The sequence below is a fragment of the Cupressus sempervirens genome, chromosome 9, assembly GCF_028749045.1.
Source record: "Cupressus sempervirens isolate cs-2001-9-10 chromosome 9, ASM2874904v1, whole genome shotgun sequence".
Classification (NCBI taxonomy): domain Eukaryota; kingdom Viridiplantae; phylum Streptophyta; class Pinopsida; order Cupressales; family Cupressaceae; genus Cupressus; species Cupressus sempervirens.
Genome location: NC_143126.1, coordinates 459,821,603 through 460,109,960, shown reverse-complemented (window position 1 = coordinate 460,109,960; position 288,358 = coordinate 459,821,603). Strand labels below are relative to the sequence as shown.

At 35.3% G+C, this 288,358-nt stretch overlaps 1 protein-coding gene and 1 pseudogene across 1 annotated transcript; both read right to left on the bottom strand.

The window, feature by feature from the left end:
- Positions 1 to 67,520: 67,520 nt before the first annotated feature.
- LOC149539317 (Cobalamin biosynthesis CobW-like protein) lies at positions 67,521 to 254,765 on the bottom strand. The gene is made up of 9 exons (XM_089800623.1): positions 254,592 to 254,765; positions 254,291 to 254,502; positions 254,090 to 254,204; positions 209,574 to 209,663; positions 209,180 to 209,365; positions 151,491 to 151,610; positions 68,358 to 68,468; positions 68,114 to 68,195; positions 67,521 to 68,005 (listed from the first exon to the last, which is right to left on the bottom strand). The coding sequence occupies exons 1-9, from the start codon at positions 254,712 to 254,714 to the stop codon at positions 67,947 to 67,949; spliced, it is 1,098 nt and encodes a 365-aa protein (XP_089656749.1). The 5' UTR covers positions 254,715 to 254,765; the 3' UTR covers positions 67,521 to 67,946.
- Positions 178,383 to 181,608, bottom strand: LOC149539318 (cytochrome P450 CYP82D47 pseudogene; annotated as a pseudogene).
- Positions 254,766 to 288,358: the final 33,593 nt, after the last annotated feature.

Here is a 288,358-nt window from a genome sequence, read left to right as displayed (position 1 = left end):
AAATTTCAAATGTTCAGCCCGTCCAACGGATAATTCCCAAAGATAATACTATTTTAATGCCAAGCCTTATAACATGGTTTTTTGCAGCCTGCAAGTTCTCATTCGTCAGATCCGAGAAGATCTACGAAGGGCGCTGTCTTGCTATGGTGAAGTTGTGCGAGATTTATGTTAGCGACATGACGCCTGGAGGACATGTGTTCGGTGGGTCCAGCTTGCAGGACAGACGTGTTTTGGTGGGTCGAAAAAGTTCCATGGCACCGTGGGCGCTATGTTGCTATCATTTGTTGGTCAAAAAATATTCATAGCGACATAGCGCCCGGCCTACCAGAGGTTGTTTCTACGGTGAGTCCCAGTGTCAGCAGCAAGGTTTGTGGAACAAAAAAGTCACCATGGCGAGGGCTTCAGGCAAGTGGCTAGGTCCCATTTTATACCTCATCTGCCCAGTTGGAGGGGTCCTTGATCCATGCTAGCAAATTAGAACATGCCACATCTGCAAGGAAGAGCTACTCAATGAGTCGAGGTAGTACAAGTCACCAGGATGATGCTACGCGGACCAGTGTGGGGATGTCATGTGTATTATGGGGCCAAGGTTTCTAATGTGATTAGTAGGATTAGGGCAAGTCTTCGTGGCCGTAGGATCAAAGTCAGATCGATGGTTGGCGCTATCTCGCCTTCCAAAATTGTACGGAGAATATGATGGCAACATAGCACCCTTCTGCCACGTGTCCGATGAGTCTCAGATGTCAGCGAGGATTCATCAGTCAGTTGGTACGTGGCCAGTTCCTATTCATTGATGTACAGAGGGGGATGATCTATCTTGCTCGTCGTCGGATTGGTTCGGATCAACGACAGGCACCATCTCGCTATGGTAAAGTTGTGCGGTCTTTACCATGGTGACATAGCACCTCAATTACACATGTCAGGTGGGCCATGATATCTCATAAACCTCAGGGGTGCTACCAGGTGTGCTGATGGTGGAGGAGCAAGTGAAAAGTATGATGAGTCTTCACGATCATCAGATTAAGTTGTATCAACGGATGGTGCCATCTCACTATGGTAAAGTTGTGCGATCTTTACCATAGCAACATAATGCCCTTTCCTCACATGGATCAGCAGGGCCAAGCTGCACCAAGGTACATCTATCAGGTATTGCCAGGTGTCATTTGGGCATGGTGCAGTTGTTGAGGTGGTGCTAGGTATGATGGGCCCAGGGTAAGGACAGCACAGTGGTACGACGAGTCTTCATGATCATTCGATTTTAGGCAGATCAACGATTAGCGCTATCTCGCCATTGGAAGCTGCACGATAGATACCATGGCGACACAACGCCTTATTGACACATGTCTCACTGGCTCGACTAAGGTTGGCAGTTAACGGCTGGAAGTTAGTGTTATCGCTACAGTTAATGATAACAGTTTGAAGGGTGGCGCGGTTAGTTCAATAAAAGGAGGTCAACCATAGAGGACTTCCCAGGTGGTAGAATGAAAAGAAGTGATTGGCCTGCATGGCCTAGTTGGTTTTTTGAAACTAGGTTGACTCTCTAACCCCCACTAATTCATGAACCAAAAATGAAGGTGATCTATTTTGCTGTGCGATTTGATCTTCATGATCGATCCTGACCTACCAGAAATGAATGCGAAATGAGGAAGAACACTCCACCGCCTCAGTCGATCCATCTACCTAGTTAGAACATCGATGGTGCTGTTTTCAGTCCTCTCGGAACACCTGTCGCAACAAAGATCAAATTTTCTTCAGATTCTCATAATTGTCCTTCGCGGGACTTAATGGAAGGTAGCTGCAGGGTCACTTTAGCAGCAAAAGATCTCAGTTATGCCTGTACTATAAAGGCAGATATTGTAGTTTTTGTAGGGGGACTTTTCTCTCTAATTTTTCCTCTGGTTTTGCTCTACAATTCTAGCGTGAATTCCCCCATGCCTCTGAACTATTTGATTCTCCATTTATCTCCTTCAGCCATTGGTATTAAAGTGCAAGAATTCTTTGCCTGTGCCATTATTTTGTGGAAATTTGTAATTCGCATGACTGTATCTCTGCTGGCCTGTGAATGATATATAAGTGAACTTCTTCCTTGTGTCATTCATCTCAATTTTCTGATTTGTATGTGGTTATTTGATGAAAGCAAGTCTGGATGTGTATACCCTTAGATTCATTCTGGTTTAGTAGCACATGTATGGGAAGAGAATTGGTCTAAACACTCTATTTTGGTGCATCACCTCCTTAGATTAGAACTAGGTAGATTTTCTTTCATGCTCTCTTTCTCCCTTTTCCTCTCCAAGAGTAGATAGGTGCACCCTGATAGTAAGAGGAAGCTAGCCTTCTCTGGAGACTCAACCTCGCAGTTCAAGTCCCATAGCTTGGAGGTTGTTTCCATGTTTCACTAGGTTGTCCTCGCGCATAGGCCTTGGACAAGGGTGCAAACCTAAGTGACAACAATAATATACTTAAGGATGCAAAGGATGGATACATTGATTAAGTTTAGAAGAAAAAGTTAAATGAATTGTGTCTCTCAAGCTTAAAAATTTGCATAGTAGGTGCCAAGAAAATTTAGTGAAAGCCAAGAAAAAAATCAGTTGGAGCTGAGCAAAGTCAAATTTCAATGTATGCCAAGTGATACAGTGTAAGCCGAGTAAAGTTTAGTTGGTCTCAAGCACCAATAAACTTTAGCTCATGCCAAGTGTTTTGATAGTGGATTTTAAGCAATGTAGTATGTGTCAAGCATTAGAAGAAAGTCAATGCCAAGTGTTAGCATTATGAAAAAGATCATGAATTTGATGCATCTGAGTAGACAAGTTTGATTTCTTGGATTGTGTGAATTGTGTGGAAGATAAGCTTGATGAGCTAGTGGCACAGAATTCAAGATGAACCATTTTGAGGAAAATTCAAAGAAGATTGAAGAAGAAGTTTCTAGAAGGGAATAAATTATAAAGATGGGTAGATTCATTGAATCCTACCTAATCCAACCTAACCCTAAAATGGACCATGGAGCTTAAATGACAAAATATCTTAATTTTTTATTTATAAAAATGGCTGGTCAAAAGAAAAGGTTGTCATGTGCCAGAACCTAAGGAAGACAAGGAATCTAGGGTATTACTTCATTCAGTGACCTAAGAGAAGAGACTATTATTGGCAAGCAAAGCAAGAAGGCTTAAGGGTATGGATGCTTGAAGGGTGAACAAGCTATTAGAGTTGAAGCATGTGAAAGCCAAGCATAATGGAGGACTGAAATAGAGATCTATAATTTTCAACTGTGTTGTAAGTTGTTATGAAATCAAGCCTTACTGTTACTTTCTAATCATTGTACCAGTCTAGGGTAAAACCATTGGATTAAGGTTTACCTAACAGTCATTTATAAATCCCTTAACTGGGTGACATTTTTGGAAAATGATCTAAATTCCTCTAATAAGGCTCACTCCTAATAGGGTGATTGAAATATTTTAACCAGGTCACATTTAACCAGTATGTATTGTAACCTTTAACAGGGTTAGCCTTTCACAGGGCATCACTTCAGAAGAGTGAGAATGAGTAGCATGTTACTGGTGGTTTTTACCAAATTAGGTTTTCACATTAGATCATTGTGTCAAATGTGTTACTGAATATGATATCTTTCATACTTACATTTCTACAAAGTTGATTTGATAGTAACCTACAAGTTTAAATGATTTCATGATCTAATAGATACTTGCATGATGAAAATGTTTAATGGATATGGGCTCACTAAGTTGTGAAATTTTTTATTTGTACATCTAGACCTTGAATAACTAATTCACCCCCCACTCAATTATTCTAAATAATCCCAATAATTGGTATTAGAATCATCTACTCAAGATGACTAGTTTGAAGGTAATAGAAGCAAAAAGATGAAGATGTAAAAAAGAGAGGTACCCAAGCTTAATAGAGATAACTTTCCTGCATGGAAAAGTTTGATGAAGCTACACCTAGGAGGTCTTGGAGAGAATGCACAATCTACCATTGTTGTTGAGCATGTTGATCCTACTAGAGTCCTAACTATTGAAGATCTGAAAAAGAAGAAAGAACACATCCAGACAATGTTGGAGATTGCCTCTACCCTAAGTTATGCTAAGTTTGATGATATCAAGGGTTGTGATAGTGCAAAAAAAATGTAGGACTCTCTACACACCATCTATGGAAGCGATGAAAATGTTTTGAGAGCCAAATCTGAAAGTCTTAGAGTTAAGTTTGATGATATGAGAATGTTGCTCAATATTGATCTAGGATAAAGGATGGTGTTAGTGTGATAAGAGGATCTGCTAGTAAGATAAATGATGAGACCATACTAAGAAATTTTTTGAGAAAAATGCTTCCCACTTATGCTATTAGATTTTTTTCAATACAAGAACTGAGATGTGTATCAGGTTCTAATTTGACTCTTGAAGGTCTGGTAGGTAGGCTCATTTCTTTTGAACTATCTAATTTTGATAACTTCAAATATGACAATGTTGAATTTGATTTCAAAGCTAAGCTATCATTGAAGGAACCTAATGAGAAGAAGAAGAAAAAGGTAAAATATGTGTCTAGTGATAGTGATATAGATGAGGAGGATGTTGAACAACTTGAAGCACTTCTAGCAAGGATATTTCACAAAGGTAAGTAATCCATCATGTGTTTCAATTGCAATGAGGTTGGTCATATTGCTACTAGATGTCTAGAGAAGAAGAATTACAGAAGTGGAGACAAGTACAAAAGTAGAAGAGATGAAGACAAAAAAGATATCAAAGACAAAGGCAAGAAGTCTTTCTACATTGCTGAAGAGGAAAGTAAAGATTGATCCGATGACCATGATGATGAAGTGGTGTATGTTGCAATGAAGGATAAATCTAATGAGGATGAGACAACTACACTGGTGTCATGTGTGAACAAGAATGACAAACAAATCATTGACAAAGGGTGTTCACATCACATGATTGGAGATAAAAGTAAGTTCATTACCTTGATTTATTATTATGGGAATAATGTAAGGTTTGGTAATGATGCACCCTGTTTGATAAAAGGAAAAGGTTCTATCAAACTTATAGGAAAAAATTTATGTGACAATGCTTATTATTTTGGAGGACTTAACTATAATTTGTTGAGTGTGTCACAACTGAATAATTCAAGTTGTAAGGTTGAGTTTGAGAACAAGACTGCTAAGATATATGATACTAATGGAAAACTAATTGGAAAAGGTGATCAAATTAGAGGTAATCTATTCTACCTTGATATAGAGGATGCTACTTGTTTAGTTGTAGAATTTGATGATGTATGGCTATGACACAAGAGGTTATGTCATGTTAATTTTGATAACTTGGTTAGTATCAGTAACATGAGAAGAGTTAGAGGTTTGCCTAAGTTGAAAAAACTCGACAATATAATTTGTAAACAATGTTAGTTAGGAAAAATGACAAAGTGAAGTTTTAAGGTTAAGACTCATACCTCTAAAGGAATATTAGAGATTGTTCATACTAAATTGTGTGGACCAATTGATGTGAAGAGCTACAAAGGAGATAAGTACATTATGATATTTGTTGATGATTATTCTAGAATGATGACAATTATGTTTCTGAACTAGAAATCTTATGCTTTCCAAATGTTTAAGTGGTACTTAGCAAGAGTTGAGAAGAAAATAGGTAAAAGTTTGAAATGTTTGAGATCTGACAGAGGAGTCAAAAGACAAACATCTACCCCTAGGACCCCTCCACAAAATAGAATTGCTGAAAAGACGAATAGATTTGTAATGGACTATGCTAGGACACTCATGATGGAGAAAAATGTTGTTTTGAAATATTGGAGAGAAGTTGTAAGTACAATTGTCTATACCTTGAACCATGTGCAAGTCAATAAAGGTACTCATTCAACACCTTTTGAACTATGGTATGGATACTCACCCAATGTAAAATATTTTAAGGTATTTGGAACCAAGTGTTATATTCTCAAGGATATCAAGAATGGTAAATTAGATGCAAAAATTGAAGAAGATATATTCATTGGTTATTCCACAAGAAGTAAAGGTTATAAGTGTTTAAATACTAACACTAATAGAGTGCAAATGTGAAATTTGATGAATATATAGAAGTACATGAGGTTGAACCTATGAAGGAACCAAAATAATACAAATCATTTGTATATTTTTATGAAGGTATGCCTACTAATGAAGATGTTGTAAATCAAGTTACAAATAAACAAGTTTTAGTGAATGTAGAGTCACATACTATGAATGTCGAGTTGCATTCAGGAACTAAGCTACATTCAAGTGTTGAGTTACATAATGAAGTTGAGGCACATTCTAATTTTGAGATCAATGTAAATGAAAGAGATGTTGAACTACCTAATAGAGATGTACATAGTGATTCAAAAGTTGAGAGACCAAATGAGGAAAATTGAGTAGAACCAAGATTGTCTAAGTATGTCAAGAGACATCGTCCTACTACACAAATCATTGGAGACAAAGATGCTAGACCAATAACAAGGAACAAGTTGAGAAATGATACATATTTTCTTAGCATGCACAAAACTAAAAAAATGAAATATTCCTTAGAAGATGTGGACTGGAGTAAAGCCATGAAAGAAGAGATTGAACAAATTGTTAAAAATAAGACACGAACTCTAGTTCCTAGATCAGAAGAAAAAAATGTGATTGGCACCAAGTGGGTGTATAGAAACAAGTTAGATGAAAATGGTGAACTCAGAAGGAACAAGGCAATATTAGTTTGTAAAGGATATGCACAAGAAGCGGTATAGACTATGAGAAACATTCGCTCCTATTGCAAGATTGGAAGGAGTAAGAACTTTTCTTGCTTACTCTACATACATAGGTTTCAAAGTTTATCAAATGGATGTTAATTCTACATTTTTAAATGGTATATCAAAGGAAGAGGTTTATATAGAACAACTAGAAGGATATGTTGATGCTAACAACAAAAACATGGGTATGTAGACTACACAAAGCTTTATGCGATTTAAAGCAAGCACCAAGAGCATGGTATGAAAGGCTTCATAATTATCTTGTGAAGATTAGACTTGAGAGGACTGATGATAACAACAACCTGTACTTGAAGACAAAGAAAGGCAAAGGTATTTTACTATCTAAAATTTTTGTTGATGATATCATATTTGGAGGTCAAGATACTTTATGTAAGGCTTTTGCAAATGAAATGAAGAAATAATTTGAGATGTCTATGTTTGGAGAGATCAAATTCTTCATGAGTTTGCAAGTACATCAGATGAAATATGGTATATATATCACTTAGTTTAAATATGTAAAGGAGATATTGAAAACTTTTGGATTGGAAGATTCCAAGCCAATAAGCACACCTACTGTGACAAGACATAAATTGTTAAAGAATGATGATCCAACAAAGGTGAATAAATCATTGTAAAAGTCTATGATTGTCAAATTACAATATGTAGTACACATTAGACTTAATATTGCATTATCTATTGAGATAGTTGCAAGATTCTTTGCTAATCCTAAAGAGAATCATTTGATGGTTGTTAAGAGAATAATGAGATATCTAAAAGGAATAGAAGACTATGGTCTATACCACAAGAAAAATGAGAAATTTGAATTAAGAGCCTACAATGATGCTGATTAGCCTAGAAATATTGATGATAGAAAGAGCACTAGTGGAGGAGCATTTTTCTTAGGAAAAAGTTTGGTTACATGGACTAGAAAGAAACAAAACTGCATATCTTTATCTACTATTGAAGCTGAATATGTTGCTACCATAGTAAATTGTATAAACATTGTATGGATCAAACAACTACTCAAAGGTTTGAAGGAATAAATCATTGAACTTGTGATACTTTATTCTGATCATACAAGTGCTATAAATATATCAAATAATCTTGTGATGCATACAAAGACTAAGCACACTACAATCAAGTACCATTACTTGAGAGAGTTAGTTCAAGATAAAGAGGTGAAGATGAAATATGTTAACAAAAGATAGAAAATAGTTGATATCTTCATAAAAGCATTACCTAAGAATTCTCATGAGTATCAAAGAGGTAAACTAGGGGTGATACCCCTATCAAAGGCTATTTAAGAAGAATGAGGAGTGCCCTACATCAAACAAGATGATTGACATATGTTAAACATTGATGCAGTGGATCTTACTTTAGGAGCCGCCTAAATTAATCAAAGAAATGAAGCTACAAATTGGTCATAAGGCAAGTGAGAGAGGGAGAAACTAAAAATGTTCATATTTTCATATTAAGATGACAAGTCTTTGGCATTATTGTCAAAGAGGGAGATAATATTGTTGAAATCATAATGAAGCAATCCAAAAAGGGAGAAAGAAGATACAAAATAAACATGGAATACCTAGTCAGATGGAGATAATATCAAGGGAGATATCAAAAGTGATATAGAGGGAGACATAGGAATGAGTTGATTGATTGTCTATTGATCAGAACATAGTTTTTGTAACCTATTCAGAAGATGAAACTTGCTGATAGAGGGAGAGATTTCAGTACAAGTAATTATTATCTTTTTGATATTTTGTTGGTTGTACTGATTAAGTTTGGTTTTCCATCAATTCCAAAGAGGGAGCTTGTTGAAAACAAATTGATACAAGTATGAAAGTATGTTTCAATCATTGTTTTGTCACTAATTAAAAACTTGCTACTTGCTAGTAAGATAATTGTTTAGATGATTTGAGTACTATCATTTGTTTGATTGATGAAGAGGATTTGATCAAATGAGGTAGCAATAGCACCTAAAGGAAAGGTTGAGTTATGATATGTAAAAGAAGTATAAGGATCAATGAAGACAATGCTATTATAGTGCATTGATAATCTACTTAAGGTTGCAAAGGATGGATACACTAATTAAATTCAGAAGAACAAGTTAAATGAATTGTGTCTCCCAAGCTTAACAATTTTCACAATAGGTGCCAAGAAAACTTAGTGTAAGCAAAGAAAAATACTAGTTAGAGCCAAGAAAAGTCAAATTTTAGTGTATTTTGAGTGATACAGTGTTAGGTAAGTAAAGTTTAGTTGATGCCGAACACCAATAAACTTTAGTTGGTGTTGAGTGTTTTGATAGTGGATGCCAAGCAACGATGTATGTGCTGAGCATAAGAAGTAAGTTAATGTCAAGTGTCATCATTATGAGAAAGATCATGAATTTGATGAATCTAAGTTGACAAGTTTGATTTCTTGGATTGTGTGAACTGTGTGGAAGATAAGCTTGATGAATTGGTAGCACAAAATCCAAGATGAACTATTTTGAGGTGAACTCAAAGAAGATTGAAGGAGAAGTTTCTAGAAGGGAATAAATTGCAAAGATGAGTAGATTCATTGAATCCTACCTAATCCAACCTAACCCTAAAATGGACGATAGAGTTTGAACAACAAAAGATCTTCATTTTATATTTATAGAAATGGCTAGTCAGAAGCAAGGTTGTCATGTGTGAGAACCTAAGGAAGACAAGGAGTCAAGGGTATTTCTTCATTCAATGACCTAAGAGAAGAGACTGCTATTGGCAAGAAAAGAAAGAGGGTCCCTTGCTTTCATTTGCACTAGCACTATAGTTGGAGTTCTACCTAGTTAGAATTCCCCAAGTATAGCCTATAAAACTCTAGGGGGATAGGAAAGAAACAATGACTCACCCCTTGCCCATGAACACCCATGGACGGAAAGCCCACTGGGGGTGAAGGATGCTATTAGAGTTGAAGTGTTGAAAGCCAAGTAGAATGGAGGACTAAAACAAAGATCTATAATCTATAAGTGTGTTGTAATTTGTTATCAGATCAAGCCTTACTGTTACTTTCTAATCATTGTACCATTCTAGGGGAAATCCTTTGGATTATGGTTGACCTAACAGTCATTTGTAAATCTCTTAACTGGGTGAGATTACAAGTGAATGATATAAAGTCCTCTAACAAGGATCACTTCTAATAGAGTGATTGAAATCCTTTAACTAGGTAACATTTAATAGTGTGCACTATAACCTTTAACAGGGTTGTCCTTTCAAAGGGCATCAATTCAGAAGAGTGAGAATGAGTAACATGTTACTAGTGGTTTTTTCCAAATTGGATTTCAAAGTTAAATCATTGTGTCAAATGTGTTATTGAATCTATTATGTTTAATGCTTACATTTCTACAAAGTTGATTTGATAGTAACCTACAAGTTTAAATGATTGTATGATCTAATGGATGCATGCATGATGAAATTTTTTTATGGATATGGGTTCACTAAGTTATGAAAATTTTTATTTGTACGTCTAGACCTTAGATAATTGATTTAGTGCCACCCCACCCCCCCTCAGTTATTGTAAAGAATTCCAAAAAAATGTTAGTTAAGATAAAAGTTGGAAAAGGATGATGAGTGATAGGTGAAAATATGGAAGATATATAAGGAAATGTAGTATGGATGGGGCTTGTCCCCAGTGTAGAGTGCAAGTGGAAGAGGAAAAGTGAATGGATGGATAAGTAGATTTGCAAGACATTGGATACATGATAGGAAAATAAAGGGAGGAATCAAGCATCTGGATACATAGATGGTATCCCTTGATATTTATTTCTCTTTATTTGTTATTTTCAAGGAATTTTTACTATTTTCTCTTAGATGTTGGTAGGATATGGAAATGAAGGATGAAATGGGTTGGGAAATGGAGGACAATGACTTATGAAAAATTTTGGATTAAGGAGGTGGAATGGTTTGGAGGAAGACATGGTTGATGGATGTTAGGTTGGAAGACTTGTGAGTCAGTGGATGAAGGAGATGGAAAGATCATCATTGGCACACATCTTGAAGGATGATGGGAATAAGGAAATTTTGGAGGAAATGTAGGAAAACATTTGAATTTTGGGATATAGGGACCCAAAATTGATGAAGGAGATAATGGATTTAGGATGGTGGATTTTGGGACATAAGGACCTAAAATAGAGTTGGTAAATGGAAGTTTTGAGGATTTATCAATGAAGGAAGCCTTTGTATTAGCAAAATTTGATGCCATTTTGAAATTTTCTTTCAAATTCATTGCTTCATTAAGTAGCTTTGGAATCCACATAATTTTTTTATTTTTTATATTCAACCTTTGTGGTTCTGATTTTTTCTTTCTTTGTGATTGTATTTTTCTTTTCTTGTACATCTCTTTTAGAGGGGACATGTTGATCCTTGGATTTTTGTGGATATTTTTCTTTATTCACTTTATTTTTGGCATCCAACTTCCTTCCATTGGCCATGGTACAGGTGCATGAGGATAAATGGTATAGAGAGCTTATGGATGGTGAACATTGGAAGGAATTCAAGGATGTGTGCCTTTGTTTATCTTTAATAGGTATATGAGGGGATGAAGTGGAAACCATGGATATAGTCGATGGATGTATGTAAGGACCCAAAATGGATAGAAAGGGGGAAGATTTAGATTTTGGACATAAGGTCCCAAAATGGACTTGGAATATGGATGATGAAAATTTAGGTTTAGATGGAGGAATTTTGAATTTGGAAGTAGTGGAAGGTTTACCAACATCTTGAGAAATTATTTCTTCAATGGGATGCTTATCATTTTCAATGCAAGATGTGAGTCCGTATATATGGGATTCATTAGTGGATTGGATATGTGTGATAGGATCATGTGGAGGTTTAGGATCATGATGGGGACTATGAGGGATAATAGGATCTTGAGATGGATTGGGATCATGAAATGTAAATGAAGGGGTACTTTGATCTTGAATTATAAGAGGATTATGTGGTGGAATGATTGGATCATGAGATGGAATGGAATCATATAATGGAGTGGAGGGAATGGAACCATGAGATGGAGTGATTTGATCTTGACATGGAGGAGTATTAGTGGATGAAGTGGAAGGAAAATATTCATGGAGTGGAATATCAATGGATATTAGCTCTTGAGATGGAGGGGAATTAGTAATGGGTGAAATGAAGGCAATGTCTTGATCTTGATTAGGAAGGGGATCATGAGATGGATTAAGAGGGATAAATGGATTTTGAGTGATAAGGGAATATGGGATGGGGAATTGATTTGATCTAAATGAGAGGAGGAATCCATAATGTGATGCTTTGGAACAATTTCTTGACATGTCATTGGGTGTATGACTTTGGGTGATTGGATCACTTCATTTTTAGTTTTGTATTTAGAAAAGCTTTCTACCAATGATTGTGGGACACAGACATACTTATGACAAGGTGGAGATGATGTTGATTTTGGAGGATTAGGATCGTGTGGAGGTTGAGGCATGGGTAGGGGATCAGGGTGATGGTTTTGGAAATTAAACTCAAAGCATGGGGAACTACATGGAGGATTTGGGTTGCATGGGACATGAGGATTATGGACTTGGAAATGTGGGGGAGGAGGACATATATTTTGGAATGTAGACTTTTTCTTTTGACTTGAATTTTGTAGGCTAAGGACATAATTCTTGAGTTATTCAATTTTTTTGGCAATGACATTTATATTTGAGGAATTACATGGGCTATGACAGGAATCATATGTGGATGAATGATTATGAGGTGGATTTCCCTTGTCAAAGGTGGAGGAAGAATAATAAATGTAAGATGGATTAGGATTGGACATACAATTTTGAGGATCAATTTGGTATGTAGGTTGAATGGGAGGTATAACTCCATATTGCCTTTGAAGACCTTCAACCATTCGGTTAAGCCAATTCATCCATGAACTTATATGAGGAGCGATGAAAGATTTGATGATGGCTGAAATATGACCTTAGGACTAGGAACAATTTTGGACTTCGTTTTGATTTGATTTGGATTTGATTTAATTTTATTTGATTTGATATTGGATGAAGGCTTGACATAACCATAATGTAGATAAAGACCTTATGATATTGCAAACAATTGGATGTTGGATTTGGATGATGGTATCTTCTTCCACTTGGAGATGGAAAAATGATCCCAAGTTGGAATATACATACAATAGATGACTCAATACTTGGCGATGGACAAATGATCGCAAGTGAGAGAGTACAACTATGATAAGTTTTCTTAAGGATGAAGGTTTAATACCACACTTTGGAAAGATCTTTTTACCTAAAGATTGGATTGAATTTTGATGAAGGAGAAAGTTGATTGATGATTGTGAATTTAGTCAATCTTGACTATAGTTGGATGTAGGTCAATCAAGATAAATAGGATTAAAGTTTAAGGATTATGATGGTGATCCTAAGTCTAAAGTAGAAGATTTTATGAAAAATTAAATTAGAAGAATATTTGAATAGATGAAATTAGAAAGATTGATTTTGGATAAAGATGTAAATGGATTGAATTAGGAATTGATTAGAAAGAAAATAATTTGAGAAGGAACTGGATTAAGAATCATGAGGATGAATCATTGAAAGAGGGAATTGGATCTTGATGTGGATTATAAATCATGACTAGGATAAAGATTAGGGATTTGATTGAATGATTAAGAAGATGAAGTAATGATTAGGATGGTTGAGATTTTGAAGAGTGTGATGAAATGGATGAATAGAAGAAGTGATGTAGATTTTGTTATTTTATATTGTGTTGATTTTTTTTTGGATTTTGAACTTTTATGGTGTTTTTGGAGTTTTTCGAAACATAAGATGCAAAATATATAGTGAAATATATACAAGAAAATTTTAGATTGCGTGTCCCCATCAAATGGGGAGGGTTTCAAACACTCAAGAGTGTCAAATACACTAAAATCCTATAAGGTTTTTACTAGGATATACAAGCTCACCTAGGGGTGTCCTCAATATACACAAGGTACATGAGGCCCAAATCTATAGATGTAAGAAAATAATGCCACATAGCTAGGAGGAGACAGTAACCCAAATCTCCACCTTCACTTTCCAAAGGTATAAAGTTCTTTGGGGCTTAGCTAAGAATGACAAGAATTTACTTCTAAGAGAGTGTCTTTCAATTCACCTCTCGATATTTATACTACACTAGAATGCTAGAGTTGAGGTCATCCCAAAGGGTGATGAAATCCCTAAGAAATAAAGAGTTCATCAACAAAAATAAATCAATCGACATCAACATAAGCAATTTGATAGGGATAGAGAAAATTTATTTATTGCATTCAAGATTGAGTGAGCATTCATTTTTAGAACCAAATTCAAATTTTCATTGCAATGATCTTTAAACATTTAAAAATTATAGATTGTGTTCCAAAAACATTCATCGAAATAAAAGGTTTTGTTTAATTGATTATGCATTCAAAATTGAATTTTATTGTTTTAATTTTAGCCATTCAAGAGTGTGTTTGATTTATCAAATTAAGTGTAACATGCATTCAAAGACAAGTATTTAAGAATTCAAGTTCATTTCCCAAAAGAAAAAAAACTATAAGGAAAACCTACAAGACACATGATTATTTGTTTCTAGAATGCTTGAATCTATAATAATGTAAACAATCAACTTGATTAGCATCACCAAAATCCCTAAAATGAATGCTTGACTATGAGGGAAAAAATAACTTTTTTTGTTATCTTTTATATATGTAAATCAACTTAGATTAGACCATATCCTACAGAACCACTAAAAGTCATTTAAAATAAAATAAAATAAAATCAATAATCTATCATTACTAAAAACATATATAATAATAAAACGCAAATGATAGAAGAGGAAATAGTCAATACCTAATACTTACTCTAGTCAATCTTAGATGACAGTAGCAGAGTGGAGACACCAAACCTCGCAAACAACAGAACTTCCATCTGTTGGAAAAATTATAGATGACAAAACTACAACCACCCACAACATAGATGATAGATCGTAAGGTGGAGATGACAGAAAAAAGGATGAAAACACTTCAACACTATCGCCTCCCACAATGCAGACGACAAAAATTTCAGATTTTGAAATGCGGAGATGATAGTTAATAAAGACAACTACACATCAAAACTACAGTCACCCACAACGCAAATGAAAAAGTTAAATACATAGAGACGTCAAAAAATGAAAACAATAGAAAAAGTTTGATTTTAGTTTTAAGTTGACATTAAATGTGTCAATGGAAGAAATGCAAAACTATGGAGATGATGATCTACAAAGATGATGAAGCATCTTCGCAGATGACACTGCATCTAAATAGAAATGAAAGTGCACTATTTTTTCAAAAATCTCTGAGTTTTTTGACCAAATGTTTCTTGGAATAAGGGTGTCGGTCCTACTAGGCATGCCAAAATTTATGCATGAAAACCTAACCTATCAGGAGCATGTGTAAACGAGAAAACATTAGTTGTACATGTATATCAAAGATTAAAGTAAATCAAAATACAACTAATTCTACATGAGTTTTAAAACTAATGCAACTAAAATATAAGACTTCCCATGCAACCTCAGAGAAACTCAAAAAGGGTGGCCACAAGAGGCCTTGTTGGTGAGCTCAATAATGAGGGATGTGGATTTACTCTCCTCAAACTCAACTATGATTAAAACACTTCAAAACCATTTGAATGAATGCAAGAATGCTAATATGAATCTATACTAAAATGTACGTAGAGTACCTTCAAGAAATAGCTATGAGTAAGCCAACCTTAAAAGGATTCCAAAGGATGTGAATATGGAAATGGGATGTCAATGCTATACTACCATGAAAATGTGCAAGAACTAGGAATTTAAACAATGCATACTAACAACTACAAAAAATTAGCTCTAAGCATAAAAATATCTAAGAAAGATCTAACACTATACTAGCATGATAACAATGCAATGGAGGAGATGAAAAATGCTTGAGACAATGGCTCTATTTATAGGATTGAGGGAGGCCTTGAGGAGGTGGCATCTATGTGTCATCCACATAGATGCCACAAGGGAGACACATGGGCTAAGGGGACAAGCCATGCAAAGGTCAACATTAGTCTTTTATGATTAAGATGTCTTAAAGTGTGCTCACACATGTGTGTGCAACCTTAGGGAAAGGAATGGGGGACAAGGGTGTAAGAGGCTTTTTGGAGGAATCAATAAAAGGGGGGCTTCTTGAGCTTTGAGTTGATCATAGATGTGTGGGAAACCACTTAGGGGCTAAAAGGTGTTTAAGAGGGTATTTAGGATAATAAAGTGGGATAAAATAGTGGGTAGACTTAGAAGGATGAGAGTGATGTATGGTAGGCTAGGCTTTAGGTGGGCTTTGAATTAAATTAAATAGGATTTAATTTAATCATTGGAATACATAATTTAATAAAGTGGAGGGAATTAAATAAATTAGAATTTATTTAAAAGGGGATTTATGGAGCACTATGTAGTAAATAAATTTAACACATTAGAGGGGAGTATTTAAATACATTAGGGAAGTGAACCTATTTAATTAAATAAATTTAATAAAATAAGTAGAGGAATATAAAATATATATAAATAATTAATAATTAATTAATTATAGTGTTGAGGGATACATTAAATCAATTAATAGTGTTTAGGAAAATTTTAAGTGTCTACACACTCTTCATGCTTTCATGTTGGTAGGATAGAATCATGAGGGACACAATCCTTTGTGGTGCTCTTGCCTTTCCTATGTGGTCTCTTATATTTTGTAATAACCTTCCAAATATGATATTAGTTAGTGATATATTTTCTTAGCTAAGGTCTCTTTCATTAGTTAATTTGGGTTTTAATACTAACCCTTTTGGTGTCTTCTTGGCTTTGTTTTCCTTTTATTTTCTTTAGCTTTCTTTTTTCTTTTTTTGTGCTCTTATGCATGGGAATGGAGTTAGGATTCTAGGTTTGGGGGATTATGTCCTTAATCTTAGTGATGCTCTACCTTGATGTGACATTGTCTCTCTTCTCTTGCTTCCTTTACCGAGAGTATGACTTTCCTCATACTCAGCTAAAGTGGGGGCTAAATGTACCATCTTAAAATGGACACACTTCATTTTGAGACCTTTTAGTACTCATTAGTGTTGTTTTTGTCTCTTTTTCACCTCTTCTCTTCAATTTCATGCTCCTTCATCATCTATTTCTTTTTGACATGGTTGTCTAGGTATTGTCTTGATACCCTTTTGACCATATCTTACGTTCTATCTGTTATCTTCAAGTTTCATCTACACCACATTTTGGAGTATTCTGTGGCCTTTCTGACCTATTCAATAGGACTAGGTCAACCTAGACTAAGTCAACCTAGATGAGGTCAACATGGACTAGGTCAACCTAGGCTATATATACCTAGAATAGGTCAACCCAAGTTGACCTAGTCTCCAATGATCATGGAGTTCAAGGCCCAAAATTTCTCAAGTTTATCAATTTATTTATTTACTTCCCTAGTCAGCCTAATTTGTTTTCCCACCCAAAAAATAGTATTAAAGTAGGCTGGGAGCTTCATTTTCATATGTCATTCTCAAGTTATCTTCTCTTATTAAGCAAGGAAGCATTGAAGATAGTCTTTAAGAAAGTATTTCCAAGTATTCAAGTGTAAGCATATCCTTCTTACATCAAGCTTCTTCCTTCAAGGTGGTAGTGGAGTTTGGCTTTAAGGAGAAGATCCATCATTCCTATTCATTCATGTAATTTTACATACACATCCATACATGAGGTTTGGGCTTCTTTGATTTATTTGTGGTTTCTTCTAGTCAAGTCTATTACACTTACATACTTGATCACATATCAAAGTCAATTGCATCTTTGAAGGTAATTGTATCTTTCACTTGATATTATTTAGATCTCCTACATGCAAGCATTTCATTTACATTTACATTTCTCAATTACAGTTAATTCCTTAACCTAGGGCTTGACCAAGGCAAGCCCTCATAAAATCTCAACCCTCAAACATTCATTGTTGATTTTTAGGTTGGGAGTGAAAAGGATTATAGATCTGGAACCTATACTTTGCAAGCTTTCTAGAGTCATCAATTTTGGAGTCAAAGACTATGTTAACATAGTTCTAGGATGTCTTTTCAAGTCTAACTAGTCCTTCAATCTTGGATTTCAGGGAGATTTCAGGGTTTTTGTTCCTTTCATCATTTTATTCTAAGATTTGTGGTTGGAAGTTCAGAAAAGATTCAAATCCAAAAGTTCTTGAGAAAAGATACATATTCGTCTATGCATTTCAAGGTGAGTCTTTCATATTTCATTTACTTTTATATCTTTACGCTAGACTTGTATCTTAACTAGGCTAATTCTATTTGTATAACATCTAGATTTATATTTCCTAAACAAGTAGTTTAATTTTTATATTCAAGCTATCCTATCAAAGGGCTAAAGAGCACATTTCCTCGTATTGTATTGCTCCTATAATCTAGATTTAGTAGTGGCACCCTTCCTCTTTTTGGGTCCTAGATAATCTAATTTGGTTTAGAAATGGAATCATATTTGGAAATTCCCCTCTTTTCCTTTCACATTGCAATTGAATGGCTTAGTGACCATGTAAAGGGGAAGTCTACATCTCATTTAAAGTGCTTCCATTTACCACTAAATATTTATATTTTGGACTTTTCTATTTAGATTTAATTTACATCAATCACATTATTTCACTCAATATATCTGATTGTGAATTTTTTTAAATTTTTTCTCATAGACTTCATTGCATTTAATCTCATCAAAACAATAAAGAAAATTGAAAAATATTTCATCCATAGTCATTGCATTTCATCTTTAATGGAGTTTTTATCTTCACTTCTAGTTTAATTTTAAATCTTCTTCAATATATTGAATATGAATTAGTTATTTCTTTCATTGATTCCCAGAATGTTCAACCTCCAAAAAATTATCCTACTCCTAAGAACATTGTGATTACCACCATTAACTAGACCCCTCTAACCAAAGATTCCTTCAATAAAAATGATGAGCTTTCTTCGCCAATGCCTATTCCTTATAAGGATCATTTGGTAGAAGAGGATGAAGACATGACTATTTTACTTAATGATTACCCATTTCCTTAATTCCTTCTATTATAAGGATCATTTTTAAATTTTTTCTATAGACAAGGCATTGATGTGTTATGTTTTTCCTTCTTCTAAACATACCTTAGAAAGTAAAAATCTTCCTAAGGAACCATTTGAACCCACTTGATTGAAAACTACTCATGATACATCCCAAAAAAAATTAGGGATTATTGTAAAATTTGGTCATGTATTACTATACATTGTTGATCACCTTTTCACAAATTCAAACTTAGAGCACATGCATTCTAATCAAATTAGCTTTATTAAATCCCAATTTCCTTCTACAATACAAGTAGGTGGCCCATCAACTCTTGAAGATGGTGATTGTGGAATCTTATATTTCACACCAACATTCCATAGAAAGAACAAGCCCCTTGAATTTCAGAGTCAAAAAAATCCATTTGATGCATGTATAGATATTGGATGGTCTTCTTTAAATTTCAATCCACTTCCACTTAAAGGAGACTATGTTATGATTACAGAGACATAAATAACAATTACATGCAAATATAACCAATATAAAAAGATTAAAGAACACAAATGAGAACACCAGACACAAAGATTTAATGTGGTTCACCCAATCCCTAGGCACATCCACCAAATAATGAGTCCAATACTCGTATTATCCAGTGATTACAACATGATTATAATTAGCAATCCCTTACAACTCAATACCACTACAAGAAGCTACTAAGTTATCTTACATCATAAAATCCCTAACTCTAAGCCATTTTATATAAGCTTTCTGACGCTTACAAAATTAAGGCTAACTTATTTCATTTTAATAAATTAACCCCAAAATTAGGAAATAGTAAACTTATTATGAAAAGTGTATATTGATTTCCTGATCAATCACCACATATCAATAATCTCCCACTTGGGACTAATTAGGCTCCACACTAAACCACCTCCTACTTGGAGGCTGACCTTGTAGCCACACTGCTACCCTTGAAGCTGCCATTGGAATGATGTAACCTAGACTCAGTTGTTCCTTTGTTATATTTGGTCTAGAAGACCAACCAAAGCTAAATAGAAGTTTAGATTATTCCTTATCACTTCCTTGGTAAACATATCAGCTACATTGTCATCTAATATGTATCTTTTCTAGCTTTAACTATCCATCGTCTAAAATTGATTTAATGAAGTGATACCACAACTATATGTGTTTTTTCTCTGAATGTAAATAAGAGATATTGGCAATATGAATGAGACTCTAGCTATCTGTATACATATAATTAGAGAAAACATTCACCTTTTTAATTAAGAAACCCAACAAATTGTCATCCCACCAATAGTAAATACATATCATGTAGTACTCTTCCTGGAATCTAGACCCCTTGTCAAATTAGATTCAACATAGCCTTGTAAATTAGTAGTAGAGTCCTCAAAATATAAATATTTATTAGATGTACCTCTAAAATATCTAAGAATCCATTTGAGTGCATTCCAATTCTCAATTTGAAGATGATTCATATACTTGACAAAAACTCCCACTGCATGTGCAATATATGGTCTAGTAGATACCATAGTGTGCATTAAACTTCCTACAACCAAAGAATGAGGTACCTTAGATATTTTATCCTCCTCTTCCTATTTCTTTGGATACATTTCATTAGTCAATTTCAAATGACTAGGAAAATGTGTACTGCAAGATTTGGTATTCTCCATATAGAAATGCTACAACACCTACTCAATATAATCAGTCTAAGATAAATTCAATTTTCTATTTTCCCTATCTTTACAGCTCTTCCTACCAAGGATTTTTTTTGGTCCCCCCAAATCCTTCATAGAAAATGAATGTGCTAATTGTTGTTTCAACCCCTTGACGTGATACATATTAGACCTAGTTACAAGCATATCATCAACTTGTAAATATTAAATAATGAGTATTCATCATTCAACCTCTTAAAACAAATAAAATGGTTTGAATGGAACCATTTTTATCCATGCACAACCATAAAATTTTAAAATTTAATATACCATTATCAAGGTCCTTTCTTCAAACTATATGCACTTTTCAATCTACACACTAAGTTCTCCTTACCTTTGACTTCAAATCCCTATGGTTGTTCCATATATATTTATTCATGAATCCAAATCACCATGAATAAAATCTATTTTAACATCAAGCTACTCCAAATGCAAATCTTCAATAGACATAATACTTATAACATTGCGAATAAAAGTCATCTTAACAACTAGAGAAAATATCACATCAAAATCAATGCCCTTTTTTTGTGCAAATCCTTGCACAACTAACTTGGCTTTACGTAATTTCTTACCTCTATCCTTTTCTTTCATCCTATAAACCCATTTATTTTGCAATTCCCTTTTACCTGTAGGTAACTTACATAAATCCTAACTCTAAATTTTTAGCAAGGAGTCCATTTATTCTTTTATTCAATGCTCCTACTAAACCTTGGTATCTATTTGCATAGCTTCATCATAACATTTTGGTTCACTTGCATTTGTTAATTAAATAGAGTACAAAGAGGGATAAAATCTTTTTGGAGGTGTACCTAGCCTTGTTGAGCATCAACCTTTTATTAGGGTGTGTGATATTTGTTGTTGTTTTTGTTGTTGTAGAGCATGAGGGACTACTAGAACATTATCTTTTGGAGTATCATCCAATACCACACAATCATTTTCTTTCTTCCAATGTTGCTAGAACATATCTTTGTGTAAGAATTTTCCTAAGGGCAAAATTTACCCAAGAACTAAGAACTCAAACACAAGAACACAGTAGACCAAAGAGAGAGAGAGAGTATGATTAGAATGACAATGTATTCAATATGCCATGATTCATGCAATGTGAAAGTACACTAGGAGTGCCTGTATATAAAGGCCTCAGGAGAGCTTCTAGAATGCATAGAAGTCAGCATCATGATAGGTCATACAACCAAGCACATGTCCACTAGATATGGGTTATCCTCCATTAAGCATGAAAGTATGTGTGATGATGTAAGGATAAGCCTACAAGGGTGTGACACGTAAAACAATGTTGTAGACACCATGTGCTAAAATAGAGTTGCGTACTCCTGTGTTGTCTACATGAGAACTCAAAAAGGTGTGCAAACTCCTAAGTCTCACAAATAAAAATAATAAAATAATACAAAATAATTAAATAATGCATAAACCTAAGTAAACTTAAGTAAGTATAAAAAGTAAATACTTATTTACACCAACACCCCCCCTTAAGTCCAACTTAGGGGAATGCCCTTAAGCTTACAAAACTAGGATGAAGATGCATAATGGGTCCCGACTACTAGGCCATATTAGGTACCCATATACATAATGAAGATGCAAATCTCTCATAAAGTGGGGAAAGAGGGAAAACCTCATGGGAAAAACCCTCCCCCAAAAAGAGAGATAAATAAGGATGCATCGATGGATGGAGTAATCAAGATCCCCCCATTATGACATACATCCAATATATACATAAGAGAATAAGAGAAGGAAGAGAGACAAAATAGGCTCCCCCCCCAAAAGAAGAATGCCAACAAGTGAAAGCCGCTCCGATGAAGAAGTTTGTCAAGGAATGTAGAAAGATGTTCCTCCCCTTAGGAAGAAACAAAGGCAAAGGTACACTCCTAAAGATGTATAGTGGCCCTAAAACCTGCTCAAGTATCCCTATACTGATGTTGAAGTTCACCCCTTCCAAATGTGCTGAAAAGAATGAATGCAAATCTGTCAAGGATGTCTATTGAACTTGTTCCACTAAACCATCTATCTCCTCAATTGACAAAGAGACCTCAGCTAATTGTTGTTCATAAGGATCCACAATCACGCCAACCTATATAGGTTGATAATGTAGAGAATTGACATGAGGGTTACAGTGAGCCCTCGCAACAACTGTAGAAGAATCACCTTCATCAATGAGAAGATGTATGTCCTCAAGTCTATCTCCCAATTCAAGTGAAGTTGGAGCTGGAAGACGAGATGTACCATGATGTGATGGACCTTTCACTGTGGCAATGTAAGCATGTGGACTAGATTGATGTGACCTCTCATTGCAACTATCGACAGAACCCCACTTGTTTGAACCTATTGAAGCACTATCGCTGGTGTCACTATTAGTTTCCACTATGTATGATGTGCAGAGAGGAGTAGAGGACAAGCTAGGAGAACTTTCCTCAAAGTGAACATCCTTCTCCACAAAAATCTCATGAGTCTCTAGATCCATAAGTTTGTAAGCCTTCACATTGCCTTCATAACTGATAAAAGTACAAGGCCTAGGTGTCGGTGCCTTGCAACTCTTGGAAGAAAGGTTTTCCCATGTTGGACAACCGAAGACTCTAAGGTGACTCACAACTGGTTTTTTTCCACACCATGTCTCAAAAGGAGTCTTGTCATCTAAGGCTGGATGAGGAGACCTGTTAAGTATGTGAGTAGCACTGCTAATGGCTTCAACTTCAAGTGTAGGATCAAGAGACTTGGCCTTTATCATGCAACTTTCCATGGTCTTGAGAGTCCTAATCCTCATAGCTACAACATTTGTCTTGTGTGGACTAAATGCTGGTGAGTTCTAAAGATCAATCCCCTTAATTTTGCAAAAGTTCTTGAGTCTTCTGTCTACATATCTGTTCTCATTGTCCACCCTTAATACCTTGATGGCTTTCCTTGAATTGTGTTCAACATGAGTTTTGAAATATTGAAGCTTAGGAACCACTTCATTCTTGTGATGAAGTAAGAAGACCCAAGTGAATCTTGAAAATTCATCAACAAATGTGAGTATATAGCGGCCTTGGTTGACTGAAGTCACTGCAAAGGGTCCTACTAATACCATGTGAACTAGTTGAAGAACAACTAGAGCTCGAGAAGACTTCCCTTTACCATACTTCTCCTTGAGATTCATATCCACTGAACAAGATGAACATTCTCTCTTAGAAAAGTTGATATTAGGTAGACCTTTGACCATGCATTTTGAGAAAAGTTGTTGAAGAGAGCGAAAGTCAAGGTGACCAAACCACTCATGCCAAAGGTTGATGTTTGAAGTAGAGTGAGTTAACAAGGCTTGGGACGGACTCTTAAGCACAAAGTGGGAGAAGGAATAAAGCCTCTTGTCATCATTGAATTTCCCCACTACAACCAATGAATCATCTTTAAGACTTCGCACCATCACTGAATCTAGAAGGAACTCAACCTTATGACCATCTCCAAGGTGAGTGATTTGGTAAACTGATAGGAGATTGGAGCTTAGATTTGGAACGTAGAGAACATCCTTGAATTCCCCATTTTCTATTTCCACATGTCCTTTCCCTTCAACTTCCATTTTAGTATCATCTCCCACGAAGATGTGTGGTACCTTTAACTACTTCAATGAAGAAAAGTCTTCCTTTGAAGAACCCATTTGGTAAGAGGCACCTGAGTCAAGTATCCATTCTAAAGAAATTGTGTTTGCCATAAGTGCTTGACCTTTACCCTTTGAAGAGGTTGGAGTAGAATCCTTAGAAGTACCTAGCACTTGAATCTTGTTCTTCTTGAGTAGATTTTCTAACTCATCGATTCTTTTTGTCTTGCAATGATGCTCGTCATGATTTGGCTTTTTGCAATATGCACAAAAGAGTTTTTCCTTCTTTTCATTACTTCCCTTCTTGTTTGAAGAAGAATTGCCTTCTTGAGAGGAGGATTGTTGTGTCTCAGATTGTGTTTTCTACTTCCACTGCTTCTTGTTGTTGTTTCTTTTCCCCCCTTGACTTGATTTGTGGTCATCACTAGCCACCAAGGCTTTCGTCTTTGATGACTTGAGAAGTCCAAAATCCACCAAGTGAGATTGTTCAACAATCAACATGTCTACAAATCCATCAAAAGAAGGCTTCTGGTAAGCAGATCCCATGGTCAACCTATGAGTATTAAAACTCGAAACAAAGTTGGCGTACTTAGTAGGTAGCCTCTTCAAGATGTGATGAATCAACCTGTCATCCTTCATGGGATTTCCACAATCTTTAAGAAGTGCCCTATACTCATTGACTTTAATGATGTAATTCTAAATTGTGTCATATTTCTTAGGATCCAAGAGAAGTAGATCATCTTCAATCTAAAATCCCTTTTCTTCATCCACCTTACCATACAACTGTTCAAGTTTATCCCATGCTTCTTTAGATTCTAAACAATTTTTAATGTGAAAGAGAAGATCACTATGTACACAACTCCTAATTATTCCTAAAGCCTATTGGTCTTGTCTTTGCCAATCAATGAGTTCTTTAGCATTAGTAGGTTTTGTAACTGTACCATCAACATAAAGACTATACCCTTTTTCCATTAATCTACTCCAGGCAATATCTTTCCATGTAGAATAATTGCGTTAAGTTAAAGGAGGACATTTAAAACCCATGATGCAGAAATGAAAGGAGCACAATAGAGAGATAAAAAAACATAGTACACACCCTCCCTTTTCACTCAATCAAAAGGCCCCCCCAAAAAAGATGCTTTGGCACTTTATAAGTAGTGTGTTTACAATGGGCCACTTGTCAAAATGAACAAAGTGGACTTTTTGATTTTGCTTTTACAACTACCTCATAAGGCTCAAATTTTTCACTTAAGCACTGTAGCTTAGTTTTACAACAATTCTGAAAAAGAACCAAAGCTTTACAATGCCAAAAAAGGCCTAATTCTGAAAGTGAGAATTTGGTCCACACAACCCTAGAATTTGACTTTAGATCTAGAAAGTAGATGAAAAAATATGCACTTTCAAAAAAATGGAACCTGAAAAAGTAAGCAAATGTGCCTATACGGAGCTTCTGAAGTTGCAAAACGCAGGATTATGTAGGTACAATTGCCAAAAAATGAAATTTCTACAAAATTTGTGCACCAAAACTAGAAAACAACACCACCATAGGAAAATTCAAGAAATTTTACCCAATTTCAAAAAAAATTGCACCTGAATTGAAGTCCAGATGTCTGAGTTATGGGCTCGCAAAGTCAGGCTACCAAACTGAAAAGCAATCTCAAGAGGGTTCTGGAAGGAAAATTGAAAGTCTAAATTTGACTGTCAAATGGCCATCATAGTAGTTGTAAAATGCCTAGTTTTGATGGTCAAACGGTCGTCAATTTTAACCTCATGAAACGATGACATCAACAAAAAAAATTTGGGCCCTACTGATGTGTCAGGCTGAGTGGATTGCTTAGTCAGCTATACTAATGTGTCAATACATAGTCAACGTCTGTGAAGATGAAAATAGCACATGTCAAACTGTTATACGTTCACGTGGCATAGTCTTATCTCAAAAAAGGGGCAGGTTTTTTTTAAAAAAATATGCCAAAAAACCTACGCTCGAGCTGAAAAAAGTTCAGACTTGTCAGAATACGTAGGGCTATCAGAATCAGCAACAATGTCATCACCGAAAAAATGACCCTGAGCCAAAAATAAACCTTGGCAGTGCTGGAGTTCTGAGAATGGCCGCCAAAAAAGGGGTGAGTGAAATAAGTGAAACCCTGGTTGGAAAATCTATAGTTGGGATCACAAATCATGCGCCAAATTTGGAAAAGCTTCAGACTACCAAAAAAGGTTTTAACGATGGAGAAAATGATGAAACCCTATCAAGAATTCTCAATCATTGCCAGCGAGACATTTGAAAGGAACGACAAGCGTTGTGGGGTTTAATCCCACATCACCCGTGGGATGAGTTTGTGGACTCTTTAAAAAAAAGTTGCAGCTTGTTTAACACAAACAAGATGTGCAGCCGATCTTTGGTTGGCTCACCGTGGGGCTGTGAAGTCAATTGTAGATATCTCTATGGTATGGCCTCTAAATTTTTTTAGAGGTATGGTTGCTCTCCACGAATTGACAATTAAGCCCACAGACTTTCTCTATAACAAGGAATATTCATGCGCCACAAATATATAGTGCAGAGCCAGGAGCTCACAGCCTGATTCTGCCAAAAAATTTCTTTGCTACCAGCCCCCTAGGGCTAAATTTTTTTTTCAAAAATTTGCAGTCAGAAATGCAATGCAGTGAGCAATAAACTACAGATTTGAAAAATGAATTAAAAAGATCTGCAAATGACCATACCCGAACTACAAATTGGGGCCTCTAGGTTCCGATTTGCAAATTTTTTTGCCTCACTGTCGACTTTGGGCCAAGGTAGCCAAGTTTATAGTCGATTTTCACCAATTTAGCATTCTAGACATAATGGTGAGGTCAAATTTGATGCTGGACACTCCCAATTTCTGCAGCACTCTAGATTCAAGCTAAGGTGATGAAGCAAGCGTGGTCTCGAATGACTATGTGATGAGAAAGTCTCCAAGTTGCTCAGATACCATGTAAGAATTTTCCTAAGGGAAAAGTTCACCCAAGAACTAAGAACTCAAACACAAGCACACAATAGACCAAAGAGAGAGAGAGAGAGAGTATGATCAGAATGACAATGTATTCAATATGCCATGATTCATGCAATGTGAAAGTACACTAGGAGTTCCTGTATATAAAGGCCTCAGGAGAGCTTCTAGAATTCATAGAAGTCAACATCATGATAAGTCATACAACCAAGAACATGTCCATGAGATATGGGTTATCCTCCATTAAGCATGAAAGTATGTGCGATGATGTGAGGATAAGCCTACAAGGGTGTGACACGCAAAATAGTGTTGTAGACACCATGTGCTAAAATAGAGTTGTGTAATCCTATGTTGTCTACATGAGAACTCAAAAAGGTGTTCAAACTCCTAATTGTCTAACAAATAAAAATAATAAAATAATGCATAAACCTAAGTAAACTTAAGTAAGTGTAAAAAGTAAATACTTATTTACACCAACACTTTGTACCACACTTTCTCATTGAATATAACATCCCCTCATCTTAAAATTTTATGTCTTTTAAAATCTCAAAGTATATAACCAAATTCATTAATGCCAGGTAAAATAAATACATATTTCTTAGATTTAGCTTCTAGCTTGGTCCTATTTTTAGAATCTATATGTTCAAATGCTTCACAACTAAAGGTTATGAAAAAATAATACCTCACCTTCTTACCTATTCATGATTCCTATAGGATACCATAGCCCAGAGGAGTAGAGGGGCCATTATTGATTAAATATACAATAGTATTAATAGCCTCTTCCCACATGTTTAAGGGTAGCCCAACATGCAACCTCATACTCCTTGCACACTTCATTATCGTAGTGGTCATGCATTTAGGCACTTCATTTTCTTGTGGAGTCATTAGAATTTTTTTATTCTTGTGAATATACCATTAGAGGAACAATAATATTCCTATTATTTTCTACAATACTCACCACCATTATCAAATCTAATACATTTAGCATATTACCAGTCTCATTCTTAACCAAGCATTTCCATTATTAAAAGTTTAAAATACATCAGAATTTTGTCTAAGGAAACAAATCCATACTTTCCTATTTGTATCATCAATGAATGTAACATAATAAAGAGATCCACCAAAGGAAGATACCTAGGTTGGTCCCCATACATCTATATGCACAAGCTCTAATTTCTCATTTTTCTTTTCCTTCCCACTCTTGACAAACCTAACTCTCTTTTGTTTTTTGTAGATGCATCTTTCACTGAAATCCATATTGACAAATTTCATACCTGGTAAAACTTTCTTTGAAAGTAGTAATTTCATATCTTTTTCACTCATGTTCCCAAGTCTATTGTTCCATAATGTTGTTTCAGAATCTACAACAATTGTTTGATCTTCTTCTTGCTCAATTGCAACAACTATTCCTGAAGATTATTTTTTCTCTGAAATAATCAAAGTAGAAGGAACAATATGACCTATAAAAAGATATAAGGTGCCTACTTTCATACATTTTTCTACTAGGAACCTTTTGAAACCTTCCAATTTTCATCATTAAAAGTGACTATACAACCTTCATCACCCAATTGCCCTACTAAAATCAAATTTCTAGTCAGTCTTGGAACATGTCTTACCTCTTTTAGTAGCCAATGATTGTCATTCTATAGATTAATCTTAACCCTTCCCTTTCTAAGAACCTAATGGGTCTCATTATCTCTCAAATAAACAATCCTAAAATCCCCTCACGCATAAACAAGAAAATAACTTCTATGTGGTGTAGCATGAAATGAAGCCCCTAAGTCTAAAACCCATAATCATCAACACTTTTTAAGGAAAGAGTAAAATAACCCTCTTCAAATTTATTACTTACCCCATTTTCCTCCTTGTTTGCTTTTTGCTTGTCTCCTTCATTATTGTTTTGAGACCAACAATCTTTCTTCTAATGACCTAATTTCCCATAGTACTAGCAATCTCTTCGTCCTCTGGATTGAGATATATTTCCCTTTAATTTTCTTCTTGATTTCCCATGATTTCCATAAGTGTTTCCTCTCTCATTCACCCAGCCTCTACTTTTTGCGTTCAAGACTCTTCCAATAAAGATCCACCTAAGATTTTCCTACTAGTTTCCTCACTCATAATAACACCAATAACATCATCAAATTTTAGGGTATTAGAGCTAGAAATAGAATTACTTAGTGTCATCACCAATCCATTCCAACTTTTAGGAAAAAAACATAGAATCAAGACAACCCTAGTTTCTTAATCAAAATTGACATTTACAAAAGAAAATTGATTGGTAACTATATTAAACACATTAAAATGATCAACAACAAATCTACCTTCTACCATCTTCATACTAAATAAATGCTTCATGAGAAATACATTGTTTAAAGTAGAAGGCTTTTGTACAACTTTTTGAGGGTTTCCATCAACTCTTCACTTGTCTTCTCTTTCATAATATTAAATGCAACCAATTGTGTCTATCACAAATGAATACTTACAATTGTCTTTCTATCAAAAATATCTCATTCATCAACTATCATATTAGCTTCTTTCTTGGATTTTCCTTCTAATGGTTGCCATAAATCTAAGTTTTCCCCATTAAACTTCTCAACCTTTAGCTTACCCTCATCTTCCATTTATCCCACTCATAATTGAGAGTCCCACTAAATTGTGGGACTTTCTTGTAGAGAATAACTAAAATAACTAGGCTTTCATACCACTTGTTAGGATTGGAGAGACAAAAATAAGAGTTACATGAAAATATAACCATATGAAAAATAAATAAATAACACAAAGGAGAACACAAGACATAAAGATTAAACATGGTTCACCCAATCCCTAGGTTGTGTACACCAGACACTGAGTTCAATATTCTTATTATCCACTGATTACAGTCTATAACCCCTTGTAAATCAATACTACCATGAGAAGCTACAAAATCAACATACATCATAAAATCCTCAACCTTGTGCCATTTTATGCAAGATTTTTCCATTTTCAAAATTAGGGCTAAGATTATTTCATCGTAATTGCTAACCATAAAAAAGGCTTGATGAGTCCACCTTGGGAAAAGAGTACAATACTATCCTAATCAGTCACCACATATCAAAAAACTCTTATCTTATTGATAGTCAAAACTTCCAAATGGACATTGCATTTTGGAAGAATATATAATTTTCTAACCTTCTCATTTGTCTCATCAATCTATATATTCTTCTCCCAATTCCTCCTCATAAAAAGATAATATTTTTTTTGAGCTTCCTAAGGTCAAATCAAATACTTTTATTTTGGAAAAAAAAAGAATACATATAACTAACATAAACATGACAATTATTCCATTTATTTCTTTCATTAAATTTATGGCCATAAGACTAATTAAAGTTATTATTTGAAGTATAAAATTGAAGAATTCCTTTGTTTTGGTATGACTCAAAAGACTTGGACTGATAGATGAAACCTTTTTTATGATCATTATACCGAATAAATCTACATTAATATTATGTTTCTCCTCACTGTATGACATATCTAGCCTATTCCTTGTGGGTTCATTGTCATTCATGGTGATACAACCATAACTTGTGAGAAACATGATACTCATTTTTCTTGTGTCTTCACTTGGGGTAAAGGATCCTATATCGTTCTCCTACTTATCTCATAGGATTTGTGGTATCTCTTTGATAACCTGTTTCTTTTTATACGATGGCATCTTTTCTTGATTTCATTTTTTGTTTTACACAAGGATGTGCTCTTTTTTAGGAGATTAACTTCCCAAGTTGCAATCTTTTTTTTTTCTTTAAAACACATGTCTAATATAAATAGAAACCACATAGGAAGCATACTTTTTCCTTCCTCTCTTTCTCTTCTCATTCAATACATCTAGTATCCCTTATAGACATGCATCTTTTCTATTTTGATGTTGTTTCTTTCATGGATTTTCTATTCCAAACAAGGATCTCTTTTTTTAGGAGATTTTAATCCTGAGTTACAACCTTATAATTGAGTTAAAGTGTATGTGCATGCTTATTAAAAAAAAATCTATCACTTGGGGAATATATTGAGTTTTTTTCCTTTCTACTCTTCTCAAAGGATCAATTATCTCTTTATTGTTTATCCATTTTTTACTATGATTTCCTCCCTACTTGGAAGTACATATCTTTATAAATGAGTTGACCACTAAGTAGATATAATATGGAATCCCCCCTTCTTCCTTTCATCACCCTATGCTTTTTTTATTATCTCATGATAATACATTCTCCATTTTTATATGTAATACTTTCTTTCATGGAAGATTCTAATGTCTTTTCTTAATAAATCATTTTCATGAACTAAAGAGGCATGTTTATCATTCAATACTCATCCATAGTATTATTATTTCATTAATTTCTTACTTTATATGTGTGATATCATTTTCTAGCATATATCTATTTTACATTACAAGTTTTATTTATTTTATAGCTTATTTTGCTAGGAATTATGTATATATTATATGATAGCTATCATTGAAGGTGTAATATATAATTTATCTTCCCTTCACACTTGGAGTGCAAGATTTGTGTGCATAATTTCTCTCTTTTATCTAAGGATCTAATTTCTTTAGCAAAATGAGATTTTTTTATCGTGCAAAATTCTTATTTATAATACATTTTTGTTTTGATGGATATTCTCCCTTATGAAATATGTATGTATTCTTGATCATGACCTATTCTTTATTTGTAAAACTAGATTCATAATAGAAAACTATCATTTACTATGTGATTCAAAGTTTGTATCCTTCATCAAGAATCCCTTTTTTCCCTATGATGGTGGCTAAATGAGTGCATTTTTGTTCTTCTTCACTTCTTTACTTTGAATATTTCATCTTTGTTCAAGTTGTTAGAAAGTAAAGTCCACCAAGATAACTCAGTTATGCAATTAAAACAACTCTCAATATCATTATTAATTCTAAAACATGTAAACAGTAGATGCAACAACCATAGAAAGATAACCATGCACAACAACACTAGATATGTTAACTAGGAAAACCCTTGATTAGAGGGAGTACCCCAATGGGGATGGTGCCCACCAAATGATGTAATAATATATAAGTTCCTTGTAAGAGGATGGACCCTATTAAGAGTTAATAAAATAAATTCATAACATATCAGTCCTTGTTAGGAGACTTTGAGTCACTATTAGGAGTTATGCCAACCCTATTAGGAGTTGTCCAAACCCTTTTAGGAGATGTGCCAATCCTATTATGATTTGATTAGGAAGACCACTAAATCTACTATCCAAATAACCTTTTTACTATCTTCTTTGAATAATAAAATTGTACTTTAACATTGTCCAAAAACTTATTTTTCAAATACAATTCTTTGTTAACTCACCATGCCTCACTACACCAAACACTTCACTGATAAAAAAGACATTCATTATTAGGTTCACTGCATCTCACATACAAGTTCACATATTCCAAAAATGATCTTGCTGATGATTACAACCAAAAGAAACATCTTTCCTTTATACCAAGTCCTAAATTTTTTTATTGAGTTGGCCCTAAGGCTTTCTCAATTTACAATGTTAATATAGGACCAAATTAAGATATTACATTTATACGTTACATTACCATATTACATCATTTCACAATTATACATAAACTACCATCTCATAGTCTTCATAACTCTTCACTAGATGCTCATCGGGATGTTTTCATTTGTCCACAACATCTTCACCATGTCTTCTACCTTTGAACAAGTCTATATAACCAAATTTTATCTCTTTTTAGGAGATACAATCAAAACATCAATAACTTCTATCCAACAACTCTATCTAACTGTCACCTTCACTAAAATCATCATAACTATGTCCAATCTGCATATTTCTATATGAACTCTTGGAAATAGCATCTAGACACTCTATAGAACATTATCCCAAGTCCACATAAGATCATCTACATCCCTCAAATGTCATGAGGCCAAACTCTGTCTGGTGCTCTGTCAATCTTCACAGAATAACCATTATGTTGACATCAATGACAAACTTTGTCATGAATACAATGCACAACCTCTAAATCATGTCTCCAAAAATACTAGGATAATTCCCTATAGAAATACCATCATCATTCATGCTAAAATATGAAACCCTCTTGAAGCTATATGTCTTGTCAATAAGATCTCTTTCTTTGAAGGGTCATTTCCATTTAGAGAACTATCCTTTGAAAATTATCTCTTTTCCTAGATTATAAGAATCAATTATCTTAGCTGAGTTTATGGATTACATTTTTTTTAAATGTATATTTCCTTGTTTTTGTAAGTAGTTATCCTTGATTCTCTTCCTTATGATTTCTCCTACATTTTCATCATAAGGAGGGGGTATACATATGACCTCCCTTGTCTATTCCCTTGCACATGTTTTTTTATAAATTTTTACATAGAAAAAATAAATTATCCATGTATATAAATGAGGCTAAAACCCATCCATGAAATGTGCAAATACAAACAATCTTCATGGATATAATGGATCTATATCCATCCATAAGGCACACACATACAAACAAACACATACATAGGAATTTTTTTTGGTAGGATTTTTTTTATAGATAGAACTAAATAACATGGTATACAAACCTACTAGAACTAAAAAATCTCATCTTTTGTGTGTTTCATAATGAGACATGCAATCTTACTAGGAATGGTGATCACATTTAATCTGGTTTATAGTAAGACATATAATCTTATCAGGCAAGGTAATCCCACCCCCTCTCTTTTTTCTTTCATGCTAGTAGGTTAGATATTGGAGTTAATATTGATATAAAAAATGTTCTTATTCTTCTTATGTGACCACCTACACTCTATCAATATATTTCCAAGCATGATATTAGTGGGTGTTGTGTATTGTAAAAGTAATGTTGAATGAACCTTTGCATAAGCTCATCAAAGGACTTAAGAGGGGGAGAATTTTTTGTGAACCACTCCATGGCTTGTCCATTCAAGCTTCTTGGAAAGACCCTCATGAGGTATGTGTCTTCATGCATAAATTCAAAAAGCATAGAATTTTCTAACATAATCATGTCGATCTCCATTCCCATCATACTTATCATATTTATAAATTTCCACATCCTTTCGGAAAGGCATCATGTAAAGACTTTTGTCAAAAGGGAATGTGCATATAGTTTCAATGGCTAAAGATTTAGGTTTTTCCTTTTCGATACATGAAAACTTGTTTTTTAAGCCTTGGACTTATTTCTTCAAGATCTCATTTATTGGTCATCTCTCTCTTTTGAATGATCCTTTTGACATCATAATCATGGGGTAACTTTCATCCTCTAGAATTCAATCATGCAAAGTATTGGTTATTGTTTTGTTCTAAAGGTAGTCATATTGTTGGAACTTTATTAGGTGATCACTAGAAAATTTATTTTATATCTCACTCCCATGTTGTGAAGGTTGTCCATGTTGAGAACACCTAGGTGGAGATACACAACCCTCAATGTGAGACCTTGGAGTCCTGGAAGGAGAATTGTTTCCATTATTTCCAAAGTTCTCATGATTCACAAAGGGTTTGCTATAGGTAGTGTTAGAATTTTAGTTCTCAAAAGTATATGTGTGATGATTCCCAAACCCTTGAGCATTGTTGTTGTAAGAATTATTTTCTTCATACGTATGAGTGTCATCCTCAAAGAGGCTTGTCTTGTGTGTTTGATTTTTTCTTGCTCTAGTCTAGCTTGCTCATATTGGTGAGGTTTATTATACTTTTTGATTTTTTCTCTACTGAATAATAAAAAATTCATCTTACCATCAAGATCTCTTTTCTTTATTCATGGTGAAAGATGCACCATTTTCAGCCCTAGGGGTATCAAGTAGAGTATCAAAGGAGCTACCAAAGTGGCTAAGGGGATCATACCAAGTCTTGGATTTTTCTTCCTCAACCTTGTCAAAGTTAGGTTCACCCTCAAAGTGTTTCTTATGTGGATACCTAGTTGGAGAAGGTAATTGTTCAAATCTAAAAGAAGGATGACTTCCTTGACCAAATTGGAGCCTAGTTGTAACCAACATGTAATAGCTTAGCTTTTAGCCTAGCACTTGGAGTCTAAACATAGAGAATCAACATGTTCACTTATAAAATGAGGGGTAGCAATGAGAATAGCTTGTCAAAATTGCTCAATCAGCTTACAACACTAATGACTCAAGCCGAGAGCTAGGAAAGAAAAAAAATATCAAAGTAGGTAAAATGAGTAGAAATGACAAGTGAACAATCTCTCAAGTCAAGTATGTATTCAAGGAACCAAAGTCATCATTTTTCAGCCTAGAGAAAAGCCAAACATGTAGATTTCGAGCCAGGGATGAAATATGATCAAGTATGGACACACCTAAATTAGCCAAGAGCACAATTGAGATCAAATTAAGAAAGTGTAGAGTCCAAGTGACAAATTCTAGAAAGAAATACAACAAAGGGGAAATAAATAGTTTCATACAACAATTTGCAGTAAGAAGTATGATAGTTTAAGCTAGTACAATACTTTTCGTATGATAGTACCATAGCAATGCAGCAGAGTGTGAATGATAGAATAATATTTTTTAGTGTCCAAAAGTATCATATGAGTTTTCTCGATACAATAGTTTGACAATTAACCAATAGGGACAATTTAGTGACTTTTCTCCTAAAAAGACCTATGTTTCAACCAAGTTTTTATTCAATTTATGCAATCTTGCATATGTAGTAGAGTTTGCTCTAATTTTTAATAGCAAAGTGACAGTTTTAAAAATATTTCAGTATGCAAACACAAATCTTCAAGAAATTGGACAAGTAATAAAGAAACCTTTCCAATACAAATACTTGTAAGGTTTCAAAGACAAAATCACTATGAAGAATATCATTATGTGTAGGTTCAATAGATTTCCATAGGTCCAACACATTCGAAGATACATTAAATAAAAATATACCTAAAGGACGCAATTCATTACTCAATACCTTAGCCCTCCTATTGGAATTACAAGTGGAAAAGGAGTAAACTTCTGAGGGGGGGTGGGGGGGTGAATCAAGAGTTTAAACTTGGACCCATAAACTTTCACCTTTCATACATTATATGCATAATAAATTGAAATAACATATAAAGCATATGCATCAATCATGTAAACATGAAATCAAACACACACACACACACACACACACACACACTTAACACCATATATGATTACCCAAAAACCCTCCAAATGAGAAGGTAAAACTAGGGTGGGGATGACACCCACAAATATTCACTACTACAGTAATAAAGTGTATCTATTTAAGGTTACAATGGTTTGACCATGAATCATGATCTGCCTTGTGAAAGGCCTACCCTATTAAAGGCTTACAAAGATTGTTAAGTCCCACCTTGTTAGAGGATTTCAACACCCTGTTAGAAGTGTTCCTTGTTAGAGGACTTCAACTTACAATTTCTATTCAAGGATTTTATACAACTTGTTAAGACTACTCTGTTAAGAGATTTAACTAAAATCACTTGTCAAAATGTCTCAACATAGATCTTACAGTTGGCACTTGCTTACTTGATAACAGATCACCTCTATCCAATCTCTGATTGATCCTTCATGATCTGATGTATCAATGTTGTATCCTTTATCCTCTATTCTTCACCTAACTAATTTTGCAATTCACTCTTACTGCTAAGTCACCTTGAAAGCTCTACAAATTTTCTTGGTCACTCCTCCAATTAGATCATTCACCCCTTTGAAATGCTCTCAGCTCTGTTAAAAATTTAGGGTTTCATCCTCCTTAAGAAGACTTAGGTGGCTTAGGGTTAGGTATGAATATATGACTAAAATTCATCCATTAGTCTGCTTAAACCTTCCCATTTTCTTGTTAGTTGCATGTAATTGCATAGGGAATCTGCATCTAGATTTTTCCTTATCTCTAAAAGGTTGAAATTTATCCTTAGGTCAGCTAAAAAATGGTTTACATAGTTGTTTGTGCCATAATAAACAAATATGTCCAATCTGTGTTACTTGGCATATGTAGTCTCTAATGCTCAGCATACACTATTCTAACTCGGCACCTAAACTACTTGGCATCTACTATTCACTCAACACTTGAATCATTAGGTATGGTCTATCTGCTCGACACTTGAGTGACTCAGCACATGAGTGACTCGGCACTCATTGCAACTCGACATGGTCTAATATTTACATGTTGTACTTAGCTTGCATTACTAGTTCGGCATGAACTAAGTAAATGTTTTAAGTGTGTTGACACTCATCAAAACTAATATGAGATCAACAATCTCCCACTTTAACATGAGTGTCAAAAACACTTGAATATACATAATTAATCTAATCTTCTCGAGTATAACATATCCATGACTCAACTTATATACAAAACTTCAAAAATTTCAAAATTTTGTATTAACCTATATACCTTAAAATGTATAACTCCCCCTGAGTTAATATGTTTGTTCTATATCCAAAATGTTCTCCATTCTGAGTAGGTTTGTCTCTGCTGATACTCTTTGAATTCAATGCACTTATACTCTTTATGCTGCTCTATTTCTATTTCTACTTTTTGTTTCTCTCCCTTTTCTATATCTCTACATTTTGTTTCTCTCCCTTTTGCTAAATCCCCCATAGGATATTCTCCCCCTTATATTCTATCCCTTATATTCTATCTCCCACCTTTTGACACTTATGTCAAATGGGCTATACACAGATAGTGTGTTTGTCCAAAAATGATTTGTGGGCCAACATTACGATTTTTAGAGCTGCATCTTGGTTGTCATATGCAACATCTAGTAACTTGATTTGGATGGAAAGCTTGGCAACAAGGTGTACTAGGCCATCTAGAGTAGAAAGATTGGGGTCTTTCTTTAGTAGAGTTTCTACATAGCCTAATTCCTTCTATAGTATTTCCATGTGAAGGGTGAGAGATGCCTATATATTTGTCAATTTGGATCTTACATTAGCCTCTTCTGCTATTAACATAGCTAATTAACTTTGTGTTTGAAGCAATGTATTAAAATACTTCTCACTCTGAGCTGGATTCCAAGGTAACCTTGTACCTGTTATGTTGAGATTTCTCTCCAAGCCCAGAATATGATGTCTGGTCTCTTGGGTGAAGAGTTTAGGGTCACACAATTTGGTGTACAATGAGAATATTTTCTCAAGTACCTTCTTCACATCCTCAACCTTTGTTTCTAATGCAACTTGAGTCAGTGCTATGTCACCAGATATCTTCTCATTGACCTTACTCTGGAATTTCTTTTTTGACCACTCTAAAAGTTTTGCACTTGTATCAATGTCTTCATTGTTGACCTTTTCCACTATGTCTGACAATTATTCTAATAGTGGCTTTGTTTCTTCAAGAGTAGGCAAGCTGAATGCATCTAAAAAGATGTCTTTAATTTCTTGTAGTGCTTTCTTTTGCCTATATTCTTTCCTAAGCATTTCTTGATACTTCTTCTTCTCTAAAGCTTGTTGTAAAATGCTTATTTGATCTATTGTCATTATATCATAGTCAAATTTAAGAATAAATATCTCTTCATCTAAAATGATATCACCATAGTGAGTTACCTTATCAACTTTTGAAGAGCTTGAGCTTGGCACTGAGGTCTACAATGGTATAGGTTTCGTGCTTGGCTTCTAAAGAACTTTTGTAGGAGAAATGCTAGATGTTGGTGTTGTTACTAGTGCCTAGATGGCTTTTTGCTCCTTTACCTTAGGTGTTTGTTCACCTTCTTCATATTGGCTCTTGTTTAATACAATGACATGAATAACACTTTGTCCTTGTACTTTAAGTACAAATGAAATTGTCTATCCTACTTCCTGCTATCCATTTGTATCTTTTTCTTCTTCTTGCTTCTTCTCAAGAGTAGCAACTTTCACAAGTGTATCAACCTTAGTAGGTGTATCTACTATAGTTTGAATCAAAGGCTGCACTTGAGTAACTAAAAGGATGGTAGAAGGCAGTTCTTGTGGATTCACCTTGTCCCTTGTAACCTCAGTTACTACCTTTTGAAGTTCTTCTACACTAATCAAAATGGGATTTACGCACAATTATGCTTGTAGTTTAGATTGATCTAGGATCTTCTTCAAATCTTCTATGGTTAATGGATTGATGTTCTGAGTGGATGCATTAGGGAAATCTTTGACAATTATGGTTTTTGAAGTTACACTGTGTCATGAGGGGGACTAGCACTTGATATTTGTGTGTCTTGCACATTGTATTCCTCTTGTTGTTGTTCAGCTCTAGCCATGTCAGTATCTATCTTTTTAGTCTCCTCCTCTACTGTATTTCCTTCCTCCTTACTATCTTCTATTTCATCCTCTTCTTTGTCATCTTTGTCATCATTCATACCCTCAAAGGGGTCCTCTTATCCTTGTTTCACAGTACTTAATCCATAGACCAATTTCCACATTTGTGTGAATTTCTTTACAACATCTCCAATGTTATTTTGAAGAATGCTAAAGGCTCTATACTATGGTGCAAACCTTCCTCCATGTTCTTGTTTTCCTTGGCAATTTGCCCTTTTGTTAATTATGGCATTACCTGGGTTAGTGTTTTCTCTCTAATCTATTTTTCCAAATTTAAACAATAATGCCACTTTTGTTCAACAATGTCATATAGGCCCTTTGGTATAGTGTTATCAAATTCAAGTGGAGTGTTCCTAAATTTAGACATCATTGCATACACTACCTCTTCTACTAGATTCTTCTCCTCTCTTCCAAATTTTTCAAAATAAATATTCTTTAAACCAGATAAATCTGCATTATTTCTCACATTTTCACACACATTTTCAATATCAAAAAGTGGCTTGTGATGTACCACTTTGAATTGACTCAAATCATCTAATTTAGTCTTTTCTTCATCTGAGTCAGGTTGTGCAACATATTTTCTTCTTTGGTTCTTCTACACTTGGCTTCCTTGTTCTACTTGTTTGGACTTCTCCTTTGCCTTCTGTGTTGTGGCACATTTTCTAGCTCTAGTAATAGGTGTTTTTTGCTTGGTTGAGCTTGGCTTTGCAATTTTCTTTGCCTTAGTCATAGGTTGTGCCTTAGCCTTTCTCTTCTTTAGCTCAGCTTATGTAGGTGCTTCCTTGGCTTCTTTTTCTTTAGCACCTTCTGTTTCTTCTTCTTCCTTGTCCTCTCCCATGCCTTGGGTCAATGCAAGAGGTCCTTGTGTTTTTTCTTGATCTTCTTCTTCATCCTCTTCATCTTCTTCTTCTTCTTCCTCACTTGTACCTTCACCAAATTTGGCCTTTAGCTTCTTTACCATTTTATCTTTCTTTTTAAGTGTGGAGGCAGTTTTCAACCCCATTTCAATCTTTGATTTCATCACATCATAATTTCCAAAGATTCTTGTAGTCTTGTCCACTTTCTCTACTAGAAGTGCAGTTGTTGTTGCTGATGCTTAATAAACATTGATCTCATATCCAAGTGGTATTAACCATTTGACCCTTGGTGTGGCAGCCTATATGGTATAATCAACATTTTAAAAAAAAGCTTATATCATTGTAGTGTTGTTCAACCAATGAAATAGGTATCCTCAACCTTTTCTTTATTGACTTCTTAAAGTCCTCAAAGTAGCTAGTCATTAATGTCTCAAAATTTTCTCCCATCTATTCAATATACTCATTTATCTAAACTACAATTGACCTATTCATCTTCCATCCAATTGTACCAAAAGAGGGGAATGCACTTTGTAAATAGAAGAATATGCAAATAACTATTGAACCAAATTTTCATTGTGCACTTTTGGTTTTCCTTATAGCTCCAAGGTTTTCCATCAGTTGTTGTAGCTGGAGTTCTGCTAGATCATATGTATGATCTTTCTTCACAATCTTGTAATCAACATCTACTACAATATGGGGTACACTATTCAATCTACTAGATTGATAGAATTTGTGTGAGATTACCCTAACAAAAAAGTTCAGTAGTGGATCAGTGATAGTCTCAATTGTCATTTCACGTTTGTTCCACTTTTCCCCTATGTTCCTCTCTATCACTTCCTTGGAGTCACCCCTCAGAGTCTTGGGCCGATCTAGGGTTGGGTAACCAATCACCCTGTGAATTATCCTCTTTGATATCTTTATCAATCCTCCTTCTAGCCATAGGGATCCATCATGTATTTAGCATAAGAAAATTTTGATCCATTCAGTCTTAAAAATAGTAGGAAAGTCTAGGGCATAGGTCAAACCCTTCCTTTCGACAATTTTGAATTCTTCTTTCAAAGCACTATTTTCACATAGCCTATCATAGGCTTCTCTAATTTCCATGTCTCCTATTCCTCCTATTTTGCAATTGTAACATTTCTTGACATCTTGAACCATAATAACTTATGGAAAGATCATGGATAGTGCACCAGAGGGATCTTGTTTATATGCTATGTTAGGGATGACCTTGAATATTAGTTTTTTTACTTCATTAATAACTAGTTGTACATTCAAAACCTCCTTCCCTTCCACATTCTTTGAGCTAGACGCCATTCTATAAAACTAGGATTTGTACAAATAAAAATTGCATAGCTTGGCTTGTGATAAATACCTTGAAAATATTGTAGAATTGGTGTGAAATCGTTACTAAGATCTTTGTGAATTTAATGAACAAGTCTCTGAGCCACCGTCTGCTCTGTTTGCTCTTTCTTGAATTTTAAATGAAAAATAATGAGTGAAAAATGACCATATACCCTTCAAAACCCTTGCATTTATTTAATGCTTCGTACTTGTACAGCTATAAACTTAGCATTAACTTGATTTCAGAATCATTCAACATCCATTGATATTACCATCACTCAGTAGCTACTAAAAACTCAACATTAATTAGCTAGGTTGATAGCTCGACATCAACTAGCATTCCACTTGGCATCCATTGAAAGCTTTCCATGCTTAGCAACAACATGAAAACATAAAAATTTAATCTTGAATTTTCAACAACATCTTGCATCTTTAGTCATGCTAATGTAGTCTTTTCAGTACTAACTTCTTTTGGAACTGATGTATGATATAATACTCTAAATAGTAATCCCACATACCTCTTGATTGTTTAATTTGATGAGGTGTGATCACTTGACCCATTGGGTGAAGTGATCCCTTCTGCATTTGATGTACTACAAGCATCTCTTCTTTTTCCATGTCTTGTTCATCTCATCTCTAGTTTGTTCAACATTTGCCTTGCCTTTTCCTTTATCAAATCACAACTTGGTGCCTTTGACCTAGTTGGACAATGCTTACAAATATGACCAGTCTTCAAACAGCTAAAGCATGTGGTTTGACTCAAACACCTTTTGTAGTTATCACTGAAGTGTTTCTTGATACAATTCTAAGGAACATATCCATATTCTTGACCATAGTGACAGCTATATCTTGTATTGTAATCCCAATTATAAGAGTTTCCATAGCTTCTTACCTTTGCTAGCTTGTTTAATGACCACATGGACTTGGATCTACATTCAAAGACTCCATGTCCATACTTCTAATAGTTGTAGCAATATCCTTCAAATTTTTGTTTATGCATGGTCTTGGTTTTGCATTCATGTGCCTGATGAGTGCTTGATGACCTTGTTTATTGCACTTATGACAATGAACCATGTTCTTAGGTTTGACATTATGATTTGTATTGTTGCTCCTGCACACATTAGCAGTATGTCCTTTCTTTCCACAACTATGATAAGTAGGTTTGAAATTCTTACCTCTGTTGTTCCTTTCTTCAACAACTTTGGATGATTCTCCTTCTTTAGTGCTTGTGTAGCCCAATCCTGATGTATCTTTGTTAGATCTAGGGGATTTCAGTAATTTTTCAAACTATTTGATGGCTTCATTTGGCTTGTTGAAACTTTCAACAAATTCCTTTTCTCTTTTTAGGTCATTCAACAGTTGTTCATTTTGCAACTTTAATGTGGTTATCTCATTGTCCTTGACATTCAGTTCATAGTTGATATTCATCATTTGACTTAGAGTATCCAATTGCATGTTGGAGAACTTGGTTAGCTCTGTTGACTTCTCCAATTTGTTTGCTAGAATTATTTTGTCTTCTTCAATCATGGCTCTATCTTCCATGGATTTCTTCTTTTGTTTAGTCACCTCACATAGTAGTATAGCTTGCAATTCTTGCTCTAACTTGAGATTTCTAATTTCTTCAGCTTGGATTCTATTCTTTTCCATTAGATCTACAACTGCTGCATCAAATTCACTAGAGTTACCATCTGCAAATAGCTTGGTGGTGTCTATCTCTTTGTATAGTGTGTCATCCTCTATAATAGAAATTTCTTCCCTTCTCTTCAAGGAACTCTTTAAAGCATCTCTAACTTCATTCAGTTGATGTAGTATTAGATGTATTTAAATCTCCTAGTTCTCAATAGTCTTTCCCAATTTGTAGAATTCTATTTCAAGATCTTTCCTCTAAGCTGCAAAAATTCTCTTTTAGAGAACTAGGCTCTGATACTAATTGTTGGAATTACAAGTGGGAAAGGAGTAAACTTCTGAGAAGGGGGGGTCTAACTCAGGAGTTTAAACTTGGACCCGTAAAACTTTCACCTTTCATACATCACATACATAATAAACTGAAATAATATATAAAGCATATGCATCAATCATGTAAACACGTAATCAAACACACACACTTAACACTAGATATGATTATCCAAAAACCCTCCAAATGAGAAGGTAAAACTGGGGTGGGGATGACACCCACAAATCTCCACTACTGTAGCAATAAAGTGTATCCAATTAAGGTTACAATAGTTTGACCATGAATGATGATCTGCCCTATGAAAGGCTTGCCCTGTTAAAGGCTTACAAAGACTGTTAAGTCCCACCTTGTTAGAGGATTTCAACACCCTATTAGAAGTGTGAATTTTTAGAGGACTTCAACTTACAATTAAGTAAGCACCCTATTAAAAGATTTCATACAACTTGTTAAGACTACTCTATTAAGAGATTTAACTGAAATCACTTGTCAAAATGTCTTAAGCATAGATCTTGTAGTTAGCACTTAATTTCCTAATAATAGATCACCTCTATCCAATCTCTTATTGATCCTTCACGATATGATGTATCAATGTTGTATCCTTTATCCTCTATTCTTCACTTAACTGATTCTGCAATTCACTCTTACTACTAAGTCACCTTGAATGCTCTGCAAATTGTCTTGCTTGCTTCTCCAATTGGATCATTCACCCCTTTGCAATTCTCTCAAGTCTATTAAAAATTTAGGGTTTCATCCTCCTTAAGAAGACATAGGTGGCTTAGGGTTAGGTATGAATCTACAACTGAGATTCATCCATTTTGTTGCTTAAACCTTCCCATTTTCTAATTGGCTACATGTAATTGCATAGGGAATCTATATGTAGATTTGTCCTTATCTCTAAAAGATCAAAATCTATCCTTAGGTTGGCTGAAAAATGATTTACATAGTTGTTTGTGCCATAACAAACAAATATTTACAATCTGCGTTACTCGACATATGTAGTCTCTAATGCTCAGAATACACCATTCTGACTCGGCACCTAAACTACTCGACATTTACTATTTACTCAACACTTAGATAACTCGACATGGTCTATCTACTCAACACTTGAGTGACTTGACACATGAGTGACTCAGAACATGAGTGACTCGACACTCATTGCAACTTGGCATGGTCTAATATTTACATGTTGTACTTGGCATGCATTACTAGTTCAACATGAACTAAGTAAATGTCTTAAGTTTGTTGGCACTCACTTGTTAAAACTAATCTAAGATCAACAGCTCCCTCACCTCACACAAAGTGGTTAACCACAATAGATATTAGTTTTTTCATAAATGGGTTGCCCACATCTAGAGGAACACATATGGCGAGTGTAAAATCTTGGGGTGATCTAAGTAGTCCACTAGGATCAATCCTTGCACCAAGATATTGAGTTTTTAAAAAAAAAGGCCTCTAAAACCTATGGTGTCTAGTAAGGGTTTCATTCATAATGCCCCTCTTGTTCTTGATACATGACTTAATAATGGACCTCATGACCACAAGAGTACCTTAAGCATATCCACCTAGTGATTTCCTCATGGTTAGAATCCCACAAGTAATCTCAATAAGTGAAGTCAAGTTTTATTCCTCCTAAAAATTTCACCTTTGTCAAGAGGTTTGTGATTATAGTGGGCCAAATTAGCTGGGTTTACCAATAGTAGGCCCTCTAAAGGTAAAATCTCATGAGTGAGATTAACAAAATGGATGCACACTAGGTAGGTCAAGATTTTTGTTTCACCAAAAAGGTGAAGAGCACAGTCTCCTATTCCATAATGCTTCCACCAAACACACACCAAGAAAGTTAATTAAGGCCACTAAAGAGTGGAATATACCACCCACTTTCTTGATGCAATGAAGGGTCAAGATTTATAATTCACCTAAAAGGTGAATAGCTGATGCAGTGAGAATCTGAGGGTACCCCTACTAGAGGTAATCCAGATGCCTACAATTAACCGCATAGCATAAACACAACAAAATATACACAATATGATACCAAATGCAACTCTTTATTCAAAGAATAATTGTTTACATGTAATATGCTTGGTTGTAAGGCCTTCAGAGTTAAGGCCAAATACAATACAAATTACAAAAATAGTTCTGCAAGATCCCTTAAGATCCAAACCCAATAGTAGCTAGTCCAAATCCACACTCTAGTAGAAACCTCCAAGAAAGATCTCAACTTGTATTCATGAGCCCACCAAACAATCTCCTTGTTTCCCAAGCCTTAGCTACTAGCCCTTCTCAAAATTTTCTCTTCTCCAAGATGGATGATAATGACTTAAGACTCCACAAAACACCCTTACTTATACCCAACTAAGACACAAGTTGGCCTAGCCCATTACAAATTAAAATAAACCCTTATATTAAATATTTACATAAGCCACAAGTTGGCTGCAACACTCATTAACTACCTACAACCCAAATTAAATACCAAAAGTTGGCTCACAGACAACTTGGGCACCACCAAAACCAAGACCAAATTGAGTGTAAGAGAAACCATGCCGAGTGTCAACAACTCCACCAAGCATAGCCAAGCTCCATCATTGACCGAGCCACTTGATCAACGTTGCAATTGAACTAGTTGAGCTCTCCAGTATATGTTGAGTTCCTCCTTCACAGACTGAGTCCCTTCAATAACTAAGCTACTCAATTAATACAACCATGAACAACTTAGTATCGACCAAGCCAGACCTCTTCCTTTGAATGAGTCCTCCAAATCCAAGGTCAAACTACACCAACATGTAGTATTGCTAATCAACCAAGGATGCTCCTACATCAGACACCCCAGGTTTGAAAAGATGTTCTTAATAGTTGGAAGAACATCTTTTGGGATTCAACACATAAATCCAAAATCAGTTCTTCACTTACATATCCTCCAAGTCCTCAACTTGCATACTCTTTCTCTTGATCTTCTTCTGCTTCTCCACATCCATCCTTGATGTACCATAGGTTTTCTTTCCACACTAAACTCCAACCCTCTCAAAATCTACCAACTCAAATCGGCTACCAATGCTCAGGTTCCTTTTACCGAGCTCTTCATTCTATAAAGGAATTAGGGAATGCTTCCTACCACATTTCATAATAGTAAACACATTCTTGACACAATCAATCACAACACTGCAATCATACTTCCAACGTCTACCAAGCAACACATAACAACTATTCATGTCCATAATATCACACAACACTTGATCCTTATACTTCCCAATCTAGAAATCAACAAGGCACTTCTTCCTTACTTCCAAAGCATGTTCATCTTGCAACCAGCCAATTCTATAAGGATACGGATGTCTCATTCTTCTTAAACAAAGTTTTTGAACCATCTCCTTAGCCACAAGGTTATCAGTACTACCACCATCCACAATCACTTTTTTAGATTTTATCACCATAATTACAAGAAGTCCTAAACAAACTAGTCCTCTAACAAGATTCTAGTGTACTCTAACTAGTTAGTACTCATTGAGCTAGTAAATTCTCCCCTTTCTTAGGTTTATTGGTAGGGTTTTCAACCTCATTCACAACAACTCTCTTGTCACCAAACTTCTATGGACAATCATAAGCTCTATGTCCATCTTCATGACATCTAAAACAAGTACCCTTAAACTCACCTCTACCTATCCTTATATTCTAATCAACAGGTTTTGGTTCATCTTCTGCACTCAATTTAGCTTTTGTCGAGCTATCCTACTTCACCTTCCCTCTGGAATTACCCTAAATTTTCCTCTTCAACTTATCATCTACCTTCAGGGAATACTGATAAGCATCCTCAACCGAATTGATCTTCAACATACCAACCTCATCTTGGATATTGAATCTCAAACCATTAATGTATCAAGCTACCTTCTCCATTGACAATTCTCTATTTCCAAACTGAATAGTCAACTTGTAGAACTCCTCAATATAATCATTCATAGTCATATCTTTCTACTTCAAATTTTGCAAAATTTTGAAAAACTCAAGTTCATAATTAGTAGGAATGAACTTACCCTTCAACTAAGTTACCATTAACCTCCATCTAGTGATCTTCATTTCACCTTCCTCCTCTCTATCTCTTTGCAATTCTTTTCACCAAAGAGAAACATGTCCTTTCAACTTAGTTTGTGCCTACCTTACTCTAAGTGGATCCTTAATATCCTCAAGCTCAAAGTAGTCTTCTAACTCACCAATCCAATCAATCAGGTCTTTAGGATTCAAAGTACCTAAGAAATTAGAAACCTCCATCTTATGCACTTCAACTTCAACTAAAATCTAGGTCTAGCAAATTGACTAGCCCTATTTCCCATAGGTCTATCCACACGATTAGTTTTATCCTCACCACTTAATCCAAAAACTTCAAATTCCTCATCAACCTCTTCACAATCATCTTCACTACCCACATGCTGGGGTGTACCACCTATAGCACTTACAATTTCAACAATCATGTCACTCTTCATCAATACCATCTTTTGTGAGAGCCTTGCTTCCACAACATCACCGAGATTATTAATCGCCCTAGGGTCCAATCTTTGTAGAGGCATCTTCCAAGATTCTTGAAATCCCAAAGAAATAAATCCAAAAATCCAAAGATCAATTAGCTCCTCAAGATCAACCTTATCTTCCATCCTTCACCCAAGTCCTAGTGCAAATTGTCTCAACTTCGGTGCTCAGTCTACACACTAAGAAACAACTAAGCTATGATACCATCTGATGCAATGAGAATATGAGGGTACCCCTACTGGAGGTAATCTAGATCCTTGCAATTAACCACATAAGAAAAACATAACACAAGATACACAAGCTAATACCAAATGTAACTCTTTATTCATAAAATAATTGTTTACATATAATATGCCCAATTGCAAGGCCTTTCAAGTCAGGGAAAATATAATAGAAATTACAAAAATAGTTCTACAAGATCCCTCAAGATCTAATCCCAAAACTAGCTAGTCCAAATCCACACTCTAGTAGAAACCTCTAAGGAAGATCTCAAGTTGTGCTCGTGAGCCCACCAAGCAATCTCCTTGTTTCCCAAGCCTCAACTACTAGCCCTTCTTAAAATTCCTCTTTTTCCACATCCTCTTCTCTAAGCTAGATGATAATGACTTAAGACTCCACAAAATACCCTTGCTTATACCCAACTAATCCACAAGTCAGCCTATCCCATTACAAATTAAAATAAACCCTTATATTAAATATATGCATAAGCCACAAGTCGGTTGCAACACTCATTAACTACCTACAACCTAAATTAAATGCCAAAATTTTTCCCAAAGAAAACTTGGGCAACACCAAAACCAAGACCAAACTGAGTGTCATAGAAACCACAAAGAGTATCAACAACTCCACCAAGCATAACTGAGCTCCATTGTTGACTAAGCCACTAGGTCAACATTGCAACTAAACCAGCTGAGCTCCCTAATATATGTCGAGTGTTTCCTTTTTAGACTAAGTCCCTTCAATAACTAAGCTACTCAATTAATACAACAACCATGAACAATTCAGTATCAACTGAGCCATGCCTCTTCTTTTGACTGAGTCCTCCAACTCCAAGGTCAAACCACACCAACATGCAGGATTGCTAGCCAACCAAGGATGCTCATGCATCAATAACATACTATCCTACTATCAAAGAATCCTTACTAATGGGTTTTATGTTCCTATGAAATGAAACAAATAGTATATGTTGCACATGAAATAAAATGAAGACACAAAAAAAAAAACTTTTTTTCTTCGCTTTTTTGCTTTGGCAACGCTACAACAACATTAGTAGCCCTTTTGATTTTGCAATTTTCCTTAGCAATCAAGAAACCAATAGGCCTCTACAAAACAAAAAAGGATTAGGGAATAAAAAAGAAAATAAAAAATTGAAAACAATCTCGCAAAACTGCTATTAGGACCTTTTTGAAAAATTGTAAACAGAAATATGAAAGCTTAAAACTAAAAAATGTAGTCTAAAAGCCAGATTGAGCAACAAAAATAGGAAGAAAAATAGTATTGGCTAAACTAGTATTGTATGATACTTCCTTGTATACCCAAGCAATAGTTCTACCCAATATGATACTTTGTATTAAACAATATGATACTTTATACATCTATAATATGATAGAATATAATAGACTAGTACGAGAGATAAACTAGCACTATATCATATCACTTCACATAAAGTATCATATGATCACTAGAAAAGTATTGTACAATATTTCTATCTATAAAACCATAAATTGAACCTGCAAATGTAAAAAGTGACAAAAATATGCAAAATGGAGCCAAACAATGATGTACAGCCCCATCGTGGGTGCTAAAAATGTATACAAAAAATAGGGTACACTTCTATAAACCATTAAAATTGATTATAGCCATGATGGAGATCATCGAAGAGGTGGCCTATAGCTTCCTATCTATGACGTGCAAGAGCTATGAGATAGTGGCTCTAAAATGAACCTAGCTTGAGCAACCCTTGCAAGGTGCACCATATAATTAGACCGGAAGATTCAAATAGTAGAGGCAAACTTGCCAATATCCAAGAATTGAGTATGGATGCAATGAAAATGAAACCTATTCTAAATGAAATGCAAGAGCTATCAAAGGGAGCTACAAGATCCTCTTAGTTAAGCTATGTGAGATAAGCTAAATCATAAAGGAAACTAAGCTATGAAGTATGCCATAAAGCAAGTAAAATGAATACTAGTTATGCAAGTATGCAATAATGCTCCAAGTGCTCCAAAATCACTAAGAAAACTTGAAACATAACAATAGAATAAGTGAACGTGATGTGAGATTGTGAGGAGAGAGCCTCCTTTTTTTAAAAAAATGGATAGTAGAGATTAAGAGGAAAAAGAGCCATAATCAAGGGTAGATAATGAGTCTTGGGTGATTCATGTGTGCAAGAATATCACCTAAGAAAGATAAATGGTTGACTTTAAGAGGAAAATAATGTGTGAAGGAGAATTAAAGCTATTTTGAAAATAAAGATTCCTTTCACATAGAAAAATGTGCCCCTCATGTGACACAAATATGCCTTTTCTTTTCTTTTTAAATAGGAATAATTCTTTTCATCTGTAAAATTTAGATAAGTGAGTTTAATGGGGATTTTATTTAATTAAAAGGGAGCAAGTTCTTTCAATTAAATAAAAGGCTTAGGATAAAGTGACCAACCCATAGGATAAAATCAAATAAATAGAAAAGTGATGATTTCATCAAAAATATGTGATGGATAAATTGAGAAAAAATGCTAGAAAGGGGGCTCATAGTCTAGATGACCATTTTTGGGTTATTACATAACTAGTACAACCCGAGCAAGATGGAGAGCTCCAACCGAATGAAGACAATGTTGGAGATCAAAGAACTAAACCTATGCAAGAAAAATATGTGAGAAAGAACCATTCACCTCAACAAATCATCGAAGATAAAACTGTTGGAGTCATGAAAAGAAATAAGTTGAAGGATAACTTACATGTTTAATTGTTGAATTTGAACCAAGAACTATGAAAGATGCACTTGAAAATGAGGACTAGATTAATTCTATGAATGAAGAGATTGATCAAATTTAGAAGAATAATACATGGACACTAGTACTAAGACTAGTTGATAAGAGTGTGATTGGAACAAAGTGGATATGCAGAAACAAACTAAATGAAAATGGTGAGGTTGTGAAGAATAAGGAAAGATTAGTTTGCAAAGGTTATGCCCAAGAAGATGGAATTGACTATAGTGATACTTTTTCCCTTGTGGCAAGATTGGAAGGAGTTAGAACTTTGTTGGCTTTGCTACCTACAAAAAATTTAAAGTGTATCAGATGGACATAAGTCAACATTTCTGAATAAAATACTTGAAGAGGAAGTCTACATAGAACAACTTGAAGGATTTTTTGAGCCTGACCAGAGATGTGGTTTTGAAATTGGAAAAAGATTTGTATAGACTAAAAAAAGCATCAAGAGCATGTCATGAAAGGTTACATTCATATTTGATTAAAATTGGATTTGTTAGAACAAGTGAAAATAGTAATCTATATTTGAAAAGTGAAGTTGAAAAGATAGTGTTGATTGCTTAAGTTTTGTGGATGACATTATATTTGGTGGTAATGACTTGCTATGTAAATAATTTTTTGATCAAATGAGACATGAATTTTTAATGTCTATGTTTGGTGAGATTAAATTTTTTATTGGTTTACAAGTTCATCAAATAAAAGATGATATCTATGTGACCCAATCTAAGTATGTCAAGGAAATCCTAAAAACATTTGGAATAGATGAGTTAAGGCCAGTCGATATACCTATGATGTCTGGACACAAATTCTCAAATGAGACATAGTATAGATCAATGATTGGTAAATTATAATATGTTGTACATAGTAGACCTAATATTGCTCATACAGTTGGAATTGTTGCAAGGTTTTCTTCTAATTGTAAGGAAACACATATGACTATTATGAAAGGGATATTTAGATATTTGAAAGGAACTAACTATTTTATATTGTATTATAAACAAGATGGTGAATTTTCACTTAAAGTCTACACTTATACAAACTAGGAAGGTAAAGTGGATGATAGAAAAAGAACAAGTGGTGGAGATTTCTTCTTAGAAGAAAAATTGATAACATGCTTGAGCAAGAAATAAAGATGCATTTCATAATCTACTACTAAACCTGAGTATGTTTCTACTATAATTAATTGTTCTAGTATTATGTGGATTAAGAAATTATTGGGAGGAATGCAAGACGAGGTAACATAACCTATTAATAGTTGTTGTGATAATACTAGTGTAATAAATATATCAAAGAATCCAATGATGTTTGCAAAAACCAAGCATATATCTATCAAGTATTTTAACTTGAGAGAGCAAGTACAAGAGAAGAAAGTGAGGCTTGAATATGTAAAATCTAAAGAACAAATTGTAGACATATTTACTGAGCCTTTTCTTAAAAATGTGTTTGAATATCTAATAGGTAAACTAGGGATGCTTCCCCTATCCAAGCTTCACTAAGTGAAGATGCATGTTGCATCAATTCATGGATGATAAAATATGTCTTTGTAGAGTTGATAATAGAGTTCACTCTTTAGGGATATTTCTTGAAGATATGTGAGTGATTGTAATAAAATTGATATAAAAAGTACATGCAAAGTACAAAGTATTACTACAAGGTTTTATAAGTCTCATATTGAGGCTTATATTTACCTTTGTCATTATTTTCAAAGGGGAGAGAATGAATAAAAGGGAAGAGAAGATGACTAAAGGAAGAATTATGGATTTTTTATTGAAAATTGAAGTATACCCTAGGGGGCATAAATTGAGAAAATGAGAAAATGGGAAGATGAAGCTATCAAAGATACAAACCGAGTGAACCTGATGCTAGAATTTATTGCAGAGAATCAAAATATAGTCAAAGAGATGAAAAGTTGTATTTTTTTCAATGAATACATTTTATTATCTTGTGTAATGTTTTGAAATGTAAAATCTTATGTTTATGTATTATCATCAATGCCAAAGGGGGGTATTGTTAGCCCCAACTAGTAATGTAACTAAGATTGATAGTATGTAAAATATGTTGGAAAATAAAATTGGAATAATTGTTATGTTATCATTGATGTCAAACCTACTAGAGAGACATTTACTAATAGTGTAGACTATCATATCTGTTGATTGGTGAAGAGGATTTGAAAAGAGAGATAACCAGATAAACTAGTGCAGTTGATGAGTAAAGAGGAGTAAGTATGATAGAATTACACTGGGCACTTGATCAATTAGCCTTTGACAAGATGATGTATTGTTAAATCATCATATGAAGTATGGAAGTGTTGATTTAAATACAAGGAAATCTTAGTAAAATATGGCCAGTCAATGAAGGAGATGAAATAGAAGATTAAGGAACGTAAGAGTTAGCCAATCAAAGAGTATTAGCTAAGTGATAGTCATGGGTGAGCAAGATGAAGAAGAACAGTATAGTAGTGACCAAGCATAATGAAGACCAAGTGAGCCAGTGGAAGCCAAGTGAGACATAATAGTAGCGATTAAGCTACACAGTGATGACTAAGAAGAAGAGCATAGTGATGACCAAGTATCAACAAAAGTTACAGTTTGTGAAAGAATCAAGTTTAAGGCTGACATAGTTGAATTTTTGGATTAGTCAAAATATGTGGATGATAAGGATTGATGAGATGACATATTTAATGCATGAATTGATTTGTGTTATGTGATCAAAGGTAAGGATCTGATGAGAAGTTTTTAGAAGTATAAAGAAAGGAGTAGAAGGACAAAAATATGGATAGATTCAATGGATCTAACTTAACCTTAAGATCTATGGTAATGTTTAAGCTAAAAGATCAAAATTACCTATTTAATGAGGTCAAAGAGATATTATCAAATATTGGTTCAATGTTAATTGGCGATATTAAGGAGAACCTGTGAAGATTAGAGTAGTAGAGGAGAAGTGAAGAGATTGGTGAAGTGTGATTTCTTGAAAGGTTGCCAGAAAGATTAGTGATGGAAGTGATAATAAAGTCATGTCAATGAACCATTAAATGAGACGAATGGATATCTAAATTTTCAAAGTGAGCTATATCTTATAGATCAAACCTATTGTTACTTTCTATCCATTGTGGTAGTTAAAATCCTTTAATCAAGGTTGACCTAACAGTCATTTTGTAAATCCTTTAATCAAGATGACATTCCAATGGAATGATTCAAGGCTCTGTAACCAAGCCATTCCTAATAGGGTGATTAAATCCTTTAACAGGGTCACACCTAACAATGTGTTTTGAAACCTTTAATAGGGTTGGCTCTTAATCGAGCTCACTTCGAAAGAGTGAAAAGTGGCAGCATGTTACTTGGTGGTATTTCCCAAATTAAATTTCCATGTTAAATCCCAATGTCATATATGTGTGAATGTTATATGTGATGCATGTTATTTAGTGTTGATTTATTTTACTATTGCTTGGAAAATTCTAAATAGAGAGTTAAGTAATGAGCATAATGTTAAGTTTCTGATGAGTTGTTAAATGGATCGAGCGTTTTAGTGACATTGTTTAAGTTAGTAAAAGTTAAATTGGTACAACTAGACCTGAGGATAATTGATTTAACCCCACTCTTAGCTATTCTAAATATTATAACAAAAGAGTAATATTAGTTGTTATGTTGTTATTGATGTCAAACCTTAGTTTGTAAGACATTGTACTAATTTAGTAGAGTAACATATCAATTGATTGATGAAAAGGATTTGATTGATCAAGATGATTCGAAGAAAGTATGATGATGATAGAGTTGATAGGCATTGGTATTCAATGGGTACTTAAATGAATATGACTATGAGAATACAATGTTGGTTTGATTGTTTTGCAATCATGCTATGTTGTGATTGTTGGTCTCAACCAATACTGAGAGGGGGGATGCATCAGTATGGACACTTTTGCAAATTAGATCGGTTAGTCTACTGATTTTTACCACACACTGTGTGACTACTATTTTGACTATCAAGGAAATGATAAATGATATGCAGCAAAACCATACAATATTTCACATAGAAGAATACATTAATGACACATATATTTTAACGTCAAAACCCTTAGGGTGAGGGTGAAAACCATAGTGGGAGTAATGTACCCACTAACCTTTCCTTGCAAAAAAAGGGTGCCTTATTAAAGGCTTACAACTATTCCTTTTGAGAATGTATCCTATTAGGAATGTTAGTAACTTGTTAGGCTTACAAAAACCTATTAGGGCTACCTAACTAGAGTATTTAGATCTCTTTTTTAGAGACACCTTGTTAGAGGATTTCAAAGAAATCTTACAGGTATGTTATATTAAAGGCTTACAATAGATGCAATGGCTAGAAATAAAACTAATGTAGTGATCTAAATAAATGGCACACCTTTCTTGGTAGATCCTTTGTTACATCTACTTGAAGATTCTTTGACCTTAATCTTTTACTTTGTCTTGGGAAAGCATCCTTCTACTCCTTGCCTGTATTTTTTCTTGTGTGATTGACATCCATTTCCTTTCTCTACTAGATTCTCTAGCTTATACAGTCATGGGGGCAACAACATTCTTGGCTCTTTTCCTTTTAAAATAGTGAAATCATTTGCTCCTTAATTTTTTGAGAACATCATCACACCAAATGAGTATCAAGTGATTCTTTAAATCACTTCCTTGAACTATAGATGGAAACCCTAAGGTTATCCTGCTCAAACTATAATTCAAATTTTGAACTCCACAATGAGCATAGTCACAAGACATCTGTGACTACCTATCTATAGATGCCCATGCTTATAGGTTGGCTTAATTGTCTACACATCTATAGCTAGATTTTTTTATCTTGCATTTATTAGCAACATTTTGCTACACTACTCTTCTACATTTCTTTGTCATGTTTAGACCTTCCTCTCATGTTGTAACATTAGTATTGACTAGGAAAAGGCCACTTAGTATTCACACTTCTCTCTTCACTCTTCTATTTTGACCAATATACCAATCTACTAGTGGTTGTACTTCCAATGCTTTGAGAATTCTTGTTAATTGGTTTTCAATCAACAACAACACACTCTTCTAACTCAATAAATGATGAGTTGATGAAAGAAGAATTGTAGTATTAATCAAGTGATTAAAGTTTTCACTGAGCATCTAATAAAGAAAAGTTTAAGTATAGTGTTAAACAAGTAATTCTAGTGTCAACTGAGTGATTTATTTCTAAAGTGAAGTTGTAAAGTTCACTGAGTGAAGAACACAAGAAAGATCAATTTGAGGTCGACAAATGATGAAAAATGAGAATGTTTCAGAAGCATAAAAGATAAGGATGAAGTTTATTATGAGATCAATTGCTAGAATTATTTAATGATGATTGTATGGAGAAGACTTTTATTTTTAGAATGAGCATAAACTTTAAGAAGAACCAATGTTGATCAAGTGATAAAGTGTGAACTATTGAAGGAAAAATAAGAACAAGGTGAATTGAGCATAATAGAGGAGGAAATATCAAGTAGAAAAAGTGCAAGGTGAAAGAGAAAGCTTGTGAATCATCTAGAAAGAGATCACAAGGTGTAAATCAAGAGGAGCATAGACCAAAACAAGCAAGATAGTGCTAAACCTAGTAGATCATTTGATTGTTATTTTCTTACCATTATAGTAGATAAAATTTCTTCACCGAGCAGACTTAACAATTTTGTAAAATCCTATATGGTAACATCAATTAGTGATGTTTGTAAGTCCTTTAGAGTAGGCCACTCTTTAGTAATGACAAGGAGTGATAATGTCTAGATGATCTTTGGTTAAAATGCATTAACTAGGTCACACTAAAAATGTGCATGTAAGCCTTTAACAATGTTGGCTCCTAGCAGAGCTCACTTCAAAAGAGTGAAATTTTTGGGTTGTTGATTCCCAAGTGGTTTTTCCTTTTACAGGGTTTCAACTTTAAATGTCTATGTAAAAGTGTGTGATTTCTTACGTGTTGCAAGTTTATTGTTGCAACTCAGTACAAGCTAAGTTTTTTCTTTTTTTTTTATACTTAGTAAAGTAAAAAGTAGTGAAATAACAGCTTGAAGTAAAAAGATCAAAATTTTGAATTGAGATGTTAAATGTGGTTATCGAGTTATTTTTGTGAAAGATAAAAAAGTTATATTTGGTATTAAATTATTTGAAAGATATATAGGACAATTGGATATAAGTGATTCACCCCCCCTCTCTCAATAATCTAATAGAGAAAGGGAGTACTTCTTGAAGATGTTAGCGATGAAAGATAAGTAGTAGTAGCACCAAATCTCGAACTTGAGGTTGAACAAGATGAAGTGAGACTTCTAAGAGCTTTGAATGGAGTGAATTCCAAACCTGTTTTTGAACTTTATATTTATAGCAGATGACTTGATACCAATGCTTTGTTGGATTAGATCTCTAAGATTGTGAAATATTTTGATTATGAAAATATTTTTAAGGATAAGAATGTGAGTATAACAACTATAAAGTTGAAAGGGCATGCATCTCTTTGGTGGGAACATTCACAAACTAAGAGGCAAAGAAGAGGAAAGGAAAAGATCACAATTTTCATAAAGATGGTTGGTAATTGAAAAATAAATAAATTCCTATTGATTATCAAGTTTGTTTGTAATTGAGAAGAATGTACAATTTGAGATAGAAGGATATGCTTATGAAAGATTATACTAAATAATTCTATAAGTTGGACATTACATCTGGACATATTGATGATGAGGTTGAAAAAGTTGCTAGATACTTGAATGGTTTGAGTACTTCTATATGAGATGAAATTAGTTTTTTAAACATGAAAAGTGTAGAGGAAATTTATTTATATGTCTTTAAGGCTGAAGACAAGTTGGCAAAGAAAAAAGAGCACACACATAGAGTAAGAAGTGGAAGATTTCAACAAAGTAGAGGAAGATCTTATGGAGCAAGTAGTAGATCTAATAGCATACCTATTGACAAAAGAAAATCAAGATGGAAAGAAGAAAATGGAAGTAGAGGGAGAGGTAAATACACTATAGGTAATTATATGGGTTACTCTGAGAATAACAATAATGAAAAAAGAAAGGATAGATCATGGTTTAAAGGAACTTATTTTAAATGTGGCGAAGAAGGACATAGAGCTTTTGAATGTAACTTTTCTAGTAAGAATGTGGGAAGTAGTAGCATAAATGTTTTTTACTTAGGAAGAAGCTATTGGTACACCTAATGAACTTGAGAAAGGAGAGAACTCGAGGATCAAAAGAACTATGTGGATTGCGAGCTTGGATAATGAACCTTTTGTGAGGAAAAGTCTCTTTTAAGACCAGATGTAAGATTAAAGATAAATATTGCAATGTGACTATAAATAGTGACAATTCTGACAATTTGGCATCTAAAGAATTGGTAACTAAGTTGAAATTGCAAAGATTGGAGCACCATAACCCTTATCACATTGTGTGGATCAAGGATGAACATAAATTATTGGTAAGTGAACAATGCCTTTTGAAATTCAATAATAGGAATTACTTTGATGAATTTTTGTGTGATATCATGCCTATCGATTTTTGTCATATTCTTTTGGGAATACCTTGGCAATATGATAGGAAATTTTTATGATGGTAGATTGAATCAATATAGTATTTTGAATAATGGGAAGAAACAAGTATTGTTACTTTTGGTTGAGAAATTTGAGGAAAGTTAGTGTACTTATGTAAGAGTTTGGTTGAAGGAAATCAGTTTATGAAATACAAAGAAACAAAATGTTTCCTTTGCTTTGATTCCTAGAAAGATTGAGAAACAAGATGAACTTGAACATGCACCTAAGGTTAGATCTTTGTTGGTTGAATTTCAAGACATTATTTCTAATAATGTTCCCGATGAATTACCTCTTGGAAGAAGTATAGTCATTGTATGGACCTCATATCGGGAGCTATTTTTCCTAATAAAGAATCACATAAACTAACACTTGAAGAAAATGAAGAATTGAATAGATAAGTTCAAAAATTACTTGAGAAAGACTTGATCAAATAAAGTTTGAATCCTTTTGTAGTACATGATGCATTAACACCTAAGAAGGATGGAGAATGGAGAATGTGCACTAATACTAGAGTCATAAAGTATAGGTTTCTTTTTACTAGAATTAATGACATTATGGATAGATTGAGTTAAGAACAATATTAGGATCAGAGAAGGAGATGAATGGAAGACTTATTTTAAGACTAATGAAGGTTTGTATGAGTGGTTGGTTATGCCTTTTGGTTTAAGTGATGCAACTAGTACTTTTATGAGGTTGATGAATGAAGTTTAAGAAATTCTTGGGTAAGTTTGTAATTGTATACCTTGATGATATATTAATATATAGTAAGACTGAAGAGGAATACCTTGAGAATATCAAACAAGTTTTGCAGAGGCTAAAAGAAGAGAAGTTTTTGATAAATATGAAGAAATGTTCCTTTATGAAGGAAGAACTTCATATCTTGGTTTTGTGGTTCTTGTTGATGGTTTGGAGATGGATCCTAAGAAGGTAAAAGCTATTCTTGATTGACCTATACCTAAGAATTTTGGAGAAGTTAGATCATTTCATGGATAGGAAAGTTTCTAGAGAAAGTTTATCAGAAAATTTAGTTCAATTTGTAATGCTATGACAAAGACTATGAAAGGTGATAAAAATGATTTCAAATGGACACATGGAGAAAATAAAAGCTTTTAAATGTTGAAGGAAAAGGTTGTAGAATTACCTATTCTTTTTTTCCCTAATTTTATCAAAAATTTTAAGTTGATTATGATGCAAATGGGAGTGCCATTGGCGTTGTTTTGAGTTAAGAGGGTGAGCCTATAGCTTTATATAGTGAGAATTTGAATGATGCAAAGAAAAAATATTCAATCTACGATCAAGAATTCAATGAATTTATTTAATGTTTGAAGAAATGGAGACACTATTTAATGCCCATAGAATTTGTGTTGTACACTGATCATAAGGCTTTACAGTATTTGGGAAGTTAGAACAAGTTGAATCAGAGACATATGAAGTGGGTTGAGTATATCTAGAACTTTTATTTTTTGTTGAAATATAAGAATGGACAATCTAATAAGGTAGAAGATGCATTGATTAGAATAAGTCTATTGATAGAAATGAGAGTGAAAGTGCTTGGATTTGAGGATTTGACAAACTTGTTTGAAACTCATCTGGATTTTGCAGAACCTTGGAAAGCTTGTAAGAACCTTGTAACAGATGAACAAGATAAGTGGGTTGATCATTTCATTCAAGAAGACATTTTTAAAGGAATTTAGTGGTGTATACTTTAAGGATCTATTAGGGAGAATCTCATTAAAGAAAAACATAGTGGAGGACTTATAGGACACTTTGGGATTGATAAGACAATGAAGATGATTTTAGAGAGATAATTTTGACCGCAGATATATAAGGATGTTTAGAAGATGGTGAGGAGTTGTAGAATATGTCAACTTGCTAAAGGAAGTAGTTAGAATGTTGGATAATATACAACATTTCCTATTCCTTAGGGGCCTTAGGAAGATATCAGTATGGATTTTTTTCTGGGATTAACTAGAACTCAGAGAGGTAATGGTTCTATCTTTGTAGTGGTTGATAGATTTTTTTAAATGACACATTTCATATCTTGTAAGAAGACATCAGATGCAATACACATAGAAAATATATTTTTTAGAGAGATTGTGAATCTTTATGGATTGTCTAAGACTATTAGTTTAGACAAAGATACTAAGTTTACCGGTTATTTTTGGAGGACATTTTCGAAGAAGTTGAATACTAATCTTAAGTTTATTTCTACATTTCATCCATAGACTAAAGGACAGACTAAAGTCGTGATCATAAGTTTAGGTAACCTTTTGAGATGTTTGAATTGAGATAAGACCTTCTAATTGGGATTTAATTTTGGCACAAGTTGAGTTTTCTTATAATAATTCTATGAATAGAAGTACTAAGAAGACTCCTTTTGAGATTGCGAATGCCATGAGTCTTAGAGGAACTATTGAGTTGAGGAACTTGGATGCTAAAGTAAAGAATAGTGTTGAAGATGAAGAATTTTCTTGCATGAAGAGGTAAAAAGTAATATACATGACAATAATCGAGGATATAAAGAAAAAGAAGATAAGAAGAGGAGACAAAAATTTTGATGTTGGAGATGAGGTAATGATACATATGAAGAAGAACACATTTCTTGTTCGTACATGTAGTAAGCTAAAGATGAAGAAGTTTGGAACTTGTAGAATCTTGACGAAACATGACAATGGCAATGCTTTTGAAGTTTAATTACCTAAGGATATGGACATTTCACCTGTGTTTGATATTGTAGACATCTTTTAATACCATGAATCTAATGAAGAGACTATTGATAATCCTAATTGTCCTAAGAACATGACAAAAGGAATTGATAAGAGCTTGGATACTAGAATAAGTAAAAGCACTAGAGGAAAAGATTACAAAGAATACTTGGTTCAATGATTGGATAGAACTATTAAAGATAGTTTGTAGATCACAAAATCTAAGTTGGATCTTTAGCATACTTCTCAGAGAATTAGGGCTTCCTGATATGTACATTAGTTATTTATTCACCCCAAGTGTCTGATACGACAACAACTTGGTTACATAGGAAATCTTGTATCAACCAAAAAGATTCCCTTTCTTTGTTCCTCTTTGTTGTTTCGAGAATGGTCATTACTATTTGTGTTTTCTCTTTCCACATAGTTAGCTCCTTAATATGAACCTATCATGGATCCTTCTCCTAAGCTCACATAATCTAATTCCACCATTTGTGAGAGTTATCCTTCTCCTTTTTTGAGGCATGTTGGCTTCCTCGCAGCTCGAGTAGAATGTAGGTTTGGCTTTAGCGAGGTTTTGTTTGACATCATTAGATTCAATGCACTTGAGTACCTCTTTTTGGACCATGTGTGGACTTATCTTGGTCCTCATAAAATTTTATTTACTTATTTGAAAGGTCATTCAATTCTCGTTTGTTGTAGGACCTATATTTTGTTATAAATTGCGTAACAAGATGATGTGTGGTCTTGCTAGCTATAAATGTAGAGATCTAGGATTGGGAAAAGTAAAATGAAATTGGATAGAAGGAAAGTAAAAATATTTGACTCTATAAGCATGAGCCTTTAAGCTTGTTGATTGTAAATTGAATAAATGTAACTATAGCTAGGTAGGCCTTATGCATGGTATGATGAATGAAGACTGTCTCATCAAATCTATATTGTTCTCTCTATAATTTCTTGTGTTTTCTCCTATTTGGTGGCTTCCATATGTAATTCTAAGTGTGGGTAGCTAGGAGGTAAATTCTTTCTCCTCTTGCATTGCATAAAAACATAGGGTCAACTAGCCAAATAACCCATCTTTTAGAAAAAGGATGAACCAAGCAATCCTAATTTCTTAAAGACATTAAACACCAATACTAGAATAGTTTACTCAAGGATCCCACACATAGTACTTCCAAGTGAGGTCAGTGAAACCTCAAACATTTCATGAAAAGAAATCCATGATTCAAATTCTCAAATATCATCCTTGTCTTTGAGATTAGAAAACTACTTTGTAAAAGCTCAAATGCTTTCTAAAAAAGTAGGTAAATTGTTCATTCATTATTTCAAAACAAAGGAAGGGCAAAAATACTCAATAGTGAAGAGAGTAACATTACATTTCCCCTTCTCATAAGGGTTTGAGACAGGTAATGGTAGTTGCATAAAAGCTTATTCATGGGGTTTGTTTTGGCACACTACTAGACAAGGATTAATTCCCCTTACAAATCATCATCATCTAGTTTTCTTCTTTCTTGGAAACCTCTCAAAAATCTTGAGGTTCTAGAACCCTAAGAGGGAACTTAATTGTTAATTTACAAATAATGCATAATCCTTTAGTTTACACTTAAAAGGACTAACACAAAAAGCATGTATAAGAAAAATTTAGATAGAGCACACACTATGTGTGACAAAGACCTCATATATGAATGCCAATTATGTCTTTCTAGTCACGAGACAAGTCCACCTCAACATAAACTCGATTTTAGGGTCAAGCATGATAAAAGTGGTCATGTTCAACATAGAAAACCTTTCTAAGATATGAAGCAATGACTTTAAGAAGGTTAGCATGGAAATAGTAAACCTTAAATTTTATCCAAGTGGGAACACAAAGTTTTACGTTGTCCAAGGTAGAGCAGTCTCAAGACACAGACTAGAAAACTAGTAAAGAGAAGTTGACATCCCAAGGACCATTTTGGTAGGTGGCTTGGATATGGATAACCTCAAAAAAATAGAAAAGTAGAAAACCACTTTTCATGTTTAATAAATTTTTGAAGTGGATCCTATGAGGAGCCCATGCCTTGGTAACTCAATCCCAGAGCATGCTTTGAAGGGGCCCTCCAAAAATATTGCCTATAAGAGTATGTTTCTCTAACCATTGTTATGCACTATCAAAATCAAGAATGGGTAAAACCACACCTACCAATTTATCGAAAGACACACCTCATGATTTTTTTTGGTACAAGTTTCAAGGATTGCTTGTTTAGATGAGTCATTATCACTAATCGCCAAAAAATCAACACTACTAACAACTACAAGGCAAAGGTTAGTTAAGGCCATTACAAAGCTAAAGGACTCCTACAATTATATAATATGATGCGAGACCTTGAGAGTGATAAACACTATGGAGAGAAAACACCATATTAACATATTTTTCTTGCTTTTGTATTTTATATTTTAGTCTAGGGTTTTGTTTTAATGTGTTGCAATTTTGATTCAGTTTATTTTTTAAACATCATTTCTCTTCATAAAAACTCTTTTATTATTATTATATTATTATATTGGTCTAATTTTATAATTTTTGTCATTTAAAAAAAAATATGATAGATTAGAAAGTAAGATTTGAAAGGATTGTCTTGCCAAGCCTCCAATTTGATAAGGGCATTAATGTACAAACTCTGATTTTTCAAATTATTTGAACTCTTTCTAGGAAGGGCATGCCCTTCAATAAGACTAGTTAACTAGGGTATGCCCCTTTTATTTATGTAATATCATAGGACTTTTGTCCCAGGCAAGACTAGAGGTTTTCTTCTTCGTTCCTTCCTACTAGTGCCCATTTTAATAGTCTTTGTAATTTTTTAATATTAAATAATCTATAGGGCTTCAACCTTTTATCGATAAAAAAAATTAAGACTTGAAGTATTCATAAATCAATATATTCTAGAAGCATAAAGAGACTGTAATAGATGTACGTTATGAATCGCAAAATTATGCTCATCCCCAAGACATGTTTTCAATGATTTCATATAAGGAATTTCTTTATATCATTTAGCATCAATTATGCCCAATGTTGTGTCATCTCAAAAGAATCCTTCATGTTTTAAACACCCTAAAGGTGCAAATGTTGATTAATGTACAAAAAATTTAATAAGAAACTTGTTGAAGATGACATAAGAAAGAGTGATTACCATAGACTTTCAAGAGTAAAAAGGTTCAGAATGACATAGTAGAGTGAATTGAAAGGAAGATGAGCATACTAACAAAGATGAAGATTAAGAATATCTATCTAAATCAAGTTAGCATCCCAACCAAGCAAGGCGAATCTCCTTAACATATAGATTCAACACTTCTTATTGTTTGAAGGTGTGAAACCTTTAAATGCTACTAATGGTTGAGGTTATAAAATATAGAATGGCAACCCCTCAAGCATAGCTAGAGAAGGTGTAATCAACCCAGCCTCTCTCAATAGATTTTTTTAAATAGAAATCAACAATTTAGAATTCATGATTATTTCAGTTGTTCTCATTCTAGTTTGTTAAAACTTATATAATGATGTTTTTTGTAACAACCAATTTGGCAAGGCAAGTGACCATAGCATATTAGATATAACACTAGTTGTTTTAAGGATGGAACCTTTAATTGTTATTAATGTGGAGTTTCAACAATAAAAAAATTTGAGGCCCCTCAAGTACAACAAAGGAAGATACAATTGACCAAATCTCATTTTTGTGTGTAGTTATTTTAAGAATGTCAATTTTGTTTATATAAGAATTTTAGAATGATGTTTATCAAAGTAGTCTTTTAGGCAAAGCGAATGTTCTAAACACATACATGCAACTTTGATTATTGTTTTAAAAAGATAATATTTAATTACTATAAATGATGGGGGTTCCACAATTTAAAAAAAGTTAGCCCCTTAAGTACAACTACAAATTATGTTGTTGGTCCAAACTCCCTCAATATTATTTTGACAATCGGGAGTACATCATTTTTGCTCATAAAAGTTTTTTGTGAAGGTCAATTTTGATAATACTATCACGTTGACTTCCTAATACAATTTGATGTCACATGGAATAATAGATTCTCATTTTTAATATGTTTTTCACCTTTAGTAATGTGGCCAACTATAACTCATAGGAATGTTTAAGTGATCATCATGTTCTTGAGTTGTACAAGGAAGGGTTACAAACAAGAGATGTAATGCATCAAAGTTCCTACCAATATAGTGGGAAAGGAAGATAAGAAGGTAGAAGTAGATATGATGATAGTACAAGGTTGAGAGATATTAGATATGAAGATAGAGCGATAGAGGAAGAGGGAGATAAATAAATGGAAATCTACATATGGAGAGGGCAAAAAAAGAGGGAGTGAAGGAGATATGAGGAGATGAGAGAGGGAGAGAGATAGGTAAATGAAATCTAGGGGCTAGAGAAAGAAGAGGAGGTAGATTAATTGGTGGCAAGTAGAAATGCTTTTTAACTATGTTATATCTTTTAGAATTATAGTACCCTTACCAATTAGTCTTGATGTTGTACATCATTATTATGAAGAATGTCAAACTTAGTTATATATAAAATAAAAATGACATTTAATATATATGATACTTTTTAAATCTTTACAATAAATATAATATAAATATAAGAACCAATTCAACCTCTTATATATATATATATATATATATATATTCAAAGTTATTGTATAGGAAACACAAATATAATATCACAAATTTGATTTCCTATTTAATAGATATACTATTTTTAAAATATTTATATTAATTATATTATAATTAGTATATATATATATATAATTAATTCAACCCCAATAAGAAATTTCTATTCAATAACATAATATTATGAAAGTTATTGAAAAATAAAACACAAATATAATGTCACAAAATTTGATATTTTAATTCTATTTTTTATATAGAAAAACATTTATATATATTGTGTTTGGTTTTATCTTTTATCATATTATACAAATCAATGTAGCAATTAATTCTTATAATTTATTTATTTTTATTTACTATATATATACAATCACACCATTATCAACCACTTATGTTTAATGAAAGAGTTTATTTATTAATTGTGTAGTTTTATCCTTTTCTTTATTGTACACAATGTGTACGAATTTAAATGAAATGATGATACCATTACAATTAATGATTTGTACTATTCAACTTTTAAAAATGAATTCAAATTTTCTTTATATCTTTAGTGTAAGCTAATGGAAAGATATTTTGAATTTCTAGTAATATTAATTCTTATCATTAATTTATTTTTACTAACTACATATATATATTTATTCAATAGATAATAAACTTTTTAGTTCCAATATTATCAACCAATTGCATTTAAGAAAAAAGTTTATTTCTTATTTCTAAGTCTTTTTAGTCTTCTATTTAAGTTTATTTATTAGTTGTGTAGTCTTTTTAGTCTTTTTCAATGTAACAATTAATGAGTTGTATTATTTAACTTTTAAAAGGAAAATACTAGTTTTTTTCCTAATAGAAAAATAAATAAATGACAATTTTTACAATCATTAAAATATTTTTAAAAAAATTAAGATATAGAAACTTTGTTTAAATTATTTAATTCTTTAATATGATTTGATTAGAATAATTAGAAAATTGATTTAATGACATAAGCAAACCTACATTTATTAAGGTGAACAAATTGTTGCCTCTACACTTTGTTGTTCTTATCATGCCTCCTAACTCAAATTCATTTTTCACATCGATAGGCCTCCCATTGTCACTTCCTTATGGTTATAGTTTACTTGCCTTTCTAGGAAGAAAAGGATAATAAGTTAATATATTTTGTACCTGCCAACTTTTATTCATCAAAACATCTAGTCTTTGCTGGTTCTAAATGAAAGAGACGAGCTTTAAGTCTGTTCATTCATCGTGGTTTTGGTGTTTTTGTTATTTTACACATTTAAGTACATCTACTATTACATGTATTAATAAAGAAGGAAACGATCTGCAAGAACTACAACACATTGCGGATACAGCAAAATGCGGCCACCAAAGACTAAGAGTTGAGTTCTCTCCAATGTCAATGCATTAAGAAATGCGTCTTGTGGGGATGACATCAGACAGCTCATAACCTCCTTCAGGTTGGAGAAGGTTCATTTCCCCCCATATGCCCAATAAGTTCTTGCGTCGTTTGTTTTAAAAAGGTTTCCTTTTAGTTTAGACGTGAATGTCAACATATATTTGCACTCTTAAGTGGGAGAGATTCTGTACAAAATTTGATTAAGCAAGCAATTTTTTCCAATTTTAAACTCTAAACTTATCGAATTCTAGGATTTAACATGGCATTAAATGGATTGTTCTGATTTTGCCTTTAAAATTCCATCCTGTGGTCAGTGCAACTTGCAAAGCGTGCCAGTCATTACTAGCATGGTTCGCAAAACATATCATTGGCTTGCATTTAAGTGATCTGAATCATTTTGATTTGAGATGAAGCAACACATGCCACTTGGAATAACCATTCCTCGGCGAGTCTCATGCTTAACGATCTTAATAATGCACTATGCATCCAAAATCCTCTTGATTTTACAAAACATAATTTGAGAAGATGCAGTCATATTTTAGCTGCAGATTGGACCACAGCTTGCAACAAATCATTTTTTTTCATGGATGCAATGCAAATACCATCTTCCCACCATTTGATTTAGCTTGTTAGGCATGATTTAAAAGATGTAGAAAGGACACTGAGATCCAGTTTTCTACCTGTACAGTCAAATAACTCCGTGTTAAACTTTCAACCTTTTAAGTAAAACATAAATAAGATCTTGATGGAAGCAAATTATAGAAGATGGTCCCTTCTGTAAATCTTGCCTATAAATACAATCTTATTCAGACGATTCTCCCCTACTTTCCACTTTCGAATTGGAATAATCTCGTATAATTCTCGTACTGCCTGCCAAAAATATTATTCACACGGTTTTCTTAGTATAACAAATTCGTAAGTGCAATAGTCCTGTAAGTTGTATTACGCCTTTATTAGCTTTAAACATGCTATACTATCACAATTCTGAATTTCTCCTAAAACTGTAGATACAAAAGGCCGGTCATTGAGTACCTGTACAATATGAACTTCTTCAGAGCCAACAATATTAAGGATGCCTTTGCAGCGATACACCTCTATGTTGTCCTTGCTTTCCCAGAGAATCTCCTCAAGCCATGTTTTCACCTGAGAAAAATCCAGCTAGTAATTCCTGATTGTGCAATATGAAATGTTTCTTTTTATAAAAAGTAAGTCTATTAATGGAGGATATTGCAAAAAACCATTATCCTCTAATAGTGAAAAAGAAACAGCAACAACAGGAGCTGGATAAAATATGCTTAAACTAGGCAGCAATGCAACAGTATTAGTAACAAATATGATAATATCTATGCTGCATTAGCTCATAACAGGGAGAGAAAAAGTCATAATAGAACATAACAGGGAGAAACAAATTATAATCCAAATGTAACTGAGCTAGTTTAATACCTGATGTTTCAGAAATGGACTTTGATGCAACACATTTACACTGACAATCTTAGCATGGAAGAACAGCACGTTCCATTGGTTTCCTCAGTGAGTGTGTTGCAGCTGGCTTGATGTGGTGGGTCACAATCAGGGTTCCCAATGGAATGTTTTCTCTATGTTAAAGCATAGACTTCTCCAGTATTGCTGGTTAGAGAAAATCATTTGTTGCTCCTTTTCGTAGCTCCTTCATGTGCCTTTTGCTCCATTTTTTTCCATTAGTTTCTTTTACTCCTTTCCTTGGTGAGATTTTCTCCAGCTGTTTCTTGCCTATTGAGAACATTGATAGTTTATTTGTATTGTGTTTCTGTGCAAACTCCCATCAAGTAATAAAGGCTAACAAAAATAGATTTCTCGAGGTCTCTCAGTTGTTTTCTTTGGACTTCACCCACTGGATTCTTTAGATATACCAACTTCAATTTCTGGATCAAACTTTTGTGTTCCATGGGACTCAAGTGATGAACCTCAAGTTTCATAGTTCTCTATCTACACCTCATTTTGGTTCTTGGTGCTGTCATGTCCCCTTTTTCTATAATTTCTGCGGTGAAGCAAAATGCTCATTTCGTAACTCTATTTCACTTGATTCAATCTTGGGTGTGTGCTCCTCTTTCATTACCCATGCATCTGCATAAGACCCCAAAATTTATGAGTCTGAATGCATGTCCAAACTTCTAAGTTTGTGTAAGCCATTGAAGTTTCTAAGTCTCCCTTTCCAGTATGACTCTCCTCTCAAATCTGCTTTCTCTTATCTTTGTTTGGGCATCAAACTTCCCCATCCAATCATGTCATCTACTCATTCCCCACCTTCATTACCTCTTCAATCAAGACTTTGAAGTTTCCATTACCATCATACCTCTCTGCCAAACCCCCTTCTTTAAAATATCCTTGCCAAAGAGTCAAACTCTCCTCACTATTCATCTTTACCTCCCTATACGACCAAACCACCATTAATGTGCATATTGATGATGCATTTCTATAAGGGTTGCCTCGAGCACAAAAGTTACATTTAATAATGAAGATGCAGTCCCACACACACACCCACTTGCGCAAACAAAACAACTTTAGTTTCCATTAATGGTATAGTAAGGGTCAAACCCTTAGCGACCCTTCACACAGAAACAACTGTAGTTACAGTTTTTCTGTAGGCATTCCTCCATGCCTCCCAAGCATATTTCTGCACATATAGGAATAATTCGATAAACAATTTGACATGAAATGGAGCTTGAAAGGTACATGCAGACCCTGCTGCATACAAATCTCGAGGTGGAGGCTTATGTTGCAGATTTCGACATAATATTGATGTAATAAGCCAAGAGACTAGATGGAAGGATGGAAGTTACACCATAGTTTGCAAACCCAGACTTAGAGAGTACTTGGCAAGCCCAAAAAATTTAACTCAGCTAAAACCCCGAGAAAACTCAACAAAAACTCGGCAACTTAGAAAGAGCTAACTATTAAATTCTCTTAAAGAAATATATTTCATTTGTAAAAATCAATTACAAAATGTATTAAATTAGAAATTGACATCTTGAAAGAGAAAATGCATGGTTTTGTAGCAAAAAAAACAAGTGAATTACACATTCTAACCAGCATTTTTCCTGCATTGACATTTTTACCCCTAGATTTTTGTGTCTATAAAAATGCAAGAGTTAAACTTGAGAGTACTTACCCCCCAAAAAAATGGAGAGTACTTGGCAACTCAGGGAGTATGCGGAGAGTTTGCAAACTATGAGTTACACAACCCCTGACCAAAAACTGTCATGACTACTTGTTCAAGCATCCAAGTGTAAGGAAAAAAGACCATGGATCTGTAGTGTTTGAGGGAAAAAAACCACAGATCTTGCATCAAAGTAAAAAAATCCTATAGGTCTTATGTAAAAGGATGTAACCCCTTCAACTAAAGAAACAACCTCATATGAAGATTGTTTTCAAGCTTTATTACCGGTAAATTTTCAACAATATACCATTGTTTCCCAGTTTGTATCACAGTTGTGTAACTGGTATTTCAATTATTAGGGCATACTATTGTATTTATTGTTGTGGTTTCTGCCCTAGCCACATTTACATTTTGTAATGGGTTTCAATCTTGCATGATTCAAATGAAGGGTTCTACACATTTATATTGATTGTGGACCCAACTGTAAATCTAAGTATTCTATGAATGAAAAATATTGTTTAAAGTTTCTATTTATCTATCTTTTGTTTATAAACCTATCCATGTAATATTAGGTATTTGTTGTGGCAGCGTAAATCTAAATTTTCTTGGTTTGCTAAGTTAAAGCAAAGTAGATTAGGATTTTTCATTTCAAGGTAAACAGTGTCAGAAATGATGCTATGTAAACATTAACACCATCTTGGATTTCTAAGAATCTAGGTTTGAAATATATTAACTTTGAAATAGAATTAACCAATACACTTGCCTTGATATTTAGGGTTTATAAGGGCTTGATTAAAAATATTTGAGTCTATCCAAGTATTTACATTAATATTCAAGTCTATCCAAATATTGGCATTAATATTCAGTCAGCGACATTATAGAAGCATTTGTGTCACTTGCAACCCCTCATTCCACAAATAGACTATGCTTATAGCCTCTTTTAAGAATTCATTAGTGTTGCATTTATTGTCTTCTCACAAATGTCTTGTTCCCATGGGCTCTACTCCACTTTTGTGATTGATTTTGCAGCTACTTTCATCCTTGGGATGGTTTAGAAAACCAACACTCCTATACGTTATTCATCACTCATTCAATGAAATGGAAAATTTCTCTCTTGTAGAATCGACATCACAATGTGCCCTACCTTCTCTACTTGTTTTCTCCTTTGTAAAGATTTTTACTAGCAGCTCCACACTAGTATCCTGTAGGATGCACTAGGTATTGATCTTTCAAGGACATTTAACAAAGTTTTTCAAATGTTCATTGATCTTTTGTCCATTGATATGGCATCAATCAAACATCACCCTAGAAATGTTGTGGCCTCCCCAACATCTCTCTCACTCTCTCTTCACTCACATTCTCGACCTCCTTTGGTTTCCATTGCATGAGAATTTCCATGGTTGTCTGAAAAAGGGCCTTGCCCTCTTGTAAATAGCTTTTCGCTTGTTAAAATAGAATCAAATTTTGGCTCTCTATACTAGAAGGTTGATTGGTCATCATATTCTAATCTATACCAAAAAAGGAATGTGCTTCAATGTTTTATGTTTATCACTCATCTCAGAGTACCCCCCAAGTCCAATATTAAGAACGAACGTGCATTGGTTTCTTTATGCCCCCCAAACTAACTAGTAACCTATAGCCATTGAATATTTACTATTAATAGATGTCAGTTGATGTCATTTTTCTCAAGAATGAGTCCAGGCAGCCCCGTCACAAGAACTCATTTGTGAAGGCAGTGTTGGAACTGTTGGAATGTTCAATTTTCTAGGGAGGTCTTTAGGGTTTTACTGCTGTCTTTTTGCTAAAAACTTAAACATTTGAGTTTTTGGCACTTTTATTGCTGCTATAGATTTCTAATTCATGTTAGCATGGTTTACCAGTCCCTTGTCTTATTCACCAGTTGAGGGCCTATGGTATTTGTTTCTATCTCAATGGTGGCACCCAATGTGCAGGTTGAGCCAAGATTTTGATTCCCTATGAGCCGTTTCATAGCCATGGCTGTGTATGCATCATTTTAGCTACTACAACAATTGCTAGGTCCACATTTATGGGCTGATATCGACTATGTTGTTTCAAGTCCATACTTCTTGATGGAATGAAGGAAACCTAATGTCATGTAAGTTATTGCAGATGCATTTTTTATGTTTTGTTAAGCCATGGCATGGGCTGTCATCAACACAATTGGTTTATTTGAATTGCACAAGTCATTGCAGACTTTTGTTGGCTTACTAAGTTGTCATTTCTCCATTTTCTATCTGTAAGTCAGTTGTTCATCAAAGGGCTGGGTTATCACCAGAGGACTTCTGTGAGTATCAAGTGGTTCTTTAAGAGTTTCAAAGGAATGTTATGTTTTAAACAGTACAATGGATTCTGTAGCGACTGAAGCTCAGCACTTGTGGATATCTGGGATACAATAAGGTTGTATATATGTCTTTAGGGGAATTTGTAACAGTTCGTACAGTTTCTCTCTTGTCATATTTGTGTATGCATCATTTTAGCTACTAAAACAATTGCCATTATGGGCTGATATCAATTGTGCTGTTTCAAGTCCATACTTCTTGACGGAATGAAGGAAGTCTAATGTCATGTAAGTTATTGCAGATGCATTTTTATTGTTTCGTTAAGGCATGGCATGGGCTGCGATCAACACAATTGGTTTATTTGAATTGCAGAAGTCATTGCAGACTTTTGTTGGCTTTCAAGCTAAGTTGCCGGTTCGTGGTTCGGTTCCGGGTTCGGGTTCGAGAACCGGTTCGCTGGTTCGACAAAATTTTGAAAAGGGGTTTGGGTTCGTTTGGGTTCGTTAGTACAAAAACATGTAAAAAAAAATTATTATTTTTTAAATATATATATATATATATATATATACATCTTTACGAAGCATGAGTTAGAATTAGAATGTAGCATAGTAGCATAAACACATTTGAACAACAAAAAACTTTAAAACAGCATAAACAATATAGTAGCAAACCACAGCGATCATTGGAACCCCTAGCGACTAGATCTCTTCCCTTTCATTTAAAAAATTCATAACTGTATCTGATTAGTTTATGCAGATCAACAGTAAGTTTTAATAAAAATTTCTTCTTTTCATAAATTTATTTACCAAACTCTTATTATGATTAACATAATCGATTGAACGTGGTTAAAAACTAATTAGATCTAGCTTGCAGAAGGTAAATCCCTTTGACCAGCTGAATATTCTTCAATCTCTTTGGGCACAATCTCCCAAGCACTGATCAACAACAGTAAACTGGAAAAAGACCATTCATGGAGGCCTTTGGATAACACAGTCTGATGTCCCAGATTCAATATTCTTTAATACAATTTTTAATATACCTAGAGGAGAAATAATCAGCCAAACAGTGATAGACAATGTGGTAAGTAGCTGCCCCACCTGACCATATTCATGTGACCGTAACTTTCTTCTGCAGGGCAACATTTCCCAATAAAACGTTGTTTATTGTTTAGTGTTTGAAAAATTCATATTGCTACTCAAATAGGCCCTGAAATTCCTTGAAATTGGTCATGGTGGTCGCCACATGTTGAGCATCTTCTCTTGTGGGTGTCTCAAATTTAGTAGCATTTTGATTCAAATAGAAAGTGTTTTACAGCTAGGGATTACTCAACACAAAAAACTGTGGCATTGTAATGCCTACCAACCCAGACCCAAGATGTATCAACATAAATTAAATTAAAACATGCTGTAATGTGGAAAATTTATATGTGGTTCTCCTGGGTTCGAACCCTGGTCCAAAATTTTATATGTGGTTCTCTTGGGTTCGAACCAGATCGAACCAGGCCTCCAAAAACGAACCCAGGTCGAACCGGACCAGAACCACGAACCGGTTCGAACCGGTATGTGGTCTGGAGGGGGGGGGGGGGGGGGGGAGGTACCCGTGCAACTTAGCTTTCAAGTCGTCATTTCTCCATTTTTCTATATGTAAGTCAGTTGTTCATCAAAGGGGTGGGTTATCACTAGAGAACTTCTGTGAGTATCAAGGCGTTCTTTAAGAGTTTCCAATGTTGAATGTTGTGTTTTAAACAGTACAATGGATTCTGAAGCAACTGAAGGTCGGCACTTGTTGTGGATATTTAGGATACATTAAGCTTGTATATATGTATTCAGGGGAATTTGTAACAGTTTGTACAGTTTCTCTCTTGTCATATTTGCTGACATGAATGAAAGAATATGCAATGATCATTTATTTCTTGCAAATGTATTTGTAAATCATAACTCAGGATGATTATGTTTTTTTGTCTTATGTCTATTCTCTAATGCATTCACACTTGCATCATATTTTATGTTCCCATTCACTATTTCTCCCTCTTGTAAACTGTGACTTTGTTACCCATTTGAATAAGCACTTGTCCCAAGAAACAAATGAATCAATCATGTTTCTAAAAAGAGAAATCATTAACAAATAGTTTGAAGTTAATTTCTAGATCTCTTTAATTCATGATTCGGTATTTAAAAAAATGTTGTTTGTGAACATTACCAAGAGAAATACTTGGTAAGTCATGCCTTCGTGTCGCCTTCTTGCATATCCTGGAATAATGTTATTATCAGCACTATGTCATTGGCTGCCATCAATACGGTTGATTTGAATTGCAGAAGTCGTTGCAGACTTTTGTAGCCTTTCTGAGTGGTCATTGTCCCCATTTTTCTATATGTGAGTCAGTTGTTCATCAAAAGGGCGGTTCATCCCTAAGTGGACTTCTATGAGTGTCAAGCTGTTCCTTTAAGTTTCAAATGTTGATGTTAGGTTCATAATAGTACAATAAAGCAACCTAAGGTCAGCACTTGTTAGGGATGTCTAGGATACAATAAGGTTGTACATGTCTTCAGGGGAATTTGTAACAGTTTGTACAGCTTCTCTCGTAATATTTACTGACATGAATGTAGAGAATACATTATAGCATGTTTTCTAAATTCTAAACCCTGTAATGATCATTTACTTCTTTGTAAGACCTGTCCTCACAAGGACTTATTTAAATATGAATTTCTCTATTAAATCCATGTATAGGAGAATTGGATAGATATAGAAGTGTGACAGGGTGACAGTATGGGAAGTTATTATGGTCCTTGCTAGAAACCATGTTTAGGATATTATGATAGATTCAGGCTATCTCAGGTATATTAATTTAATGGTTGTTACAATAATATGATTTAACACTTACCATATTATGAATCATTAGAAATTTGAAGGTAGAGATTATCAGCTCATTGGGAGTGCCCTTAGGGTAAATTAATATTAAATATTAAAAGTACATTATGATGTGTTAAGGTTGTTAGGGTATTATGTACAAGAGGTTATACTTCTGTATTGGGATGAGTGATTTGGTCGTTCAAAATTATGGTTTAAATCATAAACATTGCATGTGTTCTTTAGGATACATCTCCATAACTAGGTGATAAAAAGTTAATGGACTTAGATGATTACGATGATGGAAACAAATTAAGGTTTTATGGTTTAGGTGTTTTAATGGAAACCGATATCAATTGATATGTTCATGTTTTGATACCCTATGATTTGAGACTTGCTACATTATTTGACTATTTAAACATTTTTTTATGCTAATGATGCTATGTGGTGTTTTACTTTATGATGGTGATGTTATTTATGATACCTTGATGATTATGTTATACACATTCAGATAGTTCATTTTAATAATAGAGAATTGATCAAAATTAGATTTAGAATGATTTAATGAGCTATATTTAAAAAGTTTAATACTAAAATCGAGGGATTATACCACCGTGTTGAATTACAAGTATTTAATATGACTATTGCTTAGAAAAGATAAGTTCCTTTAAAGGAGATTATGGATGTTAAATGGTTAATCCAATTGTGTAAGTTTGTTATATTTAATCAATGTGCGGAAATGGGAAAAAGTTTATTAAAATGAGATTTAAAATGTTTTCGCCAATTTGATTATGCAAATTTAGCTTCTATATAAATGTGATTTTTATCAAACTACCGATATTTGAATTGTGTGTGCAGGAAAGTTACCATGGAATTAATTGGAAAAACAATAACCAACCTTATGTGGAAAATGTAAAACCAAGGTTGAATCTAATGAAGAGATTTGAACCTCCTTGTCAAATGATTTAATTTGTAATTGTAATCTCAATGTATGTATTAGGTTATTTCATTTTGTATTTAGTGACATGTCAAATGTCTATGTAATCTGATTTTTATAGTGTCACTTGAGGCTTGTCATGTGTATGTGTAAAATGACATGTCAATTAGGGTTGGCAATGTAACCCTTAACCTAAGACTAACTTAATTAGGAGCCTAATTAAATTCCCCTTGGTTAGAGATAATTTGTAAACTCCCACCAATAAGGATTTTGAATTATAATTTTGAAGTCATTTAGAGGCCAAAAAGTGGTTCTAGGAGCCAAATTTAGTGAAATCATAAGTGCCTAAGGGTAGAGGTATGGGTTGTGGATCTTCTTAACACTACTAGAAGCCCCAAGTAGCTTTAGTGACCCTCTAAATATTCAATTTTCCATATGTTGCGAAAATGAAGTGACCTTATGACTTTTCCCAAACCCACACTCTTGCCCAAGACTTGCATTAATGGTAGGGAACATGTTAATAGCCAAAGGACTTGAGGTCAAATCAGAAGTTATTGCTATTAGGTGGGTGGGATTTGGAGGCCTTTTTAGAGGCTCTTGGAGAAGTTAGTGGGTGTTCACCAACTCTCTATCTTTAGAGAAATTACGTTTTGGAAATGGAGCAAAAAAGGGAATAGGGCCCTTCTCAAACTTTATTTTTCCATAACACGTTGTGAAGGTTGGTGTTCTTCATTGCCATGGATGCCTATTCATGCTTACAATAGATTAGTATGTGTTTTGAAAGTTTTCTTGCATTCTTGCATTTCATATTTTCTGGTAATTTGTTGTGAGGGATGGCATTTTGGTATTGTGTTCAATCTTATTCTTGTTTTTTTTTTTTCAAATTTTCTCGAGGGAATTGTTAATGGGAGTGATGACATTATTCACCCTTGAATAGGAAAGAAGTGGCCATGTGTAGGTGAAGGGGTTAGTTGTGACTCCATAGAAGTGTAGAGTCTCTTCTCATAGAGAAGAGGGAAAAAGACAAGGTGTATGGGCCCTTGTTTGCCAATGCATGTTGATCTTGTTTGGGGGAGATAAGGAGAAATGAGTATGGAAGATGTGAAATTTATCCCTTGAGAGGCATGTTATTGTATGTTTTCATTGGCATCTCTTATATTGGATGTTCCACCTTCACCCCTTGTCATGGGTTCATAGGTGCAACCCATTGTGAAAACCTTGGTTGGGTATTTCATGTTGTGTTTATATGATTGTTGGTTAAATTTGAATGTAACCTGGTTAGATATTGTTTCTCCTAGCTCGGTGGGTGGCCTTCTTAAGCCTAGGTTGGGAGGTGAGCTCTCCATGGTATGTCATTTGTATTTGCAGATTTATGATGGAATCAAAGGATGGAGCAAACTTGGGATTGATCCTCTTGATGATGTTCTTAGGTCATATGGTGTTGGAGACTTCTCCATTTGTCACATCCTTTCTTGTTGCATAATTGCACTCATGTTGTGAAGGAAAGAATGGTAGTTGCCTTTGTAATGTATGGAATGGATTTAGATTGTAATTTCATATTCATTAATAGAAAGTAGAAATTTCATCTCCTTGTATCTTGTATCAATGATGAAAAAAAAATAGATGAAAGTTTTGATTATCAAGTATTTTTTTATGAGATCAAGTTTTAATTTAATTTGAAATATAGTTCTTGGAATTACTTTCATTTGAAAATGATACATTGTTCCATTATGTAGAAGACCTCTTTTATAACATAATAAGTAATCCTGTTTTGGAATACACTTGCAAGTTCATAATAGTTGAAGGAAACCAATCTCAATCATCCTTCATCAATAACTAAAGAGAAACTAAAACATTTAAATCTATGGATCTCCTAAGTTGTAAATTTGATTATATAGTCCCTTGAAAATTATAATTGTACATATCAAACTTATATTAACTATATACTTTCTCAATACTTATCTACTCCCTAATCCAAAAGTTACATAGTAATGGTTTCCTAGGGAAGGAATTCAAAAGAAAAGAGAAAACTCCCAAAATGCATAATTTCCATACATTTTGTAGGAGAGCATATTAGCTCTTTGGAAAATGTATGGGCAAATTATATTTGTCTTCAAAAGTGGAACCACAGAGAATATCCACTAAAATGTTCCCCTTATAGAATATATTAGAAGGTAAAAATAAAACATAGATATAATTCAAATTTATTAAGGTACTCTTTCCCCTAGATATCCCTTTCTATTTAAAAATAGTTGAATGGGCAACTGGGAAGAGGGATGGGACAGAACATGGTCCCCACTCTCCCCTCCATACTCCCTACTTACTCGAAAATAAATGCAGATCTTGGTCAAATAGTCCAACTTGGATGGGTTTTAGTGGGGGAATCCCTAAACATTACTTTTTCCTACCTTAACATTAATGCCATATTCCTTTTTGCTTTCCACCACTACCCAGGTGCTCATGTTCATGGATGTACGCTGACTTGGGTGCAAGGAGGGCTGACATCCCTTGGGAAATGTAAGCCTTCCTTGGGAGCTGCCCACTTAGGCAAGTGGCCAAGTGGGAAAGGTGCCTAGGAAGAGATAGCTGGGTAGGTAGGGTGGAGGGGTTGGTGGGGGTAGTTAAATAGGGTTTAGGAGTTTTCAATGCTGACTAATACATATTAGATGTAATTAGGACAGTAATTAGATAGTAATAATATTATTCTTTTAAAATTTGAAAGTGGGTTTTTTTGTAGACTTTTCTAGTTGTGGATTTAATATATGCTTATTAGGGGTGCAAGGGTATGTGGTAAGTAAGATACTTTTAGAGTTCAAAGTTTAGTATTTTTGAATGTTCATATTGTTACAGTCAATCATATGTTGAGTGTTTAGTGTTTTAATTAGTTTCTAATAGGAAATGATAGCATTTTGAATTAGGTCTTGTAGTGCCTACCCCTAGTTAACTTTTCCAATTTTATTGCCAAACTCTTTCAAGCCAATTTATGTTTATGCTTGATGATTAGTAGCAGTGCTTTCCAAATTATTGGATATTGTTTTTATATTTAGTTGATTATATGATGAGACCACCTTGGTACGAGTTACTTATGTATGCATGATTATACCTTGATGATGATTATTATTTTAAGTGATTTCAGCTATTTGATAATGTACGTTAGATGGATTATTATACATGTTTCCTTATGAATACTTACCCCATACTGCATATCTATGGTGTGGGTGTATGTTTTCTTTATGTATAATGTTTCTAATGTGGTTAAGGAAGGGAGTCGTAATCACTTGCTAGTCAGGATCTACACAATGCACCACTTCCTGCCATTGCCTGTTTAGTTTAGAATATATGTGTTTGTACATGCGTGGATTTTATGCAAATTGCAGGTTCCGGGTATCGACTTCCCTAAATTGCCAGAATGAGTGTACCCTATCGCAATACCTCACTAGTAAGAGAGGGGAGATAAATTCTAGAGTCCAAATCCTAACCTTTAAACCAATTGTCCTAGAAAATTAGGACAAGAATCTGAGATGATTACCCTTCCAAATTCGTCGTATGACATAAATTCGTGATTATAACCTTTGAGTTTGATTTTGTATGTAATATTTTATGATGGGTTTTCATATTTCGTCTTTTAGGTCTTTGGTATTTATTTTTTTGTTAATTAAGTCAAATTAAAAGATTAATTAATGATTTAATTTAATGGAAAATTATTAAGATAATTTCACTATTTAATTATATTTAATTAATTAAATAAAAAGAATAAAATATGAAGAGGAAATTATAGTTCTATTTTGAGAGCGCAATAATATTTAATTAATTTAATAATATTATATTTAAGAGATCATTTTTAAATAATTGCTAAATATTATTATTACTTAATAAATATTATATAAAAAATGCTTTGAAAATTATTAAGAGAGAGTAAGAAATTATTTAATAAAGTTTATTTTAATTAAATTGCATAAAGTTTATGCATGAGATTAAAATATAATAAATTAATTAAAAAGAGAAAGCAAGTAAATTTAATAAAGATATTTTATATTGCAAAAAACATGCATGAAAACATAAAAGAAAAGTTAATAAATAGTTAAAGGGTTGTGATCAAGGAGTTTCCTCGGGTGATCACATAATCAATGCCTCGAATTCAAGAGAGAACTCCTTATCAGCAATTGAGGGTTCATTTTCCAGGGATCAAAAATTTTTGGAAAAGGGATTTTTTAGAGAGAAGGTTTTGAGAGAAGAGAATTCTCTCACAATCTTCAGGGTATTGCGAATTAGCATCAGAACCAGGTAGAGCCTTGTGTTTTATTCACCCAATGATTTATGCTTCTTCGAATTTCCTACCTTCATCGTGATTGTTAAATTGTTTTTCAATTTCATTATGATGAACCTGTCAATCTTTCATTTGAATTTTATTGGTATTCATATCAATTTCTTCTGTATATGTGAGTTATTGAAACTGATAAAGCCCTCGTTTTGTAGATTTAAAAGTTATTAATTAAACCAGTAAGGGTTTTGAAAGAAAGGGAAATTTTAGAATATAGATTTGGCCGGTTGCTCGTATTTTCTCTATATCAAAGAATTGATAGAATTTCTGTAAAATATATATATATATATATATATATATATATATATATATATATATTAAAAAAATTAAATAAAGGGTGGGGGGCTTGTTTTGTTTTTTAAAACAAAATTACAAAAGAAATAAAATAAAAATTTAATAATAAATGGTGGGTGGGGGCCGGTCTCCCCTCGACTTTCTTTTTAGCCGATGGCGATGTTATTGCCACTGCCACAACATCTATTGTTGCAGCAGCAGCAGAACGCAATACTATGTACTGCTACTGCGGCAGCAGTCTGCTACAACAGCGCTACCGTGGGCAGTGGATGGATCGGCTGTGCAGGCCTAAAACGCATCTTAAAATTGCATTTTTTAGTAGTTTTAATTATAATTAATAATAAATTTAATTATTATTTGTTAATAATTTTATTAATAAACTTTATTAATAACTAATTAATTAATGATTAATATATATTATTAATACAGTTTGGTTTTTTAATAATTATTAATTAATATAATTAAATTTAGTTTAATTAAGCTTAGTTAATAATAAATATTATTTAATAAAGTTTTAGATTTATCTATTTTATTAATATTAATGATTTTGATTTTTAATAAAATTGTAATTATTTTATTCAAGAATCAATAATTATTATTTTCATAACTTAATAAATAATCACCTTTAAATTATTTTAGAATATTTAACCTTTAATCAAATAAGGGTAATTGTGCATTTTGTTCAAATACAAGAAATGGGTTAAATAGTAAGGGTTAAAATGTAAATCTTATGTACTCGAAAACTTACTTTAAAACAAAAACTTGACTTTACTGCTAACTCAAACTATGTGTTTTCAAAATCAAACCAAACTATGAAACTACACTGTTAACTGTATGTTGTCTTATGTTTTGGGTTTGGGTTGACTAGAGTATTGATCAATCTTAGGACGTCTACTAGAGGCTTGGGAGTTTTGTGTTTGTGATATTATGATAATTTGATCTTGATCTTTTAAACTCAACCATGATAATGTGTCTGGTATGCTCAATGATGAGTTTGGATTTATTATTCGTTATTGTGTTTCAGTGTTCTTGTGAGAAATTGAGGTGAATGGTATGACCCATTTGACTTAACCTTTGAGTCTTCTATCAATTATTTTTGAGCTGTTATTTAGTTGCTTGTAAAGAACTTAATATTATTTAAATTTAAATGTGACTCAACGTCTTGGGATCCTTAAGGAATGTAATTTGTTAAGTTTTCTTATGTATGATTGTACGTTATTGCTTTCACTACTTTATGATTGTTGTACATGTTATTCTTTTTTTTTTATAAATGTTTAGCAAACTTAGTAAAACTTTAGGTTAGTTCTTTTGGATCCCTTGGTGGGGTGTTATAGGCCTTATCATAGTTGTTTAAAAAAACATAGTAAGTGTAGATTTGGGTTTCTTTAAGTAATTAGTTAGGAGGTTGCAATAGAGTAAATGAATGTTGCATATGACATACTGTGACCTATGTTATTTTATATTTATTTTGTTCCAAATCATTTTGTGTAATTTAATTTTGTTAAGTAAGGTTTATTAGCAAGTTAATTAAGGGATAAACTCGATTGTGACAATAAAGTGGCAAGTTAGGAAGTTGGGCCATAGGAATAGGTTATCTTGTGTAGTTAAATGTATGTGGGGTTATAGTAGATTTATTTCAATATGAATATTTCCTTGGAAGTTGGGAATGTGTAATGTAGTATGCTGTTACATCCCAAATTTTTGACCTAATTTAAATTATTATAGTCGTTTAGTGAATGGGTTTTTCTTTCCTATTCATGTGAAAAGGGTAGTTAAATATAACCATTGTATCCTATGAAATTGTTTAACTTTTAATGATGATGGTCGTTATCCGTTATTTGTCATATGATGATGATAGTAGTTAATAGTTACTTGATTTCAAAATTATGGTCATTAACTAAATTCTTTGTTAAATATCAATGTTAAATGTTATTATGGATTTATCATGGAACTTGGTAATATAGTAGAAAATTGTTGCACGAATAATTGCAGGAGCAAACAAAGGGGAGAAGCATTGTTTAATGGGATCTATGGAATGGGGTATTACCTTAGTCCATTTATCTGATCGACAGGTATGACCTCTAAATATCTTGGTAATGACCTAGTGACTTGTATGATAGGATATAATCATTGGACACACATGAGCTATTAGATAAACCTTAAAAAATATTAATCTTATTAACTTAATTAAAGTGCATACCTTTAATGGCTTATGGTTGACACTTCCATCACTTCTTTATAATACATATTTATGTATGTGCACATAGATATAGAAATAAAAGTGACACCATAGTATTATTTTTATACAAGATTCTATCTAATTAATACGTACATTTAAATACATGTACAATAAGATAAAATAATCTTTCAAATGAAGTATGTATTTCGATATACATATTTAAAAGGACGACCTTGGATAAACATATAATATGATGTCATCTTAATAAAATATATTTATCATATAAATAATCTTTCTGATTTATAACCTTCAAGTTCTTTTCCATATTTATTCATTTCTTTATAAGAGGTTGAAATGTACACTTGGCATATAATATCAGTGACTCAAGAAGAAAAATCTTTTAACTACTCATGAGTTACGGCTTCTTGGAAGCCTTCGGTATTTCGAATGCCTCCTTATTTATGGAAATCGAGTGAGGCCATAGATATATTCTTCTTTCCACAATTTTACCCCTCCTCTTTACATTTTTCTTTTACCTATATGTTGGAAGTGATTCAGAGCAGACGTAATCCATATCTGTTCTGAGTTTTGCATTCAAAATTACTCATGTCTAAGGAACCGGCTACTTGAAATCAAGCCAAGGCTCACGTCTTCCATCTTCAGACTAGGCTATATGTTTTTCTTAAACTATTTTTCATATTTGCAGCAGAAAATAATGTGTCATAAAAATTTCATACATTACTTCTGAATTACAAATCGAATGGATAATCAATAGTCCAATCTCTCTATGTTGAGTCAAGACCAAAAGTGCATGACATGTTCATACATCTCTGTTTTGCTGAAGTATATCCAAATCAAAATGTATTTCCTTGCAAGCTCATTAAGATCTTTTCTCTGATACTGATATTCTAAAAATTGCAATATTCTTGTCCCAGCTAGGCTCAGTAAAAGAGTTGGATTACTCTAAAGATCTAAAACACCTGGGACTCACCCGACTGTATGGCCAAAGAAGAGGGTGAAGAGGTGAGAGAGGAATCTCCAATAACATGGAAATAGAATTAGATGTGACAAAACAATTTATATAATTTTAAAATTTATATTGTTCTTGTTGTCAAGTCGAGTGGTGGTGATCGGGTAATAGAAAATCATCCAAAAATTTTGGCCAAGGTCGTTAAAGGCATGTTTGCCTTCTTAAGATCACATGATGTCACTAGTGCTGGTTATTCAGACATGTCCATCCATAACTGCGCAGACATTCTAAACATTGGTATTGCTCAGGTGGCTAGACTAATCGTACCCCAAGCCCGATCTCGAGGTAGGGAGGGCCTTTCTTTTCAAAAGATTGTGTGGGTATGGATATGGTTTGAGATTGGGAAGTTGAGCCTAAGTCAATGCTTCTCCTCTTACCCAAAAGCTGAGGCTTGCACAACCAATTAAAGACTCGCCAACTACTTTTTAGTATGTTCATTCTATATCCTTGCTACGCTTTTGTTTCGTCTTAAATTATAGTAAAATGGCAGTAATCTACTTTACTTGTTTACAAGGAATGATTAGGAAATGGTTATTTCAGTTAATCGTTATATCAATTAATCATTATTTCAATTAATCGTTATATCAATTAATCATTACTCCAGTTAACCGTTATTTCTATTAATCATTATTTCAGTTATTCGTTACTCCAGCTAATCGTTATTTCAGTTAATCATTATTTCAATTAATTGATATCTCATGAATTGGACTATAAGATGTTTTGTTTTTGGGAGTTAGTTGAAGTATTATTTTCATTTCTACTTTTAAAAAAAGATGATGGTTCTTTTCTTTTTCTCTTAAGAAAATTTGTTTGTTATATATGGTATTAGAGCACTAGGTTCGACACTGAACCTAGGGCACACTACTTAAATAAAGACTAGTAAACCTGAAAAATCTTAGATTTAAATGTACATGATGCAAGTACTTAAAACACATCGCAAGAAAGCATGACATCCCATCTTTTTCTACCTAATTAGGAACATACCAAATTACGACTACACTTGTTGTTCCATGCCTCAGGACAATGAAACCCTAAAGCAGGCTTTGCAACGAATGAGGAAGGAAAGAGTCAGGTGGACTCCTGCTAGTAAAGCAGTGTATGGAAACAAACTGATTCAAATTTGGAATGCCTGCCAGGCCAATTCTCTTATGCACTTCCATAGATCTTGGATGGTGAGGGATATGTACAACTCTGAAACTGAACTAAATGCTGCAAATAAAGAAAATTCAGAATAACTGAATCTATAATGTAAACATCCTCTGAGGAGAAATTTTTTGTAAATAAAGGTTGTTGTAAATGCAACATAAAAGTATTAAAAATTGATTCAATAAATAGGTTTATTCATGTGTTTTATCTCCTTGCAATCTCTTTATCTTGTAGAAATCATGTTAAAAAATAATATAACACAACAAATTGACATAAGAATCTTGAAAATTTTCAGGTCAAACCAGTAAGAAATATGAGCAGCGATGAGAATGTTGCTAGCCATGACATGGTCCATGAAAATAACCCACAATCTTCCATTGATTTATTACTTTAAATTTTGCAAGAAACACAATTGAAGTTAGATAATATGGGAAAAAGAATGAATGAAATGGCAGCCCAAATGGGGCATAATCAAGAGGAAATGCAATCCTCGCCCCCCTTCCAAAACAAAAACAGAAGTCTTTGAACACAACAAGAAAACCCCTCAAACTTCAATTTCCCAAACCGAAAAACAGAAGAAAGTTGAAATAGCAAGCGACCTGTCTACAGATATTAAGAAGATCAAACCACCCAAGTTTTCTAGCTTTGAATCCGGAGAGGATGCAAAGGCTTGGTTAATGGAAATGGAACAATACTTTGAAATTGGGAATTTTTCAGAGACCTCAAAAGCAGTTTGGGGAATATACCACTTTACTGGAGAAGTTGCTACATGGTGGGGAAACACCAAGGTTGAGCTAAATATTAAAACCACTAAGATTACCTGAGAAAAGTTTGTAACTATTTTTAGGAATCGTTGGTTACCCCAAACTTTCCATGACCAAAAGCTACTGGATTTCCAAAATCTTAATCAAGGAGATATGACCGTACATAAGTATTGGGAGAAATTCACCCGATTATTGAAGTATGTACCACCATACCACCAAGATAGGAACCTGAAAGTGAGGAAATTTATCATGGAATTGAATAATAGGATCAAAGGGGCAGTTGATGTTCTCACTCCTCGAACTATGGAAGAAGGTCTAGAAAAGGTTGTCCGACAAGAATATAAAATCAAGAGAGATGATTCCATCAAGGATAATAAAAGAAAAACAAACTGGAATACAGAAGGTACAAATATTGGATCTCAGAAGAAACAATTTAAGGATTATAAATTTAACAAGCCAAAACCAAAAGGGAATGGAATCAAGGATTTTAAAAATAATTTCAATACAAATAAGAATAATAAGGGTGGTGAAAAGAAGGGGCCACCTTCAGGATGCTTCACTTGCAGAGATCATTATGCTAATAAATGTCCTGTTAAGACCAACACCAATCAACCACCCCAACCACCCCTTCCACTACAGCAACATGTTTATTAACAAAGGATTTGTGCGGCACTTGACAATCGGCAAGCAGAACAACAGCTAGGCCCAATTGAAACTTCGGGTAAGATCTACGGAAACCCTGTTTCTATATTAATTGATACTGGAGCTTCTAAATACTTTATATCACCTAAACTATTATGTAGATTTCCTTGAAAACCATGGACAATCCAGTATGCAAACCAATCAAGGGCTAAGGTAGAGCAGTGTCTATTTGAGGCTTGGGTTGATTTTCCAAATTTCTCACTGAATTAAACTTGTATGTAGCACCTCTTCGGTCTTACGATATTATTATAGGCATTAATTGGCCCGGTGAGCATAAGGCCAAGGTTGATTTTCTCGCTAAAATTGTAGATTGTTTGGACAACCAAGAAAACCTGTAAGCATTAAAGGGGTTATACATGAAATTAAATCAAAACAGATATTCGCCATGCAACTCAAGAAATGTGGAAGAAAAAGTTGTGAGATCTTTGTAGTAAGGATTGAAGATTTGAGAGAAACAAAGGACGTTCTACATGGAAACAAGGAAATAAAAAAGGAAAAATTGAAAGAAACTTTCGAAGAGAAGTACCCATAACTAAAGAAATATCAGGATGCGTTTCCGAAAGAACGGATTACCTCCATCTCGAGTTATTGGTTTTACCATAGATTTGGTACCTAAAGCATAACCCATTTCTCAAGCCTTTTATTGAATGACCACCACAGAATTAATGGAGTTGCAAATGCAATTGCAGGATATGCTAAACATGAAACTTATGTGGCCCAGTGTTTCACCATGGGGAGCCCTAGTATTATTTGTCAAGAAGGACGGGACTATGAGATTATGCATAGATTATAGAATGCTCAATAAGGTCACCATCAAGAATCAATACCCACTCCCTAGAATAGATGACCTCTTTGATCAAATGAAAGGTGCTACGGTATTTTCAAAGATTGACTTAAGGTCGGGATATCACCAGCTCCGCATCAAGGATGAAAACATTCACAAAACCGCATTCAGAACTAAATATGGGCATTGAGTTCACAATATTACCCTTTGAGTTAACCAATGCTCTAGTAGCTTTCATGAATTTGATGAATAGCATATTCCAAGATTATCTAGATAAGTTTGTATTGGTTTTCATAGATGACATCCTAATCTATTTGACAAATGAAAAAGAACATCAAGAGTGTCTAGAAGAAGTCCTACAAAGGCTGAAAGAACATAAATTATACGGAAAATTGTCTAAATGTGCTTTTTATCAAAAAGAAATCTAATATTTAGGACATCATATCAGCACAAGGAATAGTCGTAGATCCTTCAAAAATCAAAGCAATTAAGGAATGGCCTACACCTAAGAATGTGACAGAAGTCAGGAGTTTCATGGGATTGGTAGGATTCTATAGGAAGTTTGTCAAAAATTTCTCCAAAATAGCACACCCAATCACTTCACTTCAAAGGAAGGGAAAGAAATTTCTATGGACTAAAAAATGTCAATTAGCTTTCAAATATTTGAAGGAGAAATTAACTACTGCACCTATGCTAAGAGTGCCCTACCCACAGAAAAAATTCGTAGTCATAACTGATGCATTAGGGGAAGGAGTAGGAGGTGTGCTAATGCAAGATGAGCAAGTAATTGCATATGAGTTAAGGAAGTTAAAGAATTACAAGCAGAATTACGCTTCTCATGATCTAGAACTAACAGCTATAGTACATGCCCTCTAAATGTGGAGACATTACTTGATTGGGAAACCTTCCAATCTTTGATCCAATCACCATGGCCTAAAATATATCTTCACTTAACCCAACCTAAATGCTAGATAGAGGAGATGGCTAGAATTTCTAGCGGATTATGAATTTGATATTAATTATATCAAGGGTAAGGAAAACAAGGTGGCAAATGCCTTAAGCACGAGGAGACACATTTTCGCGATGGCCAACATAAATTTTAAACTAAAAGATCAAGTACTACAACATCTAGAATGTGATGAATTTTATGTAGAGATCAGTCAAGCTCTCATCAGAGACCCACAGGATCCCAAGTATTCAGAATTTATGATAGAAGAGGATGGATTGTTAAGATATCATGACAGGATTTATATACCCAATAAACCTGAACTTCAAAGAATGATTCTGGAGGAATCTCATTCAATTTCTTATTCAGGACATCCTGGAGTGACTAAAATGTTGTCAAATATAAAACCACTATATTTTTGGAAAGGGATGAAAAGGGAAATAAAGGATTTTGTGGCAAGATGCCTGGAATGCCAAAGAGTAAAAGCAGAACATCGTTACCTAGCTAGCCTTTTGCACCCAAACGATGTACTAGTGTGAAAATGGTAGATAATTTCCATGGATTTTGTACAAGGGTTACCTATAACACGAAATAGACACAACACCATTCTAGTAGTAGTGGATAGATTGACTAAGGTCACTCATTTTATACCATGAAATCTAACCGATGGAGCACCAAAAATCACTCATAAATTCATAAAGGAGATTTTTAGACTACATGGAGTTCCAAAGAAAATTATCTCAAATAAGGACACTAGGATAACCTCCAGATTTTGGCAAACATTATTTTTGGCATTAGGAACTAAGCTAAACATCAACTCAATTTATCATCCCGAGACTGATGGTCAAACAGAAAGAGTAAACCAAGTTTTGGAGGATCTTTTAAGAGTTTATTGTATGGATCGGCAGTATCAATGGGAAATGTATCTACCCTTAGTAGAATTTATTTATAATAATTCCTATCAATCCACCATTAAAATGACCTCCTTTGAGGCTCTATATGGTCGCAAATGTAGAACTCCTGTATGCTGGAACCGAGTAGAGGACAGAATAATTGTTGGACCTGAAATGCTTGAGGAAATGGAGGAACAAGTAATATAAATTCATCAAAGATTGAAAGAAGCCAATGATAGACATAAAAGTTATGCAGATGCAAAAAGGACACCTAGAGAATTCTCAGTGGGAGAAAAGGTGCTATTAAAAGTAAAACCTCAAAAGAGTACCATTAAGTTTGGTAAGAATGCCAAGTTGTCCCCAAGGTACATGGGACTCTTTGAAATATTGGAATTCACGAACCTGGTAACCTACAGAATTGCCCTACCTCCAACTCTACCTAGGATGCATGACGTCTTCCATTTGTCATATCTTAAGAAGTACATCACTCATCATGATCATATAATTGATTGGAACCTATTGCAGGTATGAGATTCAGGGGTTGTCGAAATAGAACCACTTAGAATACTCGAGGTGCATAAGCTACGCTTATGAAATCAAGATGTGACTCAATGCAAGGTCCAATGGGATCAATATGTAGAAGATAATGCTACTCGAAAGATTATCATGGAATTTTCCAAAAATACCCTCATCTTTTCTCCAGGGCTAGAGCTTGAACTTTTATTTTTCAGTTCTTTTATAATTGTAACGATTTGAATAGATATTGTTTTTAAGTTTTGTTGTGATATTCATTAGGGACGATGAAAAACATAAGGGGAAGGGTATATTACATCCCAAAATTTTGACCTAATTTAAATTATTATATTCGTTGAGTGAATGGGTTTTTCTTTCATATTCATGTGAAAAGGGTAGTTAAATATAACCGTTGTATCCTATGAAATTGTTTAAATGATGGTCGTTATCCGTTATTTGTCATATGATGATGATAGTAGTTAACAGTTACTTGATTTCAAAATTATGGTTATTAACTAAATTCCTTGTTAAATATCAATGTTAAATGTTATTATGGATTTATCATGGAACTTGGTAATATTGTGGAAAAATTTTGCATGAGTAATTGTAGGAGCAGACAAAGGGGAGAAGCGTTGCTTAACAGAATCTATGGAATGAGGTAGTACCTTAGTCCATTTATCTGATCGACGGGTATGACCTCTAACTATCTTGGTAAGGACCTAGTGACTTGTATAACAGGATACAATCATTGGACACGCATGAGCTATTAGATAAAGCTTAAAAAATACTAATCTTATTAACTTAATTAAAGTACATACCTTTAATGGCTTATGGTTGACACTTCCATCACTTCATTATAACACATATTTATGTATGTGCACATAGATATAGAAATAAAGGTGACACCATAGTATTATAAATATACAAGATTCTATCTAATTAATACATACATTTAAATGTGTACAAGAAGATAAAATAATTTTTCAAACGAAGTATGTATTTAGATATACATATTTAAAAGGTACGACCTTGGATAAACATATAATATGATGCCATCTTAATAAAATATATTTATGTGCAAGTAAATAAATATGCAGATAAATTATTTTTTTGACTTATAACCTTCAAGTTCTTTTTCATATTTATTCATTTCCTTATAAGAGGCCGAAATGTACACTTGGCATATAATATTTGTGACTCAAGAAAACAAATCTTTTAACTACTCATGAGTTACGGCTTCTTGGAAGCCTTTGGTATTTTGAATGCCTTCTTATTTATGGAAATCGAATAATGCCATAGACATATTCTTCTTTCCACAATTTTACCCCTTCTCTTTACGTTTTTCTTTTACCTGTATGTTGCAAGTGATTCAGACTAGACGTAATCCATATCTGTTTTGAGTTTTGCATTCGGAATTACTCATGTCTAAGGAACCAGCTACTTGAAATCAAGCCAAGACTCACGTCTTCCATCTTCAGACCAAGTTATGTGGTCAGACTTCCATATTCAAATTGCTATATGTTTTTCTTAAACTATTTTTCGTATTTGCAGCAGAAAAGAATGTGTCATGAAAATTCCATACATTACTTCTAAATTACAAATCGAATGGATAATCGATAGTCCAATCTCTATGTTGAGTCAAGACCAAATATGCATGACATGTTCATACATCTCCGTTTTGCTGAAGTATATCCAAATAAAAATGTATTTACTTCCAAGCTCATTAAGATCTTTTCTTTGATATTGATATTCTGGAAATTGCAATATTCTTACCCCAGCTGAGCTCAACAAAAGTGTTGGATTACTCTAAGATCTAAAACACCTAGGACTTACTCGACTGTATGGACAAGGAAGAGGGCGAAAAGGTGAGAGAAGAATCTGTAGTAACATGAAAATAGAATTAGATGTGACAAAACAATTTATATAATTTTAAAAAGGAATCATATGATAGCTCATGCATATCGATTTATATTGTTCTTGTTGTCAAGTCAAGCAATAGTGATCAGGTAATAGAAACCCATCCAAAAACCTTGGCCAAGGTTGTTAAAGGCATGTTTGCCTTCTTAAGATCACATGATGTCGGTAGTGTCAGTTATTCAAACATGTCCATCTATAATTGTGCGGACATTCTAAACACTGGTATTGCTCAGGTGGGTAGACTAGTAGTACCCCAAGCCTAATCTCGAGGTAGGGAGGGCCTTTCTTTCAAAAGATTGTGTGGGAATGGATATGGTCTAGGTTGGGAGGTTAAGCCTAAGTCAATACTTCTCCTCTTACCCAAAAGCAGAGGCTTGCACAACCAGTTAAAGACTCACCAACTACTTTTTAGTATGTTCATTCTATATCCTTGCTACGCTTTTGTTTCGTCTTAAATTATAGTAAAATGGCAGTAATCTACTTTACTTGTTTACAAGGAATGATTAGGAAATGGTTATTTCAGTTAATCGTTATATCAATTAATCATTATTTCAATTAATCGTTATATCAATTAATCATTATTTCAGTTATTCGTTACTCCAATTAATCATTATTTCAATTATTCGTTACTCCAATAAATCATTATTTCAGTTAATCATTATTTCAATTAATTGATATCTCATGAATTGGACTATAAGATGTTATGTTTTTGGGAGTTAGTTGAAGTATTATTTTCATTTCTACTTTTGAAAAAAGACAATACTTCTTTTCTTTTTCTATTAAGAAAAATTGTTTGTTACATATACTTTAATCGAATCCTATTAGTTGCATGCTAGTAAGTAGTAAGGTTCTTTTAATGTTAAAAAATCAAAACCTTAGTAGTTGATTTAAATTACGTAAACTCAATCTCTTAAACAATAACCTAACTAGATCAAACTCATTATAAGGAATTGAAAACCCTAATTACCTATTTGGCTTAATGATGTACCTCTATTTCATGACCTAAGAGTTTAATCAATCAAACCTTATCAACCCACATCAATGTTCCTGTAGCACAATAACATTACAGTTTCGAACTAGTAAAGTATGTTTTCAATATCGACTATACCTTATAATGAAATGTTAATCGTATTGCATTGGTATGCCTAAACTTAGAAATGAGAACGAAACCTTTTGTGGACTTTGACCGCACCTAATTACCTTTACTATGATCGATGATTTAATTATGGAACTAAAACCCTAGAAGGCTAATAAACTAATCGTGCAACCTTGAGAGTAGAACTCAACTTTACAATGTCATTATCTTTTTGCAACGCATTCGATGTTGTTATGTAATAAACTTATTTGTAATTATCTTTTTTTTTTAAATTGTTGGTGTGTTTTTGCCCTGATTTCAGGCATGACATTCTTGCATATAGATTTGTATCATACCTCTAGATGATTATGTCTATCTAATGTCTACTCTGTAATACATTTATGTTTAGATCATATTTTATGTTCCCATTCACTGTCTCTCCCTCTTGTAAACTACAACTTTGTTACCATTTTAATAGGCATTGTTCCCAAGAAACAAATGATTTAATCTTGTTTCTAGAAAGATAATATCATTAACTAATAGTTTGAAGTTAATTTTTAGATCTCTTTCATTCATGATTCAGTTTTTTAAATAGGGAAAATGCTATTTGTGAACATTACCAACAAAAATACTTGGTGAATCATGTTTGTCTGTAACCATCTTGCATATCCTAGAATAATGTTATTATTGTCTCTAAAAGAGTTGCAATATTGCTATCAGGATTCAAAACTGTAGTTTTTGAGTCAAACTCATGACCCATATTTCATGAGTGGTGGTTCACAAGAGCCCATCTCTCATGAGAATAAATGGAAGACTTAGCACTCATTGCATCTAGGTGATGCTCATAGGTGTGAAGCATCATGCCTTCTCAGGAGGTCACCCAACCCAATATTTCTCCAACTCAAGCACACTTAACCATAGAGTTCCCTCCAAGGTTAAACCCACTTAGCTTGCTAACCCATTTGCTGCCATCTATAAGAGTTGTATGTGTGGTTGGGAAGTCGTTAACCAATGATAGCTTTGGGAGTTGAACTTTCTCTGGATACAACTGTAAAGTATTTTATTGTACCTTTCGTAGAGTGTGGGATTTGCTACCTTTCAAAGAGAAAATCTTCCTTCCGCCACCTCATTTCTACTAGCACACGGAGTTGGGGATAAGATTTAACTAAAATAATGTGAGGATTATAATCCACTTAAAACGAAGGAAATAACTACAAACAAAACTTGAATCAAATACAAATTTATCAACTATTTAACCTTTGCAATTATATTTCTATTATTATGAACAAGAGTATAAAAAGTATACGTATTAGATAAACATTAAGCGCTATGACTATTTTGATCACAGAGGTGGAAAATACAAGCTTTGAACTACCCACTGAACAAATTTGGAGCTCTTGGCCTTGGATGATAGTGAACCATAGGGACGTCTACACGTCGTGTCGTAGTCTTGTTTACCAAAAAATGGGAAGCTCTAATAAGCTTTAAACCTTATCAATCTTATTGTCATGTCACATGTTCATCAATTTAACACACTGAAATATGGAAAAGTGTTGGGGCCAAATAGAGGTTTTCCTTAGTCAAACCCCTACTTTGGTGTTCCCACCTCCACAGGAAGCCAAATAGATAAGAGTGATAAAAATGATATGGAGATAAATAATAGAAATAAATCCCCACTTAATGGAGGAGAACCCCTGTTACACAAAGACAAGCAATAAAAACACACGTTACTTGAGGGAAGAAAACCCTTATTACACGAAGATACTAAATAAAGACAAGTGGTAGAAACGAACCTCACTTGAGGGAGGAAAGCCCCTACTACAAAATAGATTTATGACCCAATATGTGATAACTGAAATGTAACAAAACAACATCCAAAAAGGAGGGAGGTAAAGATATTGATACACAACATAGATCCTTCCCCAAGTGGGTTAAAGAATTGGACTATGCGAGAAATCTAGTAGAGCTTCATTTCGAGATGTAAGAATTAGTGCCAAAGTACAAGAGTATGGGAGAGAAAATGAGCGAAATCCAACCTTTTATCATTGCATAAGGGTGATGGGGGCCATTTTGTATGCATCCAAGAGAAGATATGCATCGGAAACAGCATTGAGTTTTTGGATTTTGGGGACATGCGCAGCGCACTTATGTTGAACTATATGAAGCTCAAATTTGAATGCGAGATCATAGATGTGCTCTAGAGAGCCATGATCTCACAATGTGGTAATTCGATCATGATCCCTTGTTGCAAAAACACAGGGTTCAATGCACAAATTGTTGGATGTTGGAAGAGATTCCTATTAGGAATTATTGTTGGTTATATTTGGCATTAATGTTTTGTCATTGATGTCAACATATATGTCTATCAGACAGTGTTCCTATTGATGAACAATGCAGAAAGAGTTTTGGTGAAGACAGTTTGCTAAACCTGATGGGATGATGCTTGATAAGTCTATATGCTATATTTGCCATCGCATGTGTTTCTGAGTTCATTCGGAGAAGTTACATAAGTTTTGCTGAAGACTGGTTACAAAAAGTATCCACTGAGAACTATTTCAGAGAAAGGTGGTATAATCTTTGGTGAATTTTAGTGGAACAAAATTTTGGTCTACAATTCTAGATACATCATGAAGACTTGGATCTACGTCTACTTTTGCATTTGTTGTGGATTGGAGACTTGGAAGTCGGTTTTCTTATTAGAGAGTCAAAGAGAAATTATTTTTTGGCCAACTCAGTCAGGAAACGTGTTGATTGGATCATTATGAGAAATTGTTGTATGATAGTGTGTTACTTGATATTGTTATGGATTTTATGTGTTCTAGTTGACAATTACGGAATAGCATTGGTTGATGTAATATTAATTTGTAATTAGGTCCCATATTGAGCAGACCTAAAAGTGTTAGACTTGTCTATAGAAGTGAATTCATTTGTGAATTTGTGTGTGAATTTGTGTATAACAATGGAGAGAATGATATGATGCAAAGTTGATGGTGTGAATTTGGATCAAAGACAGAGATCAAAGTTGATGGAGAAGAGGTATAAGTGAAATCTAATAATGTACTTCAAGGGAACCATATTGACATAATTGATGCTTTCAATCAGTTCATCTTAGTGGATTGGTGTCTGCTTATTGAGTTATTGCCCTTATTGTAATTGGACTGCTATTCAACTAGGGTTATTGCCCTTGTTGTAATAGAGCAGGGAGCTCCAGACAAGTGCCTGAATGCATTTTGGCATTCCTCATCTACCTTTAACAGAGTTTTATATGTGCTAGTACATCAAGTGGGTTTGATCCCCACCATGGTTTTTCCCCTAACGGGATTTCCATCCAAAAAAATCTGGTGTTATTTTCTTTCCAATGCCTTTAAGTTTTCATATCTGATATATGACGAATGGTTTAATGTTTTAATTTTGTCACAACTGATTAAATAAGGTTTAATGGTTTAATAGTTTAGTGTTCTAAGCCTAAGTCAGGTATTAAATATAAAAGTGTTAAGGAGTTGTTATATTTAAAAGTTGAGGGCTCTTTAGTTAAAAGCATCTTCATGAAGCCATGTGCTAAGAAATTTATTTATTAAAAGAATTTAATGGAAGCTTCTAATTAATGATGTGTTGGTAAAGCCAAGTGGATTATAAAAGGTGGCTTCATGAAGCAAATGAATCATCCAATTGTCTATTTGCTTTTGTTGTGTTTGTGAGGAATCCTGAGGTTGGTGATTTCTACGCACTTGCTGAAGTAGAAGGGTTTGATTCTGAGTTTGTCCTACAATTTTCTGCTGAGATAAAGCAAATTGTAATTGCTTCTCTACTGTGTTTACTGTTGTTGAGAAGAGATTAGTTGTTGGAGAATTGGTTTTGGAGACTTCTCTTCCATTTCTTACTATGGCTGAGAAGTCAAACAATTGGTGGCGAATTTGGAGTTGTGAATTATTGCAAATCTGGAGTTTGTTGAGGATTTAATAATCTATTGCTGAGGGTTCAATTGGGCTAAAAGAAACTGTGATTTTATTACCAGGTTCCCTATTTTCCTGTTTGGGGTTCAATCTGCTATTCTCAGAGGCTGTTGTTTCCATTAGAAGGGGTAGCGTGTGTTTTTTGCAGATCTGTGATTGCTTCTAAAGGCCTGCATTCTGTTCTTAGAGGCCTGCAGTTTAATTCTTGGAGGCTGTGGTTTAATTCTGGGAGCCTGCATTTGGTCTTTGCACATGTGTTTGATGTGCAAGGGGCTGTCAATTCAGACTGAGGCAGTATTGACATTTGGAGGGAACCATCTTGCATTTTAACAGTTCATCTGGCCACTAAGAGGGGTTGCATATCATCACAGCAGTTTATATTTCATTGGTGGAGTCTACCAACATTTCCAGGTCAGGGGAAATTTAATAAATTGTTGTTATTGCATATTAATTGATGCGTTGTTAGAACATACTGAAAATTCTGAGTTGATGAATGCAAATTTTCCTTGAAATTTATTTCGAAGTTTAACTTGGCATTGCTGGAAATTACATCAATGCTCCATTTCATTATTGAATTGGAAATTCCAAAATTCGCAAAACCAAGTATGATTGCCAAATGTTTGACAAAATGATAATTTCTTGATTATAACCGGCTGAGGGTCATTGCGGTGGTATTAGAGCGGTTTCCTGCCAACCTGCAGGAATTGAGCTCAGTTATTATTTTGATCAGTGCTTAATTCTGAGATTGTCAGCATTTGATTCAATGAATGGTGCACGGTATTCATGGAGGGTGATAGGAGATTTATTCCAGGTAGACATTATACTCGTAGGCATCGTACTGCCACATCTAGGGATGGAGAACCTAAGATATAGTTCAATATTGTGAGACAGTTGAATGTGTTAGTGAATGAGCTGAACCAAAACCACAAACGATTGACAAAACTAATTTCAAATCCAGAATTTGAGCAAAGCATGATATCATTTCTTCAAGGGAAGAAACATGTTGGTACAGTGGACACTATTAGAGAGCATGAAAATATTTTCAGTCAAAACTCTGATTTTTATATCAACAGTGGTCCACATGAGATTACAATTGAACCTGGTGACATAGTAAGTCTGAAAATGTTGTGGATAGAGTAATGGATGATAGTGTTCATGTTATTGATGATATTGAGGAAGATCACATGGATATTGACAAGCACATTAGTTCTGATTTGCATGACAGCATGAGGCTTTTTGGCACCATGATGATATAGTCATAGCTACAGATGTGCAGGACATTCCTTTGGAGTTAACACTTGTCAGTGCTTATGTGTTGGACACACTGTTTTTGGAGTGTGATTGGAATTCATGTTCGGTTTAGTCGGATGATGCAACTGTTGGCATGAGTTCTCAAAATCGTGCATTTGATGGTGATACAATGACAGTGGGAGTGAGAGCATGCAATGATACTTTCATATCAGCAGTTACTTCCATGCTAGACGTGTCATCTAGTGAGGTACTTAGCAGCAATACTTAGATGTCCAGGTGTGCATTGTTGATAGCATACACGATGTTGTACTTCATGAGGTGAGTGATGTAGGGACAATATCATGTTATAGTACAAATGTTGAGATTCACCTTATAGACAATCCTGTGTTTGAGATGGATTCAACATTCTCTTACGATAATCTGCTTTTTGAGATTGATGCTGATCACTCATCCAAGTGGAGCTGGGCACAATTTACATCATCTGCAAAGACTGCTTAGTTTCCTATGGTGGAAGTTGGTGATGTTCCTATATCTACAGATTATAATGTGGGTGTTGATGATACGGTTGAGATGAGTTCATTTGTTGAGCAACAAAGGTTAGACGATGTCCTTCTGGGTAGGCTTTCGATCAGTGCAATGGAATTTCAGATAGGGCTCACAAAGGAGTTTCGAGATGTGTACATGGTACCCAGCACATATGGTTTTGACTCTCATGTGCGTGATCCTTTTCAGGTGCATAGTTCAGTTATGCATGTGTCAGATAGTGTGTATGGGTAACTCACTTTGCACATATTGGGGAAGCACGCTTTGTTAGCTTACTGGGTTGCTTCCCTACGAGATATTCACTCATACGACATCTATAGTCAGATTCATTTCAGTTTGACAAGTTTTGTCAGTTAGATTGGTGATGATGCTACAAAAGTTAGTTGGTAATCACAAGGATAGTACACGATTCTACCCTTGGGGCCTAATTTGTTACATGTTTCTAAGATTGCTTGGGGACAAGCAAACTTAGGGAGGGCAGACTGTAATGTGCCCATTTTTGCCAACTTTGGAGTTTGAGAGATTAGCCTATTATTGTGATCCTCATAGGCTAATTACTGTGGATAGAGAGCCTTCTAAGGTAGAGGTTTGACTATGGGAGGGTCTTGTCTTCTTCACAATTTAGTATGTTCGAGTTTGGTCTTTGTTTGACATAGTTTGGGCTTCGTTTGGGCTTAGTTTCATGTACCTGCTATTTATGGCAAGTTGAGTGATGATTGAGAGGGACCCTTTCTATTTTTGGAATGTGCATTTGGTCATATTGGGAAATAATAGGTGTAACTCATGTTTCAGATGAAATACTTAAAGGATAATAGGTGTGACACCTGTTTTAGACAGCATACTTAAACGATGAGTATCTTGGGGGTTATTATAATTCTAGTAGCCAAATTAAATATTAAATCATTAAATGGCTTATTACAAAGTTATGGTTTAATGTTATAATTTCACTTAAGTTGAGGGTTGAGTCATCATTGGAAGGGGCCATTTATTTAATTAGTTATAAGACTAAGTCAAGTTTAAATATAAAAGTGTAAAGAGTTGTTATATTTAAAAGTTGAGACCTCTTAAGTAAAAAGCATCTTTATGAAGCCATGTGCTCGGAAAGTTATTTATTCAAAATATTTAACAGAAACTTCTAATTAATGGTGTGTTGGTGAAGCCAAGTGGATTATAAAAGGTGGGTTCATGAAGCAAATGAATCATCCAATTGTCTATTTTATTTTGTTTTGTTTGTGAGGAGTCTTGAGGTTCTCTGCCCTTGTTGAAGTATAAGGGTTTGATTCTGAGTTTTTCCTACAATTTGTTGCTGAGATAAAGCAAATTGTAACTGCTTCTCTACAATTATCCAGACTCTGGTACTCTGGCGTATTATAAAATGTCATCGATTCAGCCCTTACAGCATTATTCTGGCCGAGTTCGAAGTTCATCCCTTCAGGTTGGACATCATTTTTCACCTGGTTTGGTTTCTTCTCCATCTTTATGGCTTTGTGGATTCTGCGGATGATTGACACAAATACTCTTACTTGGCTTATTGTTCCTCTATCTTATTTGTGGACTCTAATCCTGCCTCTAGAGCCCATAGTTGGCATGCTCAAGCTACTTCCTTGCTGAGCTCAATCGAGATCAATTTTGACAGCCTCCCACAATAAATGCATCAACATGACTTGGAGTAACCCACCTGGGGGGTTACACCCCAAGATGGCCTTTTATGCTGAGCACTTCCTAGATATTTGGGATGGTACTATTGTACGCCCTAGCTGCTTGTGTCAATGTTGGTGTCATGCCTTACGCATCTCCCTCGGGTCTTTCAAAGTTGGTTCTCACTGGCTTCAAATCCAAACTAATCACCACATGGATAGAAAGCATCAAGTCTATTGTCTATGTACACTAGCTGCGACTAAGATCGAGACTCATTTCATTTTCCCTTGACACGCCTACTACAAGATTAGAGGGAGATTTTAATGCTTATTCACAGAGTGCAAATCTCTCATGGTTTTCTTCAATTGCATGGATCAAAGGTGCCTTATGCTTGATCTCTACGAGAGTGTGTAGTTTCGTGACCACACTCTAAGGGGCCATAGTTCAGCTCATCGTTGTTTTCTTCTCTCCCTCGTCTCCAGCACTGGGGTTAAAGCGGGTGCCCAATACCTCCACCACGAGTCACTCTAGATCTGTGAGACCTTGCAATGGATTTACTCATCAATGTCACCCCTCTAGCAACTCTCAGAGGCAGTTCAAGGTCCTTACTCGCCCTAGATTGCACCCTTTGGTGTTGGATTTCTTTTAGTCAAGAAAGGATCCCTACTCCTTGGCTCGTTGTTGGCTACTTTAGTTCTTTTATTTCTTGTTCGCTCTTTCCTGGACATCATTTGGTGTTCTTGTAGCCTAGTGTTTCTTTGGTTGTACTCTCTCAGTCTCGTAGACCCTTCGATGGTCTTGTTGTTACCAAGAGTCACCATCGCCCATGCCTGGGACCCTCGCTTTTTGAACTAAACCATTGGTGGATTTTTTTTCGGCCGTGGAATGTTTCTCAAAAATTCTAGAGCGCAAGTCAACCATCTGCAGGGAATGGTCAAAATCCTTGATTGCATTAAAACTGTGCTTTCCACACTCCATGGAGCGGGATTTCACGATAGTGCCGAAATATTCCGTGAAGGACAAAATCCTTCATCTGGCAAAATCCCTGCTCCCACAAATTGAGGAGCACACATTTGAGTTGGCCATGGAATGTCCCCCACGGAAAATTAATCCATAACCACATTAAAATTGTGACAGACACCTATCAATTGAACAATAAAGGATAATGCAATCTCGTCCATTTGTAGTTTTTGTATTGCAATGCCTTTCCTAACAAAGACATATGCCATTGTCAACGACCCGTCAACAGATGGTATTGTGTGCAGCAAATAACAATTTTCTGGTTAAAGATTCCCACCATTTTTCTCTTCATCTGCTCCCTCTCCACACATATGTCAATATTCTCAACTCCATTCACAGAAGAAGATCAAGTCATTAAAACCAGTCTCAAGGATCTAGTAGCCAATTGGGCCCAAAATATGATTTTGAAGGGGACTCCAACAAGGGAGAGGACGCCATTCTTATGGAGGTTATCCAGCTGAAGGGCAGGAAATTATTGACAAAGAGCTTAAAGAAATGCAGAGATGATTTGTCCTTACAGAACAAAAACCACAGCAAATGATGTCGTTCCTCCAAACAGTCACTCAAAATCCAATCTTTACCACTAAGACGCTTCAAATAGAGGGATCTTGATTTTGGTAAAAAGACAAGACTTTTGCCACCAATAGATATGGAGAAAAGAGAAGAAAAACTCAAGGATAAATTGGGTCTGGATTGTTCTACATCAAACGCCTTGACTACAATGAGTATGTTGGTGAGTAGTAGTTCATGCATTCCAAATGAGTTTGAAGAATTTGTGCCACTGATAGATTCAGGGACAAGAAGTGTCAAACTTTTGTCTGAGGATTTAATGGCAACTTGTTCACTAATTGCAAACCAGAGCTCAGAGAAATGTATTGACAAGACTGATTGTGAGGCTAGTGTGGGCTTGGAAAAGGATTTTGTGGGCTTAAGTAATATGGATCAGGTATTCGCTGAGGAAACCCAATTTGAAAATTACAGTCCTTTTAGAAATGTCGGATACCTGTATCAACAAATCGCCAGATTCCAAGTGAAGAAGAAAATTGATCAAAAAAAAAAGCAAAAGAATGGAAAATTCTTCATGAATGAAAAGTTGGATTTAGGAAAAAAGCAAAAAACGATTTTCTTTCAAAGAGATTTTTTTGGATTTACATGGAAAATTAAATATTAGTTTTATTGATATTTAATTTGGTTGTTTTAAATAATGATCCAAAAAAAAAAAATTGGAGAAAAGTTCGAAAATTTTTATTTTTATTAAAACATGGAAATTAATTAAATAGATACTAATTGATATTTAATTAATAAAAAATTTAAAAAATCAAAATGGGATAAAGGAATACTTAGTTTCATCTTGAAGCTAAAAACATCAATAATGGAAACTTTTTGAAACAAACAGTAAAAAGCGACAAGTGGCACAAAAGATGGAAACCTTGATGGCTAAGTAACTACCTAATTTTAGCCTACAGCTTTAAAGACATCTTTTTTGAGGGATGATTTATATAAGAAACCCTCTCATTCATTCCTTCTCATACAGGAATTTGAAGAGCAAATTGAGAATAGGAGTGAAATTCAAAGAGTTCAAAAAGAAGATTTTTCGGGAAATTTCTGAAACCGTTGAGGAGTTTTCTAGAAATTTGTGACAAAGGATTTTGAATCTTATCAGAAAGGAACCTTTTTTCAGTGAGTTGTGGAAAATTGCATGTTTCTCGTGGAAATATTGAAAAGTGAATCTTGAGAGGAGTATGGAAATTTTGGAAAAAATCCAAAATCTGTCTCATGGACAAGTTGTATCTATTTTTTATACTTTCTTTGCATAGTCTTATGTGTGGACATTTTCTATTTTGCAAGAAAGGATAATGGCAGAACCCAGGGGAACAGGAGAAACATGCAGACTATTGATAAAGAATGAAAGGAGAGGATTCTATCCTGAATCCAAAATTGTGTCAAAGTGGGCAGAAATCAAAGATACAAGCCTCGGCAGCCTTGATTTGAAAGATTTGGATACAATGATCATCACCCAACACACCTAACCACAAGAATGTGAGAAGTGGAATTGTTGCTGCAGCTGGTTTCCCTCCTTTTCAGCATCCAGAGTTAATTGTGGAATGTACCAAACACTACAATCCTAGGGACAGAACTATCAAGGATTCTAAACGAAATATTCTGGCAGATTTTTCTCTGGCATCCATTTCTAAAACATTTGGAATTCCTTCTCACCCAACGATGATCACAAAAACACAGGAGAAAGCATTGAGAATCTACACCTCTGGAGTCCATTTCTGTGATGAAATAATCAAGCAAAGATGGTTGAAAAAGAATAGATCGCATCATTCCAAGATTCCTAAGGAAATAGTATGGTTTGACTTGCAGAGGGAATATAGTGACATGATCATGATGTTGAGTCGCATATTTGGCATGCCTCATTCTTATAGATTTGAATCTTGGATGTGGTATTTTGTTGAGCAAGTGATGGAGGAAGGCGACAGAATAGATTGAGTTGGGCTCATAAGTGATAATCTGAATGAACAGTTGATGAATCTAGAGCATACAAGGAAATTTTACATGAGCTTGTATGTCGTCTACATGCTAGCACAGAGAATGAATTATGATGGGCTACGATGCAAAGGACCGATTGGAAGCAGAACCCAACACCTCAAAGTCCATGAATGTTACCCGCAATTGCATTTATATTCAAAGGATGATTACATGAGGGTTAATGACATATTTGCCATGCGCATAGTAAGAACACTGCAAAAGAGGCTACATATGAGATTGTCAATGGGTGCGATGAAGTTGGTCAAAGAATATGGTACCTAGTTCATTCAGTTTCCCACCTTTTCATACATTCGAGTTCAAGGATTCTCCATGGAGCCATACAAACTTCCGAGATACCCAACGGACAAGATGGTCTTGTTAGAGCTTACTCGACAACTTACAACGTATGACAAGATTTAGAAAGGGAAGAAGAAGTTGGGATTATAGTTCCCAATTTCCATAGGAGAAGGGAAAACCGAGGTATGCCCATGTCTAAAGGCTGCAAAGAGATCATTAGATGAGCTCCACTTCTTCCGTCTTCCGCTTTATCCAAAGAGGAATGATTTTGATCCTTACAACAAGATCTCATCAATCGAAGGATCAAAGTACCAACACAAGGTTCACCTCGAAGACTTTTGGGCAAATGTGGCAGATGAGAATGAGATTAGAAAGAAGATGCATTCAAGATTACCATTGAACATTATCAGAACATGCAACATATTCAGGGTTCCTGATCAAATGGAGGAGGACCCAAACGTGATGCGAAAGGGATTCAGTCCATAAATGATAGCTCAACCATATGATTGGAAGAGGAAAGAAATTACAGATCTAGAAGCTCTTTCAAAGCCAGTCTTAGATTTTACAAAGTGGTGGATTGAGCGTAAGCTTGAAAAATTAGTTGCAACAACTAATGGATTCACATATAGGTTGCTTGGTCATAGACCACTTAGGGATGAAAGATCAGGGCAAATATTTGAGGGGACTATTGAGGAAGGAGGAACTCCATCTGAGGATGTAGAAACCAAGAAAGGGAAGGAGGTACCTCAAGAAAAGCGTCCTAGGATTGAGGAAGTCATCCAGGAACCTCAAAATAAGAAGCAGAAACATGGAAATGCTCCCTCTTCTCTAAGTTGCACTCCAAGTGTTCAAGAGCTAGAAACATTTGAAAGGCAGGATATAGGGACAAGTATAAGGAGATTTGAGCGAGAAGAAAATTTAAATAGGCCAATTCATGATAGACTAAGTATAAATACCTATGAAAAGTCCATGCAAGAAAGAGGGAGAGATCAAGATATCACTACAGAGGAAAGTCTCACTACAATCTTAGAGCGAGAAATGATTAACGATGGAGATGGTCCACTAGAGGAAGAAACTCCAGCAGTAGCAATACATCTTCCAAATGTTGAAGCCATAGCTCTTGAGGTTACAGTGGATAGTCATGGAGGTGAAGAGTAGATCGACATTCAAGTAGTCCAAAGGAAAGAGCAATTGGTGATTCCGAGAGACCAAAGTGTACCCATTCCGAAATGGTTGAGGCAACGAATTCAATTGCGTCAACAAAGGGAGGTTGATTCGGCAATTGAATTACAGGAAATTTTGGACCGATCAAACCAATCAGAAGAACAAGAGAAAGCAAGAAGATATACTAAATTCATCAAAGGAGAATTAGGATCCAGAATCTTGCAGATTGCAACTCCCATGGTTGACAAAGGCAAAAATCAAATTGCTCCAAATGAATATCATGTTACGGAAATAAATCTTGGTCGAGCCTCTCGAGCGCAAATATTAGAAGAATTTGATGACTCTACACAGGCTTTGAAGGATAGGTTGAAGAAAGTGGAAGAAGGGTACGAAAAACAAAAAAGAGAAATTAGGGCCTTATGTCAATACATCAATAACTTGCCTCATCCAATAAGAGAGGAAGGTCCATCATTTGTCCCTCCAACAAGTGTTTCCATTGAAGTGGTTGGTGATATTGATAGAATCAAGCGGACTGCTCAAGGTGCGAAGGTTTGGGTCAAAGGAATTCAGGAGGTAGCCTTCAAACATGCAAAAGAATTAGTGCAAGTGCACAATAGGGCATTAGTTGCACTCTCCAGGATCCAGTGCATGGAGGAATCATGGGTGGATGAACATATTTACCAAGAAGAGGTGATTGTCGACATTCAGAATCTGATGGAGACCCCAAAGCAAGAATTGATCGATGGTCAAGTTATCAGCAAGGGGGATGTCTATGATTTTATTCGATGGTACAGTGCAATGATCATAGCTAAGGAAATGTTTGAGAGCTTCACCAAGGAATCCACTCGATGGAAGAAGATTGTTGACAACATCAAGCAAGGAATATCAAACGCAGTTGCATCCTTGTTATCGCAGAGATTGGTGGAAGAAGAAATGACAAATGATAATCTGAAAGTCAAGTTAGAGGAATTCTTTCAACTAAATGTTTACGAAAGAGATGATTTTTAGAACTTCTCCATCTTCTCGAATACAATGCACACTACTAAGGACTTAATACCAGATTGAGATGAAATCTTGGGAAAAGCGGAAAGAGCAATTGTAGTTCTAGAATTCAAGCAAGAATCTGCACCAAGCATCAGTACAAAGGAGTTGGAAACAGTGTTAGATCGATTTCGCTCCTTCAGGCGGGGAAATCAAGGATAAGTGCATTTAATCCATAGTGGGCATTCTTAGGGCTCATTTATTACACCTCACTCCCTAAATGAGCATGCATAGTGGGCATTTATTACCCACTACAGTAGTGGATTCCTTGTTGCATTAATGTAGATTCCTTTCCTTTTCCCTAACCCTAATTAGGGCTGATGTGGCACGATCTTGGCCATCGGTTATTGTGATCATCCGGGCCACCTATTGTAATCGAGGACCTATATAAAGGCCTCATTTCTCATTTGTAAGAGGAGATTTTTATGAGATTGTTGCTATGAGCTACTAAAATAATAAAGTTTTCATTGGAGCTTGGTGAATACTTGATGTGTCTTAGTGCTTGCTTGTTCTCCTGAATTTCTTCAATTAGATTAAGTTTAGCCTAGTTAATGTGTGGTGATTACAATGAAGAATATGATGGTGTATTGATGAATTTCTTTGGTTCATACTTTTGACGTTTTAGTGATTCTAACTCATTGTGTAAAGTTAGCCCAAACCCCTTTCATGCATATGCTTAACTTCTATCATTCGCATACATTGTTCTTTATGATGGCGTATGCAGTGATATGAAAATCTTTGGCATAACTCTTGAAGATTGCACCAGTTCACACGTAGTTGTAGTATAACTTGGCGAAGCGGAATTCGGTAAATTGAAGAATTTGTCTACTAGAGTACTATTTGTTGTCATCACTACCCTTAGGATTAGAATAGAATTCCTGAACCCTGTCTTATTGAATTTTTGCATATTTTGTGAAAACTCCAAAAAACACTTCATTGCAAAACCTTAAGATAGCTCCCACATCCAATATGGCTTGAAATGAATCTGAATAAACATGTAAGGCCCTTTGTGATCATCAGCAAATCACATCAACCACCGATCTTATCCACAGTCAAGACCTGGCATTAAAGGAACCTTGAAGTCATTGTATGATCTTCTAGCAATCTTAGCATACACGAGACTTTAGTCAAGAGAGGATAAGATATTTCAGTATTTTGTTCTACTGTTTGGTGGGTCATAAAACACACATCAACAAGTCTCTTGTTGGACATTAATAAATTTATCTTATCTATTGTGTTTACTGTTGCTGAGAAGAAGATAAGTTGTAGGAGAATTGGTTTTGGAAACTTCTCTTCTATTTCTTACTATAGTTGAGAAGTCAAGCAATTGGTGGCAAATTTGGAGTTGTGAATTACTGCAAATCTGGAGTTTGTTGAGGATTTAGTTTTCTGTTGGTGAGGGTTCAATTGGGCTGAAAAAAGAGATAGTGATTTTATTACTAAGTTCCTTGTATTTCTGTTTGGAGTTTGATCGGCTATTCTTAGAGGTTGGTGTTTCCATTGGAAGGGGTGGCATGTGTTTCTTGCAGACCTGCGACTGCTTCTAAAGGCCTATGTTCATTTGTTTAGGGTCTGCATTCTGTTCTCAGAGGCATGCGTACAAGATTTAGAGGCCTGCAGTTTAATTCTTGGAGGCTGCAATTTAATTCTGGAAGCCTACATATGGTCTTTGCACATGTGTTTGATGTGCAAGGGGTTGTTAATTGAGACTGAGGCAGTGTTGGCATTTGGAGGGAACCACCTTGCATTTTAACAGTTCATTTGGTCACTGAGAAGGGCTGCATATCATCACAGCAGTTTGCATTTCATTGGTGGAGTCTACTAACATTTCCAAGTTTTGGGAAATTAAATAAATTGTTGTTATTGCTTATTAATTGATGTGATGTTAGAACATGCTGAAAATTTTGAGTTAATGAATGCAAATTTTCCTTGCAATTTATTTTGAATTTTAACTTGGCATTGCTAGAGATTACATCAATGCTTTATTTTTAGTATTCATTATTTAATTGGAAATTCCAAAAGTCGCAAAACCAACAAACAACACATTTGAACTATCCGAGTATGATTGCCAAGTGTTTGACAAAATGATAAATTGTTGATGAATGAGAAAAATTGATTTTTGTTGAGCTATAACCAGCTAAGGGTTATTACAAATGCAGAGGTGCAGTTCTAGGACACTACATTTTGCCCCCACTTTAGTGAGTCAATTACTACAAGGGATTGGGTGCACTAAAGTCACTCAGAAGATAAAATGCTATTAGATGCATGGAGCATATTAAGTGCTTTTATTACCATACAAAACTTTACCTAAATCAGTCAACAAGCTTTGTCGATGCCCCCAACATTCAATGTGGGATTGTCTTGGTACGATCTGCAATATCAAAATTTGTTAGTAGCAAAAACAAAAGAAGCTACTCCAATGAGAAGAATGCTTAAGGGACATTAATTCTAGTTGGAAAATGAAAATCAGTTGTAGGGAAATGTATGTGCCCAATGTTTTTGCCCCCAGCTGGTTGGGGAAAATAGGAAGGAAAGTAGAGCCAAACAAACCACGAATGTTTGTTTTTTTCACATTTCTAGGCTTATTTCATGTTATACATGCACTAGGTGAGCCCCTAGAAGGATCATCGTCACAATTCACCTCAAGGATTTGAGCTGAGTTTAAGAGCATCTTGAGTAAAATTGCCTTGTAGACAACATTTTTCAGCGTCTAGGATGAAGGAGCTATGTGCCACTATGGTGCACGATGGACCCTAGGACAAACTAGGCCTTGTTTGACCTCTCTTATCTCATTTATTGCATTATTTTAGCATTTTTCTTTTTGGGCATAGAGCATGGATTTGAATCTCATGTGTCTTGGATTCGTGTAATTGTCCTACTAGAATTTTCACACTAGCGTACAGGATTCACGTTGGCATCCTTGACGCCGGATGATTTCGTACTAGCATCTAATTTTCACGCTAACATCCAATGTACACCCACACTAGTGTCCTTTAGGTGCGCACGGATCCTAGCAGTTAGAATTTTTTTGTTGCTCTTTCTTTCAATGATTCCATACATAGTAGACAGGTTGTACATATGACACATCGCTATTACTTATTTTTAGAAATACTCCAGGATGTTTGAGAGCACACATCAGAGCATATTTTGTCTATGCTCTAAGATCATGCAAAGGATCTCACTCCAACAAAGCATCAGAGACTTCAGTAGATGGGCTTGTGATGGGTCTACCAATTGCCAAAGAAGTGATTCTAAGTGTTGATGTTGATGGCATTGATGAAGAGATCGGACACGCATGTCATTTCATCTTCCTACTAGGGAGCTAACGATGACACTAATGGACGTGTACCGCATCCTACATTTGCCCATTTGTAGAGAGCGAGTGTCTACGGATGAGAACATAACAATGCAACATTTGCAAGAGGGCCAACAATAGGGGTGTTGTTACATTGTGGAAGATCCTAGATGCTTCTACTTGTGATGGCTAGAGCAAGGATGTGCGGCCATTCACTTGTTGCATCACATCCCCATTGCCTATAGTAGCGTTGTGGGTCATCATAGACGATCGAGGCTCATACCTACTTAGGGGGCTCATTCCTTGTATCAGAATGGAGGAGATAAGACATGTATATGTGTAGGGGTAGCATGCTCACTCATTTGTACTATAATTTGAGCCACTACGTCCACCATTTGTTCTAGAGAATCATCACTTGTACCCTACTGCAGGTGTGGATTTTCAAGTTGTAATCCCTACCCCTAGTTGACTTTTTCATATTGGATTGCCGAATTCTTTTAGGTCAGTTTTATGCTTAGAGGTACTTGGTTATCGGATTTGATTGGATGTTATTTCATGCTCAGTTGATATATTTAATGAACTACTTGATACTCAATTATTTCATGTATTTATGTTCATTTTTTGGATGATGATACATGTATGTTCATATAGTGATTTCAGTTATTTCATGATGTTAGATGAATGATTTATTAACAGCGTAACACAGGGACGCGCCCCCCCTCCAAAATTGGGCCGTCTCGGAGACAGGGACATCCCTGGGATGGGAGGACAGTGTCTCAGCATTTTGGGCAACACCACTTAGAGCGCCACCTCTGCCGGAGATGGCAAGACATCTCCTGTCTAGGTGCGGGAGGACGCGACGGAGTCTCCTTTGGGTGCAGGGGGACGCGACAAAGTCTCCTTTGTTGCGGGGGGACACAATGAAGTCTCCTTTATTGTGGTGCAGGGAGACTTGTAGTTTTTGTTTGCATTACAAATAATAATATTATATACTTATTTTGATATCATGATTCATGGCACATGATACTTGTTGTAATCATCTTTATGTCATGACTCATGACTCATATGATCATTGATTACTTTTAGATGGTAGAATCTAGATACTCATACTATTGATCTAAAGACTAATATATAAACTAATATTTTCTGATGTTCAATATCAATGTTCATTGTTTGTTTCTTATTTGATCATGAATCATGGTGTTCTAGTTCAAAACTTCAAAGCAATGTTCAATTTTAATTTTTAATTGTTTGAGTTTACTATTTTTTACATCTTTATATGATTATACAACTTCTATTGTATAATTGTAGTACGTCCTTTCATAACTAGCATTTTTAGTACCATATGTATAGTATATACACCCTTTGCTCCCCTTGCCACCCCTCTGTCCCTCGCCTCTGTCCCCAAATCAAGGCCTCGCTGTCCCCCCATCCCGCCGTCCCCCCATCTCGCAAGGCAGTGTAACTGTGGATTTATATGTAGTTTCTATGGTTACTTACCCCATACTTGTATGTGTATGGTGTACTTGTATGTTTTACTTTATGTTTGATGTTTTTTATGTGGTTGAGGGAGGGAGTCGTAGTCACCTGCTAGTCGAGATCTACACAATGCACCACTCCTCACCATTGCCTGTTTAGTTTAGATTATATGTGTATGTACATGCTCGGATTTTATGCAGATTACAGGTACCGGGCATTGACTTCCCTGAATTGCCAAGATGAGCATGCCCTATCGCAGTATCTCAATGATAAAAGAGGGGAGATAATTCTTGAGTCCAAATTCTAACCTTAAGCCAATTGTCCTAGAAAGTAGGACAAGCATCTAAGTTTTATCCTTCCAAAGTCATCAAGTGACGTGAAGTCATGATTTTGACCCTTGAGTTTGATCTAGTACTCTATTCTTTAAATTGGGTTTTCATATTTAGTTTTGTGGGTCTATTATGATTTTCAATTATAATTAAATCAAATTAAAAGATAATTCAATGATTTAATTTAATGAAAATTTTATAAGCAAAAATCAATATTTAATTAATTGAGAAATTAATTAAATAATAGATTTAATTAAAGTTCAATTTTGGCATAATTATATTTATTTAATTTAATAATAATTCATTTAGGACTTTCATTTTTTATAATAAACTCTAAATATTATTATTAGTTAAATTAATAAATATTTATGCAAGAGCCTACAACACAATGGTAAATTGTGAGCCTCTTATCAAGGTCTTGGGTTCGAATCCACTTGCAAATTAATAAATTATTATTATTATTAATAACAACACATAATAATTAATCTTGGCTTTAGCCTCTTACCGATCAAAATTTTTTTAAAAAATTAATATATATTTAATTAAAGACGTCTTGTGATTTAATAAAAAAGAGAAGGAATTAATTTAATAAAGTTTATTCTAATTAAAATGCAAAATGTTTGCACATGAAATTAAAATAAAATAAAATATTAAAGAAAAAGGTTTCGTGTGATTGCAAAACCGAAATCCTAATTGGGGAAAGCTCTTTATTAAGAAATTAGAGCTCATTTCTCCACAGATTTGGAGGAGAAAATTTCCAAAATGAAGGTTTTTGAAAGAAAGGGAATTGCTTGCAAGTTCCGTGCATCCGTTTGTTTAGCATCAGATCCAGGTAGGATCTTGTGGGTTTTACATAGTAGTTTCTTTCTTTGAAATATGTCTTCTCTGTGTCTGAATGAAATTATTTTCAAAATTTAATTGGGTTGAAACCCTTGTTTGTGAATTTGTTGTTCTTCATTTCGGAAACATCTATAAATGAATTTAAGACTAGAAACCCTTGTTTTGTAAGTTTAGAGATTTGTATTTTGATTCGAGTAGGGTTTGGAAAAGAGATCAAAATTTGATATACAAAATTCAATTGGTTGTTTGTATTTTTCCTATATATATATATATATATCTATATATATATATATATATATATATATATATATATATATATATATATATATAAAATTACCACAATAAAGTTTATTTATTGTGGTAATTATATATATTAAAATAGTTTTTTTTTGAAATTACCAATTAAAAAAAAATGGTTCAGCAATTTTAATGGGGGTATTGTTTTTATTATAAAAATAATAATTAAAAAATTTATTAAATGTTTGAAGGTGGGGGGCGCTACCAAATCCCCACCTATGGCAGCCTATTGCCATCGTGGTGGTAGGTACTGCCAAAGGGCAGTACGCTACTACTGTTGCAGCAGCGGCTGCTGCATTGTAGGTGGTCGGTCAATGGGCCTTAATCGCATATGGTTTTGTTTTAGATTTTTTTAATTTCATTTTTTATTATAAATTAAATCATAATATAATTTTTTTAACTTAATTATATTTAATTCAATTAAAAGATATTAGTATTATATTATTAATAAATAGTAATTTTTATTATTAATAATTAATATATTTTATTAATAATTAGTAGTTATTATTTTTAATAATTAATATTGATTATTTAAATTTAATCACTTTTATTTTAAACATATTTAGTTAATGAATTGCAAGACTTGGAAAAATGGATTTTTCATTTTTAAACCAACAAGGTATAATTGCATCATTTATTTTTAAATCTTATATTGATTTAATTAAATAATCATTTATCTGTTAAGAGGAAATTTGTAAACTTTTGTAAATGGACTTTTAGGGATACATTTTTAAATGAAGTACAAAAACTTGAACCCTGGTTGTTTAAATCAAACTTGTATGTTTTCAAAACCAAACAAAATCTATGAAACTATACTGCTATGATGTATGTTTTCTTTTGTGTTGGGTTTGGGTTTGACTTAGTGCTTTGACCAATTTTGGATGTTTACCAGAGGATTGGGGGTTTTTGTTCTGTGATGATGTTTTGGTTATTATTTTGGTCACGATCTTTTATACCCGACCATTGTGATGTAGTCACGTATTTTCTATGATGAGTTTGATCAAATGTTTGTAGTGCTTTCCAGTTTCTTGTGTAGAGTTGAGGTGAATGTTGTGACTTTTCTGGTGTTACCTTTAAGTTTTCGATCGATTATCTTTTGGTGCTTTCCAATTGCTTGTATAGGATTGAGGTGATTATTGTGATTGGTCTTTAGGTGCTTTCCAGTTGCTTGTAAAGGACTGAGGTGAAAATTGTGATTTTATGAGCTGTACTTTTCATGAGCTTGAGGTAGGTAATCTGTGTGTATGTTGGGAAGTGGCTTGCAATAAAGGCCGGAGCCCTAAAGAGGCTACCTAGGTAACCCATTGTAAGTTGTTTTAATAAGTGATAACATTTCATTAAATGAGAGTAAAATGAATTAATAAGAGTTATTGTTTTTCCTCGCCTATGCGTTGAGTGCTAGTACTGGCTAGGATGGGAGTAGAGAGGATGCTTGGTTGTGACCTTGTTTCATTAGTATGCCTTGTCTATATGAAAAAGATATTGGTGCCGCATAGAGACACTAGGGGGGCCAGAGTCCAGAGAAGCTGCCAGGGTAACCTTAGAGTTGGCTCATGCGATGATAGTTGCCCACTTGCATAGTAGATTTCCTACATGTCTTTGTTGCCTCTAGGATTAGATGATACTTGTGTCTTAGTACCTTTGAGATAGATTGCCATCAGATTTTCCTTAACCTAGATGTTGGTTATCACTTCTGGATTGATATCTGTATGGGAATTGAGAATTATCTCCTCAGCACGGTGAGAGTGGTCCATTTAGGTTCCACGAGGTTGGGTGGTAGTGTTTCTTATACCATTGAGATTCAATAGCTAGATGTCGTTGCTGGATGTGCTTGTGCAGTTGTACCTTTCTTTTTGATCTTGTATTTCTGTTGGATGGTTATATTTTGTTATACTGTACTTGATTATCAGAGATCTTATGAGATGATGCATTTACTTATGATGTATATTCTTTGAGCTTTTCATACCCTGTGACTTGTACATCAAATGATCATGCATTCTCGTTATGCCAAGTGGCATCCTTTGTAATTGTATATTATTTAATTGGATTCGTACTTGTGATTATTCCGTGGTGTGGATTTTGGTTGTGTTAGATTTAATATTAATAAACTTATACATGTGATTCAATGTCGTGGAACCCTTAAGAGATGTAATCTGTCTTGGATGGTTGTATGTATGTGAGTTATTGCACTCGCTATGTTATTTGTTGATGTTATTATCTTTTAAAAAAAAATGTTTGGCAAACTTAGTGAAACTTTAGGTTAATTTCTTTTGGGTTACCTGGTGGGGCATTATACAAGAACATTACTTGTACCCGACTAGTGGGGTTCCCTTAACCCATTGGCATTTTGCTTTCCCATGCCCATGCTTATCCTTTATGGCAAGGTGATTGGAAGTTTGGAAATTTGATAGACCATATAGGTATGGAAAAATAGCCTTTGGCGCCCATATCGAGGTATGACCATTTGGAGGGCAGGAAAGCTAACCCGAATGCAACGTGATCACTTCCTTATAAGGCATCGCAATTACATTGTGGTTTCGTACTAATAAAGACGATGCATGCATCAATATAGACAAGTACAAACCTTGCATGTCGTCCCCCTGAGGTATGTTAGATCACCATGAAGCCCCGCATGGCAATAGGATCATCCTTGTCCTACCCTCAAGGACACTCCCGAGAGCCTCACAGTGAGGCAGCCAATAATACACCCCCAACATTGCATATAGATGACATCGGGGTCACATACGGCTTCGTGTTATGGAGGGCCCAATCGGGACATAACCCCATTTTCCAGCTACTAAAGTGGCAAGAAATCCTCCAAGGATTCCTTCATAGCAGCAATAGGAGAGATTGCAACAAAAAAAGAGGGTGGCATCACTACCACCTGCTATAGCCACACCAATTCAGCCCCCACAAGTGGAGTCACCAATACACAGATTGTCGGCTCCCTTGTCTCCACACTAGTCCGAGTGAGGCCACAACCACCATCAATATCATTAGACTCCTGGTGCTTTAGAAAGCTAAGTGCCCCTGGCTAACCCAAATTGTTAGGCATGGTATCCAGGTATGAAGCATTCATTTCATGTACTATTTGTAGATGATTTTTCTTGATTTATGCATATATATACACACATACATATATATGTATGTGTGTGTGTATATATATATATATATATGTATGTATGTATGTATTGTATCGTGTTGGATTGGTGATGCAGGTGTATGCAAGTACCAGGCATCAACTCCACCTAACTACACATGTTTGAGTGTGCCTTTAAATCCTTGAACCAGTTGTTAAAAGGGAGATGGAACCATGATCCATATAGGCATCCTTATATCCTTATAAATTTAATACGAAGTCATTCACCTAGTCCGTGGTTTATGTTTTTATCATTTCTTTTGATGTCTTTATTGGTGGATCATACTGGTACTAATATGTCTCTTATCTTTTGTGGATACAAATAGTGTCAACTAGTGGTTGAGTTTTAGTTTTACAATTCTGGAGGAGGTAGCACCTATTGTAACCATCCAAGGCAAGCTGCTATACACTTATAGTCCCGCACGACACATAGTTGTTTGAGCTAGTGGCTCAAATTAAGGACTACTTATAGGGAGGTGCAAGCCTCCCATATAAAAAGGAACACATAGTTGCCCACTTTGATAGGGCAGAGAGGCCAGATGAGCCTCATGCTACAAAGTGCCTTGAGGGTGTAGGACCAAGCTGTTTAGGAGCAGGATTGTATTGTGACCTAGACACACATCGCCCATTGAAGATGGGACCCCGTATCTTTTCGCTCACTTGGCCCTTTTGGGTTTTATTGTTCAATAGCTCTAGCGACAGTCTCCTTAGTTCCTCATGTTTTAGTAAGAAGTGGTGGTCTTGATTTGGTCTAGATTGAAGAGTGATTTCCCCTAACCCTTGTTGTTTTAGTTTTGAAGCATTTTACCCTTAGAGAGCATCTGAAAAGGAGGCACAAAATTTTTAGAATCCATCAAACCGTCTAAGTATTGATTTAAAGTTCTAGAAAGCATTCAAATAACGAAGTTCGGAAAGCAATGGAAACTCCACCATGATCTTATTCACAACATAAATTTAATATGTTCATAGAACTACTTCAAGCCAAAAATATTCTCTTATTCCACCATGAATTGGTTAATTGTGATTCACAACAAGCAATAAAATGACAAAGAATATGTTCCGCAAACCAAATCTCCGCTTATACTTGATCGATGTCCATGTAAAGGATTGAGAATATTGATAAATATTGAGAAACGTTGGAAAGCATTCAAAGGAAAAATCTCTCTATTGAGGATGAGAAACCCCAAATTCCCAAGTCACAACCCCAAAATGCACTCAACAATATCATATTTTGGCAGCCGAGATAAGTATTCTAGATTTTGAAAACCTTGATTTAGATATTAAGTTTAAAAGTTAAATGTTCTCCTATATACTCCAAGCACCACTGCGCATGCACTAAGGAATCTCATTGGTACCTGTCGTATCTCACGAATGTTGTATTTGTAGGGCCAAATAGTCTGTTCAAATTGGATGTGACTCGGAGACACCAAAAGATGGTCTCAATACATGCATGCTCTCTACAGATACTAAGGTGTGATTTGAGCAAGGTATAGAAAGATATTTCAAGAAATGGCCCACGGGGACACAAGAACATGATCGAGAGCACAATGCAGCTAGTCATGGAACATTTTGAACAAAGAAATTCATGACAAAAGGCAAAATCTGTCCAACGTGTACTATAGTGAATAAAGGAATATTTGCAAAATGGTTGTCCATCAAGGAAGGAGAAATGTGCTCAAGCACATTCTCAAACAAATCAAGGAATGTCTTAAAAAAAAAGATTCCCTCAATTCTCCTGAAATGTGTCTGCTCCAAATTCAATGATGTGAAGGAGTTATTACAAATGAGAAATTCCGCCTACACCCTCAAATTGTGCTTTGGAGTACCATCAAAGTCGTGGAATACTCTATGAGGGAGTCCAAAACATGCTTGAGTGTGAAATGGACTCAATCAAGGAACTTTGATATATAGCGAATTCGTGAGGAAGGCTTAAATTTGCACACAAGTCAACTATGGTAAAGGAAGATTTGAAGCATGAACCCGCTAATGAGCTACCTTTCACACACAACCACAAAGATATCTTGGAGAAATAATACCCTACTTGCAATCGATATGCACTCTTACTGCCAATTCTACATGATGTGTGAATCCTGCACAAAAGAAAAAGGAACCTCATTACACATTTGCATGCAATGAAGGAATTATGATAAGTGAAGGAAAGAAATGGAAATGACAATCCACCAATACCGTCATAATGAGCTCAGAGCATAGGGTGAAGAAGCAATTACATAGGGGACCTTCAAGATGAAAGCCTCAGAACACAATGATAAACAAAGAAATGTCTAAACTAAAGAATCTTCTAACAAAGACTAGTTTTGCCATATCAGCTCATCAACGAATTTGTGGGATCAAAGGATGAGTCTTTGTACATCTATAGTCAATCAACATGAGAATCATTGAAAATAAGGGGGCGTGCAGACCACATTTCCTGCAAGACGACTCCTGGGCATAATTCCTATGCATACAAGAAATATCAAAAATGAAGAGACCATGACATGGATTTGATTGTGAGCATCATCGAAAATAAAAAGCAAGTTCACGGAGCATGCATAAGAAGCACCAAACGCTAAATGGACTTGGTCATGAGATGTTTTCAAAAGAGGCTTCCTTGGCAAAATCCCATGCATGCCCAGAACAATCTTGTTGCAAAGAAGAGAATCATGTTCGCTAATAAAATTCATAGCAAAGACAAATCCATGCCCTCTAATCCCACCCAAGCATATTAATTCATGATGGAAGATAAGCATTGTGGGTGCTAGATTGAACCAACTACTCAAAAGAAAGGAATTCAAAGCAAGTTAAAAGAAGATCATTCACTAAATGACCCTCTTAATGCTCATTCAATTCAGTCATGGAGTCCAACCAATGGAAAAGTTTTGCCACACACATGAAGCAATTGCCAATGACATGAAATGAAGAATCTACCAATAAGAAAGGAAAGTTTGAGGAAGCAGAATCTTTGATACATAAGTTCATGATAGATCCTAGAAGGACACAAAAACTTTAGATATAGCATTTGGTAAACATGGTAATAATGAAGAATTGAATTTTTATTCACTAAGGATGACTTTGACAACTTCTCTACTTTGTCAAATGACATGCATACATCTCAAGACTTATTACCTGAGTGGGAGGATAACATGAGAAAGTCGGAATGAGAAACAATGGTCTTGAATTCAAACAAGAATCAGAACAAAGTGTCAGTGTAGATGAGTTAGAAATAGTACTAGACAAATTCTACAAATTCAACTAACGAGGTCAAAGATAGGCTATTCTAGGAGGCAGATGCATAGTGGGCGCATTCATTTCACCCCCACTCTCTTCCTAAATGTGCATGCATAGTGGGCATTTATTACCCAGAAACATGGTTTCTTTCTTTTGCTTAGTCCATGGAGATACACACATTAATGTAGATTACTTCTTTCTTTGCCCTAACCCTAATTATAGATTAGGTTTCATAATTGGGGCTATTAGTTATTATTTTGGTCCAGGCCACCCGTTGTAATCGAGGACTTATATAAAGGCATCGTTTCTCATTTATATGCGGTGGAACTATTGGTTCCCAGAACCACAGATTGGAAATCCAAGATCTTGCCAACTCTCCAATAGAACTCCACAATTAGTTCTGGCCAACGAAAGAGAATGACCTTGATTCCCCTACACTTCAGGTACCGCTACACCTAGGCGGGTGAACCTTCACTCCGAACCCTATCAACTAGTTCAAAGCTTTTATATAGAAAAATTGGTCTTTGAGTTCTCCGGCTAGTAAGGTCCTCGAACTTGTTCAAAATAAAGTTGAATGCTAAATGTTTGAATTGATTGAATGTTTGAGTAATGTTTTCAATAATTGGTTAGATGCTTGCAAGAGGAAGTATACAGATTTTATGAATTCAAATTTAAACCCAATAATAATACTTCAATGATTCAAAAGACTAGTGCCTTTGCTTATTTGAGCAGCAGAGTCAACTACAATGAATATTTTAATATACAACTTTATAAAGTTCTATGCACTTATACTGTCAACAATTTAATAATCAAGATGCGATAGATCAAATATATTTGCAATCTTAAATTAGTCCAGATTGAACTTTAACTCCTATGGTAGGGAAACAAACTGGACACAAATATGGAAACAATTTGATATTTCACTATATCTATGATGATCACATTTAAGATGCTAAATGGTTGTGTCCACTCATTTGACATTTAAATTGTTTACGGAATTTAAAGATGATTATAAAGAACGAATGAACTACAGTTTAAATCTCCATTCCTTTTAAATTAACAAAATGACAATTTATTTATTATTGAAATATAATATTTGAATTTATATTACAAAGCCATGCTTTAAACTCCTTATTCCTCCTTACAAATAAATATATCTCCTTTTCTTTTTCAAATGCTTTTGTCTTCTTTTTTGTTTCTTGTCATTTTCTCTCATTATTCAAATCGTAATGTTAATGGAATGTGACTTTTCAAACTCAAAAGTCACTTCCTTACATAAAAATAAATCATACCCTTTCCTATTATAAAAAATGCAAAGCCGATTCTTTTTTATATTTTAACTATCCGTAATGTGAATAGACATGGCTATCCTCACCCAAATATGTACAATTGACCAATTTTCAAAAGATCGAAAACATCATGGATTTTTTTTAAAATTTCAGCATTTGATCTTCATGATCTGCATAGTTTGTAATCGAAAACAACAAAAAAATTGGAAAAAAATACTAGGTTTTCGTGAATCTGGAAAAAAAAAGTTTTTTGTTTTGTCTTTGGTACTTTTTTCTGGGAGATTACTCTATACCAATATGAATAGCATTTGATATAGAATTTATTTGATATATCGTCTAAGTTTTATATGCTCCTTGGAGCATACTGCTGCTCTTCCCAATTTATTCGTCTGTTTATAATTTATTCGTCTGCCTGATAAATGCTCCTATTATAATTACATCCAACTTTAATTTTATCAATATTTTTGTTGCTTTCAATGACCCTTCCGCAAATGCTCTCGATATGTTTATGAAGGCTTGCTATCTTTGTTTAGTTCTGAATATCCAATATTCTAAGATGCGGAAAGACACACCACTGGCGACCAGTAAAGAACCATGAAAACTTCATGCAGATTGGTGTATATCATTCTGTAGCTTTTATTTTGATGTTGTCTGTACCAATGAAGACTTCCAACGACTAGGTTTGTTTTTGGCGCATATTCAAACCTTCATAATTTTTTTGTGATACATATTATTCTTCCCCACGGGATGCCGTATGAATCTGGAAGTTGTTTTTTGCTCCCACAATGTAAATTCTCTTAATCACTTATCACATGTCTCGTGATTTCAAGTGCAACTTCCTTCAGATGACCCTCCTTCCACTATGACCAATGTGGAATCATTTGTCTGCCTCTGATAATTCACGAAAATCTATGAGATAATTTCTTCACAAATAAGTACCACCCTTGCCGTCAATTGAAAGTGGTCCAAGTCTTTGAAAAATAGATTCCAAGCTGGATTGAGAGCCAGAGCTGAGCTCTTTCCATTCCACAGTAGTATTCTCTGACAAGTAATACAACTTTGCTTTCTGGGTCCTTCATTTTCACCTATTTATTGTTGCAGAGAGGAAAATTTGAATCACAAACAATGTCCTCAGCATTTCAACATTGCCATCCCGTGGATGCCTTATAAATTCCAATTCATCCTGAATATATGAATTGACAAATATTTTATAGCTTTTCAGTCTACACCTTCAATAGTTCTGGAAAACATGCAGAGACAGCTGACGAAGGATTTCGGATGCATATGACCAACGTGAATGAGGATTGAGTCTAACCATGAGTCAAAAGATGAATAAGCCACAACTCTGTCTGCCAACTCAAGTGGCAATGCATTAAGTTTTCCACCAACATATATGAATGTTACTCTTTTGAGTTGTATTCCAGGTGATGCAGATTGTATTGATCTTTCAGTACTAATTATTCTGAACTTTCTGCAGACATTGGTCATTGATGTTTTATGAGTGAGTACCATATGTACTGTATGTGATGGTTTGGTGATTGTGATAACAAATATTCTGAGGGCAGTATATTATTTGTAAATTTAACGTGATTGAAAACTGATTGAATTGATCATCGCTAATCTTTCTATTTGCTGAGATGGTGATAGTCTGAATAATGTTATTCAGCAGCATAACCTTCTGTGTGTTCATTATGTAATCAATTTGGCACATGTGGTCTGTGATTCAAAAGGAATTGTTCAGATTCTGAAAATGTCTGTTATGTGACAACAGCCTTGATTAAGAAGTCATTTATCTGACTTAGCTTGTGAAGTCGTTTATCCTTTTATTATCCAATAAAGGATCTGCCAAGATTGTCAATAGTGTTTTCCCTTCTCTCTGCTCTCATGTGGTTGCTCCATCTTTACTAACAAGTTTTAGTTCAGTCCATAACTGTGCTCCTAAGGACTGCACATTCACCTTCAGTTTCCACAAATAGACGTTTTCTCCTTCAAACTTTTGCAAAGATTCATTCTTAAATGGAGGCCTTTAATTTGCCAAAAAAACTGGGCTCCATCAAGAACTTTGAGATTGTTGCTAAGAGTTATTGAGACAATACAATTTTCATTGAAGTTTGGTGATCATTTGATGTGTCTTAGTGTTTGTTTGGTTTCATTATCCCCTCATTTAGATCAGATTGTTTAGATAAAGTTTTGTGATCTCAATGGAGAATGTGATCATGTATTGATGAATTCCTTGCTTCATACTTCTGAGTTTTGACAAATTATTCCTTAAGTCATTGTGCAAAGTTAGCCTGAACCCCACATCTGTGTAGGCTTAAATTCTATCATCTACATATATTGTTAATCCTGATGGTGTCCATTGTGGTATGAAAATTATTTGCATAACCCTTTAAAGATTGCACTAGCTCTCATGTAGTTGTAGTTTAACTCGGCAAAGAAGAAAATTGTTATTGAGGAATTTGTCCACCAAAATAATATCCATTGTTGTCATTATCCATAGGAGTAGATTAGGACTTCCTAAACCCTTCTCTTTTGCTTTCCACATATTCTGAAAACCAAAAAAAAAGTTCCCTATTGCAATATCTTTCAATAGCTCCCATTTTGATTTGAAATGAATCTAAAGTGAAACAAACATAAGGCCCCTCGTGACTAACAACAAATCACATCAACCATTGAGCTTATCCACAGTCAAGACCTAACACGAAAGGAACCTTAGAGTCATTGTATGATCTTTTAACAATCTTAGCATACGTTAGACATTGACCAAGAGAGGATAAAATACCTTGGTATTTTAATCTATTGTTGCTGAGTCATAAAACAGACATCAACATGTTGTGATGTGGTTATGGCTGAGAATGTTGATCAAGTGTGTGACGGCCTTCACCTCCTTGTCAATGAGCTCCAAGGCAAGTCAATGCGGCCTAGAGCAGTGTTGTGGCATATTTAGACCATCTTGGTGTGTGCCAAATGATGCACAAGTTGGCAGAAGCTTTTCAGCGAGAGATGAAGTTGCAAGTTTGCTTGGCAAAGGTAAGGGGTGAGCTCAAGGAACAGTGGGCAATGAGCTCTTCAGCCACTTGGTCACGATCCATCTCAGTCTGGCAACCTTGACATGATCCTGATCCACCAACTTCAACAGGCTTGGGGGCCATGCACCAAAGTAGTGACATTTTGATAAATAGTCATTGTACAACATTCTTTTTGTATAAACATATACAAAGATTAGGAGTCTTTGTAATAATGTAACATATGTACATTTTGATACTGATGATATATATATATATATATATATCAAGGTTACTGGGAGATGGGGAGACTTGGAGATCTCTGGTACTGGTACCGGTACCGCTATATTTCAAACAAGAGACGGGTACTTTAGGAGACGTCAATTTTTTTTATTATAATTTTAAACTTCCTAAGAAATACCATAGATTCATGACACAGTGCTTTGAAAACAAGAATAATTAACATTGAAAAGTTATAAATATTAACATTCAACATTAGAAGTTTGCACATTTCATATCTCATAGTCATATTTGATTTCTGAATATCGCATATGACCATCATCGTATCAGATTAATAAGGGATGAGACTATCATTATATTCATTACATATTGAAATTTGAAATTCAAAAATATATAGTTTGATGCTAAATCCCTGATATACAAACAAAAAACTGAACTGTAAACAAAAATCACAATCTATCTAGTATCTAGTATGATAATAATACTATGTTTAGAATTTATTATTAAGGTGGACATGCACAGGAGACTTTATTTTTTCAGTTTGGAGACACAGATACTTTTGGATACTCCGTCACGAAGTCTCCCACCCTTTTCAAAGTCTCTGGAAACTTCAAAAGTCTCAGACATCTTCAATGTCTCAAAGGCGGGGAGACGCATCTCCCAGTAACACTAATATATATATATATATATATAGATAGATACAGATTTTCTATCATCTCATTGATATCTATGATGGTTACTGTGCTCTTTATTTTTCATCCTTCTTGTTGCATCTACATGTCAATTTTCTCTCCTAGGAATGTTATCTATGATTCTATAGTGTGATAGGAAATTGTCTAAGGAGAACTAGAGCTAAGTCTCAACACTGAGAAAACTTTGACTGCTTTGCTAGGTATTTCCCAATGATTTGATTCATGATTAGCTCATAATCTTCGTGCATGCAGAGATGTGTGACAATAGAAGCTATCCCAGCTTATAGCCCAACTATGATGGCCTTGTAGACACAACATTGTTTGTGCAATGATATTCCAAACGAAAGGAAAGAGGAATAGATTTTCCTTCAAGTGACATCAAAATCACACTCGGTCTTAAACATGTTTGATATCTTGACCCATCAGAGTGCATGTCCCAAATAGGGTCATGACCAATGGTACATAGATTTTTATCAAGAAATTGATCCAGCATTGGGAATGTTTTCAGGGACTGTGTGTTTGCTAACTGATCAGCAACCGCTTACCCTTTGATTGACTTTTGAGATACAAACTTGAGGTCAAATTCAGATAGAAACAATGCCCACTTTTCCAATCATCTTGAAACATCAGCTCAGGAAAACGAGTGTTCTAATCAGTCATTCTTGGTGAGGACCTGAGTTCCTAGGTGGAGCAAATAATACCTTAACTTTTGTGTTGCAAAAACTAAAGCTAGACATTTATTTTCTATAATAGAATACCGAGTCTCATAGTCAAGCAAAATGGAGCTGCTATAATAGACAGCCCTTTCCTTGCCATCATTCTTGTACTAGGTTAGCAAGGCTGCAAGAGAATTTTGCGATACTGACATATAGAGAAAAAATGAGCAATCTTGTATAGTTGGCATTAGAGTAGAGGGTTATCAAGATAGCTCTTGATAGAATCGAAGGCTATTCGAGATCCATCATCCTATTTAAACTACACATCTTTCTTCAATAATCACGTCAAAGGCAAGGTTCAATCAACCAATTGAGAGACAAATCTTCATATGGCCTAGATCTTCCCTTGCAACTATGAAGTTGAGAGATGTTCCTACGTGAAGGCATGTTGACAATCACATCAATCTTATCTATATCAACTTTTATTCCTCTTTTCAAGATAATCAATCTCAATAGTTTGTTGGCATCTACACCAAGGACATGAGGGTTCAATCTCATCTTATATAAGCAGAGTCTATCGAAGATAAGTCACAGATTGTTAACATGGTCTTGACAAAGAAGCAATTTTTCCAAGATGTCATCCACATAATCTTCCAAGATTTTATGAATAAAATCATGGAATGTGAGGTTCATTGCTCATTGATAGGTTGCTCCAACATTCCTTATCCCAAGCAACATGACAACATAGCAGAAAGTCCCAGAGGGGTAGTGAAGGCAGTCTTATACTAATATTTTGGGTGTATATTGATCTTATTGTAACCTAAAAAACCATCCATGAAAGATAGAAGTGTATGGCTTGTTGTAGTATTGACAACCATATCTGAAGAAAAGCATTTACCGAAATTAATGATTCTCTCAACGTGATTAGCATCCATAGGGATATCGATAGTATCCCCCTTTAAGAGGGAAGTCCGGTCTTCTAGATAGAGTTGTAAAGTTATCATCAACGTGAGAGAGAGAGAGAGACTCCCTCATCCACATTTATAATGTATTCTCCACAAGATGCCTAGCTTTCCAAGCAATAAGGGAGTTGTCATTTATGATGATAAGAAGGTAAGTCATTATAGACACCAAGGAACTCTTTAGAGACCCCTGCCAAGAGAAGACATTAAAAAGGGGCCATTGTAGAACTCATAATTGTGTCAATGAGTTCAGGGCGAATTAGTTCTGGAGTTAAGGGCTCAAGAAAAATCACATTTAAGTTTCGCCAAGGCTTTGCCTTACACGTCGTGAGACGATATCCTAACCCATGGTTATGATTTTTGAGCTCAGGGTCCAAGGAACTTTGGTGCCTTCTTTATTAGGCCTACAACCCCGACCATCATAAACACACCAAGAAGCTAGCTCATATCTCGTCCCTAGATCAACTGACACTCTTTAGAACTAGGTGAATTGGTGTTAAAGAGATGATCCACATGATATGGATCATCGGGCTTTATAGAGGCATAATCTTCTCTTGTAGCCACAACAGAAGCAATTTTAGGGATCTTTAGAATGATCGGGTTACCCTTGTATTATCCAACATAAGAGTCGGTAAAATTCAAGGTTGCCCAATCGTCACCTGAACATGTATTGACATTTGTGGTAGGAGTTTCAGTTAATTCAATGGAGATAGATAGAAGATCTACATTAGAGGAATTAACTCTTGCAGAATTCACCCTGGGAGGAACCTATGTTTTCTTCTTGGACACCATTCCCTTGAACATCTCCACTAGATGGGGTTAGGAAAGCAATTCTCGAAATGGCGGAGGACAATAAGGGAATATAATTTTTGAATCTAGAGCAACTGAAGTTTGTCCTACTGCTACCATTTGGCACAACTATATGGTGCAAAGATCATCTTTTACCATGACCACTTGGTTATCAGCCACAAATTCAACTGGCCCATCTAGGGTTGATGAAACCGCCCCCAAGGCATGCAGCCAAGGCCTATTATAATTTATTACTAAATCCTATTTAGAAAGGTAAAATACCTTTTTTACAATATTATTCTTTGTAGTTAATTTTATTTATTTATTCGTTCATGATAATTTTATTATTTAATTGTTATTATTTTTTAATCTTACTTTATCAATAATAGATTATATCAAATGTTGTTATTTATATTATTATAACAATATTTAATTTAATTTCTTATTTTTTAAATTTAATATTAATTTTAATATATGATTTTATTATCATATTAATAATATATTATTACTAGTTTCTACTTATTATTTTTCTTGTATTATTATTTAAAACTTTATTATTTACTACTAATCTTATTTAAAATGAGCACATCACATATTGTGCACTACAGTCTTTCCAATATTGTCAAATCCTCAAATGAACAATGAAGATGCCACTAGTAAGTTCTTATCCATCTTGATTTTGGGCAATAAGTCCAATCACATACGTTGAGAGCCGAACCAATGTCAATGAGGGTTCGACTTCTGCCTGGACCATCATCAAATATTATGATCATCAGAGGGTTCTCATGATTCCTTGTTTCTAAAGGTTGGATTTCATGTAGGTAAAATGTAATATTCGGCATCTCCACATGAATATGATCCATCACCGCGTTCACATCTGCTAGAATCACAAAACAAGGAAGCAAGATCTTTTGATGAGCTTCCTAAATCATCCCTTGGTAAACTAATGTTGTTTAAATTGGATCCCAAAGTGAGATCTTAGCAGGAATAAATCGAAGTTGCTCAAACAAATCATAGTCTCTAGATTGCCTAGCTATTGATTTAGGAATTTAAGGAATCTCAAGTTGAGGAGGGGCTAAAACCATAGTAGGTTGATTGACATTGTCCTTTGTCCTTTGAATGTTATAGGTATGAACAATACTACTATATGACTCATTCGTATATCGAGAACATTCTGCAAAGAAATTTAAGAGTTACCCCCTTGCGATTTATCACGAGTGGACTTTGCCTTCTTGAAGAAGGGCTAGCAATAGTTATACAAATGATTGATCTCTCAGGCTTTGAAGGAGTCTTTGAGACTATGATAACATTCAAGAATTGACTAGGTCTTAACGAAGGAGTCTCTTTACAAGGAAGGTGTTTGGTAGACTTAGAGCTATGATTGGAAACATCCTATAAATCTTCTAAGGTGTTTTCTAGCATTTCAAAGTCATCCTTAGAGGATGACATCCATATGGGTTCATCAAAATGTAGAGCAAGCTACATTCCGAAGACTAAATCTTCCTTGTACTACCTCACTTCTACTAGCATGCAAAGCTAGGGGTAAAGATCTAACTAAACTAATATGTGGATTATAATCTACTCAAAACGAAGGAAATAACTACAAACATGAACTTATTTAAATACTAAAGTATCAACCATTGAACCTTAGTAATGATATTTCTATTATTATAAACAAGAATATAAGAAGTGTAAATATTTGATAGACTTTAAGCACTATGAGTATTTTGATCATAGAGGTATAAAATAATGACATTGAACTACTCACTTAACAAATTTGGAACTCTCGGGCTCATACGACTGTGCACTACGGGGACATTTATACGTCACGTTGTAGTCCTAATTACTAGAATACAATGAAGAGTCCACTAAGCTTTAAACCTTTTAAATCTTATTGTCACAATACTTGATTATCACCTGCACAAATTGAATAGAGAAAAGTGTTGGGGGTGGTATAGAGGTTTGCCTTAGTCAAACCCTTGCTTTTGTGTTCTCACCTCCATGGACACCTAGATAGATAGGATTGTTATAATTGATATGGAGACAAGTAATACAAATAATTCCCAACTTAATGGAGAACTCCAATTACACAAAGGTGAGCAATAAAAATGAACCTTGCTTGAGGGAGGAAAGCCCTTATTGCACAAAGACATTATTAAGTACAAGTAGTAGAATCCAACCTCACTTAAGGGATGAGAGCCCCTACTACACAATGGATTTATGACCCAATATGTGATAATTAAAATATATCAATGTAATAAAGCAACACACAAAAAGGAGAGAGGGAAAGATAGTGATACACAATGCAGATCCTCACCTCCACGCCAACCCCCCCCCCCAACTGGAGCAAAGCGTTGGACAACATGAGAAATTTGGTAAAACTTCACTTTGAGATGTAAGAATTAGAGCCAAATATAACATCCCGATTTTCCGAGATTTAATTAACAAATAACATACTCAAAGAATATAGTTATTACTTAATTTCATAGGAAGACAGTTATATCATTCATGTTCATGTGAATAAGATTTACCGTTAAAATCAGTTAGACAAAATTTCTAACTTAAAAACTTGAAGTACCATCAAATGTATTTATTACAGAAATCGAAAACTACATACCTCGAAAAACTAAGATTGAAATCAATGAGGGATACTTCTGCAACCACCCGGGTTAGTCCACAAATACCTCTATAACAATACCACAAAAATGACTTCTATCCAATATTGTTAAACCAAAATCAAATGACGATCTTCATTAAATACCATTATATAAAATTAGGGCATCACATACCACTGTATCAACTAGGGCATTGTTTATCTTTGGTTCATTTAGGGCTTCTAATACCACTAACTCACATAGGGCTTCCGCAACCACGGATTCAATTAGAGCTTCCGAATAATTCAAATAGGGTTTCCAATACCACGGATTCAAATAGGGCTTTTGATACCACTGATTCAAATAGGGCTTCCAATACCACGGATTCAAATAAGGCTTCTGATACCACTATATCATTTAGGGTTCCAGTCATCTCTCAATCAATTAGGGCTTCAGATTCCATTCCATCCGAAATGCTTATCTATGACAGTTTCTCAAGATTAGATAAATGCTTATATTCGATAATATAAATGAAAATAATTCATGAATCTATCGAGGGGTAAAATAATGGTAACAATGAAATTAACTTAATTTAATCTTACCTCCTCATAAATAAAAATGATAATACCTGTTTCCAATAAACAATTGAATGCATAGCTTATCTCTATCTAACGCATGTCCGACAACTGGAGAAGAGAGGAAACATTGTCAGGGGTTTAACCACCCAACCTCGGACCACAACATATCCCCACACAATCTCTAAGAGAAAGGCCCTCCCTACCCGGAACAGACAAGGGGCTTCTTGCCATCCACTAGGCTTCCTGGTAATTAACTCACCATACAACTTGGTAGCAGGAGATTACATAACAAGATTATGCAAGAGCTCTTAATTATTCATATTTAAGGTGATAAATGTTATTATGTCATATCGGATACTGATTCACATTGTTGATGATTTCTTTCTCACACCTCATCACCCATCTTCTTGGCTACACAGCCAGGTCTTAGAGCAGACAACTCTATCAATTATTCAAGAAGATTACATTTCACATTCTATGATTATTTTCTTAAAATGTCTCAAAATTGACAACATTCTTCATGAGTGGAGCATGCATGAGCTAAAGTAATGTTTTATGTATGCATCTTAAAAGTAACCAAAATTGGGAATTCATTGGTAGCATTGGGAAACAAGGTAGGCATACAAAAATCTACTATACCATTAGAAAACTAACATTTTCAAGTTTTAACCCTGGCAAGAAGAATCCAAGTAAGATTCATCCTCGACCAATTCTCAGGAAAATTTCTAGAAGTTAAGGGTGCCTTTAAATCGTCTTCACTAGAATGAAAGAACAAACCAGTGGTCAATATAAGCATATGCAGCAAGGAATTAAATAATTTGGTTCTTGAGCCTTTAAGATCAAATGACTATAGCCGGTAAAAGAGCCTTCGCCTAGAAAAGTTATATTCTATGGCAGCCACAAGACTCCTTTTCACTCAAATCAAGTATCAATATCCGAAACAATCAAATAGACCAACAACTCTGATATTTATACAGGCTAATACATCCATGTTCCTTATTTTCTCTCAATTTAGACAATCAAAAGAGATGATACTATTCCAACATGGAACTTAAATTACGGAAACAAGCCCAACCCCTCCTATGGAATCAATAGGAAACATTTCTCTAGATAGCAAATTGGAAGCATATAGAATCTTTTACAAAACTTACAATTTTTGTGAAGATACTTAAGCCTAGCAACAATATCCTGTAAGTACTTACGAGCAATATCCTCTCCAATTCCACCAAGAGGACCTGAACTTTTGGAAATCCACCCTCTCTCCATATATTCTCAAATTTAGAGCTTTCACTAAAATCACAGATTTTCACATGACCATTACTGGTAACAAGAAGGTTCTTTGGCTTGATGTCCCCGTGCACAATATTCAGTGGCTATGGTTTGAAAGGGTGAAGCTCTTGTGACTTTTGAAAGGCGCTGTGGTCCGATATGAAAACTCCACGGCTTGCTATGACTCCACGAACAAATTTGAGACATAGCTTGCGCTTGAAACAAAAGACGTCAGACCTGTTCAGAGACCTTCAGCAAGGAAGAAATAGATTGGTTCGAACAGCAAGGTATCGGGTTTGAGCTCGGTAGTTTTAAAAATACTAGCAGCAAAGAATTTGAAAACAGAATGGAAGAGGAATGCCAAAATATTACTATGAAAGTCTATGATACAGAAAGGAGCCTGACTCTAGGGCTTCCTACTGTTACAAGATACCATCCGAATGCCAATCAAATCAAATTTTTAAAAGAAATAAAGTTGAAAATAATTATACAATACAAATTGTCAAAAATTAAGTCGATCTCCATGCCAAGTGTTATCGTTAAAAAGCAAAGAATATTAAATCGGAAAGAATAGAGTTAGAAAGTTATAATTCGAGAATTATAATAATTTATTATAATTCTAATGTTATTAAAATCTTATATGTACAAGCAACATTACTTTATTAATTATATTATAATGGTGCTTAATCATTTTATATTGAAATGTACGTTTATAAATAATTATTAAAAACAATATAACGAAAGATAAATTAAAATCCTTTAAGATACATTTTATATTTTAACTCAATTATTATAATTAAATTATTTAGTTAAATAACTCATGCAGTTCCACAGATGTACTCTGTTTCAAATCGCTAGGTCCTTTACCCGTCTACCCAGTGATGGTGATGCCCTGCCTAATTCTTTTGTGACAATGCTTTCACCCCTTCAACATGCTTCCTGCAAGGAAATTCTTCGTAATTAATTTACATATTATTTAATCATAAATAATCATAACAATTAACCTTTCATCTAAATTCCATGAATTCGCGCTTAATGATCAACTAACATGTCATCTTCACTTGAAATCATAACGACTAAATATCTTACCATTTTGCCAGATTATATCAAATTAAACTATCAACTGACTTCATGTGAACCTCAACGGCTATATTTCAAGCTAGGTCAAAAATTGGGATGTAACACCAAAGTTCAAGAGTGCAGGAGAGAGTGAGAAAAATCTAGCCTTTTATCATTGCTTACAGGCAGTGTTAGCCATTTCATATGCATTTGAGAGAAGAGATGCATCAGAAGTAGCATTGATTTTTCATATTTTGGAGATGTGTACACGTTGTGCTTACATCCGACAATGTGAAGCTCAAATTTGAATGGGGTTTCATAGATGAGCCATGAGGTCAAAATGTAGCCATTTGATCATGATCCTTTGTTGCAAACACATGGGTTTAATGGGCAAGTGCCATAAATGCAAGGGTGCAATTTTAGGACACTACACCTTTCTACACATTCAATTCTATTTAGTATCACCTCTAGGAATACACTCCTAGGTTTAACTTAAGCCCAAAGAATATGAGAGCTTATTCACTCTCATTTGTTGCCTTAAACCCTCCCTAATCTATGAATGAACCTTAGTTTTACTTTCGTGATGACAACCCCCAACCTTGAAAATTCAATCATGTTCTAGGATTTTCGAGTAGTGGTTTTTGGACTCAACATATATTGTAAAGCTGGTTATCAAGTTGTCCCTCTTTGGCACTCCTTTACCCACCCATTTACTTGTTTCTCTAAACTCTATCCTTTTTGGAACCCTTATCCTTCCTCTATCCCTTATCCTTGACCCAATAGGGATATGGTAGGCTAAACAACAAAATAGTTTTTGTTCTGCAAAAGTTGAAGTCGGCCTTCTTTAGAGGTTCCAGTCTAGTTACTCAAAACTTCAAAAGAAAATTGTTAATTTGCGATACCTATATATGTTGGAGCTTCTTAGGATCATTCAAATCATAAGTTGTATATCCATTTTTCACTATATCGAGTAAATGATGGTCACAAATATAAAGGCTTGAAGATCAAAAAAACTTGGTTTTTATGCTTGCCTATGAGCACAAGAACCCCTTCTTGTCCCCTTCTCAGTGAAAGCTTTATCCCCAATTTATATGAGTGAAAATCAACCACAAACAGTCTTTAGAAGGATTATATATTCAATTTGTCACCACATACAGTTATTCTTTATGTTGGATAAAGAGACAAAGTGCTTCAAGGACTAGAAAATGGAATTTGTCCAAAAGAAGTGCCTGTTTGAGAATGGGGTGGTAAGGGGTTGTACATTTACCAATCCAAGGGTTCTTGAAATAGCCATAATGCAGAGTATTCACTATTGAACAGTTTGGCAGCATGGGACTCTTCTAATATCTAATGCTAGCACACTTTTGAAAGCTAGGTTTAGAGGCACATAAAGGGTTCCAACATGTTTTCTTATTAGAGCACTTTAGTTCCTTTACTTTTGTACCATGAACAAGGCCTGCAATTTCTTTATCTTCCTCCACTACAATTGACTCTTGGCTCTTATTGTGCATTTTAGCAGTTCCTTGTTGTTTGTTTCTTAAGTATTCTATGTTGATGTGAGTTTTATGCCCGTACAACATGCAGAGTTGAATACCTAGTATTCCAAACAAAATACCAAATTTCCAACTCTCTTGAACAAAGACACCATGTATGCTAAAGATTGCAAAGAAACGTCATTGAGGTAACTCCAACGTTCCTTCTAATTGTGGATTTAACTCAATTGTAATGATGTGATAAATGGTATCAAAAAGGGATTTATGCTAATTAACTAAGACTTGTCAACTTGATTACAAATGTTATGGAAATTGAGTGCAATAAACTATTTCTAACTAACGATGAAATAAAGTGCAAACGGGAATGGGTTAAGAAATCTAAACTACTAATTCTACTCTAGGATGCAAGGGATGTGAATATTCCTTCTGACTGTACTAGGTTTGGTTTTGTCATAAACTTCACCAAATTAGTGCAGTCTTCTAAGGTAAATGAAGGATATTCAAACTATTAGCATGAAACCAACACCATCCATATATGTATATCAATGTATAAGCAATAATTGAAGTAAGCTCATAAATACACTAGTTGACCCGCAAGGCAAACTTATAATCAGAAAGCAGCTAGTGGTATGGTCTAAGTGACTTCAACAAAGATACATTTAAAATCACATTCATCCAACTGAATTACTCAAACCAAATTCTTAAAATTAAGCACTTGAAAGGAAATTCCATTCTAAATAAGGAAAGTAAGGAACTATGCAATACTCCAAAAGACTACAAGTATTCACATGTAAACACAACAATGAATATAGAACAATTTTGGTAATATATAAGTTACGATTCTCCCACAAAACCTCTCTTTTACAAATGGCAAGGCTTTGTCTTTTATAGTAGTTCCTAGTACAATGAATGGCCAAGATCAATTTGAGATCAAGGGCCTAGATTTTTCCAACACAACTTTAATTCAACTAACTTCTACAAGCATTAAATGCTTGACCAATTACATGAAGTCAACAACTTGTGGGCCAAAAATAAAACTATAATGCACTTGAGAGCCAATGAAAAAATGTCTTTGGTAGAAGCTTATTATACAATAAGGCACCAATGAATGGCCTGACAATAAAATGCCGCATGGGCTTACAACAAATCTTCTTTTAGAAGATAATTTCCTTTGACATGTTCCCTTTTGGCAAATTCAATGAATCTGAACATAATACTGTTGAACCCTTCTATGAGACACTTGGCGAGATCCAACTAGTTGAAGATGAACGGGTGCCACCTTAACATGCTTATCTTATAGACTTGATAAATCCCTCAGTGATGAGAAAAAATGTGAGGGCTAAATCTCCCAAATTGCTTTATCCTCACGAAGTTCTATGTCCAACTTCTAGTAATCTTCTCATTGTTATGCTCATGACTTGAACTTGTACTTGAAATCTCGATGTCTTCATGATGTCCTGACCTTTGTCTTGCACATGTAGAAATAAGATGTGGCATGCAGTTGGATCATCCAAGTGAACTCTAATTCCCCAAGGAAATTCAAGTTTGTACCAGTTTTTCCACTCGCTTGTAGACTTACTTATGATGTTGTTCTTGCATTTTGAATTCCATCTTGGACTTGGACTTTGCCTTGATCCTCAAGTCATCTTGGTGCACCTTGCTCGTACTTTGACTTCAAACTACTTGCAACTCACCGGTACCTGAAGTCCTCCACATTGTACTTTTTTTAAAATCCTTACCACTGTCCTAACATGCCATAGCACACTGCTAATTAGAAATTTGCATTTCATCTAGTGCTAAAAGGGTTAGTAGTCAAGGAATCCAAACCTTCAATAAGGATATTCAATGAATTCTAAAAGCAAGACTCCTAACTTTAGAATTCTGATTTTATCCTAACCAATGGAGATGTCAGACTTGAATATATCTATTACAATCACAATCTTCATTCAAAACCATTGCCAAAATGGATAAACAACCTCTCATCATTTCAAGCTTACCATGGGAAAATCAATTCACCTTATTGTTAATAATAAAAATCTGAGTCTAAGACATGGATCTGCAAGTAATTCGAACTTGTAAAGGCCTGATCTCCTTAGTTTCATCAGATCTTATTTCTTTCAATTCCCCCAGTTTTAGGAGTACCTCAGACTAGCCTTCAAATATCATTGTTGTCTCCTTCAGGAGGCAAATGACTTAATGATATTTTTGGTGCTTCTGTAGGAAAATTTTGATCTGCCCTTGAATGTTTTCCATACACTTGATCCACCCCTTCTAATTGAATTTTGTGCCTCTTAGCTGATTGCTTACATCCCATTAATAATTACAATTTGCATCTAATGTTTACCTTCTTGACATGACCACCTTGATTGATCCCTTGAGTGAATTGCTAATGCCCATAAATAAGTTATTTGGTATGTTGATTGGACAAACACCTGAAATATTTTTGGAAATTAGCCATGAACTGGGCCAGATGCGTAGACAATTTTGAGAAATCCTGATGAGAATGGGTAAAACGCACCTAGTAAAAAAAACTGGAAATCATTTGAGACTTGGGTAAGAATAAAGATCATGGTATGATTTCAAAATTCAAGGGTTAATAGGATGAACAACATGATGACCACAAATTCTATGCACATTGGGTGAATTACATTGCTCAAATTTTGAAATTTGGCAGTACTTGGGCCAAGTACATATAGACTTCCGGAAATTAGCCCCTCACTGGGCAAGAAGATTCAAAAAATCCATTTGTATTGGGTAAACACTGGGGCCTTTTTGGAAATTTACAAGAGATTGGGAAAACATCCTCGATCATTTGCAGAAATTCATGCTCCATTGGGAAAGGATTATATTTCTCTTGAAGTTGGGAAATACTAAGACATTTTGGATTTGACAGCCCTATTGGGTGAGATGCTAGTGGTTTTCAGAATTCAAAGCCCTATTGGGTAGGCGAACCACATCATGCTAATTTGGAACTGGGATAGGACTTAGGAAAACTTTACTAAGTCAGTTCAGAATTCCATGCTTTATTGGGCAAGGTCATAATGCAATTCGGAAATATGAATCAAGTTGGGCTAAGCATATACAGATTTTCGGAAATTCACAAAGCATTTGACGAATGCCATCATATGGATTGCAGAAATGCATGCTTAGCATTGGGCGAAACACATACAATTTCATAATTTCATCCTGAGTTGGGAATAACAAACAAGCAAACCCATTAATCATGACTTTATTGGGAAAACCTCAAGTATTTTCAGAATTTCCAGACTAGTTGGGCAAACTTCAAGTCCAAATTTGGAAGTTCATTGTCGATATATGCATCTTTACATTTTTTAAGTTTGGATTCCACGTGCACTTGAATGTTTTCATTGTCTTAACTTAGTATTCTTCTTGCCCAAACTTAGGTTTTTCCACTTGATTTCAAATTGACTTTATCTTGATATTCATGATGTCCACTTAATTAACTTGAATTCAAACTTCATCCAGCTCTTCACACTCAATTGAATTGAAAATCCATTGTTCTTTATAACACACAATCAAATTTGATTTTGAACTCCAGATTGTCAAGCCCTCTCGAGCCTGACCCAATTTATCACATTGCACTTGCTTTATGAATTGCCCATTGATCACTTGATCATGTCATAAATTGACTTTGCCTCTCATTTTCATGACTTGAACTCCACAGATTGTCCAAAGCCTTGATGATAGAATATAATCATTCTCTACCCAAGGCTTGGACTCTTGAATCATTGCCTACATGCTCCAAACTAGCATCTAGTGAAAGCCAAAGCAAAAAGAGGGGGTCCCCACTTGCGATGGGGTGATGGTGTTGAAAGGTTGCAACACTCTGCTGTAGATCAAAGTTGCTTTAGTGTAGTTACAACATTTGCATTTGGCGTATATCCACATTCATTTATATAGAAAGAGAGCATTTGTGGATCTAGCATGTTGGAAAGAATTGTTTGTGGTTGGATTAGCAATTGAGCAAAAGTTTCCTCTGAACTAAGCAATATGGTGTAGGGGCACCAATAGAATAATTAATTTCATCACATTTTATGTCAAGTCCAAGGTTTTATTTCTGAAAAAGAATTCCATGTCAATATATATTTAGCAATGTATGTAAAGTACAATCTTACAAATTTATAAGATGTACTACAATTGGGGGATTTTAATATATGTTAAGTGGCTAGTTGAAGAGTCATGTAACGGACTCTATTATAACCATCCAAAATAATTATATAGAGGCTGAATGTAAATGGGAAAAATGTAGCCGGGAATTCAAAAATGTAGTTGAGGAATTAATTACCTGGTTGTCATCTTGTAGATTTGGGTAAATTTTTGAGAAATGGGATTTTACTCTGCATCAAATTGGTATTAGAGCTAGAAGCTCTTGACAGCGAAGGATTCACACTAGGACCTTGTTGGAAAGAAGATGGATATTTGATTCTTGTTGTTGAGTTTTGGTTGCAGGTGCATGTTCACTCACTACAAAGAGGTGGACATGGAGGTCTACCTAAGGGGCCATAGGAGATGGTCCAAGGCCTGAGAAGGGGGTCCATTTGTTTGCCAAAAGACCTAGGGAGAGAGGCAAGAGAGGACTCCTAGGTGAGGTATAAGTTGATGGTTGTGGAGCAGCATGAAGGAGTGGACTTTGGATCGGAGAAGCACCATTGGAGACAACCACTTGAACTCCATTGATGAGAGTCAAATGCATAATAGAGAGTGTGGAAGAGGCATCAACATTGCATGAAGATAAAGAGGCAGAATTTGCAGATCATCAGAAGTACATTTCAATGGGAAATGGAAATCTTTAAGGTTGAGAGTATGGTGCAGGGGCACCAATAGAATAATTAATTTCATCAAATTTTATGTCAAGTCCAAGGTTTTATTTCTGAAAAAGAATTTCATGTCAATATATATTTACTAATGTATGTAAAGTACAATCTTAAAATTTATAAGATGTACTACAATTGGGGGATTTTAATATAACTGATATGTTAAGTGTGTAAAGTTTCTGCAAATTCTGTTCTAAAACTCAGACTTCTATAATATGCTTTGAATTGATGAAGATGATCTTCTTAATGTTCTGAAGGTAGGAGGAATTATCACCTTTAACTCTGATCTGAATTTGTTTTATATCAGCAATAAATTCAAATAAGTATTATTGCTCGAGGGAGCAGACTTGTGTTTATTGTGTGTCCTCAAACTACAATAACACTTACCCTTTATATCAAGACCAAAGGGCATGTCCCTTAAAGGGACATGACCCTCTCTAGGTCGGCCCAAACACCACTTGTAGAAATCGGTGCCTTAAGAAAATAATACAATGTTTGACTAACATAACAATTTGTTATAGTTAGTATAAGATATAATTTCTGCCAAGGATCGCCGCCCATTTTAATGCCAAGTCTAGTGTATATATATATATATGTTTTCTAGGATATAATGGGAGAAGATTAAGGTGCGGTTTGCACTTCTCAGACCAATATGAATATCATGGTTAATATTTAACACTCCCTCTTAACTTGATAATTATACTAAGAGATAACATATCTAGCATCATCAATTACGATGAATAAGCATAGATTGATACTCTATATCTATTTGAATCTTCTAAGAAAAATGATATCATGTAACATATGATGCTGAGTCATATAACCATCTTGTGATATGACTTATCACTTTATACTAGTGATGTCAGTATTGCATGTAATGCAATACACATGATAAAATCTGAAGAATGATTAAGTTCTTCATTTATTCAAGTTGTGATTCATAGGAACTGGCAATCCTATATCACAACTTGATCTTGAGTTAAGATCTATCAGAAGACAGGATAAAGTCTGAAGAATAAATTCTTCCTTTATCCAAGTTGTGATTCATAGACATGGAAATGCTTATGTCACAAATGATCTTGAACTCACCTAGATCTAATAATAGTTCTATATTGTTTAATACATTATCTGAGGGATCGTCATCTCTCATAATGTCTCCAATACAAGTATTCATTACCTCAGAGATCGTCACCTCTTAAATAATGAACACAAATGGTGAAGCCCATAACAGTCAATACCCTGACAAATAAAATTATTTTATTAATAATTTAAAGAATACAAATGAATTACAATTCAACCATACCAAGTCTTTTCCTGAAGTGATCTATCTTCACTCTAGAGAGAGGTTTGGTGAGAATGTTTGTTGTCTGATCTGCAGTGCAAATGTATTCTAATTTTACATTATTCCTATCTACCATATCTTTTACATAATGGTAAAAAATTTTGATATGCTAGGACCTGTCATGAAAAATTGGATTCACCGAAAGCTTGATGGAACTCTGATTATCACAATGAATAATTGTAGGATTAATGGCTTGACCAAATTATCTCACAAGTAACTTCCTCAGCCAAACTGCTTCTTGGGAGGCCGTCACTATTGCAATGTATTCGGCTTCTATGGAGCTTTGCGCTACTAAAGACTGTTTTCTGCACATCCAAGATATCATTGCTGATTCTAAACTGAAACAACATCCTGAAGTACTTTTTTTGTCTTTAACACTTCCACCCCAATCAAGTACATAAGGGACCCAATCATCTGTCTGTAGAGAGTAGAATCCATGGAAAGTGATTCTGTTGTTGCTTCTTTAAGTTTATGTAGATTAGTCTCCATTGGAGAAGACATAGACTTACAATTCCACATTCCAAATCTCTTCAAAATATCTGATGTATACTTCTCTTAATTAAGTATAATGTTGTCTGAATTCTGCCATACTTCCAATCTTAGGAAGTAATGGAGTCCCAAGACTTTCATCTCGAATTCTCTAATTAGATCTTTTTTGCATTGATCTATGAGATGATCATCATAAAGTATCAGAATTACCATATCATCTTTCTCTTTTATAATATAAATTTGGATCGACTTCATTTTTGGAGAATCCTAAGCTAGTGAGATATTTATCAATTCTTTCATACCAAGCCCTTGGAGCCTACAAACAAAAAAGTTAGGATCATGAGTTTCAAATCCTTCACGTTGCTCCAAATATACTTCTTCTATAATCTTTCCATTTAGGAATGTTGTTTTTACATCCATCTAATGTACTTTCCATCCCTTCGGTGCTGCAATGGCTAGGACTGCTCTTACAAAGGTGTATCTGGCAACAAAAGTTTCTTTATAATCAATCCCTTCTCTCTAAGAGAATCCTCTGGCTACAAATTTGTCTTTATATTTTTCAATGCTACCGTCAGCAACATGCTTTATTTTAAATATCCACTTGGAAGAAACAACAGGGAACAATTTCCCAAACATCATTCTTCATAATAGATTGGTATTATTTTGTCATAACTTCTTTCCAAGTTGTATGTTTAATAGCATCTAAAGTATTGGTTGGTTTTGATTTAGACAAATCATTCATGTTTGCCTAGAAAATCTTTTGGGTCTTTTGCTTTCTCTGATTGTTCCAGAAGGTGCAGTAAAGTCTTGTGCTTCCTCAACTGCTTTAATGGCCCAAAGTGGTCTTTTCTTTGAATTTTGAGTTTCTTCGAGATTTAGGTTTTGAATTTCATCTTAAATTTCTTCCATGTTCTCCCTCTGAGACTCAGACTCAGTATTACTTTCAAAACTAGGTAAAGATGGGGGTTCTTCAGAACTTGGGGCTCTTTTGAATGCTAGATCTTCTTCAAAAATTACATCCCTACTGAGTTCAATATTTTTCTGTCCAAGTATGAAAATCCTATATGCTTTAGATGTTTCACTATACCCTACAAAAATACCTTTCCTCTCGGAGGATTCTAATTTAGTTCTCTTTTCTTTTGAAACATGGATATATGCAAGGCACCCAAAAATCCTAAGATGACTTATATTGGGTTTAACCTTAGTAAAGACTTCTTCAGGAGTTTTATCTCTAAGGTAGGAGTGAAGGCTTCTGTTTTGAATATAGACAACAGTACAAGAGGCTTCTGCCCAAAGAAAATATTCTAGATTCTGATCAAATATCATAGCTCTAGCAGCTTCTATAATTGTTCTATTCTTTCTTTCTACTACCCCGTTTTGTTCTAAATTATAAGGAATGGTATACTCCCTTTTAACTCCTGTTTCTTTACAAAACCTTTTAAACAAATCTGAGGTGTATTCCCTTTCATTATCAATTCTAAGAGTTTTAATTTTGTCCTGATAAGTTCTCAGTTAATGTTTTAAATTCTTTAAATCTCTTTAAGATTTCTTCTAATTCTTTGCATTTTAAGAAGTAAATCCAAGCTTTCCTAGAGAAGTCATCTATGAATAAAATATAGTACCAGAATCCTCCAAGAGAAGGAACAGACATAGGTCCACATAAATCTGAATGGATTAAATTCCAAAACATTGTTACTTTTTTTAGTGCTATCATGAAATGAACTTTTGGTGTTCTTACCCAGAGCGCACCCTTTGCATATGCTTGAGTGGTCTTTATTTAGTTTAGGTAAACTAGTAACCATCTTCTCCATGGTTGATAAGGTTTTGAAATTTAGATGTCCTAACCTTCTGTGCCATATTTCATTTATGTCTGTAGCTTCATGAATTAAGGCTTGAATAGGTCGACTAGGTTCTAAATTTAATTCATACAAATACCTTTTTATTTGACCAATCAATTTTGCTTTCTTAATTGAGGAGTTCTTAGCTTAGGTTATTACTTTACCGTCCATGGATGCAACATTATGCCAATCATCTTCAAGTGTTGTGACCGAGACTAGATTTCTTTTTATTCCTGGTACATAGAGTACTCCTTTGAGAAGAAGAGAATTTCTTGATTTTAGTTTCAAGGTGCAAATTCCAATTCCTTTGACAGAATGTGCTGAATTATCACCAATGGTGACTTCGCCGTTAACTTTTTCTGATATAGAATCTAGTACTTCTTTGTATCCTGTAATATGCCCAAATGATTCACTATCAATCACCCATTCTTTACTTGAGCCTTCATTTGATAGTGAGAAATACAATACATGATTCTCAAGATCATAGTTATCTTCTTCCCTATTAACATTTGTACAGTTCACTTCTTGTTTAGAATTCTCAAGGCAATTAGATCCGCAATGTCCAAACTTTTCACATCTGAAGCACTTTATTTTAGATAGATCTTTCTTAGATTTGTCATTCTTTTGATTTCCCCTTTTCCTCTTGAAATGTTTCTTCTTGCCTTTATAGGAGTTCGTATTAAGAACATGAAGTTCTTCATCTTCTGTTTTCAATTTCCCTTCTTTCTTTAGTTTTTTGGATTCTTCCTAAAAACAATCTCCTTTAAATCTATTGAAGTCAAGAAGTTTACCTCTGGCACTTACTCCTTGTGCAAAAGTTTTCCATGAATCTGGTAATCCATCTATAGCCATCAGTGTTAGTTTTGTGTCACTAATGATGGTTCCTATACTTATAAGTTCATCACTTAGGCTGGCAACCCTTAGGAAGTAAGAATTCATCCATTCTCCCTTATTTATTTGTATGTGATTTAGTTGCCTTTTTAGTGCGAGAACTCTAGTTGCATTGCTAATAGAGTAAACTTTAAGAAAGCCGCCTCCAAAAAAAGATATAAAATATTGGCGAATCTTTCATTATTTTGAAAAAATAAAATTATTTCTTCTGGTGAATCTCTCAGTTTTTTATTCTAAATATGATTAATATTGGTGATTATTTTTTAATCATAATTTTTTAATATAAAATATTGATGAATCTCAATAAAAATAGGAAGTTCATTAATCACCATGGAATATTAAAAATCAAAATTAAAGATTTTTTTTACCTCATGGAATATTATGAGGATCGTTACATATACTTTAAATCAATAGTGAAAACTAAATATTGGTGATATATCCCTAAAGTAACTAATAATTATGATAATTATTGGTCAATTAAATATAATTTCTCCAATAATATATAATGTTTAGGCGACTCAAATCTAATCATGTAATGAATATTGTAGCGAATATTTGAGTTTAAATTTGTCAATAAAATAAATTATTGAGTGATTTTAAATATTGTAGAACTGAATTTTATAAAACTATGGTGATTTAGGTTGTATCAAATCTTAAATTATTAGCCAAATTACTAGCCAAAAAATTCTAAAATTAGCCAATTTGCGCCCTAAAAAATACTTTGATTGTTAACCTCATATGCATTTAGTAGTGCATTCATCATAGCAAATGATGTTTGATGTTTTGTTAGCATAGGTACGATATCATTTTTTGTTTACCGTACGGGTAAACTAAATTAATGCATACAGACAATAGAACATGAACAGCAGAACATATATTATTATTCGCAATAGTAGATGAATGATGAATGATGAATGATGATTTACAATGATCCCAGATGGGATATAAATACTACTGCCGAACCTTCTCGAAGAAGTCCGTTGGCCACAATTATTCTATCCGTTACAAACTATTTACCGCCGAACCGTCGGCTACAGGAACACCGCCGGACTGTCGGCTATAGAAACATCGCCGGACCGTCAGCTACAGGATACAAAATACCGCCGGAACCATCCACTCGGCTAACACCATCCCCCCCAAAAAGAAAAGTCGTCTCCTGACGACTGACAAAATATCTGAGACAAATTAACAAACAAAATACATTAATAGAGTGACTACAACAAGAGAAATCTGCTTCTGTCATATCACTTCCACATTCATCCCGTTACATCTGTAGCCTCTGCTAACACAATACTGTCTCCTCAAGCTGACCTTGATAGCCACCTGTGCTGCTTTCTCTGTTTTCAATTCCTCGGTACCCTAAGCCAAGTGTCGCTGCACTGCCTCCAACCGGATGATCAGCTCCTCCCGAGCTCTCTACGCATCCACCAAGACAGCCTCACAACCAACACCTACTCCCACTGCCTCTGGTACACAGAAAGTCCATGCCTGCAGCAACTTCAACTCTTCTCAACTGGTCAGACTCCCACGACTGATATCCGCCACGACTGGGGGTCCAGGGGGCAACACCCCCGGCAGAGTCGAGGGGCAGCGCCCCCGCGAGGTCCAGGGGCAACGCCCCGGTCACAGTACAGGGCGAGGTTGAGGGGCAGCGCCCCTTGCCGCTAAGACCAAATTAACACTTCGCAACCCACACAGGAATGCACGGATCACACCATTTCTATCATTATCTGCCGATTCTGCACTCTTTCTGGCAACCACGGATGCGTCCCCTTCCCTTTGGCATCATCTGTCACTCATTCTGAACAACTTGATTTTGTCGACGTTTTTTTTTTTTTCTTTTTTTAGTACTGAACCTCTGACTGGCGCCCGCGTCCTACTCCACGGCCTTTCTGTCCTCACCTGCGGCCTTCCTGGCGTCGCCCGCGGCCTTCCTGTTCTCCTTGCGGATTCCTGCGTCACCTGCGGCCTTCATGCTCTCCCTGCGGCCTTTTTGTTCTCCCCGCGGCCTGTTCTTCTCCTACCCGCGGGCTTTGTTTCCTTACCCGCGGACTATTCTTTCACTGGCGGTTAACGGCGAGGATTTTATAAAATATAATGCCCGCGGTGGCTCTCTCTTCTTTTTTTCTACCGGAGGAACTTATGCTATCAGTCCTCCTTTCTCTGCCGGAGTAAAGTTATCCCACGGGGCTTTACCCTCCGCGGGAGTCCCTTCCTACCCGCGGGACTTCCTGGCCGCTACCTTCTTCTTCTTTTTTTCTTCATTTTTTTTTTTTTTTCAATTTTTTTAAAAGAAATCAAATAACAGAGGTACCTCCATTTTGCCTCCAGGCGTCGCCATTCTGCAACGACGACGGAGTCAGCTGGCCATCTTGTGACAACGATGGAGTCTTCCTAGCACCATATATTTTGAATTTGGATCTGTTAACTGCTGGAGGTACCTTCTGCCCGTCCAAAGTTGATAATATGATCGCTCCATTGTCGCCGACCTTCCGAATCTGATATGGTCCAACCCATCTGCCCTTAAACTTTTTCACTTTGGTTTCATTCTGGCTGTCGTATACCTTACGTTTGTTCTGTGCCACCCCCGTCGCCCACTGTGCCTGCGGTCGTCGCGCAACTGGATTATTTCCTTTCTGTCGGTGCCCTTCCACTAATTTTATGCTGCGATGTAACCTTTTCTTTCCGCGCGGTCTATTCACCATGTACCGGAGAATGGGATTTTTCGTTTTTCTGTGTTCAGACTGTATGTTGTTCCCCTCAGCTTCAGCCATGGCATCTTTTCCCTCTTCCACTTCCCTGCATTCCTCCGGACATTCATTTTCCTCCTTTTTCTCATCTTCGTCGACCCCTAGCATATTACAACTCGGAAAGAGTTCGTAGTCTTCTATCTGCCAGTGGTAAAGGCCATTCACCGAGTCCAGGTTGTCGTCATTCGATCCTCCGTCAAGTCTCAATACTCCTTCATCCGGTTCCATTCTCCTCTTTCCTTCATCATCACTCTCGCCTTCACTGTCAGAATCTGACAATGCTGCCTCCTCACCAACCATTTGCGTGTGCAAGTCAATTATGAATCTTTTGCCTCCACGCTCCATTGATAGGGTATTGCGTTTCCAATCATGTTTTACTTTTGCTTGCACCAACCAATCCCGTCCCAGAATAGCATCATAGCCTTTTCTTCTTAATGGAATGACCACAAAATCCAATAAAAATGGTTGCGTACCAATTGTTACCAGTTGCGCTTTCAGAATTCCCAACGGTTTGATTCCATGTTGGTCTGCCGTGAGCAACTGAAATGCAGGTGGCCACAGCGTCGGCTTTCCCAACTTCTTCCAAGTATCCTCCAGTAAGACATTCACGCCAGACCCTTCGTCAACAATTGTCTCTGTCAAAACATTTCCCAAAATCCCCATCTCAACGATCGCCGGATGCCGTCCAGAGGTGAGTGCCAGCAACATTGGGTCTGTTGTCATCACTTCCCTACTATTCCTTCTTGTGTCCTCCGGTGCTTTCGAAAACGGTGTATGATTCAGAATAGCCGTCCGTAACTGGGGCATTGTGAGAAGGAGGTCACTTATCTTGACCGGTATCTCTGTTTGTAAGATCTGTCGTACAATGCTTTGTTCTACGAAGTTCTTTGCCAAGGTGCCGATGATGTCCTTCAACTGAGATGTTTCCACCGACAATGCCTTTGCAATGTCCGCCTGCACTTCCCCCACTTTTCTCTTTTCCTCCGCTTGCCTCCGTGTAATTGTCAGAACCTCCTCTACATCCGTGCCGACAGTGATCAAATTTACTCCAGCCTTTGGACACTTGGAATCTTCGTGATTGCCGGGTCCGCACCATCTGCATAATAATTTCGGTGTGTTTGCCACTGTACAATCTCGCGCAAAATGACCCGACAAATTACACGCTCGACATTGAACGATCGGCCGTCCATTTGCATAATACTAGGTTCGACTTCGGCTTCCATTATTGTTATTGGTTGCATTGTTGTTAGTTTTCCCTCTGCTATTATTCCTGTATCCTCCAGATGTAGCACCGGCGGTATTCGTGTTTCCGCTACTACCCGACGGGGAAGCCTCCTATGTGAGAAACACCTGCGGAGGTCCTCTTGTCTTCATGTTAATGGGGCACTCCTTTGTCGAATGGCCCATGATCTGACAAATGTCACAAAATTGGTTCTTTGGACACGATCCTTTAGTATGACCGTCAGTCTTACATTCCGTGCACCACAATTCATTACTTTTTGGTTCTCTTTGCATATTTTTAAACTCCTTCATCATTCAAACCATATCCTTCTGTAAGGCACGAACCTTTTTGTTACTACCTTCGTCGTCGCTGCTATCATCCTGAGCGGATTCATCATCATCAGAGTCAGAGGAGCTGGTTTTCTTCTTCTTTGTCTTCTGCGCACTTTCAAGATCGAGGGCTCTGTTGTAAGCATCGGCATATGATGACGGTGGCACAATTTTCATTTTCCTCTGCAGTTTCGAGCGTAGGCCGTCCACAAACCACCTTTTCTGCAATCCGTCCGCTGGCTTGCTTTCCATTTTGTTTATTAAGTCTTTCAATCTCCTGGCGTAGACACGAACAGTTTCGTGCTTCCCTTGCTTGGTATTGAAAATTTCCGCTACAATTTCATTATCATCCCGCAAGAGTTTAAATTCGGCCAAGAACTCCTTTTTAATGTTATCCCATGTATCCAGCTTCTGCGGATCCATATCCGAAAACCAATCAATCGCGACACCCCGTAGGGTTGCCGGGAATTGCCTGGCCCATTCGTCGGCATCTGTGATTCCATTTGCCCGCCAGATCGTCTCACATGTCTTACAATGTCAGAGGGGGTCGGCTGTACCATCGCCTTCAAATTTTGGTAATTTTTCTTTGGGTCCTGCCATAACTCTGGAGGTCTGCACTCCTACAGTGGTCGGCACTCCCACACCGGCAGTCTGTACTCCCACACCGGCGGACTGGTCTCCGACACCGGAGGTTTGCAGTCCCACACCGGCGGTCTGCACTCCTACACCGGAGGTGTCGACAGCTACGAACCTTGGTGAAGACGGAGGATCCTCCAAAATTGTTTCCCGTGGAAGTCTATCCTGGACGAAGAGGTCACTCCACGCTTGTGCTCCGTCGGCACCGCAAGCCGTGCGAATTGATGCTCTCCCGTCTGAATTTTCTTCCCTTGGCGAACACAAATTTAAGAACTCCTCCCGTGCTTCTTCCACCAATTCCACCCGCTGCCGAGTCTCCTCCAACAATTCCTCCGCACTTCGATTTCCGTCGGCAATCCTCTGAAATCTTTGTCGACGTTCGGCTTGCTGTGCTAGAATTAAATTCTCTTGCGCAATACGGATTCCATCTTTTCCCTTCACCTTATTCCGATCCTTGTTAAGCTGATTTGGCATTAATCTTCATTCCTCCCACCTTCCAGATTCATAAGGCAACGGCACCAAATGTTTACCGTACGAGTAAACTAAATTAATGCATACAGACAATAGAACATGAACAGCAGAACATATATTATTATTCGCAACAGTAGATGAATGATGAATGATGAATGATGATTTACAATGATCCCAGACGGGATATAAATACTACTGCCGAACCTTCTCGAAGAAGTCCGTCGACCACAATTATTCTATCCGTTACAAACTATTTACCGCCGGACCGTCGGCTACGGAATACCGAAACACCGCCGGACCGTCGGCTACAGAAACACCGCCAAACTGTCGGCTACAGAAACATCGCCGGGCCGTCGGCTACAGGAACACCGCCGGACCGTCGGCTACAGAAACATCGCCGGACCGTCGGCTACAGAAACATCGCCGGACCGTCGGCTACAGAATACAAAATACCGCCGAAACCATCCAGTCGGCTAACATTTTTCACTCCATCTAATATGATCTGAATAGGTTTCCTATTTCCTTTAATCTAGAAGGATTTATGAGGTTGAACTATAGGTTGTCTAGATGCTGATTCAACAAATTATTTGACATCATTTTCTTCAAGAATCATCATGATTCTGAATTTTCAGGCATCAAAGTGTTCTTTCCCATCAAACCTGTCCTCGGGTCTGATTGTGTATGCCATTGAAGATAGGAGAATGATGCTAGATATATATAAGGTCTGATTATTTAATTTGCAGAGCCTAGGTTCGACTACCAGATCTCTAATACCATGTAAAGTTTCTGCAAATTTTGTTCTAAAACTCAGACTCCTATAATATCCTTTGAATTGCTGAAGATGATCTTCTTAATGTTCTGAAGGTAGGAGTTATCACCTTTAACTCTAATCTGAATTTGTTTTATATCTGCAATAAATTCGTATAAGTATTATTGCTGGAGGGAGCAGACTTGTGTTTATTGTGTGTCCTCAAACTACAATTACACTTACCCTTTATATCAAAACCAAAGGGCATGTTAAAGGGACATGACCCTCTCTAGGTCGGCCCAAAGACCACTTGTAGAAATCGGCGCCTTAAGGAAATAATACAATGTTTGACTAACATAACAATTTGTTATAGTTAGTACAAGATATAATTTCTGCCGAGGATCGCCGCCCATTTTAATGCCAAGTCTAGTGTATATATATGCTTTCTATGATATAATGGGAGAAGATTAAGGTGTGGTCTACTCTTCTCAGACCAGTATGAATATCATGGTTAATATTTAACAAAGTGGGTAGTTGAAGAGTCATGTAATGGACTCTATTATAAGTTTATAACCGTCCAAAATAATTATAGCGAGGCTGAATGTAAGTGGGAAAAATGCAGCTGGGAATGCAAAAATGTAGTTGAGGAATTAATTACCTGGTTGTCATCCTGCAGATTTGGGTAAAGTTTTGAGAAATGGGATTTTACTCTGCATCACAATACAAGATGAAATTATTCATCTTCATGTTACTACTTGGTACATATGCATAATCTGGTCAATTAATGATTTGGATGAACTGAATAGAAGGGATGTGACGGATTTCTTTGTTTCTACTGGTGCATTGGCTTGCCAAGTTATAATCTAATATGAAGAGACTGTTGTCCCTTCCTATGGCTTTCCTTCTACTAAACAATGCATTAATTCTTTCATGGAAATTCACTAATGCTAATTTTAACAACCCTGCATGATTTAATGTGCCGTACAGATTCACTTAAGAGATTTGAGGGTGATACATTCAATGTGTAGAATGCAATTAAATATATTATGCTTTGCATCCTTTGAGATATTAAATATTATTTATTGTTATAAAATTGCTACAATATACTTTTTCAACAGGTATTTGCTCCTGATGTATCCTAGATTGGAAAGATGTGGCCTTTGCAACAAAAGTGGGAATTTACTACCCGCACACAGCAAGTAACTTCTAGATGTCCAGCTCTAATGGTCACATAGGGTGTACCTGTTGTCTCCAAAATGGTAACACTCCAACTGTACTATTCATTGACACCTGGTGGACAGCGAAGTGAGGTAAGTTATTAGTGTTTAACATCATATCAGTTACATCTAAAAGACACTTTATTGACCTGTGGACCTTGTAACATTAATGATGGTATCCAGACATAGATGGTTATGCATGGATACAAGCCCACCTGTATGTGATGCCATACGGCACCTAGAGGCAAAGGTCAGATCTAACTGTATCACAGACCCAAGCCTGCCTACATATTTTATACTCTCTCATGACCTTAAGTGGGAAAGGTAAAAGGGCTTGCATGATGGAGCCCTGGGTTCAAATCCTAGGAAAATGATAATACTGAACTTGGGAAAAATACACTCAAGTGCAACATGCCCCAAAAGACCAGATGGAGTCAGAACCTACAGAATCAGTAATGGAGATATTCTTTGATCATGGAAGCTAAGTTGAAGGTTACCAAGAAAAAAGGAGGAATTACCAAATAAATTAATTGCAATTTCATTTAGAGAATGCAAAAGTGATGCCAACTACATAGCACAGCAAAGCATATAAGGAGCATGTCTCATATCAAACATTATTGTTTTGAAATGCTATCAAACTTCAATTTATAAAGAGAGAGTTGTAAAGAACGTATATATGTGTTAATATTATAGCAACACCCTCCCTTTCCGGCATGTTTAAACAACAGAATGCAATTGATACTTACTTATCAGAGAAAATAGCAATATCTTTAATCAGGTACCAAGAGGAACTTTGAAATAAACTGCTCTAAAAATGTATTGAGTACTAATAACAAGACACCCATAGGTTGTGCAAATGGGACAAAGATAAAACATTTAAGCTATGGCTGGAATAGACCTGGAAATCTATTCGAATGCAGCTTTGGTTGATAGATATGTACCTGATCGTGTGCAACTGATCCTTGCTCCACCACACACACTGTTTTCACTTGACTATCATGATTATGGCTACTTATTTGTGAATTAGTCTCAACCATCAAAGATTGTAGATGTGCAGCATGCTAGTCAAAAAGGAAAATTTCCCTGTCAATTTTTTGTAAAGCTAAAATTCTTCAGAGAATATGTTCAAGGTACTTTGGAAAAGAAACATATGAACAATGAATATTATCATTTGCAACTAGAGTATCAGTTCACTTTCAAATTGCACAATCAAGAAAAATAGTTACAGTTACCGAGGTTCCTGTCACTTATCATTTGTTACAGTTGCAGATAACTTGGGTTTTAAGATTCACAAATATGGCCTATACAAAACCTAACATCATCAAATTAAATTGTAATTGATAAAGATCATTTGTGGCATATCACAAAACATTAGTATGACAGTCGAATAAACATCAAAAGACTTCAAAGGATTCTAGAATAAAAGAAATGAGGATTACTCATGTTTCAGATGATGCTAAGAAGACGAGAGTAACAAGAATTATTTGCCAAAAGAAAAACTCATCCAAATAGCAAATATTTTAGATCAATTTTATACTGGTAATTGGGATGTAAACATAGTTTGTGTCAAAATGTTCAATCAAAAACAATAAAAAAACAGACAACCACATTGGCATTTTGTTACATCCCACTTTTTGACCTAATTTAAAATATAGCCGTTGAGGTTCACATGAAGTCAGTTGACAGTTAAATTGTTTATAATCCTGTGAAATGGTAAGATGCTTAGTCATTATAATTTCAAAATGAAGATAACAAGCCAGTTGATCATTTGCCACAAATTCATGGAATTGAGAAGATGGTTAGCCGTTATGATTAAATAATTTATTATGATAATATAATTTAACTGCGGAGAACTTCCTTGCACGAAACATGTCAAAGGGGTGGAAGCATTGTCAAAAAAGAATTAGGCACAAGTGCATCACCATCACTAGGTAGATGAGTTGAGAACCTAGCGACTTGAAACAGGATACATCTATGGGACCCACATGAGCTATTTAAATAAATAAATTGAGAAATATAAAATAATTGAGTTAAAATATAAAACATATCTCAAAGGATTTTAATTTATCTTTCATCATATTATTTTGATAAATATTTATATACATGCACATAATATAAAAAATGATTTGGCACCATTATAATTTAATAATTTAATAAAGTGATGTTTACATGTACATATAAGATTATAATAATATTCGAATTATAATAACATTTGAATTATCATAATTTTCGAATTATAATCTTCCAACTCTATTTCTTTCCTTTTTAATATTCTTTGTTTTTAATCGATTTAATACTTGGAATTCGAGTTTAATCATTTGGAATTTGAATCGATTATAATCTTTTGTAACCGGTGGGAGCCAAGGAGTCATATTTTGCTCTCCATTTAAGGAAGTCATGAGAGGAGTCGGGCACCATATTTTTTCTCCTAACTTCTTCCTACCTTGTGTTTGTTTTCAACTTCTTGTTCTTTTAAAGCTTGGACTAAATATTGAGTGGGGGAGTCTCTTGCTACCGTAAGGGAGGAGAACACATTCCCGACCGTCCTATCTGTTATCACTTTTCCCTTATTCATTTTGGCTCTGTTCCCTATCATAAGTGATCTTTTTCTATGCTAAGATTGATATTGTATGGTATGCCTAGAAGTCGTTGTTGTAATTCATATACCCGACAGTGTTATTGCGGGAGATATCTTTCCATAATGAACCTTGTAACTTGACTTTTCCTCATTCCACATATTAGTTCCATACTCTGAGCTCAGGTTTCCAATACCATCAAACCTTTGGCAAACTTGGAGCCTCTACAGATTAAGTTTTGACGTTTCATGCATACTGTCATATTTATTTTCTTTTGAAGTCGAAATTGCCATTACAATCTGAGAATTTGATTGAAGAAGAACTAATATCTGGTGTCCAGCAAGCTCTGGCAACTCCAAATAGAATACCAGGTCATGTGAATGAACAATCTTTCCATTTTGTTAAATTTATTTCCTTCATAATCAATTAAGTCTTTCTATTTCCTTAACAATAGAATTGCAAGCTATATTCAATCTTGTATAATCATAGGAAAACCTTGTTATGATTAGTAGTAAAGTACCAAGTCTTGGAATCATAAAGTATTAAAATGATGGAAGCTAAAATACAGAGAGTTTTTTTAAGTTCTAAATTACAAAATGTGAAATGCTAGAAGCAACCATTTGCCGTAAATTGATATCTTGTTTGAATCTGCTGATTGAACTTCTTATAATTAGCCTTGTTCATGGCAAGTGATAACCTAGTAACCAAAGTGTGGATCCAAAAATCATTAAACCACTAGATATAGAATTTAAAAATCAATCCTGAAATCTTTAAAGAACATAATCATGTAACCACAGATAGTGAAATGCTAGATGGATGTAATCTTCTTGTATAATTGACAAAACTGGTTGTTCTGAGAATTTCGAACACCTAGGACTCAATCGGCTGTGTAGCCAAGGAAATGGGTGATGAGGTGAGAGAAAGGAATCTGCAATAATATGAATCAATATCAGTTATGACATGATAAGATTTAATATTTTTATAAGGAAACATTTAATAGCTCATGCAAGATCCTGTTTAATGTACCTCCTGTTGTCAAGTCGAGAGGTGTGGTTAATACCAGGATGCTCATAGGATGACTAGATGATCCCTGTCTATTCCGAGCAGGGAGGGTTTTTCTCGTTAGAGATTGTGTGGGGATAAAGTTAAGGTCTGAGGTTGGGTGGTTAAACCCCTGACAATGTTTCACCTCTCCTCAAGTTGTCAAACGTACAACAATCAAAGATAAGCTATGCATTCAATTGTTTGTTGAAAATGGGTATTATCACTTTTATGATGTATAAGCAAGAAGGTAAGATTAATTGAGTTAATTCATCGTTACAGTTATTTTACACCTGGATGCAAGAGATAGATTTAAGAATTGTTTTTCATTTATATGAATATCGAATATGAGCATATTTTCTAATCTTGAGTTATTGCCACATTTAAGTAATCGAAAGGAAAGGAATGATATAGTGTTATCTAAAGCCCTAATTGATTCAATGGAAACTGGAACCCTATATGATACAGTGGTATTGGAAGCCCTAATTGAGTCAATGGTATCGAAAGCCCTAAGTGATGCAATGGTATCAGAAGCCCTAAATAATCCAATGGTAATTGATACAATGGTTTGTGATGCCCTAATTTTATATAGTGGTTCTTAATAGTAATCGTCATTTGATTTTGATATAGTGGTATTGGGTGGTGGTCGTTATATGATTTTGTTATAGTGGTATTGGTGGACTAATTTGGGTGATTGCAGAAGCCTTCTTACAATTATTTATCAGTTCGAATTGCCTGGTATGTGGATTTAAATTTCTATAGTAAATTCCTTGATGGTGTTTTAAGTTCTAGTGAAGGAAATTTTGTCTAACTGATTTTAACAGTAAATTTCATTCACATGAAAATGACTGATACAACTATCTTCCTATGAAATTGAAGTAATAGCTGTATTTCTTTGAGTATGTTAATTGTTAATTTAAGACCCGAGAAAACGGGATGTTACACATTTGGCATCATTGGCAGTAAAACATGAACAGAATAGAAAATATTAATGTAGGAAGAAAATTATTTTATTAAATTATAAAAATAGGCTTGCCAATATTTACACTCCAAACAGCTCCATAGAAGATTGTATGGTTTAAACCCTGTAGTGGTGACTTCAATGCCCTTATAATTTCAATAATTAGTCTTCTTCAGTCTAGATAGCAAATTCAATAATTACTTCATTTCCCTTACTCTAACACCATGCCAAGAAAATGAATTGTCCAAACTCCCATCAATCCATGCTTGAGTTGGCTAGAGGCAATGTACTTCTGTCTAGTAGTTTTGTTTTCTGCATCTAGTGAACCACCCAATGCCACACTACCTACCGCCTTTACATAGCTTGAAATCTCTACAGTTTGTATTATTTGCTTTTCCCTTAAATTATTAGCCTGACCAGACAGTTTGACCGTTGAAAACTTGAAACCTGAAAATATACGCAATTTGTAGAGGAGGAGCTGATCTTGAAAATTTTGTTGTTCATCCTCCATTGTTCACTTCATGTCAGCTCTATTTATCTATTTGTTCCATTAGTTATTTTGTTCTCTTAGTGATCATTTATTTTGTTGATTTGTGTTTTTTTGGCTTAGTGTTTTGGGTCCTTTGTTGTGTGTGTTTTTATACTGAATAGTTAATACTATAGCAGATTTAGCCTTTTGGGGTTTCTAGCATACACTTTTTCTTTTCTTTGACATGTAAAGGTACTATGAGGTTTTAGCTTGCTGGATAGTGGCGTTTATATGCAAGCAGGTTGGTAAAGCAAATTGATATTGATGGAAGAATGAGGATTGTTTGTTTTAGTGTCACTTTGAAGTTTGCAGGTTTCAAGTCACTTAATGTTTCCTTTGTCACCCCAATTTGGTCTAAAGAGGTGTCCTGGTCCTAATCATGCACTTACCTTTGAAACTCCCTAGTTTAAAGATCAAATTTTAATATCATGGTCAAATTGTAAGCAGCTTTTTTCCTCTGTGACATATTTAGCATTTATGTGTAAGGTTATCGGCACATTGGCACAACCTTTGTTTCATCTGTTATCAAGCAACTGTAGAGGACCACAATAAATAAAAAGTGGACGGTTGTATTTTCAACACTTTGTACCCATATGCAGAATTTTGGTTGAGGTCTTTGCTTTCAAGGATCCTACACAAATTGGCCTAATCATGTATCTCAACTATAAGTCCCTATTGGTGAGAATCGATGATGCTATCCTACTGCAGACTCAAGGCTTGGCCTTTGAACTAGTTCCCTAAAGGCCCAATTCTTCCAACCAACGCAGTGGAGCAATTATACATTGCTTGCCTCATGGCAAGCACTCTAAATTTATTCTTGTACTAGTGGACCTATATATACTACAAATTGTTAGATGAACCCCATTTACTCCAAGTTGTCTTAAAGAACATTTCTTTTACCCAATGCAAAGTCTTATATGCCATAATGAACCAATAGGATTCATGGACCAAGGTATTTTAGCCACATAAAGTCTTGCCACTCATTAAAAAATTGACATTGTTATGCAATATCCTGATCTCAAAGAAAGAAAAGCGTCATCAACTAGTTGTCATCCTCCTTCAAGAGGTTTAGCCCATGTGGCTATCCTTGAGAAACATTGGAAAGTCAAATCAAAAAGGAAATTGGGCTATATATGCCTCGCTGCCTCACTCTAATCTCAGATTATATTCATAAAATTTGGAGACCGACTTGCAGAAACCCCACAAACTAGAACCATCATATTTATATTCTACAGAAGGGTTAGTTATCATAAGCCGGTCACTCCCAAAACTCATGAAGAGAAAATAAGTGATTATTTCCTCTTTGTTGTAAACTCTCGTGTCTAATTAAAATATAGTTTGCACCTGTGTCACAGGATTCGGCGAACTTCATGCATGAAGTTCGAAATTTTCCGAATTTCAGCATAATCTAAAAAATTCGTTTAAATTCGTCCTCTAATTCGTACAGAACCATTCACCGGCTTTTCATTTTAATCGTTCCATAGTTTAAAAAAATAAAGTCCAGCTAGGGCAGTCCATCGATAGAAAAGTGTTCACAGCAAATGATCCAGTATCATGGCGACTGTCGAGCTCCTGCCCTCGAATAAATTGCCGCCGAATACCTGCTTATCGCTAGTGTTCAACATTTGACATTTAAGTTTTTGTTTAATGTTTAATTTTATAATTTTGCATTTTGTTTTGTTTTAATTTTTAATTTGTGTCTTATAATTTTTTTATTTTTTTAGTAATATGAAAGAAAATTTATTATTTTTCAAGTGTATAATTTTTTTATTAAAATATTAAATTTTTTTTAATAGTTATTTATTGTTTATGTGTAATCTTAAATGTAGTAAATCAAAGTATTTTTTAATTTTTAATTTTGTTTAGAAAAATTAAAATAAAATATCAATATATTTTGAATTTATGTTATAAAATGATAAAGTCAAATTACTATAATTTGTTCTATAAGTTTAATGTTTTAAAAATTATAAACTACTTGTATTTGTATTTATTTTCAAAATGTGATTCTTTTATAAAGATTTCAAATTTATGTTGTAATGTTAAACTATCTTGATAATTTATTGGACATACTTATATTGTTTAAAATACTAAAAAAATTCTATAAAGCGAATTTAAAGTCGATTTTTTTGGCCTTGTCGAATTTCATCCGAATTTTATAGTCGTCGAACTCGAACTCGAACTCGAACCTTGTGACTTAGGTTTGCACTATTGAATATTCTAGTGCAATAAATATTTATGTGATTTATTTTTGAGTCTTGATTAAGCATCCAAATAAACCCTAGCCACAATGTCCTCCAAACAAATATCCACAAATGACCTAACTAAATTATTGCCTTGGGAAATGAAATCCTTCACAAGATCCACTAGTGTTGAGTTTTTCCTTGGTCTTCTTGAGGACTGCAATGCCAAAATCCAAAACCCTATTAATTTTATAAGTGGGGACAAATTATTCAATATACTATTCAAGAAATCATGCAAATGAATTCTAGCTTGTAATTTAATGAAGTTTAATTCAGGGAAGGTGGTTGGTATTTAGTTGAATGGATGACTAGAATGAACAACACTAGATCTTACTGTATACAATACCAATGGTCATAAATTGTTCACAATAAGCAACGAATTGTTTCAGAAGGTTTTCCTCTTGAATTATAAGGTTCAAACCCCATTTGATGTGCAGAGGCTGGGTTTAGTATATATCAATCTTAGACTAAGTTATGGAGTGAAAATATAGAGATAAGTGAAATGGAGAGAAATTATAACAAATTCTTGATTCAAAAATTAAGCCCTTAGCTATGCAATCTGTTGGGTGGATATTTTTGCAACTAACAATTTGGATAAAATTCAGTCACAAAATAGGTAGACCAACCACAACATGTCAGACAGAGTCTCTCCTACCTTAAATGGAAGGCTCTCCCTTCTCACCGTTCCTTGGATCAACTCAAAGTAAGCTAAGAACTTGAGAGATTTTAAAAAGGGTATTACCAATATTCTTCCCTCTAAACTTTCAGAAAAGAATCCACTTACCCACGGAGCGAGTAATGGGCAAGATGAAACCTCTAACTACACTTATATCTAAAGTTGTAAACTGTGATACCAATAAACCAACACTAACTCAAAGGCTAGCTGAAAGCATACCAGTTTGGCTCTAAGCCCAATCTTAATTTATGTTATAAGAATAACCTTTACTATTGGGGCACAAAGACTTCCAAAAGTAAAGAATTCTAACTATTTTTGTGATTTAAGAAGGAAATACAAGCTACAGTCAAAACTCCTAGTCTATGTATCACCACAACTACTCCTAGTCAAAGCTTTGGCTCTGATTGCTTCTTAACTCTTTATACTCAATTATCAAGAACACAAAAAACACATGAATCAAAGCTAACAAATGTAAATCACAGTCAAAGCTTCCAACTTGCACTAATCACAATTGCACTTAATCAAAGTTCAGCTCTAATTGTCTCTTTGTATTCACCTTTCATTCAAAATAGTATTACACAATCAAAGTTATGCTTGCACAATTTCTCCAAAGCTTTCTTGTATACAACAAAAGATCATTTTCACAATGAGGGGGCACTCCTTTATATAAGCAAAAGAGTTGAGAAAAAGGAAGGAGGAAAAAGTGGGAGCAACTCAACCAACTTTGACCCGGTCTAAGTAACAAGAGTTATTATTGGATTACATGTCAAAAGCACATGCAAATTGTATTACATGTAATTACACAATTTCATGCAATACATCCTCTCCAATCTACAAACATGAAAGCTAAAAAAAGAAGATGGAAAAGAGTTAAAACAATCCTAAGGATTGTTCTTAAGTACCTTAAACTTGATGATGACATCATGCACCAAAGAAAGATCTGAGATTTCCATTGTCTTTGATATAGCCTCTATTCTGACTGCATCGGCATATGTTGATTTAACAACTTTGCAATTTTCCACGAGAGAATTTTGTAGGTGTTTTGCTAATGATTTATACAAAGCATACATATTCATTGTGTGAGAACCAAAATCTTCAAAATCTAAATCAGCATTAACTCTAACTATATATTCTAAAGTCATCTCCCCTGTTGCGACCAAGTTGTCATGCTCAGTAAAACTTGGCATCCCGTTTGTTCCAGGTTGCACATGACCTCAGTTTCAATTGACAAACAGTCTTCTAAGGCTGCCTGCAACTTTGTTACGAGTTTCCTCAGCGTCTCTTCCTTGTAACCCATGAGTCAGTGGCATCTGTAGAACATTTCGCAAGATGGGACAACATTACATGCAACTAGACCATCCAAATCAAAACTAGTGATTTCATCCGAATCACAAAGAATTTCCTTTAAGGTGTTAGCTTCTAGATTCAAAGATGCAATCAGGTCATGCAACATCTCTTCAATAACTTTGATACACTCAAGGACTTTGACCGCATCTGTAATGGTTTGAACCCCTTCAAAGACAACTTCTCCAAACCAAGTCTTTGTCGCTTCCACTATTTGTTTCTCTCAAGGTATCTAAGATGTAGTGACTTCATGTTTTGAAGACTGTTGTTGAAAAACCTCATTTAGGTGAGCAACCTCCTACTTAAGCTGATTCTTCTTCTCTCATAACTCATGATTATTCTTTGATACATTAGCAAGTGCATCATGAGCATCTTGTAGACAACCCAACTGCGATTGCTTTCCATGTTCAATTTTGGTGAACTTGTAATCTAAACAGTTAAGTTCTTCAGTCGATTTGTCCACCAATGGTTCAGCAACGTCTACAAACTTAATCTTTTCACAATCCACTACAATTCTTGAAACAATCCTGTCTTTCAGAGATTTAGAGTTAGTTTTCTTGATAGGAAGATTATCTGGGGGCAGCACAACCTTCCTTCTCTTCATAGTGATTTTGCCCAACCATGCAGGCAAACTAGAACCTTCATCTGTTGAATCAAGAACAATGGCAACCATTGACATCGATCCTCATTGTATTTCCGTTACGACTGAGCATGCTTCAATTTGCACAACTATACCGAGAGGTGCCTAATGAGAAGATTCTATCATGAATGCTTCAAAACTAGTCTTCAAAGTATCAAGTTGGGAAATTTGACCTCCCGTGAGTGTTGGGAAATCTTCAAACTGATTTCTCAAATTTTTGCACTGCTCAACTGTGAGAATAGAAGGAGCTACTAAAGAGATAGGAAGTGCTAATGTGTTTACTTCTAAGGCAAGGATGGTAGGTGTGAAAACAGTGGAGAATGATTCCACATCATCATCTATGATAACCAAAAAAGGTGTTTTGTGACTGGATGGACATTGATGGTTTATTGGTCATGGAGGGGAAATGATCATAACCTCTACTTCTTCCTCTTCATCCTCCTCATCAAGTTCTTCTCCAGATTCCTCCTCATCAGGTTCTTGAACTTGCATAGATGCTTGTGAGGGTTCTGGAGGTAATTTAGACCCCTTTCCTCGTTTCAACTTAAACTTGAGGGATCCAGCTGAAATGGACAAAGATGCACCATATTTGCTTGAAATTTCAAGTTGGGGTTTCCTTCGAGGTGGTCCAAAACTACCAGTCTACCCCCAGCTTCGGCTTCACCCTCTTTAGGTCTTTGATTTGTAACCATTTGTTGGTATTTACCAAGATAGATATGCCTTCTTTCTGTTGCCAATGTATGGGAAAAAGGCACTACTTGTCAAAACCAACACGATGGTATTCTGGATCAAGAATATTGCCATGATTGGATGGGATTTCAAGCATGTTAAGATCAATGATCTGTTGCAATGTGAGACTGCAGTAGTCCATCCTCATGATGTGTAGCTCTGTGCGCAGGTCAATCCATATGTCCTTTATGTGATGAACATGGGTGAATACTCTTTTGATCATTGAGTGCATTCCTCAATAATCAAAATCATACCTAGCTTTGAACTTCTTCAATGTGATAAGACGAAGTTTTGCCTCTATATTTTTTGCCTTGTAGATTGAATTGATCATATAGTGACCAATTACCAAGGGCTTGGTTGTACTAATACCAAATCCTAGCCAATTTTGTGCATTCTAAAATGATTGCACTTCTATGAGTTGTTTGACTAATTCTATGAGTTGTCTAGCTAATTCCATTAATATGATTTTATCCGTAGCATATCTCGGCAGAGTATATGGTTCTCCTTTGAAATAGTCAACTCTCAAATTAGTGAAAGTTGGAAACTGCAAAAAGATAGCACTATATTGATTTACCCTATTCCAAGCTTCACCTAATACTCTCTTGATTACCAACTGTTTATTGAACCGACACCTGAAATGTCCAAAAAATGCATCTTGGACTCTCCTATAGTGGTATTTGTTATGCGACAAGGTGATTTGATCATAATATTCCCAAATAGGAACTTGAAGTCGATCTCCTTTGGTTGAAAGTCCTGAGAAAGATCCCATGGATGCAACAATGTAGACCAAGTAGGAGTTCATGTAAAATCGTGTTGAGGTTCCCACATTGAGCAACTGTTCACAAAGTGTGGTACTGATAAGCTCTCCCCAGCGGATAGTTCTTTATTATCAAAGATCTTGAAAATGAATTTGTAAATCCATGGCTCGAAGTCATTGGAATCTTCGAGACAGTGTACGCTGCTAAGAAGAGTTATCAAGTCCTTACATTCTGGATTGGATTTAGATATGTGAATGGTTTTGAGCCATCTTGAAAAAGAAAATTCTTCTGACCTTCAACCAATATGCATTTATATACTCCTGATAATCTGTCGTCTTCTCATTCCATAAGTCCAAAGATGTCTGCTTTGACAAATCCACACACTCTGCATTTTGAGGAACTTTAAATATTTGTTCAATAACCTCTGGGTCAAGGCTAATGATGACCTTTCCATCTGCATCTTTAATTGTCCTAGTCTTTGGACTAAAAAGCATTGCATGTTCTAAGGAAAATTCTGGTTCCAAGGTGATGGAGCCTAAAATTTCTAGTCTCCATTTTTTGACATTTTTCCATCTTTTACACCATTTATGTCATGTCTATTAATCATTTACATTTCTATAGTTTTAGGCATCCGAAAGTATCACAAGCGGCTGAATTTGTGCAATAAAGAACATGTTGACAGTAGGTCCAAATGATGTTGATAACTGGCCAGATTAAGTTGACTCAATGTGAAAAATTTAATTCTCTCAAATTAATCCATTAGTAGCCTGTGCACTCAATACCTTGGCATAATAAAAAAGACTTCTTTGTCATAGTTTTACTAGATGCTAATACCAGCTATCTAAGCAGCAAACTCAAAACCCTTTTAAAAAAATGCACATATTTGATTGTGCTTCTTCTCATTTGTATTTTTCCCATTGGTCTTGAAATCTGGACAATGAGGTACTTAGGCTTGACATTTGCCAATTGGATCTGTGTCCAGTTTGTCTCCCTACCATAGTTAAAATTCAATCTGGACTAATTTAAGATTGAATATATATTTAATATGTTGCATCTTCATTATTTAATTTTTGGCAATATAAGTGTGTAGAACATTATAAAGTTGTACGTGAAAATCTTCGTTGAAGTTGACTCTATTGCCCAAATGAGCAAAGGCACTGGTCTTTTTATTATTAAAGTCACAAAATCTATATTTTCCTTCCTACAAGCATCACATTCATTATTACGAAAACCTTATACAAAACATTCAATTCGAGCACTCAGCATTCAGTTTTATTGAGTTCAAGGACTTTGTCAGCCAAAGAACTCCTAAAGCTTAAATTTGCTTTAGAAAAGCTTTGAACCAAGTAATCAAGTTTGAGGAGAAGGTATACCTGCCTAGGTGTAGCAAAGCCTAAAGTGCAGAGGAGTCAAGGTGATTCTCGTTCGTGGAACCAGAATTGATTATGGAATCCTATCGAAGAAGTGGCAGGCTCTTGGATTTTCAATCTGCAGTTTTGGGAACCAACACAAGGCAGCCACAAGGAAAGTAGACACCAAATGAATATTACTTTTCTTGATGCATCTCATTTCTTGATTTGAAGGAGCTTCAACACTTTGTATGAAATAAGCCATATCAACATGCTCGATCTCTGTGTCAGAAACATTATCTACAAGTGATGAAACCTGAGATACAATCGCATGAGCTAACTCTTTGTCGTATTGGTACTGATGGAGCTTGGATTTTCACACAATCAAGACTTACATTTGAGTTCTACTCTTTTGTTTGATTATTGGTTTTATCTTTTAAGATACTAATCTGTTTTCATTACATGTAGACTTTCCTTTGTTCAAGATACCAATCATCCTATCAGGACTAGAGTTGTGTTGATGCATCCTATTCCCAGATTCCAAATTCTTTTTGCTGTTATACAATGTTTTATATTGCTGACTGCACACTATATTGGGTGTCACTGACTTTGAGCATCATCTCGATTTTGGATAGAATGAAGTGTAGAGATTTTTAGTTGTGCAATTTGGAATTGTTTAACATGATATGGAAGTTTGGATGAAGAATGGATTCAGAAATTTATATTCACATACAGGGCTTGCTAAGACAGAGATAGCATTGATGACAAGTCATCAGAAGCATTTGCATATATGGTCTAATCAATATATTCTGGGCCTGATATATCTATTTCAGCACTCATTCTTGTATATTCTTTAGGATTCCAAATATGAATGTGTTGATTACAGTAACCAGAGAGTCATTCAATATAGCTTGAAATTTATTTCAGATGGAAAATGGTAAGGTTATGCAATAATCATATTACTACATAGTCAAGGATGGAGATAAATAAAAGATGTATACATATTACACACAAAGGCGTAATATTAAGTAACAAAGTTCATCCGATAAGGAATGTCTTTTCAGGAAACAACAGCACATACATTGTCATCAGTATATGCAAGGATGTAAGGGAACATCTACTTAACAGATTTAAGCATCAAAGTATAAGTTCAGTCATCAATTTAGAGAATGATCACGTGCTGTGGGAGGTTCTCGGAGATAAGTCAGCAATGATACTGACGAAGGGAGCACCATGTAATTGAAATGATGTCCAAAATCGAAGTCACGATGGATAGCAGTACATACAGTTGCAGAGATATAAGATTGCATGCTCATAAATACAAAGTATCTAGGTCTGAAAATATCAATGAAGATGGAAACTATTATAATGCATACTTGCAATTTCTAAAAATGAAAGTATTGAAGATGGAGGACATGGTGCACTTCCAGAGGGATATAAACCCATTCGCACTTGCACAAAATAATCAGGAGGCATCACCTGAGGTCAAGAAAGCATAGAGAAGAACCATTACCATGCAATGAAAAGGCGTGATTTGGCCCTTCTTCAGGATATCATTTCCCAAGTTTAAAGAATGGTAGAGATTACTATGCATGAGATATTAAAATATTAATCAAATAGCGGATAGAAATGGCTATGGACAATCAATTTAACTCCATCATTATATAGCTAATACTGTCTCTAAATATGCTTGGAACTTATCGCATTCATTTTTGCGATATGTGGGAGTCTATTACCATGTGTTTGATATTGTCGCCTGGGCAGGGAGTTTTTGATACTTTCGAGTGTTAATCACTTCCAGATTATTCACTCCTAATGTGAGTTTATGTTTTGTTGCAGATCTTTGAGCATACACGGAAGAGTCACTGGTAACATCTGCAAGTTGGAGACAAGGAGTTAAGCAATTTCAACGGCAATCAAACAGAACAAGCACAAGATGAGGAGGAGCCTGCACAGAATCAAGTCATCTTATGCAATCATAGATGCAGGGTGATCATCGGCATCTAATACAGGGAATATTTTAAAGTTAAGATAATCACTATATGGCTCTAACAATGCCGTCTATGCACATGCGATGCATACATAAATATTTACTTCTAGTTCGGAAGATGGAAATTACATCTATGATATTTTTCATGATGATACCAGGAATACATCATCTATTGGAACCATGTCACCCTGTCTACCATGGAATCCAGAGGTTCACAACCCAAATTCTCGGGTTGGAACCACACGAGGAAATAGAACACAAAAATTCCTAAGTTTGGCAACCGCATGAGACATTTTGTCAAAGCATAGATTTGTCATTAGTTCATCAAATAATCTTAGAAAATTCATTATACTTTCCAAGCAGCCCCTTTTAAATTAATTATTATAATTTGTTTTTACAAAGGTCGTTGTAATTAGGTGTTGTGAAGGGGTGTACCCTTTCATTTCATACCTTTTTATTGTTTATAAATATGTAATACAAATCGAGAGTGAGAGACGATTCATATTCATAATAAAAAATTTACATATTCTATGCACACTTTGATATATTATATTCTTTCATTGGTAAAGGAATGAGCGATTGAACAAAGCTCGTGGATTTGAATTATTGGATGAATTTTATGCGGTCCAGATAAATTCACAAGAGATGGATCATCTGTAAGGAGTGTCTTTATTGCGATTTTAATTCTGACATAATTATTTATTTTTAAATTTTAGAGTTGAAATATTATTAAGTTGTGTCCTTTATAATTATTTTTTAAATTCTATAAATATTTTAATATTCGGACAAGTAGACTGGGTTATTATTGCATTTTAAACTTGATAAACATAAATATTGTGAAATATTTAATTATTTCCGCAATTATATCTAGTTTGTCTCCATATCACAGGAGTTAAAGTGCATCCTAGACTAGTTTAAAATTGCATTCGTATAATTGATCTGTCGCGTCTAGATTATTAATTTGTTTATAGTTTAAGTACATTGAACTTTATAAAGTTGTACGTTTCAACTTATAATATTGACTCTATTCGCCCATCTAATTAAGCACTAGTCTTTATTTTACTCTTGATTCATAATCCATATGCTAGCAATTATTTCATATCTTGCCCTCTAAAGAATTAATATATTCATTTGTTGCATTAACCTTTACTTCTTATTTAAAAACATTCATATTTTCATTTATTATTTTTAATTCATAAATTGCAAGTTTGAGGTTTTCCATAGTTCTTGCCATTTGGAAAACTTTCATTTTATTCATGTTCTAACCAATCTGCTTCAAGAATCTTGGATTTAAGGTTGTTGTACAGGATTACGTACACCCGCCTTGGTTTTGCAGAGCCAAAAGTGCAAGGGATTTGGATCGCATCGATCAATCCCGTCAAGTTGGCCATAACCAGCTGGATGTCCCAGAATCGAGTTGGCAAGACACGTAAGATTCCAATCTACAGTTTCGGGAACCAACGGATACTTCATCTTCCTTTGGATTTCATGGATGAAGGCATTTCTTGTGTTGCAACATGAAAATTCCAAAATGTGAACACATCATCAAAGGATATTGATTCCATAAAGATGTTGATTTTTGATTGGCAACAATGGATCTATGAGGGACAATATGCTCAGAGTACGGATTCAAAGGTATTATGCAATGGCTTTGAATGGAAATGGCAAGCATATGCAAAGGGCTGAAATGAGATACAGAGAGATGGAACCTATGTGAGAAAGGGGCAGGTTCTTATGTAAATGCTTTGAGGAATAAAGGCTAGGCACATGGGAATGCGCTTAAATGAGAATTTTGGCTTTTAAAGAGTGACCTTTAGCCAAAATCGGGTTCTCTAAATGCAATTACATGTAAAGTGATTTACATGTAATCGTTGTTTTTATGCGAACATGCAATTAGGTTCGAAGCATGGAAATACATGTAAATAAGAATGAATGAGATTTGTAAGTGCAGATGAGGGATGAGATTACATGTAAACGCATATGGAGAATGAGATGCAATGTGCTGAGGCATGTAATGATGGATGTGGAATGAAACGATGCACTTGCATGAAAAGGTGAAATGTGGAATAAAATGAAATGATCTTGCGTTCTTGGGAAAGAACTTGCAACTTCTTTGAAAACAAAACAGCAAACAAACAACCAACGAAACTAAACACAAAACAAAAACATACCTTTGGTCCTTGACTCAAACATGACAAGAACAAAGTTTCTCTCTTATGCAAATTTGAATTTATAATTTGGGGAAATTACTCAAAAATGGAAGTTCTCGTCTTATTTAAAGAAAATTGCACTTTTCATGGCACATCTTGGGACAAATGTACAAGGATGAATGAAAAGATGTAATGAAATAGCAAGGAATTGAAAATGTCAACTTGCTTGGTGATCAAAGAGCCAAATGTGGAGGACTCATAGGTTTGAAGAAAAGTTCTCCTACAACTATATTGACTCCTTCAACTTTGCAAGTGATGGATATTAATGAGCAATGAATGGGCATATTTGCATGGATATGCCAAACACGTGCTCCAAAACCCCCAATACACAACTCGTTTTCGTTAAATATCAAATAGAGAGACGATTTTTGCCAAAAACATGTTCTCAATATACCTTGACATGAAATGTTTTAGGCATCGGATGATAGAAACGTGACCTCCAATGGCAAGATCCTACATCCAAAGGTCAAAACGACTTCTCTTTGGCCCAAAATGTGATCTCCAAACTCCAAATCAGGGCATTTTTTGGGCAAAACATGGACTCAAAATGCAATAATATGTAACGTTTTTGCAAGGAAATGCAATGCCTAAGGCATGAGAAGGCATTAGAATGCAAAAACACCTCCTATTGCTTGGGTTTCATGTCATAAAATAAGCAAATCTAGGCATTCTTGGCAAAAACATGCCCTTGGTATGCATGACCATGGACGTTTTTGCCCTTCTTTGCAAAATTGTGGTCTCAAGAAACAATAACATGTGATGGAATGCAAAATTGCATTCTAGAAGGGAGTTTGCATGTTGAAAATGCAAAGAAATTGGTTTCTTTGTAAGGATCCCTGCTTGGTTTGATCAAAGAGTTCAAACTTGGACTAGCGGAATTTCATCAAACAGTTTGTGTGCAGCCTGGTATGAAAGTTTAGATACCACTATAAGGAACTTAACATGTACAGCAAGGGCAATTGTTGTTCTATTTTAGAAGATATTTAAATTGATAACCCACTGATTTACCCAACTAATGCAATCTCAACACGATATAGAGAATTAACAATGTAACAACATGTACGGTAGAAGGTTCAGCATTCATAATGTGTTTCAAAGGTTAAAAAATGGATAATAGACTACCCGAATTTCATACATATGAAGGATGTTAGCATAATATACTGAAAGTCTACACAAATCAAAGAATGGACGTTTACTTAATGCATACAGAACTAACAAAATGGAACCTAGATGATAGTCAAGGAGGTGTGGCTGCCAGTACACCTCCAATTGGGTCTGCCCTTGTGTGAGTATGACTTAAGGTACACTCCACACCGATACCACTGCTACCCTTACATTAACGGTTGGAGCTGATCTTGGTAATGAAGGTGTTTGGTCTACAATCTCCTCCCTGTCACTTACGGCAATCAATATTGGTATTGTTGTGACCGGACTGAATCCTTGATCCCGTGGCTAGTAACGCTCATACAAGGGTGTCTGGTCTGTTGTGTCTTATTGGGCTGCTGAAGGTAGTTGTCAGCACTCCTTATGATGACTGTGAACCCCCATAAGCTACTATAGTCTTTTTCAACAATGCCACACCCTATTGTTAACTTAATACACCCAGCTTATAATGCACTACCTGCTGAATGGAGTATCCATTTGTAATGACCCCAACAGGTTATAACTTCTTCAAACACCAAAAATCTTTACACTTCAGTTGTTTGACATTTCGTCAAACACTTTGCAAATAAGCTCTAATACCACTGTAATAACCCTCCTCAAATCTGCCCTCAAAAATGCTGAATGAAGGCTCAAAGAATTTTGTCAAACAATTCACATGCAAGAGACATATGACTGATATAGTATTTCAGCTTGCTTTAAATGACTTTTTTCCAATTTGCATCAATGAGAATCTAGTGATAGAAGATTACAATGAACTACACAATGACCTAACATGACTGTGCTCCTAATTTTGACAATATTCAGTGCATATATTATGATCTAAGCATGAGAAAAGAACACCTACAGCCAACTAGCATTTTTGCAAACAGTTGGTATGCAAACTATCTAGCTGATTAATTAATGAGATTGAATTGCTTAAATGACACCATCAACTATTATCTTTTTGATTGCAATCAAATTTTTAATACAATGCTCATGAAATATGGCCAAGACTTTAGCATTTACATGGATTACCAAAATGACAATGCTGGTATAATGCACACTTACAGCTAAAACTTATAATACCCTAAAAAAAACAATACTAACAAGGGAACCTGGTTGTAGATGGCTGTAATAATTTTCCTTCAATGCTGCCCCTTCTGCTTTACTTTTTCGAACTGCTTTTTCGGTTCCGTTTTTTCCGCTTGCTTTTTCAATTCCGCTTTTTCCGCTTGCTTTTTCAGTTCCGCTTTTTCCGCTTGCTTTTTCGATTCCGCTTTATTCGGTTCCACTTTTGCGGACTGTTTTTTCGGATTGCTACCCTGTTGAATCTCAAGACCATATCTTTCAATGGCGTCAAGATTTTTAGCTTGAAGGGATTTCGTCCTTCAAACTATTGAGACATAACCTCCAGAAAATTCTCCAATTTCTTTGATATTTTCAACCATGCTTAAAAGAAGCTCTTCCATTTCTTTTATAGTGTTCTCACAAGAGCTTCATCCTTCGTTTTCTCAATGTGGGATAAAACATAACTCCCTTAATGTAACTTATGTCTCCAATGTGTTATAAAATAAAGGGGACTTTTAATTTAAATATTTCCCACAAACTATAGTCTATGCATTAATAAAGTTAAATATTTAGATTTAACTTTATAAAATAGCTTTATCAATGCATAACAAATCTTGTCAATGATAAACAAGTCTTCTTGTCGATTTTAAACAATTACCATCGACATAGCGTTGCCATTGGATGTCCGACCATATCCAAGATGACTTACTATAAATAGTAAGTATGCCCAAAGTTGCCTCAAAAACCCTCAGAAAGACCTGCAACTGAAACTATCTAGGCCAAATGACCTCTAAGTCCCTTTAATGTCCTAGTTAGCCTACGGGACAGTGGGGAAATAGGCTAACGACAACATCATGCTATGAATGCTAAAAAGGGGACATTACACCATTCTCATAAATCAATGCCATTCCTCCCAAATGCTTAATGCTACAATCTCCTTCAAGTTGCGACAATGATGGATAATATTCTATCGAGTTCCATGTCGTTGATGATCAATCACATTGATCTAACAACCCTGTGATTTCCTTGTTGCTATATTATTCACGTCTACCCTATACTGAGAATCAATTTATGCTAATGTCCATTAGTTTCAAAATGCACAACTGCTCCTATTTGCTAATAACTTACTTCTTGGAGCAAATTTCCATGTAATGTGATTTCTCATACTGCACTCTACTTCTGAAATAAAGACTCCAACGAAAGGTTGGGGTTACGTCCAACTTCTCCAATTATCCCAAGGGGTTTCATCCTCGAGAGTAATCCAATCACACTTAAGCAAGCTTTTATATTTTGGATAATAATATATCTCATGGTGTCCATCCCAATGTAGCTCCGCGCTTTTATAACCTCGATACGAGGAAAGACACAGACAACTAGGCAATGTGAGGTAAAAAGCCATTTTCGTCTTTTAGTCACTTGTTACTTTATAACTTCATAATAACATTAAAATATTTAAATAAATCACTTAAGTCACTTGAAATTTAAGATCTCTTGAAATACTTGTCTGATTGCCATGCCATCTGAAATAGGAATCTCTCCTCATAATTTCGCATGTAACCAAATACGCTTTCTAAAAATAGAAAGGGTCCATCTTTATCACTCCTGACTTACTATACATAGAAGTATGGCAAATGGAGTCCAAATGATATCGAACGAAGGCCAAATCCATAAATTCCTGAATGTTGGAGATGAATCAATCGTCAGAAGACCCTCTAACCATCCTCATTAGCTTACAAGGATCCAATATTAGGCTAATCCCTGAAATTTTGATGCTAGCAACAAATGGGGACATTACCATAATAACAAAGGGATGCATGCCCCTCCTTTTGCCCCACGTCCCGGAGACTTGGACGCACTGGGGACTTGGGGACTCTGTCCCCAGTGGCACCACCAAATTCTGCCATGTCTACCAAGGATGGGGGACGTCCCAATGTGGACTATTTGCTGATTCAACTATTTATCTTCGATATTTGATATTCCAATTCAATCCAATGTTCAAGTATTTACTCTTTTAAATCTTTATATCTTATATTGCAATCAGTGTAACAGGACTCTGCAAGTCTGACAAGGACTCTGCGAGTCCGAGGTAGAGTCCCACTTTCCAACGCAATTGACCTTTGGACTCAGACTCGGCTAAGTCTTGGCAGAGAGGACTCGCCAAACTCGTCGAGCCCTGAATCCAGGACTTTCGCTAGCAGCAAACACTTAAAGTGCAAAAAAACATAAAAAACATTGACTCAAGTTGGACTTTTCCGGTTCTTATAACATCTAATTGACCTATAAAGGTCATTCCACCATTTGCTTATGCTCACAAGAGAGAGGAAAGAGTTAAAGAAGACTATTGGGGTTTTGAGAGAGAAATCAGCAAATCAGTTAGCTCTCTCGTATTGATTGCTGATAGTTTGTGCAACTTTGTAGCTTACACTTAAGCATTGAGAGGAGCTTAAGGAAGCATTTGGAGGATGCTTCTACAAACTTGCATTTCCATTGTTTGACTTTGTGCAAATTTGAATAGGTAAGCAACAAGTTGCATTTCTTTGTGTTGTTTTGTAATATGTTCTACATTCATATTTTTTACTTTTTATTTTGTTTACATTTGTTTAGTCTCTATTACTATCTACTATTGAATCTAGATTTATTCTAATTTATGTTGATGACAAAGTAAGAAGACCCTAAAGTTTAAAAATCTGATTTGATGCTAATTTTTTTCTATTTATAATATATTCATATTGTAACAGGCTAGCAGCAAGCACATTGAAATTTGACATAATGCCTCAGGGTGAGGGAAGTGGAACTAGGCCTACATTTAACCTTGATGTAGACCCAAGTGCAATAGCAAGGGATAGGACTTGAAAACATGCCATCCCAAGGCACAAAAAGGGGGTTGTTACATGTTGGCATTGCGGTGTAGTATATAATGTGGGAGGAATAAATAAATTGAAGTATCACCTAACACATATACCTAGGCGTGATGCTAAAAAATGCAAAGATGTACCCCAAGATGTTATGCGAGACATGCTAACTCTTCTAGAGGAAAAAATGAAGAAAAAAGAATCGAAAAAGAAGCAACAAGAAGAAATGGCACAACTAGCCCAATAGGGATCTTCTAGTTTTCGCTCTCCATTATCCCCTACTCCACCTATGGAAGCCATTGCTTCTATGAGCTTGATCATTAGGCCTCACATTCGTAAGCAAAGATCGACATTTGATTCCATGTTTGTTCCACGCACGTTTCCAAGTGCACAACTATCGCTTGAGAGCATGGGTTGAAACAAGGAGAAGCATAATTATGCAAAATTAGCACTTGGAGACTTCTTCATCTACAACAACATTTCATTCAATGCAGCAAGGTACTTATTTATTTAAATTTAAATTTATGTCTTATCTTGCTTTCAAGGTTCAAATTTCACTTTCAACTTTCAAGAGACAATAATATGCTTATTTTGTTTATTTTAATTTGTATTTTGTTTTCAAATTTATTTATAATATACTAATTTGTTTAACTTTAAATTTTAGTTAATTTGTTTTAGGTCCCTTTATTGGCAAATTGCAATCGATGTTACTGCTTGTGGTCTGGAGTTCAAAGCCCCTAGTGCTGATGAGCTAGGAGGCCCTATTTTGATCCAAAAGGTGGCTAATGTAAAAGGTGCAATCAAAGAGCAGCATGAGGTGTGGAAGACGAAGGGTTGCACCATCATGACTCATGGTTGGACTGATAGAAGGTGTAGAACACTCCTCAACTTTCTTGTCTCCTCATCAGATAATTGTACTTAGAGTCTTAGACATTAAAAATTTAAAAGTAGAACTTGTACTTAAGTGATTATAACTTTATAAATTATGAATCATGATTCATCATTAATCATTATACTAATTTATTTATTTTTCTTCAGGTGCCACGGTTTTCTTGAAATCAATTGATGCCTCAGGAAAAACAAAGAATGTTGAATATCTTTGTGAGGTAATGGATGAAGTGATAAAGGATGTGAGTGAGGAGAATGTGGTGCAGATAGTTACAGATAATGCAGCAAATTATGTTGTTGTAGGAAAGCTTCTTATGGAGAGACACCCTCATATATTTTGGATCCCTTGTGCTGCTCACTGCATTGACTTCATGTTAGAGGATCTTAGTAAACTCCCTTGAATATAAACAATTATAGAGCAAGGAAGGAGTGCTTGCAAATTCATATATAATCATACATGGGTCCTCAAACTCATGAGGAAACACAATGAACAAAAGGAGTTGTCTCGTCTAGGGTTCAATAGATTTGCAACCAATTTTCTCATATTGAAATCTTTGCTGGACTCAAAGGGAGATTTGAGATGCATATTTGTTAGTGAAGAGTGGATTGCATCATCGTATGCAAAGACCACTGTAGGGATTGACACAGCTGATCATGTTTTTTATGAGGCTTCCTTTTAGACATCGATTGTTGATATTGTGACGGTAATTTTCCTTTTTGTCCTCATTTCAACTTTATATTGTTTATGAAATTATGTTATAAATTATTGTTCATTTTTAAAGGAAAAACTTAAAGCTGATTATTTCTCTTCCAACTTTCATAATGATTGCAGTTTGTAAAGCCGCTTGTTGCTCTCCTATGAATTCTTGATGGAGAGAAGCCCTCAATGGGCTACATTTATGAGGGCATGGATAAGGTGAAGGAGGTTATTCACTCTTTTTTTGTAGGGAATCGAGATAGGTATGGGCTTATATGGGATGTCATTGATAGACATTGACACAATCTACTTCATAGGCCTATACATGCAGTGGCCTACTTCCTTAATCTAGCATACCAATTTAGCCCACATGTCAAAGCTGATGATGAGGTGTGGAGTGGCCTCCACGATGTTGTAGAGAAAATGTCACCTGATTCAAGAGTTGGAACAATTGTAGTCTGTAAGATTGAGTTATTTAAGAAAGCTCAAGGGGACTTATTTGCACGGGAGTTGTGCAAGAACAATAGGATAGAATTGATGTCTGGTAAAAATCTTTGATTCTACATTCTAATTTCTAATTCTATTACCATTTTAATTTGATAAAATCAAAGTTATTGATATGATTTAAAAAAAATTTGTTTCAGATGCATGGTGGGAGATGTTTGGCACAAAGGTACAAATTTATAGAGGATTGCGATTTGCATCTTGAGCCAGCCATCTAGTGCATCAAGATGCAAACGTAATTGGAGTCTATTTGAGCACATACACTCGAAGAAGCGCAATAGGTTGGCAGTGAAAAATTGAATGATCTTGTCTTTGTTCACTACAACCTTTGCATGTGCCATAGATAGATCTTAGGCACCGATACATCACCGATTGTGTTAGAGAATGTTGATTCACATGGAGAGTAGAACACAGAAATTGTTGATCTTGTTTTTAGTGATGAAAATGTGGAGTGGGTAGATTAGGTGGGTCGGGAGGCTGAGGCAGTAGCAATGGCAATTGAGGAGGCTAAAGCACAAGGAGAGTCAGGAGATAGAGTGCAGGACCCTGAGACGAGGAATGATGGATCTGAGTCTGATGATGAGAATGAGGATGAGGATGAGGATGAGATTCAGCCTTAGACACAAGGAGAGAGGATGGCTCTACAGTCTTCCATGACTTATCTTAGGCATACTCGTAGGAGGACATAGACTACTATGAGCCTTAGTCTTCTAGTTGTTATTTTGATATATATTTTGAACTTTTAATACCATGGATTTTGTAATCCATGAATATTGTAAACATTTGAGTCTTTAACATTGGAGTGACACTATATTTATTATGCTTTATACTTTATAGTTTATATTGTGTTATTCAGTTTTTTTCCTTTAGAAATTCACTTTTATACTTGTGTGATCTATACAAAATTGTGTATGTGTATTAAGTAGCTTTTATTTATCTCAATTATTGTGTATTTGATGTTAATTGACTAAAGGATTCATGAAACAATCTTAAAATTCTTTAAAATATTTGACTTTCATGGGTTTTTCAATTTTCTGAGTCCTTGCCGAGTCCAGTCATCGAGTCTGAGTCTGAGTCTGAGTCATATTTTGACTTTTCGAGTTAGAGGCAAGTCTGAGTCCCATAACTATGGTTGCAATACATCTTTTGATAACTAGCAATAAAGTGCCATAAGTATATATACACACACCCCCTCTTGTCCCTCGCCACCATCCCCCTGTCGTCCTATAATGAACCCATTTTGGGGCATCATTCGTTTATGTGCGACTTTCCTTTATTTTGTATCCGTTTTAGATAAATTTAGAACACAGTCAGAATTAAGCAATTTGAAATAAGGCAGTATTAAGAATGTTCAGAATATGTAGGATGTCTTTGATATGACTTAATATGCATGCTCTGAATATTGCCGGAAGTTGTGTCTAATATCACCATAATAATACGCTTAAATGATGATGCTATCTCTAGCTGTAGACTTTATTACAAAGCGATCCTTACAGGATACGGTATATAAAAAGTTCTCCAAATCATTCGATGCATAAACTATTGCTATGTGTCTTGGCTAAGATCCTTTTTGCACGTCGGGGGTGTCTATACCTACTATTGATATGCTTTTTCCCCATATTTTTAATTTTTTGAGAGTAAAGAAATAGGCAAATAGATTCAGTATTATTAGAATATTTATTATTTAATTTATTCATTACTTATAATATTTAATAATTCAATAATGGTATTATCACTTAGAAAATATATCTTTACATTTGTATCACAATGATATAATATAATATTATTTTCATAATATACGTTATAAAATTATTATTGTTATTTGATATTATTTATAGCTAATATGTTTATTTGTTAATTATTATATGTTTCATAGATTATGTATATTATCTTTACATATATATATTATATTTAATGTATCAAAATATATGTATTAAATGATATTATTATTTAACTCATAAAATCTTTTCTATAACTAGAGACATCACAGTGCTCCCCTCTTGAATTTGCTTGTCCCCAAGCAATAAACATTTTCATATTTGTTTCACCTTATATAACGAAATTGACTACTAGATCCCATTCAAATTTTTACTTATAAGATTACTTCATTCTATTCTATAAAAGAGCCACACGTGTAGTATGCATTTGAATGCAAAGTATACATATGAATGTATGAAGACACAATGAAAACACGAAGCATACACATTGATGCATGAAGACACCAAGTAGACATGATGTAGACACATCATACATAACCTTGATTAGATCCTAAAATTAATAATGCGCAATGACTACTTCTTTAGGCTTATGAACCCTGCAACCACAAAATAAGCATCAATACAAAAAACTTCAAAGAAACTCGAATAATAATAAGTTAATCCAAGCCAGTTCCATACTAAGCCCAAGAGCGGAACTTTGGCCCCCTTAACCCCAGTGGCAGGTGTTAGGCATCCACACGGGGTGGTCTACTTAGTGGATTGCTTGTTTGGCTAGAAAGGTTCTTGTGAAAAGGAGTCATTACTATCTTTTCCTTAACTAGCACTACAATAGGGTGTCCTAACCGCTCTTCCTTGATTGCAAACTCCATAAGAAAGTTGATAGGGTGCCCTTACTATCTTCCCCTTAACTAGGACTACAATAGGGTGTTCTCCCCTGATTGCAGACTCCATAGGAAAGTGGTAGGGTTCCCTTACTATCTTCCCCTTAACTAGTACTGCAATAGGGTATCATAGTAGCTCTTCCTCAATTGTAGACCCCATAGGAAGGATAGATGCCTTTATAGTCTTTCCCTTAACTAGTACTACAATAAGGTGTCTTAACAGACCTCCCTTAATTGCAAACTCCATAGGAAAATTAAATGTGGTTTTTCTTTTAACTAGTACTACAATAAGGTGTCTTAACAGACCTCCCTTAATTGCAGACTCCATAGGAAAGTTAAATATGGCCTTTCACTTAACTAGTACTATAATAAGGTGTTTTAACAGACCTTCCTTAATTGCAGACTCCATAGGAAAGTTAAATGTGGTCTTTCCCTTAACTAGTACTACAATAAGGTGTCTTAACAGACCTCCCTTAATTGCAAACTCCATAGGAAAGCTATATACATTAGGGTTTCTATATAGTCTTTCCCTTAACTAGTACTACAATAAAGCATCTTATAGACCTTCCTTGATTGTAGACTCCATAGGAAAGCTACTTGAAATCCCTAAATCATTTCTCAAATAATCAATTTTACACCTTATGATTGCATTAATTAAGAAAACTTACAATTTCATATTTTTAACTATGGTTGAACTTCCTCGAAGCTCCATTGTAGCATTTCAAATGCCCTAATTTGTGCTCTCTTCTGCTGATTATCTAATTCCTAGCACCCCAGATGTGACTGGTAACTTAGATCATTACTCTCTGAGTTTGCCGCCTGGAGATGAATTTGTTGTTGTTGAACGCAACAAACCCTAATAAACCCCAAATCTCTGATCGTTACACGCCTGTGATGATCGAAAGGGCAGTGGCAATGGCTGGTCAGGCACTGTCAATGTGCTCCCCCTACAATGAAGTTTTGAAATAAGATTATTGCACCATTTTCCCTCCAACCAGGGATTCAAGTCAGCCCTCAAATTCTTCAGTAAGTAGACATGTCATGAGTAGAGATGGACGGATAGGCGAGGTTTGATAATGACCTCCAATGGAATTGATTTGGGCATTGTGAGACCAAACCCCTCTATCATGTCAATTTAAGTGCCTTCTGGAACAAGCCACTCAAAGCTTTGAAGAAGCCATCCCAATGTATGGCTCACCACTATCAAAGCCAATGCCATGCCTGGGCATATTCTCCTTCCTGAATCAAATGGAAACAGTTCAAAGTCCCGCCCTTTCACATCCATTTCTTTGCCGCTGTTGAGCAAACGTTCGGGGTCAAATTCCGTTGGCCGCTTCCACACAAAGGCATTCCGTTGAATTGCCCAAACATTCACCCACAGTTGAGTTCCTTCGGGAATATGGTATCCTCCTATAGTACAATCCTCGACGGATTCATGAGGAACCAAAAGAGGTGCCGTTGGATAAAGCCTCAGAGTTTCCTTTACAATTGCCTTCAAATATTTCAGCTTGGGCAGATCTGATTCCTCCATTAATCTGTCCCGACCGACATGTGTGTCGAGCTCTTGCTGGGCTTTGTGCAAAAAATGAGGGTGCTACATCAGAGCTGATAGTACCCACTCAATGGTTGAAGAAGATGTTTCAATACCTGCACCTATCAAGCTCAAGGCATTGGCTTTCACCACATCGTCCTTATTGTCAGACCGAATTTCCTCGTTGTCTATTGCGGAGATGAGAACGTCGATTAAATCTCGAGCATGGACCCCTTTCTTCTCTCGATGATCCTGCAACAGCTTCTTCATACACATATCTATTCTCTTCCTTAGATTCTTCATGGAAAAAACTATTCCTTGTGGATCGAGTCACTTGAGAAAAGGCAAGTAATCAGCGACATCAAACACTCCAAGTAACAAAATAACTTCTTCCAGCAACATCTTAAAGTTCTGCGCCTCTTGGAAATCTTCAGAACTGAGATCTGAGGAGATTCTTTGGCTAGCAACTATTCTCATCATGATATTATATGTGAAATCAAAGAGCGTGGATTTCATGTTCACTGGATTCATCTCTCTCCAAACTGATCTCGAACAGCGAACGGATGAGAGCGGAAATCTCCTTTGTGCGAACTTCCCTGAAGAATTCGATTCTGTTTGCTGTAAACAGCTGGACGTTGCAAATTTTCCTGATGTTTTGCCAGTATGAGCCATAAGGAGCCAAGCCCGAGTTTTTGAAATCATGCCCAATATACTTTCCAACTACCCTCCTTCGTGTAATTGAGATTAGCAATGGCAGCAAAGTTTGGAACGACCGTGGCTTTAAGATTGGACTTGGTTGTAACACCCCCTTCAGTTTCGTATGACACTACTGCCAATTCAATATTCTCCTTTCCATGGATTCCTAATGTCCTTTCTTCAAATTTTCTTCACAAGATGGCAGAATCGGTGCTCTGATACCACTTGTAATGAACCCATTTTGGGGGGTCATTCGTTTATGTGCGAATTTCCTTTATTTTGTATCTTTTTTAGATAAATTTAGAACACAATCAGAATTAAGCAATTTGAAATAAGGTAGTATTAAGAATGTTCAAAATATGCAGGACGTCTTCAATATGACTTAATATGCATGCTCTGAATATTGCCGGAAGTTGTGTCTAATATCACCATAATAATACACTTAAATGATGATGCTATCTCTAGCTGTAGACTTTATTACAGAGCAATCCTTACAAGATACGGTATATAAAAAGTTCTCCAAATCATTCGATGCATAAATTGTTGCTATGTGTCTTGGCTGAGATCCTTTTTGCATGTCGGGGGTGTCTATACCTGCTATTGATATTCTTTTTCCCCATGATTTTTTATTTTTTGAGAGTAAAGAAACAGGCAAATAGATTCAATATTATTAGAATATTTATTATTTAATTTATTCATTACTTATAATATTTAATAATTCAATAATGGTATTATCACTTAGAAAATATATCTTTACATTTGTATCACAATGATATAATATAATATTATTTTCATAATATACGTTATAAAATTATTATTGTTATTTGATATTATTTATAACTAATATATTTATTTGTTAATTATTATATGTTTCATAGATTATGTATATTATCTTTACATGTATATATTATATTAAATGTATTAAATGATCTTATATTTATCCATTATTATTATTTAACTCATAAAATCTTTTCTATAACTGGGGACATCACACGTCCCCCCACCGTCCCCAAATTAAGGTCCCTATGTCTCCTCATCCCAGAAACTTGTTCCCTCGTTCCGCTATCCCCCTATCCCCCAGGGTGGTGTAACTATGGACATTACAATCCTCTCTTCCCGACATTGCTTGCCCTCAAGCAATCCAGCAATCATAGCGAACTCCAACCTCCACCTAGATCCCAAATGAAGTAGTATGTGACACCCCTGTTAACATTGAACAAATTGCAATCCACTAATATCATCAAGACCAACAACATAACCTACAATATAGAACTCAAAACTTCTGCTAATGATGTAGGAGTTAGAATATCACCAGAAGAATCCCCCACAAGAAATATCTTCATCTTGGTCCCCGCCCATAGAATATAAACTAGACTAGAATCCTGATCAACAATCCCTTGAAGAGACGTAGCTACAGAAGAACCATATGCACTCATGCCAACTGTTTAACCATAGGTGTAGCCATGTCAAAATCTGTGGACACAAGAACATTACCAAATGCCACAACACAAAACTGAATCTTTACAAATGGTGAAAACTTAGCCTAACTCCACTTAGGTGAGTGATCAACGTTAACCTCAAACAACAGATTGTCATAAGACAATGTTGCATCCATGTCATCCGTAGGACTATCCATGAAGTGAACATCAACACTTTGTTGATCAATAGTATAACATGACTCTATCACTCAATCGCTCACCTTATAAACAATAAGAAGTGTACTATCATCAGAGCACACATATACAACCGCTTGCATACTGCTAAACTCCTCATTGGATGGCTCAACCGACACAGGAGTGGCTACTGATATGACAGTATCCTCACATGCTCCTGCTCCCACTATCGCTGCATCACCATCAAATACATGATCCAAGGAACTCATGCCAACAACTACATCATCTGACTTAACCTGACATAAATCCTCATCACATTCCAACTCAATTGTGCCCAACTCATGCAGTGTCTCATACGAAATGTCCCACAAATCTAAAGTCGCAAGTGTATCATCGCATTTTGCTCTTAGAAAAAGTGATATCATTCTCTACTCAAATCTCGGCCTTGACATCAGTTGGGTCATCTATTTGTGATTTTGATTTATCTCATTCATTAGCACATCCAATTGTTGCACAATACCCTGTATCTCAGAATCTCCCTCCATTGGTGAAGAAGTATGCCCTTTGCGGGTGTAATGAATACCAAACCTTCTGTCACCATCCATAATGTTGGACACCAAGTCCTCTACCTATGGGTCAAAAGAAAAGTGATGAGCACTCCTCACAGTGTAATGTCGATAAAAACCCCCAATCTCTGTCAAAGGCTCATCATCATCAAATTGGAAATCAGAAGATGGCTTCAATCTCTGACTCTAAACTATTGGTTGGACAAGATCCTGGGCAACCCTCTCAGCAAGCCCAACCACAAAATCCCTATTGGAAAGCCTTGTAGCCAAGGTCTCTACAAACTTCATCACCAATCATCGAATAGCACAAGAACCCTGAATGAGAGCACCCTCAAATATACTGTATGAAACCTCCTGCAAATCTGAGCTCTCAAGAAAATACTCTATGAATAACTCAGTACAGTAGAAATTATATGTGTAAGCATCAATCTGCTCCCCTACAATCCACAATTGATCTCTCTGAAATTGTGACAATGCCAACTGTCCAATGCTACCAACTGTATGAAAAGAAGAAATAGATTCACTTCCAATAGAAGGAAGCAAATCACTATGGGATCCCGTCTCCACTGATGCACTCACCTCCTCTGTACATACTACACTCATATCCTAGATGAATGTGTTCGCCACATCATCACGTCCCTCATCCTCAACCGTAGAAGCAAACTCACCACCAACCACAATATGTAACTGAACAGGGTTTGGGGCTAGTGTTGACTATACCCATTTTAACTCCACGGTAACCTCATCCAACTGTGACTGTGACTCCTAAAGAATCAAGTATACTGAAGAGAGTCCACCATCACTTAAAGCTCCCAGGTGAGCTTAACCACCTCCTCCTCTTTTCCTAACAATGTCTCATAGTAGGTGCTACCCCACTCCAAAAGGTAATCTCTGTCATCAACTAGCTAAGAGTAACTATGCTTCAAGATCCTAACAGCCTCTCGAAGCACATGAACCTCTGCTAAGGAAAGACTACTATCACCGTACTCATCTAGCACAAGAGCACCCCAACTAGATGTAGCTAGCATATGATTAATAACATCATAATGATCAAGAGATGAAGCAATGTCACTATCACTCACCTTCATCTGATAAGTCAAATGATGCCTTTGTAACCCCTAACTCCTATGCAAGCTCTGTGTCTCACTAACTGCACTGTGATAGGAAATTGAATCAGAACTGTCCACCACAAGATCAATCATACATCCGAGATACAACTACTATGTACCTCAAACAACTCCTCTGAAGAAATAGAAGCCCTCACAAAATCAATCTCCCCACATGTTTTAGCTTCCACCTCGATAGTAAGATCCTATAAACATCAATCCTAGGACTCATCCAAAATCTCCTCAATGTCATCACCCAATATCTGACAAGGGGTATCATACCCAATGCAACTCATAGCATCATCCAACAAATCATCAGAGGTATCCACATTGTCTGCATCCCCATCACCTAATAAAGCCTCAACTGTCATCACGTGACTCTGCACACATGACTCTATGCCAAGCTCTGAATCAATAACACTAGAGCATGAACCCACATCTACTGACTATACTGTAACACCGAAATACCGGCATCACAGTCGGGTGACTCCATACATGCATCAGTCTCACCTGAAGAAGCAACTACCTCCTACACTGGAGCAACACTCTAACAACTCGCATACAAATCTCCAATAATAATTCCCTCCTCAAGAGAGCTTGAAGTATCAATAGTAACAACTGCATCAACTGTCACTATACTAAATGCAACAACTTTGGGGGCCTCAACATGCTGAAGCTTAGTGCCGCTATCAACCCAGGGTACTAAGACATCTACTGATCTCTATGAAATGGGTCCATCATCAACACTACAAATAGGATTAGCAAGTGTCGTACTAAATACAAGTACATCTACATCATGGACACCTATCGCAGAAAACTAAAGCTCCCTTCCCTACAACCTCGATATCGACCTTCTAAAGACAAAAACTATATACTTTGTTGTCCTCTCAACTATCTCTAAATCTGACAAGCTCTTTGTCAACCTCTGTTGATGAAGCTTAAGTTTTTTCATACTCTCCTGCAAAGCATTCATTTTCATGCTAAATTCCTCATTACTCCACCGACTTCTAGAACTACCAATCCTCCTATGTTTGTCCATAGGAAGAAAAAAAAAAAAAAAACTAGTGTTGGTTACTCCGAATGCAACAACAAAACTAAAAATAAAATAACTTTCCTACCCCACAAGATGGTAGGAAACTAGGCTCTGAACAAAGCGCTTCACTTTATTTCTCACAAAGAAATACTCTTCCACCTCCAAAAGAATACAACTTAAAAACATTTATCAGCAAAATTTAAACCATTCAAACTAAGCATTTTGTAAAATGTTTCTAATGAAATCTCTTATTAGAATTTCTAATAAACAATTTCCAAAACCACATAGGCTGGCAAAATACACAGCTCTGATACCATTGTAAGGATCCCGCTTGGTTTGATCAAAGAATTCAAACTTGGACCAGCGGAATTTTGTCAAACGGTTTGTGTGCAGCCTAGTATGAAAGTTCTGATACCACTGTAAGGAACTTAACACGTATAGCAAGGGCAACTGCTGTTCTATTTCAAAATATATTTAAATTAATAACTGACTGATTTACCCAACTAATGCAATCCCACCATGATATAGAGAATTAACAATGTAACATGTACGGTAGAAGGTTCAGCATTCATAATGTGTTTCAGAAGTAAACAATAGATAATAGACTACCAGAATTTCTTTCATATGAAGGATGTTAGCGTAATATACTGAACGTCTACACAAATCAGAGAATGGACGTTTTCTTAATGCATACAAAACTAACAAAATGGAACCTAGATGATAATTGAGGAGGTGTCGCTGCCAGTACAACTCCAATTGGGTCTGCCCTTGTGTGAGTATGACTTCAAGTACACTCCACACCGATACCATTGCTACCCCTACGTTAACAGTTGGAGCCAACCCTGGTAATGAAAGTGTTTGGTCTACAATCTCCTCCCTTTCACTTACGGCAGTCAATACTGGTATTGTTGTGACCAGACTGAATGCCTGATGCCATGGCCAGTAACGCTCGTACAAGGGTGTCTTACATGTTGTGTGTTATCAGGCTGCTGAAGGTAGTTGTCGGCACTCCTTATGATGACTATGAATCCCCATAAGCTACTGTAGCCTTCTTCAACAATGCCACACCCTATTGTTAACTTAATACACCCAACTTATAATGCACTACCTGCTGAATGGAGTATCCATTCTCATAAATCAAATGCCATTCCTCCGAAACGTTTAACGCTACAATCTCCTTCAAGTTGCGACAATGACGGATAATATTCTATCGAGTTCCATGTCGTTGACGGTCAATCATATTGATACTAACACCCTTGTGATTTCCTTGCTGCTATATTATTCACGTCTGCCCTATACTAAGAATCAATTTATGTTGATGTCCATTAGTTTCAAAATGCACAATTGTTCCTATTTGCTAATAACTTACTTCTTGGAGAAAATTTCACGTAATGCAATTTCTTGTACTGCACTCCACTTATGAAATAAAGACTCCAAAGAAAGGTTGGGGTTACGTCCAACTTCTCCAATTATCCCAAGGGGTTTCGTCCTCGAGAGTAATCCAGTCACATTTAAGCAACCTTTTATATTTTGGATAATAACATATCTCATGGTGTCCATCCCAATATAGCTCCACGCTTTTATAACCTCGATACGAGGGAAGACACAAACAACTAGGCAATGTGGGATAAAAAGCCAATTTCGTCTTTTAGTCACTTAAGTTACTTTATAACTTTATAATAACATTAAAATATTTAAATAAATCACTTAAGTCATTTGAACTTTAATATCTCTTGAAATACTTGTCTGATAACCATGTCGTCTGAAATAGGAATCTCTCCTCATAATTCCCCATGTGACCAAATACACTTTCTAAAAGTAGAAAGGGTCCATCTCTATTACTCCTGACTTACTATACATAATAAGTATGGCAAATGGAGTCTAAATGATATCGAACAAAGGCCAAATCCATAAATCCTTGAATGTTGGAGATGAATCAATCCTTAGAAGACCCTCTAACCATACTCATTAGCCTATGAGAATCCAATACTAGGCTAATCCCTGAAATTCTAACACTGGCAACAAATGGGGACATTACATTCTTATGCAAATCATACTCTTGGAGTGCTTTTGCATGTTTCAAAAAGCATGCATTTGGAGTTTAGATGCAAATCACATTCTAAGAGGGGCATTACATGTTTTAAAATTTGTCAAAAACAAGCATGTAGTGCAAAATCGCACTCTTGGAAGGTCAATGCATGTTTTAAAGAGGCATTTAGATGTAGATTGCATTCTAGGAGACCCATTACATGTTTCAAATTACATGCATTTACATGTTTAAGTATTTCAAAATGCCTTTCTAGTGCAAAATCATGGTCTCTAGAAGCATTTAAATATAAACATGTAAATACGTTGAAAAACAAGTATATGCACAACTTAAATGATCAATTAAGCACGTGTCTAATTGATTTTTTTAGGAAATATTACTTAATTGGGTCAAAATAATATTTACACTATATAGTTTAATTACTATGTGCAAATACCATTTCAAAAAGTAATATTTAGCTTTGATACTTTAAATAAAACATAAAGTAACTTAAAAATAAATCAAACTATATAGTTAATAAAGTCACTTAAGTGAAAAATTTAAAAAGCAACTCAACATGAAAATATAACATGATTTTTTTAAATCATGCAATTGCATCTAGAGAGTCCACTTTTTGGGCACTTATTTGGTCACATCTTTTGATTGCCAAGTCCGATTAAGCCCTAAGATAGATCAAAACAAAAGAGAAAACGAAAGCAATAATTTGAAGAAAAACAAAAGAACAAAAGCAAACAAACACACTTCACAACAAGAAAAATGACGATGAAGGCTTCAAAAATCAAGCATAGGCTCGACAAACAGGAAAATTAAAAGGAGTTCACAAAAGCCTTCAATAAAAGAAATCATTATATCAATTGGGGTCAATTGGCTGATCAATGTCAGCCAATTAAATAATGAATTAAACTCAAAGAGAAAACAAAACTAAGTTGAAAAAAAAATTGTACTTTTACCTACGTTTTGTAATGACAAAATGTAGGACAACACAATCTTTTGCTAGTCTACCAAAACCAACAAGATGGGAAGAATGCTTTCATCCTCAACTAGAAAAGGGAGAAATTCTTGACCTCATTCCAGCCACATAGCATTATTATCTGATGTTCTCAACAATATTCAACATGTCAAATGAGAGCCCCAATCTCCCTTTTATAACTTTTTAGCTAAGTTGCCGATATAGATTCTAGTATGGATGTGGGTTTGAGATTTTGGTTTGAAATTCGTCCAAATGTTTTTGGGGGTTGGCTTCAGATTCGTTTTGGGTTCATTCATACTAAAAAAAATGTGTGTGTATATGCAACAACAAACAAGTTCATACACCACTTTGCTAATATAAAAGCAACATAGAAAAATAAACCACCATATCTATGTTTCAGTTCTATAGTATATTGGTTTCACTATTTAGCCATACATACAACATGATACACTTGCTTGGTCACATGCATTGGACATATTTCCATATCAAGGGGACTGTTTGAGAATGAAAGGAATCATGAAAAGATAAGTGCAGTTATCTGAATTTTTATTTTGTATGGGTTGGAGGATTTCTAGCCAAGCTAGATCAAAAGTTTAGATTCCACTTTTAAGCTCTAGATTCAAAGATACCATTGCTTTTTTAAAGAAATTCCTTTGTAATTGTCAATTTTCCTCTATAAGCAAGTTTTAATTTTCATTCAAAAATGTATAAATGGCATATATACCATCTTTTTTGGCCTTTTTAGTAGTCACTTTTAGGGTTGGGACGATCAAATAAACCAAATTAGGCAAAAAAATACTTAAAGCCCTGGTTCAGCCACTAGGTAGCAAATTCTTCAAAATTTGCTCTAAACTGCCCGAATTCCTCTCGCAAAATTTGTAGTGAATTTATGGCTCTGTAGGTGAATTTGGAGAGAATTTGAGAGGGACCAGACTTTGTGCGGAATTGAACCAGACTTTGAGGCTTGCTGGAAAGAATCCGGTAACTTAGCTTTTGAGAGCTATTTTAGGAAAAAGTGTTTTTCTTTTTGTTGTTTTTTATTTTCCATCATTTTTCAAAAGAGTATTTTTTGTTGCCTTTTGAAAAAGGTACTTTTTACTTTTTTAATGATTTTAGGAAGAGGGGATTTTGCATTTTCTTCCTTTTTCAAAAAAGAACTTTTTTATGTTGTGCTTTTTGCTTTTTGAAAAAGCGTTATTGCTATTTTTCCTAAAAACAATTCTCAAGACTTAGTGAATAAAATAAAATAAATCTCTTTTGATGACAATATTACTCGCCAAGTTTAAATGAAACTCATAGCACCGAACTAAAGAAAGAATTGAGACCAGGCCCAAGTGCTAAAAATAGTTGTACTTGAAACAATCTAAATTGAAACTGAAGATATTACATGCTGAAGCCTAAGACTAGCTCCCACAAATAGTGGTTACATAAATAGTAATTGCTAAAAATAGTAACTCATCCAAAAGTCTCAACTAATCAATCAAAGTCCAAATCAACACTTACTAAAAAAGGTTACCAAATTGGGAATGGGAACAGGTGCAAGTACGTGGGTACAAAATGCTGGTATGGCAAAAATGTTTGTAGGGGGTTGGGTACGTTTTTGGTACATTCATACAAATATATATGTATGTATTAATGTATGTATATATGTATGTGTGTATATGTATATATATATTTGTACATACAACTTTAAAATAGAGTTAAGTTTAGAATGTCATATACCTATTACAAATTTCAAATTTTGAAACATATCATTATAATTTAAATTAAGGTTTCTATATCAAAAAGATCAAACCAGAATCATCATTAGGGAAGAAAGCTCTCTGTGGTTGGAAGGATATATCAAGTCTTATGGTTACGATATTTCCTCTTCCTTGGATCTTAGTGACTTGGAACATATGAAATTCGTACTACCAAGGCCCTGCAAATTCAGCTGAATGAAAAAGTTGCATGCAAATAAGGATAGACAAAAAAGGGGCAGTGATGGGGAAGGCTTGGAGTCTGACAATTCCAAGTACGAGATTATTGTCATTCATCGTATCCAAACCTTTTCTATGAATCACCACTATATATAAGCTTTTTATTTGCAGACCTTCCATTTTCTTAAGCTTCATTTTCTGATATTATGGCAGGATGTTATTATACGGAGCTAGTAAAATTATGTATGACACTCTCTATAGTCAATTAAACTGGACAATATCCTATACTTGTGAGTTTATATTTTATATTCAGTATCCATCAACACTAAGGCTGGTCATATACAGTCTGGTTCTAAGCACTTGTAAATATTTTTAAAAGTACCAATAGACATTAATGCTGGTCTTATACGGTACTTCTATCATTTGTTGTAGTTTCTTCTAGATTGAGTTTAGATCTTTCCATGGTTCTTTTATGTATTAAGATCTTTCTTCTGTCTCCGGTCTTTTCTTTGTTTCCTCTTATGATTGGTTCCTTCTCGCTTCCTTATCTATATGTTTGGCTTTTTTGCTCTTTCTTGCATATAAATGACTCTTAAACTTATATCAGATTGTGATAATTCTGACCTAAATATATCAGACTGTAATAATACTGATCTGAGGTTTGGTTTTGCAGGTAATAATAAGTCTGAAATATCCCAAACCAGATATTTACTCGGTTTCCTTTTCAGAATAACAGTTAGATCATAAACTTTCTAGGAAAAGGATGAAAAGACCGATCAGCTCCGTATAGTTCAGGAAGAGATTCAGCAAGATGGATATAATGACCAAAATTGGCTGGAGGAAAGGTCTATTCTCTTTGACCTCCACAACATCATCTCCAGGGAAGAACATTTTTGGAAACAAAGATCAAGAGTTAATTGGCTTAAAGAAGGGGACCAGAACACCAAGTTCTTCCATTTATCCACCCTTAAACATCGGGCCAATAACAGGATTTCTAGCATCAAGAAAGGACAGACTTTGCTATCTAAGGATGATGAGATAGCGGATGAAGCCGTGTAGTTCTTCTCTTCCCTTCTCACTAAGGATCCTTCTCTTTCGGTGCCTAATCAAGACGAATTTTTTTCTGTTATTCCTTCACTGCTGCAAGCCCACCACAACTCTATGTTGAAAGCTATCCCATCCCCGGAGGAAATTTTTCAAGCTCTCAATTCCCTTCCGGGTGATAAGGCCCCTGGCCCGGATGGTTTCCCGACTTTCTTTTTCTAGGTCTATTGGGAGGTGGTCAAAGGGGACATTGTGAAGGCTATGCAAAAATTCTTCGGGGCCAGAAACGTTTTGAAAGAACTCAATGCCACTTTTCTGGTCCTCATACCGAAAATCCCGGGGGCAGATTCGATGGATAAGTTCAGGCCCATCAGTCTTTGCAACTCTTTCTACAAAATCATTTCCAAAGTCCTAACCACCAGGCTCCTCAGTGTTCTTCACCTGATTATCTCCCCTCAGCAAACTGGTTTTGTCCCAAGGAGACAAATTCTAGACTCTATTATCACGGTGCATGAGGTGATTCACTCTCTTCAAGCTGGTAAGAAGGTTTTCTACTCAAGCTGGATATGTCTAAAGCTTATGACAAGGTGGATTGGAATTTCTTGATGGCTGTCCTCCACACTTTTGGTTTTGATTCCCAGGTTTGTAAACTTATCCTTCAGCTTGTCTCTTCCCATTCTTTGTCTGTTCTGGTTAATGGTTGCCCCTCAAATTTCTTTTTCCCTTCGAGACGACTGAGATAGGGTGATCCCCTATCCCCTGTTCTCTTCATCATTTTGGCTAAATGTTTGGGAAGGCTAATTATGATAAAAAGACAGGACCAGAGTCTACAAGGTCTCAAGCCTTCGTCTGGTCATTTTTCTTTCACCCACTAGCAATTTGTGGATGATACTATTATGGGGGGAGATGCTTCGGTCCAAGAGGCCAAAGTGTTTAAGGGTTTGTTGAATACTTACACTAGGGGTTCTAGCCAGGCTATTAACTAGGATAAGAGCTCGGTCTACTTCATCAATACACCATTGGAGAGAAAGAGGAAAATTGCTCGTATCCTGGGAAGTGGTATTGGGACCCTTCCAGCAAGTTATCTTGGTATGCCTTTGGGGTCCAAACCCCCGAAATCTTTTTTGAACAGCATCATTGATAGATTCAACAAGAAATTAGCTGGCTGGAAAGGTGCTACCCTCAGCCAAGCAAGCAAATGCACTTTGGTGAAATCAATATTCCAAAATCTCCCTACTTATGCCTTAAGTCTCTTTGGGATACCCGCTAAGCAAGCTGACAAAATGGAGAAGATTCAGAGGAACTTTCTCTGGATAGGGGTTGAAGAGCATAAGAGATATCATCTTGTTGCTTGGGACCATGTTTGCCTCCCCAAATGTTATGGGGGTCTTGGTATTAGAAAAATCAGACACCTCAATAATGCCCTTTTAGCAAAACAGATCTAGCGCATTTTTCAGAGCACCGGAGAATGGAGGGAAATCATGATTGAGAAATACCTGCGAAGGTAGTTTCTCAACTTTTTGCTTAATGAGACTAAGATTCCTCAAGGATCTTACATATGGAATGGGATCCTAAAGGCAAAATTCCTGGCTAAGTCCAAGGCTAAATGGAAAGTCAGCAAAGGGGAAAATATCTTATTTTGGTAGGACAATTGGACGAGCCAAGGACCTCTTATTGATCACCCTAACTATGGAAGATGGGCAAAGCCATGCATAAGAAGATATGGTCTGAAAGTTAGTGATTATAGAACTGGTCATGGATGGCAAGACTTGTCTATGATATCCCCGGACCTTAATTCTTTGATGATTAGCCTGAATGCTATAATCATTAATAACAAGAGGGATGAAGTCATTTTGGGAGATAACTCGAATGGGCAATATCTGTCGCCTCTGGGTATTTCTCATTGTGGGACAGAATGGAGAAACCCATCTAGGCTAAGGCCTGGACTCCTAGCCTTACCCCAAAAATTAACATCTTCTTCTGGCTTCTGCTCCAAGACAAAATCCTTACTTTGGATAATTTAGCAAAGAGAGGTCAAATTATCCCCAACAGGTGCAGTTTATGTAGGCACAACTTGGAGACGATCAATCACTTATTTATTCATTGCCCCTATTCTCCAAGGTTTGGAACCTTCTGACCAAGGACTTTGGGGTCAACTGGTGTCCCTCGGCTAACATCCAAGAATTCTTCAGCCAATGGAAGAGCTCACACTTTGGTATGATAACCCAATTAATTTGCTCCTAGTTCCTTCCACATTTCTGTTGGGGAATTTGGAAAGAACGGAATAACCAAATTTTCAGAGACAGGGAATCCCCTGAGTTTGTTATTGCTAAGAAAATTGAAGGATTAATGAAGGAGAACTCCGCCATCACTAAGGAAGGAAACATTGAAGGTGGGAATAGCAGAGAAAGGAAAAAGGACAGGGACAGGAAAAGACAGGAGGCCAGGTGGTTTTTCCCCCCTGAAAATTGGAACAAAGCCAATTTTGACGAGCCTGCCAAAGGGAGCCCTGGCCCTACTAGCAGTGGAGGCATCATCATAAACAACTTTGGAGGAGGTGTTGCGGCTTTTTCCTACCGTCTTGAACATCAGACGAATCATTTCGCAGAAGCCAGTGCAGCTAGTCACATTGTTAAACTGGCCCTGGCTTCTAGGATTGAGAACCTCTAGCTGGAGGGGGACTCTTTAAATATCATAAATTGTCTAAATGGTCACTCTGTGCCTTCTTGGACCATAGCGAATGTGATAGAGGAGTTAAAGTCCGACCTGGGTAAATTTAACAAGACCCATATCAGCCACGTGTACAGGGAGGCCAATTCAGCTGCCGACTAGTTCGCAAATGAAGCGGTCGCCAAAAATTCAGCGATGACGTGGCATGTCGGCGATAACTTTCTGGTGGTAGTGAATGATTTAATTGTACTGGACCGCATCTAGGGAAGTATTAAAACAATCCAAAATTAATAATGGGAAGATTTGACAGATTGCACGTTCAGATTGGGAGTTAATGAAAATCATGCGAAGCTCTTTTCAAACCATAATAGCATGTACGTACGGCATGCTTTATGGGTTGTCTTGTATACAACCATTAAAATTGATAAATGCAAAAACGTCTTCAAGTTTTGCATTTTGCAGGCGGCCGAAGTTTGTAAGAGAACTGTGAGCAGGTGGGGGCTTATTGAACCTGAGGAAACCATGGTAGGGGAGAGAAGTAGGAGGGAGTCGTCGAGGGAGGCGGATAACTGGAAGAAGAAACCGAAGGTTTGGCATAAGTTGGAAAAGGGCGGTATTACAAGATTCCTAGAGAAGCTCCATGGATTTGATGTGGAGATCACCAAGATAATGGTGGATTCCTGGAAAAATGGGAGAGTTAAAATTGATGGGGTCACCTACCATGTCAATGCGGAATTAATAGCGCCCAGGTTACGGAGATCCCTCTGGAAGGGATTAATTTCTTCAGAGATAAGAAATTGTCGACTAATGCTATCAAAGATTTTGTGAAGGATGAAGATGAGAGGAAGAAACTCGTCAAGGCGGAGACGCATTACAAGATGAAGTCAATTAAAAAGCTTTGGAGGTATGTCTTAAGGGTTATCATTGAATATATATATCTGGATCCTAGATTTGATAGGATCAGAACGCATCATTTCGTTCTGCTTAATCACTTCAGGCATGGAATCAAAATCTCTTTTCCTCTTTATCTTTTTACCTCCACGAGCAAGGGTATCAAGGGTTTTAAGAGGAAACCTACTGCTAACCCAGCCCTTCACGAGGGATTACTCCTCCTGGTCTATGAGTATCTGAAGACTCAAACTAGGGAAAAATTCCTCAGTGATACTAGGTGTGCATCTGAGGAAATTGGGAGTTCAGATTCAAAGGATGTGCATAGCATAAAATCGAACGAAGAGGATAATACTTCCTCTAAAGGTAAAACCCCTAAGGAAGAAAGGAAAGTCACTCCTATCAGCATTCCCTGCAGAAAGAGCCCCAAAGGCTTAACCCCCAATCTCCCTAAGTCTGAGCTTCACGAGGAGGAGGATAATGATGAAGAAGAGGATACAGAATCGAAGGAAGAGAAGAAGGGGGAGGATGATGAGAAGGAGGAGGAGAAGGGGAGGGAAAGTGAAGATGAGGAGGAGGATTTAGCTGACATGTCGAGGAATCCCAAGAAAAGGAAAGCAGATGAGGCTTTGCTGTTGGAAGAAACCAATGACCAGATTCCTAAGACTCTAGGCTCTGGCCCTTCTATTTCTCCGTCTAAGGGGAAGATAGAAAATCTAGTGAAAGAGAGTGGGGAGGTGATAACGAAAAACAGGAGGAGGTCTTGGAGGAATTTTAACACGAAAACTGCGAAATTGGGGATAGTCAGGGAGTCGATGAATATCCAAGTAATGGAAGACAACGATGGCAAAGCCCACTTTGATGAGCTCATTGACCCTGCTCTAGTCATTATCTTAGACAATGCGAGGGAAATTGGGCTTAATCTTTTGAACTACGCAAAGAACAGCATGATAGACAATTTTCGGTCCATCAATGGTTGTTCCATGAAATTGAACACCTTAAGGGGAAAAGAAGCCAAGAAGGAAGCTAGAGAATCAGTAGCAACCAAGGGTACAATGAAGAGAAAAGAAGTCAGGATGGAAGCCAACGGCACTGCAACGTCCAGGGACACAATGCTGACCAAGAGGACAGAATCTTTAAGGTTGAACAAAAAGTCCAAAGGATGGAGTTCTCCCATCAGAACTTGGCTAATCAAGTGATGGCTACATTGAACACCCTGAATGAGAATATTAATAGTCTAGGTGAATCACTGATGAGTGTTGGATTTGGCGAGAAAAGATGAAGAAGGCCAGGTTGGACATTGGGCAAGCTAAGGATGATTTGAAAGAAACCAGGGATCCGGCGGATGCTCAGAACCAGGACCAAGAGGACACGGGCAACCGGAAGACCAATGAAGCTGTAGAAACCCTGCAGGTTCTTGATAGGGAGAACTAATAGTTAGTGCTTTCTTTTTGTCTCGTCTTTTTCTAGTGTAGTTGGTTTTTTGTATCCTAGCCACGGACCTATCGTTTGGGTTTGGCTTTTGATAAGCAGATGCATTGTAGCTGGACTTTATTTAATATTTCTATTTCAGATATGTTGTAAAAACTTTTGGGTTTCAAGATCCTTGTAAAACCTGTTTTACTTAATCAAAAACATTTAGATCATAAACATATGAAATCATATAATAAATAAACCAACAATGTAAACCATAAGAAATAACCCAATTGATATTTATCTAGTTGTTTCCTCAAACTAATATTCAGCACTTGAATATAGGCAGATATATTATAAATACAATAGAAAAATAGTAGATTTACCAATAGATATTAACCCATTCTTTGATAATAATATTCAGGATTCAGGCATATGAAAATGCTTTACAATCAACAGTATTGTTGGGTGGATATTTTGCAACCGACAGTTTTGGGTAAAAATCCAATCACAAAATACGATGACCAGCCACAGCGTGTGAAACAGAGTCTCTCCTACCTTAACGGAAAGGCTCCCCCTTCTCACCGTTCCTTGGATCAACCCAAGGTAAGCAAGAAGTCGAGAGATTTTATAAAATGAGTGTTACCAATATCCTTTCTTCTTAACTTTCAAGAAAGAATCCACTTACTCGTGGAGCGAGTAGTGACAGGTTGAATCTCTAACTACACTCCTATCAAGAGCTGGAAACAGTGATACCGATAAACCTTCACTAACTTGAAGGCTAGCTGAAAATGTACTGGTTTGGCTCTAAGTCCAGTCGTACTTCTATATGGAAAAACTTTACAATTAGGGCACAAAGACTCCTAAAAGTAAAAATAACATAACTATTTTGCGAATTAAGAAAGAAGTATAAGCTACAGACAAAGTTTCTAGCTATACACTTCCACAATTGCTCTCGGTCAAAGTTTTGGCTTCAATTGATTCTTAAATCTTTTCTATTCAATTCATGAGATACAACTACCAATAACACAAAATAACATGAATCAAAGACAACTTGGATGAATTATAGACAAAGCTTACAATTCACACAAATAACAATCTCACTTGATCAAAGTTAAGTCTCAAATGCTCTTTTGTATTCACTTTCTCTCAAAATAGTGCTTCCACAAACAAAGTTCTGCTGGCACAATTTCTCCAGAGCTCTCTTGCATAAAGATAATGATGATTTTACAATGAAGGGGTACTCCTTTATATAGGCACGGGAGTTGAGAAAAAGGTGGAGGAAAAAGTGAGAGCAACTCAACCAACTTTGACCTAGTCTAACTATAGAAGAAACTAAAGGGTTACATGCAACTCGCATTACATCCTTTCACATACATTTAACTCACATTATATGTAATTATGCCTTTTCATGTAATGCATTCTTTACAACTAAAGACATGAAAGAAGAAGAAGGAAGACAGAAAAGAATTGAAACAATCCTAAGGATTGTTATGAAGGGCCTTGTACTTGGCAATGCTATCTCGGATGATAACAAGATTGGGTGTTCTTGTACTTTGTACCGCTGCATTCACCTTGATAACCATGGTCTTGCGTCTTTTGATAACCTTTGACTTTGATGAATTGTCTGCTGTCATGTGGAAACTTAATGTGATCAAACTTTTCTTGCTCAAGTGGTCGTGATTCTCCTTTGTAGATCAGCACAAATTGGATTCTCTGACACTTTGAAAACCTTCTTAATGATATCTGGATGTAAACTCGGAACAACTTTCCATCAGCACCTTTGCCTTCTTTTTTTTGACATAAAGTGCTTGGCACATTGGAATGTATGCAAATGGAGATTGCTGATTTCCAAGATGTGACCTAGGGTCTTCAAGACGTTATTGCATGAAAAATGATTACATGTAAGTGCAACATGTAACAAGGGATGGAAGAATGAGATGGAATGCAAAGGCGGATGGTGAACGAGCTTTTACATGTAAGTGTGGGTGATGGGATGAGGTACAAAGCATGGAAAGATTCAGAAACATATATTTGCTCATAAAGGCGTGAATTCATATGGAGGGATGGAAAAGGAATTCGAAGTGAAATAATGAGTTTTATAGTCACTTTTGGTGAAAAGGATAAGTCAAAGTACATGGGGGAGTGAAAATGACATCTTTTTAACTTTTTAAAAATGTGACTTTTAATCAAAATCGAACTTTTTGGATACAATTACACGTAAGACATTTCATGTAATCGTGTCGTGCGAATGGAAGCAAAAAATGAGATGGGTGAAAATGGAAGTGGAAAATGGGATTACATGCATGTGCAGATTGCGGATGGAATGAAAAATATGTAATCACAATTCGTTGAGTGAGAGATGAAATGTTGTGACATGATACAAAATGTGGAATATGACGATACTTTCGCATGTAATGAAGCAAAAACAAGTTCTTGGGAAAGAACTTGCAATTTCTCCAAGTGGAAAAAACCGGCAAGCAAGCACAATACACAAAACGCAAACGAAACAACGTAACTTCAAAAATAACTGAAACATGCCAAGATGCAATGCACTTCAAAGCTCAAATTTGAAATTGGGACTTGGGAAAGAACCAAAAACATGAAAATGAATAAGAACTTAATATTTAAAGGAAAAATACACTTTCCATGGCAAAGATTTTCACAAATGGCAACCATCTAGTAATTTCATGCATAAAATCAGCAAGATAAGCATGAATTAAATTGCAAGGAAGCAGAAGTCTACTTACATTAAAATTAAGTGCCAAATATGAAGGGAAAAGATGCTCCAATGTTTGAAAAAATCTTCAAAAATGATAAGACCTTTTCCAACTTTGCAAATCCGAATGGGAGAGGGCAGCAAACAAGGAAAAATTGTTGGAAGATGCCAAAACGTGCACTAAAAACTCTCCATATTCCAACGTTTTTTAAGATTTAAGCTTGCAACACGTTTTTGGTAAAAAAACGTTTTTCTTCATGTTGAAAGATCAAAAAAATTTGATCATTAAACTTCAAAACGTGAACTCCAATGCCATGTAATCTCCAAAGGATGCCAAAACGATTTGGTTGGGAGGGAAAATATGCACTAAAAATGGATTTTTTTTACATATTTCTCCAAAAACGTGATCCATCATGAAAGTTTCAAAAACGTTTTTGAGGCAAATGAATCCATTTTAGAAGAAAGGAAACTCGTTGCCATGCAAAAACGTTTCAATTGGAACAAATCCTATGCAAATCCATTGAGTAAAACTCAAGTTATGAGCAAAAATGAAGGAATTTGGAGCTTTTCTTCAAAAACGTGTCCTAGGATTGATCTCCAAAAACAATTTCCAGCATGCTAAATACATGCTTGATGCAAAGAAAATCATTGCCAAGGAAAAATGTCTTGAATAGAGAAGATTTCATTCAATTTCACCAAGAAAATCTCAAGTTATGGGCAAAATCGGGTTCTTGGAAGCCAAATGCATGCTTTCTTCTCAAAATTGGACATTTTGGGATGCATAGCATATTTTAAAACATGTTTTCCATCCAAATTGGACCTTTTTAGGTGTAATGCATGTTTTAAAATATGCATCAAGTGAAAACATGACCTTTTTGGGTGCAATCCATATTTTAAAATGTGTTTCCAAGTGAAAATCAGACCTTTTGGAGGGGGATGCATATTTTAAAATGCATCTCACTTTTTAGATGCATAAGCATGAAAACTTCACTTTTCATGTCATAGCATCAAAAAGGTCCACTTATGGTGAACTTTTGATATAATGATATCAAAAATGTCCACCAAAGTAGACTTTATATGCAATGTCATGTACAAAGTCCACTTTTGATGGATTTTACATGTAATTGCACATAAAATGTCCACTTAAGAAGCCTTTAAGTCATTTAATTCACTTAAAATTATAAAAATGTTACAAAATGGGCCAAAAACAATATTTATTTATTATATTATGAAATATAATACACAAACATTATTTTAAAGTAACATTTAAATAAGTTTTTTATTTTTAAAACCAAAAATTTAAAATGAAACTATATAGTTATAAAGTTACTCTAAGTGAAAAATTAAAAAGTAACTCAACTTAAAATTATAGCATAAAATGCACTATAGTCACTTTAAGTTATAAATTTAAAGTAAAAGTAACTTAAAAACATAACAAAAAGTGAGTATAATGTTATATTTTTCAAAAAGTGAATGTCAAATTGAAAATATATCATATTTTTAATTCATATTGTTGCACCTAAAATGTCCACTTTTGAGGCACTAAAATGGATATAACTTTTGACGGACAACTCCAATTGGCCTCTAGGTTAGACCGAATCGAAGGAAAAAATGAAAGGCATGACATGAGTAAAACCAAACGACTAAAAACAAGCAAACGCAAACTCAAAAGCAAAGAATGGATTATGAAGGCTTCAAAAATCAAGAAAAGGCTCGACAGAAAGCAAAATGGAAAAGACTTGACGAACGCCTTCAGTAAAACAATTTGATATTTGAATTGAAATGGATCAATCGATTCACATTAAACAATTAAATATCAAATTCAAGCTTAGAGAAACGCGAAACTAGCTTGGAAAAGTTTCGTGTTACCAACATTTTGTGATGACAAAATGCAGGACAAAAAGTATAAAACTAGTAAAACTCTCATAAAATTCCTCAAAAACACGTTATTCCATTATACAACAGCAATACAATAACCATCATTCAGAATCCAATCTTAAACACAAATTTACAATCGGATTGAAACCCTAAGAGAAGAACCTATATGCCCATAGGAGACACCTGAAATGGCGTCTCCACGGACAATGGGTTTGCGTCCACTACCTGTCGGCACGAGGGGCTACGTCCTCACACTAGCAGAAAGCTGAAGCTTTCTGAATACTCTCCCAAGAGAGAAACTGAAATCTGAATAATAAATCAAGCATGCCAAATGAATGAGTCTCATCTCCTTTTAACTTCACAGTTGTGACTCTTCGACTCCCTTTCTGACCTTTCGTCTTATCTCTCTTTTTTCTTTTTGCTCACTTTATAATATTAAATTGACCTTTTATAATTTGAGGCCATGCTCTCCAAATATGTCTTTTAACTTTTCTAATGTCCCAAAAAAGGGACTTTACAAATCTCCCTTCCTTGAAATTGCTTGTCCTCAAGCAATCAATACCAAGATCCCATACAAATTTGCAAGTAGCCCTGCAACCCAAACTGAAAATAAATTAGGCCATACTGTGAAGCAAGGTGCCACTCTACAATCCATCTGTCAACCAAATCGTTGGATCCCATATAAATCTATAAAATATCACTATACCCGTAGACTATACAACTGTGACTATCCTCGCATCCAGTCTCAAACTAAGAAGAACTATAACCAACTCCTGAATAAGCCATAGATGCATTCTGTCAACACTCGGATCCCAAACCCTGTTGTCATAACTAGCCGATATGATAAGGTAGAAATGCATCAATGAACTATGCATAACCCAATAGATGGTGACAACCCGACCTAAATAGATGATGTAAGAAATGAGATGCTCAAAAGCTGAAACTAACATCACAAGCACATCAAATACCATAATGTCGTCATCAATCTGGAGAACCTCCAGGTACATAGGTATTATGAATAAGAATGAAGCTGAAGAACCGTTCCTTGTGATTGAAAAATAACTCTCATCAATACTACACAAAAATCTATCCAATGGCTGATGTATGCAATCCAACCAACTCCTGCCTAGTGTGAATTCGGGAACCCTATTTGGACTGATCCAATGACGAGTAACTGTAGTCAAATCACCACTCCCATCTTGTGACCCAAATTCATTGCTAGGAACTGTACCAGTATCAAATATTCTAAAATCAAAACCATCCTCTTCATGGCAATTAAAGGGAGTTCCCTCATTTATCCGAAAAAGGGAATTATCAGAAGTCCAATCAGCATCTACTTGAAACAAAGGGTTGTCTACAAGCTGAATGTAATCTGAAATTTTGGTGCTAGATCATTTGGGGCAGCTATCCAAGTCATATGTCTATTGAATGCTATCAAGTTCGTCTATTACTTCTTGGAAAAACTCTTGTCTCTCTTTACCCTCATGTTTCTGGGAATGATGCATGATCCTAATCTGATTTTCTGCTTCCTGAAGAGAACTGAGCTTCACCTAAAGCCTCATGAGTATACTTAAGCTCTTTATTGAGCTCCATGATCTCAGTCCTCCTTTTATTTGATTGATCAATACGTATTTCAGTAGCCTTACGAAAATAGTCCCTACTGGACAGCAAACATATATAATCTGATTTCATAGTTTCAAGAGCTGTTTTGACCACTTGCAAATCAGCAACAGGCCAATCTGCTTCCACTTCCCTTTGAACTTTCCTATAGAGATCCTTACCCATCTTGTGAGTGCTATCATGACGTACCAAAGATGCCACAACCATGTCCTCATTAACCTTCAGCTGGTTCTTTAAGTTATGCATTTCATTGTTGTCATGTCGAAGCAGATCATCATCTTGTTGTGCCATCTTGGATTGTTCCTCTGAATTAATGTCATGAGCATAAGAGATATGTGGTTCATCACACCTCTCAAAAACATAGACCTTCTCTACCTCGTTCTCTTGATTTGTATGCAAAGACCAAAATGTTGCCAGGTTATCATTTGTATCTAAAGGCTCATCATACAAAGACTTCAAACTGTTGTTACTCGTGTCCAACCGGCCTCATCAACCTTCTTGTCAAGGTTAACCTTCAATTCACCAACGTAGAAACTTGCACCTCTTCTATGCGATCACGAGAAGGATGTAAATCAATAGTAATTGATTGCTCTTTTTCTTTTTAAACCCTCTATTTGATGATTGTGGTCTGCCGAAAATTCTTCATACACACCTTTGTGTTGGTCTTTTGCAAGGAGATCCTGAACCAATTCCAAATACTTTCTTTTTGCCACATCAATCTTATTTTGCTACTCTAGATGAAAATCCATGTAATCACTGAATGATAAATCATTCTGAATTTGGGTAGGAAGTTCTTTATACTCTCCATAAATGCTGAGTATTTCTACTCTTATATCAGATACGGAATTCTAGGCTAACTACTCTTGTGGCTTCATAATACCATTCCTAATTTTATCCAAATCTTTTCTCATTGTTGAATGTTGTTATCCTGTTACTACAAGTTTGACAAACAGCTATATTATGCCCCAAAATTGCCTTTCTCAAATAGTCAAACTATCTTGATTTCATTATTGATTGACAATATCAATAGGATTTGGTATTCCTCAAGTTGACTTCGCATCAGACATACACAAAAATCTTGAAAATTGATAATAAAATATTCTCTTTCCTTTCAGTTAGAGCTACGTATTTCCCAATATTTCCTGATGCACTATTTTCAAAAAGTAGTTTGAATCCAATTGACCAAACACATACCTCTCCGTTTCTGCACCCAACTTTGCTAGTATCCAACAACTCAACCAAATTTTATTCTCTGTATTTGCACTTGGATTGTAACCGATTTACTCCAGCTCACCCACAATTTCGACATGCAATAGTCTTCGACCCCTGTCAACTTCATTCGAATTGATTATCGAATTTGATGAATGTCCTTTGCCAAAAACAAACACGTTACCTAGGTCTCTGCAATCAAAGATTTTGTTTATACTGTCATGTATTTCCTAGTTCCGGGTAAAGTAACCAAGTCCCAACAAAAATACTTGTCTTCTAACAAACACTTTCGTTACTAGTTTAACGCAGGGTGAACCTGATAACATTGCCCAACCACTACAGATGCAGTGTCCAAGGCAGATGTAGAAACCATGCCCAGAAACAGCTCTCAATTATTTCAACTAATAATTTCTATCATTGTTGGAGGTCGTGTCAAGACATGACTTTTTTGCATCCAATATCGGTCTTCTTGCAAACTTTGATGCCAAACAAAACAGAACTCATGGCACGTGATAAATGGAACATTTGATTCTTTAAATTTGTTCCACTCCACAAGAAGGATGTGAGCTCATGCGGCCAGGAGTGAGTCTTGTACCATTTCCCAAATACTCCTCTCTCTTGGAGGTCTGTTGAAAAACATCCCTCCAAATCAACGACGAGTAGGAATGAAGTAGTCAAGGACAACCACGAAGTATCCAGCTTCTACTACTTTATCAGCGAGCTTCCTACGTCTTTCGACCTGTTCAAACATAATGGTTCCAGTGGTTGAACTTGTGGCAACATCTTCCAACGAATATGCGTCCACCAAAATTGAATCCTCAATATATCAATGTGTCCTGGCTTAGCTTATTTATATTTGCTTCTTGCAACAATAATATTGCCCAGAAATATGTTATTATCAAAGCAACCAACGCTACAGGTCCTGACAAATTATGACTCAGAAGTAATCACCTATCAAATACCATACGTTTTCTTCCCACCTTTGACTGGTATCAATATTATTTGGTGTTGATCCTCAAATAAATTAATGAGGTGTATACACTAGCAGTGCCCAGTTTATTATCCCAAGAGATTAAACTATGGCAATTCTCGAACAAATATCATTGTCCCACTTAATAAAAAGACAGTGGTCCGATAGAATTTTCTTCTAATTGCTGACCCTGCAAACCATATATTGCTTGGGACCCATGACAATATGGACTTTGATATCCACGATTTCAACCCTTTCAGAATAGTCAGCACCCATGGAAAGGATGTGAACCCCTACAATTAATTTGAAGTTGTAACATCTAACTTACTTACAATGATAAAATTTCAATTTGTGAAATATGAATCTAGTGATCCAACGCCTGGGCAGAATAATCGCTTTCCTTTTTAATTGATTCAAGGTCTTCTATGTCAGCTAGCAAAGTTCTTCCATTGCTAGTTGGTGAACATACGACAGAACACCCAGTTAAGAAGATGGCAGACTCCTGTAGTTTCCCAAAAACTCTGATTACTCAAACTGTAAATAATAATAGATTGATCAAAATGAATAATTGTAAATAACTTCATTACTCATGAAACTTCTGATTAGACCCAAGAAGATGGCAGGAAAACCGGCTCTGCTACCACTGGAATATCCCAAACTAGATATTTACTTGATTTCCTTTTCAGAATAACATTTAGATCATAAAAATATGAAATTGTATTATAAATAAACCAACAATGTAAACCATAAGAAATAACCCAATTGATATTTATCTGGTTGTTTCCTCAAACTGATATTCAACACTTGAATATAGGAAAATGTATTACAAAACACAATAGAAAACCAATAGATCTACTAATAGATATTAACCCATTCTTTGATAATAATATTTAGGATTCAGTCATATGAAAATACTTTACAACCAACAGTATAAAAACCAATAAAAACTCTCATAAAATTCCTCAAAAGCACGTTATTGCATTATACAACATCAATACAATAACCAGTATTTAGAATCCAATCTTAAACATAGAAATTATAGTCGGATTGGAACACTAAGAGAAGAACCTATAAGCACATACGAGACACCTAAAATGACGTCTCCATGGATAATGGGTTTGCATCCACTGCCTGCCGGCATGAGGGGCTACATCCTCACATTGGTTGAAAGTTGAGGCTTTCCAAATACTCTCCCAAGAGAGAAACTGAAATCTGAATAATAAATCAAGCATGCCAAATGAATGAGTCTCATCTTCTTTTAACTTCACAGTTGTGACTCTTTGACTCCCTTCCTAACCTTTCATCTTATCTCGCTTTGTCCTTTTTGCTCACTTAAAAATATTAAATCGACTTTTTATAATTTGAGTCCACGCTCTCCAAGTCAATTTTAATATTATACAAATATGTCTTTAACTTTTCTAATGTCCCAAAAAGGGGACATTACAAAGTCACTACAAATATGAATCAGACAACTATCCAATTGAGAGATAAGTCTTACTGTGATTTATTTCTGATGGTCAATTTAATGTTATTGTGGAGAGGTAGAACCAATTATTGATTTCGATGATCTATCTCTTGTGATCAGTCATCTTATATATTGTAATCAAGAGGCATATAAGGGGCAGTTGTGACTGTTCAACTACATGTCTCTTTGAAGAGACACAAAGGCATAAACTTAATTAGCCAACAAACCCAAAGGTTATCGGGTATGATTAGTCACCAAAAAAATTATCAAGAGACCCTATGGTTATCAGGTATGATTATTTGCTAAGCCAATTTCAACATTAAAGCCTCTGATCTGAATATAGAGGATCATAACTCGATTCCATATGATTGTCATTCAATAGATCTTGGTCAGGGATTTACTGCCTGATCCAAGAGAGAGACTCAGATTTTCATACTTAGTTCAATACAAGGATGATCTTGGCAAGATAATTTCAATGTCTATGCATATGTGTGTGTACGCATGTATATCAGTTCACATGGTGAACTGGTATACATACATGCACACACATGCATACAGTTGCCATGCTGGTATATCCTTGAATTCTGACTGACACTATCATATCTAAACATTGCGGGCTCCTTTGTATTTCCCTTCCCTCTTTCCCCTGTTTCGTCTTTGCTTTCCCTTGCTATCACTATTGTAACCCTCTTATGTGTTTTCAAGGATTGATAACATAGTAGTGGTCTTGGTTAACTTGGATTGTATTATTTTAATTTTATTAGGTTAAATTTGAGGATCTTTACAAAGCATTGTTTAGCTTAGAACATCTAGTTTGATTCGTATTCATTTTGATCAATCTATTATGAGTTTCAAGGTTCCTCATATATTTCATTATCCTTTGTTCTTTTAACCAGGACAGAATGCATTATGATTTTCCTCAAACATCTTCTTTGGTTTTAATCATATGGATCATTAGAATGAAATAGGGAGTTCACGTAAATGAATTAAGCAATTATAGGCCTTAACCAAATAGTTTTATCAGCTGCAATTAACATATTAAATGTTTTAGATAAAATGCATTTCCCCTGATTGTATCTTTTTTACTCATATCTAGTTAAGATTGCTGTCAATATTAGTTATGCTGGTGCAGGGTAACATTAGCTTAACAGGAAACTTTTCTTCCTAATCTTGTCTCTGGACTTTAAATATAAAGGTATGTTAAGCTGAGCTGATAGAATATAAGGTTCAAGCAACATCAACCTCTCATTCTTTTTAAAAAGACCTTTAATAGTTGTATAATAGTATTTGTTCTTTCTAGCCCAGCAGCTAAGATTATATTAAATTTTCGTATTAAGTTTCTGCATATAAGCATATCCATGTATCAAGTACATGTCTGTTCTAAGTGGCATAATTTCCTACTCTAACCTTTTCCTCGGCTCACTAGCAATGAGACTCACCCGATACTGTATGAAGTCGAAACACCACTTTGATCCTTACTATAGATTCATAGCATCTCAACCAAGTAGTCCATTCTATAAGGCTTAAACACCTTGCAGATTCAAAATTGCTATAGCCAGCCTAATAAAAGAAAATTATTTAGGCCTTTTATGCCCCATCTCTCACTGACCAAGAGAGGAGAAGTCCATTTTAAGTTTCTTGCGTAGAAGGATGGAACGCATTGTTAAAGAGAATTAAAAAGTAAACAGCAGTATCAAGGTATGACATATTTTACATTTTCAATGTATATAATTTAGAATATCAAAAATAACTTCTCATTATTTATTCTTCACTTATATCAGATAATTTGAACTAACAATGATCTTAGTCAAAAAGAATAAATGCAGGGATAAAGAAAATGAAACATCAAAGGAAACATTTGCGAGGAGAAAATCTAAGCAGTGGTAATGTCTTGAAAACTACAAAGCAAATATTTTTGTGAGAGAAGGAATGCCTTCTCAAAGACCCCATAAATTAGGGGCAAATGTTTGAAAACCTAATGTAATCTATATATTCATATGTAAGGGAAGGTATGCCATCTCCTCTGGTGAAAGAAAGAGGCAAATGTATAGTTTCCTGATGTAATAAAAATATCAATATGTAAGCGAAGGTATGTCTTCCCAAAGCCATCTAATAAAAGATAAAGGCAAATGTATCAACAAGTAGACAAGACGTTTGCATCCTAGCCTAGACGGGGGGGTTTCTTCCCCGTTCTTTTTTCCCCAGTGCCTACACTTTGAACAGGGTAAAAACAAAATTGTAATATTATTCAAATTAATAAAATGTCAGCAATAGCCTATTATCAACCAAAAAAAAGATCAAACCAAAATCTCATGATAGTAAGTTCAAAGTTCGCTAATCAGCAGTCTAGGTCTTTAAAATATCTAAAAGATCAAACTGGAATCACTAAACATTTTGGCATTTTAAAACACAAACCCCAAGTGTGAACCCATAGGAGATTTGTTTTAGAATCAGATTCCGATGCGTTTTGTACCCAAAAACACCCGGAAAAGTCCCATGATTTTGCAAATTACAAAAAAGTAAGTCTCAAACAACTTGTTTGAAATTACTCCAAAAGGGTGTAATATAACTCCATTAATCTGTTTGAACACACCAACCACATTGAAATACACCTCCGATCCTATTGAAACTAACCCATAAAGCCAACATGTTGACTTCATAACAAGAAAAGACTAAAATTGGGGACATTACAACATCCACTTCAAGGGAAATGCATGAAATACAGAGATGCATCCTCAAGGAACACTACATTATTCTCGGCCATAAAACCTCTACTTTCAAAAATGTATGAGAAGATAAAGTTCTTCATTCTGTACTGAATTTATAATCTTCAACTAATTACAAAAGCATTAGTTCCTCACTCTTCTTTACGGCGAATTTCTATCTTCCGCTGCAAAATTCACTAAATAACTTCAAGCTAGATTAAGAAAGGCCACCATACTTTCTTCCCTTTATAAGAAAATAATGATACCTAGATGCTACCTAACTAAGAAATGGTCCCCGACATGCCTATTGAATGGAAAAGGGTATGAAAATTATTATAGCTTACTAAAGACCATATGATTTCTCTATAACAGCTATAGATACCCCAAGCTATAGTTTGCAAACTTGGCGAGTATTCTCCAAGTTGCTGAGTACCCTATATTTCTTTTGCTCCATGAGCTTTACAAGTTTGACTCTCAAGTTTTTATAGACACCAGAAAAATATGGGATAAATGCCCACATGGGTAAAGCACTGATTAAAACGATTTTTTCACACATTTAACAATCGTTAAAACATGTTTTTCATGCACTTTTTTTGCTATAAAACCATGCACTTCCTCTTTTGAGATGTCAATTTATAGTTTTATACACTCTGTCGTCTAGTTTATGTTGGGCATTTTTACTAAATTCAAGGCATTATTTATGATCTTTAGGTGTTAGATGTTGTTCATTATTGACCCAGTAATGAATGATGTATTCACAATGCTATGCTTGTATGTGATATATTTGTGTTAAAGCAGTTATCATTGCTTTACATTATAACTTTTGTGGATAATTGGAATTCATTCCATTCATAATTTCTGATGATGCGTTCCAATCATCCACAAAAGTTCTAATGTAAAGCAATGATAACTGCTCTAACACAAATATATCAACATATAAGCATAGCATTGTTAATCCATCATTCATTACTGGGTCAATAATAGACAACATCTAACACCTAATGAATATATATAATGCCTTGAATCCAGTAAAAATGCCCAACGTAAAATAGACGATCTGAAATATACAAAACCAGCTGAACAGAAAACAGATTATATACCAATGTACATCTATACTTATTTCTTCTAGAGTTCAAAAACTTATTCTGTTTTTATCGAAAATTGAATTTTGCAATAAAAAGGTAATTTTTTAAGATAATTTAATTTTTGGATTTTTATAAGTTGCCGATTTTTTGCCAAGTTCTTGACAAATATTTGTCGAGTTCTTACCGGGTAGGAATTTTGGGCATGCCAAGTAATTTCCGAGTTCGAGTCTGCGAACTATGCTTCAAGCAATGGAAACATGCTATAAAGTATACACTATATTGCATGCTTCAGCACTTGAGAAAGAAAAAAATGCGTGAACTTCAAAAAAACACTAGTAAACTAAACACATAAAATCATATTCCTTCCTACATAAAGAACTTCAACAACTAGATGAAGTTCATTAACAATTCTTTTTGTGCATTTTTAAAAAATAATTTCCAATGTAAAATATACAAACTTTAACCTAAGACTCCCAAACATTTTATATCTATGATAAATAGTTTTTTGAAGTCATAATTGCTTCTAAAGAGACCCATTAATTTGCATTCCCCATTCTTCTTCATATGTGAATTTCTTATGGAATCATACTGTTGAAAGAAGTTGTGAATCACAAACTGAACATATAAGCCCAACCATATTAGAACAAAAATGTGTGATAAATTAAAATTATCCTATGTTAAAAACTCACCTTAGCATCATATGCTTTCCGATCGAGAATAAGATTCAGATCCACATAGCATCGGACTGAGCAAATGATATGTGCCAATGAATTGATGTTTTGAATCTCCCTTTTCAGCGACTCTACAAGATGTGACTTCTCAATGTCTCCATGTTCCTCAACAATCAAGTCAACCTTATTTAGGAGGATAACATCCTAATAAAAACTATCAAGTATTAGAAAAATAATGATGAAATCCATCATTTAAAAATTACAAAAAATATGCAAGCTACGGTTTAAATCACCAAATAATCCATTGCTGCTTCCTTTCAAATATGGCAATATCTATGGATCAATCACGATATTTACAATCTAAGAACTCTAAACAGCACAACATAAGATGTGAAGCTAACAAACTGCCTACCGCAAACGCTATCTGCAAAAATGCTTCAGGAAGTTCACCAGACTCACGTTGCTCACTGAGCTGCAAATGAAGATTTTTGGCATCTACAACCTGCAAAAGAGCACAAATAATGCAACTCAATATATAAGTATTTTTTTAATTTCTTCCAAAAAGGGAAAAAAAGAGTGAGAAAACGATGCTACCTGAGAGAAACATAATTAGAAGTATTCTCAGTTAACACACACGTAAGCATCATGTGCATGGTTACTTAATCTGCACTAAACATTCTCTTCTCTATCTCATTCAAGTTCATACCATCAAAACTTGCTTCCCCACGATACAATGACATTGAACATCTCTAATTTAAGAAAAAAGAGTTGACTTAAATCATCCCACCTAAGTACAAGACAACCATTGAGATATATCAGCACAGTCTGAACAATCAATTTCTTCATGGGTTCAACATTCTGACAATATTACCCATATAGAGGAAAGAAAGCTATAATGGTTATGTGGCTGAAGAGGGTTGTTTCATAGTTCTACTTCTAAAAACTATTCACAACACTATATTATCATCATCAAAATACCTGACAAATAAAACCATCCAGCACACTGAGGGAAACTTCTTGTGCCCATGCAAAGAAATTCATATAAGGAAAAATTTTAAGCCAAATCCTAGTCTTCTCCTCAAATCAAGTCGCTATGTCTTTGACTTGTTTATATATATTGTTTAATTAAGTTTATTTCTTATCTTTACACAGTCAATTCTCAAAGCTTTTGAATACATCTGATGTGACAATGAATGGAGGAAGATCAATGACGAAAAAATTTGAGTGTTTTCTAAGCTATGAGAATCTGTATTATCACATATGGGAACACACCATACAATGAAGACAGAGAACTTCAAATTCAATTTGAAATCTGATGATCAAGTCTAACAAGGCAAAAGGCACATTTTCTCTAAAAGGTTGCAATACCACATAAAGGTGCATGCCATATAGTGGAGATCTCAAGATTGAACCAAAATTATTGCACAGACAGCATCCACCTATATAAAGAAACAGTCAAATTCGATGTCCAAGTCTTTGAAACACGCAGAGGTGCATGTCACTATGAGGCAAAAGACGTTACAAAATCCAAAAGTCTTCAATACAAAACAGAGGCGCACACATATGAGTTAGGGGACAAATTTTCAAGTAAAAAACGTGTAAGATAGCAGAAAGGTGCATGCACTTTATCAAGAAAACAAGATCATCAAGACAAAATTATACTGAACAGGCATTAGGCAAGCATCACATAAAAAGCATACGAGTTTTTACTTTTTTGAAACAAAATCTATGCAATTATGTTAAGCCATGTGCCAAAGGACGGAGAAACTGAGTTTCAGGAAAAAATTACATGAACATTATCCAGTGAATGCCATCAAATAATCTCTGAAATTTTCAAAATAAAAAATTTACATTGCTATCAACCATGCACTTCATAAGGGGAATGGTGAGTCTTGCTTTATGTTATAATTCACATGATAATGAGCATGGGTGAGCCTGGTGTACAAGGGTGTGCCCTTATACTTTCAAATATTAAAAGTGCATTGCCACACTTAGACATGTGCCATATAGTGAGAGGTACAATAATAAAAATACCAAGTCTGCAATTACTTATATAGGCATGCACAACCTATAAGAAGTGGGTCAGAATTTTGTCAAACTCAATTTGCATCCATATCAAGTTCCATGCGATTATAAAAGTCTGACTGACCGGTCTGAACTTGTGCAGATCTAGTTATGGAGGCACAATCCATATTCAAAAGAAACTCAGTTTTTATCAGAAACAACATGTAATGTCCCCTCTCTAGTCTGACTAGCAAAGTCATGAGAGTTGGCCTATTATTGGAGTCTCGTAGGCTAGCAGTGTGGATGGAGACTCATATTGGGTACTTAGTGACCAGAGTTGGTTCTACAACTAGTTTGAGAGCCAGTCGAGGCAGTTCCTTAATTTTAGTGATTTTCCTAAAATTTAGGAGGTTGTGGCAATGATCATATTTGAGGCTCCTCAGGACCAGTATACAGTTTCAGTTTCAGGATAACAGGGTATATTCCCTAGTTTATAGGAGCATCCCTAGTTTTTAGGGATGGGACTACCAATTAGCCCACATTGAATGACATCAGTCACAAGCAAGTGAGAAGACCCGTTCACTGATTATTTGGTTGTTTCGGCTTTCAAGTTGAATAAAAGGAAATATTTTTAATATTTCCTAAGTTTGCGTTTAAATAAATTATAATAAAGCTATTTATATAGCTAATTGAAGTAATAAAAGGATTTTGGCTTCATTTGGTTAGGCAGGCCTATGTGTTATAGCTTGTTGGAAAGGTCTTGAATTATTATAACTTACTTTCTCAGATACCGATTCGTGCCAGTAGGGCCTGGCTTCCGCATCTGATGCGGACGGATGCGGGAAGCCTCCAGATGCGCTACGGGTGCTGCTCGGAAGCACACCCACAGGCATCCAGATGCGGTTGGATATCAGCTTCCAACCGCATCCGGATGCTTGCGGGTGGCTTCCGGGCAGCACCCGCAGGGAATCCGGGAGCATCCGGACGCATCCGCGGGAGTTAGGCGGGAAAACAATAAAATATAGTATATTTTAACTTGAACTTTCATAACAACATGTGGCTAAAAGCATTTTTTTAAGTGTTTTTTCACAATAAAACCCTAAAACGACCCTAGAAAACAACATAGAAGCATTCACAAGAGTCATTTTAGAATTTTGTTTGCACCTACAACCACTCCTTCATTGTGAAGCTAAGTTCAGCATTTTCGAAGAGGATTGATTGAAGAGGGAGAGATAGCTTTCTCAAAGAAGTTTAAACCATTCAAGGTAAGTGATCAATTCTTTTCTTGAGTATTTAGATGAATTTTTTTGAGTTTTTGATGTTTTTTTCAAGTTCTTGAAGATTTTTTTAAAGTTTTTTTTCAATTTTTTTTTTTTGAAAGATATGTAGAAGCAACTTTGGGTATCTATTTTAGTAGTTTTTCTCACTTCTTTCCACTTGTATGCATGATCATTGATATTCATAGTTGTTAGGAACTAATTACAATTTATTTATTTTCTTATAAAAGAGGCCCATTGGACACCGCATTTAAAATGGGGGCAAGAGACCGCGCTGAAGAAGCTATTGCACGTTGCCTCTATGCGAATGGGCTTTCTTTCAACTTGGTGAGATCACCATATTGGAAGGAAATGGTGGCAACAATCAAAGAATCACCAGCTGGCTACACAAGCCCGGGCTATGTTAGTGTGGCACGTGATGCATCTAGCATAAGTGGAACCATGCTTGGTTCAAATGATCTTTCAGCAGTTGGAGATGACAATGAGAATGTGGATTTTCTTGTGAATCCCTATGATTCAAAGTCAGACTCTGATTGATTGAATCTTCAGACTTCAATCATTTACCATGGTTTTAAATTTTATTTTGTTGGAATCTTGAACATGACCTATTTCAACTTATTGTTTAAGAGTCAAGACTAAACGCTAATGTTGGACAAGCACATATTGATATTGATATATGAATATCATATGAATTTTGAAATATCTTGAATTTTGTTTAAGGGTTCCAGTTAACTGTTTAGTATCATAGATTCATAGTCATATTATGATTTATCAAATGATTTGTTTTTGTGTATTTCTTGCATTTCTTTGCATATGTTAATATTATAATATATATATATATACGTTTCCTCTCGCATCCGCATCCTTAAAAAACAAAAATCCCCACATCCCGTATCCGCTTTTGGAATCCGCTTCGGAATCCGCATCCGAATCGGTAACTTAGCTTACTTTTATCATCCAAAGACATTCGAACACCTAGAGTATGTTATTTGAAGAAAGGGGTTTTTTTCCTATACATAAAGGCCTTTTAATTGAGATGTCACTTTATAATAAAGGGAAAAGCATATTCTCCCTTTAGGGTTCAATTGGCTTTAAAAGGGAGATAAAAGGAGATGTTGGCTCATTCTTTCATTATCTTTTACATCTTCATTCTTGGTATTTGTAATTTTGCTCTTAGGAGCGATTCTAGAGGACTGGGATGCAAACCCTAGAGCCTGGCTCTTGGGACACAAACCCCAATAGATATAGATGGTTTGAGCAGAATTCTACAATATTGTTTCAACAGTTGACAAGGATTGTTAAGTTCAGCATTTGGGGGTGCTTGTGCATTACACGTTGAGGGTCTTGTTTGGCATGTTGGGATCTTCCTGCTGCTTTGGCGTGACTATAGCAGCCATACGGCTGCCTTTCAGCTGGCATGTGATTTGTTGGTTGGATTGCGTCAGCCATCTCTACCCTTTTGGTGCGTGGCTGGTCCATTCTTGCAGCTGGCATCTTCATTCCTTGCTTGTAAACACCTTTGTTGGCATACTGATTACATATCTTGCCTGGTATGATTTGTAGCTATTCTAGTCGATTGAATATTATATTATTTTTGTTGTTGTTGTTAATCATCATTTTACTTATATCTGGAAAATACAAAAAAAGAAGAAACAATCTTTCTGCAACTTCTGTCTAATTCTCTAAGACCAGAAGGAAAGCATAGCAAAATCTATTATTTTAATTAAAATTTACAGAAGTTCGGTGAAAGGATCCTTTTGGGATCTTTCAATGGTATCAGAGCCTAAATCCTGCCAGCCTATAGGGTTTCAGTGAAATTATCACAATAGGTCATGGAAAACGGTTTGATAATTCATTTCAGCATTTGGCATCTATTTTTATATATCTTCTATGCATCTTGGTGGAGAAATACATAGGTTATATGAACGCAGAGAAACCAGTGGCGAGCAGAGGCTGCCAGGGATGCAGAGACATTGGCTATGGGTGAGGCACAAGATGTTGCTGGTGACAGCATGCCTATAGAGGCAAAGGAGAGAGAGTTCATGAGATCTCTAATTGTTTCCTAGCCCAAGATAGTCCAAATACTGGACAAATTACAGGATACCCTGGAGCAGATGGAATTCAATAGGCATGGAGGTAGACAGAAAAGACAGGGAAGGAACAGGTCAATTTCCGTTGCAGGAAGCCAGCGCAGTCATCGATCCCATGTCTTAGCAGAGAGCTCCCCTCATTCCCATAGGCAGGAACATCCACGTATTCCTACTCTAGATAGACCATTATTGCCTCAAATTGGGCAAGTTGAGCAACTGGCACAGGTGGAGCAACCTGAGGTTGGATTCAAGGATTCAGTCATGGCAACTACAGCTAAGTGGAGAACTCTAACCCCAGAGGTAAGGGATGTTTTTCCTTTTCCACAGTATTGTACACAGCGTAGGGATTACACCAAGTTGAGAGGAGACAGGGGCTATAGACCTTAGTAGAACAATGACCTTAGCAGAGCCACTGGGAAGATCACACTAGCTACCTATGATGGCATGGGTGATACGAGTGCACGAACTTGGGTGCACAAGTTGGATATCTATTTATCATTGAGACCTATGTCTGAGAGAGAGGCTATACAGTTTGTGGTTTTGCATTTAGACGGGGTTGCCTATGATTGGTGGCACCATGGATTGGTCACCCAAGATCATGCCATGGTTCACTCCTGTACTGAATTCACTGAGTGGCTCATTGCCAGGTTTAATTGTAAAGACACAGAGCTTTACTACTGGGAGTTGGCACAAATTAGGCAAACAAGGAACGTGGAGTCTTTTGTGAATGAGTTCCAGCATATTACAGTCATGGTTCCAAACATGTCTCATAGTCGTTGTGTGATGTTGTTCATAGAGGGTTTGCAGGAAAGACTGAAGGGACTGGTATGAGCATTCAAGCCAACCACCCTCAAGGAGTCTATTGATGTTACATTTAGACTGGACACCCCTCCTACTCCTTATTTGGCAAATAAGAAACCTTTCAGGGATTCTCGGCCTCCCCAAAAGGCCAACACTTCCCAGGGAAGAGGGGAACCACCTTCTAGACCACCCAGGATGGACCAGGAATCAAGGAATAAGCTAAGGAGGAAGAAACTATGCTTCTCCTAAAAGAAGCCATTGGAGCTTGGACATCATTGCCTTGGTAAAGGCAAGGTTCATTTGATAGAGGTGATATCTGAGATAGGCGATGAGGAGATACCTGATACTTATACTGAGGATAGTCTAGAGGAGGTTGAGCAAGAACACCCACAATCAGAGCTAGATAATCTGGAGCCTTTGACGTTAGCTAAAGTGACTATGGCTACTCTCTCCAGTTATCCCAAATTTCATGCCTTTTGTTTGAAAGGTACATTGAGAGGCTAGCGGGTTATGAGCTTAGTACACATAGGTGCCACGCACAACTTTATCGACCAAAAGCTAGTTGACAGGCATGGGTTCCAGTCCGAGGAGTTTGTTGGTTTTGGAGTGAAGGTTGCAGACGGTGTAGTTTTGAGTTGTACTCCGAGGATTCCTCAGCTTAGCATCTAGATGGGGGACTATACTCTGACAGATGACTTTTATGTGCTACCGCTGGAGAATTATGATGTGGTGTTGGGCATGCAGCAGTTACAGGGTATTGGACAATACATCATTAACCACCATCGCATGCAGCTGGAGTTTCTTTCTAGAAGGAAGAAGACTATCTTGAAGGTGGCTTCAGACAATGTTGCTAAGAAGGTAACTTCCCGCAAGATGGACACTATCATTCGTCATGATGCCATACTTTGGGCTATACGTTGTTTTGTGAAGTCCAAAATACCTACACCTCAAGATGGCAAGGCCTCTTTTCATGCAGACATACAATCAGTGATGGATCGGCATGGTCGTGTCTTTGGTGACATACCTCCTAGTGTACCTCCTGATAGAGGTTTTGAGCATGGGATAGAGATCGAGGATGGGGCTAAGCCCGTGATTACTATCCCATATCGTCATCCTAGAGGATACAAGGATGAGATTGAGAGGACCATCCATGAGTTATTGGATATGGGATTCATTCGCCCTAGCTCTAGCCCTTTTGCTTCTTTTGTGGTGCTTGTTAAGAAGAAGGATGGGACTTTGTGGATGTGTATTGACATAAAGTTCGTCATGGAGAAGAACAATACTGTTGCTGATGCACTTTCCAGGAAGCCATCACTTGCTGCCCTATGTTCATTAAGCAAGATTTCGACAGATTGGAGGGCTCAACTTTTAGTTGAGTATTCCAAAAATCAGCATGCTTGTGAAATCATGGATGGGTTGACACAGGATGACGGATATAGTGTAGTGGATGATGTCATCTACTACAATGGCAAGGTCTACCTTGTTCTTGGATCACAGTTGAAGGAGCACGTTTTGCATGCTTACCATGATACTCCTACAACAGGACACCTAGGTTATGGTAAGACCTATATAGCGGTACAAGAGAGATTCTCTTGGAAGGGTCTCAAGGATGATGTCTTACGCCATGTTCGCGAATGCATGACTTGTCAACAGAACAAGTCAAAGCATACTTTTCCGACTGCATGCCTATACCGAAACAAAAGTGGACAGGGATATCTATGGACTTCATTACAAGTCTTCCTCGAGTTCAAGGGAAGGACTGTATTTATGTTGTGGTGGACAAGTTGAGTAAGTATGCCCACTTATTTCCTATTGCAGTAGACTTCACAGCTTCACAGGTAGCCGAGTTGTTTTTGAGAGAGATATTTAGACTCTGTGGTCTCCCCAAAACCATAGTGAGTGTCAAGGATAGCAGGTTCATGAGTTCCTTCTAACAGGAACTTTTTAGGCTAGCAGGCATAGAGTTGACCCCCAACACTAGCTACCATCCTCTAACGGATGGATAGACTTAAATAGTTAATAAGTGAGTGGAGGGATATCTGCGCAACTATGTGTCAGGGCAGCAGAAGGCATGGGTGCATTGGCTATATTTGGGCGAATATTGTTATAATATTATGCACCACATGTCCATTGACATGACTTGCTTTAGAGCTCTTTCTGGCTATGAGCCATTTTCTTTTGTTGATTTGGCTTTCAGTGACAGCAGAGTTCCTTTGGCATAGGATTGGTTGCAGGAGAACCAAGATATCATGAGATCTCTTAGGGAAAATATGCAGCATTCTCAGAACGAGTAGAAGATGTATGCTGATCGGCACAGGATGGAGAGAGCATTTAAGGTGGGTGACATGATTTTACTTCGTCTATAGCCTTACAAACAGAGCACCCTTAAATGGGGAGGAGCTGAAAAGCTCGTTTTTATGGACCTTACAAAGTACTCAAGTGAGTTGGAAAGGTGGCCCATGAGGTCGAGTTACCACTAGATAGTAGGGTTCATAATGTGTTCCACATGTCATGCCTAAAGAAGGCACTAGGGCAGCATATTACAACATCATGTGATTTACCTCCTTTGGATGAAGACGGTAAATTGACTATGGTCCCTAAGGAGATTCTGGAGGTCAAGGAGAGACGATTGAGTACGATGATTCAGGAGTATTTGGTGAGCTAGAGAGGTCTACCCATAGAGGACGCCACCTGGGAGGGTGAGTCCATTTTGCAACATCCAGTGTTGCAGTTTCTTGTGGGTAAGCATCTCCCAAAGGGGAGCACTGTCATGTCCCCTCTCTAGTCTGACTAGCAGAGTCATGAGAGTTGGCCTATTATTGGAGTCTCGCAGGCTAGCAGTGCTGGATAGAGACTCATACTGGATACTCAGTGACCAAAGTTGGTTCTAAAGTCAATGTGAGAGCCAATCGGGGCAGTTCCTTAATTTTAGGGATTTTCCTAAAATTTAGGGAGTTGTGGCACTGATCAGAGTTGATGCTCTTCGGGACTAGTATACGGTTTTAGTTTCAGGGTGACAGGGTATATTCCCTAGTTTCTAGGAGCATCCCTAGTTTTTAAAGATGGAACTGCCAGTTGGCCCACATTGCCCAGCATAAGTCACAAGTAGGTGACAAGACCCGTTCACTGATTATTTGGTTGGTTTGGCTTTCCAGCTGAATAAAAGGAAATATTTAATATTTCCTAAGTTTGCGTTTAAATAAATTAAAACAAAGCTATTAATTAAGCTAATTGAAGTAATAGGGGGATTTTGGCTTCATCTAGTCAGGTAGGCCTATGTGTTATAACTCGTTGGAAATGTCTTGAATTATTATAACTTACTTTCATCATTCGGAGACATTCGGGCACCTAGCGTTATGTTATTTGAGGAAAGGGGTGTTTTTCCTATACATAAATGCCTTTTAATTGAGAAGATGTCACTTCATAATAAAGGGAAAGGCATGTTCTCCCTTTAGGGTTCGATTGGCTTTGAGAGAGAGAAAAGGAGATGTTGACTCATTCTTTCATTATCTTTTACATCTTCATTCTTGGTATTTGCAATTTTGATCTAAGGAGCGATTCCAGAGGACTGGGATGCAAACCCTAGAGCCTGGCTCTTGGGATGCAAACCCCAATAGATCGTTTCAGCAATATTCTTTCAGCAATTGACAAAGATTGTTAAGTTCAACGTTTGGGGATGCTTGTGCATTGCACGTTAAGGGTCTTGTTTAGCACGTTGGGATCTTCTTGCTGCCTTGGCATGACTATAGCAACCATACCGCTACCTTTCAGCTGGCACGTGATTTGTTCGTTGGATTACATTAGCCATCTCTACCCTTTTGGTGTGTGGCTGGTCCATTCTTGCAGCTGGCATCTTCATTCCTTGTTTGTAAACACCTTTGCTGGCATACTGATTACATATCTTGCCTGGTATGATTTGTAGCTATTATGGTCGACTGAATATTATATTATTTATTGTTGTTGTTAATTATTGTTTTACTTATATCTAGAAAATACAAAAAAAGAAGAAACAATATTTCTGCACCTTCTGTCTACTTCTCTAAGACTACAAGGAAAGCATAGCAAAATTTATTATTTTAATTAAAATTTATAGAAGTTCAGTGAAAGGATCCTTTTGGGATCTTTCAATGGTATCAAAGCCTGAATCCTGTCAGCCTGTAGGGTTTCAGTGAAATTATCACAATAGGTCATGGAAAATGGTTTGATAATTCATTTCAGCATTTGGCATCTATTTTTATATATCTTCTATACATCCTAGTGGAGAAATATATAGGTTATACGAACGCAAGAGAAACCAGTGGTGAGTAGAGGCCGCCAGACGCAGAGATACCGGCTATGGGTGAGGCACAGGATGTTGCTAGTGACAACATGCCTACAAAGGCAGAGGAGAGAAAGTCCATGAGAACTCTAATTGTTTCATAGCCCAAGATAGTCCAAACACTAGACAGATTATAAGATACCCTAGAGCGGATGGAATTCAATAGGCATGGAGATAAACAAGAAAGACGGGGAAGGAACAAGTCGGTTTCCATTGTACGAAGCCAGCGCAGTCATCAATCCCATGTCTCAGCAGAGAGCTCCCTTCATTCCCATAGGCAAGAACGTCCACGTATTCCTGCTCTAGATAGACCATTATTGCCTCAATTTGGGCATGTTGAGCAGCTAGCACAGGTGGAGCAACCTGAGGTTGGATTCCAGGATTCAGTCATGGCAGCTACAGCTGAGTGAACCCTACCCCAGAGGTTAGGGACGTTTTTCCTTTTCCATAGTAGTGTGCACAAAGTAGGGATAACACCAAGTTCAGAGGAGACAGGGGCTACAGACCACAGTAGAACAATGACCTCAGTAGAGCCACTAGGAAGATCACAATGGCTACCTATGATGGCACGAGTGATACGAGTGCATGAACTTGGGTGCACAAGCTGGATATCTATTTATCATTGAGACCTATGCCTAAGAGAGAGGCTATACAGTTTGCGGTTTTGCATTTAGACAGGGTTGCCTATGATTGGTGGCACCATGGATTGATCACCCAGGATTACGCCATGGTTCACTCCTATGCTGAATTCACTAAGCGGCTCATTACTAGGTTTGATTGTAAAGATAGAGCTTTACTACCAAGAGTTGGCACATATTAGGCAAACAGGAAATGTGGAGTCTTTTGTGAATGAGTTCCAACGTATTGCAATCATGGTTCTAGACATGTCTCATAGTCGTCATGTGATGTTGTTCATATAGGGTTTGCAAGAAAGATTGAAGGGGTTGGTACGAGCATTCAAGCCAACCACCCTCAAGGAGTCCATTGTTGTTACATTTAGACTGGACACCCCTCCTACTCCTTATAAGGCAAATAAGAAACCTTTCAGGGATTCTTGGCCTCCCGAAAAGGCCAAAACTTCCCAAGGAAGAGGGGAACCACCTTCTAGACCACCCAGGACGGACCAGGAGTCGAGGAATGAGTTGAGGAGAAAGAAACTATGCTTCTTGTGTAAGAAACCTTGGGAGCCTAGACATCATTGCCTTGGTAAAGGCGAGGTTCATTTGATAAAGGTGACATCTGAGATAGGTGATGAGGAGATACTTGATACTTATACTAAGGATAGTCCAGAGGAAGTTGTGCAAGAACACCCACAGTTAGAGCTAGACACTCCAAAGCCATTGGCATCAGCTAAAGTGACTATGGCTACTCTCTCCAGTTATCCCAAATTTCATGTCTTTCGTTTGAAAGGTACATTGAGTTGGCGTCTTCATTCCTTGTTTGTAAACACCTATGCTGGCATACTAATTACATATCTTGCCTGGTACAATTTGTAGCTATTCTGGTTGACTGAATATTATATTATTTGTTGTTGTGAATTATTGTTTTACTTATACCTATGTTGGTAAATAGATTTGTCAATGTAAAATTACCTATAAGAGATGACCCTGTTCACCCTGTGAACAGAGACAATTGTGCCAACAATTGGAGAGATTGAAACCAGTCATTACCAGATTACAATCTTCCTCTACATTTGAGAGGGGCAGCTCCCTTGTATGATGGGTGTATTTGATTTTTCAACAAAAATGAATTAAAACTTAAAGGTTAAAGAGAAAGCTACTAATGACGAATGCACCAAACGACTTCACAGCTTTCTTGAATAACTTAAACCGCTAATAAGAACGATCAAGAACTACACTTGAAGGCTAGCATTAGCTCAATGATGATTTGATTGTTCACTAACTTCTACACTATACTGTAAAAACATTAATTACAACTAGAATCAACACCCAAACAGTTCAGAGTCCAGACTATGAAGAAAAGAGAATACAAAATGCATGTTCCTTTATTTCCTTGCACCAAGAACATAAGAAGAAACTCGATTACAAAGACAACCTCTATACATACTTCCCAAAAATTGTCTTATCATCGAAAGCATAAGTGTTCCCTTATTCCAAATTCCAAAAAGTCCTCTTCTTACATGAATTGTTCATGAATTTATATGTCATTTTGGCTTAACTAACTTTTTGGGTTCGTAACCACTCAAAAAGTTAAGAGTTTGGAATTTGGAATGCATTTGAAAACTAACTCTAACTCTTAACTCATATGAATGAAAACTCTAGACCCTAACTCTAGTTACAATAAGTGAAATGATCAATTTTACATGATAAGTAACATGACGATTATAGATTTTGTGCAGAAGATATAAGAGTTGATTTATGATAAGTTGCACATTGCATCTCTCAATACAAAGATTGTAGATTCTCCAATAACCAACCTCTTTAGAAATGTACTCCTTAATTATATCATTATCATTATCCATTTTAATAGCAAATTGCATAACCCTTTCCTGAGGATCCTTTGGTCAACTTGGGCAACTTTCTTACAATCTCCAATACAATTCCCCATTGTCGACCAAAAGAGAATACAAAATGCATGTTCCTTTATTTCCTTGCACCAAGAACATAAGAAGAAACTCGATTACAAAGACAACCTCTATACATACTTCCCAAAAATTGTCTTATCATCGAAAGCATAAGTGTTCCCTTATTCCAAATTCCAAAAAGTCCTCTTCTTACATGCATTGTTCATGAATTTATATGTCATTTTGGCTTAACTAACTTTTTGGGTTCGTAACCACTCAAAAAGTTAAGAGTTTGGAATTTGGAATGCATTTGAGAACTAACTTTAACTCTTAACTCATACGAATGAAAACTCTAGACCCTAACTCTAGTTACAATAAGTGACATGATCACTTTTACATGATAAGTAACATGACGATTATAGATTTTGTGTAGAAAATATAAGAGTTGATTTATGATAAGTTGCACATTGCATCTCTCAATACAAAGATTGTATATTCTCCAATAACCAACCTCTTTAGAAATGTACTCCTTAATTGTATCATTATCATTATCCATTTTAATAACAAATTGCATAACCCTTTCATGAGGATCCTTTGGTCAACTTGGGCAGCTTTCTTACAATCTCCAATACAATTCCCCATTGTCGACCAAACAGATCCATGTTCCCTATGTAGAAAATGCCTCATGAGTTAATATGCAACCACTTGTAGAAGAGGTACCGTGCCAATGTCAATTATAATGGCTTCAAGAAAAGGCAACTTGTTTGATGAATTTCTCTGCAAATGCTCTTCCAACCATGCACCAATCCAATAAGCTATATGTCCTTTCAAGGTTCTCACTTTTAAAATTGGCAAGAGAGTTCTAGATAAGCCGATGAATCAACTTTCCACCTTGTCATTACCATGCTGCGAGTTTATATTCCCATTCTATTGGCCGGTTGAACAAGCTCATTTCTATATGAAGGGAGTTTGGGTTTTACCATCTCTAGCATAAAAATTCATCCGAGAATTACAAGATTACATGGACCTTTTATGTGTAGACCACACAATTTACTATGACCTTGGGAGGTTGATAGATTGGATTTCATTGTTTCTGTACCTATAGCCTCATCTTCTTGACACACGTTCATACTCTTTAAGCAGTGTAATCGTTCCATCAAGCTCGGCTTTACAATGATACCCATTTCATTTTATGTCGACATTGCCTAAATATCTTTGATCTATCAGACATTGTTGGATGCTTGATGAGTGCTTATTCAAAATCCACCATGCTCATTTTGTCAAACATGTAACTGCAAGTCTAGCCGAGCCCATTCACTATAGATTCATGGTAGGAATATGGCATTTTGTTGAACAGTTGGGTTCATATGAAGATTTCACATTTTGTATGCATGTCTATATAGGAATTGAGCTCCATGAGGTGACAGACGATGGGCAATAAATCATGTTCCTTCCTACAAGCTTTCATTTGGCACCATTGGTGATGATGTCCGATCAAAGATCCTCACTTTTTACATTGCATCCACTACATGCATTTAGTTGGGAACATGGTCGGCTCTATGACGAAACTCACTTCAAATCAATTATTGTATGGAGGTGGCATGATTTCTTGAGAAGCTTCACCAATCGCTTCTCTTTAGAAGTTAGTGAAATCTCTTTTCATGTAGAACCTCCAACTATCATGCGATATGAGATACCACTTCTTTGAGACGTTATGTTGAACAATTCGTAGGCTTCTAGTAGATTACAAAAAGGCATTTTGACAGTCATATTACATCCACCATTGGCTGCACCCACTGTTATTTATTTTTCACTACTCCCGGTTAATTACTAGCAAAATCTTCCCCCATCATTATGCTTGTCTATGTTTCCATTGGCCAAGTTGAATGTAAAGCTCTCCTGCCAATCAGCTCGAGTGCCTTGTGATTGTATTGCATTCCATTTAGTTGACATACTGAAATTCCTTAAGGTATTTTGTCAAACAGTCAGATGCCTTATCAATACTGTTCCGCCATGTATTTCAGGTGCTAAACTCTTCATTTTCAGAGACCATAAGGCAGCAAGCATCCCATGTGAAGTTTACTTGACTTAGCGTGGAGCAGAAACGGGTGCTTACCCAAGGCAACAATTGGTAACCATAGTATCAACTTTTACTCTTGTTGGCTGCTCTTACTACCTCCCACACCCGGTGTATACAGATTGATAGAGGTTTTAGTGACTTTTTCTGCATGACTATGCCTGAAACATTTTACCAGACACCCGGCTTTATTCACACCGCAAACCAAATGCCCATGAAAGTCAGAGAATGGATGGTCCTTCAGAACAATGAAGCCAGATATGTTAATTTCCATGTTCCTATTCTTAACATCATCTTAAAGACTACATATTGGAAGCATCACGGTTCATGCTCACAACCAGCTAGTTGTATCTTTCCATGAGCTATTATATGGTAATTGCTGACAGTTGGTGTATGGGTTAGAAAGTTTGGGTTAAGATTGGGGAAGATAGTTTTAGATGGAGTTCAGATCCAACTCAAACCTCTTAACCTTAACCTTTGAAAAGGTTTTAGTACGTAGAGAGAGATGATTTTAGTATGTTGTGAGAGATGGTTTGAGTACGCAGCGAGAGATGACTTTTAGTATGTTGAGAGAGAAGGTTTTAGTACGGGGAGAGAGAAAAGTATGTAGAGAGGTAGTTTTGAATAGTTGGGAATTAACCTCTCTCTCTCTCTCTCCAAAATTAATTTGCCTAACTCTCACAGTAAAATATCTGGGTGACAATCTGGAAAATACATAAAAGAAGAAACAATCTTTCTGCAACTTCTGTCTAATTCTCGAAGACCACAAGGAAAGCACAGGAAAATCTGTTATTTTAATTAAAATTTACAGAAGTTCAGTGAAAGGAACCTTTTGGGATCTTTCACAACAGCTATTACTTTCTTTCTCACAATGTTTGACAGCAAGGATCTACAGCAGCAGAGTAAGTTTGGAGTTTAACATTATACCAGTGGTGATCTAGATTAGTTGTACAGGATTTGCCAACCTATAACAGATGCTTTCACTCAAATTCATTTGTTCAAACCTCAAGCTATCCAATCGAACACCTGTTTTCAGAAAATCTTTACCATCTTCCAAACAGTTTCAATCATTTCAACAATAGTGATACTCGTACTAAAATCTTCATAATGCAATTGCTATTAAACTGCTTGTTGTAGCTTTGATGCAATCACTTTGTTAGCTCAAATGTCTTTTGAGCTGTTACAATTGAATGTGGTCTGATTTTAGATCTCTGTTTTGAGTCATCGTTCCTGTAGCATTGTGATCTGGGGTATAAATCCCTCATCTTAGGAAGGGCAGAGCAGTCTGCCCTTCCTCAAAATGCGTAATCCTCATGCAATAGTTGAATGATCATAGAATCTAATTTGTAATCCACCTTTCACTGTGCTCCTCTGATATTATCATAAGTTGTAGATTCAAATTAAGACATGCTTTCATCTCTAACTTGAATGCGATTCCTAATCCATAGTTAAAAATAGGAAAGGTTTGATTTAAGACAAGTTTTCTATCATTCCAACTGTACTTGCAGAAACTGATTTGGTTTGTTCTATCCTTGCACAATAATGCATATCTCTTTGTGCCAACACAATAACTTAACATATATTAAGATGAGGATTATTGCTCTGTTTTGAGGTGACCTTCCTGTAGCACTGCAATCCGGGGTATAGAACCCTCATCTTACGCAGAGCATGAAACACATTACAGCAGACTAATCAAAGTTCAAACTCCTTTTGCAATGAGAGTGTAAGCATGCATTAGAGCCACAAGGCGGCCATATTCACTTCATATATTGCAATGGAACTACTGAGCTTCATAGGAAAAGGAGATAACAATTTCGCAACTGTAATTGTGGTACCAATATAGCAAGCTATATTTTTTTTGGGAAATAACTAGACCTAAATGATTAAAGATCAACTGTTTAGCAATAGATTCATACTTAGCTTGTTTCAATGGTCATGGTTCTCAAAGCTCAAAGTGAGCTTAATGCCTCTCCAAGAAAATGCAGAAAGACTCAATAATTTAAGGACAGAAAATCTGACATTTTGGCAGTGTGATAGTTGAGGGTTGCACTCTAGTGATTTTTTTGAGTGAAATACCACATCCATTATCCCCAAACTCAAAGTGCTCTCCTCCATACTCTTTTGTCTGAACTTGAATATTATTTTCTATAGTGTTCAAGCTATTTCAACAAGTCCTCTAACAGCACTTTCCAGATCTAGAATAGCTTGTCCAGAACAAATTATTTGACCGTCTGCTTTATTGATAGGTTTAATTCCATCCATCATCAGATACAAGATGCCAAGAACCTTATTTCATGGTATTAGCCCCTACAAATTGTGCTAAGCTATCCATATTGATACAGTAGAGACGTTGCTAGCTGAAGTCATGGAAATTGAGCTTTACAGCTGCCTGATACATTCTCTTGAAAGTTTCAGAGCCTGCTTCATTTGCACTGTGGATATCCTGAAGCTATGAGACGACGTTACTCTAAGGCATTCTGTAGAGCACACAGCCTACTCTATGGCTCTATATTCTGCATGTATGCTTGTCAAAGCACTTGTAACCACAACATCAGACAAAATTCATCTATCCTTTACACTTTGAGGGCCATCGATAACCTACACCAAAGCCCATATCCTCACACACATATAAAGGAAGTAGCAGAGATTGTGGAATTAGGTTTAGGCTCACCGATCACATTTTCTTGAAAGTTTCTAAAGCTTGTTCAACAAAGCCATTTCAGGCATAGCCTTCATGGTAACCATGCAACAACAGCATCTAACAACGTCCCTCCATCCTTCATGCATTTAATGGATATCCATAATCCGTTCTGGTGCTTACACTTTCACAAGTCACACGAGAATTGGATGTGGAAAATGCACACTGACATCTAGAATTTGGCCTGATTTGGGACAGACAAACAAAATTCTCACCATTTCATTATAGATCAAAGGTATAAAGAGTTCGCTGACCCTAAAACAAGCCGACAAAGAGTGTTTCATCCATTTAGAGGTTTGGATAACCATACTAACGCCGAAAAAGTGTATTCCAGACATTTAGAGGTTTTGCAAACTAAAAAAATAGCTACAAAGAATGCATTTTAACCTATAGGAGATTTTATGAACTTTGAAAATGGCCAATAAATGATGTTTTGAAATTTGAAGGTTTTATCATGTATGGACCATGGAAATGCCAGAAATGTCGAATATTCTTTAAAAGCATACTATGCCAACATCTTATATGGTTGTCAAAACCAACTTTTCAGCTGTTATGACCTTTTTAAAACTCTCTTTGAAAATTTTGTGTCAGCTTTTACCATATTCCAATGTATCTCACAACATTCCCAAACATTCGTTTGATTTTGAAAATTGGAAGAACAATCACATGATATCAGCAAAGATGAATGAAAGATACTCCTGTGGAATTAGTCAAAACTTCTTGGGAACCTAACCACCATAACATAACTCTTGAGCCTGCATTGGAGTTCTGATAAAGGCTTGTGAAACCTCTACCATTTGCTACTAAAACCCACACTGCTATATCAAGACCTAATCAATCACAAGATAATCTTCGCACAGATTCAGTAATCTGAATTTGTATAAGCTTCCAATGCTAAACAATCTGGCATATATGACCAAGGCTGAGTAATACAAATATTTTAAATTTCATTCATAACAAGCTCATGCAAAAGAAGGATTTGATACATAACTTAGGATATTGAACACAATATGGAATGCCAGCTAATGAGATATATTAATTCAATGGATTCAAAAAGTTCAAAATTTTCTAGGTTCGAAAACAAGGTTAACAGATATGCATATCAGAATCTTACACGTACAACCAAAGTCAATTACAAGCTAGGGTGTCGTTGCACCAAAAGATTGACCTATCGATAACCGATACAACCACTCAACTTATAAAACACAAGAGACGGTTAAACCATGTCACGAATACCGAAGGGGAATGTTGGCGATTAGTCCAATAATCCCCCCAACGTTATTTGAGGAGATTTGAACCTATGACCAAGCTCTAATACCACTAGTTACAAGCTACGGTTGTTGTTACACCAAAAGGTTGACCTGTCAATGCTTGATACAACCATTAGACTTACAGAACACAGGAGGCAGTTAAGCCATGTCACGAATCCCTAAGGGGAACATTGGTGATTAGTCCAACAACGTCATCACAAGAAATGCTCTGCAAAAGATAGAGATGCCAAGGGAAATGCCCAGCTTGACTAAAGAATTATAAAGAAGCTAGCCAAGCCTAAGCCTGATAGATAAGATAATCAATCACTACAGTTGGAAACTCGTAACGGACAATGTGCCAGTAGTAGTGTTGTGACCTAATCACACATCCTCATTGTGATGGGACCCCTATCATTCTTTTCTCTTTCTCAACCCTTTTTCACTTTGTCTCAGTAGCTCTAGTGACCGTCTTCTAGGTCCCTCTTGTTCCAACTTTGAAGTGATGGTTTTAAACTACTTTCTAACTCATAGCTATCAAGTGAGTTGGCTTTGAAACCGAGTGCCTTTAGAGATTCTAGTTTGAGGCTTTTTCACTGTTGAGAGCCATCTAAGGGAGGAAAAGGATTAAATTTTTGGTACTTCATATAATTTGTATAGATCATCCCAAAAGTATCGAGTCTAATTAAGAGGACTTCTAAGAAAATGAAGCGTGAAGCAGTGAAATTGGCTAGTTTTTTTTGGTAGCTGCATGAAAGATACATTTAAAAGAATCCATGAGGCCTAGTTCAAGTCAAACTAGGAAAGGTAAGGTATTGGTGTTAATGTTCTAGGACCTATTATGCAAATGTAGTAACATTGCCAATGTAATTGATGATTTTCAAGTGCAGATTTGGATCTCGTATAAATATGAGAGGAGGCAACATGTCTCTTCAAGAGACATGTCCCTATAGTTAATGATCATTTAGTTAATAAATAACTATATGTATAACTCACCTTTAAGCATACATATAATATTAATATATTAACCATATATGTAATATATTATTATATTATTATATAATAATATATAATGCATAATATATAATATATATTATATTACATATATAATATAAAAGATATATAATGCATAATATATATTATATTACATATATATAATATGTATTATATATAAGATATTTATCTTAAAGATAATTTACCATCAACAAGGTATTTTATGATAAAATCAATCCAACAGAAGCTACAACAAAGTCATATCCCATAGAGACATGACTTTACGTGACCAAAGGCTACATAGGGTCATGTTCCTATTTGATCATTGTCAATGTATAAGCAAACACAATTAGTTTGCTTCTCAATCGACAATCATGTGGTGGTAAAACAATTACATTCAGGAACTTCATAACATAATAGTCTCTTCTGATTATAAGAGCCCGATTAGTTAAGTCATTTATAAATAAGTAGACATATATATATTCTTATCAATAATATGAGACATAAAACAATGTTCATATAAATCATGAATACAAATACTCAATGTAATGAGTATATCACTTCAACTGATGCTATACTTCAATACTCCCTCTTAGCAAGGGAGAAGTGACAAAAACATTTTATGAGATATCAGAATCAAGGATATCTATACACAACATATTATCTGACTTTAACAATCTAAAATAGTGACTTATCAAATAACTACAATCATAATGTTATTAATGCTATCATAACATATATTATGATCTCTATTTGTCCAAAACAATATCTAGAGTAATCATAATGCTTTCGTTATCAATGACTTCCAGCGTATCTAGAACAAAACTGTCATAATGACAGGCCTATCAATTGCAAGATCGTCACCTTATAAAGATTACCTTCTGTCTGTTCATTATCATGGTGATCTAGCAAAATCCAACCCAAAGAACCATGATAACAAGTCTACAATTTATAAGATCATCATCTTATAATGATTACCTTTTGTTTATATATGTCAATGAAAGATCGTCACCTTTCATTACATATCATATGTGAAATAGTAACCACCATGAACCAAGTCAGAGGGTGGTGCAAAGGCTTTCAGCTCAATTCTCTTTCATAAAATAAGAATGCATTACAAGGAATTTCACTTAGAACTTCTCCTCATAGAAAAGATATCATCCACAAGGGATTGCACCTCAAAATTCTCACTTTGAACAATGATCCTGGGAAGTCTAGTTAATTCCTTAGAGGCTCTCTTCCCCAAAGGATTCTTGTCAAACTCACTCTGAATCTGATATCGATTTTCTGATCTTCTAGTGATAAGTCATCACTTCCTCATGATATATATAGCAGTAGGCCCATCAACATCATGCAGTCATACACATGTATTTTAGACTCCCTCTAAGTATTAATCATCTAAGCTCTTGCATTGCCTTCAAAGAAGTGTCATACTCCCTCTTAATGTAGAAGAATCTCATAATCTTAATCATCAGAGTCTTTGGAACTACTATCATTAGATTGAGTCTGCGCAATATTTGGTAGCATATGTAAAGTACCAACCTTCTTTTCCTATAAGAATATCTTCAGCCATAAAGGAAAAGATCAAAGTAAATAACTCTTATAGTATGTATAGAATTACAAATAAGAGAAACTATAAAGAGTAGATAAATGTAAAATGATAAGAATACTACTTATCTGCACATGAAGATTCGGAAATTGTCTTTTTAGATTATTTGAGAATGGAACATCTCCCCTCTAAATAAGGTTCAAGAGGGAATGAAACATTTACTATTATCCACCCCCCCTCCCCCCACAATGTAAAATTTCCACTCATTATTATATTGTTGAACAATTTTGTATCAAATATGACATCTCCTTTCTAAGTTCCAACTTGCTCTTTTCATCCATTGAAGCTCCAAACATTCATTAAGCTTAATAGTAGGAGCGAACACAAACTCATCTACAATATGCCAATATCTTGATTATGATAGTGCCACTTGAATGACTCTACAACTCATACATCAAGTTTCATTTATCAAAGAGAGACTCATAGATAGTTTAATTAAAGTCACAACTTTCTATGATGCACACAAGGTGTAGGCCCATTCACATAGTTGCATGAATTACAGTCCTCTTGACTATTACAATTTATCGATCACTGAAGATTCCATTACAACATTAGTTTACTCCCTCTGAATCAATGTGATCGATATCACTAACGGTTGACGAAACCATATCTTTTATCTACTCCCTCTAATGGATGTGTCAAGATCACTCTGAACTTAAATTTTTTAAGCTTCTAAAATAAACTTCCCTTTAATAAGTGTTACTCTCTCTGAATCTGATATTAATCCTCCTTTTCCTGCAAGAACATTCTTGGAGGAAAACATCAAGGCAAAATAGCTCCTACAACATAATTATATTTCTCATTAATATTATAATGATTCACATTTTAACTCATATTAATCGTTATATAATTTCCAATATAGTATAGATCAAATAAATATAAAACTTAAATGATGCAATAATTTTCAAGGATAATCAACAATTTTGCACAAAGATATAAAATCATAGATAAATGTCTATACTTTGAGCATATATTCCATCCATATATATACTTAATAATCTTAAGTAACATATTATTTCCTTTATTAATAACACATAAAAATCTAAAGTGACCAATTTCACTTATTTTCATAACAAATTGTTTACGAAATATATTTTATTTTATATACATATATAATCACCATATATATATATATATATATATATATATATTATTGGTTATATTATCTCATATAGTATAGCTACAAAATAATTATTAATGATGACACATAGAATGTACAACTCTTGATGCGTTATAATAATAATAATTTCAAGAAAACTTAATATAAGTTATGTACTTACCTCAAAGGGATCAGTGCCTTTTCCACCTTTGGATTCTTGTGCCCTACATTTAAGATGCTAAAATGACAGCATCCACTTATCATCATAACCCGGTTGATAATGAGTGTTGTCGTCCGTATTCATTAGCCAAGTATTGCAGATAGGATCAAATATTTAGCCCGAACATTCCGGTTCATCAATATGTGCAACATTCTGAATGCTCATTAAGCAATTCAGTACCGACGGTGCTTTTGTTGTGAATGTTGTTTACATCCAGGTGTAATATCCTCCTGGAAGTTATGTTCGTCCGACCTTTTGCTCGAGGATGGGTTGTTCCCTTCTGGTCTTGTTTCATCTCTTTCAAACATTTGCCCTCACTTTCTTGTTATTAATTATTTTCCCAGATAATCCCTTCTACCTTCTTAGACACAGCTGTATTGGCTTCCTGAAGAATGACGTTGCTCACATTTACTCCTATAGTCATTAATAAATTACAATGTGACGTTGAAATGTGCAGACCACCATTTATGTGATCACTTAGGACTGATGTCAAAAACCTCTGACTGGATATTTTAGCATTTGTAGGCAGGTAGAGGATAACTTAATACTTCCATCAGTATTCCTTCACCAGATGCCATTTGCTGCCTTTTGTCTCTTTTGTTTCATAATGATTCCATTAATCTTTGTATTTCTGACATTCACTTCAATGTATCGCTACATATGTGAATGTTATTGAATCATCTTTTGATACTCCCAATGACATGGCCAACTTTACAGCCTTCTTATTTGTTTCTGTATATGCTGACTGAACAAATTATTTCGATGTAACTTGCGTGACTTCCTTGTAAAATAGACAGCACATAGTTTTGGTCTTATTGTTCAAATGCTTGACTTCATATCTAATAGTCTCTATCTAGATCACTGTCTTGTCATTTAAGTAGCTATATAAATGGTCTGCTATATTAAATATCTTCCTTACAAACTTCCAAGCTGATGGGTTTAGTAAAAATTATTTCCATCATACTTCATGCTATGCGATATTGTTGCTGCATAAGTCTTCAAACAATATGTATATGGTAGTGTTGATTGGTTGACCTCTCATTCCACATACTCAAATGTTCCATGTTTCCCTTCACAATAGTTTCCAGTGGCTGGCGCTAAAGTAATTGCATGAAATTCTATAATATCCAAGTTCATCGTCCTTTTATTCTCAGTTTTCTACATTTGCAGCCTGGCGCTCTGATACCATGTTAATGTTCTAGGATCGATTCTACAAATGTAGTAACATTGCCAATGTAATTGATGATTTTCAAATGCAGATTTGGATCTCATATAAATATGAGAGGAGACATGTCTATTCAAGAGACATGTCCCTATAGTTAATGATCATTTAGTTAATAAAATAACTATATGTATAACTCACCTTTAAGCATATATATAATATTAATATATTAACCTATGTAAAATATTATTATATTATTATATAATAATATATAATGCATAATATATATAATATACATTATATTACATATAATATATATATTATATATATAAGATATATAATGCATAATATATATACTATATATTATATTACATATATTATATATAAGATATTTATCTTAAAGATAATTTATCATCAACGAGGTATCTTATGATAGCATCAATCCAACTGAAGCTACAACAAAGTCATGTCCCGTAGAGACATGACTTTACATAACCAAAAGCTACGTAGGGTCATGTCCTTATTTGATCACTGTCAGTGTATAAGCAAACACAATTAGTTTTTTTCTCAATCGACAATCATGTGGTGGTAAAACAATTACATTCAAGAACTTCATAACATAATAGTCTCTTCTGATTATAAGAGCCCGATTAGTTAAGTCATTTATATATATATATATATATATATACTTATCAATAATATGAGACATAAAACAATGTTCATATAAATCATGAATACAAATACTCAAAGTAATGAGTATATCACTTTGACTGGTGCTATACTTCAACACTAGGGAGATGAATTTTTGTAAAAGCAAAAAAAATTGATTGGGAACGGCTATATGTGCACATAGTCATCAACATGGAGCAAAAACAAGTAACCAAATGGAAAGAGCATGGGGAAAGATGTTTGAACTTTGTTCAAGTGTTAAAGGGGGTAGAAGTTTGGGTGATTCGGACCATACCTGACATTTCTCCTATCTCTGAGGCATGTAAAATTATTCGCGAGGGATCCCAAAGAAGCATTAGTTTATATTACATGCTTATATGTATTTGATAGTGCACACAAGAAAAAAAATCATGCAATAGTGAAAATGTGGAAATTCCCTGCAAGCCTCCATGATTGGTGTCTCCTCGCATTTGCTTGATCCAACAAACTCAAGAAAGGGGCTTCATAAATTTCAATATCCGACGCTAGCTCATGGAGATAAAATAAAGTTTAGAAGCAAATAAAGCCCATGAGTCTTGGTTTGCGCTCAACAAAGAATGAAAGAGGAAAGGGGAAACTTGTTTAATATCAAAATATGTCATAGTTTGTTGGAATCAAAGACAAGCAAAGGCTATTCAACACATATGAATCACATCCCAGCACATAGTTGAAGAAATCTTGTCAAAATAGAAGGTAAGCCTGTAGTCCAGATCCGCGTCTAAGTGCACCCTACAGCAGAATTTCCCAAAGTCAGGGAGTCTTCATTAGCAGCAAAAGGATCGTCTCTCCCTTCCAAGAGTGCTTCAAACATTTTCTGATCATGGAAAATAATACAAAGAAATGTCCACTAATGCAATCTACATGAATAGAGGAATTTTTCAGAGAAAATAGTCCACCGTGATGGTTTTAATCTTTTGGTCACTCCAAGTCTTCTAGCTTCCCTAAGTGCCAAAATGCAAAAAACATGACCTACTTTAAGATGCCAAAAAAATTATATGCTAATGACCCACGATTTGAGCCTAGCACATTTTCAGCTGAGAGAAAGAGAGTTCAGTAAAGAATGGTCTGCCATTGACATTGAGTCCCACTTGCTAGGTGGGGAAAGAAGAATTTATTATTGCCAAAAGAAAAGTTTGTCAATAGTCCCCATATGCACAATCCAAGCACAGGGAAAGGAATTCTGATCAGCATGTAAACCAGCAAAAGAAACATTCAAAATGGCCAGTACACATAGAGTGCAGAAGTGTGGAAATAAAGGTCACATCATGGAAATTGGAATGCCAATAGTTAGTCCACCGTGGAGGCCCCAAAAATAGTGGAGTGCAAGTCTACACAGTCAAAGGAAAACTCCCAAGATTAAAACCCATGGCTATACGAAAACCCCGCCCCAATGTTCCTCAGAGCGTATTTTCACCCCACTTACAGAAAAGTTCCAAAACTTTCATATTTGTGACCACGCCCAAACCATGCCTTGGCACAGATCAACGTGATCAACAGAAAACTCTTAAAGCTAAAATTCTCGTGAAATCCCAAAATACGCTCAATGCATATTTTTCCCACAGAGAGGAGCGGGAATAAAGAAATGTAGGCAATGTCCAAAATCAACAAGTTCAGTGTTGATGTTTTTGTAGCTTTTGTTGGATTAATCCCATGAGACAAAACTATTGAAGATACATATGTATATTTAGAATATATGAGATATGTATAATATATAGATATAATATAATTATCATGTGATGCTGAAAAAATTAATATAATGATCCAAGAGATATTATATGCATATATATATACATAGCCATAAATAATAGTCATAATATTAATCACATAATAATGAATAGACATGTCCCATTAAAGGACATGTCTCTCCTTGGCTCATCCTCTGAAAGATCCCTGATGGATGCTCTTGCTGATCTGCTATAATTTTTAAATTAATAAACTATATTTTCTTGTGATTTCTTTGATGGTCTTTGAGAATAGACAGAAGTTGCAGAAGGTTTTGTTTTTTGTTTTGTGTTTTTTGATAATTTTCACAATAGTAATGAATAATGAACAATAAACATGAGAGGAGACTGAAAATAAATAAGAGCATAGAGCCAAATCAGAATTGCTATAAATCGTACCAGGCAGATTTCTAATTTATAAAGCCAAGTAATAAATCCAATGCAGTTCCAAGGAGCTTACATCCAACAATGATGCCAAACTGCTGCAGATGGCAGCCCTAAGATTGCAAGGAATCACGTCCCAGCTGAAAGAATCAATCTGCAACGCTGAAACCATAAATCTACAACCTAAATCCACAATAAAGAATGGCGTACTCTATCCCTGATAGCAACGCACACTGTTTGAAGAATCCAATGCCAATAACTACTGAGGGCTACGTCCCAGCCAATCCAAAACTTGGGGTTTGCGTCCCAGATGAAGAATTGCTCTCTCAGAGCCAATTCACAAAAACAAGTTTTTGAATATGCAAAAGATGATCCTAGAATGAAGCTTCCATCTCCTTATAACCCCCTCTCAATTGCAAATCGGACCCTAAGTGTCTCCAAGTGGTGTTGTGTAGTGAAAATGTTATAATTTCTTATTTTAAAGTGGTCATGTTACTAGAAAATGACCTTTTTCCTCAGAGATAGAATTCCATTCACTAAAATGCCCTGAGACCAAAGAGAAAGATTTAGAGAATTTTGAGACCTTTCCAACGAGCTATCACACCATAGGATGCGCATCCAGATGAGGCCAAAAAACCCCTTATTACTCCAAACTGGCTAAAACTTAACCTTATTTAATTTATTTAATCACCAACTTAGGAAATATTTAAATATATTAAAATATTTCCCAAATGGTCCCAAAAGGCCCAAAATGACCAATCAAACATGAATCTGACCTTGTCACCTGTCTGTGACTGATGCCGAACAAGATGGGTCAACTGGCAGTCCATCCCTAAAATCTAGGGATGCTCCTAAAAAGTAGGAGACAGCCCTAATCAACCAAAATTGAGTCCCAATGACTCTCCCCTACTGTGTGCACATCTGAGAGAACTATCACTGAACTGGGAGTTCCTCCTAAAAAATAGGAATGCCTCCTAAAAAATAGGAGATGCACTCTAAGTTTCCAAAACGTTCGCCGAGGTCTCCAAATGCTTCCTAGACCACTCCTAGTCAATCCCTACAAATTAGGAATCCCTCATAAATTGTAGGAAACTATTGTCTACTACTCCAAACTACTTGGGAAGCTCATGCATGACTCTCAAAGCCCCTGGGTTGGTTCCCTCTACACTCTGTTGGCCTATGGGAACCAGATAATAGATCAACCCTACTAGAAATGTTGTCACTAAGGAAGGGCAGAAATTGGGGACATGACATCCTCAATATAAATGCAAGAGAGATTGTTGCCTTTAGAATACACAAAAATCACAGGCAGTGCTATTACATTTGCTGCGATCTTACTTTAACACAATGTCAAAGCGAGGCTGAAGATGTAAGAATGGATCAGAAAGAAGGCAAGGGAAATAAGAATGGAATCAACGCTAAGAAATATAAAATTAGGGAGCAAATAATCTCATATTCGTTGCAGACCTTAGTCAATCTACTATTGACATGGAACAACAGTTTGAATAAGGACTGACATGTTCAAGAGTGGTCCTAACTTAGGACATATAAGCATCATTAATTGTTAACCGATTTTTGTGTTGTTAAACATTGTATTGGTCATTGATGTCAAAACCAGACAGTAATATACAATTGCACGTAAATGGTTAACAGCATCATATACATATATACATTTGTGACTTTGTCTTACCAGTCTTCAGTGTTGAACAAAGATGTAAAAGAGAACAATTGCCAGACAAATATCTTAATAAACTTGTCTCAAGAGAATGGTTCAGCATAGTGTTTTAATTTTCAAGGCAGCATTCAAATTTCGATCGTGTCCAAAGAGAACGAAAAATGAATTGATTCAAGGTAGTAAAATTGATTTGAATACGATCTATTTTTTTACCACAACATATTGTATTTGATGAAACTCATACAAAGACGAAAATTATTATCGGCAGCACTGGATAGAATTACAATGGAAATACTTTAAATTCCTTGTGCGCCATGTCAAACTCAAGTGCCAGGTTACTGATGAAAAATGACCAGAAATGGCACTGGTGAAAGGCATCGAGTAATGTAATTAACAAAATGTTTGGCAAATGTAACATTTATCTGGTTCGATGACTTTCATGACTGACATGGTCATCTTCAGTGGCAAATATTAAATGTATATGTTTCATCGCCAGTGACATCCATCACTGCTACCTCTCTCTGTCACGATGTCTTATATTAACTCTTATACTCACGGTGCATCTCTTTATGTTGTGATAAATTGATATTACTTTGCATTAGTGGATGGAATATTCTAATGTACTGTTTGGATGTTAATTGTCGTTACCATTACAATATGTTCTTCAACTCATTAGACTACTAAGAATGTATTTTCCATTGTGGTGGGGTCTTTGCCAATAAAAGGAAACATACAGCTATTGAAGGGGACTAGTATGATTGGAGCACTCAATCCTTTGGGGGTTCCCAGGAGGATCAAGCGGTGTGGATTTCATATCATTACAAATACCAACTACCTATTGCATAACATTGAGTTGAGTAGTTAGAAAAGTCTTTAACATACATCAAAAAGGACGTTGTTGACTGTTTGCTCCAGAATAGTGAGATAAGTATTCTCTCTTGAGTACTATGTTTTATTTTTCAGTCAATCACTTATCTATATCCATGTATGTAATATAAGAGTTATGTGCTTTATTGTGCTCTTGCTCTTTTCCTTGATCCCCAGAGATGATTTTTGCAAAGAAGAACAAAAAGAAGTTTGTGTTAGAAGTAGTAATCTTTCCTTGGTTGTATTTATTTATTAAATGGGATAAACCAAGGTATCCCTTATGTATTTTATCCTTTAGTACACATGTGAAGGACATGTTATTTTCTTGTCCTCTAGTTCACATGTGAGGATAACTCTTTTTTGTAATTCCTTTATTAAGGAAAGTAGTTTATTCCTCCTTAAGAGGCTATTGACACTTTGCATACACTTATTATGAATGGTGGCATTCATAGAAATGGGAGTTACACATGCAACTCCTTTCTCATCTCTATAAAAGAGATGCCTTTCTCATTCTTCTACAACTACTTCTTCTATACATCATCTTGATGTTATTGTAATGAGCTATTTGCTCCACCCTCTCTCTCTCTCTCCTTTCTTAGGGCTTTTGTCTTCCATTCATAATATTACACAAGGCGTTTTCTTTGCTTTCCCCTTTCAAAATCTCATCTCCATTCTTGTTGATCCATTGGGAAACTCATTTGGTTTATGGTAATATTCTTCACATTAAGCTCTCTTGGATTGTTTTATTAGTTTTCATTTTTTCTCGATTTCTTACAGTTTGCCATATTTGTTGCAAAATTGTTCAATGATGTAAGAGTGGGAATTTTACATTGTGGGAGGGGGGGGTGTGTGGTAGGGGTATAATAAACAAAGTTCCATTCCCATTTGAACTATCCTTAAAGGGGAGATGTCAAAGAAGAGACACCATCTAGAGGGAGTCTTGAAGCGAATATCTTTGATGATTAAGATTATGGGTATCTTTTAATATCAAGAGGGAGCCTGACATTTCATTAGATGAAATCTTGGAAAGAGAGGGAGCAGATGCAAGATATGCTTCGGTCAACTTTTGAGGATCTTGGTCATATTGTTTCAGAGGGAGTAGACTATGTCGAGATGGATTCTCTAGTAATCAAGAAATTGTAGCAATTAGAGGGCTATGAATCATGAGGTGAAGTTCCATATGTGCAGATTGAAATGTCTTTATCCAAATGCCAAACTGTAGATGGATACTGGGAATACTATTCATTCAGACTACATTATCACTAAAGATCTAACAACTAAATTTTTCTCCAAGCCTTCCACCAAAGTGAAGTTTGTACATTATTGAAGACAAGCTTGAAGTTACGAATCTGAGCTTTTAGTGAGAGAAAGCCTCAACGTCAATGATTACCTGAGATGTACTTTCATGCATCCTTCTCTGTGAGAGAAGTTTGAGGTGCCTTTGCTCCACCCTTTGGAAATGTTCATGGTGGATGTCATGGGAGTTATTATATGGCTTTGTGGAAACATCGTGGAAGGTGACAATCTTTCATTGATGTTTTCTTGTGATTACAATAGTAAGGTGACAATCTTACAACAATCTAACCTTCTCTTATGATGGATATCATATGATTGATATCTAAGCAGATCATAATAGACCATATCTTGTAGGTCAATCAACTAAGAGATAGATGTCATCACGTAGATATCTATGAGTTGTATTGTAAAGATATATCATGGTCCGAAAATGTTCCCTCCTCACCAAGTTGCACTCCCAGCATACAGGAGATAGAAACTTTCACTAGACAAGAAGTGGAGACAAGCAAAAGAAGAATGGAGCAAGAGGATAATTGGCCAAGTCGGTACAAGATAGAATAAGTATAAATACTTATGAGAAATTTGCACATGGAAGAAATAGAGATCGGGATATTGTTATGGTAGAGAGACTTGTTGCAATCTTGGAGCGGGAAATTATAAAAGTTGAGGATCATCTAGAGGAGGAAGAAATTCCTCCACCAGAGGCAGAGGTTCCAACTATGGAAACTACAGCTCCTGAGGTATAGAAGAAAGTCTCGAAGGTAAGGAAGAAATCAATATCAGAGTAGTGCAAGGAAGAGATCAACTAATGGTACAAGGTGATCAAAATGTCCCTATTCCAGAATGGTTAAGGCGAAGAATTCAAGGGAGTTCAAAGAAAAAATTTGTCCAAGCAATTGAACTGCAAGAAATTCTAAACCAAGTCAACCAATCTGAAGAAAAGGGAAAAGCAAAGAAGTTGATGAAGATAGTAAGGGGAGAATCTAGATCCAAGATTATGCAAATCGCAACTCCTACAATTGATAAGACCAATGATCAAATTACTCTAGATGAGTACCATATTACAAAGGTTAATCTAGGTCATGTCTCTCGTGAACAGGTTATGGTGGACTTTGATAATTTCATACATGTTGTGAAGGATAAGATGTGAAGCTAGTGAAAGGTGTCAAAAGCAAAAGAGAGAAATTAAGACTTTGTGAGTACATAACTTGCCTCATCCAATAAGGGAAGAAGCTCATCTTTTGTTCCTCCAATGGGTGTTTCAATTGAGGCAATGGATGATATTGAAATAATCAAATGAACTTCTCATGGTGCAGAAATTTGGGTGAAGAGAATTCAAAAGGAGGCATATAGGCATGCAAAAGAATAGGTGCAAGTTCACATTTGAGCGCTAGTTGTACTCTCTAGGATCCAATGCATGAATGAGTCATAGGAGGATAAACATATTTATCAAGATAAGGTGATCTCAAATATACAAAATTTGATGGAGACTCCTAGGCAACATTTATCGATGGTAGCATTGTTGGTGAAGGGGATGTGTATGACTTCCTCTGGTGGTACAATACAATAAACACAACTGAGGAAACATTTGAAAACTTCACCTAGGAGTCTACTTGGTGGATATCAGGAAAGGGATCTCCAATACAGTTGCATCCTTGTTGTCACAAAGTCTAATAGAAAATGAAATAACAGTGGACAACTTTAAAGGCAAGTTGGAGGAATTACTTCAACTAAATACCCTCAAGAGAGATGACTTTGAAAACTTCTCCATTTTCTCGAAAACCATACACATCACTCAAGACTTGTTACCAATGGGAGGAAAGTTTGGGAAAAGTTGAAAGAGCAGTGGCAATTTTGGAATTCAAGCATGAATTAGCACCAAGTATCAGTACAAATGAGTTAGAGATAGTGTTGGATCAATCCCACACTTTCAAGCAGCGAAGTCAAGAATAGATGCATTTAATGCATAGTGGGTGTGTGTAGTGGTCATTTATTTCATTCCACTCTCTTCTTGAGCGAGCATGCATAGTGGGCATTTATTACCAACTACAGTAGTGAATTTCTTGTTGCGCTAAAGTAGATTCCTTTTTCTTTGTCCTAACCCTAATTAGGCTAGTGTGGCTCGATCAAAGCCATCGATTACTACTTCAATCTAGGTGACTTATTGTATTTGAGGACCTATATAAAGGCCTCACTTCTCATTTGTAAGCAATGGATTTTGAGACTGTTGCTATAAGCTATTGAGACAATAAAGTTTTGATTGAAATTTGGTGAATGCTTCAAGTGTTTTAGTGCTTCCTTGTTCTCTAAGTTCCCTCGTTTAGATTTAGTTTAGTAGATAAGGTGTTGTGATTGTAATGACAAATATGATGGTGTTTTGATGAGTTCTTCTAGCTCATACTTTTGGCATTTTAGTGAATCTAAATCATTGTGCAAAGTTGGCCTAAACTCATTCATGCATATTCTTAACTTCTATCAATCACATGCATTGTTCTTTATGATGGTGTTTGTGGGGGTATGAACATATTTTGCATAACCTTTGAAGATTCCACCAGTTCATGCGTAGTCCTAGTATAACTTGGCGAAGCAGAGTTTGGTAATTTAGAAATTTGTCCAACAAAGTACTCTTTGCTGTTTTCATTGCCCTTAGGAGAAGAATAGAGTTTTTGAACCCTTTCCCCTTTCATTTTTGCATATTTTTTGAAAATCCCAAAAAGTACTTCATTGCAAAACCTTCTGATAGCTCCCACATCCAACATAATTTGAAATGAATATGAGTGAATGTACATAAGGCCCCTTATGATCATCAACAAATCACATCAACAATCAAACTTAACCATGGCCAAGACCTGACATAAAGGGAACCTTGGAGTCATCGAATGATCTCACAATCTTAGCTTACATAAGACTTTGTTCAAGAGAGGATAAGATACCTCAGTGTTTTGTTCTACTGTTTGGTGGGTCATAAAACACACATCAACCAGTAGGAGATCTTTAAGAAGGAATTTTGGGTTTCAAGTTTTGTGCTATTTACCAATATTTCCAAGCAAACCTCTAGATGTTGACCAGATTCAAATACTGGTTTGTTGTGTCCAAGAGGCATTTTTTGGTTTGCGGGTTTGTCCTAGATGACTTGGGTGGACCCAAGAGACTGAAGACAAGTCTCATCCCTCACAATAGCAAGAGCATAAGAAAGGAAACGGTGGTGGTTTCCCCCTAAACTATCAACTATAACTGTGATAATTTGTTTGCATCCATCCAAGAGTGGTAGAGAAAGCAGAGGTAATCTTGCTAGAACAAAACATTTTCAATATCACCATTGCTTGCTGGTTGGCATAGGGAGGAATGGGGTTGGGTTGAGGGGTCACCATTGGTGGTTTTGTAGATGGAAAAAGACAAATTTTGTTCATTAAATATTTATACATTGGATTATGCATATAGATTCATTAAATAATATATCAGTTTTATTAATTTATTTGGTGTATAAAAATTCACATATTTGTATTTAAATGTGTGTATTTTTTATCTTTTTTATGGACGAACCCAACCCAAAAAAATTATATGTTTTCATCTTTTTATGCAAGAACTCAAACCAAAAAAATGATAAAATCCATGAACCAAACCCCTAAACTAAAACTAGGTGTGTTCCATTGTGATTCGCAATGTACGCCATTACCGGGGTGGATTTGGTTGATAGCATGTTTAAATGTCTTGCCTAATTGAATATTGGTATCTTCTATTACTCATATTGATATTAAAACACATTGTGCACATGAAATGTGGCACTATATGGAATTCTTTGAGCTCTTAGGTGAGGTAAACTATTAATTAGGGTGGATACAAACTTCCAACATTGAATGGTATCATAAGGCCCCATCATCATCAACCTCAACAAATTCTTCATTTTGGACTTTTAACAGTACTAATATATATGACTGTACCAAAGAACCATGTCCTGGATCTTTGAACGGCCTTTGGTCACGTTTGTATCAGATTTTGATATAATCATTTGGGGCATTTGGGGCATCATGTTTACTATTATGAAGTAATTGTTAAAATACTTGCTTGTTATTAACAAAGACCAAGAGGTCAATATATACAAGAAGAATGAAAGATGTTTCCTTAGGAAACAATCATAGAGAATAGAAACATTCTATTCTAGCTTATATAAAACTAACAATTATTTACAGACTAACTAAATATTAGAAACATTCTAATATTTACAATAGATTACAAATAGATAACCATTAACTAATAATAGAAGCTATCTATTATCGTAATACCCGCCCTTAATGGTTAATCTATTCACAACACCAAGTTGTCCTCTCAAGTTGACAAACTTATTAGAACCAAGAGGCTTAGTGAGAATGTCTGCAGTTTGATTTGTTGTAGGAACATACTACAAGTCTATCATCATGTCTTCAACCAGTTGGCATATGTAGTGACAGTGAACATCCACATACTTGGTTCGTTCATGGAAGATTGAATTCCATGCTAATTTGATAATGCCTTCATTATCAACAAACAAAGTAGTCAGTCCTGCAAGTGACATCTGCATATCCCCAAGCATTCGACGAAGACCTAACTTTACTATCCGTCTGTATTTAGCCTCTGTGAAGGAGAGAGAAATTGCCTGTTGCTTCTTACTGGTCCATGTAACGGCACCGGATCCCAAACTGAACAAATATCCAGAAGTTGACTTTTTATCATCAACAAAGCCCAGCCAATCTGAGTCTGGGAACCCATTACATCTAGGATTAGAACTTCGAGAGTAAATAAGTCCATAATCTATAGTGCCCTTCACATATCAAAGCACACGCTTTGCTGCCATCCAATGATCAGCCTTCAAAGCTGACATAAAGCGTGAGATGTAGCTAACTATGAAGCTAATAGCAGAGCTAGTAGCAGAGAGGTAGATGAGGTTGCCTACTAGTTGCCTGTATGTAGTATCATCAACAGGAAGATAATCAGACTTGGCGGATAACTTGAGACCTTTCTCCATGGGTGTAGATGCAGGCTTGCAATCCTGCATAAAAAAATTGTCTAACAAAGCCCTCGCATTTTGGACTGAGAGATGAATATACCAGAAGATTGTTGCCAAACCTCAACACTTAGGCAATAATGCATGAGCCCAAGGTCAATCATATCAAAAGATTGGCATAAATTCTATTTCATTCCATAAATCAAAGATGTCAAACTGCCAGTGATGATCAAATCATCCACATAAATAACCAAAAGGATGATGTCATTGTCACTAATGTTGATGTACAAATTTGAGTTTGAAGAACTCCTCTAGAAGCCTTGATCACTGAGGTACTTATCAATTTCCATGTACCATGCCCCCAGGGCTTGCTTCAAGCCATAGAGAGCTTTCACCAATATGAGAACCTGATGTTCTTTACCAACAACCTTGAAATTAGGAGTTTGCGTCATATAGACCTCTTCTTGTAGGTCATTATTCAGGAAAGCACTCTTGACGTCCATCTAATGGTCCTTCCAGCCAAACAGTGCTACCATGGCTAGGACTAATCTAATTGTGCTCATCTTTGCAGTAGGAGCAAAGGTCTCATCATAATCAATGCTTTGACACTGAGAAAAGCCCGTTGCAACTAAACGAGTTTTGTACTTATCCAAAGTACCATCAAATTTGTATTTGATTTTGTAAACCCATTTGCAACCAATGGGTTTCTTCCTTGATGGAAGATCAAAAAGGACCCAGTTGTTATTCTTCAGCAAGCTCTCATGTTCAGATATCATGGTATGTTCCCACTCTGGAATTCCTTTACCCTTAGAATATGTTTGAGGTTCAAACACACTATGAATGTTGGCCATAAGAGCAAAGTCAACGGACTCTATCAATTTGCTCTTTTTTTTGTACAGTTCTCCCATCAATGAGCTCATCATCACGAAGATCAACAAATGTCTTATCCCAACACGTAGGTCGGAGAGGAGAATGACCAACATTAGTATAAGGGCATGCTCTCTGATCAGGTTTCTCATCCGAAGAATCTAGATCAAACTCAGTTTAAGCATCTACAAATCTGGGCGATCCTGTAGGAGAGGCTGGAGGTTTCTGTACAAGGATCACTTGTATAACTGGAGCTGCAAGAGCTACTGAAACCCTCCCATCAGGTGAACCTAATGGAAGTCTAACTCCCAAATCACAAGCCTTCATAGGCTGGTCTGCTGGATCAAGAATAGGAGACACGGGCGCGAATGGTCCTCACTACTCATCAAAGACTACATCACAACTGTACAAGAGACGAGATGTTTAAGTGTTGGTCAAGCGGTAGGCTTTGTGAAGACTACTGTATCCAGCAAGCATGAGTTTTTGACTCTGGTGCGTAATGCATTAGGGATCCAAACAAAGGCAAGAGAGCCAAAAACATTCAAGTGACTGATTCTAGGCTTGCAACCTGGCCAGGCCTCTTTTGGAGTCTTACCTTTGACTACCACTATGGGTGACTGGTTCAAAAGATAAACTGCAGTGTTAACTTTTTCTTCCCAGAACATCTTCAGAACATGTCTATGCTCGAGCATGGATCGAAGCATCTCAGTGATTGTTCTGTTTCGACATTAAACTACACTATTCTGTTGTGGCGTGTGGAGTGTGGTTAACTGGCGTTTTATTGCCATGAGTATCCAAAAAGCTAGAAAATTCATTAGAACAAAATTCCCCCATTGTCTAACCTAAGAGTAATAATAGAATTCCCAGACTCTTTTTCAACTAAGGGTTTAAAACTTCTGAAATACATTAAATGCATCTGATTTTTTTTAAGGAAATATACCCACATTTTTCTATTGAAATCATCAACAAACAACAGGAAATACCTGGACCCAAGAACAAAAGGAGTGGCCATAGGGCCACAAATATCGGCATGAACAAGTTGAAGTACCTGAGAAGCTCGCCATGAATTGCCACTGGAGAAAGGTGTACAATGTTGCTTCCCAACCTGGATGCATTACAAACTCCAAGCCGTTGAGTCTGAATCTCTGGCAAAATGAGGACAAGCTCTTCACAAGCAAGCTTAGAGAGATAATGCACATTTAAGTGCCCATATCACTAATGCTAAAGTGTGCTAACAAAAGACTATTGAGCAGCCATAGCTAAGCCTTGAGAATCACCAAAATCAATAGTCGAAAAAGACCATGATCCTCCAGACACACTGCAACAATAGACTAAGTTGCCCTATCAATGATGGTACACTGATGTGAACTGAAGGTGACATCCAACTATGGAGAATGTCGCAGAAATTGACTGACTAAGAGTAGACTTAGTTCCATTCTTGGAACATAGTACACATCAAGGAAAATGAGACCTTTGTCATCAGCAGTACTTCTCCGCCACCAAAAATAACAGAATCTGAATAAGGATGGTAGTCAGTGAACCAATCTCTGCGATGGGTGAAATAATGAGAGGCACCTGAATCAATGTACCAAGCAAACGACTTGACATGATCCACAGGTCATTTAGCCATAAAGGTGTAAAAGGTAGATTCCATCTGCTCAGTGTGCTCTACACTGTTCGCTTTGGGCTACGAACCTGATTGCTTAGATTGGGAAGCTAAGTTTCCGACATTCAACCTTCATGTGACCAAACTTGTGGCAATAGTTGCATTGAATGTTCTTCTTCTAGAAGCCTTCTGAAGCTGGAGCAAAGGACTTTTGTTGGAAGACTATTGAAACTTGGCTTTATCCTTCTAAAAGGATTTAGCAACAAAGGCTTGCTCTGTAGAGGAGGAGCTGAAACTGCTACTGAACTGTTGTTTCTACCGATCTTGCTCAAGCAGAAGTGTGCAGAGATCTATGAATTTCAGATCAACACAAGTAGAAGTGATGTTGAGAGTCTCAATAAAATGTTCGTAGGACTTGGGTAAACTCCAGAGAGTTATGACCACAATGTCCTCTTCCTCCATCCTGCAACCAATGGCAAGCAATTGATCATGGATTTCCTGAATCCTATTCACGTGAGACTAGAGCGATGTTCACTCATCCATGATAATAGAAAACAGAGTGTTCCTCAAAAAGAAAGCTCTGCTTTTGTTAGAAGTCTCATGAAGATTCTTGAGATGCGCCCATATCTCAACAGTTGTCTTGTCAGATGGAATCTGAAAGAGCCAATCATTAGCTACATATAATTTGAGAAGCACCTCCCAATTACTCAAATCTCATGTATCCCGATCAATACCAAGGGCAGTTGGACGCTGTGTAACACCCACAACATTTTGATCAGTATTCTGATATTCAAAAATTGTTATTATTTGTTGCTTCCAAGTGCCATAATTCCGCGCATTGAATTTTGAATTACTCTCAAGCAAAATATTAGTCAGTGATGCCATAGCACATATTTCGATGAAAAAAGCGTTAAAATCTATGAAGGCACATACTTTGAGGAAAAAAATGAAAGGCCCAAAAAAATTGAAGGGTACCCAAAAGAAAGCTCGAAAAACCCAAAAAGAATATGTTGTTAGTTTTTGGATCCGCTTGCTCGAAAATCAAGGCACGAAACCAAGGCACCCAAAAAAAATCTGACGACAGCCCAATTGAGGTCTTGAAAAACCCACCAAGAATCTAGAATCTAAAAAAAAATAAGCCAAAAAATTAGGGTTTTCGAACAAAACCCTAGTCGTCAACCATGGAAGGAAGGAGTTGCAAAAAAATGGCAATTTCAAGTAGCAAGCAGTCAATTTTTCTACTAAGGTCATTCTTTTACCGACATTGCTAAAGCTTGAAGATTTGTCGCCAAAGAATGGAGATTCGAGACCCAAAAATGGTAGTTTATCAGGCGCACAACACCAGAAAATCATTTGTGAAAAATGACTTAAAAAACGGTGATGGCTTCAAAATCTAGGTCGTGGTCACACACCAAAGACAGCAGAAGTCCATGGGTTTATTCCAAAATTGCTACACACTGGTGGATTCTTAAAATCACAATTTCAATTGGATCTTTCAAAAAAAAAACACATTTTTCTGTATTCGGTTTTTTGCACAAAAATTGTGATTTTTTGCATTCGGATTTCGCAAAACAAAAACCCTAAATGGGTCGTAGAGAAACAGTCGGAAATAATTTCAAAAAATTTGAGCAAATAATTTTGAAAGAAATTATAAATTAATTTAAGTATTGGCTCTAATACCATATTACGAAGTAATTGGTAGAATTCTTGCTTGTTATTAATAAAGACCGAGAGATCAATATATACAAAAGAATGAACGATGTTTCCTTAGGAAATGATCGTAGAGAATAGAAACAATCTATTCTAGCTTATAGAAAACTAACAATTATCTACAGACTGACTAAATACAATAGATTACAAATAGATAACCATTAACTAATAATAGAAGCTATCTATTATCGTAATACTTACATACATCAGGCTGATGTAAATTTGAATATGCAACATGTATTTACTGTTTCAATGGAATGTATCTAAACAAGATTTAGCTTACAACTCTTAACAACTTGATTACATTGAATTGTTCAGTGGAATCAGCTTTTTACTGGTAATTAGTTTCAATACAAGTTTCCCAAGTCATGGAAAAACCTCAAGGCTTGAGAAGCAAAGAAAAAACCCATTGCATGTATTACTTAATACAGCAATACAATGACTCAAGCAGGCTCTTCCTGGCACAAAAGAATTCATAGTCAATTGAAGTATAATGGTATTTAAACAAGCTATCAGATTCAGATTTACACATTGTATGGTGATTGTGATCATATATGTCGTGGACCTTGTAGTTAACTAGGATGGCAAAAAGAGGATGTTAACTTAAAACCTCAATTGAATTACACATAGAAGACACAAAAGAGATTTAATATGATATTGTACAGCTGAGGAAAATTATATTGAGTTGGGCAACTGGCAAATAGTTATTATTTTCTGAATACTTTGGCTGGGAGTATCATCTATCGTATCCTACAAGTTTAGGTTCAAACTGTACAGTTGACATTACATTATGTTTTATATTCTGCCCATTACTATTCACTGTAAGCTGGTAAACTGAATCCTAACCTACATTAAATGACTAGTAAATATGTAATATAAAGTATTAACACAATAGTCAACTTAGATTAATTGGACATGTAAAAACAAATGTGGTGAGTTAAGTAAATGTAGGTGAAGTTGATCCAAAGTGATGCATTCAAAATGGGTTCAAAAGTGATTCCATGAAATAGGAAGAAGGAACAAGTATGGTGCACTATAGCTCAAGACAATTATAGACCGAAATTCATATTCAAATGCACTCGATGTTACCTTTTGTAAAAGTTACAACTGGATACAACTCATGCAAGATACAGCTTTTTATGCCAGGACCAAATGCACTGGAGCCCATCATCATTATCTAAAAACATAATTATAAAACTAAAATGTTGAACTGATCTGTTGTGGTTTGTCAGGTCAACTAGCAAATATCTTCATAAGTGCATTAGTCAAGGAAACAAAATCAAATATTCAGAGACGAGAGATTTCACTTTCTATCCTTGACATTTCAAGGATGGATACGTCCTCAAACATTCCCAAACACCAGGAATGCCAGGGGACAGTCCAGTCCCAAGGTTGCCTGGATTTTTCACGAATGTCCCTTATAAGAAAATGTTGTGAGCAGCTAAATCCCACAAGGTCTTCCAAATCATCCCCTACAAAGCATCACTCTAAAAAAATGGAACAGCAGATAGGGAAAATATCAAAAATCTCTTTATATGCCCATTTTGAAAGTTCAGATGCTCTGTACAAACAGGTGTTCCTGAATTTGTTATAAATAGTTTGAAATGATATTTTATATCTTCTACATTTGTGTGGGTGAAGGTGAGTCCCTTATCTTCTGCTTCTGAAATTTGGTGTGGTTATCTGGCAATCCTTGAATACTAATCCTAAATTCCTCGAGCTTTAATTTGGAATCTAGTTTAAGAAAGGCTGCTTTCAGCTTAGCTGACAAATATGAAATAAGTCTAAGAAAATAAATTATTTGGAACTGTGAGTAGCATACGCACCATATTGAGGTTTGCGAAGTGGGGATTCCCCATTAAACATCCTAGAGAAAGCTGTGTTTCTTTTGAAATTTAACTCCCCACTGTGAATTTTTATTGAAAATTCTCTAACTTTAGTTAATCTCACCTCCTCAACAAGCACGGGCATAGCATAAACTGTTAAACATCTGAGATATCCCCATATTTGACCTAGATGCCACCATATACATTGTGGCCAATTATAAATAGCCATAACCAACTCTCCAGTACAAAATAAACATATTCATCTCTCCTCTCTTCCTTGGGTAGAGTCCATATACTTATTTCACATTAGAACTGGGGTGAGTCCCATAATCCTCCTAAATATGCTTCTTTATTGTGTTTATGTGTGGGGTTGAACTCATTTAATATTGTTGTTTCCTCCCAAGTTGGTCTGTCCGCATGCTTTCACTGAATTTTCTTCCAGCATATTCTTTCGTTTTGTCAAATCCCCCTCATTTAGGCCAGGCATTAATTTTGTTCCTAGATAGAAAATTTAGACTTCATATATTTAATATATATTTGCCAAACTAGTTAATGCCTATTAAATTAATATTAATCAATATATTATTCCCATTCAAAAGGCTGGTCAAAACTATTAATCAAAGTACTAATTAACATATTTACTTACCTAAATAATTAATATTGGCTAATGTTGATAATGAATATACTATTTCAATAATGAGACTATGTAAAATGACTTTCTAGCAGCATAGATGGTCAATTAGAAGATATACTTATCTATCATAAGGTGCAATTTAAGTAAACAGCGATCTCCAATTAGATAATGATAAATTAATTAAGGAAAGGGCCATGTTGGAGGGAGACAACTCATCACATCAAGTCTCCTGGAAGATATTTAACTAGATTGATGCCATTCCTATCAGCGGTAGCAAAAAAGATGAAGAGAAGGAAAACAGCAGAGAATCCCATTCCCAGTCAGCGATTCAGCAGAGACGGACAAGAGATTAGACAATCAGCAGAGAGAAATATCAACCAAGAAACAGTAAAAGCAAGCAAAAGATTTAAGGATTAAACTACAAGCTGCCAGTCAATAACCCTCCGAAACACAGCGGTGTGGTTTTACTCCTTCGGGCGTTAAATATGGCTGCAAATAATTATGTCACGCTGCTTATGAAACTGATATAGCTGTACAGACTTCATAATATATCTATATTGGTAAAAGCACACACCACATTGGTTACATCAGTTGCATATTTATGTCCACTAATTACACATTAAACATAACTGCATTATACTGATAGAGTGCATCAGACCTATATTAATTACAAATGGATCAGGATTTGTAGATATATATATGTTGTAACACATTTGCCAATATAATTTACCATATGGGGATGGAAAAGAATTGCAATGAGGGGGAACAGTTTGGCCTCACTAGGTACGCCAACCCCGTGAAGCATAGGGCCATGGGGGACAGAGTTTCCGCTCTTAGCCCTGGGTTTGAGTCAATGTCACCCTATTGTATTCCTTCCATCAACTAATGGAGAATTATTAAGGAAATGATCCTTGTTCATATGAGGTAAGATTGAGTAATGAGGGGAGCAGTGCTAAGGTTCCACTAAGTATGCCAACCCCATGAAGCATGGGGCCAAGCGGGACAGAGTTTCTGGCTTTGGGCCCATGGAAGAGACAGTGAAGGCACCTCGTCATATCTTCTTATCTTATTCCCCATCATGAGTAATGTAATGAAAGTCAACACACGTTTCTTAGACTCATGTATGCATTGCATTGATTAGTATTGTATACCTCTTGAATTATCAATTTGTACTGCTTAAATCAGATTATATTACACTAACAATATAGTTAGCTTGTGTATATATATATGCACTTGTTCTTTATTTGGTGTACATTACAGATTTCTTGATTAATGTTTAAACATTCATGTATGCGAATTTCTGCCCCATTCGTCCAATTCTTGTTTTGTTTCATCAAGTACCTTTCTCGTACTTAGCACTTAACCAACTACTGCTCTGGGCCTTCTGTTGCCCTCCATCTGTCTTCTTCAGGTCGCATAGTAAATTATTCATCGTTGCAGCATCCAAATGAAAGATGCTTGTCTGTGTTAATAATATTTCATATGGGCCACTAGTTTTAATTCTAATGTTGCTAGTGATAAATCTCTTTTGAATTATCCCAATCTTTCTCCATTTTAGCCCTTGCATGCTTGAAGCTCAGACATATCAGTGTGACAAGCAACATTTATGGAGCCGTGAAAGTCTCCCAATCCAACATTTTGTATCTGTAATTCTGCCCTGAAGTGAATATAAAGCTTTCTATTCTCCTTGAATTCACTAAATTCTACATAATTCTCAATTGACATTTCCATGGATTCAAGGCCAAGATATTTTTATTTACTCAACACTTCAACATCCCTTTTTGAGAGGAAATTTGCTTGTTTCGTTTCTTCATAAAGAGACAAAAGTCAGTTTTGGATGTTCAACTGAATCCCTGCCTCTGCAGAAAATTTCTACGGTTTTCAAGTATGCTATTGAATTGTAAGAAGGATTTGCCATCAATATAAGATCATGGGGGTAAAGTGGCAGTTTTACCACATAAATGGACTGCAGCCTCATCTTGCCCTTTACCCTGCTCTTCTCTATCCATTCTCTCAACTTGTCAAATATTAGCTCAAATTCATAATAAAGTGGAGGATAAAAGGCAGTTTGTCTTAACGCTCATGTTAACTCCAAAACATTTTGACAACCCTGTACGTGTTCTTATTTTTCTCTGACATGCTCATGGAGCCGCTGTACTGCCGTTATACATTCATTTGGCATTCCAAACTCCACTGTTTTACCCAAATATTTGGGTTTAGGCACTGTACATAAGGTTTTATTGAAGTCCGTAAACCAACAATACACTTCTCGATTTTTCATCCCATTCATTTCAATTAGATGCCTAGGAAATATGCAGTGGTCAATTGTTATTGTTGGTCAAAACACCGCACCGTAAAGATACTGTTGAACAAGGATTTCAGCTAAACTGCCACCGATTAAGGTTTATGTATGCTAACATAAAAAAATATTTGTAAATCACGGTCTTAACTTAAGTCTAGATATATCAGATTGAAAAGGTTCACAGAATATAAACTTTTGTGTAATATGCGATGGAGAAGAGGAGAGAAATTACAGTAACGATTGAATCGAGACGAACAGAGGACTGGAGCTCATCATCTAGCCAAAGCAGAGATGCTACAGGTCCGGGATTTGCAAGGCCTGTGGTCTCCACCAAAATATAATCAAACCTGCAAGTTCGTACCGAAATCAAAGCCAAAATTTGCCACTGGCACTAACTGTGCGTCTCTAATAACGGAATAGAAGGGAAGCTCACCGACGGCGTTGGGATATGAGTTGCTCAAGAGCTTGAACAAAGTTGCTTTTGACTGTGCAGCAGAGACATCCATTGGGAAGCTCAACCCATTCTTCCACGACGGCATCTTCCTCTCTTATCATCGCCCTCTCCACCCCCAATTCATCCCCAAACTCATTTAATATCACTGCTATTTTCTTCCCGTGCTCCTCCTTCAATATGTAATTCACCAGCTGCACCCACAACCGAATTCTTATATACTGTAGCCATGGCAACGCATATTGCATATGAAAAAACATAACATGGAAGATGTTAGACTCACAGTAGATTTACCGGCGCCTAGGTAGCCTGTGATAATCGTGACTCCCACTGGTTCACTCTCAGCCTCGACCTCGTGGCCAATTATGGGCACTGCCAATGGTGGACAATCTTCCTCGCCCTCCATCAATTTATTTTCCTGGTTTCCACTCTGCCTCCAGTTTCAAATGGATCGCCTAGCTTTTAAAACTATCTGAAGATTTTAGTTTTTAAAGTTTCTATTGTAGGCACAGTTTCTGTTTCTTCCTGTTTGATTTTTGGACAAATTTGACCCCGGATTCAGCCATAAGGGCCCGTTTGGTGAGCGGAATAGGAATACGTATTCTGGAATAGAACGTATTCCTATTCTCCGTTTGGTTCAGCAAATATTTGATGGGAATTCGCGGACCCGAAAATTTATGTTTTCTAAAATTAAAAAAAATGGAATAGGAATACGTATTCCAATACCACCTATTTTGGTGGAATTGCAAAACTCCATTTTTGGGCCAAAAATGGAATACGTATTCCATTTTTGCTTCGTATTCCAATCCCGTTTTGGTGCATCCAAACAAGGAATTCACAATTTTTGGAATACGTATTCCAGAATACGTATTCCTATTCCGCTCACCAAACGGGCCCTAAGGAAATTTGTGTTGGTTTAAGAAACGTGTTTATTCGAAGTTGGTGAAAAGGTCATGTAGTGAGGGTACTTCATTTTTTTGAATGATCTACTAATAATAATTAAGTCAATATTATTATTAGTTCCTGCCTTTTGGCAGGTAACTATTGTTCTCCTTTCATCTATTTTATTATTAGCTGCATCAATCAGATTTTAAATTAGTTTATGTCTTGTTATATTTACAAAGTCTAGTAATTTCATTACATTTAATAAATAAGAATATTACTATTTATTTGGAATTCGATTGAACTTGAACCAAAAAGGTAATAGAAAAATTAATTTCAATGTTAAAAAAATTAGTTAAATTAGATAGTACATTTTATACATCACTGAATAAGTAATAAAATCCACCAGTACTATCGTCAGGTTTTCATTAACGTGTAATTAAAATAACAGTACTCAAGCATCTGACAGGCTCTTTATTTAAATTTAATTCTCATTAAAGTCGGTCTCCTATTTTTTTTCTTTAAACTCGTTTCCCATATTGTTTTCTGTGAACTTTTGCAAATGCTTGGTATTTTCATCGAGTTTTGTTGATCTCTTGCTTGTCTTGGACCATTTGTGGATTGTGTCTTTGATTATCATGAGTATCGGTTTCCTTATGACTTCCACAAATTTGCAAATCTCAAACCACAGAAAATCCTACTTGTTCCACTATTATTTTCCCCTGAAACTAGGGTTTCAAATCTTTCATTTTCGTTGTCTATCTTTTTCCATCTTTTTCCCTTCTCACTTTTGTAAATTTAAAATCCATTGTTTTTAACTCTGAAACTTCTATCTCAAATTTCGGTGTCAAGTATTCTTGCTGAAGGGTATTAATCTACACTGGTCGTTGTCTATTTGCAGAACATCTATAGCATTGAGAGCAGGTATTGACACATTACTTTTTTAAATGTATGTACTCGAATACATATGTTGTGGAAGGGATTTTCCTTGCAATATTGTTTTCCTCTGAGTTGTAGACAATGCCATTTAATACTATTGAATATGATGAGTTGAGCAGCCCTAATTTTGGTCCCTATTGTTTATTTAGGCATCCCTTTGCTCTGGCCACAAACTCTTATGAACGTCATACCTTTCTTAGTCGAGAAGATGGGAAGATCAGGATTGAAGTTGACTAGGGATGTCATTTGGTTGCTTTGTCGTATATTCATTTAATGGCCGCAAAGCTTGAATCATAAGGTATGGGAGTAAAGAGCCCTAAAATATACCTTGAAGCCACAAACTACTTAAAACCCAGCATTACATTGTTTGCCCCAAAAAAATGTTGGTTGCTTAAAGCCTAGTATTGCATTGTTTGACCAAAATTTGTCTTGGCAAAAACAATATGTGCTTTCTACATTTAGCTATTGCGAAGAGTTGCTAAGTACTTGGTTTTTTCTGCCCTGATTTCAAGCCCATTGCCTATTGCTAGTAACACAAATAGCTAATTTCAATCCAATTTGAATAAATATCAAAAGAAATGTTTTTTTGTACTTAATAATAATGCTAGAAACTGAACGTTACAGTAGGGTTAATCCTTGTTGTCAAGGTGAGCATTGTTACAAGAAGGTTAGTCCTCGTGCAGTTTAAAATAGCTTCAGATTCCTTGAACAATTCTCCTTTCCTTTATTATGCATTTGGTAAATTTTTCAATATTGCTTTTACTGATGTAAACAAAAAAGTTTGAGTAGCCCAAAATGTTTTTTTTGGTCTTTGTATTAGTCCTGATAACCTTTATATTTTAAGCTCTTTCAACATATCTACTACACAGACATAGTCTATAGTATTGATATGACAAATATCTCCCATATGGAGCTAGTCAATTTTCCCAGTGACATTAATTTACTAACGAACATGATTGGCTCAATCTTCATAAGGACGAGTTGTTTGTTAATTTGTAGTTTACATGGCTTGAATTGCAGTAATTTGGATAATATTGCCAATAGAATGATTGTTGTTTCTAGTCTGACTGATCTTTGGTTATTCTTTGTATTGTCTCTTAGATTTACGAGAAACTTCACTTGGACAGTGTTTACTTGCACTCCTAAGGTATCTTGCTTTTCTTCATTGCACTCTTATCTTTTCTCCCTTCTTCTTTTTGTCCCAAGTCTATCTAATATTTCCACTTATCTTCTAATTTCCCCCCTTTTAATCATTCCCATTTATCACAACCCAGTCATTATGGTGAAAGTTTGAGTTGTTTTGGGATGTGGTGACTCTTGAAACTGAAAAGTGTGGTGTTTGCTGAGATATGATGTTATGAGAAAAAATGACCAATAATAAGTTTAGCCGACAACTACTTGGGAATCAAAAAAGAAATCATAGGGAATTAAGGTAACCAACAGTTTGAGTTTTAGCTTTCGACAAAGCATTGACTTCTCTAAGGAAAAGGGTTATGTTGGAGTGATCCCCTTACCTTCTCATTTCCCCCCTATTAATTATTCCCATTTTTCATAGCCCGGAGATTATAGTGAAAGTTTGATTTGTTCTAGGATGTGGTTATTGTTGAAACAAAGATGTGTGGTGGTTGTTGATATTGGATGGTGCGGCAAAGTGGCCAACAAAAAGTTTAGCCTTTAACTGCCTGGGAATCAAAAAAATAACTATTAGAGGGGAATTAGAGTGTGTTGTAGCTATAGTGTTAGCATTATACAAAGCATTAACTTCTCCAAGAAGAAGGAGCCTTCAATTGCTTGTGAATCAGAAAAATAACTCTTGTAGGGGAATTTGAGTACCCTTCAGCTACAGTGTTAGCATCATACAACACAGTAACTTCACTAAGGAAAAGGTTTATGTTGGGGCAATCAAGGACTCCCATACTAGCATTCAGTGAGCTACAACAAAGTGTAGAGAAAGACAAGTTAGTGCAACAATAAAGATGATGGTAGTTTTTTCCTAAGAAATAGTAGTGCGCTACAATAGTTTGGATTTGGGCAGTGATCCCAGTAGGGGTGCCAAACCACTTGCAATGAAAAAGAGAACTTGGCTTGGAGTCCCAAAGAGGGGCTTTGATAGTATCATCCAATATAATCCAAGCAAAGCCAAGTTAAGGGATTCTTCAATATGTATGTAGTTATGTGTGTATATATAATTATGTATGTACTAGTCCTCCCAAGTGATTGTTCAAGTTTCTTTGTGCAGAACACAAGTCTCATTTTAGTGCCATACAAATCTAATGAGGGATCCAAATTGTCTAAGGACACTTGGTTGCTACCCATGAGCTCACTTGTCATCTCAGAAAAGCCTCAATATTCAATGCAATTTAGGAAAGGGGTAGATCTGCAACTCTAGCATTAGGAGTTAATCCATCCAAGCCATACCTAAGTAAGGACTATCATGGAATCTTCCATCTAGGTCTTGTGTTCTGTTACTGGAGAATTTCACTTACATAGTGAACTCCTTTAAATGAGTTGATTCCTAAAATAATAGTTGGTTGCCATCCTTTAGTAATCTCCTCAATTAAAATGCCAACAAATCAATCCTCCACTAGTCTCCTCAATTAAAATGTCAACTAATCAACCTTTTGTGGAAGCTAGACAATTCTTTGAAAATAAAAACTTCTCTACAAGGAAACAAATGGTTGTTACATCACTACTACAAATAGAAGAAAAAGTACAAAGAATCCATATTTCATGATGTGCAATGGACAACCTCTATGTCAACATTATAACTTAGAATTTAATGATCTAAAGGGAATGTTACATCAGGAACATTTGAGTCCCAAGTCTTCTTGCATCTTAACTAAGAAGAAAATTAAAATAAATATACAGCTCAAGTAAAAACTTTTGGCATTTATGACTCTCAAAACTTTCATATAGTTTGAGATAAATAGAAATAACTAGCTCTAAAAATTCATTTAAGTAGCTTCTTAGTATGATGCAAACATTATAATGTAACAATTACCATGATTCATCTTTGATACTTCACATGAAATTTCAAATCTTTATTGACTCAAAATATACTTATATTTTCCAAAATATACTAATGAACTTATTCTGCATAGACTTCTTCCTTTCTAATGCAACAACTATTACTTTTTTGCTTTCTTCATTAAAATTTTTGTGTCATGTTGTAAATGAAAGATTCTAATGGTTTTCTTCATTTTCCATAATACTACTTGTTCAAACTTTGTCAATTTGAAGATCAGGTGTAGAGCTTAAAAGGAGCTATCAATATTAGTACATGTGGTACATGCAATAATTGAAAACAAAGGACGCATTTATAGGTATCAATGCATTGTATGTTTCATAAAAAAATACATTGAATTTGCAATTTTCCCTCACACTATTTTCAAGTTTTCTTATGATGCATAATATAATTACCTACTTTATCAATAATAATTATTTTATTTATACTTGCACAGCTTAAGCAACATTGTTGTAGTCTACAATCTTCTTTGAAAAAAATACTAAAATCAATACTTTGCAATAGGTACGCAAAACTATCTCATATTTCCTTGCAACACTGTAATATACTGTATTTTATAGAAAAGGTCTGAATCACTCATTTTCACAACAACTTTTGGAAACATAGTTACAATATCCACCAATTTGTTTTATGTATGGATAAAATGACAAATTGCAAACGTCTTACAAACTATGACCAAAGAAGCCAACCAAAACAAAACATTTCAAAAATTGTCAATGTAGAAAACTACAAAACTCAAGAACAACTTCCACGGTTTAACATCGACATTGTACTAGAGAAAGAAGGATTGTATAGATTAAATTCATTTAGATACACAATTGGAGATTGTTTATTTGACACCTTCCAATACTTTCTTAACAACAAGTATACATCAATTCAATTATGTAAAGGAACCATTGAGTACTTTATGGGTTGTCTCCAAAGAGGTGAGAGAGATGCTATTGAACCATACAACCTTGAATTGAACTCCCAAACATTATATGAGCTGCATAAAATTACAAATGTTGCATCGTACTTGCATAGAATGCAATTGTCTACGAACCCAACCATAGGCAATATTAAAATTAGATTATGGGGAGATGTATTCTGCATTCATTGGTTATCAAAGTGGTTGAACATATAAGTGTGTGTTTGGTCACTAACAAGAGGCAAGCAGTACTTGTACTTCAATAGTACGTCACATGCAGAATCATACTCACTACTTTTCCATGATGCTTATCCACTTTGTGGACACTTTGAGCCTCTTGTGCACTAGAAATTTGATTATACCAATGACCAAGCAAAAGAACAGCTCAACAAAACATCAAGACATAAACAACACACAAAACTTTGCCAAATACAATTATCACTTATCAAAAAGAAAAATAATAGTGAAAGAATATCGCTTCGTACTATCAAAAAATTAATTAGAGAGAATAATCAAACTGACAAAAAAAAATTCTTCAATTCCTTCCAAAATCCAACAAAAACTACCAGAAAATGTAGAAAAAGGAAAAGACCACCCCAAAAAAGGAAAAAAACACTATCACCAATACAAGTGTTTGAAACAAAAATCCAAGATACACCAAAATACTCATGTACTATTTGTCAAATGTTGTGTTTCAAAAAAGACATTAGAGCATTTTAGAATCAACAAAAACTAGCCTATCACAAACTATTTGAACCACCTATCAATCCATTAATAAATTACATTTGTGGAAAATGCAATATTACATTGAAACACTCAACTCTTCCTAGGTATTTAATGTTGCACAATATCAGAATAAAAAATGCAGTGCAATGTGTCAAAATGTTAACACAATTGGAAGAGCATCTCATTTCATTGTGAATTGCTTTTGCACAAATAGGGATCTAGGATACAAAAGATCTCAATTGGGCCTAATTGATTCAATCATTAATGTCCTTGATGACACAAACATTGTTTAAAGAGTTTTATCTTTATCAACTACTAATAAAACAACAATTGTGGTTTCCCTTAAAAGACGTTTAGAATATAGAAATGCTTTCCAAAAACGCATGGTATGTCCAATAGTTATCATGCAAGCTCTTCAAGAATTGACCAAAACAACATTATACAAAATGCACAATGTAAAACTCGATGACAATTGGAAATAAGTTATCCAAATAAATATTGACATGACCAACTAAAATGAAGTATCCATAATTGACTTCAAGTAAGATAGTGGCAATGAACAAGGACCATGTGAAAATCTAGTGCATGGGTTCACTGAATCCATTAACATACAAAAAATACAAGACAAGTTGATTGAAATTGCACCTGCCCAAGACTAATACCCTATTGGAATATTCCAAGAAAAACATGCAGAAGAAATGAATTTTCCAACTTTATTCTTTGGTAACCCGTGTGATAATGATATCACTAAAAATTTCACCTACCAAAAAATAGTACTATGGGAATTGTCACATTCATAAGGGTGATTTGCATACCATACAACTAACCTCTTCTTTAAAACAATTAAGATACACATACATCAAGTAGTGTCCACAATGTGGATAAGAATCTAAAAGGGCCAACTAAAAGGAAGAAAGCTATTGGCAAAAGAAGTCAAGCATAAACCAAATCTAGAGAAAATACTAAAGTTAGATATAGGTTATGTTGACTTAAAAAAAATATGAATATCTCTTGACTACACACAACATCTAAAAAAAATGTGTTTGTAATGATACAACAACTAGGACCACGTACTTTCTTCCTCACATTTATTAGTGTTGAACAAAACTGGTCAGCATTGCAAACAACATTGAAAGAACTACATACCTCCCACTATTCAACAAATAAACAAGACTTTTCTACAAAAAAATGAAATGAATGTATATGAACTAATCAAAATAGATCCAATAACTTGTGCACGATACTATAGGCACATGATAAATGCACTTAAAACATTGATTTTGACAGACCAATCTTTCTTTGGAAGCGTATCAAACTATTTCTTGGTAACCAAATTTCAAAATCATGGAAATGAACATGACCATTTCCTCATATGGGTTTGCAATGCTCCCATGTATCGAAGACATAGCAATACAAGCATTACAGAATTTATAGACAAATACATTACATGTGACACAAAAGATTTAGAACCAAATATAGCAATAGTACATGTACACCACCATATAAAATGATGTAGGAAATCCAAAAAATGCACATTGTAGATATAATTTTCCATTTCCACCAATTAGGAACACAACAATACTTGAACCATTAGCAGACAAGCAAAAAATTACATTCAATTGCTACACACATTCATACCAAGATTGAAAAAGAAAGTTACAACACATTTAAATTCATAATTTTTTTAGAAGAAATAGGTGTCAATGAGAATGACTACATAATGGCCTTAAGATTTACAATCAATAGACCTACCCTTTATCTCTAGAGGACACCTTCACAGATATGGAACAATAGCTTCTCCAAAAAAATACTAGAGCTTTGGAGAGCAAATACAAATGCATAATATGTCCTTAATGCATATGCTGCAACAATGTATTGTAGCTCCTATATGGAAAAAGTGGATAGGTCGATGACAAATGCATTTAAGATAATTTGTAAAGACCACCAACAAAAAAATGTAGATGCCCTAAAACTGATATCAAAACTAGTAAATGCTTTACTAAACCTTCACCAAATGTCATCTCAACAAGCAGCACATCTTGCTCTTTCACTGCCACTAAGTCATAGTTCTAGAAAATGCATCTTCATTGAAACAAGAGCTAAAAATGATCAAACATTCATACTAAAATTGGTGAAAGAATTAAACAAAGAGGATGGTGAATCAAAAAATGTAATGTACAAATCAATGATAGACTACTATTTACAACATCCTCAGACTATTTCAAACATTTTCCTTGCAAAATTTGTCTCTAAACATAAAAAAGATGGTAGTAAGCTTGACCATAAAACCAAGCCAAAAGTAATTCATTTTACAAACTTCAACAAGCACATTGATATAGAGATCCACGATAGAGAGCAACTAATATTAAATAATCCATTCATAATAAGTGAAGATACCCTTAAAGAAAACTCTGATATTTGGGAAAATGCATACTTGCATAATGAAACAATTATCCAAATAAATCATGCAAAATTCTACTACACCACAAACTTTGCATGGGGTGATATTGAAAAAGCTATCTCTGAAGTCAATGACAATGATGTCAACATCAAAAACACAAGATTTATAGAAAATAATTCTATAAAAGAAGAAAAATATGACATACAACAAGATATTCAAGCCACATTTAATAAGAGTGCCAATAATCTATCCCCAAGACCATTTGAAATTGCAAGACATCCATAGATCATGGACAACAAAAAATACTATAGATTAAGAAGATCCCTAAATAGAGAGCAACAAATGATCATTAAAGACATTGTCATGAAAAAGTTAAAGGATCCTAGCACTCCAATACATTTGTTCCTAATAGGAGGAGTAGGATCTGGAAAGACATTTACTACAACAACTATTTACCAAGTTGTCATCTGGTTATACAACAATACAACTGATAGTGATCCTGATAAACCAAAAGGCCTAATGACTGCATATACAAGAAAAGCAACATACAACATTGGAGGATCAACATTGCATTCAACCTTCCACATACCTTTCAACAAATTAGAATTTGTCCCACTCAACACAAAGACATTAGATACAATGTCAAAGACCTATAGTCAATTACATGTGCTTCTCATGGATGAGATCTCTTTGGGCGGGTCCACATTTTTACGGTACCTTGATAAATGATTACACAATATTATGCAACTACCTACTAAATACTTTGGCAACATTGACACAATTTTTTGTGGTGACCTCTACTAAGCTCTCCCAGTGCTAGACTTAGATGTATTTAACAATAAACCATCTCCAATAGAATTAATGCCCTACAATTTTTGGAGAGACAAAGTAAAGTGCTATTCTCTAACCACAACAATGCAGAAAAATGATACTCAATTCATTGCTACTATTAATAGGATACGTTTGGGAAAACATACAAATGACGATATACAATGCCTCAATCATGCTTGCTTATGCCCAATGTTAAGAATATTAACCAAGATAATCTATAGGTCTGACAGAATAGACCATACTTCCTCTTAATGGTAATATATCTCTAACGTTGGCATTAAATAATATATATCTCTTCTATAGGTGCCGATGATTTCTAATGATGCAACTGTTTGGTGCTTGACTAATCTAACATGTAGTAAGTTAGTGATTATTAATTTGTGTCTTCCAAATCGCCAACTTAGGAAGAGATTAGTTAGTGCCAATTTAGGAAGGGTTATGTCCCTTGAGGTACATACCCTTTAGGAAGGATATATAGGTAGGTTGTAAATACAGATTAAAGGACACATAGTTACAAAAGTTTGCTCCTCTAAGTATTTATATCTTGTGATGTATATCTGAGATACTCCCTCACAATAAAAAGTTAAATATTAAGTATTGGATCTACATAAAAATAAGCTCTAACTTCATCAATATTCAAAGAACTTAGAAGACCATTCTCAACATTTAAGACTGGATTAAAAGTCTGATTCAGATATAAGGAATTAGCAAAAACTTTACACGGTATCAGAGCCAAGTTATCAAACCTAGGGCTCTGCAAAATTCAATTATCAGACTTCATATATATTTAGTAGCTTTCTCCTATCTTCAATGGCATACACAATCAAACCCAAGGATAGGTTTGATGGGAAAGAACACTTTGAAGCCTAGAAATTTAGAATCATGATGATTCTTGAAGAGAACAATGTAAAACAATTCGTTGATGGAGCATCCAAACAACCCCTAGTTGGACCTCACAAATCTATATGGAGTAGAGGAAATAGAAAAGCTATTCAAATCATCTTGGATGGAGTTAAAAATGATATCATACTTATGCTTACAAAACATCAAACTGCCTTTGATATGATGAATGCATCATGAAATGCATATGAAGTAAATAATGCAACTAGGGTTCTTGCACTAAAAAGGCAACTGAATCACATTCGGACAAAGAAAGGAGAATCGATAAATTCTTATTTCCTAAGAGTTGCCGACATTAGAGATGAACTATCGAGCATAGGAACCATCATTAGTGACATAGAATTAACACTTGTGGCTATAGATGGATTGCCAGATTCATGGGAGACATTCACATATGGAATAAGTGCCAGAGATCAGCTTCTGGACTTTAACAAACTCAAGAATGATTGTCTTTAAGAGGAATCTAGAAAACTAAAGAAAGGAGGGAAACCAAAAGTAGAAGATGAAGATCTTCACATTCTTAATACAAACTCCTATAAGGGCAAGAAGAAGAATTTCAAAAAGAAAAAGGGAAATCAAATGAATGGAAAGCCCAAGAAAGATCTATCTAAAATAAAGTGTTTCAAATGTGAAAAATTTGGACACTATAGATCTAATTGTCCAGAAAATTCCAAACAACAAACAAATTTTACAAATGTCATTAGAGAAGAACATACTTATGATCTTGAGAATGATGTTTTGTATTCCTCTCTATCAAATGAAATTTCAAATAAAGTATGGGTAATTGATAGTGGATCTTCTAGACATATAACAAGATAGAAAGAAACTTTAGATTCTTTATGAGAAAAGGTTAATGATGAAGTTACCATTGGTGATAACTTAGCACACTTGGTTGAAGGAATTGGAAATTGTACTTTGAAACTAAAATTAGGAAATACTCTTCTTCTTAAAGGTGTACTCTATGTACTAGGAATTAAAAGAAACCTAATCTCAATTACAACACTTGAAGATGATGGGCACAATGTTGCATTCATGGATGGCAAAGTATTAACTTGGGATAAGAAATCCTCCATCAAGAAAGAAAAATTAATTGGTCAAAGGAAAGGATATTTGTATGAATTGAATACAGAATCTTGTTATTCTATTCAAGCCCTAGTTTAGGAAGTTGCAAATACAAACGAGATATGGCATAGAAGATTAGGGCATCTAAATTTCAAAACTTTATCAACTATGGAGAAGATGGTTACTGGATTACCTAAACTAAATAAAGACCACCCAAGTATTTGCAAAGGGTGTGCTTAGGGTAAAAACACTAGAAGTCCTTTTCATGATAGTACTAGGAAAACAAATAATGTACTAGAATTAATTCATTCAGATTTATGTGGACCTATGTCTGTTCCTTCTCTTGGAGGATTCTGTTCTTATATCTTGTTCATAGATGACTATTCTAGGAAAACATGGATTTACTTTTTAAAATCCAAGGAATCAGAAGAAATCCTACAAAGATTTAAAGAATTCAAAGCATTAACTGAAATTTTTTCAGGACATAAAATTAAAATCCTTAGAACTAATAACTAAGGAGAATATACCTTAGACTTGTTTAAATTTTTTTCTAAAGAATCAGGGATTAATAGGGAGTACATTGTTTCTTATAATCCAAAAAAAATGGGGTAGCGAAAAGAAAGAATAAGACAATTATAGGAGCTACTAGAGCTATGATTTTTAACCAAAATCTAGAATATTATCTTTGGGTTGAAGCCTCTTGTACTGTTGTATATATTCAAAATAGAAGCCCTCACTCTCATCTTAAAGATAAAACCCTTGAAGAAGTATTTATTAAAGTAAAACCCAATATAAGTCATCTTAAAATTTTTGGATGTCCTGTATATATCCATGTTCCAAAAGAAAAGAGAACCAAGTTAGAACCCTCTGGGAGGAAAGGTATTTTTGTAGGTTATAGTGAAACTTTTGAGCCATATAGGATTTTCATACCTGGACAGAAAACTATTGAACTTAGCAGAGATGTAATCTTTGAAGAAGATCTTGCATTCAAAAGAGCCATAAGTTCTGATGAACCTTCCCTTTATCTAGTTCTGAAAGAAATAGTGAATCGCGATCCCAGAGGGAAAACTTAAAAGAGATCGAAGATGAAATTCAAAATATGAAACTTGAAGAAAATTCAAAGAAAAGACCACTTTGGGCCATAAAAAATAGTTGAAGTAGCTCAAGACTTTGTTGCACCTTCTGGAGTAGTCAAAGAAAGCAAAAGACCTAAAAGATTCTTTGGTTATACAAAAAACATGAGTGATTTATCCAAAACAGAGCCAACCAATCCTTCTGATGCTATTAAAAATTCAGCCTAGAAAGAAGCTATGACAGAAGAATACCAATCTATTATGAAAAATGATGTTTGGGAAATTGTTCCAAGGCCTAAAGGAAAAACTGTTGTTTCTTCCAAATGGATATTTAAAATAAAGCATGTTGTTAACAGTAATATTAAGAAGTATTAAGCCAGATTTGTAGACAAAGGATTTTCTCAAAAGGAAGGGACCGATTATGAAGAAACCTTTACTACTATTGCCAGATATACCTCTATAAGAGCAGTCTTAGCAATTGTCGCATCAAAGGGATGGAATATGCATCAGATGGATGTAAAAACAACATTCCTAAATGGAAAGATTTTAGAAGAAGCATATCTGGAGCAACTAGAAGGATTTGAAACTCATGATCCTAACATGTTTGTTTGTAGGCTTAAGAAAGCTCTCTATGGGCTTAAACAGGCTCCCAAGGCCTGGTATGAAAGAATTGATAAGTATCTCACTAGCTTAGGATTCTCCAAGAATGAAGCTAATCCAAATTTATATTATAAAAGAGATAAAGATGATATGGTAATTCTGATATTGTATGGCGATGATTTACTAATAACAGGTGATGATCATCTCATAGATTAGTGCAAGAAAGATCTAACTAGAGAAATCAAAATGAAAGATTTGGGACTCCTTCATTATTTCCTAGGATTGGAAGTACAAAAGAATTTTGACAATATCATACTTAATCAAGGAAAGTATACATCAGACATTTTGAAGAGATTTGGAATGTGGAATTGCAAACCTATGTCTTTTCCAATGGAAACTACTTTAAATAAACTTAAGGAAGTAGTAGCAGAATCACCTTCCATAGATTCTACTCTCTACAAATAGATGATTGGGTCTCTTATTTACTTAGGAAATACAAGGCCAGATATTTTCTATGCAGTTAATGCCTTAAGTTAGTTTATGTGTGAACCAAAGGAGATTCACCTAGTTGTGGTTAAACACATTTTGAGATACTTACAAGGCACTCTTAATTTTGGACTCAAATATAAGAAAGTTGATTTAGACTTGCATGGATTCACCAACTTAGATTGGGGTGGAAGTGTTAAAAATAGAAAAAGCACTTCATGATTTTGTTTTTGTTTAGGATCAACTATGATATCTTGGATATGCAAAAAGTAGTCTTCGGTAGCTCAGAGCTCTACAGAATCCGAATGCATTGCAGCAACGATGGCCTCTCGAGAAGTAGTCTGGCTAAGGAAGTTAATTGTAGGATTATTTTGGAAAGCCATGAATCCTATGATTATTCATTGTGATAATCAGAGTTCCATCAAGCTCTCAGTGAATCCAATTTTCCATGATAGGTCCAAGCATATTGAAATTCCTTACCATTATGTAAGAGATATGGTAGATAAGAATTCTATAAAATTTGAATACATTTGCATTGTAGATCTGACAACAAGCATACTCACCAAAGCTCTATCTAGAGTGAAGATAAAACATTTCAAGAGGAGACTTCGTATGGTTGAGTTGTAATCCATTTGTATTCTTTTGATTATTAATAAAATAATTTTTTTTTTTGTCAGGCTATTGACTGTTATGGGCTCCACGATGTGTAATCATTATTTAAAGAGGTGACGATCTCTGAAATAATGAGCACTTGTATAAAAGGCATTATGAGAGATGATGATCTCTTAGATAATGTACTAAACAATAGATTTTACTGTAAGATCTAGATGAGTTTTAGATCATATTGTGATGTTGACATTGCTATGTTCATGGGTCACAAATTGGATAAAGGAAGAATCTTAGTATTCTCCAGGTTTATCCTGTATTCTGGTAGATCTTAAAACTCAGGATCGTGTTGTGATATGGAAATACCAGTTTCTATGAAATCATAACTTGGATAAATGAAGATATTACTCTTCAGATTTATCCTATATAATATCACTAGTAGCAGTGATTTGTCATATCATAGGTTTAGTAATATGACTTTGTATCATGTGTTTTATGATACCACATACTAAGAAGAGACAAATAGATATAGAGTACTAATTCTTTCTTATTCATCTGTATTGGTGTTGCTAGAATTATCAAGTTAAGAATATTAACCAAGATAATCTACAGGTCTGATAGTATAGACTGTACTTCCTCTTAATGGTAATATATCTCTAACGTTGGCTTTAAATAATATATATCTCTTCTATAGGTGTCAACAATTTCTAATGATGCAACTGTTTGATGCTTGACTAATCTAACACATAGTCAGTTAGTCATCATTAATTTGTATCTTTCAGATTGCCAACTTAGGAAGAGATTAGTTATTGCCAATTTAGGAAGGGTTATGTCCCTTGAGGGACATACCCTTTAGGAAGGATATATAGGTAGGTTGTAAATGCAGATTAAAGGACATAGTTACAAAAGTTTTCTCCTCTAATTATTTATATCTTGTGATTTATATCTGAGATACTCCCTCACAATAAAAGGTTAGATATTAAGTATTAGATCTGCATCAAAATAAGCTCTAACTTCATCAATATTCAGAGAACTTAGAAGACCATTCTCAACATTTAAGACTAGATTAAAAGTCTAATTCAAATATAAGGAATTAGCAGAAACTTTACACCCAATGCCACTTGACCCAACATTTCCATACCTCTTCTCCAGAAGACAAGATATTGACACACATAACAAGAATATGCTATGCATAGTTTGCGGTAACGACATCATATTAGATGAGATTGACCTTGTAGACCAAAAACACACTACAACATGAATCTACAACCATGCAAAAACTCTACCAAGTCAAATAATCTTAAAACCAAACATCCTTGTTGAGATTATTGGAGGAAACTATAACATAGATAATGGCCTTTTCAATGAATCAGATGGAATATTCAAAACATACACAAGACAACAAGACATTGACATAATTTGGATCCAATTTAATGACCCCAAAATAGGCCATCACCAAAGAAATAAATTAGCTCAGTACTATACAACAAAGGTTCAAAGAGATTGGGTTCCAATACATTGAATAACAAGGCCAATTCCAAAAATGCTCACTAGTGGACAAATAAAAATTAGAAAACAATTCCCAATACAACTTGCATGTGCTCGAGCAATACACCAATCTCAAGGGCTGACATTGGAAGGCCTCACTTTTGACCCAACTGGTATTACACAACATGGCTTAACATACACAACATTTTTAAGAACAAAAACAATTCAATCACTATTTTTACTTAAACCTTTATAGTCAAAACATTTAAAGGTCAAAAAAAAATTCATTTTGAAATGCATCACCTCCAAATAGATGCACAATGGAAACTTGAAAATTAGCTAACTTGCTCGATGTAAGATTCACATATGCTTCTATGTGCACTAAATACTCGCAGCTTGAGAGCACACACAAATGATATTATTAATGATTATGACATCATGGCCTTTGATATTTTGTGCCTTTAAGAGGTTCACTTGCCTCCATCCCATACAAATATAATCCACAAGTACAATAGCCATACACTATATCATATAAATGACATAACAACTTTTATAACAAACAATCTACTAGAGTTGAATATAAGAGAGCATAAAACAAAAAATAGTGAAGCCATAACATTGACACTGTGTCACCATGCCACTGAATTCAATGTTTCTAATGTTTACATATGGCCCAATACTCCCATAGATGAGATCTTGGCCATAATGACTAACATCATTACCTATCCAATCCAACAAATAACTCTTTTCATTATAGGAGATTTCAACTTAGACATGTCTAAGGACAACAAAATGACAAGAAAACTCATACAACATATGAAGCAACACAGCACAAAATTTATTCTCAACAAAACACATACTGCAAATAGACCACTAATTGACCATATATGGACTAATTCAATCGAAAATATATGTTCTTCCCATAAAACATAAGCATATTGGATAGATCACCTCTTGACTTTCATAAACATTCATTCTATAAGACAATACCATAGAAAACCAACAATTATAATCTTCCAACATGGCTTAATGTTATCATTCTAGATACGTTCAATTTAATTGTGTTTTCACTAGTAATGATGGATATAATAAAAGCAACAGATGAAGCATATACAAATGAATAAAACAAATCAAAAAGCTAATAACATCAATTGCTTCAATCTGTTACATTATCTACTAATGAAGAAACTTAACATCGTGTTCTTTTCTTTATAATAGACCAATAGCAATGGAGACAACAATACCAACAATTAAAGCAGATACAAAGAAGCAAAAACAAACAAAAATATAATAAAATCAATTTAAAAAAAAATCTTTTATAGTCTTTCAAATTATGCAACTTAACATCATATGCCTTGTTTTGTAATAGGCCAAAATTAACTTGTGAAAGACTAGTAATAATTGAAGATCTAAATGCTAGAAAAGTTGGCACAACTTTTGAAGGAAATGTGTTGGTCACCTACAAAGTTCTCCTTGACAAAGGCGTAGGAATGTGCGAAGTCTTATGAGTTGATCTGACAGACTTTAAGTGTGAAATGACAATAACATTAACTGTTGGTAGCAATCTCCTGCACAAGCTCGACGATAAGATAATACCAGGAACTGCAATAATGATAAAATAATTCCAAGTTGCACCAAAAATAGATTTCAACCATGGAGATTCTGACTACATCTTACTTTTAAGAAGATTCTAGCAAAATTGAAACAATTCCACCACTTCCAAATGAATATATCTTCATTCCAAGGATAACTATAAATCAACTTCTCTCTAGTGCACAAGAATATGCTTATGGGACAATAGGTGCACTAGCTGTGGGAGCAAACATAAAAGGAACATAGTACATACTTGATATCAAAGATGGGCATATAGATGCCAATAAAGCACGAGTGAGCTTCTTGACTCTACTTTCATTCTCTATTATCCTTTTCTTTACATTTTTGATTCATCTCCTAAAATAATCATTATTACTCTTCCAAAATAGCTCTACATGCATCCAAATTTCTCTCCAATATACTATCAAATCAAACAAAAATTATAGAAAGGTAAAATTCCAATCTTCCTTTTTAGAAACATTGCAAAAACATAAGATCAAAAACATGCTCTTTGTAGAAATCCATCAACATATATTTGCAGTCTTAATGACAAAAGAACATTGGAAAGACTCCATGCACTGCTACACACCACATTTGAGGTGACCATTTCAAATATCTCACACTTTTCATTTCATACAATCAGATTCAACATTCTACTAATATTCTTTAACCTTCTTACAAGTTGTTGGGCTCTTAAGGCCGACAAATGCATATTCAAATCCATTTTATGCATTCTGTCCTAAAGGCAACTACAGATTTGACAACTATGCCACTTTAAATGACAAAAAAGCACATTGTACCAAATGTAATGAAGAAGTCAACTACATATATTCTCTTCATGTTAAAGCAGTCATTACTAACAACAATAATCAAACTATCCACTGCTTTGCAGAAAAGAATATTACTGAGAAAATCTGGCCTTCCTTAAAAAACATGACATATGACGCATATGTCAATGAAAAACTAGTAGTTATATTTATGTTTCGAGACTTCCAACTAAGAGGAAAGTCCACTCTTAATCAAAGCAGTCAGATTGCTCATGTTTTTACACTTGAAGATTAGCCCGCATACTATCTTCATTAAGGTATACACATTCAAAATACTCCTCTTTTCTTCTCATTTCATATTCAATAATTGTTTCCATGTTATACTAACTTTCTCATACAATGATATCACTGTACATGACCCCAACTGCATCAAATGCTTTTTTCATATTGCAGCTCTTATTAAGTTTTGTCTCAAATACCACTCGATGATTAAACATCAAATGCAACAATATATTGTATATGCACTAGATAGTTGCTTGTTTACTAATTGCATTCAAAAATAACTCTCATAATTCAAACACATATACAATCAAGTCTACTATAAAACATACATGCTATCTATGCTAATTTTGAACATTCACTAGTAACATTTAAGCACAAACATTTCAGCATATATTGAATGTTTTTCATGCCATGTTTAAAATTAAGAGTTCTATGCTACTTGTACCATTTTACTTAATGTTTTTCCATGTCATGTTTAAAATTATGAATTGTATGATACTTGTACCATTTTACTAATCCTACTTTGGCTATTAAAATGAAGTCGTTGTAATACATCTTTCCTTCAACATATTATGTCTATAATGCTCTTTCACCATATAAATTTATCTATAAGTTTTACTGTCTACTTCAAGTATTTCAATTCACTATGTATCACCTATTCCATTCTTCAACTTCTCAAATGTGTCAACTCCAACTGATGCAACTGCTTCAACTACAACAATAGGAAGCAAAATCAGGTACTCTATTACACACCTCTATTTTCAAATTTAACTTGCATATATAATAATGGCTTCATAACTACTTGTGCACTAACCTGCTTACACTATCTATATCGTGTACAACAAAATCAACTTTCCAGCAACAGATGGAGACTCCATTCATCAAACCAAATTGCCCAAAACCACATTTGGGTACCATTTGCTTATTCGTGCCTTTTACACATACTATATTATATAGCTCCATTGTAAAATTTACTTTGCACATATAATACTAACTCCATAATTCCCTACACTCTAATCTACAAGAAAATTGACCTTCCAGTAGCAGATGACTAGCAATTACATTTTCAAGCAAGGTACCCTGATGATGCATACTGATTATAGTGAAACTCAAGCTCAATTGCAAAACTCTATTTTATTTACATCTGGCTCTTTTTCTCTTAACAATGTGACAAACATATATAATTCTCATTGCACAATTATGTCATACATTTTTAAAATTCTTTTACTTATCTTTGTGCTTGCTAATTCAAGTAAATGCATTTGTCAGGTGTAAAACTGAATTCTCCAGCCTCTTCCAAACATTGTTTGTACAATACATGCTAATTACAGCCAAAGTCACCCTCACATTGCATCTTCTTCAACTTTGAAATTAAACACAATTATAGCGTCTTCTTCACAATCAAGATGCCAATATCAAAACTACAAATTAGTAATTGAAGACATAATTTCTCCTTCTTCATTTTATACTTCCTATACATGTTGAAACAAAACAAACAACCTTTTTTTCTAGATTCTACTTAACAATTCTAAATTTGATCTGCATCATGTGCAAGTTCCTCCATAGAAGCAAAAAAAAACTACAAAAGCTTTGCAAGAAATGTTATTCCACTTATTTTAGACACATCCAACTACCATGAATTCAAATTCCGTTCTTTGCTCATATGAGTTGATGACAGAAAGCTTCTCTCAGTTCAAACATGCATCCATCTTATAGGAGATTGTTTCACTGTACAATTCAACCTATTCCATACTTTACTCTTGGTTCAGTTCTATGTTTCAAGTACTAATTACATAGCAAGCCACACATACACCTCTCTGTTTCAAGATTGACTACCTTTAACCTGTAGTGTATTATGTAAGCATTCTACTATTAAATCTATATTTAATCTCAATTGCATATTTCTTCTACATGATTCTTCCACTCTTGTGCATTTCATTCCATTGTACTAAAAATTGTAACTAATTTAATTTCCCCTTCATGCGATACTACTTTAGTTAACCATCAAAACATAAAGGCGGGAACTTTGGTGCATGCGCCCCTTGTTATCATGGGTACTTGAATTAGCAATTGCATTCAATCTAGTGTAATAGTTATGTTAGGAAGATATATTTGGTTAATATATTGAAGGGTAAATAATTTTTCTAAATTTATTTTGGCTAATAGGTTGATACTGATGTGATTAATTATTTATATTTATAAAATTTGAGTAGGCTTGAATTTAAGATCTTCCAAATAAGAGGCTCACAAGTTACAACTGTATTGTAGGCTCTTACTTCTTTTAAATGAAATGTTCAAATAAATATTTGTTGCAAATTAAGTTTTAGAAGAGAAAATTTAGACCCAAAAAAATGAAAATTTATGGTAAAGATATCTTAATTTTTCCAATTAATTTCAGCCCTTCCTTTTTTTGAAAGCTTATTTTGAGGCTTTTTTTTTGTATTAACATAGTGAAAATATCTAGGTTACGTTGTTAAAATAGAAGGTATTTGAGTCACCATACAATTTAACAGTCTCAAAAAACTCAAAAAATACTTGGGTAGCACCTAAGTAGCTACTTATTAATTGCACTTAATTACATCTTGAAGTAACCTATAGTTTATAATGTCTATTAATACCAAAAGATTCAAAATTAGCTTGAGAGAGGTGTCCTTCCAAACATCTAGTAATTGCTCTCATTTTTGAGGTTTTTAGCAACTGTAGCTCCATTATAATAAGAAAAGATTCCAAACTATCATTTTCTCTTAACTTAAAAGTGTCATGGGAATACTCTAGCTACATGGAATAGTCCATAAGCAATCACATGGGGATGTATATGAGCAATGTTAGTATGCTAATAGAAACCAAATTTAAATAAAGCTTCTACAAACTAAAGAAAATTCATAAACTTCAAGATAGACTAAGATGAGCTCTCAATTGAGAATATGAGCCATTAATGGACTCTCTCAATGAGAAGCTCTCTTGTTGAGTGGCTTTGTCTAAATAGATAGGATGTATGCTCAAACTTATGCTTCAAAAAGGGCTTCAAATGGAGTTGGAACTGGGTGTGAGTGTATGGTTTTGATGTAAAATGGCTTCTCAAAATGGCATTATGACTTTACTTCATGGATTGTGTTAAAATGGCTTGGGAGAGGATTCCTTAAATAGGCAAAGGGCTTGAGGGATCAAGGGCTAGGATGCAAGGATAGGAAAAAGCTCATGGAGGGCTTAGATTGCATGAGAGGAGAGCACATGGATTGTGCTTCCTTACAACCAATCAGGGAGTGACACATGTCACATGGTGAGAGGATGGAGGAAAGGGGAAGGATGAGTCAACAAAGGAGGCTCAAGGGATAAAATCTTCATAAAGACCCTTCATAAGTGCTTTGTAAGAACATTTATGACCTAGTGGACTTCATAAAGTTTTATGGTTGAGATATTTTGAGGGTGATGAGAGCAATTTCGACTTGGACTTGATTAGGAAGGTTTTAAGCTTGTTTAGGCTTGTAAAAATGATTAGAGGAAGGGTTAGAGATGGCTTAGGACTAGGCAAGTGGATGGCATTCAATGAGGGTGGGTGAAGGAGGAGATATTTGTTAACTTTGGCTTGGGTTAGTAAGTTTTAACCCATGTTTAGGGAATGTGACAAGGTTAGGAGGGGATTAGGATTAGGGTTAAAGACATCTTCTAGAAGAGTCTAGGCTTTGGATGAGGATGAAGACTTTCTAGAAGAGTCTAGAACTTCCTAGGATAAGATTTTATGAAATAAATAAAGTTTTATTTATTTCAAGGGTTTGGGTTGAGGAGATATTTATTAAAATATTTTTAATAAACATGAGGATTAATATTTAATCTTGATTAAATATTTTGAGTTGGGATTAGGGGTAGGAAATGATGAGATTAGCCTTTAATCGAAATTAAAGAAGGATTAGAAGATTTTGGAAGAGTTTATTGGTCTTAAGGAAATTGACCAACTTTTGGGAAAAAAATAAATTAATTATTTATTTTGGGATTTTTGGTCAATTTATTAATTAAATAATTAATAAATAAGGAAATAATGTTTAAATAAGATTTAAACATTTTTGGGAGGGATTTCTTAATTAAATATTTTTAATTAAGATAAAGGGATTTAATGGCATAAAAATAAATAAATTAATAAATTAATAAATGATGATGTCATCAGGAATTTTTTAGAAAATAAAAATACTTTATTTTCTAAAGGTTTTTTAGGTGTCTACAGGGGACATGGAGTTATAATGCTTGTAAGTTTTTAACCTCATACACTTGTCGTATATAAATACATTTGTTGGTGGAAATAGTTCAAAAAATTGTAGTGGTTAAATATTTTATGAATTTAAAATGATCAAAAAGGGCACATGGAATGATATAACCATTTTGTCTTCAATGATTCCTTTAATATAGTATAATGGATGCTTCTATGTTCTTCATATCTACCTGTGTGTGGTTTTCACATCATCATCCCCATTGCAAATGGGGACCCCCTCTTTTATTCTAAGTTTTTTGGGTAGAACAATCTTGACAATGATTGAAATTTTTGCAAGCCTTCCAAGGGTCAAGTTTGAAAAAGAATTTTTTTTTGGAAATTTATGGCTAAGTGTCAAAAAATGGGAAAGGGGGCAAAATCTAGTCATGTGTGGATGATTTTGAAATTTTGGTGAAATGGACAAGACAAGATCTCCAAGGAATACAGTGCCCCCAGTTAGAAGATGACATTCAGAAGGAGGTCTTACGATGGATGTGATAGGATTGAAGCTAGGATGGAAAAGATGAAGGCGCTTGGGAGATGGATGATAACTAGGATGATGGGGTGAGGTTGCAGAAGATAAGTGGATAGTGATAGATAAAAGCTGGAGGATGAAAGATAGGTGGATAGTGATAGATAAAAGCTGGAGGATGAAAGATAGGTGGATAAATTGGAAGATGGAGCTGGATGGCAAGATGTGACCAAAAGCATGAGGATGATAGGCTAAGCTGGGGATGGCTAGATTACACATGATGCTTGTTTGGCGAGTTTTCATCATGGTACTTGTCCAAGGCGCTTGAATTGCCAAGTTTTCACTAGTGGACGCTTTTTTTTTTCTTTTTTCTTTTTTTTTTTGACTTTTTGACTTTTGGACTTAGCTGGAATGATTTTGACTTTCTTCAGCTATTTTGGCTTTTTTGGGATTTTTCACTGGCTGTTGGAATGTTCAATTTTGTTGCTAGTTGTTGGTACACCGGATGTGTGATTTATGCAATAGATTGGATTAGATGGGATTGATGGTAGGAGATGGAGGGATAAAAAGGTTGGAAAGGAGCATGATATGGGGATTCTTGCAAGAGCAACATTGGCACATGTTGGGATGGGTGTGAAAAAAGCATATGGGGGATAGATGGTAGATGTGGGCGTGATGGAGGATTTGTGGAAGCGTGCTTGGGGATATAGGCACCCAAGATGGAGTTAGGAGATGGGGGACATGAGTCACTAGATGGGGGATTAGCAATGGTGGATGCCATTATGCATTGGGTTTCAACTTTTTTCTTGGGGATCCACATGGTTTTGGATTTTCTTTTCATAGGCTTTTGCATTGTTTTGCATTCTTTGAGTGGATTTTTCCTTTTTGGAGTATGTCTTTTAGAATAGACATATGATTGCCTAGGATGTGAATTTTTAGCTTTATGCATTTTGAAGTTGGCATTCACATTGCTGTGGTAAGCTTTGGGAAGATGGTTAGGAGAAGCTTTGTGAGATGGAGAGGATATGAAAGAGCATGTATGGGGATGATGATGGATGATGTGCCCTGATATGTGCCTTTGTTGATCTTGCATAGTAATGGATGGAATAGGATTTTTATGATGGCTGATAGGAGGATGGTAGATTTTGGGACATAGGGACCCAAAATGGATTTAGCGGATGAAGGGGGGATATGGTAGGTTGTTTTGGATTGCAAAGATGGTGGAGGGGGTATGATATAAGATTTCTTGAAGGAGTGATGGGAGGCTGGCATGGTGGGCTTGGAGATAGGCTTGGTTTGGGGGTGTGGTGTACCAACACCTTTAGATGGTGAGCCTTTGGATACATATCCAAGACCATGAAATCCTAGATTTTTTTGTGCAATAATAGGCTCTCTGATTCCTTGCTCTTGTGGTCCTAAACCTTGACCTTGATAATGCCATCGATTGAGCATTTGAACAAGCTGAGGAAACTGTTTGCTTGCAGAAAATGGTAGAAGTGATTTATTAGGTGTATTGCAATGGGGAGATACTGTTCTTAATTCTTCTATTGAGAGAGGGCCATCGTGGATGAATGTAAGTGAACCAAGAGGGTAGATTATAGATGGTGGAATAGCTTGGATAGGTGGTAAGATGGAAGCATGGAGCGGGGGAGATGGAAGGATAGGATCTTGATGTAGCTGGTGGGATGACAAGATATCTTGTAGTGGAGGAGATATGGCTCGAGGTTTTGGAGATGGAGGAGATGGTGACTGCACTATGGATGGAAGACATGGTACGATGATATCTTCATTTATGCTTTGGGGGATGTCAACATGCTTTTGGGTAGGATCTTGATAGGATTGGTTTGGAGTGGATGGTGCGATAGGAGGTGAAGGGATGGATTCTTCAAAGGCAGCAAATGGATAGATGGGAGATTCAGTAGTGGAGATGGGTGAGTAGAAGATGGATGCATAAGGGTCATTACGAGAGATTTGGGAAATGCTTGGAGGCGATGTGGATAGGATTTGGAGGGATTTGATAGGTGGTGGGATTTTGATGCTTGCGGGAAGTGGAAGGATTTTAAGCAATTTGATGGATGGTATGGGGATGATAGCTATGGGAGATGGAGGTGATATTATAGATGGGGAAGCTTCATCACTGACTACTTCACATGGTTGGATTAGATGACATGGCTTATCGACTGTTGGAGGCGACTTTTCTTGTATTTCCTCTAGGAGATACCTTGGAGACTCGTGTGTCGAAGGTGGAGGTGGATTGACAGGAATATCTAGTGTGATGGGGGTGGAAGATTGGAAGCTTGGTTGATGGGGTGATGGAGGGGAAGTTGGAATATCAGATGGCATGACTAAATAGTTTGGAATAACTCTTGTATTTTGGGGGATGCTTGGGGGAATGTTTCTAAGGCTTTCAATATACCCGTCATAGTCAACAAGATTTTCATCATCATTGGAATAGGAGGTGGCAGGAGCAAGGACAATGCGACCGAACACATCATGATAGGTTTGGGATTTCATGTTTTGATGATGAGTTGGATGAGGATGGGGTCTTGCATATGGATGAACACGGAAGCTCATGGTTGGATTTGGGTTAAGCACAGATTTTGGATTGGCTGATGAAAGATTTCCTAGGGAGAGTCAAAGTTGCATGACAGACCTAAGGAGGATTGGCTTGAGATTTTTGGCTTTCCTGTGGATGGAAGACTTCAAGGGCATGCTGTCAAAAAGTGAGAGTTTTTCTTTCCTATGCGCTGGATTGGTGGAGATTGTGTCAACCTAAGAATAGACTAATGATCCTATGGGCATGAAACGAGATTGATCACTTGTGGATCCCAACCTTTAGCTCAAGGTGATGAGGGATAACAGGTGACAAAGCTAGATTACCCTAGACAAAGCTCTGTCAAAAGGATAACCGTGGTGAGGCTAGTGGATTGGTTGGATTGATTGGATAACAAATTCTAGCAGAATGACAACAACTCTCTAAAGGCTTGGGTGTGATTTTGGATTGGGTTTCTAGCTGGCTAGGGGGGGATGATTTGGAGAGACTTTGGATTTGGGATTGTTCTAAAGCAAGGAACTAGATAGATTTGGTTGCAGCGGGGGAGCTTGGATGATTTTTTGATGAGGCAGTGACTACGCTAAGTATGCCTTGAGCTGGGAGATTTTTGCTTTTTTTTTGGGATTTTGACCAAAGTTGGCAAACATTCATTCAAAAGCTATGAACAAATAAGCAGACAAAAGTTTTGAGCAAGCACGTCAAACACACCAACATCCTAGGAAGCTTTCTACAAGGATGAAATTTGTTATAGCTAGGGAGTCCTCGATATACGCAAGGTACGTGAGGCCCAAATCCGTAGATGAAACCAAAAAGATGTCACACAGCCGAGAGGAGCGGTAACCCACTTCTCCTCTTTCACTTCTCAAGGGTATAAAGTTCCTTGAGGCTTAGCCCGAGTGACAAAATTTTGATCCCAAGAGAGGTGTCTTTGGATTCACCTCCCGATCTTTATACTCCGCCGGAACGCTGGAGTTGAGGTCGTCCCAAGGGGTGATGAAATCCCCAAGAAGGCCTCCTAAAAAGTGTAAAACAAGACCACATACATGATCTTGGGCTTTAAAAGACACGCGTTCATTCCAATTGATGATTTAAATTTTGTAAGCTATGATTGAAGACACTTGTGATTATGGCATACAATGTTCATTCCAATTTGATAGCGTCATTAGCATAATGAAAGTCGAGAGATCGTCAACATAAGAAATGCGAGCGCCATTGAAAATGCGTCAAAACCATGCGATGTTCATTGATTTTTAAGCATTCAAGATTGAGTGTGAGTTTATTTTAAGCCCAAAACAAAGATGTGTGAAACTCGATTGCCAAGCGCGCGCCCGGAGGCCCTCCACGTCAATAGTTGTTCAATTTTAGTGCCCAAACTTGAAGTGTGATTGATTTAATCTAGAGTTTTGGTCATTTAAAATTTTTGATAAAGTTAAAGCAAACGTTCAAAGACCAAGTGAGTGAGTTAGATTGTGGAACATTTAACACCTTTTTCAAGTAGACCCATCCCCATAAATGGTGCTGAGATTGCAACCAATGGTTGAATTGATGGGTGATTAGAAAAGAGGTGAGTCCAAGGAACTACTCAAATTGATTTTTTCAAATTTGTATTTAACTTAACAAAGTCTCTTAAATATCCAAAAATCAAACTTTACCTAAATTGCATGTGGAAAAGAGATTTGTTTTGTTCAATTTTAGAAGCTCCAAATGAAGTGTTTGATATTGCAATGGTTAATTGATCCTTGGCATTCAAGATTGGATTTGTTGTTTTAATCATGGATTCAAGGAAAATTTGATTTTAATCCATGGCATTCAAGAGTGTGTTTAGCAACATGCATTCAAAGACAAGTGATTAAACATTCAAGTTTTTTCCTTTGAGCATTCAAGATTGAGATTTTGTGTGTTGTTTTAAGAACTTTGAAGTGCTTTGTTTTAACCTTAGATCATTCAAGATTGTTTTGGACTCAAAAGTGAAAATGAATCTTTGGACTTTTCTTTTCATTCAAGATTTAGTGTTCTAGTTTGCATGTTTTAAGCCCAAAAATGATATTCCTAGATTGTTTTGATGCATGAAAAACCTAAGAAACATTCAAGATTTTGCAACAAGACATTTGTTTGGAACAAATAACAAAAGTTTTAGGACTCTTAGTTTTCATGAGATTTTTAAAAGAACTTTAAAATATTTTCAAATGAGGTTCATTTTATCCTTGATTGATGCTTTGAGTTTGATTTAGATTTTAGTGTGCACTTAGTGTTGATTTTGGACCTTTTGAAATGGAAACTTGAAGTTCTTTTTAAATTCCCAAAAATGAAGTGTTCCTAACTTTGCATGAATGCATCTAAAACCTTGATGTTGCAAGGATGCAAATGATTGGATTGGTTTAGTTTCACTTGTTAAAAGATTTTTTCTTTTTTGCAAATTTTTAATTTTTTAATGGATTTAAGTATGATTTGGGGGTTCATTTTAAGCACTAAAAAGAAGTGTGTATGATTTTGCTTCCTTAAAAAAAAAAAGGCCAAGATCTCCCACAAGAAGAAGAAGAAGAAGTAGATGGAATAAGAAGAATATAGACAAGAAGAGGAAGAAGAATTCCAAGTGCTTTGTCCACCTATAAGCTTGAAAAATCTGCAAATACTATGAGATAGACTATGAGTTCCTTTGTCTTCTTCATGCTCATGTGGACCTACAAAACCAATTTATACAATCCTACCAATCACAAAAACAAACAAAATTAGCCAAAATCAGCAAATGACATACAAAACTTGACTAAAAAAGCTAATGAAGATGACCCATGCCGGGTCCCACCGGGCGTGCCAAAATGTATATGAGCAATGTTAGTATGCTAATAGAAACCAAATTTAAATAAAGCTTCTACAAACTAAACAAAATTCATAAACTTCAAGATAGACTAAGATGAGCTCTCAATTGAGAATATGAGTCATTAATGGACTCTCTCAATGAGAAGCTCTCTTGTTGAGTGGCTTTGTCTAAATAGATAGGATGTATGCTCAAACTTATGCTTCAAAAAGGGCTTCAAATGGAGTTGGAATTTGGGTGTGAGTGTATGGTTTTGATGTAAAATGGCTTCTCAAAATGGCATTATGACTTTACTTCATGGATTGTGTTAAAATGGCTTGGGAGAGGATTCCTTAAATAGGCAAAGGGCTTGAGGGATCAAGGGCTAGGATGCAAGGATGGGAAAAAGCTCATGGAGGGCTTAGATTGCATGAGAGGAGAGCACATGGATTGTGCTTCCTTACAACCAATCAGGGAGTGACACATGTCACATGGTGAGAGGATGGAGGAAAGGGGAAGGATGAGTCAACAAAGGAGGCTCAAGGGATAAAATCTTCATAAAGACCCTTCATAAGTGCTTTGTAAGAACATTTATGACCTAGTGGACTTCATAAAGTTTTATGGTTGAGATATTTTGAGGGTGATGAGAGAAATTTCGACTTGAACTTGATTAGGAAGGTTTTAAGCTTGTTTAGGCTTGTAAAAATGATTAGAGGAAGGGTTAGAGATGGCTTAGGACTAGGCAAGTGGATGGCATTTAATGAGGGTGGGTGAAGGAAGAGATATTTGTTAACTTTGGCTTGGGTTAGTAAGTTTTAACCCATGTTTAGGGAATGTGACAAGGTTAGGAGGGGATTAGGATTAGGGTTAAAGACATCTTCTAGAAGAGTCTAGGCTTTGGATGAGGATGAAGACTTTCTAGAAGAGTCTAGAACTTCCTAGGATAAGATTTTATGAAATAAATAAAGTTTTATTTATTTCAAGGGTTTGGGTTGAGGAGATATTTATTAAAATATTTTTAATAAACATGAGGATTAATATTTAATCTTGATTAAATATTTTGAGTTGGGATTAGGGGTAGGAAATGATGAGATTAGCCTTTAATCGAAATTAAAGAAGGATTAGAAGATTTTGGAAGAGGTTATTGGTCTTAAGGAAATTGGCCAACTTTTGGGAAAAAAATAATTAATTATTTATTTTGGGATTTTTGGTCAATTTATTAATTAAATAATTAATAAATAAGGAAATAATGTTTAAATAAGATTTAAACATTTTTGGATAAAGGGATTTAATGGCATAAAAATAAATAAATTAATTAAATAATTAATTAATTAATAAATGATGATGTCATCAGGATTTTTTTAGAAAATAAAAATACTTTATTTTCTAAAGGTTTTTTAGGTGTCTACAGGGGACATGGAGTTATAATGCTTGTAAGTTTTTAACCTCATACACTTGTCGTATATAAATACATTTGTTGGTGGAAATAGTTCAAAAAATTGTAGTGGTTAAATATTTTATGAATTTAAAATGATCAAAAAGGGCACATGGAATGATATAACCATTTTGTCTTCAATGATTCCTTTAATATAGTATAATGGATGCTTCTATGTTCTTCATATCTACCTGTGTGTGGTTTTCACATCATCATCCTCATTGCAAATGGGGACCCCCTCTTTTATTCTAAGTTTTTTGGGTAGAACAATCTTGACAATGATTGAAATTTTTGCAAGCCTTCCAAGGGTCAAGTTTGAAAAAGAATTTTTTTTTGGAAATTTATGGCTAAGTGTCAAAAAATGGGAAAGGGGGCAAAATCTAGTCATGTGTGGATGATTTTGAAATTTTGGTGAAATTTAGAAAAAAGGTGGTAAATTTTGGCAGAGTAAAAAAACTGAGAAACAAAATTAAAATTGAGCCAAAAATAGATATGTTTGCCTAAGTGCATGGTGATCTTCACTATACATTTGCTTGTCAAGGTACATGGTGACTACCGCACATTACATGTACTTGCCCAACTCACCCTTGATTTCCATCATGCACTTGCCTAAGTCACCCTTGATTTCCACCATGGTTTTGCCTAAGTCCCTAGTGGTTTCCAATTTTTGTTTGTCATTTTGCCTAAGTCCCTACTAGTTTCCATGTTTTGTTTCCAAATTTCAAAGATATGAATAACACACGCACGCGCACGCGCACACACACATGCACACACACACACGCACACACGCACCCACATGCACACACACGCACACACGCACCCACACACATGCACACACACGCACAAGCGCATGCGCGCACGCGCGCGCACACACACACACACACACACACACACACACACACACACACATATATATATATATATATATATATAGAGAGAGAGAGAGAGAGAGAGAGAGAGAGAGAGAGAGAGAGAGAGAGAGAGAGAGAGTAGAAAATTAAAATAAATGGGTTGCAATTGAGATGAGAGTTAAATTTACCTCAAATTTACAAAATGGTGAGTTTTAAATTAGGTGGAGATTTAGCTTGAGTTTATAACATATGGATTGATTTTAAAAATGGATTAATTAATCCATCCATTGTTCATTGAAAGTATCCAAATGACATAGGTTTAAACAAATGAAAAATTAAAATAGTGGAAAATTGATTATAAATGCTAATAAAATAAAAAAATTCTAATCAAATTTGCGTTACCCCCTAAATTTATTTTTAGTGGAAATGAAAATGACAAGTTTCTGATGATTTTCTAAGTCTTGTTGCAGTTACTATTTAAAATTTTATAATTATTTACAAGTGGTGGTTTTCCTTGCAAGTTAAGGTGATGAGGTGACATAATGGCCTTTTTTATTGGTCAATGGTTTCTTTTGAATTTTCCTATTGGTGAGACACAAGGTGTTGGCTTATTCTACAAATGTCTTCTCATTGGTCCAAGTGTCATTGATCCTTATCCAGTTGTTGTGGATTTACAAATTTTAATTGGTCAAATGAGTCATTGCAATTTTTTTATTGGCCCACATGATGGTACTTTATTGTAATTGGGGGAGAATTTAATGCTTGTAGCAAGTGGATATGAAACCCTAAATAGGGCTTATGTGGATTAATCTTGTCTCTTGATTTCAAATCAATCTTGGTCGTTTGTTGTATTTGAGCTCCCTATATCAACCCCACCTCTCTCATTTGTAAAAAGGGGGACTTTTTGGAGAACTATTGCTATTGTAATACAAAATTTTTTCTACTTTTATTATTGTGTCTTGCATGGTGAATTGATGTGATCATGTTTGCATTATTACATGGTGATCCATATTTCCTCTCTTGGTTTAGGATTTCATTGATCATGTTGTTTAGAAGTAGTTTAGTTGAATGGAAGTTTTTGTGGATTTGTAATACCCCTCCTTTGCTACCATTGTAGACTTAGTTGTTAAAGTTCTATATAACTCTTCTATAGACACTAGCCCTTATTTAATATTTTTAATGCAATACTTTGATATGTTGAGTAATTGATTATGTCCAATTGTAACAATTTCTTACTTGTAGTGGTGATTCTTTAATTGCTCTTATTTAGTTAGTGAAATTACTTTTATGATGATGTTATATGGTGTGTTTTAGAGAAATTTTTATTATGTCCTCATGATGATGAGATATTCATGTTAGAATATGATGTTATTTATGTTTGGGATTTACTATTATACTTACCCCATACTTGCATGTGTATGGTGTGTCTATTTTACATTTATGTTTGATGTGCCTGATATGGTTGAGGGAGGGAGTCGTAGTCACCTACTAGTCAGGATCTACATGATGTACCACTCCCTGCCATTGTCTGTTTAGCTTAGATATATATGCACATGTACATACTTGTATTTTATACAGATTTGTAGGTACCAGACATCAACTTCCCAGAATTGCCAAGATGAGCATGCCTTATCACAATAACTCAATGGTAAGAATGGGGGGATAATGTTCAAGTCCAATCTCAGTCATAGCCTAATTACTTGTCTTGAGAAGGAGGACATGTATTTAACTTTCCACCCCTTTTAAACCCATGAGTTTATCCTTGTCTTTGTTGTTTAATTTTGAGTTTTGGTAATGTTGCTTTTGTGTGGATTTGACTATATGATTTATTTGGTAAATGATTTAATTATAATAATGTGTTAATTATATAATATTAAGAATTAATAAATATTATTTGGTTAAAAAAAAAAATGGGAATATGAGAATATTTAATTATTTAAAAACTAATTAAATATGTGCTTTAATTTAAAAGACTTAATTTGAAAGTCTAAATTGGAAAATCAGTTAAAGAGAAATTAAACTATGATGATATTTAATTAATTAAATATGTGTTTCAGTTTAAAAGATTTAACTTAAAACTCTAATTTAAGAAGTTGGATAAAATAAAATTAAAATACTAAAAGATTAAAGATTAAAGATTATTTTATAATAATAATTAAATTAATAATAATTAAATTAAAGTTGCATTTAAATAATGAAATTTAATTATTATTATTGATTTAAATAATAAACTAGACTTTAAATAGTGTTTCCACTAATTAATAAAGTGGAGGAAAAGAAAGTATAAGAATATTTTAATTAAAAAGTTATTTAAGTGTGCATAAAAGGATTAAATAATTTAGTAGTTATTTTTTATAAAGTTAGTGGCTTTTGAAATATTGGAAGAAAGAAACTCTAGTTAGGGTCATGGTTCTTTATTAGGGGGTTGGTAGTTCATTTGAGGGACACACAGATTTTGGGGAGCAAAAAAATCAGAATTGGATCAAAAGAATTATTGAAAGTTTTAGACGGTTTGGATTTACATGCATTCACAAATTGTCTCAGATTTTAGCTATGATTTTTAGGTAGGGTTTGTAGAATTTTATTGAAAGAACTATATACTCTGTGTCTTCATGTGTGCTTGCATAATTCTTATTAATTTATTGTATTGATTCTAGATAATGAATTATGTTGTAGATTTTGAAAAAAAAAACTTATTGATCAAGAAAACTTGTTTGAGAAAAATTATAAAAAAATCTAAAAAATTATTATGTTTGTATTATTTTAAAACCTTTTCTAAAATAGGGAAAATTTGATTAAAGAAAATTGATAGAAAAATAACAAATTGAAAAGCTAGGGTTTCAACTTTAAATTTGTCATTAGAACCATGTGATTATCATGAATTTTCTAAATAAAGATAAATATTATTTTTATATTTAAAATAATTTGATTACAAAATTATTGGAAAACACAAAGGATTAATTGAGAGGAAAACATGTTATAACTAAATTTATACATGCATGTTGTAGCGCCCCACCAAGGGATCTGAAAGAATTAACCTAAAGTTTTACTAAGTTTGCCAAACTTTTTTTTAAAGAATAACATACACATTAAACATAAAGTAGTGGAAGCAATTACATACAACCATACAAAA

What these genes read in the sequence shown, in the direction of transcription:
- LOC149539317 (XM_089800623.1), bottom strand. Translation starts at nt 254,714, where the DNA reads ATGGAGGGCGAGGAAGATTGTCCACCATTGGCAGTGCCCATAATTGGC. An exon ending in GATCAGTTGCACACGATCAG is followed by an intron (nt 68,469 to 151,490) that starts GTACATATCTAT and finishes GATTTTTCTCAG; the next exon opens with GTGAAAACATGGCTTGAGGA. An exon ending in GAATAAGATTGTATTTATAG is followed by an intron (nt 68,006 to 68,113) that starts GCAAGATTTACA and finishes TTGACTGTACAG; the next exon opens with GTAGAAAACTGGATCTCAGT.